Consider the following 223,234-nt stretch of genomic DNA (forward strand, 5'->3'; position numbering starts at 1 on the left):
TGATACCTAGGAGGAGAACTCCTGGGTCATGTGGTAACTCTAATTTTTTTTGGCCACATCCTGCTGCATGCAGGATCTTAGTTCCCAACCAGGGACAGAACCTGTGACTCCTGCAGTGGGAGCAGAGTCTCAACCATTGGCCCATCAGTGAAGTCCCTACATGTTTAACTCTTGAGGAGCTGCCGAAGTGCTTTCCAGAGTGTGGGCCAAGGCACTTCTTAGATGACTGTGACACACCAAGTGGGGGGCGTCCAGAAGGCAGTGAGCAGGGAGTGCAGGACAGGGGCCAGAGCAGAGCTGAGAGGGAAGGTTGGGGCCCCATGGAAACGCAGGTGGCGCCACAGCCTCCCACAGCCCTCTCAGCATCCCAGCCCCCAGCAGCCTTTGATAATGCTGTGGTCCCAAGATACACGTGTGCTCAGTGGGGAGGAAGAAAGGGTAAAAATAACAGCGGACAGACGTCTATTAAACGCGTCCCCCCACCCACCCTCACTCCCACCTCCTCCCGCTGCTTTATTTCTTCATGGCCTCCTTCATAATTTCTTAGCGTTTCTTCATGATAGTTTTCAGCGTGCAGCCCATTGATGCGTGTCTGTGTGCTGGCTTTGTCTGCATGCCAGAATGCCAGCCCCATAAAGACAGAGGCGGAACCCTGCGGTTCGCCCACCACTGCACCCCCAGCCTCAGTAAACACTGCCGCAGGAACCGCCTGCCGGCCTGCTGCTTCAGACACAGCGAGGCCAACCTGTCCGTCTGGCCCCTCTCACCCCGTGTCCCCTCCGGGGAGTGTAGTGCCTGCACTGGCCAGGCGCTGCCCGAGCCCTCTGAGTGCGCGCTCAGTTGCATCTCTCTGCGACCCCATGGACTGCAGCCCGCCAGGCTCCTCTGTCGAGGCAGTTCTCCAGGCCAGAATACTGGGGTGGGTTCGTCCTTCCAACCACCCAGTGATAGCCACCCTTACCCCCAGTTTCCAGATGGGGAAACTGAGGCACGTGAGGACTTAGGTGTGTCCAGTGCCAGGCACCTGGCACACGGTGGGGCTGGGAGATGAACCACTGCTACTCTGACTTGCCAGCCATGCAAGGAGACACTTCAGAGCTGAAATTGTACGATTGTGTGTGTGTGTGTGTGTGTGTGTGTGTGTGTGTGAGGGGTAAGGGTGGGGGGTGGGGCAGAGAGAGAAGGGAGACAGAGGCTCAAGACCCCTTGACTATCAGACCTAAATAAAGGGGAAAAAATAAGCCTTGGGAGAACTGAGGACCACAGGGATGTAAGCCAGCAGTTCTAACTGAGGGCAAATGTGCCCCCAGGGGGACACTGGGCAATGCCTGGAGGTACCTTATGTTGTCCCCATGCGGTGGGGGGTGTGAACCCTCCTGCACCCAGCAGCTGCTGCTACCCCACGTGCAGGGACAACCGCTACAAAGTGCACTCCGCCCCCGGGCAGTAGTGTAGGGCGGTCCCTCCCCGCCCGCCTCCTGGTCTAAACTCAGATTCTGAACTCGGATCTCTCTCTCCTCCCGTCTACTCTCCTCTCCCTCCTCCCCGTCTCCCCTCCTCTCTCTCTCCTCCCCGTCTCCCCACCCCACCCCACCGTGCCCCCTTCATTGCCGTCCTTGGTCCCGCTGACGCTGACCCTGCCCGCCTCCGGCCTGGCTCGCTGGCTCCCCTCGGCCTCTGCCTCCCCCCTCTCCCTCATCTGCCTCCTTGGTTTCTTCTCCCTCCATTCCATCTCTTCTCTGGGTTTTCTCCGTCCCTCTTATTTCTTCACACCCCTGTCCACTTTCCCTCTCTTGCCTCCCCACTCATCTCTCTCTGACCCTTTCTCTTGCTGTTCCCCTTCCGCGGCATCGGGACATTCTTCTGTGGCTCGCGCATCACCGACCACTGCCCCCTGGGCCTGGCCAACCCCGGGCCCATGCACGTACCCCCCTTTTCCGGGCTCCTGCTCGCCCCCTCCCCGTGCTTCTGTCTTCCCTTGGGCTGCCTTCCTCATCCTTTCCCGCCACCATCTCCACATTTCTGCACCTCTGGCGCCTTTCTTCCGTGCACCGTTCCAGCCTCGGTTCTCCCCCCAGCCTGGCTGCCCCGGCCGAGCTCCTGCGCGCCCCATGCCGGCCCTCCTGCTCCTCGGGACCCTCCTGTTTCTGGCCACGACTACCGGCCAGGCTGGGGCGCGTCCGTCCAACGCCACGAGCGCCGAGCCCCCGGGTCCGCTGCCCGCCCTGCTGGCACACCTGCGGCGCCTGACCGGGGCGCTGACGGGCGGCGGGGGTGCAGCGGGCGCGGGGGCCAACGGCACCAGAGCCAGCACCCCGAGCTCGGCGGGCGCGGCTGCACGCGCGCCCCCTCCGGCCGAGCTGTGCCACGGCTACTACGACGTCATGGGCCAGTACGACGCCACCTTCAACTGCAGCACCGGCTCCTACCGCTTCTGCTGCGGCACCTGCCACTACCGCTTCTGCTGCGAACACCGCCACATGCGCCTGGCGCAGGCCTCCTGCTCCAACTACGACACGCCGCGCTGGGCAACCACGCCGCCGCCGCTGGCCGGGGGCGCCGGGGGCGCCGGGGGTGCGGGCGGGGGGCCTGGGCCTGGCCAGGCCGGCTGGCTGGAAGGGGGCCGGGCGGGGGTCGCTGGGGGGCGTGGGGGCGAGGGCCCAGGGGGCAGCACGGCCTACGTGGTGTGCGGGGTCATCAGCTTCGCCCTGGCCGTGGGCGTCGGCGCCAAAGTGGCCTTCAGCAAGGCGTCCCGTGCGCCCAGGGCGCCCAGGGAGATCAACGTGCCCAGGTGTGTGTACTAAGGGGCCGGGGGGCGGGGGGTGCTGGGGGCTGGACTTGGGCGGCGGGGGCGGGGCCAGATGGAGTGAGGCGGGTGGGCCCGCATGGCCAGAGGCTGAGGCAGCCGAAGCCTTGAGGAGACGGGCGGGGTCTGAGAATACAGGTGACTTGAGTGACAGGCTAGGGAGGGACGAGGTTGGCTCAGGCCTTCTTCATTCAGCAAATATTTCTTGAGTGCTTTCTGTGAGCCAGGAGCTGGGGCACAGCGGTGAACAACACAAAATCCCTGCACTGACGAGTGAACCTGGCTTCTAATCCCAGGTCAGCTGCCTGCGGGCTGTGTGACCCGGGGAAAGTTGCCTAACCTCTCTGTGCGTGTTCCCTGTGTCTGTACAGTGGGGCTAATCATTGTTCCCCACCCATTCGGACAGCAATGAAGATTAACTGGGTTGATTCATGTCCAGTCCTGGCATATGGTAAGCCTTCAATAAATGCTGGCTACCGTTATCATGAAGATAGTAAGCAAGCAGTGTTAGTTGCTCAGACGTGTCCAACTTTGGGACCCCATGGACCATAGCCCACCAGGCTCCTCGGTCCATGGGATTCTCCAAGCAAGAATACCGGAGTGGCTTGCCATTTCCTTCTCCAGGGGGTCTTCCCCACCCAGGGATCGAGTCTGGTCTCCTGCACTGCAGGCAGACTCTCTGCCCTCCGAGCCACCAGGGAAGCCCTGCACTTGGGCAGTATGCTTTCAGATGCTAATGACTGCTGCCAAGAAACGCAGTGTGGCGCGCTGTGAGTGGGAGGGGAGGTGCTGTTTTACATGAAGGGGTCAGGAAAGACCTCTCTGAGCAGAGACCTGGAGGACAAGAGAGAACCAAGCAGGTATCTATGGAAAGGGCACTCCAGGCAGAGGAGGCCGTAAGCGCAAAGGCCCTGGGGTGGCGTGTTGGAAGGACTGTGAAGAGGCCCACGACACTGGAGCGCAGTGGGTGAGAAGGAGGTGGAAACAGGCAGAGGTGGGTTCATCCTAAATGTGGTGAGGGGGGGCCACTGGAGTGTCCTGAGCTCCGTGTGCGGCCACCTGAGCCCTGGGCTGTGCGTGTGAACTGAGCCGCAAGGAACAAGGGCAGAAACGGGCAGGGCAGGTGGATCCATGGCGAGAAGCAGGCCGCAGAGGTTGCGACAAATGGTTGGGATATATTTTGGAGAGCGAATCCAGGGGATTACTAAGGGCCATGGAGGAAAGACAAAGAAGAGTCAAGGGTGAATCTAAGCTTTTAGCGCCATGGGGACGGCAGCAAAAGAAACAGGGGTAAGGTCCCAGGTTCGGGGTGGCGCAGAGCCACAGAGAGGACGCTGTGGAAGGGACCACACAAGGGGTAGGGTCCCGATGAATTGGGGAAGTGAGTCGGAGGGACCCTGAGGCAGGCGGAGCTCAGACTGACGCTAGCAAGGGGCGTGGCCAAAGGCGAGAAGTCGAGCTGAACTAAGATACCCGCAAAGGTGAGAAGGGGAGGGGAAAGAGGCCTGCGCCCTCCCTCTCTCCATCCCTACCCCCAGCCCCCAGGCCACTGACCATCCCTCTGCCCCTTCCAGGGCTCTGGTGGACATTCTGAGACATCAGGCGGGGCCCGGGGCCCGCCCGGACCGGGCACGAAGCAGCTCGCTAACCCCAGGGGTCGGAGGCCCCGACAGCATGCCACCGAGGACGCCCAAGAACCTCTACAACCCGGTGAAGCCGTCCAATCTCGGTGAGCAGAGGCGGGGCTGATGAGGCCCTCGGCCCCGCCCCATCATGTGGCCCCGCCCCATCGTGTGGCCCCGCCCCATCGTGTGGCCCCGCCCCATCATGTGGCCCCGCCTCCCACCGCCCTGAATCTGCCTTCCCCGCACAGTCCGGGCTGAGCCCTGTTCCGGACACTGCTCCGGACGCTGCAGTGAGTCCGCCCCCCTCCCTGCCCTTCCGTGGGCACCCTAGGTGGGTACCGCGGGCGCGTCGACAGTTTCTCAAGCCACTGCGCTTGAGAAACTCATGTCAGACCACCCAGCAGCCGGTGACACACAAGGACGCAGGTAGCCACTGAGTTAGAATGTCTGGAGCTAGACGCCTGGTTAGAATCCTAGTTCTACCACTGTGGCCTGGGGCGACCGGCTTCAGTTCTCTGGGCCTCAGTTTCCTCATCCATAAAATGAGCATCAGAGGAGGGGTCGCCTCACATCACCGCTCTTCTTACGGGGCGTGGCCAGAGCGTCGGCAGAGAGGTCCAGGCGGCTGGAGAGGGTCAGAGGGTCTCGTCTGGGGAGGCAGAGGAGGCGCCCTCAAAAAGAGATCTCGGGGCAGTGGCCAGGGGACGGAGGGGAGTTTCTTGGGCAGGGGGAGCTCAGCTTGTGAGGCGCCCAGAGCTGAGTCTGGGGAGAGGGTGGGCAGGCACCGGGCCGAGCTGAGTAGCTCTGTGTCCTGAGGGCAATGGCAAGCCAGGGAGGAGTTTAGAGCTGGAGAGGAGCAGAGTGCCGACTGGGCAGGACTATGTCTCTGGGACCCGTATGCAGGGAATGAAATGAGAGGAGGAAGGCTCCGGAGGAGGCTGGGAGGCGGGTCCAGGCAGTAAAGTACGCGGATTGATCTGAGGTCAGGAACGCAGGAGAAAAGAGGGCTTTGCATACTAGCGACGAAGAAGAGACATTCGACCTGGATCTGGAGGGATGAGCAGGAAGGAGGTCTTCAGGCAAAGCAGGGGAGGAAGGGGTTCAACGCGCGGAAACCAGCGGAAGAGCACGTGCAGAGGCCCTGCGGCAGAGCTGAGCTGGACCCGCTGGGCGTCAGAGGGGAGCAGGGCTTGAGGGGAGGGGCGAGAGATGAGATTGAGGGCAGGTCGGAAGGCCTCAGAGGCCGCCCCCAGCTCAGACTATGTCCCATCGGTGATGGTGAGACCGGCGGAGGGTTTCGTGCAGCAGAGGGGTGTGTGTGTGTGTCTGTGTCTGTGTGTGTGTGTGTGTGTGTGTGTGTGTGTGTGTGTGTGTGTGTGTGTGTGTGTGTAGCACCGTGGCAGGGCTGGTCTTGGAGCTGGGCGGAAGGCTGGTGTGACGATCCAGGAGGGAGAAGGAAGTCAGGGCAAAGACTACAGAGCTGGGGACCAGGAAGGCGCGAGCAGGAAGCCCTGCGCACGGACCAGGACGGGGTGCCCGCTGGCCGCCGGCAACGGCAGTGACGCCCCTCTTGGTCCCCACAGATAACCTGCACCACAACTACCTGCACCTCAGCGTCAGCAGCCCCAAACACCGCGCTGCCACTCTGGGTATGCACCCGGGCGGCAGGGCTCCTTCCCTCCCCACCTGGCACTAAGTCGGAGCCAGGCGCCCCGGTAGGACGGGGGAGGCCGTGGGAGCCTGTCCTCACTGACCAGCCGGATAACCCCGAAGCGGTCCGCGGGAAGCGGCCTGCAGTGCGCCCCTCCTGCCTGGGGTGGGGCACACAGGATGTGCCGGCTGCGCCTCCTGCTCCTTCCCCAGCAAGGAGCCCCCGAGGGGGCGTGGTGGGGGTGAGCAGAGGGAGCTTGGACTGCTGCAGCTTTGAGGGGCTGGAACCCCAGGCTGCTAAAGTTCTAAGGGGGTGGGGGCGGAACCGCGGGGTCCGAGGGAGCAGGGCCCGACTGACCACGGCCGTGCCCTCTGCCCCAGACTGGCCTGGACTGACCCCGGCCGTGCCCCCTGCCCCAGACTGGCGGGCCGTCCCGCCGCCCAGCCCCTCCTTGCGCTACTCCACGCTGTCCTGCTCGCGGTCCTTCCACAACCTCTCACATCTTCCCCCGTCCTACGAGGCTGCCGTGAAATCGGAGCTCAACCGCTACTCCTCTCTCAAGAGGCTCGGTGAGTCCCGGGAGGGAGGCTGCCTGGGCGGCGGGGCAGGGGCAGGGCCTGGGTTCAGGACCCTGGACAGTGGCTCGAGCGCTTGCTCAAGCTCTACCCGTTTAGGGTTCTTTTTTTTTTCTCCAAGGGCTTCCAGAAAGACCCAAGGTCATTCTGCATCGCAATTAACCACTTAGGGTGCTTTTCATAAATGCAAATCCATGGTCCTCTCCACAAGATCTATTGCATTCATCAGGACTTGTGTTTGCAATTAATAGAAACACAATTTAAAGAAAAAAAAAGGTAACTATGCTGAAACACAACTTAGAAAAGAAAGGTAATTACGCTGGCTTGATAAGGCAAATTCTGTGTGCCACAAACTTCAGGTGTGGCTGAACCCAGGTGCTCAAGAGCTGGCGCCAAGATTCTATCTCTCTCAGCTCTGCTGAAGGGTGGGCTGGCTTCGTTTTCAGACAGAATCTCCCCCTCTGATGGCAAAGACTGCCCTGAGAATCTTCAGGGCAGTTCCTACCAGAAGAGTGTCTCCAAGTGATTGCAGCAAAATTCCCAAACCTGAACCCCACTGGCCAAGAAAGGGTCAGGAGCTTGTCCCAGATCCAGTCACCGTGACTCTTGATTGGACATTCCTGGTCGTAGAGGAGGCGTCACACATTTTAAACAGATTCATGGTCAGAAAGGGTTTTTATACTGTGTCTCATGAAACCCACGTACACTGGCAATTTTTAAATTACAGCAAAGTTTTGAAACTTGCTATTGTGGACATTTTCAAAGAGGTTCAAGAGCAGAGAAACGACAAAATGAACCCCTAGGTTCCTATCACCCAGCGTTAACATTTTCTTACTCCCTCCTTCCCCCACCCCATCTTTTGGTGGATTATTTCAAAACAAATCCCAGATACTATGTCACTTCAACCACTGATATTTCAATAACACACACAGCTGAAACAAAAATTGTATGAACGGCACTCACCCTTATTCTCTCGATGGGCTTCCCTGGGGGCTCAGGCAGTAAAGTGTCTGACTGCAGCGCAGGAGACCCGGGTTCAACCCCTGGGTTGGGAAGATCCCCTGGAGAAGGAAATGGCAACCCACTCCAGTACTCTTGCCTGGAAAATCCCATGGACTGAGGAGCCTGGTGGGCCACAGTCCATGAGGTCGCAAAGAGTCGGACATGACTGAGCGACTTCACTTTCTTTCACTTTTCTCTTATTGTGGGAAACTCTCTAATAATTTTCTATCCTATTTCATTTTGTAAAATACTGTCTCTACCCACAACATTGACTTTACAATCCATGAATGGGTCGAATCGAAAAATACTTTCTACAGTAAGAAAGAGAAGGAAGTTTCCTCAAAAAGCAAGAGCTAGGTTCTATGCCCAAAAGAAAGGATATTCCCAAGAGATTTAAAAAACAATCCCCCTCCTCATCTACCGCGCCAGGACCACAAGCTGGGCCTGGGAACATGCATTCTTCTAGCTTGACTGTTCCCACTGGTTAAAACCGTGCCCCTGCCCAGGCTAATGCCCAGGAAGTTCCAGTGATGTCTGGAGCTCCCTGGGGGCGGGAGCCCAATGCGAGGAGAGGCAGAGGGATGGCCCAGGGAGGCAGGCAGCTTCTGGGCCGGCTAGGGGCCCAGCTCTATGGTTTCCCCCGCTTCTCCCGCAGCCGAGAAGGACCTGGACGAGGCCTACCTGAAGCGCCGGCACCTGGCGGAGGTGCCCCGCGGGACGCTGCCCCTGCATACGCTGCGGCGACCCGGCACGGGGGGCGGCTACCGCATGGAAGGCTGGGGCGGCCCCGAGGAGCTGGGCCTGGCCCCCGCGCCCCACCCTCGGCGCGTCATGTCCCAGGAGCACCTGCTGGGCGACGGGGGCCGGTCGCGCTACGAGTTCACGCTGCCGCGCGCGCGCCTCGTGTCCCAGGAGCATCTGCTTCTGTCGTCTCCCGAGGCCCTGCGCCAGAGCCGCGAGCGCCTCCTGTCGCCCCCGCGCAGCCCCGCGCTGCCCCCCGAGCCCACTGCGCGCGCCAGCCTGGCCGCCTCCCACTCCAACCTGTTGCTGGGGCCCGGGGGCCCCCCCACGCCGCTGCATGGCCTGCCGCCACCGCCCGGCCTGCACGCGCACCACCACCACGCCCTGCACGGCTCCCCGCAGCCAGCCTGGATGTCAGACGCCGGTGGGGGTGGGGGCACGCTGGCCCGCAGGCCGCCCTTCCAGCGCCAGGGCACGCTGGAGCAGCTGCAGTTCATCCCCGGCCATCACCTGCCCCAACACCTCCGCACGGCCAGCAAGAACGAGGTGACTGTCTGAGTGTCCGAGGCCGGGCTGGGGGCTGGGGCGCTGTGGCCTGCGGCCCCCATCCCAGCCTGCACCCCCTGCCACACCCAGCTGGCGGGCCTGGAATCCAGACCTGCGGGGGCCAGGAGGGCTACCTCCAAGGACATGGTTTTGGACGAAACACTCACGAGAGAAAAAGTTTCCTTCTGCAATGTCATGGCAGATAAGATCCTCATCCTGACACAGTCTGAAGCAGGGCCTCCTTCCCATGACGTCATCACAGAGGAAGAGGCCTGTATGTGAGGTCATCAGTAGCAAAAAACGTCTGTGTTCATCACAGGGATTCATCACAGGGACAAACCCTGCTTCCCATGAGGTCATCGCAGAGGAACAGGCCCACTACAGTCATCGCTGGAGGCCGTGTCTGCTTCACAGTGTCATCACGAAGACCTCCCTCCAGTGACGTCGTAAGAGGAGCAATGCCTTGTCCCATGACATCGTCCCGAGAGACAAGGAGCCCTCCTGTGACGTCACTACACAGATAAGTCTCACCCTCTGATGTTGTCTCTGGCACCAAAGGCCTCTGTGGACCTCATCGTCACCAGGAAAATATTTTCTTCCAAAGAAGATGCCTCTGTCTATGAAGCCGTGCCTGCAGACAAAGCCATCTTCCCGGGACGCGCCACAGGGAAAAAAGCCTCGCATCCTCACGAGACACAAGGCCTCCTTTCTAGGACGTCGCCACGGGGGCTCTGCTTCCTTCCTGTGACACCATCGCCAGAGGAGCTGGCTTGCCCTGTGATGTCATCCCCGAAGACGGGCAGCCCGCTCGGGACTTCTCCGGGGTGAGGCCCTTCTGCACCACAGCACCAGACTCTGCCTGAGCAGAGATTATGTCCCCGTGAGCCACGTCCACTGCGATGGCCCAGCATCCACAAGGTGGGCCGCCCAGAGCCCACGACTAACCTGGGGGCTGCCAAGGAAGGGACCGGTCCTGAGATGCTAGCCCGGGTGTCATTGCTGGGGCGGCTGCCCTGTGGGGAAGCTGCGGCCAGAGGTGACAGCCCGCCCCTGGGGCCCCGGAGCTGTGACGTCGCCACCGGAGACACTGCCTGCTCTGGAAGGCCATGCCTTGTGATGGTGTCACCGGAGTTTATGCCTTGCCCCACCATGACTTAGCTTGGCTGCTCTCTCCCCTGACCCCAGGGACAAGCCCTGTGCGATTTCCAGCAGACCCTCCCCTCAAGCGAGGCTGGGCCAGGGGTCCTCCCCCCGTGCGGGGATGTCACCTCCTGGTGACTCCTGGAGGACAGCGCGCACTCCCAGGCTGGCTTCTGCTCCCAAGGAGGCCGCTCCACTGCTCCTGGAGTCCTGGGCACTCAGGCGGCCCCACATCTCTCCGCCACAACTACAGACATCATCAACTCTGCAAAGTCCTGGCCTCCTGTTGGGGTGAGGAGTGGGGTGTGCCTGCTATTGACAAGACTTCCACCACTCATGGCCTCATTGCACCTGGGGTCCCGTGGTAACCATGCCTGATGATGACGTCATTTCCCAGGGTTCCCTGTGATCTACGGCGTGTTCATCTCCCAGGATCCACCACAGCGAGGGTCTCGTTCTCATCCAAGATTTGTCATAACTATAGTGTCACCTTCTAAGGTAGCCGAGAGCCAGTGGTGTCACCATCTTCCATGATTCTCCACCAACATGGCGTCATCATCTCCCAGGATTCACCACAGCTGATGATGTCATCATCCCCCAGAATCCACCATGACCAGTGATGTCATCACCTTCCAGAACCCAGTATGGCTGATGGTGACATCTTCTACCAGGATCCACTAGGGCTGATGATGCCCCAGTTTCCCACAGACCCCTACAACTGCGCTGTCATCGCCTCCCAGGATCTGATTCAGCCACGATGCCTCCAGCCCCCAGCATCCACGAGAGTCGACGGTGTCCTGGGACCCATGACATCCAACATCATCATCTCCCGGGATCCACTTCAACCTTGGTACTGTCATCAACTGGGATACACCATAACTGTGACATCATCATCTCCCAGGATCCTGGACACCCAATTATGTCATTCATCAGGATCCATGTCAACCATGTATTATCACCTTCCAAGATCCATCCCCTGGGGAGCCAAGTACTATGACAGCTGTATTTCAATTGTCTTGTGGGGTCACCTACAGTCGTTCCCTTTAGAGGAACCAGCACAATGTGTATTCTTTCCCCCCTCCCTCAAAAAGAGCGTGGGGCAGGGCTCCCTCTGATGACATCATCCTACTCCAGCCCTTCTTGGTGATGTCACCACCTTGCTCCTGACTCAGGCTGATGCCTGCCTCAACCTGACCAGAGACTTGGCCTTGGCCAGTGCCCCCTCACCCCTGGGTGAGGGCACCAGTCCCTCCGGATTACTGCCCTTCACCCAACCATCTGACCGGTGACAGGGTCAACACAGAGACCTCTTACCATCCCCAGAGGGGGGCCTTCCAGTCCTTGGGTGATGTCACAGCCCCAGTCCCGTCCCTGGCACCGGAGCCGCACCCAGCGCCGCACGCCATTGGCTTGGGCCAAACTCTCCCTGGAGACGCCCAGGGCCGGTCCAACAGCTGCCGACCTGCCCGGGGCCTTCAGTGGTGTCTGCTGCTGCCTGGCCCCAGGAGGGCACATCTGGAGCACGGCGGCCACCGCCCCTGCCAGCCGCGGGGCAGGGTGTGCTCTGCATCTCCCCGGGATGACAGAAGCACCACTCCCTCCCCTTGCCCCCTCACCCTCTGGGGAGTCCCCAACACCCAATGCACAATTTGCCCAAATTCTCTTTGTACATAGCCATGTTGGGGGGCGGCCATTCCCCCACTCTTAAAGGGCTACACGCCCCCTCTCCCAGCCCCGAGGGCCAGGTCGGGGGGCCTCTTCTCCCTCCTCTGGGCCGCCCCCCTTCCTCTCCTCTCCCCACAAATAACGGCACCTCAGCTCATCCCTTATTGTCGGGAGCCTGGGGCAGAAACTTGGCCCTTGACTCCCACCATGGTCCCCTGGAGGAGGAAACGGCAACCCCCTCCAGTACTCTTGCCTGGGAAACCCCATGGACAGAGGAGCCTGGAGGGCAATACTCATGGGGTCTAAAGAGTTGGAAACGCCTGAGCAGCTGAGCACACACAGCACGGCTCCCACCACATTGAGAACACTGAGGGGCCAGCCCCAGGCTACGAGGGCCCCAGCGCCAGTTTTTCAGCCCCCTGCTTGCAGCTGCTCCGCTGGGCTCCTCCAATCCCTGCAAGGGCCTCAACACGCCCAGGGTCCCTAGGGCAGACTGTGACTTCCCCCAAAAGGAGCCAGCTTGAGCACCTGCCCCGCCAGAGCCCCTCCCCTCCACTCACCACCCCCAAGGAGCACTCAGCCTTCTCCAGCCCCCACATCTGCAGGGTTTGGGGCCTCTCATCTTTTCTATGCCCCCTCCCCTTCCACTCGCTCTTTCCTGGCCTGGATTCCAGGCATCTCACCCCCCGCCACCCACCACACATCACTCACTCGACACAGGCTGCCCGACCCTGGGGCCTTGACCTCTTATCTCAAATAAGCCATAGTGGGGAGAGGTCTCGAGGTGGGTGAGGAAGTGGGCATGTCCTGCCAGACTCCCTTGATGCTTCCAGAGCTGAGACCTCGCCATCTGTCTCCCCCCTGCCCTGCCGCCTTCTACATCATACAGGCTTGTGCGCGCACGTGTGCACACACACACACACAACCATTCCAGTGAGGGGGCAGTGGAGGGCAGTATGGAGAGAAGATGATCCATTCTGGACCAGAAGACTTCTGCAGCTCTGCCTGCTTCCTTACCCCTCCCCACCCTGCTCCTCCACCCAACACCGGACTCGCCCCCGCTCCTTAGTGAGGACAGCCAGCCAAGCTGCACTGGGTATTTTTTTTTTTTAATAAACACGTTTTCCTGATCCCCGGCCTCAGGTTTACTGTGGAAAGGATGGGCTTCCACCTCCGCGTCTGCAGGTCACTGGGGAGTCCTCGCTGTGGCCGAGGCAGGGTGAGCATCTGCGTGTCTCTGCAGATGGGTGGTGAGGAGTCAGGCTGCCCTGCTAGATGCTTTTAAATCCTTCATTTCTTCCTACATGTCTTGACTCTAAGCATTTAAGCATTTGTTTACAGATTCTATTTGTTTGCACCTCCTTACATCAATTTTTTTGACTGAATGTCATTAAAGTGTGTGTGTTGGGGGAGCTGTGTTAGTTTCCTTAGGCTGTGGTAACAGTAGTACCACACTCGGGGCAGCTTAAACAGAAGTGCATTCTCACCTGGAGCTGCTGGAGGCCACAGGTCTGAGGGGGAGGTGCCGGCAGGGCCCCCTCCTCCTGAGGCTGGGTGGGAGGATCTCTCCGTGCCCTCCCCACCCCCCCAGCTTCTGGGGGCTTGCGGGCAGTGCTGGCACTCAACACATCATCTTCCCTCTGTACGCCCGACTCCTTGGCAAAATGTCCCGTTTCATAAGGACACCAGTCATGACAGATTAGGGCTCACCCCAATGATTTTCCCTGCAAAGACCCTATTTCCAAACAAGGCCATATTCACAGGTCCTGGAGGTTAGGACTAAAACACTTTTTTTTTTTTTTGGTGGGAAGAGGGGACAAAATTCAACCCATAACAAGACGTGTGACAGAATACAGTCTAAGTGTCAGTTTTTGTGATAACCAGGAAGCATTTTCCACACCTCTCTCTTCCCGCCCAGTGTATTAACATATATGCATAGTGAAGACAGAACTGTCCCCTCCCTCTGTCTCAGGAGGTGCCCCAAAGGCAGGGTTTTATGAACTTTAGGCCAGCCTACCCCAGGAGCATCTAAATGCTTGTTTACCAACTGCCAGCTCTCATTACATCAAAAGCATGAGTTTGCTGGTCTCTCTGAGTCGTGTGTGCAGGGCATTCCAGTATCAGTTTTATCACTAAGAAAACCCCTTCCCCTCTAGTGCATTTAAGTGTTTGCATCTCAAATATTAGATTTTATTCTGTATCAGTCAGGATACTCCAGAGAAACAGAACCTGTGTGTGTGTGTGTGTGTCTGTGTGTGTCTGTGTGTGTCTATTTCTGTCAAGGAACTGGCCTGTGTGTGTGTGTGTGTGTGTGTATGTGTGTCTATTTCTGTCAAGGAACTGGCCTGTGTGAGTGTGCCTGCTCAGTCGCTTTAGCAGTGTTCAACTCTTTGTGACCCCAAGGACTAGAGCCCATCAGGCTCCTCTGTCCATGGGATTCTCCAGGCAAGAATACTGGAGTGAGCTGCCATGCCCTCTTCCACGGGATCTTCCCTGACCCAGTGATCGAAACTGTGTGTCCTGCATCTCCTGTGGGGGCTGGAAAATTCAGTCTGTAAGGCACTTCAGAAACTCAGGCAGGTTTTCTAGGCTGCAGTCTTGAGTCAGGATTCATTCTTTTCCCAGAAACCTCCGTTTTTCGCTCTAAGGCTTTCGACTGATTGCATGTGGCCCACCGTATGATCTAGGATAACTCCATTACTCAAAGTTAGCTGACTGTAGGTGTCTACAGAATACCTTCACAGCAATAGCAGGGCTGTGTTTGAACCAACAACCAGGCACTGTCACCTGGCCAAGCTGACACATGAAACCTAACCATCCTTGCAGGGAAGGGCTAGCTGGGAGACAGAGTGTGATGTGCAGTTGAGAAAGACTCCTCCCCTTCCGTGACATGTTCACCACCGGCTAGATTTCACCTGCTTGGGTCCATTTGTTTGACTCTAGATTAATGGGAGGGGAAGGGAGTAATGCCTTCAAACACTGATGTCGGGTCACTGGTAAAATGCCCCCATCTGGTCCATGTAAGGGTTGTTCATCCATCTATTCTTTGTGTTGGAGGCTTTGTCTGCAGGTAATTGGAGGGTGGGGTGGAAGGAGAGGCAGGGTGGTGATGCACTGCATCTAAGTATGGGATCACTGAGCACTCAGAGGGTCTCCTCCTGGGCACAGGCTAGGAAAGTACTTTCCTGCCTCCCAGACGTTATTAGACATGCCAGATATAAACAAACCCTGTTGCTTTAGCACCTGGGGCTGCTGTTACTGTGGGACACTGCAGCCTATTCTGCTGATGCACCTTGCCTGTGGAGAAGGGGACTGGATGGCTGGGGGCTATTTGCTGTACTCTCTTGCATTTGTATCTTACCTGCCTCCTGAGAAATCCGTATGCAGGTCAAGAAGCAACAGTTAGAACTTGACATGGAACAACTGACTGGTTCCAAATTGGGAAAGGAGTATGTCAAGGTTGTATATTGTCACCCTGCTTATTTAACTTATATGCAGAGAGCATCATGCGAAATGCCAGGCTGGATGAAGCACAAGCCAGAATCAAGGTTGTCAGGAGAAACATCAATATCCTCAGAAACACAGATGACACCACCCTTATGGCTGAAAGTGAAGAGGAACTGAAGAGCCTCTTGATGAAAGCAAAAGAGAAGAGTGAAAGCTGGCTTAAAACTCAACATTCAGAAAATTAAGATCATGGCATCCGGTCCCATCACTTCACAGCAAATAGATGGGGAAACAACGGAAACAGTGACAGATTTTCTCTTCTTGGGCTCCAAAATCACTGCAGATGGTGACTGCAGCCATGAAATTAAAAGACGCTTGCTCCTTGGAAGAAAAGCTATGACCAAACTAGACAGCATATTAAAAAGCAGAGACGTTACTTTGCCAACAAAGGCCCATCTAGTTAAGGCTATGGTTTTTCCAGTAGTTGTGTATGGATGTGAGAGTTGGACCGTGAAGAAAGCTGAGCACTGAAGAATTGATGCTTTTGAACTGTGGTGTTGGAGAAGACTCTTGAGTGTCCTTTGGACTGCAAGGAGATCCAACCAGTCCATTCTAAAGGAGATCAGTCCTGGGTGTTCATTGGAAGGACTGACGCTGAGCTGAAACTCCAATACTTTGGCCACCTGATATGAAGAACTGACCCACTGGAAAAGACCCTGATGCTGGGAAAGATTGAAGGCAAGAGGAGAAGGAGGTGGCAGAGGATGAGATGGTTGGATGGCATCACTGACTCCACGGACATGAGTTTGAGCAAGCTCCGGGAGTTGGTGATGGACAGGGAGTCCTGGCGTGCTGCAGTCCATGGGGTTCCAAAGAGTCAGACATGACTGAGCAACTGAACTGACTGACTGACTTGCACTTGTGACTCTTTTGTATTTGTTTAACCTACCTTTGGGCTTTCCTGGTGGCTCAGATGGTAAAGAATCCATCTGCAATGCAGGAGACCAGGGTTCAATCCTTGGGTTGGGAAGATCCCCTGGAGAAGGAAGGGAATTCTACCCATTCCAGTATTCTTGCCTGGAGAATATCATAGACAGAGGAGCCTGGCAGGCTACAGTCCACGGGGTCGCAAAGAGTTGCTCACAACTGAGCAACTAACACTTTTTTACTTTTTTTAACCTAGTTTTTAAAAATAAAGTTTAAATTTGTTTTTTAAATTATTTTTTTTTTATATTTTCAAATTTAAAAAATGTTTAAATCTGAATGTCAACAGTGCCAACTTCGGCTGCCATTGCCCTCACTAAGTAGATAGATGCCCAGGAGCGAGGGTGATATGGGAGACAGGAGTCTCATTCCCTTCCCATGCAGTTGTAATGCCAGGGCTTAAATGTTACCTATTTTTCATTCAACGTACCCTCTATGTGCCTGTCAACTATTTCATTTCTGCTCAAACAAGAAAGTAATCTGATCCGCATGTCCCGTGCTTTGGTTGGGCAAGTCAAGGACAAGATCTGGCACAAGAGTTTTGCCTTTGTAACCTAACACTTGCTCAATTTGCAACTTTACTGTGTTGATTAAAAAAAGTTCAGCCTCTGAGCAGGTATTCTTAACCTGCATTTGCTGGGGTAGGCTTGTGAACTTCTGATATCTGTACCAGATGCTGTATGCTGCTGCTGCTAAGTCACTTCAGTCGTGTCCGACTGTGTGCAACCCCATAGATGGCAGCCCACCAGGCTCCCCCATCCCTGGGATTCTCCAGGCAAGAACACTGGAGTGGGTTGCCATTTCCTTCTCTAATGCGTGAAAGTGAAGTCGCTCAGTCGTATCCGACTCTTAGTGACCCCATGGACTGCAGCCCACCAGGCTCCTCCATCCATGGGATTTTCCAGGCAAGAGTACTGGAGTGGGGTGTCATTGCCTTCTCCTGCACGTGCCTTTTTTTCTTTTCGTGTCTTTTTAACTTTATAAAGTTTCAAATGTACAAGAATTATAAGAATAAGCCCAAGAACTTCTGCACAGCTTCTGTCAACTCACCAATTGTTAGCAATTCATTACACTGCTTTCCAGTTTTATTCCCACATAAATATTTTTTTAAGACAGTTGAGAGTGAGCAGCCCCTAAGGAACATTCCTGAAAAACACAGACATTCTCTTACACAGTTACAGTACAGTTATCAAAAATCAAGGACTTAACATTGATGAAGTCCATGTTGAAGTTTCACCAACTGTCCCAATATTGTCCTTTGGAGCAATTCTCTTTTCAGCCCCTGCTACTCTGGGATTAGGTGTTGTAAGTAGTTATTGTGTCTCTCGAGACTTGAACAGCTTCTCAGTATCTTTCATGAGTTTTGGAGTCCAAGGAGCAGCATAATTTTTATTTCAGTCCCTACCAGTAGACATCTGGGGTTTTCCCATTTTCCACTATGATAAACAATACTTTAAGGAATATGTTTTTGCACACCACATGGAGCATTTACGTAGTTTTCCCTGGGATGAGCTCCTAGGAGGGTGAACTTCTGGGTTGGAGGGAGGTGTGTTTTTAAGACTTGCTACATGAGGCCAAGATGCAGTTCCTAGAGCCTTGCCAAGTCCATGTATGTGAGAATGCTCATTTGCTCCCACAGTTGCCAGCATCAGGCATTGTTCTAGTTAATCTTCCAGCGCATCAGAGAAGTCAGTTTTACAGCCGTTTAAGGAATCCTCTGGCAGCTAAAGTTGGTTTTTATCCAAGGCGAAGTCAGCCCTGCAGTCTGGGGTTTTGGAGCAAGTTGAGAGCCAGGCAGTGCAGTTCACTGTTGCTGTCACTAGAGGGAGCACCTGATCCACTGCAGGCGCTGTTGTCCCATCGCTAAGTAGGGTCTGACTCTTTGGGGCTCCATGCTCTGCAGCACTCCAGGCTTCCCTGTCCTTCACTATCTCCCTGAGTTTGCTCAGACTCATTTCCACTGAGTTGGTGATGCCATCCAACCATCTCATCCTCTGTCATCACCCCCTTCTCCTGCCTAGCATCAGGGTCTTTTCCAATGGTCAGCTCTTCACATCCGGCGGCCAAAGGAATTAGAGCTTTAGCTTCAGCAGCAGTCTTTCCAATGACTATTCAGGGTTGATTTCCTTTAGGATTGACTGGTTTGATCTCTTTGCTGTCCAAAAGACTTTCAAGAGTCTTCTCCAGCAACACAATTCCAAAGCAGCAATTATGTGGCACTCAGCCTGGAGAATCCCAGGGACGGGGGAGCCTGGTAGGCTGCCATCTATGGGGTCGCACAGAGTCAGACACGACTGAAGTGACTTAGCAGCAGCAGCAGCCTTCTTTATGGTCCAACTCTCACATATATACATGACTACTGGAAAAACCATAGCTTTGAGTACAGGGACCTTTAACAGCAAAGTGATGTCTCTGCTTTTTAATATACTAAGTTCATCATAGCTTTTCTTCCAAGGAGCAAGCGTCTTTTAATTTCATGGCTGCAACTACCATTCTGTGATTTTGGAGCCCACGAAAATAAAAGTCTGTCACTGTTTCCACTGTTTTCCAACCTATTTGCCATGAAGTGATGGGACCAGATGCCATGATCTTAGTTTTTTAAATGTTTTTTAAGCCAGCTTTTTCACTCTCCTCTTTCAACCTCATCAAGAGGCTCTTTAGTTCCTCTTTGCTTTCTGCCATTAGAGTGTTATCATCTGTATCTCTGAGGTTGTTGATACTTCTCCAGGCTGATGCTTGTGATTCCTCCAGCCTGGCATTTCACATGATGTACTCTATATATAAGTTCAGTAAGCAAGGTGACAATATACAGCCTTGATGTACTCTTTACCCAATGTTTTCCCAATTTTGAACCAGTCCGTTGTTCTGTGTTCAGTTCTAATTGTTGCTTCTTGACCTGCATACAGGTTTCTCAGGAGACAGGTAAGGTGGTCTGATACTCCCATCTCTTTAAGAATTTATATTTACCAATTAACTAGCTCTGACCACTGAAGAGAGTTCTAAGTTCTGCTCAGGGACACAGAAGAAAGTGGTTCTTGTTAATCACCTACCACAGCCCCTACAGATGACATGTTTTAAAATATTATGGCCACTAAGGGGCAAAGAACTTGTCAGCAACCACAGACCATGGACTCAGTAATAAATATGGAGGCATTTACCCACGAAAAGATGCTCAGCCTCACTGAGAAGAAAGGGAACACAGGAGAAAGACAAGGCACTTCTGTCTTTCCATGACTGACACACGTTTCAGGGACTGCTGATGCTTGGTCTCATTTCTGCATCAGGACATTGACATCGGCAGCCTCCTCTGCCTGGAACAGTCTTTCGCTTCTGGATATTCACAAAACTTGCTCCCTCACTTCCTTTAAATGTTTATGGAAATGTTTCCTTCTCAATAAAGGTCTACCCTGACTCCTCTAATCTAAAAATTCTCCCCCTCCCCCTTCCTCTCCGCCTAGTGTTACTGAACCGTCTTGCCTTAGCTGCTCTAATTTTTATAGTAATTATCTTTTTGTACCACCAACTTTTCTTACCAACTAGCCTGGGACTTTCCCTGTGTCAGCACTGAAGTTCAGCATTGTGGGCAACCTGGACAGTTGGCCACCCTGAATTTAGTGCTTACTGTTTATCATCTGTCTCCCCACAGAATGGATGCCCCAGGAAGGTGGTTCCTTGCTTCCTGTCTTGGTCACTGATGTATCCCAAGCACACAGAACAGAGCCTGGCAGACAGCTGGCTATAAATAAATACTTGAATGAAGGGACCAGATCCTAGTGGTGGGGATCCAAATAAGGAGAGCCCTGCCAAGGGCTACTTGGCAGAACTTCAGACACTTGTGCTCTTTGAGCCTGCAATTCCACTTCTAGGAACTTCCCCTTCAGGAAAGCTCACAGCTTTGCCCAAGGATGCTCACTGCAGCTCCTAACCACACACTAGACCAGCGTAAACACCCATTAGCTGGAGAATGCTAGAAACTCCTAGGTTCTTATGGAGGATCACAGTGCACGCTGCTGAGGAAGGATGTGTGGGAATGTAAATGTGCAAGTAGTGTGGGGAGGAAGACACCAGATATTTACAGCAGCTACATGAGGGGTGGTGAATGGGAACATGAGAGGGGAAGGAGGACTAGAGCTGTGCTTCCTCCTTTTACTGCAATCACTGTGAACTTCCCTCCAAACATGTATTTCTTTCATGACTTAATACATATGAACAGAAGAAATGAAGGTTCATTTCTAAAGCTAGAAATTTGGGTTTCACTGAGCAAAAGTTAAGTTTCTGGGCCTCCAGCACTTAGCAAAGGAAGGACACCCCTCTCCCAGCCCATCTCCTGCCCATCCATCTCCCAAACTAACTCAAAAGGCCCCATCACTAGGCCACCTCCCGACTCCTTCTCAGATCTGCCCACTTTTCTCCCGCCATGGCTATGGCCACCATCCCAGCCCAAGCCACAGCCAACTTCCTGTTGAAGTTCTGCTTCCACTCTGGGCCCTCCAGTCAAGTCTCTAACCAGCAGCCTTGAGCTAGAATCACAACAAATCCATTCACGTCTCCGGGTCAGAATTCCTCATTGGCTCCCTAGGGCCCTACCGACCACGCCTACCTCTCCCAGCCCAGAACATTCCCCAGTCAGACCTTTCTTTCCCCACTCCTCTGCCCTTCTCTCAGTTCCTCCCATCTGAGGGTTTTCACAAAATTCTTTTAAGAAACAACAGCTTTATTGAGATATAACTCACACACCATACACAAAACTTACCAATTTAAAGTGTTTTGGTATACTCACAGAGTCACACATCTATGCCATCACCACAGTCAAGTTTAGAGTATTTTCATTGCCCCCAAATCTACCCATTAGACATCAATTTCCCATCCCTCAGCCCTAGACAATCACTCATCTACTTTCTGTTTGCATGGATTCAACTGTTCTAGACATTACACATAAATGGAATCATACAAACGCAGTCCTTTGTAACCGGCTTCTTTCCCTTAGCACAGTGTTTTGGAGGTTTGTCCATTCTGTAGTAGGTAACAGTACTTCATTCCTTTCTATGTGTATTGATCTGACATTGTAAGTATACACATTTAGTTTACCCATTCCCCAGGTATCGAATATGCTGGTTATTTCCATCTTTGGGGTATTACAAACAACATGATATGCATATCTGCACAGCTATGAATATCTGTGTATGACTTTCTGTGTAGACATGTTTCCATTTCTCTGGGGTATGTACCTAGCTGTGGAATTGCTGGGTCATATGGTAACTCTAGGTTTAACCCTTTGATGAACTGCCATACTGTTTGCCAAAGCAGCTACACCATTTTTCATTCCCACCAGCTGCGTGAGGGTTCCAATTTTTCCACATCTTTCCCAACACCTATTATCTCACTTTTTGATTACAGCCACCCTGGTGGTGTGAGATGATATCTCATTGCGGTTTTGATTCTCCTTTCCCTGATAGCTGATGACACTGAGCATCTTATCATGTGGTTACTGGCCATTTATATATCTTTGACCAGCAGCACCATGTCTTCTCAGGGTTATTCCAACAGCCTCTTCTCTGGCCTCCCTGGCTCTGCCCACATCCCCATGAGCATCCCCCTTCATCCTCTTCTCCATCCAGCAGTCATAGTGAGACCACAGCAGTCCTCTGCTCAAAATCTGACAGTGGCTCCCTATTCCCTCAGAGACAAGACCACAGTCCTAATCACGGCCTTCAAGGTCCTGCATGATATCCCCTCCCCAACTCCATCCACACAGACATTTCTCTGACCTCATCTCCCCATACTCTCCCCTTGCCCACTCTGTTCCAACCACACTGGCCTCCTTTGCAGTTCCTCAAATGTGCTAGACCTCTGCTCCAGCTGTTTCAACTGCCCAAATACAGCTTCCTGATAAGCACATAGCTCATTTCCTCTCTTCCTTCAAACTTGTGTTCACATGACACCTGAGTGGTGAGGTTTCCCTGGCCACCTGGCTTAAAATTCATTCCAGCTGGCATCCCACAATCTGGCACCCCCACCCGAACCCCTCCTCCCTTGCTCTACTTTTCTCTTTTGCCATGGCACTCGCTCCCTTCTAACCTACCATGTATTTTATTTATTACCTTTTGCTTCTGTGTCTATTTTCCCTTACCACAGGAAACCCCAAAAAAGGCAAAGATCATGAGAAGTTCTTAGCAGAGATGGGGCCTATTGGAATTTCAGGTGTCGGTAAAGGGCAGCCTCCCTGAGGACCGGCCCCAGCTACTACCTGTTTCTGTCAACAGAGGCTGACTGGGACACAGCAGCCCCCTTCATCTGCACATCCACTTGACTGCTCTGGCTAGGGCAGCAGAACGGAGTCGGTTGGGACAGAGACGGGTGGCCTGCAGAATCAAAAACCTTGACTGAGAAGGTTTGCTGAGCCCAATTTTAAGGCTGCGGGAGATTCCTTCCTTCTCCGTCAGGACCTGTCCACGTCAGGGATCCCTAGCACGTCTCCCACCCGCCCTGCCATCAACGTGCTCACCGGCCTGTCTGCTCCCGCCCAAGGCCCATCAAAGCCTCCAACGGCTCTCCAGGACCTGAACGCTTCAACACACCGCCCAGTCAGCCTCACCGGCTTCCCGGTGGCGCCCCAAACAAACCACGCGTGATCCCCTCGCCTCGCCTTTGTACGGGTTGTTCTTTTTCTGAAGAGCTTTTTCCATATGGAACCCAGGCAATTCTTCCTCCGACAAGTCAGTGAGAAGCCCTAGCCCTCTCTCCCTGCACCCCGGGCCCTGACTGATCCGATCTGTCTTTATCACTCGCCGACGTAATAGGATATACTTACTTGTTTACTGTCTGGCTTCCCCACGAGGTTGTCAGCACCCTGAGCACAGGGATTTTGTCCCTTTTACTCTCAGCTGTATCCCCAAAGCATCTTGCCTGCCACAGGGCTGTTGCTGTTTAGTCACTAAGTCTTGCCCAACTCTCTGCAACCTGATGGACCCTAGACCGCCAGGCTCCTCTGCCCATGGGATTCTCCAGATAATACTGGAGTGAATACTGGAGTGAATAGCCATGTCCTTCTCCAGGTGATCTTCCTAACCCAGGAATCGAAGGGGAGTCTCTTGCATTGACAGGCAGGTTCTTTACGACTGAGTCACCAAGGAAGGTGCTCAAAAACCCAAAGCATACTGAATAACTGCCAGTGTCGAGAGGAACCTCATAACATCCACCTGACCGGGTTGTTTCGAGGTTTCAATGAGATCAGACATGCAAATAAATTACAACAGTGCCTTGGCCAGCAAGCATGAATCAGTAACCATCACTCTCATGAGCACCATCAGTCCTTGTCAGTCGGGTAGACTCCGGAGCTACAGATCAGTCTGACTCCCAACTCCGCCTCGTCTCGAGTGGGGGCCCCTGGGCAAGTCACTAGAACCCCTCTTCCATCAGAGTCCTTGCGTGTTAACTGGGCCGGACTTAAGGTGAGGCGTGGGGGGTGCCCGAGTGCAGTCAACCCGCCACACACTGGTTTTGGCTAGGGCGGTGGCCGTCTCTGCACGTTTCTGCCCCAGTTCTAGAAGCTAGGGTCCCACTTGGGGTCTCGTCGGGACCCTCTCTAGAGGGTCTGAGAGACCTTGGCGGGGGCGCTGGGCCACACAGTAGCTGTGGCGGTGGGTCAACTCCCGGGGGTCCTGCTGTAAGGGCGCCGACACGTGGCCGCCCGGGGCATGCCGGGCCGGGTCCCCAGACAGGGAAAAGGAGCCCTGACGAGGCCTGGTTGGCGGAAGAACGGGGTCAGTCACAGGTAAGGCCCGGCCCTCAGCAAGGCCTGAAGGCTCTTCCTTTATTAGACACCGTCCTCACAGGAGACTGAGGCCCGGCCGGGGCCAGAGGTCACACATTGGAGGGCAAGGCTTCTAAGCCTTCAGCGCCGGGCTGACTGGCCTTGGAACCTCCGCTATGCAGCACGCAGGTCACACGTCATTCCCACCACAAAATGGCGCCTCGAAGAAAAACGTACCGCGACGGCCAGCGCCCACCCCCACGACGGGCTGAGGAAGGGGCGCGAACGTCCGCGAACTTATTTGCATACACAAAACCAGCGAACCTCATTGGCTGTGAGAATCTGGGTCCGCGCTAGGCAGAGCCCCCATTGGTCATTCTCCTTTTCTCTGCCCCTCTGGTACCGCCTTCTACGTCAAGGATTGGCCCGCTCGTGTCTCGTGACGCCACTCCACGACTGCGCGTCCCTATTGGTCGGAATGCCTTCTATCATCCTTTTAAACCCCGCGAGTCCCACCTCCTTCCGCCCCGCCCAGGCTCCACGGCCGACCGTTAGTCGCGTGCGCGATTTCTGGGCGTCAGGGCGCGCGCGTACGCAGGCGTCTCATTCAAACGGCCCAATCAGCGTTTGCGTCGCCCCTTACGTCCTCTTCCTTTCTGCTTCCCCCTTCTCCACCTCTCCATTCTCCCGGATCCCCTCCCGGACCCCTACGCGCCCCGAGTGGCCAGCCCGCCGCGCGCCCCCTCTCCAACTTCTGCCCGCAGTTTGCAGGAAGGGAGCGAGCCCGTCGAACGCCGAAGACCGTGCGCGCTGACGTCACGGGTCGAGGCGCCGCGAGAGGGGCCCGTGAGGGGGCGTGGCCTGTGGGCGGATATAAAAGGGTGGCCGTGCGCGCGCGGCCGGCTTACTGCGGCCGGTCACTGGGGAGGGTGAAGCTGCTTTGCGGTTCGCGGCGGACGTCGGAGGCTGAGAGGAGCAGAGCGGGGCCGCTGGGGCCTCGTTAGGGCCGCAGCGAAAGCAGTTGGGCCCCCCGCCCCGGCAGGCGGCCGGAGAGCGCGGGAAGGGGGCCGGGGGGACCCGCCCCCGGCCGGCTGCAGTCATGGTGAGTGCGGCGCCCAGGCCCGGGAAGAGTAGGCGAGGTACCCCCCCGTAGAGGAAGAGGCGTGGTCTCAGGACCCTCTCGCGGGCGGTTTGAGGGGTTGGAGAGCCCACCTGGAGGTCCGAGGCCTGAGTTGGGCCCAGGGGCCTTCATGTAGGCGGGGCGGAGGGGAAGGCCCGGCCGAGTCCCGGGGAGGGCTCCGGCCTTTTGGGCAGGCCTGTGGGTGTTCCGGGAACAACAACACTCTGCGGCCGTTTCCAGGACCGATCTGGGATTTCCAGGGTGGTCTTAACAAGATTAGATGGGGGAAAGGGACCCAGGTAGGCATCGGGCTTACCCAGAATCATTGGGGAGCCTGTGCGGAGCTACGAACGGGCTTCGGGGGCTTCTGGGGAAGGTGGAGTCGTCCGCAGGAGCTCGGAGATGCTTCCCATTTCTAGTGGATTAGCCTGGGGCTGTCGCCTGAGTCTTCCTGGGTTGGGAGCTTCGGAAGCTCGGGGTGATTGATTGACCAGCCCGGGACTCCACCGACTCCTAGATCCTGCAAGAGGCTCCAGGCCCTGGCTCTGCCCCTGGCTCACCCGCTTATCTCCATACCTAGAACTCCAACGTGGAGAACCTGCCCCCCCACATCATCCGCCTGGTGTACAAGGAGGTGACGACGCTGACCGCTGACCCACCTGACGGCATCAAGGTCTTTCCCAACGAGGAGGACCTTACCGACCTGCAGGTCACCATTGAGGGCCCTGGTGAGTGTCGGACCGACAGGGAGGAGTGCGCTTCCTAGACCCTAGTCACCCTAGAGCCAGAATAGGAGGCTCCCACTCTTAAGTGGATTGCCAGACCCTGGGGACGCAAGGGTGGGCAGGACAAGCACACACACCTGTTACGTGTGTTCCTGGTGTGCAGGGCTGGACACTAGGAGTGACCAATAATTGTGTACTCTCTCTCCATTAAATGTTGGTGAGAAAAAACTGGGGGCAAAGAGAGCATGCAATGGGCCCTTAGCTTGGCTCTGCAGGTTTCCTCCATCCTGAAGCTGGGTAGGAGTTCCGTGGGATTGGGAGAAGAATGCCAGGTGGGGAGAAGTGTCAGCAAAGGCCTGGAGGGAGGGGTGGACCATCTCAGATTCCTTCCTGTCGGCAGTGTCGGGGGCTCTGGGAACCAAGCAGAGAATAAGCCAGATGCAGGCTTGGGGGAGATAATAACCAAGTCACTACAGGTGTTTGATCTTGTAGGTTGGTGTAACATGTCACTTCACGTGCACTATGTTTAGGTTATTGAATTTTTACGATTTAAATGAAGAGCATGTAACGAAAAGATCTAGTCTGGAATCGGGTTTGTGGGCAGTGGGTCAGGGAAGGCTTTCTGAGATGGTGAGAAGGTGATTCACCCCCATGCTGATGCGGGCTCGGTGGGAAGTGAGGATCCATTCTTGGGGTGTATTAGATATTTTATAAGAACAGAAGAAAAACACTTGGTGAAGCTTACAGGAAGCAGATCTTTTAGGGTCTGTAGGTCTCTTCAGGAGTTTAGAAAGGAAGCCCTTGGTGGGTTTAAAGCAGGACTTCACTGTGACTTCGGTGGGGGTTTGGGTGGGGTTGCAGGCTGAGCGCTGGCATCCATCAGGTGAGCGAAGTGGTTCTGCTGGACTTGGAGGGGGCCTCACATTTATGGGGGGAACTGGATGGGTTGGACATGGGGGCTGGAGCACCAAGAACAGCCCTGGAAACGGCTCCCACGGGTTTTTGACCTGATCAGGAGAGTGAACGAGAGGGCTGTGGCTGCAGCGGGGAGACCTTGGAGTGGACAGAACTGTCCTGAGTCTTGCCTGAGAGACTTCCAAACAGATGTTTTTCCGGGGGACTGAGGGGCCATATATGTCTGTGCCACTTGGGAACGGTGTGCTGTGGCTTCAGCAAGGACTGAGGAGCCTCCGTGGGTGGGGACCACCAGTCGGGTTAGCTCTGAGCTGGGGTTGCAGGGGAGTGCCTGCAGGCCCCTGGGAACCTAGCCCTGTCCTCTCCAGTCTGGGGAAGTAAACGAGGGGGAATTTGCCTCACCGACAGACCGGGGAGGCTAGGTGTTGGGGGTGCCTGGAAGACCTGAGCCTCCTGATGCATCCCCTCCTTGCATTCCAGAGGGGACCCCTTACGCCGGAGGCCTCTTCCGCATGAAACTCCTGCTGGGGAAGGACTTCCCGGCCTCCCCACCCAAGGGCTACTTCCTGACGAAGATCTTCCACCCGAATGTGGGCGCCAATGGCGAGATATGTGTCAACGTGCTCAAGAGGGACTGGACCGCTGAGCTGGGCATCCGGCACGTGCTGCTGGTGAGTTCTGCTGCACCCGGCCTGCCTCCTGGCCGGCCTAGTCACGTCCAAGCCACAGAGCCTTGTTCCTCTTTAAAACAATCAATGCTGAAGTGGTGGGGGCCTCCACATGAGAGTCCAGGTTTCCAGCTTTTCTAGAAGGGCAGGCAGCGCCCAGGGAGCTCTGCCATGGGGCAGGTGAGGGGCTTGTGTGGGGATGGTTTTCTGCAGGCGCATGCCGAGCGTCTGGTTGGAGAGCCTTTCCGACACCGAACGGAACGGCGAGTCAGCGCTGTGATTCCGCTGTTTCTCACCCAGGGGTGGCTCTGTGTCCCTGGGACGTCTTTAATTGTCCCTGCTGGGGTGCTCCACCCTCAGTGGGAGGACGCTAGGGAGCTGCTGCCCCTTAGAGAGCCATGCCCGCCTGCCCCCCAGGTGGGGCCCCTGGGTCCCTGTGGGCCCCTTAGAGCATGGAGGTCACCTGGTGCCTCTCCCCACCTGCCTCACAAGGTAAAAGTTTTTTAAAAATCTGATTTTCTAATGAGCCCCTAGGGCAAACAGTAGGGAGGATGGGGAGTTGGGGTTTCCAGCAGGGCACGGGGAGGGCTGAGCACCAGAGTAAACTGACCCCAGACCTGTTCCTCCTCTTCCTGGAGCGTTGGTAGCGGCTGCCAGAGAGGTTGCGGGTGAGCTCACCGAGCACCCGCGTGCCCACAGGGTGGGGAGTGTGGTCTGCCGGGCCGGTACCTGGGCTCCCCTGTCCCGGCGGGAGCACTGATGGCGGGGCAGTGGGGTTTGAGAGGTTTGGGGGCGGGCCCCTGACCCTGGCCCTCTCCCCACAGACCATCAAGTGCCTGCTGATCCACCCCAACCCCGAGTCGGCCCTCAATGAGGAGGCGGGCCGCCTGCTGCTGGAAAACTACGAGGAGTATGCCGCCCGCGCGCGCCTGCTCACCGAGATCCACGGCGGCGCCGGCGGGCCCAGCGGCGGGAGGCCTGAGCCCGGCCGGGCAACGGCCAGCGGGGCAGTGGCCTCCACTGCTGACCCCACAGCTCCGGGGGGCCCAGCAGGGGCTGAGGGGCCCATGGCCAAGAAGCATGCGGGCGAGCGCGACAAGAAGCTGGCAGCCAAGAAAAAGACGGACAAGAAGCGGGCACTGCGGCGCCTGTAGTGGGCTCTCTCCCCTCCCTTCCCACCTGACCCGACTCTGTCTCTAAGTTATTTAAATTATGGCTGGGGTGGGGGAGGGCACGAGGGCACTGGGACCTGGATTTGTTTTTCTAAATAAAGTTGGAAAAGCAGCTCTGCGCCTCCACCGCCTGGGCTGTGAGCAGCAGGCACCCCGGCCCGTCTGGGGTGCAGTGGTCAGTGGGGCCTGGTCCCGATCGCTCCTGACCTTGTCCTGAAACAGGCACAGCGGACTGGTGGGGTCTGGCCAGGCGGCAGGTGCGGGCCCCATGTGTCTGCCCTGCTCCGGGTTCTTGGTCCCGCTCTGGCTGCAGAGCGTGCTCTCGGGGCCCTCTGACTCTCCTGCCAGGCCTCATGACACCAGTTTCGTGGTGGGCAGGTCGCTGCTCAGGTCTCAGGTGAAGCTGACCAGGCCCCGCTCCTTTCTCAGGTTCTCTGCAGGCTTCCATTCCTGGGTTGTGGGCCTGGGGCTGTCCTCAGCTGGAAGCTGCTAGGGTCCTCACCCCATGCCCCCCATTTGTGGCTGACCTGGCCCTTTGGCAGGGCCTAGTTGATTAGATGGAGCTGTTTGATGAACCCTTGGGGAAAACTTGTCTGCAGGAGCTTGTCCCGGTGGGAAGAGGGGTGGGTCTGGGTCATGGCCCTCCTCCCTGCCCAGTTTCCCCATCTGCAGGAGTGCAGAGTGGCAGTCACTGCACCTGTGGGCGGCTGTGGAGGGCCAAGGTGAGGCTGCAAAGCCTGGAGAAGCATGAAGGGACAGCAGGGAGCTGCTGGTTTAGCAGCCTGAAGGCACAGAGGGGGATGCCATCAGGTTCAGCAGGGCCTTAGGACAACGTCAGAAGTGATCAAAAAGCACAAAGAAATGAAGGCCCGTCAGACTGGTATGCCAGCTTTCACAGTTGCTTCTTTTGTAATCAGACTGGAAGCAGCGGACGCGTTCATCAACAGATGAGTGAAGGAACTGTGCAGTCACTCGGCTACACAAAACGCTGAGTGAAGCCATGTACGAGTACAAAATACTTGGTTCCACTTCCGTGAAATTCTAGAAGGCAGCCAAAAGCAGACCCTTGGCTGGCTGGTATCAGGCAGGATCAAGGACACAGAGCCTTGGTGATGAGCACATTCCAGATATCGGTTACTGTGGGGCTCACATGGCTGCATAATTATGTGAACGTGTATATTTAAAATCGGTGTATTGCACTCTGTAAAGTACATCTCAGAATTTGATGTAATTTAAATCAAGGCATTCTGTTCAGTGGGAAAGATGACAGTTAACAAGACACATGGGAAAAGACAAATCGAAATGTGTGAAGAGCGCCTACAGGTCAGTAGAAATGTGAAAGCAAAGGCTCTTGCGCAAACACCGCCACAAAAGGGGGAATCCCAGTGACCACCCGGCAAACAGACAAGATTCCCACCATCACAAGTGATGGGAAAGATACAGCAGAAGCCCGTGACCCCGCTAGACCTGGCAAGGCCAAGTGCAGAGCCACAGATCCTCTCCCAGTCCACGGTGCACCCTTGGCAGGAGCGGGAAATCAGTCACGTGGAGACACGCTGGAAAGGCCGGAAGCAGGAGTATGTCATTACTCAGCGCTCTTGCACACACCACGAGCTGCAAAGCCACATTTGTCCCAGGTTGCAAGCGGCATAAACATGCCTGTATACAGTTGAGGAGCAACACTATGCAACACCAGAGCAGTAGGCCATCACTCCCAGCAGCATAGGAAAGCTTGCCATCAGCCAAACAAGCAAGTTTCAGGAGACCCCCAGTCCGAATGCCATCGCATGCAGTTCCAGAACCATCAAAACCAAGCTCTGCGGCTAAACACACATACCTCGGTGGTCACCCTGTGTTTGAGAGCAAGATTGTTTCCCCAAGGCTCAGGATACTGGTTACCCCTAACCAGCAAGGCGCCCCGGAGCAAAGCATGAATGTGTACATGTGTGCTTCTCTGCGCATCTGCTGGCTTTCAGAATTTTAAGAACATGAAGGGAGGGAGGTGGGAGGCGTGTTCTGGATGGGGAACACATGTGCGCCCATGGCTGATTCATGTCGATGTATGGCAAAAACCACTACAATACTGTAAAGTTATTAGCCTTCAATTAAAATTAATTGATTTTTTAAAAAGACAAAACACACACAAAAAACATGAAGAAGCACATTATGAGAGATGGACCAATGTCCAAAACATATTACGTAAGAAAGAGCAACATGCCAACACTGTATAAAATATGCTACCATTTCTCTTTTTAAACTTAACCACAAGGTGACATTAGCACCTGCAAGTGAAGTCGCTCAGTCGTGTCTGACTCTGTGCGACCCCATGGACGGTAACCTATCAGGCTCCGCGGTCCATGGGATTTTCCAGGCAAGAATACTGGAGGGGGCTGCCATTTCCTTCTCCAGGGGATCTTCCTGACCCAGGGATCGAACCCAGGTCTCCTGCATTGGTAGGCGGGTTCTTTACTACTGAGCCACCAAGAAAGCCCCCCAAATTTAAGCATATGTTCTTTTTATTATTTCTATTTTTGGGCCATACAACGTGGCTTGTGGGATCTTAGTTCCTTGGCTTGATTGAACCCGTGCCCTCGGCAGTGAAAGCGCAGAGTCCTAACCGCTGGACCAGCAGGGCAAGTCCCCTAACACCTGCGCTCTCACGTCCATTGTCTCGTTTGTGTATACCTGGCAGTGACCTGCACATGTCACACCTGGGCTTTTGGACTTGGCATGTCTGTCTGGCTGGCCTGTAGCACCCAGCCCTTCCATGCTCTCAGTTGCGCCCCAATGTATGGCAAAAAAACCAACAACACTGGAAGAAATGACCTCGGTGCATGGAGCCCAGGACACACAAGAAGTCTGCAGTCACCCTTTTCTGTGACATTCCTGTGCCAGAGGGTACATCCGTGTGTAACTGTACAGATACTGCCAAGTCGTCCCCCGAGGGTTTGTACCACTTGACACCGCCAGCAACCTGTGTCCACCCCCACCCCACCCCTGCCCACAGCCTCAACAGCACTGATTTTTATCCAACTTGGCTTTTTCTCAACCTGAGAGGCGAACACTTAGTCATCTTTAATAGACTTAACAATAGTTTGGGATTTACACAGAAATTGTGAAGACAGTACGGGGTGCCTCCTGGCTGCGTCTCCTCCGTAAACACGAAGTTGCTGAAATCACTGTGCTGGCGTGGCTGTGAGAGCCTGGCCAAGGGGCACGAGGACTTCCCTGGCTCTCCAGTGGTGAGGACCCTGTGCTTCCTCTACAGGGGGCGTGGGTTCGATACCTGGTCAGGGAACTAAGATCCCACGTGCCACGTGGCATGGTTGGGTCCCCAGCTGGGATCCTGGGCTCCTTGCATGTCTCCAAACCACATGCACACGTTATTTTCATAACAGAAGACTTTAAAGAGTAGGTTTCATTCCAGCAGATGACTACAAGAGTAACGAAAGTAACATTTTAAAATTCCTGGACAGGGTAGCGACAGCCTGGAGGAAACGCAGCAGAGGGCACAGGGGTATTCGCATAGCTCACGGAGACTGGGAGCAGCAGGCATTACCACCTGGATTTGTCCTCTGAGTGCTCAGAAAGCACCCGAGCACCGTTTTGTGTGCAAATAGCTGTAGACAAGGAAGGACGTTTGTGTTCGTTCTGAGTCCATCTGCTCAAGATAAATTGCACCCATTCATACATGCAAGGGAGATCTGAGGACTTGTCCCAGCAGGCCGTTTCACAAGCTCTTTGCACATTTAACCTCAACAACCCTAGGAAGTAAGGTCTACTGAAGTAGACGTGTCATAGGCACAGAGAGGTCAAGGGACCAGCCCAAGGCTGCACAGCCTCGGAGTGGTGGAGCCCTGAGGTAACCATGCAGACAGAAGTCCAATCAAGGCCAGCCTCTCCCTCGACAGGAGCAGGTTTCCACTACTGAGTGACCCTGTGTGGGGCAGCTGCCAAGGGCGTGCCCTACACTCAACTCTGTAAACGTTCCTAGGTTACCACTGGACACAACGCAGCACACAGAACCAAGATCTCTGCTTCTCAGAGCCCCAAGGGATCAGACAAGAAAGGAGCTCGTTTAACACGGAGGGAAGCCGAGGCCCAGAGAGACTAGTGCCACAGCACAGAACTGGCACCCGGGCAGCTTGGCCACTGGCACGGAGAGGGGTGTTGGGGGGGGGGGGGCGGGGGGCCCATCTCTGGGCACTTGTCTTCCGCTCTCCCCACCCTGGCCCCGCGGTCCCCGCTGAGAAGACAGCAGTCAGTCTGGCCCTCCCTCACGAGTTGCTTTTCTCTTGCTGCTTTCCAGATTTTCCCTTTGTCACGGCGTCCAGCATTTTTGCCAGGATGTGTATCTGCCCAGCTGGACTGCATGTGTGCTGAGCGCCCACGGCAGCAGGGATCCGGGGCAGACAAGGAGACCCCTGCATCTGACCATCAGTTGCCACGCGGCACAGTGGACACCCACGGCTGCATGCCTCTGACCTGCTGGGCTAAACACTCACTGGGGTGGGTGTCCCCAGGACCAAGGCTCAGTGTGGGCAAGCACCTCCCAAAGAACAGCGAGGCTCACTGAGAGGCAGCCGGGTGGCAGCTCGGGGGCAGGGGTGGGCATTGGCCACGGCCAGGGGCTGCCTCTCCATGGAGTGGGACAGGAACCGTGAGAGAGCTCTGAGCAAGTGTTAAGTCACTGAAGTTCCACCCGAACTACAGACTGCCCCACCAGGGTTGAGAACAGATCATGTCCGCTGAGGAAAGATGGAGCTCCTGATCCCAGCTCAGAGCTGGGGCAGGGTCCTCAGGAAGACAGGATGGCTGGCACACAGTAGGTACACCAGGAACATGCCAGCAGCCATGACGTGGGGAACCTTTATTCATCTGAGCCTCACTTTCTCCATCTATAAGCTGGGGATGGGATGTCTGCTTCATGGGGTGTCTGGAAGACAGCCACTCCACGAGTACGTGCATATACTTTTGTGTACACACACGTATACATGGCACAGGTCGATCTCGTACCGACAGCTAATTACCACACTTACCACGTGTAGGCTGTCCCCCAGGCACCCACAAACCTCAATTCTAAGAGGCACCGAAAGCGGCACGCACTTGCCCAAGACCACACGGCTAGAAACAGCTGGAAGGTGCCCGGGAGGCACCCAGCTGCGGTGCTACATCCAGGTTGTAAGACACCGGGAAGCCAGCAGCAGAACCGACTTCAGACCCAGCAAACAGACCCTAGAGGCAGAGCTGTGTGCCTGGCAAGGGGTGGAGGCAGGCTCTGCCGCAGAGCGAGCAGGGAGAGCTGAGGGGGGCTGGGCGCGGCGGGGGCAGGCATCTGAGGCAGCAGGTGAAGTCAGGGTTGTAGGGCCTGAGGGCTCACTCCCAATGCAGCAGGAGGCAGACAGCTGGCCAGGCGGGTTCCCAGCCAAGAGGCTGTGCAAGGATGTGGCTGTTGCAGCCCGCCTTCCCCTCTGCCGCTGGGGACAGGGCCCCACAGGGTCCTGGACTCAGAAGCTGCCTGGTGCCCCCAAAGGCAGGCTCCTTTCCCAGATGGGCAGTTGGCCCTGAACCTAAGGCCAAGGAACGAGTGGGCCCTGCCCACCCCTAAGTCCCAAGATCCTCAGTTCACACCTGCAGGGTCCCTTTGGAGACTGTGGGCGGCCCTGGACCCTCAGCTGAGGGCAGGGTCAGTCTGCACCCCTCCTTCCCACCACAGCTCCTCGTGGGGCTTCCAGACCACCCCGGAGAACAACAGTCCACAGCCAGGGTCCCAGACAGCACACACGTCACCTTCACAGGCCACAGAACTACCCGAACAGGAGGTGCGCTGAGCCTCCATCCAGATGCCCAGCCCTCAGGAGAGACGCTACTCGGAGACCAGCACCTTCCACACGTCTATCCTGAAGCCTCAGCATGCGCTGGCAGCGTGCGGTGCTGCCGTGATTCTAGGCTTTACTTCACGTGCACTTCCTAGCCTCCCGAGTGTCGGAATGTGCACCAACCACCAGACAGGCAGAAACGCTGGGCCATGGACTCAGGCCCCCCGCCTGGAGCTGGCCCTTCAGACCCAAGATGCTGGGGAACCTGTGGCATTGGCAGTCCCTGGGGGACAGATGGGAGCGGGGACGCACTCGCGGCTGCACAGAAGACGCAGGTGGAGGCGGCGGCTGACAGCTTTATTGCTCTGGGGAAGGGAGGCCAGAGGCTCAGGAGCTCTTGGTGGGGCGGCTCGGCTTCCTCTTTACCATCACAGGCTTCTGGCTGCGCAGGATGGCGCTGGCTCTGCGGATGGCGGCCTGTAGACGAGGTGGGCTCAGGTCACCTCCCTGGGAGTCTGTGCCCCCCACCTTGTGTTCCCAGAGCGCAGGTCCGGCTCCACAGTCAGGAGAGGACCGCCCCTTGCGGCACCGCCCAGGTGCCCCGGGCCCCTGCCCACCTCTCGGGTCCAGCCCCACTCACCATGCGCAAATCCGGGCGGTACTTATTCTTCCGGATCATGTGCCGGATGCTGCTGAGGGTGGCCCGGGCGTTCTTGTTGATGGTGGTCCGCACGTAGGAAGTGGCCGGCTTGCGCTGGCCTGGCGGGCGATGGGGAGAAGAGGGGCCCCAAGGGTCAGAGGGAGGGTCTGGAATGTCAGTGCCCACACCTGTTGTGAGGGCAGAATCCCACCCAGAGAGTCCGAGTGGCTGGGCCGTGTGAATGCGGGAGGCTGCCTCATCTCCCAGCTCCACTTAGGGAACAATCACAGCGACGACCACAGGCCAGGCCCTGCACCGATACAGGTGTCTCCTCCCTACCCCAGCCCGGAGACAACACTGCTCAGCTCACTGGACAAAAGGTGGACTCTCATGTGTAAGGTCACATGTGCACAGCAGTTGTCTGAACCCAAGCGAGGCGGGCACTTGGCACCGCATGGACCAGGTAGTGAGTGCTCCCCAGAAAGCAGCTCTGCTCCTCTCACGTCCACACCCTCCCAGGCCCAAGCTACCAGTCTGGGCAACAAGAGTCCAAAAGGCCGAGCTCTGAGGCCTGGCCCTGATCAATGAGGGGTGATCTGAAGCCACAGGAGGGACTGGAGGAGGAAGGGCAGCAGTGGGGGGGGGGGGGGGGGGGGCGGTGCGGTGTGGTGCGTGTGTCTGGGTATGTGTGCCGAGCACCCGCCCCTCACCTGCACACAGCTGAAGTCTGCCCTTTACTGCCCAGGCAGGATGGAAACGAAACCCCACCCCCCTTTGCTGTGCCTCAGAGCTGATGGGGTCCTGGTTGCATCCTGTGCCTCTGGGTGCCCCCAAGAAGCCCAGGACCCCGTATCACACTGGAGATTTGATGTTAGCCTTCGCTGACCCCAGAAGGGAGCCCACATTACTCCCTCAGGTCAACCCAGTTTCTGACAGCCCAGAAAGAGCCACCAACAATGCAACAAGGCAAAGCAAGGTTTTGGGGACCCAGCACCCCAGAACAGGGTTCTCAAGAGTGTGGGGATCTGGGCAGCCTAACAGCATAAGCAACTGGCTGCCCCTGGCTGCACTCTTGGGAAGAGAGGCTAACCCTCCTCCCTGAGACCATGAGGCAGCAGCTGTGGTTGGTGCTGTCACTGAACAGGACACAGGTCAAAACCCACAGAGAAATCAACTAGGGACCTGGAAAAACTCGTTCCTATCTCATAAAACCCAGTGCCCATTTAAAAACAAATGTTGAAGGTGTGATACACTAACTCAGCTGTTATCCAGAAACCCCTCCTCCCCTTGACCTCCCTCTAAGAGTCTTAAGAGCAAGTCTGTGGGGGAAACCAGGTTATGGGGGGCGGGGGTAGTGGAATGCTGAGACCTCCTTCTGAGCTCCTCCAGCCACAACTCGAATCTACTGCTTCAGAAGCTTCACTTCCCACATGTGGCAACTAACAGTCGGTCCCTCACCTGTTTGCTTCCGTTTCCCCACTTCTGGAGAGACTAACGCCCACCTCCACCTGGGGTGCTTCAAGGATTTATTCTTAAAAAATCATCAAACAGCAGCAATTTTGTAGTCCTGACTCAGGTCCTATTAATTTCTCCACGTTTCAGATGATGAGCTCGTGTAACTGGTAGGCTCGCTTGGAAAGGACCCAGCCTCCCAAGCAAACACCCCGAGCCCAGGAATTCTGACTCAACAGCACAAGCACCAACCCTGAAAAGCCACAGCCCCTTGCGCCGGATGGGGGTCAGTTGCCTGGGCCCAGCCAGGGTAAAGTCTCACCGGATCTCCGCTTCATCACCACCACGACTCCTTTGCCGTCCGCCGCCGGCTCCACACCCACGGTCTTGCGGTGAATGAGCCCGTTATAGCGGAAGGAGTTGCGCGCTTTCAGGTTATTCGGCTCCTGGGAACGGGAACACATCGCGGTCGGAAGGGGCGACAGTGCAGGCCCCTCCCTCCGACCGACGCGTCGGGGCCCCGCTTACGGTACTGTACGTCTGCTTGTTTCTCTTGATCAAGAAGCTGGAGCAGTTCCGCACGACCATCCACTGAAGATGCGCGGACATGGCGGCGACTGCGGGGAAAGGGGCGCGGGGAACCGTCAGGGGAGCAACAGGCAGAAACGTGCCCACAGAGAAGAGATGTTTCGGGGGGTCGCGGGGAATGAGGGGGGACACCACGTGGGCCGAGGGCGCCTAGAAGTCTGCCAGGCGGGGCTGAACTCAGGTGGCCGAGACTCACTACAGGGGACGAGGCGATGAGAACCCAGAGACCTAAGGCGGCAGCGCCGGAAAGCAGCCAAGAACGAGAGGGGCGCAGTGAGAGCGACCAGGCCGGGGCACAAACACGGGCATCGGGCACGAGAGCTAGGCACGCGGGAGGAGGAAGAGGCCTCCACTCACCTCCTCTCGGTGCGGCGGCCGGAGACGGAAAGAGGCAAGCCGGGGGCGGGGCGACGCCTTTAATACCGACACGCATTTCCGCTTCCTGTCTGGGCACGCGCGTGCGGTCGGCTCCCCCTGCCCCCGAGGCAGCTCGTCAAGGTTCGGCTATTTCCGCCAGCCAGTCGCCAACCGTTCGGGGCCCTTCGGAAGCCTTCCGCTAGGGAGGATCCTTGTGTCCTAGGAACTCCACGGTCGGATTTCCGAAGAAGTCTCGCTCCAGAGACCCCCCCCCCCAAGTCCCCTTCCTCAGCGGCTTCTTTCCAACATGGCCACCCAATGCTTGGCACAGTATGGGTGCTCAGTACACATCTGTCTGATAAATGAACCTGTGAGTGCGTGCACTATTTAACCCCAGTTCCAGGGACTTCAAGGGCCTCCAGCTTCTTCGTAGACCGTCGGCTATTCCCGACGAAGGCAGCAAGCCCGCTCGTACATTTTCGGAACTCTCCGGAAACGCCCTTCGGAAGGAGGGCCGCCTTCCGTCCTCTGGTCTCCTGCCCACTTCGGATCGCTTCGGAAACACTCGGTCTCCATTCGGCCACCTTCGGAAAGCTTCGGCTATCCCCGGGAGCCCCTTCTCTCAATTCGCCTTCCTCCCGCCCCTCTTCAACGCCTGAACCCTGTGAGTCTAGAAAGAAGCTGGACGAAGCTTTCTCGCAGTCCACCACCCTCGGGGGACGTGGATTTCCTCTAAGGGCGAGTTGTGTTGGAGGAGAGGAGGTTTGCCTGCGAAACCTCTGGTTCCCTTGGAGCTTCCATTCCCGTTCCCCCTCTTCCCTGTGCCTTGCGGCCTGGCGCCCCATTCCCACCAGCACCGTTCACGGCCGTTACACTTTATGAATCTTTTTTTTTCTGTTGTCAGGGTCCTCCTTAAGGGGAAGGAGCCTCGCCTGATACATCTCTGTTGCAGCCTGGCCAGCACAGGGCCTGGGGAGGCTCCCAAGTGAACAGAAGGAGTGACAGGGCCTTATGTCACCTCCATCAGGACAACTCGTGATTATGTCCAGGAACTCCTCGAGGGCAGAGGCTTTGTCCATCTCCTTGCCCTTGGACTTCGCCCCTAATCAGTCCCGAGGCCCCAGGAGAAATCTGAGCAAACAGGGACGTTGGGGTTTGCCTTGCTCCTTCCATTGGAGTGCTCTAAATCTGATGGTGGCAACAGAGTTCCTGTGAGTCCGATCCACCGTTCTGTCTTTGGGATCATTCTCTCCTAACCACACAGGCGACCTCGGCAGGCAGGCAATAAGTGCCCACTTCCATCCCTTAAGGCGCTCTGACTGCCGACCCCCTGCTTCCTCCTGAGGGGCCAGGGCTTTGTCTGATCCTTGTTTTTTGACCCCACCTATCCCCACCGCGGGGGCAACTGCCCAGGAGGCGCGGGAGGCAGGCAGAGAAACAATGCCAGGGCTCCCCCTGCGCCTTATGGTGCCTCCATCAGAAAGTCCTAAATTTGGATCACGTGCGGCTTCAGACTCCTTGGGGGCGCAGGGGGCTCGGGCCACACTAACCTGTGCGCCCAGCCGGCCCCAGCATCGGCTCCTGAGGGCCAGGGCGCCCCCGGGCCGGGCCCTTCCACACCCGGCCCAGGCCAGGTGACCAGGACAGCGCTGGGCATACCTGGCGCAGAACCCTGACCCCGCCCCGGACCGCACCCGGAACGCGGAACGCGCTCTCCGCGGGTCAGAGCCAGCCAGCCATGGCGGCGGCGCCGGCCGTGTGCACCTCGCCGGGGACCCCGCCGAGCGGTGCACCGTCCCCGGCGGCGGGCGCGCCGGGGCTGGCGTCCGGCCTGGGCCGCTGTCGGATGGCGCTGCTGCTGGCCGTGGCTCTGGACGTAGCGGGCATGGCGGCGCTGCTGACCGGCGTGTTCGCGCAGCTGCAGGTGCGCGGCCGCGACTTCGGCGACCTGCTTATCTACACGGGTGCGCTGCTCGTCTTCCTGAGCCTGCTCGGCTGGATCCTCTGGTACACCGGCAACATCGAGATCTCGCGCCAGGAGCTGGAGCGCGACTACGGCCTGAGGCCCTCGGCGCTCGCCCGCCTCGCGCGGAAGCTCTCCCGCCGCTGGTCGGCGCCGGCTTCCTCCGCCGCCGGCCGGCGCGCCGCGCCCGGCTCCCGGGGAGCGCGCCGCGCCGCCCGCACGCCCCCGCCGCCCGCCGCCGGTTCCCGCCGCGTGCGCCTGCAGCTCGCCTCGCTGGAGGCTGGGCCCGGGGCGGCGGGAGCGGGCACCGAGTGAGCCCGAGGTGAGGGGTGGGGAGGCGGGGCGGGGCGGGGACGAGGGAAGAGACGTCAAAGGGACAGGAAAGTGGAGAGAAGGGGACAGGGACACGCGGGGAAGAGAGACAGATAGAGGTCAAGATCGGGAGGGAGAGAAGCGAAGAGCACAGAGACCAGAGGACGAAGACCCAGAGACAGTACGCGTGGGTATAGGCCGGGAGAGACAAATGAGAGCCCGTCCCCAGACGTGGGAATTTCCAGGTCGCTCAAATGGTGGAGAAGAGTACCTGCAGGGCAGGAGACCTTGGTTCGATCCCTGGGTCAGGAAGATCCCCTGGAGAAGGGCGTGGCCGCCCACTCCAGTATTCCTGCCTGGAGAATTCATGGACAGAGGAGCCTGGTGGGCTACATACAGTCCATGGGGTTGCAAAGAGTCGCACATGACTTGAACGACTAACACACACACATCTCAGCCATGAGGGCTGGAGAGTCACTATCGTCTCCTTGGATATTTGGGGATATTGGTCCCAGTGTCTCCAGTCTTCAGGCACACCCGGTCTCATTTCCCATCCAGTCCTCCCAGTGTACCAGTCTCTGAGGTCACTAATATTACCGTAACATCCTAGGGAGGACACTGAGGTCCCCCAAAGGTACCACGTCTTGCCCCGGGGGGCTAGTTGTTGTACTCTCCAGAGTGCAGAGACCTGCTGTGGCTCCCTGCTGCCCTCTGGTTGAATCCAAGCCACTCATTCTGTGTGTATCCCCCACTCTCCTGCCTTCTCGGCAGTGATGATAACACCCCTGCCCCCCACCCCCGTCCATCTGGGTTGGGATGTCTCGCACCAGTTGGCCTCTGTCCACACCTTCACCTTCATCAGGGGCGCACTTGTAGTCTTCACTGTGCACAGAAAGTTTGCCAGATGTCTTTTACGATCCTGCTCCGATTTCAGTGCCTTTTTCTGGGTCTTCTCATGGTCTGAGTTACCCTCTTTTATTGTTTATATTGCCATGTGTTGTATTTGTGTGTGTGTGTGTGTGTGTGTGTGTGTGTGTGTGTGTGTACTGATACTGTCTCTCACACCCAAGAGGGAGACCTTTGAGGGTAAGATCTGGGTCTCTGGTATCTTTGTTCTTAGCATTCTCCAGCTAAGAGTGAACTCAGGAAGTCAGAGGCTGATGATTGGGTGGGTGGGTGGATGAATGGATGGATAGATGAGTGATGGATGGATGAACTGGTTGATGGATGGGTGGGTGGATGGATGGATATGGTGGGGGATTTGGAATTTTGTTTTTGGCTGCACTGTGTGGCTTGTCGGATTTAAACTTCCTGACCAGGGACTGAACGCAGGCCCACGGCAGTGAAAGTGCTGAGTCCTAACCTCTGGACCTCCAGGGAATTCCCAGTATGGTGGGACTGATTGATGACAGTTAGGTGGATGGGTAGTTGAATGGATTTGGGTCAGATGGGTAGGCAGACAGATGAGAGGACAGATGAAAGGGTTGGTTGGTAGGTGAATAGGTAAGTGGAACAATGGATGGATGACTGAACCAGTTTCCCAAATGAGGGGTTCCATAAAGGAATTAAATCCATGTCCTAAGACATTCTCTATTGGTGATGAATTAACTTTCCTCCTCTGCAACCAGAAGGATGCTAGTTATATACCTTATTGTGTGTGTGTGAGAGAGAGAATTTCGAGAATAGTCACCCGGATCATATGCTATGTTGTGGTTCAGATGAGGAAACAGTTGAAGATGAACAAATGTATGCATAGACAAAGCATGAGCTGACACACAATTTGACATACCATGCGGAAATAACCACCAGTGGTTAACATTACCCCCTGGAAACACTTTACCTTGCCCAGAAGTCTAACCCAGCTGTGGTGGACCTCTGCTGCCAGAACCACTTGCCAGAAACTGGCGGCCAAGCTGATTAGACTCTAGGCCCCTCTGAGAAGGAGAACGGGCCTGTCCAAAGACAGGACTCTATCACGAGCAGGGTGAGGTGGCTCCAGCACCCGAAAGACAGAGAACTGGAACTTGAACAGAGGGACTGTGGGTGGCGCTCCTCTCTGCCTCTGGGACCAAAACCCGTGGAGAGGCATAGCCCCAGCCCGTGTCATTTCTCCCCCGTGTCATCTCTCTCTGCCTCTCTGCCTCTCTGTGTCCCTGTGTCTGTCACAGTCCATCTCCCATGTCCCTCTGTATCATTGTCCCTCTGTGGGTCCCTCGACCTCTCTCTCCCTCTCTCGGCCTCTGCCTGCCTCTCATCCCCCACCCTGTACCCCTGGGGTCTGCTGAGTTAAAGGCGCAGTTGCTGCTGCGCAGCAGGCCGCGAAGAACGGAGGAGCACTGAATAAGCAAATGTGAGAGTCTGTTGTGAGGGGCCAAAGCAGGAGGAAGGGGCCCCTGGCCGTGCGTGGTGGACCCGGGATGCAGGGGTCCCGGGCAGCCACTAACCCCACCCTCCCTCCTGCAGATGAACGCGTGGCTCCAGCTGTGAGCGCCCGACGGAGATGCGCTGCCACCCCCAGCAGCGCCTGGCCACCAGGATACGCCTGCCTGTCTCGCATCTCTCCTGCCCCAGATAAACGGCTCTGCCTCCCAGCACTGCATGTCTGTCTGGGGAGGGATGCTGCTGGAGCAGGGGAAGGGGCCCTAGGAGCCCAGCTGTCCAGGCCGCCCCCTTGTGGAGGGGGAATAGGAGCCAGGGGCAGGGTGGGGTAGTGCAGGGAGGCCAGAATCTCAAGCCCAGACCCAACCCCCCATCCAGACCTCCTGCAGCCCAGTGTCCTCGGTTAGTTTGGGGTGCCCGGAGAGGCAGACGAGGGACAAAGACTGCAAGATATTTATTGGGGAAAACACAAAACACATGTGGAGGGTAGGCTGGTGTGGGCTCTGTCTCCTGAGAAAGGAAGAGGGGAGGAAGGGGGCCAGGCAGGATGAGTCTTCAACCGTAAGGAGCTTCCAGGAAGGTTTCCGTCCCAAGGCCGAGGGCTGCAGTCGTCCAGCATTGGTGGGAAGCGGGGCAAGCTGCTGCTGGCCCAAGGGCCGCAGGATCCCATGGGCTGGCGGGTGGGCAGCAGAGACTGTCAGACAGTGGCAGAAGGACAGATGAGGGGCTCGGCTGCCCGTGAATCCGCCCCCCCCAGCCCAGCTGGAGTCTCAGCTGAGGCCACCCCCACTCATCCCCACCCCCTCAGTCTAGACCCCCACTAATCACAGCCTGGGACCTACACTCAACTCAGGGTGCCCATTAGCCCAAGTACCTCTCAGCTCAGATCTTCCGCACTTACCCCAGGGCCTCTCCCATTCCAAACGCCTGTCCCCTCGCATCCCCCGTGATCACACCCCAGGCCCCCCCCCCCGTCAGCCCAAGACCCCCCCAAAACACACACACACATTCCCAGCACCACGCCCTCTGCTTCATGCTTCTCAGAAAAGAGACTGAGCATCTCTGTGCTACGTCTGTATTGAGGGGCCCCTCCAGGGGGCGCCCCTAATCATCTTCGTCCCCCCCTTCCGTTTCTTCGCCCCCTTCCGTCCCCTCCCCCTCAGTGCCCCCAGAGGCATCCAGGGTCCCCTCCGTGGGCGGGGCGGGGGGGATGCTGCCGACAGAGGGCGTCTTCTTTTCGCTCGGAGTCCGGTCCTTGGACAACAAAGAGACCGTCCTGGACAGGTTGCACTTGCCCTTCAGGAACCAGGGCAGCCGCAGCATGTCGTGTCGCCTGGCCCACCTGGCAGGGAAGGGACACCGTCCGTCGCGCCGTACCCCTGCCCCCATGCCCGGGTTAGGGGCGCCCTCCCGCCCCCGAGCCCCACTCGCCAGAACAGGCAGATGCTGGTGATGAGGAAGAGGAGGCCTCCGCACGTCCAGCCCAGCGCCCACATGTGCTTCCGCCGCATGTTCTCTGCGCAGAGCGGGGGCGGTGAGACCCAGGGCTCCCCGCCGCCAGCCCCCACCCCGGGGCCCCGGCTCCCCGCGCACCATCCGGACGCTGGTGGTAGCAGACACCGTCGCGGTAGCAGCATCGGAGACGCAGGCAGAGATTGGGGTTCTCGATTGCCGCCTGGCCCCCGCAACTCTCCCGGTCCCACACGTCTCCTTCACAACCTGGGGGCCCATGACGAGGGGCAGCGTCCTCACGGAGCCCATGGCCGGGCCCGAGGCCGCCTGCCCAGAGCCCACTCCAGCCCGGGCCCCCAGCCCCTCCTCCCTCAGGCCCGGGGGTCCAGACCCCAGCCCCCCTCCCTCAGGCCCCCAGTCCCCCTCCCTCAGGCCCCAGCCCCTCCTCCTCAGGCCCGGGGGTCCAGACCCCAGCCCCCCTCCCTCAGGCCCCCAGCCCCCCTCCCTCAGGCCCCAGCCCCCCTCCCTCAGGCCCCCAGCCCCCTCCCTCAGGCCCGGGGGTCTCTGTCCCTGGAGGGGCTCCGGGCGCCCTCCACTGCTCACTCCATGGATAGAAGAATCCCTGGATTCCATTCCCGTCTGTGAAAGAAAGAGCCCTGTGCGAGACTGGAGGCCGAGGAGGCCCCCGGCTGCGCCCTCCGACCCTCTCGCCAGCGCCCTCACCTGCTGAGCCCTGCATGAGCAGGAGGAGACCCAAAGCTGGGATCCCAGAGCCCACCATCTTGCCTCCCCAGCCTCCTGGGGCCTCTGTGGGGAGGGACCCTGAAGGCCATCACCCCAGCAACCGACTTGGCCCCACCCACCTCCCTGCCTGACCCCTGAAGTTCTAAGTTCTGTTGCTAGGGAGCCCCCCTCGGCAGTGGGGAAGCAAAAAAGGGGGGTCACACTGGCCTGGTCACTCCTGGTTGCTAGGGAGTTGCTTCCTTAGCAACCAGGTGGAAGGGGCCTTGAGGGTGGGATGGGTCCCTGGTGTTAGAAAAGTCCCCTCAGCAACCCGGCTGCAAAGCAAGGGGGAGTCTAAATCATCTCCCCTTCGCCAACCAGGGGGCCCCAAGAGTGGGCACCCCAAGACCTCTTGCCAAGGCCTCCCTCTGCTTAGTAAACTGATGCCTGAGGGGAAGGTCCACGGGGCCCAAAGGCTCCTCAGACCAGGATGCCCTCCCTAGCAACCAGGGGTGGGGGGCCTGAGGCCCAGAGGACCTCACTGAGCCCCATTGTTAGGGAGGCTCCCGAGCAACCAGACCTAGGAGGGTGATGAGGAAAATGGGGGTCAGGCCACATAGCTCCTGCTCAGGCGACCCCTGGTCCCAAGAGCAGCCAGGCCCCCAATGGGGAATGTGTAACCAACCAGAGGGCTGGGCCCCCCAGGATCCAAGAGCTCTGAGGCCTGGTTGGTGGGGCAGGGGGTCATAGGAAAGGAGCCCCGTCTAGCGTGTCTCAGTTTCTCCACCCGCAAACGGGGAAACACACCCAACTGGGGTCCCCAGGTTTCTGGTCTGGTTCCCCAGTGGTGGCGGAGGAGGCCAACCTGGGGACTGGGTTGGGAACTGATCCTGAGTTCTCCCCCGAACCTGCACTCAGCTTCCAGCCAGGGAGGATGGGGCTATTCGCCCCTGGAGTGGTCTGTCCTCGTGCCCAGATCTGGAGTCTGAATGGGGAGGGGCTGGGTTTCTGGACCTCTGTGTTCCTGAGGGAAGAGGGGCTGGGGGTCTGGATCCCTGGGTCTAAGGGAGGAGCTGGGGTCTGGACCCCGGGTCTGAGGAGGAGGCATGGGGTCCTGGACCCCCAGGTCTGAGCGGGGAGGGGATGGGGGCCTGGACCCCTGGGTCTGAGGAGGAGGGGCCAGGGGTCCTGACTCAGGTCTGACAGAGGTGGCCCCGGGGGGTCCTGACTCAGTCTGAGGGTGCAGGGGGCAGGGCCGAGGTCTGAGGGCAGCTGACCAGGAGTCCAGAGCCCCCTCCCCAGAAGCCCTGTGAGGCTGCCTCCCGGCCTCCTCACCTCCTGTAAACATCCTGGTGGGTGCTGAGTGGGCCCGGGGTTGCCTTCGTCAGAGATGACACAGGTCAGAGGGGCTCGGCAGGGGGCCGGGGGTGGGGGTCAGAGGGGTTGCGGGGCTGAGGCCCGGCAGCTGCTGACCATTTCCTGTGTCAACATCATCTGGACCCACTTCCCAATTCCCGGGATTCCTCAGGGATCAAGGAGGGGGTGGGGGGCGGGGCCGCACGCCCTGGACCGTGGCTTGGGGCTGGGGGGGGCCCACCGTCACGGCCCTCACCACTAATGACAGGTTTGGGCTGCCTCTGCGGCCCGCCTGCCCCGTCACCCCTCAGAGGCCAGACAGGACCCCCCAGGGACAGACAGACGGACACACACAGCCTCGGACCTGCTGACCTCACGCCGGCCAGCTCCACCTCAGCCGGGGGCCAGCCCATGAGCAAGGACCCCCTGGGGCCCGTCATCTCCCAGCGGCATCTCGCCCCCCCTCCCGCGTCTGTGACCACCCCTCAGCGCCCAAATCCCCTCTGTCTCTCCCGGTCTTTGCCTCTAAGCCCCTGAGCTCCTCTCTCTGTGGGCCCCAACTTTTTGCTTGTTTGCGTCTCTTTCTCTCTGGTGCCTCAGTGTGGTCCCGTCTCCGTTTCTCACTGTCATCTCCTGTCATTGTGATTCTCCACCATGTCTTTCCCTGGGGTCTGTCTCTGCCTCTCCGCAGAAGTGGCCCAAGTGTCCCCAGCTTCGGGGAAGATCCAGGAGTCCTGAGAACTCCCACCCCCCCGTCCTGAACCCACCAGCCCCCTGCAGCCCTCCCCCTCCCCTCGGCGGGGAGATGACTCCCACACCCTCAGGTGGGGGCCGAGGAGGGGGCTGGGGCTGGCGCTGGGCCCGGGCTGCTGACCCATACCCGGACTCCGGACTGCACTCCCCAGATTGTAGCATGCCCACAAGTTCTCTCCGTCTTTCTTTTGAGAAACGAGGGTTTCATGCCTGGATGACACCTGGGTCTGCAGGAGTAGGGAGCTGGGAGCTGGGCTCCTGGACGTGAAGGAGGAGGTGGAGGCTGGGGGTCTGGATCCCCGAGAGAGAGGGAGGAGGCTGGGGGGGCATTCTTGTGATCCTCAGCTGAAGCAGCGGGTGGGGGCTGGCACCTCCCCTGTCCTGCCCCCTGTCAGTGGAGGGGCTGCCCTCCGACAGGCTGGCCCCAGGCCCAGGCCCCCACACCCCCTCGGGCCAGGCCATCCCCCAGGCTGGTGGCCTGAGTCACCTTGGCTGGCCCCGCCAGTCTGGGGGGGGGGCTACGTCAGTTCTCCCCTCACTGACGCAGCCTCGGGCCCCCCACGCTGACTCAGCCGGAAACAGGCCCCCTGAGGGGCGGAGACCCAGTGGTCAGAGGCCTGGGTCCCAGCGCTTGCGGGGGCTGGGGAGGGCCCCTGGGGGGCCCTGGCAGGGGTGGCCATGCAGACTGAGAGAGGCAGGGCGAGCTCTCACCTGAGGCGATGAGGTCATGTCCCACCGTGGGGGGCTGTGACCTCACCTCCCCGGGGGCCTCAGCAGTCGCCCCCCAAGTGGTGGGGGATGGGAGGGGGCCTCCAGCTGCCATGCATCCCAAGGGTCCCCCTGGCAGCCGCTCAGCACAGTCTGGGGGCAGCGTGGGGGGGTGCTCTGCAGGAACCTTTGACAGTCCTGGTCACCTTTTGACTTCTCACGTTCCTCCGTCCTCCTTTGCTACCTTTATCCTGGGGGGTGCTCCTGGGGGCTTGGGCTCCTGTCTGGGTCCCTCACTCCGTCCTGCCATGAACCCCGGGGGCCACCTCTGCTCCGTACCCCTGGTGCTCCCCGTCTACATGCGTCTGTGTTGGCACCACTGCCCCCTGGAATCCGTGTCCCCCTCGGCTCCAGCCCCTGTCTGCTTCTCTGCCTCTCTGCACGTGTTCTTCCTGTCCCTGCCCACCTCCAGCTCTCTCCCTGTCTCCCCATCTCCATCTCCCTAGGGGCCACATCTTTGTATCTGTCTCCCTGGATATGTTAATAAAACACCAGTGGTGAGAATGGCAATGGTTCACATCGGCTGAGAGTTGACTGTGACTTTACAGGAGTGAACTCACTGTCTCCCTGCGCAGGCTTTTGGGGAGGGTGCCTGGGGGGTCCCCATTTCACAGACAGAGCAACTGAGGCACAGTGCGGTGAAGCCATGTGTCCGAGGTCCCACACCTGCTGGGTGTCTCTCACCCCTGGTCCCTGTCTGTGCCTCTGGTCCTCTCTCTCCACGTTCCGGCATGTCTCTGGGAGAACGCCCCCCTCCCCATCGGTCCCCATGGCTGACCGCTTGCCAGCAGATGCCTCTCTCGGGACCTCGACCCCTGGGGGTGGCTGCATCTCTGTCACCCTGCCTGTGTCTCTGTTTGCTGCTGCCGTGCCTCGCCTTTCTCGGACACACCTGTCCCTGTCTCTTTTCCTTTTTGCGGGGAGGGTCTCTCCAAATCTCTCCTGCTGTCTTTGTGTCGCTTCCTGGACCTCACCTCTCTCCGCTGGTTTTCTCTGGCTGTCTCTGTCTCTCTGGGGAGATCTCTGTGTCTCTCTCTGCATCTCAGATGCTCCATCGCTGTCTTGCGGCCCATCTTTCTGTGTGTCTGGACCTCCTTGATTGGGTCTGGGTCTCTGCAGCCCCCTCTCTCTCTGTTCCTAAAAACGTCTGTGCGCTCGCACCTCCAGCCCCCATCTTCAGCTCCCCGTCTCCCCATCTCTCTGCCAGCCCGGGCCCACCCGCCCCCCGCCCCCCACGCCCTGCAGCCAGGCCCCGTTCTCAGCAGCGTGTGTCTGCCCCGGCGGCCGGCCGAGGAGGTGGAGGGAGGGGACGCCAATGACCTCACCAGCCCCTCTCCGACCACCCCCCCCCTTTCCCTTTTCAACTTTTCCAACTTTTCCTTCCGTGCCCTCCTCCGAGAGCGGCGGCGGCGTGAGCCCTGCGAGGCAGCCGGCTCCGTCTGAATGGAAAAGGCAGGCAGGGAGGGTGAGTCAGGATGTGTCAGGCTGCCCTCCCCTGCCGCCTGCCCCCCGCCCGCCCGCCCGCCTCGGCCCCCTATATAACCCCCCAGGCGTGCACACTCCCTCACTGCCGCGGCCCTCTCTGCTCACACGCACATGCCTCCCCTCCCCAGGCCGAGGCCCAGCTGACCCCCAGGGCTCCCACGGCAGCGGACAGGGAAGGGTTAAAGGCCCCCAGCCCCCTGCCCCCTGCCCTGGGGAATCCCTGCCCTGTGGGGACATGAACAGTAAGTTGGTTCAAGTTCCTGGAGCGGGGAGTTGGGGGGGGTGGACGGGGAGGGAGGGACCGTCGCTGGAAGGGTGGGGAGCAGACAGAGCGTCGGAGGAGCGCGAGGCAGCGATGGGGAGGCGGAGACGCAGCGAGTAGGACCTTCGGGGCGCGCAGGGGGCCTAGGCAAGGGACGGGCAGCGGGAGGGGTGCAAGGCCGGGTCAGGGACGCGGAGACCCAGACGGGGCAGCGCCAGGCGAAGAGACAGAGATGGGAGGCCCACGGACAGGCAGACAAACGCCAGGGGCTAAGCCCGAAGGGCCCGGGACCCCCGGGGCGTCAGGGGGCCCCAGACACCCGGGGACCCCAACCGACAGGCTCCAGGAGAGAAACTGAGGCAGAGGGCCCCAGGAGGTCAGAGCGGACCCCCCACCTCCCACCGCGCCCAGCCAAGGGGAGGAGAGAGGAAGACGCAGGGGCGCAGACAGACACAGCAGAGCCAGACGAACGCGGACAGACCGACGGACCGCGGGCAGGGAGGGCCCGGGGGGCGGGCCGGGGGCGTGCCGCTGGAGCGGGGCGGGCCGGGGGGCGCTGATTGGCCGGCAGGCGGGGTGGGCGGAGCGGGGGGGATGGGCGGCGGCGGCCCGGGGCCCCAGCGCACCTAGCCGCCGGCGCCCTCTCCGCCCGCCGCGTGCGCTCTCGGCGCGCCCGCCTCCCCGCCGCCCGCCGCCCAGGTGCGCGGCGGGGCATCGCCGACTCTGCGGCTCGCGGGGGCCGGCCCCCGCGGGGGCTCCTCCGGCGGCTCCGTCTCCCCCGGGTCTCTTTCCCCTGCTCGCGGTCCGGCTCGGGCTCCCGAGCCCCGGGAGGGGGGCAGGTCCTGGCCTGTGCGTCTCCCCCGACCGTGCCCCGCCCCGGGGCCCGGATTCCGGCGTCCGGGGGCGGACGGGAGACGCCCGGCCCGTCTACCCGCCCCGGGGCCGCGTCTGCTCCGACGGGCGGGGCAGCCCGAGCCGGGGAGGGAGAGGGAAACCCGCCCAGGTCCTTCGCCGAGCCCTGGGCGCTCCGCCCGGGGACCCAGGACCCGCACCCCAGCCCCTCCTCCCTCAGACCCCCGGTCGGGGCTGAGCCGCTGCCCTCTCCCCCCACCTTTCCACCTACCCAGGTGTTTGCTGCCTGGTCCTGGCCGCCCTAAGCCTGTGGCCCGATAGAGCTGCTGCCCCGGGGCCGCCGCCCGCCCCGCCGCGGGCCTCCCCGGACCCTCGCGCTGAGCTGGACAGCGCTGTCCTCCTGACCCGCTCCCTCCTGGCGGACACTCGGCAGCTGGCCGCACAGCTGGTAGGACAGCCTGCAGGGGACGGGCAGGGGCCAGGACCGAGACCAGAGGGCTTCTGGGCTACCAGGGTGGCCGAGTCGGGGGAAAGGGGGTCAGGAGCGTGTGGTGGGGGAGGAAGGACCCCCTGGAGCTGGTCTGGGTCCCTCTCACGGTCTCTTTTCCCCCCAAGAGAGACAAATTCCCAGCTGACGGAGACCACAGCCTGGATTCGCTCCCCACCTTGGCCATGAGTGCGGGGGCGCTGGGAGCGCTGCAGGTAAGGGCGGGGGTGGGCCAGTGGAGCGGGTGCAGGGGGTTGAGGGCCGGTGTGGGCGCTTGCCAGGCGCTCCTTGACGCCCCCACCTCCCCCGCCGGGCCCCCAGCTCCCAGGAGTATTGACACGGCTGCGGGCAGACCTGTTCTCCTACCTGAGGCATGTGCAGTGGCTGCGACGCTCAGGAGGCCCTTCCCTGCGGACCCTGGAGCCTGAGCTGGGCACCCTGCAGGCCCGGCTGGACCGGCTGCTGCGCCGGCTGCAGCTCCTGGTACGATGACCTGGCCCTGAGCCCCTGGACTCCAGGCCCACTCTGAGACCCTCTTCCCATGTCCCTGAGCCCCCGGACTCCGAAGTCCTGCCTGGAAACTCAACTGTCACCTGGAGACTCGGACCCCATGATCTTGTTACTCTGAGTCTCCCACCCTGAAGTCCTAAGATTTGAGAGTCCAAACCCTCATCCCAAGACCTGGAGACGTTGGCCCCAAGACAGGAAGATTCCAGACCCCAAGCCCAGGAAATTCTGAACCTCCAGACCCTGAGACCCCCGCCTCCCCACACACACACCCTGGCCCTAAGATCCTGACACCTTAAGACCTCAGACCCTATAAGGATGAGCTCAGACTCAAAACCAGCCTGGAGACCCTTGCTCTGCAAGGATCTAGATCCTGACCCCAAGAACCCCAAGGACCTAGATCCTGAAGTCTCCAATGGGAAGACCCCAGACCTTGAGCCCTGAGTCCCCAAGAGCTCAGACCTAGGTTGTGACCCCTTTAAGACCCCAAGACCCTGACTTTCTAAACCCCAGACCCAAGACCCTGAGGTGGTAAGACTTCAGTCCTCAGTTCCTGGACATCAGCCCAAAGGCCCTGGAACTCAGACTCTGATTCTCAGCTCTGAGACCTCAGCCTGGAGGCCTCAGCCGTCACCCATGAGTATCTGAGCCTGATCCCAGAGATCCGACATCTAAGACCTTAGCCCCAGGATCCCAGCCCTGACCTTACAGACCCACCCCAGCCCCCTGAACTTGACTCTGGAACCCCATCCTCAAATTTCTGAACTCAGCATCCTGCAGGACTCTCCCCCGACACCCCAGCTTCCAGCCCCGAGACGCTGTGGAAATAGGCCCCTGGTCCTCCTCCAACCCTGGTTCAGCACAGGCCCCAAACAACCCTCCCCCCCCCCCCCCCGCCCTTACTCAGACACCCTACTGCACCCCTGGCCTGACGCTAACCCTCTGTCCTCTCCTGACAGATGTCCCGCCTGGCCCTGCCCCAGGCGCCCCCAGACCCTCCGGCACCCCCCCTTGCGCCCCCGGCCTCAGCCTGGGGGGGCATCCGGGCAGCCCACGCCATCCTGGGGGGGCTGCAGCTGACGCTCGACTGGGCCGTGCGGGGCCTGCTGCTGCTGAAAACTCGGCTGTGACCCTCCGCCCAGAGCCACCGGCGCCGTTCAAAGCCAGATCTTATTTATTTATTTATTTCGGGATGGAGTTTGGCGGTCAGAGGATCCCCCCCTCCCCCGACTCCATTCTCTCCTAGTTAGAGACGATCCCTCCAGGATCCTTCCCGGAGACCTGGGCAGAGGGGCATCTGTGCCTTATTTATACTTATTTATTTAACAGGGGTGGTGGGAGGCAGGTGCACTCCAGGGTCCCTGAGGAGGAAGGAACTTGGCTCCCAGATTCGTGGGTCTCTAAGAAGTCTGGCCACAGGGTCTCCCTGACCCCCACCCCTCTGGGCCTGGGCAGGAGCATATTATTATTTATTAAACTATTAACTTTTTATGTTGGAGTGGGCAGGGAGGGGGAAAGGAGGCCTGGGTTTTTGTACAAAAATGTGAGAAACCTTTGTGAGATGGAGAAGGGGGAATTAAATTCGTCATACACATCCACTTAGAGGTGATTTCTCTGGGGGCTGGGGGCTCGATGCTGGGGTCCCTGCGGGGGGGACCATCTACTCTCTGGGTCACCCCCAGAGACCATGAGTTCTTAGTGCTGCTGAGCCTCACCTGGTGGCCAGCACTTCATAGGCACTCAATAAATATTTAATGGAAGATTCCAAAAGTTTACTAGTACAGGGCAAAGTTGCAAGTTCAAGGCTGTCCTTTATGGCAGTGTTTACAACAGCAAATTGAAAACAGCCTAGATGCCCAATAGTAGGGGATGGTTATATAAATTATAGTGCCTATCTATGTGACAGAACATGCCAGCCGCGAAGAGAGAAGTTAACAGAGCCTGCCTTTGGCATAGGAGGAGCGGGCTACAAGCCACTGTGTGATTCCCATTGTGTGTGGGTTTACGCACACACAGAGCTAGATAGAGATAGATATATGGATTATTTTAAAACCCTAGGAGGAAATACGCCAAAATGTTGGCAATGGCCAGCTCAGGTAGAAGGTGGGGGTGGAGTTGCTGGTGACTTTCATTATTTGTGCTTCTCTGTATTTTCCAGAACTTTTACAATGACCACGTATTTTGCATGACACATTAAAAAAAGAAAATAAACACTATATTTACAATAACAGAGGAGCAGCACCCACCCTCCCCAAAAGACCTCAGAAAGGGACAAGAATGACCATTCACAGCAGGCCTGCTGTGGGCCAGGCCCTAAGTGTGGGCTTTCCCTTACCAGATTGCCTGCACTCCCTGGGACCCACCCCCCTCATTTTACAGAGGAGGGAACAGGCTCCTGGGGGATCCTGTCGTTTAAGGCCGCACAGCTAGGGAGAGTCAGGTTGACTCTGCCCAGTCTGGCTCAATCAACACCTGATGTCCGAACGTACAGCACTGGGCCAGTACAAGTTCGTTGTAACCACATACGGCAACCACTACCACAGACACAAGTTAGATACAGGGAAACTGAGGCCCCTGGCAGCATGGAGAAGGGTCATTGGCAAGTGGGGACTGTAACTGAAGCCTCCCCCTCTTTAAGAGTCAGAAACCCTTGGATTTAATTATCCATTTATAGCCTCCCAGAGGGACCCTCCCAGGGCCCTGGGTTGTCTAGTTTGGGTCTGCAGGGGGTATTCTGATTCACCCACCCCAGCCTTTGGGACTCCGGGGCAGGGTCCCAGGAGGAGGAAAAGGGAGCCCACTGTCCCTAAGGAGTTCCTGGGAAGCACCGCACCTGTGGTCCATGAGGTCACAAAGCCCCTCCGAGGAAGGCTCCTCCCCCAGGCGGGCGCGGACCAGCCCTGCAGGGCCATGCCCGAGCCCTGGGGAAGCTCCACCCGCTGGAGCCGCTGAAGTCCGAGGGGCTGGGTCCAGTGGGCTGGGGCGGGGGCCGGGGCAGCCAGGCGCCGGGGTGCCGGGTCCCTGCCTCCGCGCCCCCGGGTGACCCGTCCTTTCTGCAGCCGCCATGAACCGGCTCCGGAACAGGAGGCGTCCGGAGCCACTCCGGGGCCCCCCGCAGTGGGTCCCCACTCTGGGCGAGCTGCAGAAGACCCTCCAGCAGGGGGAGCACTTGCCCCTCCGCCCGCTGCCCATGTTCGAGAGTAACTTCATCCAGGTCCCCGGCTCTCTGCGCCCCGCGGGCAGGCTGAAGAGGGGCAAGAGGGGCGGGAGATCCCCGGTTCGCGCTGGCGGATTCGGCGGGCAAGAGGCAGCTGGGAGGCGTGATGGGGGTGGGAGGCTCGCTGTGGGGGAGCCAGAGGAGCGTAGAGACCCGAGTGGTCCCAGCCCCTCTGCCTGGACCCGCCAGGTGACCAATCGAGGGGCCCCGGTGTACGTGCACCACAGGACCAACCGAGTGACGATGGGCGTGGCCGCCTCCCTGCCAGGCTTGGTGCTGCCGGACATGCTGCTGATGGCCCAGCCCCCAGAGGACAGGGAGTGCTCCAACCTCGTCCTCACCAGGTGCCTCCACCCGCGCCCGCGTGCCCCGCGCCGGGGGGCGCGCTCTATCGCCGCCGGCCCCCGAGCGCCCGGCGCGCGCGCTACCGCCGCCGTGTCCCCCTCCCAGGATGATCCCGCTGGACCTGGCCCACCTCTACGTCCACGACCTGTCCGCCTGGCGCCTGAAGCTGCGCCTGGTCACAGGCCGCTACTACTACCTGGAGCTGGACGCCCCCGACAGCGAGGTCGGCTTCCTGTTCGACCGCTGGATACGCTTGATCAGCCAGCTCCAGCAGCCCGCCACTTCCTGGGCCCCTAGGACCCTGCACACGCCCCCCACGGGCCTCTCCCACCTAGGGCCTCCTGCCTCCACCTGGCGCCTCCAGGTGCGGCCCTGACCCCCACAGACCCCTGGGGGCAGCTTTGGTTCTGGATTCCAGAGGGAGTCAGGACCAAACGCCATGAAAGTATAGGAGCCCTGGGAAAGGGGGCCGGGGGTCTGGACCCCCAGGTCTGAGGGAGGAGGGGCTGGGGGTCTGGATTGGGGAGGCAGGAGAGATATGGACACCAGGAGGAGACCCCCTTCCTGACTGCCCCCCCTCCCCTTCCACAGGTCCCGTCCCACCACAGACATTCAGGTGAGCTGGCTGGGGTGTCCACTAGGCCCATCCCCCAGTCTCCGCTCCTCTGCCACGCGTGGACGGAGCCCCAGCAGTCCCTCTCTTCCCCTGTCCCCTGGCTGAGCCCCCCCGTGAGTCTCCTCGGGGCCTCCGCCCACCATCCCTGGGTCCTTGACCTGACGGGTCCCTGTCTCTTTCCAGTCACGACTGCCGAGCCCACCTTTCCTTACAAGATTCTGACAGCTCAGAGACAGAAGGCCAAGGTGAGTGGGCCGCTGGGCCTGGGGAGGCGGGGGGTCAGGGAGAGCAGGGTGGGGCATGAGGAGTTGAGGGGCTGTACCTCCTGACCACCACCCGCCCCCCCACTACATACACACCACCAGACCCTCAAGCGCAAATTCAAGTCTCAGGCCGTGGGCGACTCTCTGCCTCTCCTGTGGTCCCAGCTGGAGCACGTGGACGCCAGGAAGAAATCCACGGAAAAGAAGTAGGCGTGGGGCCTCGCCGCCCAGCAGGGCAAGGGGGCTGGGGGTGGGTCTCAGTGCAGAAGCTGCCAGACTCACATCGAATTTCCCCTGCAGGCCCCAACCCGATCTCCCCTCTGGCAGACCGAAGACTGAAACCCAAGTTTCTGGTGAGCACACACCCTCCTCCATGAATGGACCCCCGAAATTCTGACCTTTCTGCAGAGGGCTTAGACTGTTTTCTCCCTGCATCCCCTCCCCCCACCCCCCAGAGAAGCCCAGCATCACCATTCGGACCATCTTCAGCATCATTTCCAACACAACAGACCACATGGAGTCTTCTCCCAAGGCAGTTGTATATCCACGGCTGGGGCGACGCTTGAGACAGCGCAGGAGGGGCAGGGGGCCTGGACCTCGGGGTCTGAGGGAGGAGGGGCCGGGGGGCCTGGACCCCCGGGTCTGAGGGCGGAGGGGCCGCGGCCGGCGTCTGGGTGTCTCCAGCAGCCTGACCACCGCTCCCCTTGCGTCCCCCACCCACAGGGTTGCTCTGACTCTGTAGGCGGCACGTGCCTGGCAGGCTTACTGGAGACCCCTTTACACTGTATCTCGGAGCACAGCCCTGAAACGCCCCTTCTGGGCACATGTGACCACCTGGATATGTGTGCGTGGCAGCAGCACATGGACAACCTGATGGACCCTGAGACCAGCACCATGTCCAGCTGCTCCATCTGCCCGGCCGCCTACACTCCCAACTTCCCCAGTTTCAACGAGAAGGCCAGGCCTCTGCCACCCACCTGGAAGCCCCTAGCTGTGCCCACTGCCCGTCATAAGGCTCCATTCATCCTTGACCAGTCCAAGAGGGTCTCAGCCATGCCTGCTCCACTGCAGATGTCCACTGCACCCGGCCCCTCCCAGAAGGCCACAGCTTATTCTCCTGCTCCCAAAAAGGCCCCATTTCAGAAGCCCCCTCATGTACCAACCATTCCCCAAAAGGCCTCAGCTGTGCCTGGCCCATCTCAGAAACCCCGTCATGCACCAGCCATCCCCCAGAAGGCCCCAGTCATGGTTGCGCCATCTCAGAGGGCCCCAGGAACACTTGGTGTTTCCCCAAAGGCTGTTTCCCACCCTGCTCCCAACAGGAAATCTGTGTTCCTACCTGCCCCTTCCCAGAAGGGTCTGACCTCACCCACCCAACACCGCATGACACTGGGCCCTGACAGCGTCAGCGTGGTGCCCTCCAGAAGCCACGGAGGGGATATGCTTGCGAAGAGGAAGCCTGAAGAGAAGCCAGAGCCGGTGAAGTTAATGGGCACCAAGGAGAAGAACGTGGTAGACACGAGAACTCAGAAAACAACCGTGGAGGTGCCTTTCACCACCACCGAGAAGAAGTCAGAGGAAGTCCTGATCCGCAGGGCCCAGGAGATCGCCATGAACGGCTTGAAGGGCAAGGGCAAGCTGGAGGACAGGGTCCATACGATGAAGGAGGAGATTGCTTTGGACATGCCAGGCTTCAAATCCAAGGAGGTGGGGCAGCAGAAGAAGTGGGTCAAGACCAAGAAACTGGCCATCCAAGAAGCCCCCCAGGAGCAGACCAGGCCCTTCTCCGTGGAAGGGCTCACCCTTGCCAAGCTGATGATCATCGCCGGCTCCAAGGACCCCACCTTGAGGTCAGGTCTAGTCGACCTGCCCTCCTGGCTCTCAACTTCGCAGGGGTGTGACTTGTCCACGATGGGCAGAGTACTCCTCAGCCCCACCCATTTGTCCATGCTGGAGGAGACGCTGGTGGGGGTCAGGGAGCAGCCGCAGTTGGGGGTCAGGGTGGAGGAGATTCCCCAGGACTCAAAGGGACCTTCCAACGTGTCCTCTCACCCCAGGCGTGCGGCCAGCAGCCCCAAGATGAATGTTGCCTCTCAGACTCCCATCCCTCTGCCCTCCACGAGATGGGAGGACATACCCGAGTCGCCCACCTCGCTGACCCCCATCTCAAAGATGGAGGCCAGGGTCTCCCAGCAGCCCAGGAGAGTGTCTCAAGAGCCTGAGAGGGGGCCAGACCAGGGCCCTGTGGCCACAGTGGGGTCGAACCTGGAGATCCTCCTGCCCACCCTCTTGGAAATCGAGAGTATGGAGGATGAGGCCTCCAAGGTGGAGAAGATAAAGGACGAGCTGGGCGCCTTTGCTCCTTCGCCCAGGTATTTGGCGGTGGTCATGATCCTCTCTGCCTGGTGTCCACAAGGAGGCAGGGGGCTCACTCCCTCTTTCCTAACTTCCCTCTGGGCTCTCAGCATAGAGTGAGCGTCGACCAGGCACCAGGCATCATTCTATGCACTAGGGACGTGGCACTGAGCAATTCGGGGAGGGGGTTGCTCCTGGCATCTTTGGGGTGGAGCCCAGGGATGCCCCTCAACATCCCACAGTGTAAGGGATGGTGCCCCACAAGATCGCAGTAGTGCTGAGGTTGGCAACTCTGACAACAGAATCCATATCAACCGTATTGTACGGTAGAAGGCGGGAGGGCTCTGGGCACATCGCAGGGTAGGGAGAGTTAGGTGTAGGGGTAGGCAGGTTCCGGGGCTGGGTTGAGCTGGTCCAGGAGGGCCTCAGTGATCTGGTGTCATCTGTGTGAAGATCTCAAGGAGGGAGGTGAGGAAGCTGTGCGGACATCTGGGGAAATCCGTTCCCTTCAGAAAGAACAGCCGCGGTAAAGTCCCTGAGGCAGGAGAGCACGTGATGTGCTGGGCTGACACGGAGCTCCGGGTCGGCCCGGAGTGGGAATCGCGGTTACGCAGGGCCTTGCAGGCCACCTGAAGTGGTGTGGGTTCGCTGCTGAGTGGCCCTGGAGGGTTTTGAGCAGGATGGCTGGAACTTACGTATATTAGAAAGGATGCTCTCTGGCTGAAGGGTGGAGAGGTGGAGGGGACGGGGGGACACCGGGAGAGGAGTGGGCCAGGCAGTTCCCATGGTGACCGAGGCACAAGGTGATGGTGGCTTGGACCAGAGAGGCGGGGACAGGAGTATGGAGGAGTGGGGCTCTGCAGATGCTCTGATGGTTGAGCCCATGGGCCAGCTCATGGGCTGTGCATGTTTGATACGGCACCGAGAGTGACCTTGAGGTTTGGGACCCAGAAGGTGTGGCAGCAGAGGCTGTGGGTGTGGCAGGTGTCAGGGAGAAGACTGGGAATTCCGTCCTGGACATCTCACCTCTGAGATGTCAGGTAAGGATGTGGGGTAAGCTGCTGGACACAAGTCTAGAATGATGTGGAGACTCACCCGCACGTGGACAGCTTCTGCAAGCTATAAGCCTGGGAGGTCACCAGGGAGCGAGGGCAGGCGGAGACAGGGTCCACGGTGTTTAGGGAAAGGGGAAACACGGTCAGAGAGGGTGAGCATGGAAAAGTGTCCTGAACCCACCAAGTGAAGAAAATGACCAGGAACATCATGGGAGTAGCCGTGTCGAATGCTGCAAGCAGGTGAAGGAAGACGGGGGGTCGGGGGGCAGACAGAACCTCTGGATTTAACAGCAAGGAGGGGAAGAGGGAGGACCTGAATGGGGCAGGCTCAGGCGAGCACGGGGCAGGATCAGTGAGCTGCAACTCCTGAAAACGTGGCTGAGTGAAAGGAGCCAGACACACAAGGCCACGTTGTGTACAATGTGGTTTGCATGAAACGTCCAGATGAGGCAAATCCCAAGAGACAGGAAACAGATTGGTGGCTGCCTGCCGGGAGCTGCAAGGGATGGGAGGGGTGGGGAGCAACTGCCTCAAGGATGCGAGGTTTCCTTCTGGGGTGATGAAAACGTCCTGGAAACTATGTGGTTGCACAACATTATGAGTGCAATTTAATGCCACTAAGTTGCACACTTTCAAATCATTACAATGGTAATTTTTGCAGGTTGTGTATTTCCCCAGTCGTTACACACACACACACATACACACACACGTAAAGGGGAATGGGAGACGAGGGGTTCACCAGCTCTTTCCAAGAAATTCGCTGGAAGGGGAGGAACCTGAAGAGGAAGCTGGTTTGGGACGTGGGACATGAGAGGACTTCTTGAGAAAAAGATGTTTGTTAGTGTATTTGGATGCTGGGGTGAAGGATCCAGAGTCAAGCTTGATATAGAGGAGGCAGGAGGGAGGGAAACCTAGGAGGGACCTTGGAGGAAACATGGGTTCCAGGTCAGGCTTACCAGGCCCTGGAGCAGGAATGCCCCCCATCGGCACTCACTACTCTCTCCCCGCGGGTCCCCCAAGCCCTCTCTAGCTTGCTTTCTCTCTCTCTCTCCAGCAGGCCGCACTCGCAGCAGTCTCAATAGTGGGATGCGAGGGACTCAACTTCAGTCGCCAGTGTCCAGAGGAGCCTACCGGGGCCAGGTAGCTCCTGAGCCCTGTAGGTCCGCCTGACGCCTGACACCTGGCCCTAGCGTCCAGGAGCCCGGCCCTTACCCTGGCTCTTTCCTCTTCCTCACAGGCCCCCAGGTGCTGTGCACCTCTACTGTAAGAAGCAGGGTGCTGAAAAGGCCGGGCGGGGGCGGGGTGCTTCTTGTCGGGTAGAGACCAGAGCTATCTATACGTTTATATAGGGGACGGGACGGGGCGGGAGCCGAGGCCCGGGAGAGCCCGCGTGGTGCCCCAGCTTCGCAGAGATTAAAAGCCCGAGTCTGAGACTCGGCCTGAGTGAGTAGCGCCTGCTGCCTGTGTGCTCGCGTCGGCCCCGAGAGGGGGCGGCGGGCGGCGGAGGCGGGGGTCGTCCGCACCGACCCCAGTCCGGCGTCCTGCAACGTTTCCTGCAGCGCAGCGGCTCCCATTGGCTGGGGCTCCGGGGGGCCCAGCCAATCGGGCCCGAGGGGTAGTGCTTTCTGGGCTGGGACCCCCGAGACTCCGCAGCAAGGGCCACCCCCGGCGGAACCACAGGCACAGCTGACCCAGCGACCAGCCGACGTCTGCTGAGCGCCGGACAGGTGGGGACGGGGGCTGGGCTTCGGGGCGAGCGTCAGGAGCCGGGCGGAGCGAGGGGCGCTGGTCGGCCCCACGGAACCCACTCCTCCCCACAGCGCCGCCTTCGCCGATGCTGGGTGCTGAGTGCCCAAAGCCCTGCAAGGGGAAATGGCCAACGCCGCCTTTCGACCCGCGCTTCCCCAACCAGAACCAGACCCGCAACTGCTACCAGAACTTCCTGGGTAAGACCTCGCGGGCCAGGTCAGGGGCGGCGAGTGAGAGAAGGTGGGAGGCGGGGAGGGGCGCGCCCCGCACGAGGACGCGGAGACCGTTGGGGTGGAGACCGAGCCGGCGACGGTCGGAGGGGCGGGGCCTCTTCGAAGGGGGCGTGGCATTGTTTGGAGGGGGCGGAATCGTTCCTGGAGGGGCGGGGCCTCCAGGTTGGGCTGGGACTGAATCTCGGAGGGGGAGGGGCCTACCAGGTAGGGGCGGGGCCTTATTTAACGGGGGCGGGATCGTTCCGTGGAAGGCGGGGGTCGAGGGAGGAGCGGAGCCTTGCCTGGAAGAGGAAGGTCCGAGTCCTGAAGGGGTCGGGGTTATGGGAGGTGGGCGGGGCCTTGGAGGGCGGAGCGGGGCCCTCCAGGTTGGGCTGGGATTGAATCTCGGAAGGGGCGGGGCCTATCTTGGAGGCGTGTGACAGAGTCCTGGAAGCGAGGGAAGAGAGGATAGGCGGGGCCTTGCGGGAATGAGGCGGGGCTGGCCCTCTCGGGGGGCGTGGCTACGAGGGGCGGGCGGGGAGAGTGCCGGCCCGGCGGGGGCGGGGCCTCCCGTGGGGGCGGGACTACCCACCTGCTCGCCCCGCCCCGCCCCCTTCGGCAGACTACCATCGCTGCATCAAGACCATGAACCGCCGCGGGAAGAGCACACAGCCCTGCGAGTACTACTTCCGCGTGTACCACTCGCTGTGCCCCATCAGCTGGGTGAGCGGACAGAGGGCCGCACGGACGGGCCGGGCGAGGGTGGATGGGTCGGCTGAGTTAGGACGGCGCCCACTCCCCTCTTCCCCACCCCCAGGTGCAGCGCTGGAAAGAGCAGATCAAGGACGGAACTTTCGCTGGGAAAATCTAACGGTCTGAACTCGGCTTCTCCTCCGAAGAATCAGCCCCAGTGACATTCCCCGCCCCATCCTCTCATCTCCCGGAAAATGGGCCCCACCGCCCCAAACCTCACCCCGCTCCGCCCCGTCTTTAAGCCTCAAATAAAGTGGTGTTACTGTTATTTCTCTTTAATCTCTTGTCGGTAAGGTGAGGTAAGGGGAGGGAGCATCGAGAGGCCCTTCCGGTACCCTGCCGCCGACACTACTGGTTCCAGGCGTGGGAGGGGTGAGGGAGCTCCTCCTGTCCCCTCCCCAGCTTCCCCCCACCCCACCCCCGCTCCAGCAGGGTCTGCCTTGGCTCTCTGAGTCCCAGCACTCCTCCGCTAGGATTGCTCCGGGGTCGTCCTGCCTCTCAGTCCCCCACTTGTCACTCAAGTCCCTCAGGGTCCTCTTCCCTTCCTGGGCCACCAGTCCCACCCCCTCCATCCCATCTCAGGTACAGAGGAGCAATGTTTATACCGTCCAGCACTGACCCCGTCTCTCCCTCCCTGCTCCAGACCATTCCTGGCTCTCCACCACCCCCATCCTCTTTGACTCCCCTCCCCTCCCAGTACATCCCGGAACCCACCACTTGAGCCTCTCCCAACAGGGTGCCCCGCCTGGTCCCCTCGGTCTTTTCAGCACCTGTCCATGGCCAGGAGCAGCCCTCTCTGCTCAAACACGTCACTTCAGTTTCTCCTGCCAACCCCTCCCTGTGAGCGCCTCCAAGACACCCGGAGCTCCAGGCTGAATTATTCTTTGCCCCTGCCCCACTCCATCTCTGAGCCTGCCTTCAGCCAAGCTCAGGCACAACAATGCTGAGGTTCATCCTGATTCCAGATGCCTCTCAATATGTCACCTCTCCGGCCACCTCCACCTCCACCACCACCACCATTGCCCTGAGCCAGGCTGAGTGACCCTTGACAGAAGCTGGAGCCTGAGGCTTCTAGCCTGGTCCTGCCCTAGATGGACATGGGAGTGGGGGTGGGGTGGATTTGACTGTTTATTCTTGAAGCTGTCAGCCTCTTGGGGCAGCCCGGACCTCCAGACTCTGCCTGCAGTGATCTCATAGGCCCCCCATTCAACCCCAGGGTTCAAAGGTGGCTATTACTAATAATGTGATGACTTCCTGGCCCCCCCCCCCCCACTCAGGGCAAGCCTCCTGACCTGCATTACCTCAGTTTCTCCAGCTGTGCAGAGAGATGGTGCAAACCCCATTATCAGGAGAGGTGGGACGACGGGAGGGGCTGAGTGAGCTGGGGGAGAACACTTCCCCCGCCCACCCCTCTACACTGCCCTCATCTCCCTCCTCCCCAGGGCACACCCCAACGTGCCATTTCCCACGATGGCTCCACTGAAACCTTGGCCTCAGGCTCCCGCTCTCAGACCACAACCTGCAAGGCACCCGGGCAAATGAGGGCACAGGGTGTGGACTCAGACAGACAGACAGGCTGGAAGCTATGGCGGGGGGGCGGGGGGGGGGTGGCGGTGTGAGGCGTTCTCGTGACCTCCGCTGACCTGCAGACCTCTGGCCCACACAGAGGTGGCGCTGCCGCGGGGAAGAAAGCAAGCTGCGGTGCCACGCGGGCAAGCTCTGAGTCACAGCACGGACCGGAGGCCGTCTGAACACTCGCTGAGGTCACCCAGGTAGTGCCGATCACTACCTGACACCTGTGCGGCCGCGACCGCGGCCAGCCTCCCAACCTCCCCAGGCACCAGTTCCGCCGCAGCCCCTTCCCGTTCCCCCTTCTTCCCCTCTGGGGCCAGGATCCCGGCCCCATCCCTCCACCGCCTCTGGGACTTCTGACTCGCCCAGCCTCCTTACTGGCCACCTCTGTCCCTTGGATGCCTGAGCCCAGGGCAGGGCCAGACCCACCTCACCTCCAGCCAGCGGACCAACGCTCTCAGGCCCCAAACTCTGGCTGTGAACACCTCCTCCACCACGCCCGGGCCAGCTTTGCCTGGCTACATCCTGAAACCCCCAGGTCAGCCTCCCAGGACAAAGGAAATGGAGGCCTCCGGCATCTCCCGTCCCCCACCCCTCCCCCCACCTGCATCCCTGCTCCCCTCCCAGCTCCCCTCCTCTCCATCCTCAACCTCTTCCAGCCTCCTCTCATCAACACCACCCTCTTCCCGTCCCTCTGCAGGTCCTGCCTCCCCTGACAGGTTCAGGATCATAGAATCAGAAAACCGTTCGCTCCGTGAGCCATCCGGGTGCTGTGCTCTGTTCACCATCCCATGAAAGCCACTGCTGAACCAAGCCCTGGGCCTCCCGTGAGCTCAGAGCTGGCCTCTCCTCTGGTACCTGCCTCTTTCCCAAAGACCTCAGAGCCTGGATGAGCTCTGAACATGGGTTCAAGTCCAGCCCTGAAGCCTGCCAGCCCCATGGCCTAAGGCCTCTGGGCTGGGGCCTTCTCACCCAGATCACAGTGATAACACCTACACTTTGCAGGGCTGTGGGTAGGATAATGTCATGTGACGAGTGAGAACAGTGTCCAGCCCAGCTGCTCTCAGGGGGGTGTGAGATCTCCATCTGTCGGACAACCTGTGGCATGTCGGTCCAGTTCTGGTGCCCAATATCACACCGGGTGGTGGGGTGACTGACTGTCAGTTGCCCTCCCGATCGGCAAGCCCAGGATGACCAAACCCATCAACAGGGCCCTGGAGCTCCTGGTGTGTTCAGTCGCCTCAGTCATGTCCAGCTCTTTGCGACCCCATGGACTGTGGCCTGCCAGACTCCTCTGCCCACGGGATTCTCCAGTTAAGAATACTGGAGTGGGTTGCCATGCCCTCCTCCAGGGGGATCTTCCCAACCCAGCCAGGGATTGAACTCATTTCTCCTGAATTGGCAGGTGGGTGGGTCTTTACCACTAGCGCCACCTGGGAGCTCCTGGAGGCCGAGGGTGAGAGGATCAGACAGTGCCCTCAAGGGGAGAAACGGGAGCCAGGCCTGAGTGTCCTGCCTGGCTCCCCTGCTGTCTCAGGCACAGCGTGCGGCACTTCCTGAGACTCTGGGCTTACTTCCCGTTTCTTTCAGCTCTCTCCTCCTCCTCCTCCGGCCAACCTCCCCGTTTCCTTGCTCTGGCCCCCTGGTCTATGATGGGGTTCTCAGCCTGAGCCTTGACCCTCCGGCCCTCCCCCTGGGCTCGCCCAGCCCCAGATCCACCCGGACATTCCAGGGGCTGCCGGCTCACAGGGACGCCTCTCAGCTCCCTGTCGAGGCTGGGGCTCCGTCTGCCTGGCGGCACAAGGTGGGCTCGGCTCAGTACCAGCGCTGCAGCCTCAGGCAGACGCGCCAGCCCTCCGGGACCACCTGCAGAGGTGCGGGGCCATCCTGGCAGCGCTGCTGTGGCGGCAGACGCTGGGGCGCCTGGGCCGTGATGGCATCGGTGGTACTACCTACCTATCTCCTTCCCCATCATCTTGTCACTCTAGCCCAGACGTCTCGCAGGGGACTGGCTTTGGCCCCGAGGGGTACATTTGGCAAGGACCACAGATATTTTTGTCACCACGGAGGGGGTGCTACTGGCATCTCTGGGTGGAGGCTGGAGAGGCCAACCCTGGTCCTGAGACACAGGACTGGCAGCTTAAGGCGGCAGCAGTGCTGAGGATGAGAGACCCGATCACTGCTTTCTCATCTCCATTGTTTTAGGGTCCAGACGCTTTTGAGGGTTGGACGAAGGCTCTCAGCCCTCTGGGCTCAGAACACACACGTGAATGTGCAGTTTCTACATGGGAAACGGGGCCCTTGGAACCTCCAGCGTCCATCCAGGCTGACTCCTGCTCAGCTGTCACATCTGTCTAGAAGGCATGGACTTCTGCTTGTTTAGAGGGATGGGTTCCTTAGTGACTTGCGTCAGCCATCTCTCTTCATCCTCCTCACTGCCACGTGCTGACTGGGAGGCCCTCTCCCTCCTTACTTTCAACCTCAGGGAGAAAGCTAACAAGGTTCAGCAGGACTCTCATGGAAAAAAAGACACTTTCTCGTTCTAAAAGGAATCAAACAGGCTACACATAAATGGTCTTTCCTGCTGGCTCAAATGGTAAAGAGTCTGCCTGCAAGGCAGAAGACCTGGATTCTATCCCTCGGTCAGGAAGATCCCCTGGAAAAGGGAATGGCAGCCTACTCCAGTATTCTTGCCTGGAGAATTCCAGGGACAGAGGAGCCTGATGGGCCACAGCCCATGGGGTCACAAAGAGTCAGACACAATTGAGTAACTTTCACTTCAAACTTCAAACATATATGAAACAAATTTTAAAGTTAAAAAGAATAGTCACCTGCTTTGAACTGGCCACCCCGTTGGCCCACCCGGGTCTTTCGACAGTCCCATCAGGCCCTCCACGTTCCTCACCGACACAGCCTGGCCTTGTCAGCCTCCAGCGTAAACTTTTCCATGGTTGTCATGGAGGAGATAAACCAGGGCCTGCAGCCCACACCTGACCCCCAACACTTGCGATATGGTCATGAGGCCTCAATGAACAAGAAGGAAAATACCCACAAGACACTTTGCAGGGGGTTGGGGGGGGGGGGGCGCCTGGTGTTAGGAAGCACTAATTGTCAGCTGTTAGTATTTCTGTAAAAGGGGGTTGAGGTGAGAATTAAGAGGTGGTGGGAGGAGTTCTCTGGTGGTCCAGGGGTTAGGATTCTGGGCTTTCACTGCCATGGCCCCAGGTTCAATCCCTGGTCAGAGAACTGAGAACAGAACTGGATCTCAAGAAAGCAGACGATTCACTGTCCTGGCCTCATGCAGCTAGGCCAACCCAGATGACACACATGAGGGACTCTGATTTCAGACAAGGGTGATCTGGCCCCACGTGACCCAGGGTGAGTCACTCTAATTGCTGGACCTCAGTTATCTCATCTGGAAAATGGGCAGACTCCCCTCCTGCATGAGATGATGGGTCTGGAAGCATTCTTCACAAGCACAGTTTGTGTGGTAGTGTGATTCTTGCCTCTGTCCTGGGCCATTCTCAGAGTCCACTGTCCTTTCACCCTCCCAAGCTTCTCAGGGGCCAAAGTCTGGGCTGCCTCCTCCCAGTCTGGTCTCCCCATAAAGGCGCAGGGTCTCACCCTCCCAAAGGACATCTCTTTAGAACATAAATCAAAATGAAATGCTTCCAAGAGCGCTGCTTATAACAACGTTTTAATAAAATAAAATAAAAAGTTCAAGTGCTTCCAACCCCCCAACATATCCCATTCTGGTGTGGGGGAGCGGAGAGACCCCCCACACCCCAGTAGCACCAGGGATAGCACCATGAGAAAGATGAGGTCGCACCCGGCCTCCCTGAGACCCACAGGGGTGGTGGGGACAAGCCCCTGGCCAACCCCCCTCGCCCCCCACTCAGACAGTCACAGGCTGAGAGCAAACTGACCCCTCCCCCACAGGGCAATGTCTAGGGAGGCCACCCAAGCCAGCCCCACCTCCCCCAGGCCTGCGGGGCAGCCCCACCCCTATGGCTTTGCTCCCTGGGCAGGTGGTGGGCAGGGAAGGCTCCTTCAGCCCTGCAGGCCGGGCTGGGGGCGAGGGCGGGGGCAGAGAGGGGGCAGTGGCCAGGGCTCCCTGCCAGGGTGGGGGTGGCTCAGGGGTCAGCAGTCACAAAGGGTCAGGGGTCAGATCCCTGGGGGTATCCAAGCCAACCTGCCCCCAGGTCAAAGCTGTGCTGGAGTCGAAGGTCAATTCCTTCCCAGAGGTCCAAGAGCTCCTTCTGGAGGTGGCTCCCCGAGAAGCTGGGCAGGAGGGGACCAGGAAGGACACCCTGCTCTCCGGGCCCAGGTCTCCCTGTCTAGCCCATCACGGCCCATCACTGTTGACATCCAAGTCAATGGAGCCATGGCTGACCACCAGTCGCAGGCGCTTGGGTGGGGAGAAGGGGGTGAAGGCAAGGGCCTGCTTGGGGATGGTGATGGGGCCTGGGGTCCCGGCGGGGGCAGGGTTGGCAGTGGCAGGCAGGGCTGGCGCCACGCGGCTCAGATCCACACGGACCACAGAAGGCAGCCCGTAGCGCCGGGCCCAGTGCCAGTCCTGCTGGGGGGCCCAGCAGGCGCGGGGGGCCTGACCCAGGGCCACCCGGGCCTCCGCCCGCAGGCAGCAGTGGGGGCCGCAGCCTCCCCACCGGTGCAGGGAGATGCGGGCAGCTCGGAGAACGGGAGGCGGCGGGGCTCGCCGGGGCTGCAGGCGTCGGCGCCTCCGGGGACGCACCCGGAGCTGGGGCTGAGGCAGCCACTGGAGCCAGAGGGGTGAGGCATCGAGTCGGGCGCTGCAGGGCGGGGGGCGCAGAGGCTGGCAGGCGGCTGTGGAGGCCCGGGGGAGGGGAGAGGAGAGGGCAGCTGTGTGAGCAGGGCTCCTGCAAGGGCGCACAGCTCCCGCTCAGGCTGGCCGCCTCCAAGGCTCTTCCTGGAGGGACGAGAGAGGAGGAGGGCAAAGACGGGGCAGGGGACGGGCCCGCGGACAGCGCCCACCCCGTGCTCACCGCAGAAAGGGTCCCGGCGCAGCGGGGGTGGGTGGGCACAGGACCGGGGCCCGTCCAGACCTTGCTGCAACCGCCGCTTGGTCTCCCGGAGCTCATACTTCTCCAGCGGCCGGGGTGGCAGGGGCTCCCTGGGCCGCAGTCGGAAAGCGCCCTCCCCTCGCCTGGGGGTGGGAGGGCGGTGAGGAGGGAGGGCTGGGCCCCCCGAGGATGCACTTCCGGCTCCCGGCCCCAGGCCCTTGGCCCACCTCTCGCAGGTGTAGCATTCACAGTGCTCATTCTTCTCGCCGAAGAAGCCCTCGCCGTAGAAACAGGTCACCTCGTCCCCCGGCTCGATGTCCCGGAGCACCTTCACGCAGGCTGCGTTTCCATCTGCAGGCACAAACTGGGGGCCAGAGGCTCAGTGCCCCGCCCTGGGGGTGGCCTGGCTCCCCGCCCCCACCTCCTGGCCTGGCCTGGGCCCCTGGCCTCACCGCCTGCCCCTGGGATGAGCAGGGGCCGAGCCCTGGGACGCGCCCTGCCCAGGGCCTGCCCTCAGTGCCGGCTCCTTGATCCCCCCCTGCTTTGCCTGCTCCCGCCCTCGCTGCAGGACGATGACCTAACCAGGCCTGGCAACGCAAAGGAACCGCTCCCTCAGGCCCATCCCCTGGCTCCTCGGTGGCCGGCCCGCACCGCCTGCTTTTGCTGCCTCCCCTTCTCCAGGCCCGGGCCCACCCCCAGCCCTAGTCCAGGATCACCAGCCCCCTCATCTGGCTGCTCCTGCCTCTAGGTTCCTCCTCTGGGAGAGGCGGGACTCCCACCCACCAGCCTGTCCATCTGTCCGCTGGTCTGTTCGTCCCAGGCTGACACACACCTGGGAGTGGCCCTGGCCTCTGGCCTGCCTGACGCCAGGACAGCTGCCCGGCATCTCCCGAGCAGGCAGTGCCAGGTGTCCGCATTCCCTCCGTGCCTAAGACCCCTCTGGAGCCGGCCCCTCAGGGTCTCCCTGCCCTGGGCTATCCACCAGCCTCAGCCTGTACCCCACGGGAGCCGCCATGGGGTGACCGAGCTCACACACGAGGGGAGCCCCCGTGCCGCGGCCTCCTAGCCCTCCAGCCTGTCGCCCCATCTGAGATGCCCTAGCGCGCGCCCCTTCGCCCTCAACACCTGGGAAAACTCTCCTCCTCCTCCAGCGCCTGGCTCTGACTGGTACAGCCTCGGCTCTGCATCACGAGGGGGCTGGCACCCCTCTCATCAAGCCCTGCCTCCTCTCCCTCCTACCCACTGTCTGTGCCCCAAACCCCACAAGACACTGACACTCAGCAGCCTTCACAGCTGTGCCAGCAGGCAAGTTCTCATCCTTTCCCATCTGAGAAGAGAAACCAGGGCCTGGGCGGTGGAGCCAGGACTCCAACCTCCTCACGTGGGGGGCTCTGGAGGATGGCCAAGGCCAGGGAGGCCCACACTTGCAGGGCAGACGCCCAAGGCCTTGCTGGGCGTCACCCCTCAACTCCCTCCCACGCACTCGGTCCTCCACACACACAGAACAGGGGGGCCTCTCTCTGCCTCCCAGGGCCTCCTATCAGGAGGAGCCCTGGATCTCCAGGAGGGCAGGGCTCTCTCTGACCTCACTCCCGGGGCCTCCCCCGCCTCCTGCTATCATCACAGCTGCAGGGGCTTCTGCCTGGGAGGCCGGGCAACAGGCACAGGCAGGGGCACCTCGGGTCTGCCCACCACCACCCTCCCCCTCAACCGGCCCCGCCCCCGGCCAAGGTTCGGAGAGGGGGCGCTGCAGCCAGCAGGTGGCAGTGTGACTGGGTCCCAGTGTGGTTCTACCAGAGGCCCCTCCTCCCTCCCGGCACGGGCAAGGACGGGTGGGAAGCTCCACGGTCAGGTAGGGAGACCCCCGACAGTTTCTAGCTCTTCACTGACCCGAAAGCTCCTCCCCACGTGCCCCTTCCTCCCCGGATGTGGGATCCCCAGGTCTCACCTTGCAGTTGGGTTTGCAGTCTGGAGCCAGTTGTGGGGGTGCAGGGGAGAGAAGAGACTCGGGTCAGAGGAGCCAGAAAACTGGGGCACGCCCCTCCGCCCCTACCCCTGGGCCGGCCCCTAGCCCCGCCCCCACCGTGGTTGATGAAGGCGGCAGGGCCGAGCCACAGCTGAGCGCTGCGCTTTCGGGTCGAGTACATGATGCTGAAGTCGTTCTCCCCAGCCCTCAGCAGCTCCTCGTCGGCCTCCCGCAGCTCCGCGATGCAGCCCACCAGCAGCTCCAGCTTCTCGTTCTTTTTCCTGCCAAGAAGCCGGCTCGCTGTGGGTCAATGAGTACCTCCCCAGCCACCAGCACTGGGAACAGGGGCCTCTCATCCCAAGCCTCCTGTGGGAAGAACTGATGCGGGCCAGCACGCTCCACCACCCAAATGTCTCTGAAAGTCACACTGCTGCCCTACACCCACAGATGCCTGGTGCGCATCCTCTCCTGCTTTCGGCTCCTCCGGCGCCCACTGCCTCAGCTTCCCGCGGTCCAGTCCTGCCTAGAAGACCCCCCAACCCAGGCACCCCAGGCTCTTCACTAGACCCTTCAGTCATTCTGTGGGTCTCAGCCTCGGCCTGGCTCCCAAGTACACTCTCGAAATCCCCAGGCAGGCTCAGGATGCACAGCTGTGGTCAGCCCTGTGAGCTTGCACCACTACCACCTCCCTCCTCACTAGGCTGCATGCAGAGGGCAGGGTTCCTCTTGCTTACTGTCTGGCCCTCATACCCAGCAGTGATTGCTGCTTGGCGGGGGGGAGTCTGGTAAGGATGAGAGAAAGGACAGCAGTGTACTCTTGGGCACAAGGTCAGTCCTTTCCCAGCAGCCCTGGGAAGCCTGGGTCGCTGGAGGGGGTCTCATCTCCTGGAGGGCTGTGGTAGGCCAGGGGGGTCCTGAGGGCCAGGCCCCGCCTCCTTTCTCTCAACACCGACATCTACATGGCCCTGTTGCCACAGTTCTGGGTCTCCTCCACAAGAGAGGGGGGTGTCTTCTCCCAGCTGTCCCTGGGGAGAGATGCCTCCTGCAAGGCCTGGGCTGCGAATCCTGCCCTCTTACCATGCACGAGTTGACACAATCTTGGCTCCATTTGTCTCCATGGAATAACGGGTACAGGGCAAGATGGTGAAGCCACTTTCAGGCAGGAAGGCGCGGAGGTAGCGATAGATCTGGGGGAGGTGAGGGGGTGGGTGGGGTGAGGAGCTGGGGCAGGGTCGTCCTTGGCCCTCTCTCTCCTGGGTTCTAGTCCTGCTCTGCCACTGACTCACTGTGTGGTCTCAGGGGGCTCACTTCCCCTGTTGGGGCCTCAGTTTCCTCATCTGTCAAATGAAGAGGTTAGACTCCATCTCAGAGGGCCCCCCAGTGCACCTGTCCTAGCAGTCTCTGAGCCTTGCTTTAGATGGTCCCAATGGATAGGAAGTCAGGGAGTCCTGGGGGGCTGCGCTGAGGGTCTGCCCGATAGGGCGGAGGGCCCGGGACAGGTGGGGGAGACAGAACATGAGGGCCAAGGGGAGGAAAGGGAAGGGCTCCCTCACGTGGGTCTTGAGGGCAGCCTCCTGCCGTGGGCCCCGGCTCTGGAAGTAGTGGGCCATCCAGCCTCCCAGCGTCAGGGCCCGGTACGCAGCCTCCAGGTCCCGCTGCCTCAGGAAGGCCTCCAGAGCTGAGCGCAGGTGGTGCTGTCGTCGCAGGGGGGGCACGGGGCTGGGGGAGAGGGCATGCCTGGGTCCCAGGGCCTTGGCCTATTCCCTGTGGGCCTTCCCAGGCCCCACCCCCACCCCCGCTGGGAGCTGAGAGGAGGATGGGGCAGAGGGGTGGTGGTGGCGGGGCAGGGGTCCCGGGTCCCGATATCCCTGGGTCCACCGTCCCCGGGGTCGCCTCACCTGACGTTCATCTTGTGGGTGCGGAAGCCGAGGTAGGGGTCCAGGACGAGGCTGGTGGCCAGGTCGTCATTCTCACACAGTTCTCTGGCGGTTACTCTGTCGGGCCCCATGGTGCCCCACGCACCATGCTGCCTCTGGTGGTGGCGGCAGGGGGTGGGGAACGCGAGGCAGGGGCGCGGCGTTGGGATCCCGTGTGTATGCTTGCTCTCTGCCACTTGTGAGCCCTGTGAGCCTGGGGCAGGCCCTTTGGCCTCCTCATCTATAAAGCGGGGAGAGAAGCAGTACTGACTTTGCAGGGCTCTCAGTGAGGGCGAAATGCAACAAGTGCTTCTGACACTGGGGAGACCCCCCCCCAAGGATGCCAGCCACCATCCTCAGTAGCTGCACCTCTGCAGCCTCCTGAGCACAGACATAAACCACTTATGACAACTCCCCCGCCCCTGCCCACGCACACACATTCACAGACCCCATGTGTGCACGCAGATTCCCTAGGACTCCCATATACACGGTACACACACACACACACACACACACGCACGCACACGCGCGCGCGCTTGAAGGCACGCAAAGGTCCCTACAGACCAGGGAAGGCTGATTAATTGGCAGTCTGGGATAACCCTGAAGGCTTAGTCCTGCAGGAGGTGGGAGTCAGGGGGCCCCCAGCAGCAGCTCCAGCCCGGCCAGAACCGCTCGTTCTTCAGCCCACCCCCACTCTCCCGGCCTCGGCCGCCACCCCCCTCCCCAGCAGCCCTCGGGAGCCCTCCTCAGAAGGCTCGGGGTGAAACCTCAGGCAGTCTGGAGGAGGAGGGGTGGTGAGGGGAGGGAAAGGCGAGGAAGGCTCCAGCACCTGCTCTCTCTCCAAGGATTCCGGGGGAGGGGCGCGGAGGACAAAGCGGGTGGGGGGGGGGGGGGAGAGAAAAGGAACGTGTGGAGAGGCAGAGGAGGCCCAGAAAAAACACGGGAGAAGGACGGCGATTAGCAAAACGAAAACAAGCCTCCTAACCCCGACGGCGGAGGCCTGCCAGGCACCCACACCAGGGTGCTTCGGGGAGTCGACGGGGGACTGCGAGGAAGGGGCGCTACAGCGGCTGGGAAAGGGGGCAGAGACCCCAAGGCAGAGGAAAATTAAAGAGGGGGCGCTGCGGGACGGCGCTGGGACGGAACTGAAGCTGCAGAGGGGCGAGGGGGTAAAGGCAAAATGCGGACACCACAGGGAGGGAGCCAGGGCAGGGAGAAGGCCCGGGCTGCCCGCGGGGAGGCTTGGGGACCCAGCGAGGACCCCAGGAAAAGCCAGCAGGGAGACCAGGGGTCCAGAGAAAGCACAGAAGGACCTGGAGGTCCAGGGAGGGTCCTGGGAAGGTAGAGGGGGGCGGTCCAGGGGTTCCACAACGGGGTTGGAGAAGCAAACGGGGCCAGAGGGAGTCCTGGGGCTCCAGGAAGGAACCCTGAAGAGCCGCGAGGAGCACGCCCGGGCTCTAGGGTAGGGCCTGGGTAGGCAGTGAGAACCCAGCCTAAAGGGCTGAGGTGCTGAGGAAAACTGGGGGGAGCAGACACGGGCCTGGGGAAGACCTTGGGGGAGGGGTGGTTTCCAGGGGCCTGGGCAGGCGGCGAGAGTGCAGGGGACGCGCCTGAGGGCCAAGGACGGGAGTGCAGAGTCAGAGGGCGAGCTGAGGGTCCAAGGAAGGGCCTGAAGCGCGAGAGCGGGGACTAGGGGAGGAAGCACAGGGAAGGGGCTGGGCACCGAGAGCAGCCTGAGGCTCGCCAAAGGGCCAGGAGACGTGGGCGCCTGGGCACGAGGAGGGGCGGGCGGGCCAGGGGACAGACGGGGCTGGGGACGACCGGGAGCCAAGGCGGCGCGGGGCGGGGGCCGAGAAGGGGCTCAGAGGTCGGGCCCCGCGCCGCCCCTCACCCGCTTCTCCTCCTCCTCCTCCTCCTCAGGCGCCCGCGCCGCGGCTGCCACCACCTCCCACAGCCTCCTCCAGCTCTCGTCAGACCGGGTCGCCGCGCCTCCAGTTAGCCCCGCCGGGCCCACCCCGTCACGGCCACTACGGCCTCCCATTGGCCAACGTCTCCGCCACTCTTCAATTGCCTAGAAGCTTGCGCCGCCCCCATTGGTCAGGCTCCGTCCTGCCCCGCCCCTATAGCCCCCCTTCGGTGCCCCTACAGAACCCCGCCACGCCCGCGCTGCCGTCAAAGCGCCGCCAACTGCACCTAGTGGCTGCCGCCCCTGTCCCTCCGCTGCTGCCATGGAGACGTATCCCCGCCCACAGCCAGAAGTTGACGCTCTCATTGGCCGAAAGCGCTGTCGTTCCGGGAGAAACTCGGGTTTGGGTCGGGTTATTTGGGTACAAGAGGGAAGAGGGAGGGTTCCGTCGGCTACAGAGCCCGAGTGTGATTGGTTGGCCTTGGAGCGACTCATGCTTCCATTGGCTAAGGTCTGCGCCTATCACCGTTAGGGTAACGCCCTCCCTGTTCTCCTTCTCTGGCGAAACCTTCGGCCACCAGAGGGAGAAAGCAGGAAAGCGGCGGCGGACCAGGCAGCGGGGGTGAATGCGCGCGCACTTCTGTTCTTTCTTTCCATCCCTCCTACCCCCAACTCGGCTGGACCTGCGGTTGCCAAGGCGACAAAACTTTATTGACAACCCTGCCGAGTACAAAGGGCTTTTCCTTTCCTTCCCCGTTCTAGATCACCTTCTCGTCCCCCAAAAAACCCTGTTCAATTTTGAATAACCACAATAACACTCTGTGGTTGAATCGATCAGAAAGACGGAAGTGGGGGCTTTGGAGAAAGCCGTGACTCATGGGGCGCTCTCATGGGGCACCCCCTCGACGCCCCCAATAGGGATCACCCTCTTGCTACAATCCTAGAAGCGAACATAATTAGCAATTCATCATAATTACGCTCAGAATAATAAACCCCACACTTGGAGCAGGCGGTCTTTGTTTTGTTGACTGCTAAATATTCTGTGCTCTTGGAACAATGTGTAGTATGGAATAGGTACTTCGTTAATTTGTGCTGAAGGAATGAATGTATGAAGCTGGTTTCTGCAAACAGCCCTTCTGTGACTGTGGAGAAACGGCTTGCTCTCTACGGGCCTGAGGCTCACATCTATAAAATGAGAACCCCTCTTTGAGAGATCTTCCTGAACACCCTCCCCAGGGTCTTTCATCTGTGCTTCCAGGCTCTCATCTTCTGTTCTTACTGTCCCTTCCCCAACTAGGACTTAACCTCAGATCTGAGACACCCCCAACTTAGGCACATCCCCCCCGCTTCCGCCAAGGGTGGCTCAGACAGTAAAAGAATTCGCCTGAATTGCGGGAGACCTGGGTTCGATCCCTGGGTTGGGAAGATCCTCTGGAGGAGGGCATGGCAACCCACTCCAGTGTTTTTGCCTATAGAATCCTCAGGGACAGAGGAGCCTGGCGGGCTACAGTCCATGGGGTCGCAAAGAGTCGGACACAGCTGAGCGGCTAAGCACTGCCTACAGCATCTTCACGTAGGGGAATGCCATACAGCAGTGAAAGTGAGTGACCCAGCACTCGGTGTATCAGCCTGGACAATCCCAAAGCACCCTGCTAGTTGCAGAAGGTTACAGAGTCGAATGCATACGGTTAAAGGAAAAAAAAAAAAAAAAAGAAACAGGAGCTGTGTGTGGACATGTAATAAAACGCGAACGAGCCTGGGTATGACATGGGGTGGGGGTGGGGGTGCCCTAGTGGCGACCCCTGGGGGAGAGCGGAAGGAATGCAGTCAGGAAAGGTACTCAGGACATTCTTACCGGCAATTAATTTTTCTAAGCTGGCAGGTGGAAGCTGTGAATTCACTATATTCCCTGTTTTTTTCTACATGTCAGAAATATTTCATAATGTAAATAAAATTTTGACCCGCCAATGCCACTTCCAGGGTTCTATGCTAAAGAAATAATGGGAAAGTGTTAGAGTATTTAAAGATGTTTGTCTCAGCATCTGTTGAAAAAAGCAAAAAAATAGGAAAAACTGTTAATGTCCAACTGTAGGAGATTGGTCTGACTGATTACAGCATACCCCTAAGATGGAAGAACAGCAGTACCTAATAGTTAACTGAGCTCTTAACACATGCCAGTCACTTTGCAAATAGTCCTGTGCTTGTGAGCTAAGTCTCTTCAGTCGTGTCTGACTCTGTGAGGGATAGGCTATTAGCCCATTTTACAGATGAGTAGACTGAGGCTTTCCGAGGGGATGTAACTGACCATCAAATCATAGAGCTTGTACTCTCAGCCCCTACTGCTACATTGCCCAGATAGGATCCAGCTTGTTCTCCACCCACAGATGACATAAGAGACACCCTGGGAAAAGAATAAATCACTGACACACGCTACAACTTGGATGAGCCTTAAAAGCATCATACTGGGTAAAAGGAGCCAGACACAAAAAGTCATATATGGAGTGATTCGATTTCTATGAAATATCCAGAACAGACAGAAAGAGAAACAGAAAGCAGGTTTGGGGAATTCCCTGGAGGGCCAGTGGTTAGGACTCTGTGCTTCCGCTGCAGAGGGCACAGGTTCAATCCCCGGTCGGGGAACTAATATCCCGAATGCCACATTGTAACCAAGCAAAACCCCCAAACAGGTCCATGATTGCCCGCGGCTGGGGAAGAGGAGAATAGGGAGGGACTGATATCGGATGCGGGGTTTCCTTTTCTGAATGAAGAACTTCTGGAACTGGAGAGGAGGGATGGTTGCCAAGTGCCGTGCGTGTGCATAATGCCACTGAATTGCGTACTTTCAAATAGTTAAAATGGGGCTTCTTGGGGGCCCAGGGGTTAAGACTCTGCCTTATAATGCAGGGGACACCGGTTTGATCCCTGATCCGGGAAGATCCCACATGCTGCGGGGCAACTAAGCCCAAGCGCCACAACTACTAAGACTGCTCTGGAGTCTGAGAGCTGCAGCTTCTGAGCCCACGTGACGCAGCTACCGAAGCGCGCTCGACTGGAGCCGGTGGCTCCGCAACAGAAAAGTCACCGCAGCGAGAAAATCGAGCACTGCACAGAAGAGCGGCCCCCGCTCTTAGGCGACTGGAGAAGAGCCTGCGCGGCTAAAAACAAATAAATACTTTCTAAAAAATAAAGTGGTTAAAACGGCAAATTTAACATTACATATATTCTACCACCAAAAAATCAAGCAAATAAAAACAACAACAAAAATAGAAACGCCACCAAAAAACAAGAGAGAAAATTATAATCACCTTGAGAATGTAGTGAAAATATGGATTCCAAGGTTTACTCTCTAGAGAGCCTGGTCAAGTATTTAATAACTAATTATTTCAGGACGTTGCTGCACAAAGTGTAACCATGGACCAGAGAATCAAGCAGGATCCCTCAGGCGCTTGGTAGGAATGCAGAGTCTCAGGCCCCCACCCCTGACCTCCTAAATCAAAATCTCCCAGACTGGAGACTCAGATTCCCAGGATGTTTGAGAAGCGTCCCTTAGAAGACGCCTTGTTGCAGGTGGCTTCCTCAGACCGGACATTCACTGCTGGCGAGATATTTTGGGCTTGATAACTCTCAAGGTTGCAGGTGAACTATTAAGGGGCGGGGGTGGTGATTCAGTCACTAAGTCGTGCCTGACTCTTGCAACCCCATGGACTGTAGCCCACCAGGCTCCTCTGTCCATGGGGATTCTCCAGGCAAGAATACTGGAGTGGGTCGCCATTTCCTCCTCCAGAGGATCTTTCTGACCCATTGGCAGGCAGATTCTTTACCTCTGAGCCACCTGAGACGCCCCGTTTACTGAGCATTTGTTTTCTAATCTGTCAAAAAGGCCACCGTAGCTTAGTGAGAATCTGGAATTACTGCCTGGCCTCAAATTCTAATTCCGTCATTGACCAGTTTTGCGATGTGTTTTTGTACGTTAGTCACCCTCTTAGCACCTCAGTATCCTTCCCTGTTTGGATTTTTTAATTTATTTTGGGCCACACTGTGTGGCACGAGGGATCTTAGTCCCCTGTCTGGAGACTGAATCCCTGCCCCCTGCATTGGGAGCACCGAGTCTTAACCATCAGACCTTCAGGGAAGTCCCCTGTCTATACAATGAATTAAACAGTTGCTTCTGCATAAGATATGTTGTTGCTGCTTAGTTGCCCAGTCATGTCCAACCCTTTTTGTGGCCCCATGGACTGTAGCCCACCAGGCTCTTCTGTTCATGGGATTTCCCAGGCAAAAATGCTGGAGTGGGTTGCCATTTCCTTCTTCCCAACCCAGGGATCAAACCCAGGTCTCCTGTATTGCAGGCAGGTTCTTTACTAACTGAGCCACCAGGGACGCCTACTAAGGGGGAAAGCTAGCTATAAAACAGCAACTTCAAGATGATTTTTTATTTTGGGATGAGGTGTACCATACAGCTTGTGGGATCTTAGTTCCCTAATCAGGGACTGAACACGTAACCTGGGCAGTGAAAGCTCAGTGTCCTAACCACTGGGCCTCCAAGGAATTTCCTGGATGATCGTATTTTGAGGGGAAAGATATATCTGTTTATGTGTACATATAAATTAAATGATTAGTGGAAGGACTTGGAGAAAAGGAAACTTGGTACACCGTGGGCATGTAAACCGGTGCGCCCACTATGGCAAACAGTGCGGAGTTTCCTCAACGGATTAGAAATAGGATTATCGTGTGGTTCGGCAATCCCATTTCTGGATGCATACCCCAAGGAAATAAAATCACTGTCACAAAGAGATACCTGCACCCCCAACTTCATTGCGGCATGAGTCGTGATAAGCAAGACTTGGAAACAGCCTAAGTGTCCAAGGACAGGTGACTAGATAAGAAAATGTGTATAAACACAACGCAGTGTTCCTCAGCTTTGAGGAAGGAGGACCTCCTATCAGTTGCAACCACATGCATGAACCTGGAGGACATTGTGCTCAGTCAGAAAAGACAGACACAGAAAGACAAATAAGGCATGGACTCATTTCTATGTAGAATGCTGGTTGGAACGTGGAATGCTGGTTGGGACCTGGTAAGGGGAGGTTGGTCACAGGGTACAAACTTCCAATTATAATATGAATAAATTCCAGGGCTCTAACATACAGCGTGGTGACTATAGTTAGTAATAAAACATTGTACGTTTGAAATGTGTTAATAGTAGTCCTAAGTGTTCTCACCTCTCCCACCGAAAGGGTAGCTCTGTGAGGTGTTAATCAGCTTTATCATGGTGATGATTCCATAATCTATGTATATCAGAAAAACCATGTTTCGCACCTTAAATATCCATAATTTTTGTTTGTCAGTCTTACCTGAAAAAAAGCTGGAAAAAAAATAAATGGTTGCTGGGGAGGTGTCTCTCTGTTTTCACGTATTACTTGTGTAATAGCAAAATGCAGCTGCCAGCTAAGATGGCGGAGGAATAGGGCGGGGAGACCACTTTCTCCCCCACAAATTCATCAAAAGAATATTTCAACGCTGAGTAAATTCTACAAAACAACTTCTGAATGCTGGCAGAGGACATCAGGCACCCAGAAGAGCAGATCATTGTCTTCAAAAATAGGTAGGAAAAAATATAAAAGACGAAAGACGACACAAAGGAGGTGGGGAGGGAGCTCTGACCCAGGAAGGGAGTCCTGTCCCAGAAGGGAGTCTTAAAAAGAGAGAGGTTTCCAAACACCAGGAAACATTCTCGCTGCTGAGTCTGTGACGAGCCTTGGAAGCACAGAGGGCAATGTAACAGGGAGGAAAAATGAATAATTAAAACCAACAGATTAATAGCAAAATGCATTTGTTGTTGTTCCGTCACTGAATCATGACCAGCTCTTTGTGACCCCATGGACTGCAGTAGTCCAGTATCCTCTGCTCTCCAGTGTCTCCCAGAACTTGCTCAAACTCATGTCCATCGAATCGGTGATGCCATCCAACCATCTCATCCTCTGTTGTCCCCTTCTCCTCTTGCCTTCAATCTTTCCCATCATCAGGGTCTTTTCCAATGAGTCAGTTCTTTGCATCAGGTGCCCAGAGGATTGGAGCTTCAGCTTCAACTTTAGTCCTTCCAATGAATCAGTTCAGTTCAGTTCAGTTCAGTAATTCAGTCGTGTCCGAATCTTTACGACCCCATAGACTGCAGGATGCCATGCTTCCCTGTCTATCACCAACTCGCAGAGCTTGCTCAAACTCATGTCCATCGAGTTGGTGATACCATCCAGCCATCTCATCCTCTGATGTCCCCTTCTCCTCCCACCTTCAGTCTTTCCAAGTGTCAAGGTCTTTTCCAATCAGTCCATTCTTTGCATCAGGTGGCCAAAGTATTGGAGTTTCAGCCACACCATCAGTCGTTCCAATGACTATTCAGGACTGATTTCCTTTAGGATGGACTGGTTGGATCTCCTTGCAGTCCAAGGGACTCTCATGAGTCTTCTCCAGCACCACAGGTCAGAAGGATCAATTCTTTGGTGCTCAGCTTTCTTTATAGTCCAACTCTCACATCCATACATGACTACTGGAAAAATCATAGCTTTGATTACACAGACCTACGTTGGAAAAGTCATGTCTCTCCTTTTTAACATGCTGGCTAGGTTGGTCAAAGCTTTTCTTCCAAGGAGCAAGTGTCTTTTAATTTCGTGGCTGCAGTGATTTCATCATCTGCAATGATTTTAGAGCTCCCCAAAATAAAGTCTCTCACTGTTTCATTGTTTCCCCATCTATATGCCATGAAATGATGGGACCAGATGCCATGACGTTAGTTTTCTGAATGTTGAGTTTTAAGCCAACTTTTTCCCTCTCCTCTTTCACTTTCATCAAGAGGTTATTTAGTTCTTCTTCACTTTCTGCCATAAGGGTGGTGTCATCTGCATATCTGAGGTTTTTGATATTTCTCGCAGCGATCTTGATTCCAGCTGTGCTTCTTCCAGCCCAACGTTTCTCATGATGTACTCTGCATATGAGTTAAATAAGCAGGGTGACAATATACAGCCTTGACGTACTCCTTTCCCAATTTGGAATCAGTCCATTGTTCCATGTCCAGTTCTATCTGTTGCTTCTTGACCTGCATAGAGATTTCGCAGGAGGCAGGTAAGGTGGTCTGGTATTCCCATCTCTTGAAGAATTTTCCAGTTTGTTGCGTCACGTGAGTCTATGTTCCTCGATTCTTTGTCTCATCACAACAAAGATTTGGAGTGATGGACATTAAGGCCCCCTCGGTGTTTCACAGCTCTCAGGTCTTGGATAGACCGTGTTATAGCTCTTAGACAAATCAGTGTTACAGCTCAGTGTTACAGCTCTATTTTATTTAGAAAGTGAAAGTGAAGTCACTCAGTCGTGTCCGACTCTTTGTGACCCCGTGAACTGTAGCCCACCAGGCTCCTCCGTCCATGGGATTCTCCAGGCAAGAATACTGGAGTGGGGTGCCATTTCTTTCTCCAGGGGATCTTCCCAACTCAGGGATCGAACCCGGGTCTCCCACATTGCAGGCAGATGCTTTAACCTCTGAGCTACCAGGGAAGCCCATTTTATTTAGAAGATAGCAGGAAAATCCATCTTCAAGGCGTGAGGGCAGGTCGATCTAAAGACACGAGGAGAAGAGCGCCCCAGCATGTGGTGGTGGGGGGGGGGGTGGGGAGAGAGAGAGAGAACTGGCTTTGGCTCCTCTATTTATATGTTTATCTCTCCCTGGGCCTGTCCTATATAAATTGGGCCAGCCAGGAGTGTTGTTTGTTTTACCTGAGGTCCTCACTGCAGTCCTCGGACCTTCTTTTGTTTCATTTTCGCGGGCTTTTCCCTTTCTTGTCTTGTAGCCACCGCCATTTTGGACTCCTTTTCCCTGTTCTACCTACCTAACAGTTGTGATCCATTCAAAGGCTTTGGTGTAGTTAATAAAGCAGAAGTAGATGTTTTTCTGGAACTCTCTTGCTTTTTCCATGATCCAGCGGATGTTGGCAATTTGATCTCTGGTTCCTGTGCCTTTTCTAAATCTAGCTTAAACATCTGGAAGTTCATGGTTCATGTACTTGGAGGATTTTGAGTATTACTTTGGAGGATTGGAGAATTTTGAGCATTACTTTGCTAGTGTGTGAGATTAGTGCAATTGTGCGGTAGTTTGAGCATTCTTTGGCATTGCCTTTCTTTGGGATTGGAATGAAAAAATGACCTTTTACAGTCCTGTGGCCACTGCTGAATTTTCCAAATTTACTGGCATATTGAGTGCAGCACTTTCACAGCATCATCTTTCAGGATTTGAAATAGCTCAACTGGAATTCCATCACCTCCACTAGCTTTGTTCGTAGTGATGCTTTCTAAGGCCCACTTGACTTCACATTCCAGGATGTCTGGCTCTAGGTGAGTGATCACACATCATGATTATCTGGGTCATGAAGATCTTTTTTTCTACAGTTCTTCTGTGTATTCTTGCCACCACTTCTTAATATCTTCTGCTTCTGTTAGGTCCATACCATTTGTGTCCTTTATTGAGCTCATCTTTGCATGAAATGTTCCCTTGGTATCTCTAATTTTCTTAAAGAGATCTTTAGTCTTTCCCATTCTGTTATTTTCCTCTATTTCTTTGCACTGATCACTGAGGAAGGCTTTCTTATCTCTCCTTGCTATTCTTTGGAACTCTGCATTTGAATGGAAGTATCTTTCCTTTTCTCCTTTGCCTTTTGCGTCTTTTCTTTTCTCAGCTGTTTGTAAGGCCTCCTCAGACTACCATTTTGCCTTTTGGCATTTCTTTTTCTTGAGGATGATCTTGATCAGTGCCTCCTGTACAATGTCAGGAACCTCTATCCATAGTTCTGCAGGCACTTCGTCTATCAGATCTAATCCCTTGAATCTATTTGTCACTTCCACTGCATAATCGTAACGGATTTGATTTAGGTCATACCTGAATGGTCTAATGGCTTTCCCTACTTTCTTCAGTTTAAGTCTGAATTTGGATATTCGTGGTTAATTTCCTTTAGGATGGACTAGTATGATCTCCTTGCTGTCCAACGGACCCTCAAGAGTCTTCTTCAGCCCCACAGTTAGAAAGCATCAATTGTTGGTTTTTTTTTTTTGCTCAGCCTTCTTTAGAGTCCAACTGTCACATCTTTACATGACTGCTGGAAAAACCATAGCTTTGACTATATGGACCTTTGTCAGCGAAGTGATGTCTCTACTTTTCAATATGCTGTCTAGGTTTGTCATAGCTTTCCTTCCAAGGAGCAAAATGCATACAATAATTGAATGAAATATAATCAGTACATATGATATGTTAATGTAATACATATTCCTGTATCTGTGTATAGATATGCATACCTGTGCATATGCACACTCGCAAACACATATCTATCTGTAAAATCATCCCCGTCAGGCTCACAATTCTGCAATGGACTCATACCCTGCTAGCCAGCCCCCAAGATGACCTTCGCTCTGCAACCCGCGCCCCCCATGCCCTTCCACAATGAATAGGTCTGAGCTGTGTAACCAACAGCATTTTGCAGAAATGATGGCAAGTCCATGGCTAGGATATCAGAGACACCATCCTCTGGGGGATCACTCGGTCCTCTGGAGGAACTCAGCACCGCGTCAAAAGGTCATTGCAGCCACCTCATGGTGAAATCTACGAGGCAGGGAGGCCTCACGCCGGCAGCCAGAGAGGAACTGAATCTTCCTTTGATAGTCTGACAGTCATGTGAATAAACCACCCCATAAGGAGCCCTCCCGTCTGAGTCGAGTTTTCAGAGGATGATGTCCCATCCACAGCTTGACAGTCACCTCAAGGGAAATCCCAAGACAGAGCCACCCAGCTAAACCATTCCTGACACAGAGAAACCCCATGAGATAAGTGTTTACCGTCCTTCCAAGCTACAGGCAATGGAGACACACCGAGATCAAAATCCAAGGTCATTACAGTGGCCTCTTTCCTTCCTCTGATCTTATCGCTGACTATTCTTCTTTCTGATGCTGAAGCTGAAACGTCAATACTTTGGCCACCTGATGCAAAGAACTGACTCATTGGAAAAGACCCTGATGCTGTGAAAGATTGAAGGTGGGAGGAGAAGGGGAAGACAGAGGATGAGATGGCTGGACGGCATCACTGACTGGATGGACATGAGTCTGAGTAAACTCCGGGAGTTGGTGATGAACAGGGAAGAATGGCATGCTGCAGTCCATGGGGTCGCAAAGAGTTGGACAGGACTGAGCGACTGAACTGAACTGAACTGATTCTTCCCATTGCTCACTCTGTTATAGTCTCATTGGCTTCCTTACCAGATGCCGAAAACCCCAAACCTCTACAGGTCTATCCCTGCTGTTCTCTCTGCCCATTGATATCCGCAGGGTTCACTCCCTTCCCTGCTCCATGTCTTTGCTGCAATGTCCCTTCTTCAGGGACGCCTTCCCTGACAGCCCAGGCTGGAAATGCCCACCCACTCCACCCATCCCCTTACTTGGCTCTGTTTTTTTATGCTGTCAGGTTTGTGGGATTTGTTACAGCAGTCACAGGAAGCTAATGCAGTGGGTGATTGGAGTGATGGGTGGATTGTAGGATAAATGGGAAGAGGGAATTGATAGAATGGATTAAAGAATGAAGGGCTTTATGGGTGGATGAATGGATAGTTGAATGGATAGAGCTTTGGTGAGCTGGAAGAGTATCTAAAGAAACGATGGTTGTGTAGATAGGCAAGTGGATGGTTGAGTGGATAAATGGCTAGTTGGATGAATGCATAAAGGCAAGAATATAGACACAGACGAAAAGGTGGATTGGGCGGAAGTTTGGATGGATGGACGTGTGGATGTGTATTCAAACAGGAAACATGACACATTGGGAAAGAATCAGATGTATTCTTTCATTTTTAAAGATTTATTTATTTATTGGCTGTGGTTTTTCTTGCTGCTCAGTTGCGGCAGTCAGGGGCTACTCTTCTTTGCCTCACATCGCAGTGGCTTCTCTCGTTGAGAAGCGCAGGCTCCAGGGGTTTAGTAGTTGCTGCACATGGGCTTAGCTGTCCGTCCCCTCCTGCCCCCGCCCTTGCCCAGTATGTGGGTTCTTCCCAGACCAGGGATGAAACTGGTATCCCCTTCATTGCAAGGCAGATTCTTAACAACTGGACCACCAGGAAAGCCTTATTATTTTATTTTTTAAATTGGAGTCTAGTTGAATCACAGTGTTGTATTAGTTTCAGGTGTACAACAAAGTGATTCGGTTATTTATAGATATACATTTCAATATAACTATAAACAGAAATATAGACTATAATTATATATATATTCTTTTTTGGCATTGGTTCCTTCTTTTTCATAGCAGAGTAATATTCCATTGCATAAACATCCTGCTCTTTATCCTTTTGTCTATCAGTGGACATGCTGATTGCCTCCATGTCTTAGATATTGTAAATAGTGCTACAAAGAACACTGGGATGCATGTATCTTTTCACATTGTAATTTTCTCTGAATATATACCGAGGAGTGGGATTGCAGGATTATATGGTAGCTCTGTTTCTAGCTTTTTAAGGAACCTCCCTGCTGTTCTCCGTAGCGGCTGTACCAGTTTACATTCTCTACTAACAGCGTAGGAGGAAAAATCAGATTTTAGAACCAGACAGACCCGGGTTCTGACCCCAGTTCCCCACGGAGATATTGGACCAGCCTGGTAGCCAAGGTGGGTCTCCGTTCAAGAAAGAACTTACTTAACTGTGAGAAGAGTATTTGGCCAACTGCCCCCAGCTGCAGTACCTGAAGCTAGTTTGTTTTGTTTTGTTTTTTTGAATCCAGTTTCTTTCCGGGCCGAGCCCAACCGATGACTAATCCTTAGGGTGGGGGCCGTGCTAGGGCCTGGCCACTTCCATCCAATGTGGGGCTCATCAAATGGCAATCTCTTTTTTTCGTTTTTTTTTTCCTTCTCCTTCCCTTCCCTCACCCCTTCTCCCCCTTCCTCTGAAAGTTCAGTGTTAGTTGCTTTTTCCTGTCTGACTCTGCTGCCAGGCTCCTCTGTCCATGGGATTCTCCAGGCAAGAATACTGGAGTGGGTTGCCATTTCCTTCTCCAGGGGATCTTCCCAACCCAGGGATCGAACCTGCATCGTTTACGTCTCCTACATTAGCAGGGAGGTTCTTTACAACTAGCGCCACCTGGGATGAGGCCCCCTCCCTCTGCTCCTCCCTGTTTCTTTCTCGGTTTCTCTCTTTCTCCCTTCCCTTTTTTTTTTTTTTTAACTTTGAATTGAGATAAAATTCAGGTAACACAAGACTTCCCTGGTGGTTCAGTGGTTGGGACTCAGCTTCCACTGCAGGGGTCACTGGTTCTGCCCCTGGTGGGGAAACAGATCCCACACGTATGCCGTGTGGCCAAAAAGAAAACGAAAAGAGAAACAATTCAGAGAACACAAAGTCATTTCCTTTAAGTATTTTAAGTAGCGTTTAGTGCAGTCAGGGCCTTGTGCCGCCATCGCCATCGTGTCTCTCAAGCTCCAAACATTCTCGCCACCCTGAGAGGAAGTGATTCAGCAACCAGTCCCCATCCATCCGACAACCGCTAACCTGCTTTCTGTTCCTATGGGTTTGTCCACAGTGAATCTCTGCTCTGTCTCTCTGCTTGGGCCGAGGGTTCCTGCAGCTGCACGGTCTCAGGCTCTGCCTGACTATACCTTCCTCCTGCCTTCCCTGTCACAGGTGGCAGAATGACTTCCTGCCGCCTCCTGTCCTTCCTCGCCTTTATCTTTCACTTCAGTTCAGTCGCTCAGTCGTGTCCGACTCTTTGCGACCCCATGGTCTGCAGCACGCCAGGCTTCCGGGTCCCTCACCAACTCCCGGAGCTTGCTCAAACTCATGTCCATCGAGTCGGTGATGCCATCCAGCCATCTCATCCTCTGTCACCCGCTTCTCCTCCTGCCTTCAATCTTTCCCAGCATCAGGGTGTTTTCCAATGAGCCAGCTCTTTACATCAGATGGCCAAAGAATGGGAGCTTCAGCTTCAGCATCAGTCCTTCCCGTGAATATTCAGGGTTGATTTCCTTTAGGACGGACTGGTTGGATCTCCTTGCAGTCCAAGGGGCTCCCAAGAGTCTTCGCTGGCACCACAGTTCAGAAGCACTGGAGTCATGCCAATAAATCCCTTGCATCACTAACACCACAGCAGCCTCTGCTACCCGGAAGAGGCAGCCACACCACAAGCGTCTTGCTCTGAGCTCCAGCTCCTCACCCTACAGGGCAGCACAGCCTCTCAGGGGTGCAGGAGGCTGTGGAGGGGTTCTGAACACCCCCTGGAGGAGTCGTCAACCTGAAGACCGACCGGGCGCTGTTTTCACTAGGTACCAGGACCGCTCAAGTCCCTCCCTGATCTCACTCTTCCTATATAAACGTGTCGTGTGTGTGTGTGTGTGTGTGTGTGTGTGTGTGTGCGCGCGTGCTCAGTCGCTTAAGTCGTTGTGTCCCACCCTTTGCGACCCTACGGACTGTAGCCCTCCAGGCTCTCTGTCCGTGGGATTCTCCAGGCAAGAGTACTGGAGTGGATTGCCATTTCCTGCTCCAGGGGATCTTCCCGACCCACGGATCAAACCCGCGTCTCGCGCATTGCAGGCAGATTCTTTACTGCTGAGCCACCAGAGAAGCGCATATGTGTGTGTGTGGGGGGGTGCGTGTGTGTATATATATTTATTTATTTTAGAATTTATTTATTTCTTTATTTTTGGCTGCGCTGGGTCTTCACTGCTGGCGAGCTTCCTGTCTAGCTGCGGCGTGTGTGTGGGTTTTCCTTCTTGTGCAGCACGGGCTCTGGACGTAAGCCCTTTAGCAGTTGTGACCCCCGGGCTCTAGAGGACCGGCTCAGGAGTCGTGGCGCAGCGGCTTTGTTGCTCCGAGGCCTGTGGGATCTTCCCGGACCGGGGATTGAACCCGCGTCTCCTGCTCTGGTAGGCGGATTCTTTACCACCGAGCGGAAGGGAAAGATTCCTGAGAGTGAAAGTGCAATATTGTCTCACCAAGAGGAAGACCACCGCCTCTTCCCCTCAGCTGAACCAGGGTAGCAGAAGGATCCAGAAGTTTCCAGGTCCCCAGCCTGCACGTGGACAGCGGGAGGAGCCTGGTGCCCACATTGAAAGCAGCCCACAGAGCTGTCTTCCCCACTGCCCCCCGGGTCCTCACAGGGATATCCTGAGGCTGTCACAGTCACTGCAGGGGACACAAGTAAGCCTAGCCTCTGTGCCAGTGTGGGGACGTGGGTACCAAGGCCCAGAGCATGGGAAGTGGGGGGGGGGGTGTTCTTGCCTAGGGTCACCTGGAGGTTGGCATCTTTATTTCCTTTTGAAAGAGACACAGGAGGGACTCCCCTTGTGGTCCAGTGGCTGAGACCACACTCCCAATGCTGGGGTGGGGGTGGGGGGCCCTGGATTCCATCCCTGGTCAGAGAACTAGATCCCTCATGCTGCCACTAAGACTTCTCACGCCCCGGGTAAAGACGCAACTAAGACCGGTGCAGCCACGTAAGTGAATAAATATTTAAAAATGAAATAAAGCCATAAGCCGGGATACAGAGAAGTTAGTAACCTAAGATGCATTTAAAAAAAGAAAAGAAAGAAAGAAAGAGAAGCAGGGATGAGACAGGCACCAGCACAGATGGGGCAAGGTGTGTGTGAGGGGGTCGCTGCTCCGGGGCGGGGGGGTGGAGCAGCGGGCAGTATCCAGAACCCCCCACTGCCCCCCTCCCTGGGCTCTGTGTCCATCCTGGTACCCACGATGGGTGTCGACGGTACCTTCCACGCCGAAAGGGGCTTTGCAGATGAGGTTAAATTAAGGGTCTTGAGATGGGGAGGTTCTGGGTTTTTAGGGTGAGCCCAACATAATCAAGGAGTCCTCACAAGTGCAAGAAGGGTCAGAGTCAGAAAAGGGGATGTGGTGAGGAAGTACCTTCCACCGTGCAGAGGGAGGTAGGCACCCCGAGCCAAGGGGTGCAGGCACCACTGGAAGCTGGAAAAGATGAGGAAATGGGTCCTCCAGAAGGAACGAAGCCCTGCCCGCCCCTTGCTTTCAACCCACGGGGACAAAGAGCTCCGGAACCAGAAGCAAATAAATCTGTGTTACCTTAAGCCACTGTGCTCATGGTTTGCTGTCACAACCATTGCAGGGCTCTCTACGGGCCCCCAGCTCTTAACTGGCAGAGGTGGGATTCGAAACCAATCTCTCCGAGCTGCTTGTGGGGTTGAAAGCTCTGGATCTTCTGGGGTATGGCTTAGAGGTGTGAAGTGTGGGATTATTGCAGAAGCTTCTTCCTCAAGGTCTCTGGGCTGTGTGTGTGTGTGTGTGTGTGTGTGTGTGTGTGTGAGATGTAGAAGTGAGTCAAGAAACCAGGAATTCTACTTTCATGAGGATTAGGGGATCTGGTGTATAACTCTAGCAGTGACAACTCAGGCTGTCGTGAGAATTAGTGAGTTAACCCCCCGTGGAGCGCACAGCGGGGTGCCTGACATAAGATCAGTTAACACGTATTAGATCTCTTTCATGTCTACACACCACCAGTGTCAGCTCCTCTCTGTCTTCCCTGCTCGAGAACCTTCCATGGCTCCCCTGTACTCTCAGGATAACATCCAAGCCCTTTATGATGACTGAGAACTTAGGGTCCAGGCTCATTTCTCCTAGTGCGTCCCACATTCTGTAACCCAGCAGACTGCCCACTAAGGAATGTCGCTCTCCACCTGACTCTCAAAGCATGGGGGTGTTAGCCACTGGAGTTACTAACCTTTAACCCACCTTTAACTGGAGTCACTAACCTTTAACACCCTTTAATGAGGCACTCTGCACTCTGGGAAAACTGGAAGAACAGGCCTTCAGATATTTTCAGGAAAAAATGTTACCAGCCCAAATTCTTGCACCTTCTTCTGCTTTGAAAAGCACTGAAGTCATTAACTAAGGTAGCCGGGCCTTGTGACTAACAGCAACCTTCTAAGGAGATGTCTGCTGGGTAGCCCAAATCCCTTTTGCAAAGTCACTGATACGCTGGAATCAGATTCTGAGAACTCCCTGAGAGGGTGTCTCGTGGGCCACAGGACTCAGCATGACTCCAGATAAAACGGAAACTCGCAGGTTGGCCATTTCTATTTTGGTCGAAAGACAAAAGCACTCAACCCTCAGGGGCCAGGTTTCAGGAACCACCTGGGCCCTGCTGAGAAAGCCTTCCTGTAGCTCGCCTGCCTTCTGTAACCATGGCTTGTGAGATTGTCCTAAACTTCCCCCACAGCCAGACAGGCACTGGCCACCATTGCTGGTTAGCCACTTCCCCTTCTGGGCCCACCCTGCCCTGCTCTGCACTACTATAACATCTCATGTTCGGCTTTTTTTTAAATTTGATTGCACACTGCAGCCTGTGGGACCTTAGTTCCCTGACCAGGGATCCAACCCGTGCCCCCAGCAGTGGACGTGCAGAGTCCTAACCACTGGACCACCAGGAAAGTCCCGAGAGATCTCATTCTTCATTGGTCACTGGGCCTCCGCCTTCAAGAAATACTTGTGATCCCTGTCTGTCTCTCTGCTCTCTCGTCTTTGCTCTCAAGGAATCCGAGAGCTGAAAACCCTAGCTGTTGGGGCACTTGGAAATCCTGAAGTACAAAGGATGAGAGAAGCGGGCTTCAGAAGTCCCCGTGACGGGGGGGGCGTTGATGAAATATTATTTAGCCACGGAAAGGCATGAAGCACTGACCTGTGCTACAACATGATATCATGCTAAATCACTTCGGTCGCGTCCGACTCTGTGTGACCCCAAGGACTGTAGCCTGCCAGGCTCCTCTGTCTACGGGATTCTCCAGGCAAGAACACTGGAGTGGGTAGCCACGCCCTCCTCCAGGGGGTCTTCCCCACGCAGGGACCGAACCCATGTTCCTGACGTCTCCTGCACTGGCAGGCAGGGTTCTTTACACACCTGGGAACATGGGTGAGCCTCAAAAACATCACGCGTAGTGACAGAAGCCAGACACGAGAAGGCACGTACTATTTATATGAAATGTCCAGAAGTGCCAAATCTATAGAGACGGGAAGCAGTTTGAATGTGGCCAGAGGGTTGAGGGGTGTGGAGGCGGGAATTGGGAGTGTCAGCTTAACTGGTAAGGGACTTCCTCCTGGGGTAGTGAAAAAGTTCCGGAACGAGGTAGCGGTGCTGGTTTCGAAACACTGTGAATGAGCTAAATGTCCCTGAACTGTAAAATTTAAAACGGTTAGGGAATTCTCTGGCCCTCCAGTGGTTAGGACTGGGTGCTCTCACTGCCGGGGGCCCCAGGTTCCAACCCTGGTTGGGGAACCAAGATCCCACAAGCCACAACGTGCCGCAAACCATAATTCAATAAAAGTCAAATAAAATGCAAGTTAAATAAAGCACAATAAAATAAAATGAAATGATTAATCTCATGTGAAGTTTATTTCAATTATTAAAAAATCAAAAGAGGTGGGGAGCTGAGGGAGCGGGTGGCTGACTTCTGGTCTCAGGGAGGAGACCCTCCCTGGGTCTGAGGGCAGATGGGCCGGGGGCCTGGACTCCCGGGTTCTGGGGACGCAGGAGGGGGCCAGGGCCCAGGCACCTGAGTAGTGAGAGGGGAGGAAGCCAGGAAGCCGAGAGCTGTTTTGTGGGAGAGAAAAGAAAACGGCCAGAGGAAGCAGTGGGTTTCTGGGAGGGAGGTTCTCCTGACGGGGATGTTCTCAGCAGGATCACCCTCCCCACCCACGCCCTGGCTGTGGGGAACTGGGAGGCCAGTGCGGGCAGGATCCGGGCACCAGGGTCCCGGCCCGCTCCCGCCGCGTCCAGACAGAAACGGCACCCGGCAGAGTGGGCACCCGTAGGTCTGGGTTCTCGCTCCCCAGGGAGGTACCAACAGGGAGGCTAGACCGCAGGGGGCTAGAAACAATGGCACGTGCTCTTGAAGAGGCCGGAGGCCTGGGCTTCTGGGTCCCCTAGGGAGGAAGGGTGCACAGAGCTGGAGGCTCGGATTTCTGGGTCTTGGGGAGGACTCCCCATCTGGGAGTCTGAACGCTGAAGCTAGAAAGCTGAAGGAGGGGAGCTGGAGGGCCCGCTCCGACCGTCCCGAGACCGAAACTGCAGTTAGTTTGCGGGTGAAGTCCCAGGACGGCGGAGGTCACCCTCTTGACCTGCCAGTGTCCTGCTGGCGTTCGATCGTGGACTTTGGCTCTGCCGGGGCGCGGACACTCCCGCCTCCACCGCTCAGCCTTCTTCCCCAAACTCTCACGCGGCCCCAGGACCGAGAGAGCCTGAGAGAGTCTGGACGGGTGAGCGCCTGGCACAGGGGTGTGGGGGCGGGGGGGCAGAGGTTGGCAGTTGAGGAGGGGCTGGAGAGACTCGAGAGCTGGGTGGGGGCAGGACAGCTAAGAGATACTGGGACATCAGGATAAAGGACCGTGCAAAAAAAAAAAAAAAAAAAAAGCGAAAGTGCCCCAAGCACAGAGCTGGTGTTATCATTCTGAACACTTACACACTATTCATGCCTGGGAGCCAAAGAGGGCCTCAAAGACAGTCCCAGAATATGACACACCTAAACCCTTAGGGCTGGCTCCTCACCTGAGACAGACGCAGAGGCAGTGTTGACCTCAGTCCCTTCCCTCTCCTCCCCTGCAGACCCCGGCATGTGGGGATACTTGTCTCTGCTGCCCATGTGCCTGGCCTTCTGGGCTATTGCTGGCATCTGGACCGTGTGAGTGTGTGTCTGTGTTCTTCCATTTATTTACTTATGTTAGGCTGTGCTGGGTCCTGGCTGCTGTCCGCGGGCTTTCTCTAGCTGCGGTGAGTGGGGGACTCTTCCTCGTGGTGGCAGCTCTGGCTGCAGAGCGCCGGCTCCAGGTGCTTGGGCTCCAGTAGTTGCAGCAGGCTCAGGAGGTGTGGCGCACCCGCGGGTTTTGTCCCCGGCAGCATGTGGGATCTGCTGGGACCAAAGAGGGAACCCCCCGCGTCCCCAGCATGGGCAGGCAGATGCCCATCCACTGTGCCACCAGGGTACGGACTGTGTGAGTGTCAGAGGCAGGAGACATGCCTGCGTCTGAGCCAGGAAGGGCTGAGGGACTGGACCTCCGGGTCTGACCGGGGAGGGGCTGCGGGTCTGGACCCCCGCGTCTAAGGAGGAGGGGTTGGGGGCCTGGACCCCCAGGTCTGGGGAGGAGGGGCTGGGGGTCTGGACCCCCGGGTCTGGAGGAGGGGCTGGTCTCTTGGGCCTGAGAGAGAAGGAGCATAGAGCCTGGGTTTGTGCTGGAAACAGAAAGAAAAGCGTCGTGGCAAGCCCTTGGCTCACCTTGCGCCCCCCATCAGGTTCTCGCTGGCTGTGGTTAACAAGGCCGTGAACCTCACCGACGGCTTCCCCTACATCAGGTAATCACGGCGCCGGCGGGGAGGCCGGGGTCGGGAGGGAGCAAGGAGGTGAGCCTTTATCTCCCCGCAGTGTGTGTGGAAACGTGCCCCCCCAGAGCTGCATCTTCAGCCAGGTGCTCAACGTCGGAGCCGCTTCGGGTAAACGCTCTGCGCACCTTTCCTGCGGTGCTAGCCCCGCCCAGCCAGGACCGTCGGGGTCCCTGCCTCCTTCGCCCACCCCCAAATCCTGGAGTTGGGCTCCCACCCCTGGACCCACGCCCTACCCCCAAGTCTGGGGCTCCCGTCTCCCACCCACTTCCTCTCCTCCCAGCCGCCTGGATCTGCATTCTCCGTTACTACCAGCTTCGGGACTGGGGCGTCCGAAAGTGGCATAACCAGGTGATCCTGTGGACGGGGCTCCTCTGTGCCTTGGGCACCTCCATAGTGGGCAATTTCCAGGTGAGACGGAGTAGGCCAGTCCGCCGGAGTGTGGGACTACAACTCCCAGCATCCCCCGGGGCGCAGAGTCCTCATCGAGGAGGGCTGCTCCCCGCACGGCCTCCTGGGACTTGTATTTCTCTGTGGCTCTCAGGCCGTGGAGGCAGTGATGAGGTCCGCTCTCTAGCGTAGGAGGCTCTTTGTAGTCATTCCGTGGACCCCTAGGAGTCTGGGGTCATTCGCTGCCGTACCTCTCCGTTTAATGATGAAATTTCTCAGTTCTCTCTCTTTTTTTTTTTTGGCCGCACCGCTCGGCTTAGTGAAGGATTCTAGTTCCCAGACCAATGGAACCCAGACCCTTGGGGGTGACAGCTCAGAGTCCTGACCGCTGGACCGCCCTGTGGATGGGTGCTCACTCTGTAGGAGGCCCTAGCTTTGCCTTGTGCTGGGTCGTTTTAATCCATCCCCACAAGAACTCCCGGGAGGTTCTTTTTGGTCAAATGCCAGAGATATTTCTTTATTACCAGGTTCTTGGTGGTCAGAGATGAACCCAGATTCCCTGACTCTTAGAGCCCACATACTTAACCACGAAGCTCAGCAGGTATTGGTAGAATAAGTAGATGGACCAGTGATAGGAGAAATCTTTTTTATTTACCCCATCATTTTATTTTTCTATTGTGGTTACCTCTGACACCAAACTTCTCTTACCAAAGGGCCAGGGAAGCTACGGTGTTTAGACAAGAGCTGCCTACAACTTAGTAAAAATTCCACATCATATTTGCATAGCAAGTCATTCACTCGCTGATGTATTCCCGTGTTCCTTAGCCTTTCTTTTTCTGCAATCATTGTTGCCCTCCACTCAGAAGCCTTCCTGTTTTTCTTTTCTGGCCACTCCACTTGGCACGCAGGATCTTAGTTCCCCGCCGGGGACTGAACCTGTGCCCCCACTGAAAGAAGTGAAAGTGTTAGTCACTCAGTCCTGTCAGACTCTGTGCGACCCCTTGGACTGTAGCCCGCCAGGCTCCTCTGTCCATGGGGTTCTCCAGGCAAGAATACTGGAATGGGTAGCCGTTCCCTTCTCCAGGGATCAAACCCTGGTTTCCTTCATTGCAGGCAGATTCTTTACCTTCTAAGGCACCAGGACAGGCCAGGAAGTGCTAAGTCCTAACCAATGAAGCACCAGGGAATTCTCCAGAAGCCTCTTTTAGACATTTTCTCCTAATCATCCCTTCACCCATGAAATATTTCATATTAAAATTTTTAATATAATACAAATGATATCAGTAAAGCACAAACCATTGCAATATTTAAGATTTTTTTTTTCAGACTCCAGGAACCAATTTTTACCCCCTTAGTGGCAATAATCTGCTCTCTCCCCCCAAGGCTGAGAATGAAGTATTTATTCTCCTAATATTTGTGAGTCTCTACTATGCCTCTCAGGTGGTGCTAGTGGTAAAGAACTCACTTGCCAATGCAGGAGACACAAGAGATGGGGCTTAGATCCCTGGGTTGGGAAGATCCCCTGGAGGAGGGCATGGCAATCCACTCCTGGATTCTTGCCTGAAAAATCCCATGGTCAGAGGAGCTTGGTGAGTTACAGTCCATGGGGTCGCAAAGAGTTAGACAGGACTGAAGCCACTTAGGACGCACCATGTGCCAGGCGCTGTTTTAGGGATAGAGGCGCCAGCAGGAAACAGCAGCTTTGAATGGGGGGCCCTCGTCGGTGCAGCGGACAATGAACAGCCAGTGCGCCGAATCAACACGCCTGTCACCGAGTATGGCAGGCAGTCTTCCGGCAGAGCTGGTGGGCCCAGCCCCTGGCTCTCCGCACGTCCGCCCCTCGACTCTGCACCTTCCTCCTCCCAGGAGAAAAATCAGCGGCCCACACACCTGACAGGCGCCTTCCTGGCCTTCTTCGTGGGAATCTTATACTTCTGGCTGCAGCTCTTCCTCTCCTGGCGGATGAAGAACCTGCCCCAGCCTGGGGCTCCCTGGATCGGGCCACTCCGCCTGGTGCTCTGCAGCACCTGCTTCGTCCTCGAGGTGGCCAGTATCCTTCCCTGGAGTGGGGGTGGCTCTCTGATGGGGTGGGTCTGCCCTGTGCTATCCTGGGCGCCCCTTCCTTCCGCAGCCTCGGTCTCCGTGCGGCGTTACAGAGGATTGTCAGCGAGTCCCGGGTCTGGGGGCGTGCTGCCTGGGTTGGAATCCACCGCCTCAATGTACTAGCCGGGGGTGGGTGGCGGACTCCTCTTCTTTCCTAACTTCCTGGTGCTTCGGGTTCCTCATCTATCAAATGAAGGTGATGGTAAGGAATGTGAGGAGTGAAGGAGCATGTGAGGTGCTTAGATGGGTGCCTGGCACAGAACAGGTAAACAGTCAGTATTGTGACTGTGCCCTAGTGCTCCGTCGTGTCTGACTCTTTGTGATCCCCGTGGACTGTAGCCCCAGGCTCCTCTGTGCATGGGATTCTCCAGACAATACTGGAGTGGGTTGGCATGCCCTCCTCTGGGGGACCTTCCTGTCCCAGGGGTCGAACCTGCGTCTCTTAGGTATTTGCAGGCCAGGTCTTTACCACTAGCGCCTCCTGGGAAGCCACGCTAGCAGCTTGAAATGGTGGAGGTGGCTGTGGTTTCTCCCCCAGAAACAGATGTGTGTTACAAATTAGAGCTGGTTGTCACACGTTTACCAGCACGCCTCTGGGTAGAACCTCGACTCCAACCCGCTTCTGACTCACCCCAGAACCCACCAGATCGCCACACCTTTGGGCGAGCCAAACCAGTCTCAGTTTCCATATCTGTGGAATGGCCTTGCCTTTATCAGAACAGTGATTGCTACTGATTAGCAGAGTGCCCTGAGGGAGAGCGGGGTCAACCCTGGGGATGGCTGCCCCCTGTGGGGGCGGGTGGGAAGGGGCGCCCGAGAGGTCATTGGCATCCGGAAGAGGCCAGGGGGAACCAGCGAGGCCCTGGGTGGGCTGCCCTCAGTGGATCCCTTCGGAGACTTGTGGTGATCCAGTTTCCCAGAGCAGTGGATTGGATCCCGTGAAACGGGCAGGAAGGGCTGGCTCCTGAACTCAGCCGTCTGCGACTGCTGCTGCAGAACCAGCGCAGGTCCTCTGCAGGGGCGGGCGAAACTGACCACGAGGTCCAGGCGGCCCCTCTCAAACCCCGCCTGTGCTCATGATCTGTTTGGCTACAGGGTCCTCGTCCTAGGGCCCCAAACGTCCCTTGACTGTGGGGGAGGGGGAGATAGGACCGTAAGATGGTCAGCTGCGCGTGGTAGGGGCTGGATGGCCATGGAGGGGTCTGAGACCCGCTGTGCTCTGAGCTGGTCTTGCAGAACTAGCCTGCGTTGGGAGGTTGGTGCAGGGTCGGGGGACTGCCTCTTCATGTACGTGGTTTCGGGGGAGCGGGGGGATGGGAGAGGGAAGCTGCCCAGGGGAGGCGATAAAGCTGCTGGCAGGCCGAGGTCAGGCTCTCCAGTGGGGTTACAGGCTTGGGCTTCTGCCTGAGGGCAACAGGGAGCCCCAGAAAGCTTGTGAGCAGGAGAGGTACATGGTCAGGGCTGGGGTCAGCACTTGTGTTTGGGGGCACACACTTTGTCTGAGGATCAGTGGGGCTAGAGGATGGTACTGGCCTTCCTCACTGTCTAAAAACCCTTGAATGAATGAAATGATGTCTAGTCTGATCTAGGAGGGGTGAGTCGGAGCTGGGTTGGCTGAGGGGAAGAGCACTTCAGTGAGGCGGGCAGTGGTCCCAGAAAATGAGGGGCGACTCTGCCAGGCCGGCGCTGGGGGGGGTGTGTCAGCCAGTGGTCACAGAACCATTTTCAAAACAGCTGGGACTGCGGAGCTGGAGAAGGGACAACGCTGGGTAGTAAAGACACCAGACCAGAAAGAGATGAGCAAGACAGACAAGACTTGCGGTGACCAGCTGGCCAGGGGTGGAGATGGGAGGGGGTAAAGGCGATTCCCAAGGGCCTGCTGGGGCACGGGAATGGATGGGGTTGTCATGGAGGTGGGGGCACCTGGAAAGAGGAAGAGTTTAGGAAGAAGGCTCTGGAGTGAGTAGGAGGGGCCTGTGAGCCACCGGTGGGGGGAGAAAGTTGCAAGCACAGGCGGCCAGGCGAGGCTAACTGTAGTGTCAGTCGCTCAGTCGTGTCCGACTGTGACCCTGCGGACCCGCCAGGCTCCTCCGTCCGTGGGGATTCTCCAGGCAAGAATACTGGAGTGCTTGTCACTCCCTCCTCCAGATCTTCCCAACCCAGGGATTGAACCCGGGTTTCCCACATTGCAGGCGGATTCTTTACCGTCTGAGCCATGAGGCCGGAGGGCATCTTTAGGACACCGTGTCGTGTTGCAGGCAGGAGCATTTTTGAGACAGTGGGAATGCTGCCGCAAAGGGGAGGAAAGTGCAACGGGAAATACTTGGGAAGCGGCTGGAGACAGAGGGGAGACAAGGAGGGCCCCCTTGAGAGTGTCTGGGAGGAGTTGCCGAGGAGGGGGGAGGCTGTCGGGTGAGAGGGGCTGCTCCTGCCGGATCAGGTAGGGTGTGTCGGGGCGGGCGCCCTGCCGGCTCCGGCTCCTCCCTGTGGCCGTGCGCCCTTGACCCTGGCCCCAGTGGTCGTCCTGCACTCCTGGTCTATGCGCTCCATCTCGGCCATCTGTGAGTGGGTCGTCGCCATGCTGCTGTTCATCCTCTTCGGCCTCCTTGCTGTGGACTTCTCCCGCCTGGACAGCTGCACCCTGTGTCTCCAGCCGGACTCTGGCAGCCTCCGCCCCCCGCCGGACTCCCCCACCTCCCTGCACGTCCAGCTGTGAACAGCTGTCCAGCCAGCAGCGTCCTCACACCTCCTGTCCCTGCCATCTGGTTCCGCCCCTGCAGTTGGGGCCACCCAGGAAGCGAGAGGCCAAGGCCAGCCAGCCATCCCTGATCAAGGATATTTATTATTATTATTATTGTTAATTTTTTGTTGTTGCTACCGCCGGCGGAATCAGAGACACGGACGCAGGCAGGATCACGCGAAATCAGAATTCCTTCCGGAGAGCAAATCGGTACAGAAGGTTGTGGGGGCAGAGGGAGAGGACTGGGGGGCGGGGGGCCCAGGAAGGGGGAGTTGGGCACACGAGGACAGACGGCCCTGTCTGTCCGGATCTGCTAAGCCACCCCAACCAGCCCCCGTCCCTCCCCCACCCCACCCTGCAGAGAGATTGATCAATAAATAAAATAATAAATTAATCAATAAATAAAATAGAAACGGCTCCCCCACCCGCAGTCCCCCCAGAAACCCCCCCTCGTTGGGCATGGCCCCCGGAGACCCATCCCCGAAGGGCAGGGCTGGGTGTGTCCTATCTCCCCCCTCCCCACATATGCCTTGGGGCCTATTTACAGATTCACAGTTGGGGGGCAGGGAAGGGGGGTGGAGGGGGCGCCCCTCCTTCCCCGGCCCCCTGGGGTCAGGGCAGGGGGCTCCCGTTGGTGGCCAGGAGCTTCTTGTCCTTAGGGGGGCCTCGGCGGGGAGAGCTGGTCAGCTCCGGGTCTGGGCGGCCAGGCGCGGGCTGCAGGCTTCGGGGCGGGGTCCCAGCAGGCCGGGTCTGGGTGCCATTCTTCTCGTCTGTGTGGGAGGAAGCGGTCTGGCCTCAGGAAGGGGTGCCAAACCTCTGGTGGTGAGGGGGCGGGGGGCAGCTGCCAGGGCTCACGCCAGCCACCACGAGGCCTGCCTGCTTGCCCTGCACCAACAGGATGCAGCCCTCCAGCCCGGGGTCTTGGAGACCAGACCAAGCCCCAGGGAGTCCTGGCGGGCCCAGCTCAGGAGACAGCCCCAGTGACTCCGGTTAATGCACTTTCCAAGGCCCCGGATTGTGGCCAAAGCGCCCCCTTCCCTTCGGGACCCTTGGGGAGCCCCCAGCAGGTTGTTCTGGCTCTCCCAGCAGCGCCTGCATGACTGGGGCACCTTTCTGTGGGGCCAGACTGGGCCACTGGCCAGACTTGGCCAGGGCTGGTTCCCAGTGGTCAGGCAGCAGTTTCCATAGGGCCCAAAACAAGAGCTGAGGTCCCGTACCAGAGAACACCCCTTAAGAGACACTAACTGCTGGAGGTCTTCCTGCCATAGCAACCCACAGGGCTGCCCCTCCCTGGGGCTCAGTCGGAGGTCCCCACACTGCCCCACTCCCCTTATAAGGCACGTGTCTTGGACCCTGGGTCCCTGTGGGTCCCACATCTCTGAAGGTGTGCCCTTTAAGGAACTTTGGTTGTCAAGGCCACCTTTCCTCGGCAGCCAGGTCTAGAGAGGTTCAGTGGGCCTTCCTGGCTTCTGGTTGCCCTGGAGAAGCAGACTGACAGGGCAGAATTCCTCTACCTGCCTATTGGGGCGGCCCTCCACTTGGGGTTAGCCCCATGTGTCTGTGTGGGACCTCTGACCTCCAGGGCTGCGTGATAATAAATTGATGTTGGAACCACAGAGTTTGTTTGTGACCTTGACCTCCTTGATCCCTGGTGGCTACGGGACTCCGCTCCCGACGACCAGGGCTGGTGGGCACAGAGAAGCCCCTTCCCCCCGGAGCACAGACCTCGCCCCCTCCCGGGGAGAGGCCCGAGTCCGTGAAAGCCAGGCCCAGCAGGGTCTGCGAGACAGCGACCACCTTGTCCTGGTTTTAGCACTGAAAGTCCTCGGTGTTGGGAACCTCTCTGTCCCCAGCAGAGCAAGACGGCTGGTCACCCTCCTCCAGAACACAGTTCAGGAGCCTCCAGTGGGAGGGAGCTCCACCACCTCCAACATAGAGACCGGTGGTCCCCTTAGGGGCCCCTGGAGGGCCCCTCCCTCCGTGGTGAGGCCTTCTCAGGCTTGGGAAGGCCTGGTGCCTCGCGGGTGACACAAAGCCCCTGCAGCACTTGGCCACCGGAAGTGCCCCCTCCGCCCCGCCGCCCTGCCCCCGCGGGTGCCCCCACCTGCCAAGGCCTGTACAGACGGCTGGTCGTGTGTGCTCAGCAGTTGGGCCTGGATGGTCTCCACCACCCGCTTGAACCGGCGGCTGGGACCTGCAAGGGCCAGGGCAACAGACCAATGAAGCAAGATCCATATTTTCCGGCAGGAGTGGAAAAAATTCAAACACGACAAATTTTCTCCGCCCGTTTGGGCCTCCTCCGCCCTCCTTGGTGTGTATCTATCATGCGCCTGCACTGAGCACACCTGCTTAGGAGGCGACCTTCTTAACCCTGACGGTGACCCACGACCCACGACCCGCTCTGCACCTGGATCGTGCAAACCATCAGTAACACGCCATTTCCCGTAGGGCCCTCTGTCTCACAAACGCATATAGTGGCGCATGGACTGCTCCCGAGCGGAACAGCTCTCAGACTTCCTGAGCGGCTATTCCCGGCTTATAGTGCTGTTTGACTCCAGTAAAATTTTCCATTTTTTTTCTTCTTTTAAAAGACTTATTTATTTTTGGCCTCACTGGGCCTTCTCTGCTGTCGTGCCTTTCCTCTAGTTTCGGGGGGCGGGGGCCCCTCTCTAGTTGTGCTCAATGCAGAGGTTTCTTTGGTTGCAGAGCCGGGGCTCAGTAGTTGTGGCAGACTGGCCTACCTGCTCCGCGGCAAGTGGGATCCTCCCGGAACAGAGATTGAACCTGTGTCCTGTGCACGGGCAGGCAAATTCTCAACCACTCGACTGCCAGGGAAGTCCCTCCATTTTTTTCTTAAATCAACAGATTCATCTTTTCATCTGCCGTGCTGGCCTAACTGGCCGGATATGACAGGCACCCACCAGAGGGCACCGGGAGTCCGCCGGAACCAGAGCTAAGAAGCCCCGACGGGCTTCTCGGTACTTCTCAGGTGTTCTGATGAGTTCTCCTGCTACCCAGCTCTCACTGTTTGAGTGATGATCCTGAAAATCTTATTTGCACTGTGTTCACTTAAGGCTTGAAATCTGAAGGGGCTCCAGTGCATTTCCTAGGCAGGACCTGGGTGTCTGGGCAAGAGGCCCAGGGAAACATAACTGGCTGGGTTTTTGTTAAATTTGACTTAAATTCAAAACTGAACAAGTTGGTATATGGTCTGAAAAGAAACTTTTGCTAGTGAAGTGAGAGACTGAGTTATTCAGCTCTTAATGATACCAAGCAGGGCCATGTGGGGCTCCTGGGCACAAAGACTTTCTGGGCCCCCCATTTCTCTGATTACAGAAAACAGCCTTCATTCAGCCTCCATGACCTTCCCTGAGTTCCAAGGGGCCGATTCAAGCAGTGGTTAATTAGGGAAGGGAGGCGGTGTGAGACCTGGGAGAAACAAGCAGTCAAGAGCAGCCTTGGGGGCTTCCCCGGTGGTCCACTGCTTTAGAATCCACCTTATCGGGCAGGGGCCCGTTTGATCCCTGGTCTGGGAGATCCCACATGCTATGGAGCAACTAAGCCTGTGTGCCACAACTATGGAGGCCCGCGAGCCCTCGAGCCTGTGCTCCGAAACAAAAGACGCCATCACAGTGAGGAGCCAGAGGACCACAGGCAGCGAGCAGCCCCCACCCACTGCAACTAGAGAAAGCCCACGGGCAGCAACAAAGACCCAGCGCAGCCAAAAAATAGTTTTTAATTAAAGAACTTAAAAAGTCGAAAAAAGTAACCCAGGTAATTCCTTGCTGGATTCAGAAGCAGCACGCAGGCGATTTGCCACAGTGCCCTCAGAAAGTTGCTTAAATCATATTTCATATCTGAATTAGGCTACGAAATTAATAATGGGAAATTGCGCCTCAAAGGCCAAACAGCTCCCATACAGACAGCCACTGATGGGAATACCAGCTGGGCTTATGTATGCTTGCAACTACTTAATTGGGAATTAAAGGAAATCCTGCCCCGAAATGGCCAACATAGGTCTTTTCAGCACTCTAAAACGGATTTTTCACACACAGTTAAAAGCCTGCAGTCTCCTGGACCTCTGCGTGCAGGGTGTACTGGAAACAACAGTGGTAAGAGTTTTTCCCTCTTAAAAATTAGGTTAGCAGGGAAAATATTTGTAGGGCTAGCTTCTTGGATCTTTCAGATTGGAAAAACTTCTAAACTGTAAAATTTTAGAGAGCTCTCATCACATTTTCCTATTTTCATTCGTATGCAGAAGCCCCCAAAGTTTTCCAAATTCCAAGAATGTCTCATTGAGGGATTTCCCCGGTGCTATCAGTGGTTAAGAATCCGCCTGCCAACGCAGAGGACACGGGTTCAATCCCTAGTCGGGGAACTAAGATTCCACGTGCATCGGAGCAAGGCCTGAGCCAGGACAGCACAACCAGAGTCCACGTGCAGCAACAAGGATCCCGTGTGTTGCAACTAAAACCTGACAAAGCCACATAGACAAGCACATGAATACTGAAAAGTAATTTTTAAAAATGTAAAAAGTAAACTGAACATTGAAGGCAAGGTAACTCTGAAAGAGAGAACAAGAGGGAGATAGGTGATCTGAATCCAACCTCTTTCGTAACTGTTGGGTTTTACTTTATCGTAACTGACTCCTGGCTGAAATTTTGAAATGGAAACTATTGGGAGTCTATTGGTGCATCCGTATGCATTGATATGCGTGTGTTGTAGGTGTGTGTTACGGCCAAAATTAATCTGTAAATGAATTCTATTTATTGGCTTACAGGGAAATAGGCACTTACGTAAATGCTCAGAAAGGGAAAAGAAAAAAACCCTAAGGACTTTCAGGTCTGCGTGAACTGGGAAACATTCAGTATGGCATTAATACCTGGTACTAAATTTAGCTTAAGTTTGTTGCATTAATTAATACAGACGTGTTTTTAGAGTCATCAACATTAAGCATAATATTTTTATTGTATCTAGGCTTCAAATAAATAAGATCTTATTCCTGTCACAAAGTTTGTCAGCAAGAAAAATAACCAGATGCGACGAAACTTTTCAGTAAATAAAATAGACATAAATAAGTGCCGTTAAGTAAACTCTTTTGGAATAACTGTGTCTGGGGAAGGGCTCTCTGAACTAGTCTCTTCAGATTTGATAAGCTGAAACTTTGGAGGACTGCTGCCCTCCGCTGTCTTGCGCATCCCGCACACCAGGCTGGGGGCAGCCGCGGCCCGGGGACACTTACCAGAGAGGAGCGTGAAGGTGACAGAGTAGATGCCGCCCCCGCTGCTGTCCCGCCTGGGGGAGGGTTCTGGACCCTCCGAGGAGCTGATGTCCACCTGGAAGCGGACGGGCTTCTGGAAGACGGAGGGGCCACCGCTGGCCTTGTACTCAGCCCTGAAGCTGGTCTGAGACAGCACGCTGTGACTGAGGCTGGGGATCTGAGAGGGGCGGGGACGAGAGAAGGGGGTGACTTCAGAGACCAGACTCCAAGGTACAGGTAAGCAGCCCTTGATCAGCTCTGGCCCAGGAAATACCAATCCCCTGAGCCACCAGGGGGAAAGGATAACAGAAGAGGCACTGGGGGGCCCCACTGCCTGCTGGGATTTGTAGTTTTCTCTATCTTATAAACAGAGCATCAGAGAAATCACTGAGCTACTGAATCCCATGTTAATATGGACTTTCACATCTGGTGCCAGCCCCAGGCCTGAGGACCACATTAAATAAATTCCTTCCTTCCTCCACAAACCCTGCCCAAAGTCACATCTGTCTCAGAAACGTTAAGCCCCTGAGCCCCTAGGGCAAAGAACCACAGGACCCAGTGGACAACCCCAGAGTCCACTAAAAAAAGTATTGGATAGTTCCTTTGCCAATCTCTGATCTGGTGGTAGGGGAATGGCAACTCACTAGTCCTCAGTGGAGGCTAACATGCAGGGAATAGTGATTCTGTCTCCTATTTCTCACTTCCAGGCCACTATATACCTGCCTCCATGTCCCCACAGTGACCGCCCCCAACTCTGGCTAGAAAACTACAAATCCCATGAGCCCCAAGGGGAACTCAGGCCAGCACTAAGGAGGTGAACGCCACAGGCTGCTGGGATTTGTAGTTCTGTGGAAGCCAGGGTGCATGGGGACCCAGGCTCCTTACCGACAGGAAGGCGTGGACAATGTCCGCTTTGATGCTGCTGAGAGGTTTATCCTTTAGCACGAGGAATATTTGTTCTTCTTTGTCCAAGGAGATGAAGTTCCCGAACCAAGAGCGTTTTGCCAGCCTGAGTGGGAGCAGATAGGTTGGAGGTAGGTTGGGAGGAGGCTAAGGGAATCGCCCCTCCGTCCCCTCTCTTCCCTTCCCTGTCAGACTCACTCTGGAGAGGACTCTGGCGTCAAACTGGACATCTCCTCGGCAGTGGGGACTGGGGAAGAGAGAGCAAGGTCAACACGTGTCCATCACCTGGTGTCCAGCACACAGACCAGCAGGGACCTCCACCCAGGGATTCCAGACCCCAGAGTCTGTTCACGTCCCAGCAGTTAAACCCCAAAAGGAACGCAAGCTGCGTGACGTTCTCTCCAGGGCTGTGGCCCCTGGTTGAGCCACACCTTCTGGGGTTGGGGCTTGCAAGCCATGAGCCAATGGGAAGGTGAGTAGGAGCACTGAATGGGCGTGTCCTCCCAACGAGCTCCTCCTCCAGAGTTGGAGGCCCGACCTCGCCTCTACCCAACACCTTAATCTCTGCTCCCAACAGCACCTTCTCATAGGTCGTGGGAGTCCAGGCCCCCAGCCTGGTTCTTCCTGGGGACCGAGATGTTAGACCCCAGCCCCCACCCACATTAGAACTCAGGAGTCCACGTCCCCAGCCCCTTCAACCTCAAAGGACACCCCGTACCCTGCATCTTGCGCCGGTGAAAGCGGGGGGAGCCCAGGAAACTGTTGCGGATGGAGTTGAGACGACTCCTCCAGGCAGCTCCTCCGACTCCGCCGCCGGGGCTGGGGGGCGGCGTTGTCCCTGGGGTCCCAGTGGGGCTGGCCCGGGGCGTGTGCAGGGGCGAGTGCAAAGGGGTCCCCCCGGAGGAGCGCGGGGAGCCTGGGGGGCCAGGCAGGGGTGTGGAGCGGGCACTAGGGGGCGGGGGCTGCTCCCCGGCGCCCCCACCCCTGGGGCCCCGAGAAGGCAGCGTCTGCGTTTTAGAAGTCGGTGAGCCCCCACCCCGGGCCTCATCTCCAGTAGGCTCCGGCGAGAAGGAAAAGACCGGACTCTGTAGAGCAGTGGCGTACAGTGAGAGAGTGGACTACAACTCCCAGGACACCCTAGGAGCCCCACAGGCACACACATACAGGGGTGTACCCCAAAGCATGATGGAACTTGTAGTCCAAGTATTTCCCCAACACCCCCCACCCCCACTCCCATTGTTGAGCTGGGCAGGGACTTTTTTTTATCATGCTCAGGGACTGTAACCCCAGCAGTGACAAGAACAGAACAGGTGCTCAACTAACTGGTTAAATGAATAAATAGGACCCTTCAGGCACACTGAAAACCCAACCCTGTTAACGTGGGAAACGGTCAGTCAGTGGACTGAAATACTAATGAGGCCTTGGGTCTTTGGCTCTTTTGGGACAAGGAGGCAATGTCCCAGGACTTCATGGGAATTATAATTTCTGCTGCTTCAGCTTTGCTCCACAGGGTCTTCACTCCCTTACCCCCCTTAATCCATCTGGGACCTGGCCTTACCCTTGGGCTGCTCAGGGGACTGGACGACAGACCAGTGGAGGCTCCACTGACACTACGGGATCTGAAAAAAATCAGGTGGGAGGGTTTCGGAAGGCTCCGTGCCTTTTCCCTTCCACACTCCTGCAAGATGAGGAGGTGAGGCCCAGAGAGGGGAGCAGGCTTGTCCCAGTCACACGGCACCTCTGAGGTGGGTGCAGCATTGGAGTCCTGAACTCTCTCCACCCAGGGCTGTGCGTTTCAGTGGAGGGGCAGGGGCTCCCACCTCTGGCTGTGCTGGGCCATCTCCAGGGCCCGTCGAGTGGGCACTGGGGAGCCACCACCCCCAGCATCTGTGATGCTCAGGACTTCCATGGACTTCCGCTCTGGCCGCCGCTTCCCGTGACGGCTCAGCATGGGGGAATCCACACGCTTCCGAGGTGGGTCTGCGGGCCGAGAGTATCATCCTGATCAGAGGGTGCACTGGAATAGCTGGGCATGACACTCGTACAGACGCGGAAACAGGCTCAGAGTGGAGAGGGGCTTTGACCAAGGTCTCGGGGCAAGTCAGGGAGTCCAAAGTTAGAAGCTCAAGGCCTGCAGCCCCTCCGTCCCTCCCTGGGGAATCTGGGGTCTGGACCCCCCGGCCTGCCCTTCTCACCAGCATCATTCCGGGGAGGCAGGTCCTGATCCTCACAGCTGGGGTACCGTTCCTTCCGATCCAAAAGCAGGTAGTATATCATCTTCTCTTGGTTCTCCCTGGGGAGGGGGGTGGGGGCAGGAGAGCACTGGGGTCAGAGGTCAGGTCCCAGCGTTGGTCTCATCCCCTCCTTGTGTCTGTGGCTCTGTGGGGCTCCGTGCATCAGGCTCTCTGTCTATGGCTCCATTTTCCATCAACAGGGTTGGTTCCTTGCTCCCAGCATATATCTCAGCCTCACTTTACTCAATGATATAATAATGATGCTAACTCGGCTCCTTTCCTCCCTTGAAATCTCTGATGTTAGTACTTGGATCTGAAGTTCTGTGTCTCTATAGGAGGTTTGCTGAGAGACTGTATTCTTGTATTTAAGGGCTTCCCCGGTGGTGCAGAGGTTAAAGCGTCTGCCTGCAATGTGGGAGACCTGGGTTCGATCCCTGGGTCGGGCAGATACCCTGGAGAAGGAAATGGCAACCCACTCCAGTATTCTTGCCTGGAGAATCCCATGGACGGAGGAGCTTGGTGGGCCAGAGTCCACGGGGTTGCAAAGAGTTGGACACGACTGAGCGACTTCACTTTCACTTTCAATGTGGCTCAGTTAGTAACATCTGCCAGCAGTGCAGGACACCCAGGTTCAATATCTAGATGGGGAAGATCCCCTGGAGAACGGCAACCCACGCCAGTATTCTGGCCTGGAGAATGCCATGGACGGAGGAGCTTGGCGGGCTCCAGTCCACGGGGTCGCAAAGGGTCGGACACCACTGAACAACTAACTTTGACTTGAACACCTGAGCACTTGCTACGTGTAAGCACTGTGTGAGGCACTGAGTCGTCCTCAGCACCTGTTCGGTTTTTGGCATCGTTCCTTCTCCCCACTGGTCCTACCGCCTGGCTCCCCCTGGAACAGCTCCACGGCCCTTCCAGTGGCCAGGCCTCCCCAGGAGGGTCTCTGTCTGTGGGTGCCCGGCAGACTGCGGGGGGACCCCCTCACCCCACGTGGCCAGGGTGTCTACCAGGATCGGGGGGTCTTACTCTTCACTGCGCAGCTCCCGGTGCAGCCGCTCACGGTCCCTGAAGCAGCCCAGTGACGCCATGCTCTCCAGGACATCCGGGTCCAGCTCTCCGTTTGACGGCAGGCTCCGCATGGCCACACGGCGGCCCGGGGCTGGCTCCAGGCACGGATCCGGCTCGTGTTTCCCGCCCCTGGGGAGGAGAAGAATCGTAGGGAACCGGGCGTCTCCTACGTCTCCTAAAGCGGAGGCTCTGGGGTCCCCCGTCCCAGCCTGCTCCTTTACTGGGAACCCCGGAGTCAGGGCCCCAGCACACCTCCACCTCAGATCCAGGAGTCCAGACCCCCAGCCCCTCCTCATTCAGGACCCTTGGCACCCCGCTCCCTAGCGGGCTCTCCTACTTTGGGGGCCCTTGATATTTGGGGTCCTCTCCTTCCCCCTAGGACCCAGTTGTCCAGTTCCCTCATACTCACAGGTACCAGGGGTGTTTCTGAATTTGCTCCAGCTGTGAGGGGCGTGGTTGGTAGAGAAGCAGAAGTGAGGTCGTTTGAACACAGCACGTGCGCAATTAAAGTTGCCTAGGTGGCGTTGGGGGGGTCCCTAACGCGCCCCGCAAAGGGCGGGCAGCACGCCGGCTCATGTCTCCCCCTAGTGGCGGCTCGCGGCGCAGCCTGACTATTGCGGAGGGCGGGGGCGGGGGGGGGGCGGTTACATCTCTCGCATGCGCATGCGCAGTGGCATCCTGCCCACGCTCCACACCGCCTTGCAAGGACCAGTATGCGCATGCGCCCTCCCAAGTTGGGGGGTGGTGTGTATTTTTTTTTTTTTGGTGTGGGGTGTGTCAGTGTGTCAGTGTGTTTGTCCAGTATGCACATGCGGCCTCTAGGGTGTGTGTCTGTGTGTGTGGTGGGTGTGTGTGTCCACTATGCACATGCATCCTCTTGCATGTGTGTGTGTGTGTGTGTGTGTGTGTAGTGTGGTGTGGTTGTGTGTCTACTATGCACGTGTCCTCTCATGTTTGTGTGTCTGCGTATGTGTCTGTCTCTGTGTATGTGTGTGTGTGTGTGTGTGTGTGTGGTGTGGTATGTGTGTCTGTGTGCATATGTGTGTGGTATGGTGTGTGTCCACTATGCACATGCGTTTGTGTGTGTGTGTGGTGTGGTGTGCATGTGGTGTGGTGTGTGTCTGTGTGCATATGTGTGTGGTATGGTGTGTGTCCACTATGCACATGCGTTTGTGTGTGTGTGATGTGGTGTGGTGTGTCTATTATGTACATGCGTCCTCTCATGTTTGTGTGTGTGTGGTGTGGTGTGGTGTGTGTGTCTGTGTATGTGTGTCTGGTGTGGTGTGGTGTGTGTCCACTATGCACATGCATCCTCTTGCGTTTGTGTGTGTGTGGTGTTTGTATGCATGTGTGTGTGGTGTGGTGTGTCTTATGCACGTGTCCTCTCATGTTTGTGTGTGTGGTGTGGTGTGGTGTGTGTGTGTGTCTGGTGTGGTGTGGTGTGTGTCCACTATGCACATGCGTCTTCTCGCGTTTGTGTGTGTGTGTATGGTGTGGTGTGGTGTGGTGTGTGTGTGTGTGTGGTATGTGTGTGTGGTGTGTCCAGTATGCACATGCATCCTCTCGCATTTGTGTGTGTGTGTGTGGTGTGGTGTGTCCACTATGCACATGCGTCCTCTCATGTTTGTGTGTGTCTGTGTGCATGTGTGTGTTGTGTGTCCACTATGCACATGAGTCCTCTCATGATTGTGTGTGTGTCTGTGTGTCTGGTGTGGTGTGGTGTGTGTCCAGTATGCACATGCATCCTCTCGCATTTGTGTGTGTGTGTGTGGTGTGGTGTGTGTGGTGTGGTGTGTGTGTGTGTCTGTGTGTCTGGTGTGGTGTGGTGTGTCCACTATGCACATGCGTCCTCTCCCGTTTGTGTGTGTGTATGTGTGTGGTGTGGTGTGTCTACTATGCACATGTGTCCTCTCATGTTTGTGTGTGTGTGTGTGTGTGTGTGTCTGGTGTGGTGTGGTGTGTCCACTATGCACATGCGTCCTCTCATGTTTGTGTGTGTGTGTGTGTGGTGTGGTGTGGTGTGTGTCCACTATGCACATGCGTCCTCTTGCGTTTGTGTGTATGTCTGGTGTGGTGTGTCTGCTATGCACATGCGTCCTCTCATGTGTATGTCTGGTGTGGTGTGGTGTGTCCACTATGCACAAGCGTCCTCTCGCATTTGTGTGTGTGTGTGTGTGGTGTGGTGTGTGCATGTTGTGTGTGGTGTTTCCTCCTCCCCAGTCTGGAGTGGCAGGTGGGCAGGACCCAGGATGGGGCTCTGCCCGCAGCCCCGCTCCCAGCTGCTGCCTCGGGGGTGGAGGGCCGGGTCCTGGAAACCTGTCCCCATGGCTGCCCCGGGGACTCTGTCCCCCCCTCCCGCCGGCCCTCCATGCCCGTCCCCCGACTCACGCTGAGCCTCTTCTCGGGCTCCACTTCAATCATCCCCCGCAGCAGGCTCTGGCAGTCTGGAGGGATGAAGTGGGGCATGTGGAAGACGCCCCGTTTCACCTTCTCCAGCAGCTGGCGGAGGTTGTCGTCGTCGAAGGGCAGAGCCCCCTGCATGAGAAATGACAGGTCCCCTGACACACAGAGCTCAGCGTATGCCAGACGAGTGCCTAAGCACTTCACACGCAGTGACACGGTCAGGCCTCACCACAAGCCCTGGGAGGTGGGGAGCTGTCTCCACTTTACAGATGGGGAAACTGAGGCACGGAGGCATCCAGCCATTTGCACAAGACCGCCTGGCTCTGAAGTGGCAGAGCAGTGATTTGGCAATGGGCGGTGTGTCCAGCACCTAAAAGGCTGTGGCTGCAGCTTGGAGCCTGTCCTTTAAAAACACGCTTCTCCCCAGGTTAGAGAGGGTAGGTAATCTTCATTCATTCAACAAGGACCGAGCCTCCGTTACACGTCGGGGGTCCAGTGGTGAACAAAGCAAGCCCCTGACCGCCTGCTGCTCACACCCAGAGTGGGAGAGGCTGGTGACAGAGCAAACAGCCCTACAGTGACCGGGTGCCTGAGGCGACACTGGACTGGGCTAGGCAGACCAGACCGAGCGAGGGCTGTGGGGATCTGGGGGTGCAGCAAGTTGAGTGGTGGCCCCCCAGAATTCCTGTCTACCTGGAACCTCAGAATGTGACCCTGTTTACAATTACATCTCTGCAGATGTAGTTCATGGAGGATCTGGAGGTGACCTCCTCCAGGCTTTTGGGAAGGGGGCCCTAAATCCAGTGCCTGGAAGAGGTGGGGCGAGCACAGAGAGACACCCTTCAAGGACTTACACACACAATGACAGCTCTGTTAACCTCCAGGGAGTAGACAGCCTCCCGCTGGGAAATCTGACCTCATGGCGGGAGGGAGGGGGCCCCGGGGAGGCCTCCTGGAAGGGCGATGATTGAGCTGAGAGGTACAAGAACTCTAGTGTTAACCAGGTGAGCAACAGGGCCGGTAGGGACAAGACAGTAGGGGCAAAGGCCCTGTGGTCGGAGCTCACGTTCCCCCGTTTGGTTCTATTAACCCACTTGTTGTTCAGTCACTGTCACGTCTGACAGTGACTCCGTGGAGTGTAGTCCACCAGGCTCCTCTGTCCATGGGGTTTCCCAGGCAAGAATACTGGAGTGGGTAGCCATTTCCTTCTCCAGGGGAATCTTCCCGGACCAGGGATCGAACCTGTGTCTCTTGCAGTGGCAGGTGGATTCTTGACCACTGATCCACCAGGGAAGCCCCTATTAATCCCTACGATATTGTAACACCCTAGGATCAGTTAGTAAGCAGCTGCTCGCCGGAGTGCTCCAAGTCCTCCTGGCCTCGCCATCCCTTCCCAGGGGACCCTCCAGACTTTCTCATGGTTCTGTGACCGGATGGTTACCTCCAGGCACAGAGAGAGGCGCCCCCAGGATTTTGCTCTGTTGGTAAATACCCCCCCCAACATGTTCCTGGTACCAGTTAAATATCTGGGAGACAACCCCTGAGTTGAGGGTGGAAGTAGATATTCTGTGTTTCCAGCAGGCAGAGGACTGTTCTAGAAATGGGGCAGGAGAGGCAAGGACAGCCTTACCACGAGCAGGGCAAAGAGGATGACTCCGCAGCTCCACATGTCAGCCCGGCGGCCGTCATACTTCTCGCCCTGGGAGGAGAAGGGCCGGCTCTGACGCTCACCTCTCCCGGGCCCCCAACCCCTGCCCGCTCCTCTTCCCCTCTGCCCGCCCCTCGCTCACCTTAATCACCTCCGGGCACGCATAGTGGGGGGACCTGAGGGACAGAGGGCGTGTAAGCCTCTGGCGGGCTTCTACCCGCTCCCTGGGGCGCAGGTGGCGGGCCCCCACTCACCCACAGCTGGTCTCCAGAAGGCTGTCCCCCACTTGCAGGGACGCCATGCCAAAGTCTGCAATGCGGATGTTGTTTTTCTCGTCCAGAAGCAGGTTCTCGGGCTTCAGGTCTCTGTGGCTGAGACAGGATGGTGGGGCTCAGGCCTCCGCCCTCTTCCAGAGTCTAAGGACCAACCCCCCACCCCACCCCCACTCACTGTCTCTCAGAGGGGGATCGTGTCTGGCAACTTCTAGTTAGGGACCTTTGCAAACATGCCCCAAAGCAGAGACAAGAATATACAAAGCCCCATGCACCCACCCACTAGCTTCACCCGTTATCAGCTCGAGGCGCATCTCCTCTAATCTCCACCCCTACATACGCTCTCCTTCCCCCACTGGACGATTTTACAGGAGACCTCCAGACGGTGTATCATTTTATCCACAGATATTTGAATATGTGCGAAGTGATCTTTCTTTGAGGTAAGCAGGCCTGGTACTGAGCTGGCTCTTAAAATATTCAAATATTTCAGGGCTTCCCTGGTGGCTCAGTGGTAAAGAATCTGCTGCCAATGCAGGAGACTGGAGTCCGATCTCTGAGCCGGGAAGATCCCATGTGCCGCGGAGCAACTAAGCCCCTGGGCCACAGCTGTGCAGCCTGAGCTCTGGAGCCAGGAGGGGCAGCTCCTGAAGCCCGCACGCCCCGGAGCCCATGCTCCACAGCACAAGGAGCCACCGAAGTGGGAAGCTCTCCCAGCACAACTAGAGAGGCGCCACCGCGCCACAGCCAGGGAAAAGCCCGTGCAGCCACGAAGACCCCGCACAGCCAAAAGCAAACAACATTTTTTGAAAAATTCAAATATTTCAGGAAATTCCCTGGTGGTCCAGTGGTTGGACTCTGGGCTTCCACTGTAGGGAACAGAGGTTGAATTCCCCAATCAGCGAACTAAGATGCCACGTGGCCCAGCCAGAAACAAAACAAAAATCAAATATTTCAATACTGAATAAGTAAAAAAAAAAATACTGTCAACTAAAGCCCATCATTGCTTCCTCCTTCGCCCCCACCCCCACCCCCTATCCTGGGACAAACTCCTCAGGATATAAGGGTTAATGATGTCCCCAGGGAGGTGGGGCAGAAGGTTTTATAGTTTCTGTTGGAAGAGGTCCTTAACTGGGTCAGACTTGATAAATTTGTTGACTCTCGCCCCCTGGAGGCCAGTGTCTTTAATGTCAGAGTCCTGACACTTCTCAATAGCGAGGTGTTGACAATTTAAATGGGCTGCCTTTTCATCACCAAGCTTTGGTCCTAGGTCTCAGCCCCCTCAGCCTGATCCTTACCCCATCTCCAATCCCCTATCCCAGAGAGGGAGGTGTGCAAACAAACGAGGCTGAAAGATGATCTGGAGGCATCTATTTTGCACCTTAATTAATCATTAAAATGCTGCATATTGAATATCTTGTTTTGAGAGCTGAAAAGCAATTCAATGAGGAAAGGAAGATCTTTTCATACGGACGTCCTTATGCCAAAAAAAAAAAAAAAATGACCCTCAGCCTTTACCCTCCACCATATACAAAAATTAATTTGAAATGGACCTCAAGCCTAAATGTAAGAGCTAAAACTACACAACTTCTAGAAGAATACATCCGAGGAAACCTTATGACTTTGAGCTAGGCAAATATTTCTTTCTTTTTTTTTTTCTGGCCACATCCCATGCCATGTGGAATCTCAGTTTCCCAAGCAGGGATCTATCCAGTGTGCCCTGCACTGGAAACACGGAGTTTTAACCACTGGACTGCCAGGGAGGTCCTTGGGCAAATATTTCTTAAATAGGACAGAAAAAGCATGAATTGTAAAAGGAAAAAAACCCCAACAAACTGGCTTCATCAAAATGTGAAACCTTTGCTTTTCAGAAGGTATTGTTATAAAAATGCAAAAGCATGTCACAAACTGGGAGAAATTACTTGAAAAAAATAATGCATTTGATAAAAAGATTTGTTCTTAGAATAAGTAACTCTTGGGAGTTATTCCTAGAGTCATCCGTCATTCCTGGAATAAAGAACTCTTACAGCTCAATAATAGAAAGATAAATAACTCAATTAAAAATGGGCAAAGGATCTGAACAGACATTTCTCCAAGGAAGATATACAAACGGCCAATAAGCACATGAAAGGATGCTCAACATCATTAGCCATCAGGGAAATGCGCATCAAAACCACAGTGAGATACCACTTCACACCCACTAGGATATGTAGAATCAAAAAGTCAGATAATAACAAGTGTTGGCAAGAGATTAGAACCCTCAGAGACTGCTGGTGGGGATGCTGAATGACACAGCTGCTTTGGAAAATGGGCTGGCACTTCTTTATTTATTTTTTGGCATGTCTTTAAAAGGCTAAATATAGAGTTCCCATATGACCCAACAATTCTGTTGTTGTTGTTTAGTTGCTAAGTTGTATCCAACTCTTTTATGACCCCATGGATTGTATCCTGACAGGCTCTTCTGTCCATGGGATTTTCCAGGCAAGAATACTGGAGTGGGTTGCCATTTCCTTTTCAAGGGATCTTCCCAACCCAGGGATTGAACCTCATCTCCTGCTTAGCAGGCTGATTCCATACTATTGAGCCACCTTGGAAGCCCTCCCCAACAATTCTGATCCTAGGTATATACTCAAGAGAATTGAAAACATAGGTCACAGACCAAAACTTGTATGTAAATATTCATATGTCCACATTATTCATTATATCCAGAAATAAGAAACGACCAACATGTTCACCAACTGGTAAATGGGTAAGCAAAATATGGCAGAGCCATAAAATGGAATATTACTCAGTAGTGAAAAGGAATGGGTGAACCTTGAAAGGATTTTGCTAAGTCAAAGAAGCCATCCCCGAAAGACCACACTGATAGGAAATGTCCAGAATAGGTAAATCCACAGAGACAGGAAGTAGATTAGTGGTTACCCAAGGCTGGGGATGGGGGGAGGTGACTGCTTAATGGGTACAGGGTAATGATTTTTGGGGTGATGAAATATTCTAAAATTACATAGTAGTGATGCACGTCATTGCAAATATACTCAAAACTACTGAATTGTACGCTCTGAAGGGTGGAGTTCATGCTGTAAGAAGCCTTTTTGTTTCTTTTGGTTTTTTGCCACACAGCGCAGCTGGCATGATCTTAGTTCCCTGACCAGGGATCGAACCTGTGCCCCCTGCAGTGGAAGCATGGAGTCCCACTGGACCGCCAGGGAATTCCCTATGATGTGTGAGTTACGTCTCAATTTTGGAAATGCAGGCTGCAGCACTCTGGCTTCCAGTCATTCTGCTATACGCTCCCAAGGGCCTGCCTGCTGGGTAGTGCTTGTCCCAGCCTCCCCTCAAGCTGCCCCCTCACCAGATGGAGTAGCTGTGGCAGAAGTCCAGTGCCGACACGATCTGGCGGAAGAACTTCCGGGCCTCCTTGGGGGTCAGTCTCCCCTTCTTCACCAGGTAGTCGAACAGCTCACCTCCAGACACGTGCTCCAGAACCAGGTACCTGGGGGACATGGAGGGGGCAGAGGGCTGGAAGGGGCATGTGGAGGACCAAAGAGCCTGACCCCCTTCTTCCGAAAGTACAAGCCCTCAATGCCATTGGCCCTGGAGGCAGAGGACCCCAATTCCCATGAGTCCCCGGGAGGAGGCGGCTCCAATTTCCACTGGCCTCTGGGAAGCAGAAACTCAATTCCCATTAGCCCTGGCCAGCATGTCAATTTCAGAGGGCAACACTCTGACTAGTTTTCCTCAGGAGATGAAGCAATTCCATTAGCACCTGGAGGTCAGAGATCCCAGTTCTCACAGGCCCCTAGGAAATAAAGCCCCATATTTCCATCAGCCTCTGGGAAGCCAAAGTTCTCATTTTCATTAGTGTCTGGGATGCAGATAATGGAATTCTAATCTATTCTTGGGAAATGACACTTGCAATGTGTACCAATTCAACGGTCAACATCCGTGAGGTAAAGACTACAACTCCCATCAGCCCCTGAGAAGTAAAGACTCCAATTCCCATCAGTCCTTGAGAGAAAGAGACAGTCTCATCGGCCTCTGGGAAGTCAAAATTCAATTCCCATCAGCCCCCTTGGCAGCACAGATTTCCATGTCAACTTCAAGAGTAATAATACTTTGACTCCCAGTTGTTTCCGGAGATAAGGCAACTTCATTAGTACTTGGAAGAAAGAGATCCCCTCGATTCTCACAGGACTTTAGACAATAAAGACCACACCACCCCCACCTACTCCCATTAGCCCCTGGGCAGGGAAGCCTCTTATTCCCATAAGTCTCTGAGATGAAGAAACTAGAATTCTCATTAACTATTGGCAAAAAGAGATTGGCGTGTGCACCAATCTAAGTCAACTTCCCTGAAGTGAAAGACTACAACTCCCTTCAGGCCCGAGAGGTTAAAAACTCCCAACTCCCATAAGGCTCTGGGACATGGAGACTCCTAATTCCCATCAGCCACCTGGATTTTAAAGACTCCAAATCCCATCAGGCTCTGGGAGGCTAAACCTCTAATTCCCATTAGCCCCAGGAAAACAAAAGCTCAATTTCTATGAGCTCAGTGGAAGGCTGAGGTTCCTCTGTGAGACACCAAGTCCCACGGGCCCTCCTCCCTACAAGGATGGTGGAGTGACAGTGATAGCTCCACCAACGGGCAACAATGGCCCCTCCCTGCCGCCACACCTGGGGAAGCCTGCAGACTACAAATCCTATGAGCGCCTGGGGCCGGGTCAACGTCCTTCCTGGGGAAATCCAGCCTCTGATGGGTGCTGGAGTCAGTTCAAACTGGGGACTGCGAGGTCAAGCAGTGGGGGTGTCCCCTCTCCTGGTGCCCAGTCCAGCTGTCCCTTGGGTCACCAGTCCGGACAAAGGCCTGTTGTCTGGGGCTGGGACAGCTGGACCCCACCCCCAACCTAAGGGGGGTAATCGACTTCCAGATACAGACTCAAAACTCCTGAGCAGACCCATTGTTGGGGTGTCCAGTCATAGCACCCAGAGTTATGCTGCGGGAGGAAGGGAGTCTCCAATGCTGCAGAGGAAGGGTTTGGGAAGAGGCAGGATTCACTGAGCCTGGGCCTTTGCCAGGCCCCACTGCCCTAGCACATGGGAAGGGCAGGGGATCTGCCCTTAGCAAGTCAGATCTGGCTGAGGGCACCCAGATTATGCGATACAGAGTGTTCCCCACAGCACAGCAGGACAAGGGATGGGGGCTGGGTAGGAAGGGGGAGGATCAGCCTTGTCCCCCATCAGGCATGGGGACGGCTCAGGCTTAGCTGCCCTGCTGCCAGGGTACAATCGGCCCAGAGCGTCAGGCCAGGTCAGCATGGGAACACGGAGGATTATGAGTGTGTGTGTGTGGGGGGGGTTGTCCTTGCGCAGCAGGGACGGTACTAGACTTTCAGTGGCCCGGCCAAGAGAGCTTAAGTTTCCCCTGGCCCCTGCAGGCCTTGATTCTAGAAACGTCCCGCCCTGGGAACTCGGGGAGGATGCATGGAGGGCTGGGTGTCTATAAATACCTACAAATATTTCTTGTTCTCGTAGACGTCGTGGAGTTTGAGGACGTGCGGGTGCTCAATGAGCTTCAGGATGGCTATCTCCCGCTCCACCTGGGGGAAAAGGAACGGCGGGCGGTCAGCCTTGCCTCCCTCCCTGTCCCCAGCCCCAAAGGGTCCCCTCTCCCCCAGCGCACAGACACACCTTCATCAGCACCGACTCAGACAGCTTCTCCCGGTTCACGATCTTGATGGCCACCTTCTGGCCCGTGATGCAGTGGACCCCGAGTTTAACCAGACCTGGGGGATGGGACGGAAAATGTGGGGGGCACTCCCAGTGCAGTCTCCTCACCTCTGGCTCCTGAGCGCCCCCTTGTCAACCTGCTTCCTCCTTCTTCCCCTCCTGGCTTGGTTCACGGTGACCCGAATCACCCTGACCTGAACTCCTGGGGACTGACAGCAGCCATTCCCACCAGACACAACTCTCTTTCCACTCCTTGTTGTCCAATTCTGTCCCTTCTGGTTGCCATCCACCTACCTGCCTCCCCCCTCCTCCACAGCCATCCTGGACTCTCCGTCCTTCCCGTGTGCCCCTTCAAGTTCACCTCTCCACACCGTCTTGCCTCGCTGGGTCTCCATAGTTTTGTGTCCTCCAATATACCTCCTTCAGACAAACCTCTCTCTCTCTCTCTCAGCCCATCACTTCCTTGAGTTCTCTGCCCTTTAATCTTCTGGAGACACCATGTCTCTTAAGGAATATAATCTTGTGATTGCCCCCTTCCCAGACCATCCTCCTCCACCTCCTCTCAAACCCAGACCTCTCAAGCCCTTTCTTTGATCTTTTAAAAACAGCAGCTGCAGCTGGAAGCATGCACACCCCAAGGGTATGCCCACTCCCCAATGTTAAGCCCCAAACCCAGGAATGCAGGCCCCCAGCCCCCTCCACCTTCAGACCCAGGAGTCTGAGCCCCCAGCCCCTCCTCCCTCAGACCCTCAAGTCCAGGCTCATGGCCCCTTCCTCCCCCACAACTCAGGAACTGAAGTCAGCAACACCTTCACACTTTTTGCCCCGGGATGCAGAGTCTGACCCTCCCCCAGGCCTGGCCCCTGGTCCCCGAAGCTCTGGCCCAGAACTCAGGTGTTCAGCTCCTGTCTTACACCCACCCACCGCCCACCTGGCAAGAAAGAGGTTAAGGAGGTTAAGCAACAACAGAAGATGATTGCCCCCCGCCCCCAGTCCACAGCCGCCCCTGAGGGATTTGCCTCCTGCGTCCACCTTTCCACCTCTCCACCCCCCGTCCCCACTCTGAGCCAGCATGCCGGAGAAAGGGCAGGATGCTGGAGACCCCATCGCCCCAGCCTCAGTGCCCCTGTCACCCCGACAGAGGCCCTCTGCGGCCAGAGGACAGTGCGGAGAGATGCCGCTTCGGGAGGCGCGCCCCCATGCCAGCGCCTCGCCCCAGCCTGCGGCTGTACTGCACCAAGGACCTGGGCTCCCGGCGGCCAGGACCCTTGCTGCAGGCCGAGGCCCCTTGCCCACGCTGGGGCCGGACTCTCCAACCTCTGCCCCCAAAGCGGGGGAGCCTTTGGGCCCCTCACCTCCCCCAGGAGTCGGGACCCCAGAGTCCGAGCCTTCACCCCCTCAGCCTGGAGACCCGGCAGTCTGGACCCCGAGTCCCTTCTCTGAGAGGGACTCGGGGGCCCGGGAGCCCCGCTCTCTGCCCCCATCCCCCCGTCACCCCCACCCCGGGTGCCCCCTCCCTTGGCTCACCTGTCTGTCCTTTGCCCAGCGTCTTCTCCAGCCGATAGGGGCCCACATACTGGGCGTGCTGGGGTGGGTGTGGGTGTGGGTGTGGGAGGTGGTAGGCGGGGGAGCCCCCGCCCCCATCCTTGCCCCCGGACGACATGATGCCCTTGGTCCCGGCCCGACCGGCCCCCCGGCCGCCCCCCCTGCGGCCAGTCGCCCCGTCCCTCCGGTGGGGGCCGGCGGCCGCTCCGTCCCGGCCCCCCCGGCTGCCCCCCACCTCTCCGGGGGTCCCCAGGGGGCTGGGCTGGGCCCCCCCCCCCGGTCGGCGGGCCGCGGAGTTGGGGGAGGGGGGGCTGGCCCGGGGGGGTCAGGCCCCGGGAGTCAGCATGGCCCGGGGGGGCTGCGCGGCCCCCCCTCCCCAGCCCGTTTCTGGCCGGCCCCCCCCTTCCTGCGCCTCCCCCCGCCGGGGGGGGGGTCTGAGGTGCGGGCCGGCGGGTGCTGCAGGCCGAGGTCCCCCCCGCCCCCCCACGCGCCCTCTCTCCTCCGCCTCCTCCTCCTCTCCGCCTCCCCCCGCCACCTCGTCCTTTCTCTCCGGCACGCTGACATCACCATCCGGGGACTCCGGGCCCTTCCCCAAAGTTAACCCTTTCGGCGGGGGGGGGGGGGAGCGGGGCGGGGGCGGGCCTGGGCGCCGGAGCCGCGGAGACGCGTTGGGAGGATGCTGGGAGCGACGGAAGGATGCAGGAGGGACCGCGGAGGCAGACGAGCGGGGCACAGCGGCGGGGCCGAGCCGGGGCCACACAGAGGCAGACGGAGCCTGACACGAGTGGGGGAAGGAGACAGACGGCACGGGAGACGGGGCCCGCCAGAACCGGGGCCGGGGCCGGACAGGCGCGCAGGCGGGCAGAGACAGGAGAGACCGGGGCGAGCAGAGAGACAGGGAGACGGAGGAGAGGGGAGAAGGTGCCTGGGAGAGACAGAGGGATGGAGAAGATCAGAGAGAGAAATGGAGAGAGATCGGGGAAGGGAAAGAGAGGTGGAGAGAGAAATGCACAGAAATAGAGGGACGGGGGCAGAGGGGACGAATACAGAGGTGGGGCACTGGGGGAAGGTGATGGGAAGGATGGAGGGTCAGAGAGAGGAGAAAAGTGGGAGAGAGGGAGACAGACAAGGGAGGGGGAACAGCAGAGAGATAGGTGGACAGAGAGCAAAGAGAGACAGATGGAGAGAGCAAGAGACCAATAAGCATAGAGCTGGGAACCCCAAAATATGGGGGGTAAACACAGGTGGAGGTCTAGACGCTGGGGGAGATAGGACAGATTGGAGGGACAGAGGGAAAAAGACAGAAGCAGGGAGAGAGAAAGAATTTGGGGAGTTGCTGATCCAATGCTCATCTTTGTTCCCCTTCACCCCCAATCTGCCCATCCCGGCCTCCTTTCCCCACTAGCACTGGGGCCCCATATCCACCCACAGATCAGGGTGATGTTTTTAAGTATCTTGGATCCATACCTCCATTGAGAATACTCCACAATCCTCCGACAGAGAAATTTCCAGAACCCCTTGAGGTCCCTGTGAATTTTTTGGTCGCTATCTATTCTCTGTGTCCAGCATCAGATTCTCTAGCTCTTCATGTGGGCTCCACGATAACCGTATGTCCCCACTCTAGGTCGTCCATGCTCTACAATCCTGTATCCCCACTCTTGGTCATCCGTGAACCTGTGCACAGCTGGATTTCCGTGTGACCTGGGATTCCGCTATGTCAGATCCCCAAGGATGTTAGGCCCCCGTGTCATGCCCAAGTCTCCTAGAGCGTGTACCCATGAGCCTCAAGTCTCCTGGTCAACCACTCTCATTCCATGTTGCTATACTCCGTGCCAAATCTGAGCCAGACACTGATCCAAGTGGTGAGGTTACAGCAGTGAAGCAAGTCAACCAAGATCCTAGTCCCATGGACCTCTCACTGCACTGGGTGAGGCCGGTAACAAGCAAGGTGAACAATCAATATACATGCTGGGAATTCCCTGGCGGTCCAGTGGTTACGACTCCGTGCTTCCACTGCAGAGGGTATGGCTTCCATCCCTGGTTGGGGAACTAATACCCCACAAGCTGTGAGGCCAAAAATCAAACTAAAGCAAGCCAACAAATGGAAAATACATGGTATGTTACAGAGTCACGATCAGTGACAAGGAGGAAACGAGGAGGGAAGGGGGACGTGAAGTGTTTCTTAAGATTGCATTTATGTATTCCTTGGCTGCACTGGCCCTTCATGGTTGCGCACAGGCTTTCTCTAGCTGTAGCGAGAGGGGGCTACTCTCTAGCTGCTGCGCACTGGCTGCTTTGCAGTGGTGTCTCTTGTTTTGGAGTACCAGCTCTAGGCACGTGGGCCTCAACAGCTGTGGCTCTTGGGCTCTCGAACACGGGCTCAGCAGCTGTGGTACATGGGCTTAGTTGCCCCACAGCAAGTGGAATCTCCTGGACCAAGGATCAAACCCATGTCCTGTGCTTTAGCGTGTGGATTCTCAACCACTGGACCACCAGGGAAGTCCAGGAGGTGCTTCTTGAGTGATTTTTCTGTGTGATTTTCAATTACGGTGCCAAGAGAGGCCTCCTCGGTGAAGGGACATTGAAGGAAAATGAGGCCACGTGGATAAAGTACCAGGAGCCTTCCGGACAGAGGAAGCAGCTGTGCAAAGGCCCTGGGGCAGAAGTGTGCCTGGTGTGTAACGGCAAGGCTGAAGTGTGGCTGGAGGGGAACAGTGGAGAGTGCAGTGGGAGGAAATAAGGTGAGGAAGCAGACCCAATAGGGCCTTCGAAGCAGGGTGACCAGGGGATTTCCTGGCAGTCCAGTGGCTAGATTTAGCACTTTCAGTGTTGGGTCATGGGTTGGATCCCTGGTCAGCGAACTAAGACCCTGTAAGCCGTATGATGTAACGTAAAAAGCAAAACAGAACCAAAAAAACCAGGGTGACCATATGTCCTGGCTTATGTCTTTTATTCTGTAATTATCAGTAGGGTCTGTTTCACTGTCAAGTGTCTTGTGGATGAAATATTATATGATCACCGTTCTTATTGGTCATTGTAAAGGCTATGGCTTTTATAGGGTACCCAGAGAGTTTTCATCTAGGCTACCATTATATTACACATATGTTCATATGTGTAATGACATGTACAATTACATGTCACAGGTACATATATTATTCAGCATTGTGTATCATAATGTATGTAAATAGTATTATAGTTAGATGGACTTTTACACACGTGTACATAGACACAGAAGTTGCACTGTGAAGAAAGCTGAGCACTGAAGAATTGATGCTTTTGAACTGTGCTGTTGGAAAAGACTCTTGAGAGTCCCTTGGACTGCAAGGAGATCCAACCAGTCCATTCTGAAGATCAGTCCTGGGTGTTCTTTGGAAGGAATGATGCTAAAGCTGAAACTCCAGTACTTTGGCCACCTCATGCGAAGAGTTGACTCATTGGAAAAGACCCTGATGCTGGGAGGGATTGGGGGCAGGACGAGAAGGGGATGACAGAGATGAGATGGCTGAATGGCATCACTGACTCAATGGACGGGAGTCTGAGTGAACTCCGGGAGTTGGTGATGGACAGGGAGGCCTGGCGTGCTGCGATTCATGGGGTCGCAAAGAGTCGGACACGACTGAGCGACTGAACCGACTGACACAGGTACAGTAGGCTGCCTGTGTGTGCTCAGTCACTTAGTCATGTCATTCTTTGCGACCCCACAGACTGCAGCCCACCAGGCTCCTCTGTCTACGGGATTTTCCAGGCAAGAATACCGGAATGGGTGGTCACTCCCTCCTCCAAGGTGGGGATCTTCCCAACCTAGGGATCGAACCTGCATCTCCTGCATTGCAGGCAGATTCTTTACTGCTGAGTCACCAGGGAATGCCCAAAGATGTCCGTGTCGTAATTCTGTGAACCTGTGAATATGTCAACTTACTCAGCAAAAGGGTCTTTGTAGATGTGATGGAGCTGAAAATCTTACATGCGGAAAATTTCCTGGTTACTACATTGTGCCCTAAATGTAATCACAAGCATTATTATGAGGTGGAAGCTGGAAGATCAGTCAGAGGAGGAGACAGGAGAAGGAAGGAAACCGAAGCCAAAATGGGGACGTCTCTGGTGGTCCAGGGGTCTGGATTCAATTTGAGGTTAAGGAAATAGATCCCACATGGGGCAACCACAGCTAAGACCAGAGCAGGAAAAAAAAAAGCCAAAATGATGTAGCCACGAACCAAGGAATGTGGGCAGCCTCTAGAAGCTGGAAAAGGCTGGGAAACAGATTCTTCCCTGGAGCCCCCGGAAGGAACACAACCTTGATTTTAACTACTTGAACTCAGTGAGACCCACTTTGGGCTTCTGAACTGTAAGTAAGCCACCAAGTTTTTCAGTAACCTGTCAACAGATAGGAAATGGAGTACCCAGGGGCCCAGATCCATGTCTGACAATCGTCCTCCTCAGTGCTACACACACACACACACAGACACACACACAGACACAGACACACAGACACACACACAGACACAGACACACACACACACACAGGGCCCACAGACACACACACAGACACAGACACACAGACACACAGACACACACAGACACACACACACAAGGCCCACAGACACACACACACACAGACACACACAGACACACACGCGCACACACACACACACACACACACACACACACACACACGGCCCACAGTCCCAGACCTGAACCCTAAATCTGGTGCAGGGAGGCCTCGAGCTGCCTAAACCACCTTGCCCAGGCATTTTACTTCCAGGCTTCAAGAATCACCTCTGGTGCACCTGGCAGGACCCAGAGAAGACTCCACGAGGGAGACGCTGGGGGAACGAGAAGAGTGGTCTGCACAGGAGGTGCAGTGGGGAGAACGGGGAGTCCCCTACGAGGAAAGGGGAAATAGAGGCCAAGAACGGGCTGCGATAGGCCAGACGACGCCCGGCTCAGATACCAGTGCTGAGAGCACGGGGAGACCCGGGCAGAGCTCAAAGGGCCCCAAGGTTGCGGGACTCCAGCTGTTAGCTAAAACGAGGTGGGGGTGGTTGGGCCGCGGCGGGTGGGGGGCCAGAGTGGGGCGGGGCTTAACGGGGAGCGGCGGGCGCTCCGGCCCGCGGGGCGGGTCTTAGCTGGGAGTGGCCGAAAGCCCTGGAAAAGGGGCGGAGCCTGAAGCGGCGGGGCGGGACGGACCACAGAACCTGGGCAGGGGGCGTGGGCGGGGCCTAGAGGGCGGAGCCAGGCCGGAGGGCGGGGCCTACAAGGGGCAGGGGTGGAGCCTGCAGTGAGGGTGAGGAAGCTGGGCTTATCGGGGGCGGGGCCCGAGGCGGGGCGGGCTTCGGCCAGGGTGTGCGCGCGCCGGGCGTGGCCGGGGCGAGGGGCCGGGCCGAGCCAGGTGTCCCGCCAGGTGGGAAGAACTTAAGAGCCCGGGGAAGCCGCCTCTCGGCCCCAATTGGTGTGGCTGCGCCGGGAATTTCCGGGCCAGACCGTGCGTGTTTCCGGTCAATATGGCGGCGCCCAGCAGAGTCAGGTGCGGGCGAGTCTATCTTCGGTAGCGGCGGCGACACGAGGCTCGGGTAGGTGAGGTCCGCCCCGCTCTGGTTCCCCTCGTCGGACAGGAGGGAGGGGACCTGTCGCTAAGATGACCAAAGGGAGGGCTTCTTGCTCTGAAGGCTGGGCGGTGGGGTTGCTAAGAGATGGGAACGACCGCGGTGGAGATGGAGGAGGGGGTTGCTAGGGAGAGTGGGTGGGGCCTGTTGCTAAGGAGGAGGGAGGGACTGCTGACTTTGAGGAAGGGGCCTGTTGGTATGAAAGAAAAAAATGGGGCCGTGGTTAGAGGAGATGTGGGCAGCGTGGTTTGGAGTCATGCGGGGCCGCCGAGCTCGCCTAAAACGCCACCTTTTCAGCAGACCCCCAGGAGTCGACCCTTCAGGACGCCAGAGCTCCTTCAGCGGTGACCACCCACTACCCCAACAAGTTCTTTCTTTCTTCGCAAACTGCCCATGGCGAACCAGGGCTCCGGGGGCAGTCGCCTTCCCCTGGCGCTGCCCTCAGCCTCCCAGGATTGCTCGTCAGGGGGCAGCGGCTCCTCCGAGGGCGGCTCGGGCCATCCCCCGCCCCCGCGAAACCTCCAAGGCCTGCTGCAGATGGCCATCACGGCGGGCTCTGAAGAGCCAGACCCACCTCCAGAACCCATGAGTGAGGAGGTAAAGGGCGGGGGCCCGAGAAGGTGGGCTGAGGGGTGTGGGAACAGAGATGTCTGGGGAAGGGCGGTAGTGCCTGTGTGAAGGCATAGGAGGCTGTATTTGTGCTCCATAGAGTTACTGTAGACTGAAAGTCAGATCCCGGGACCCTGCACTGTGCGGGAAGGCAGAATAACCTCATGGTAAAAAAAGAAAACGCAAGGGCATGCCAGAGCGAGACAGACATGGCTTCAGTATGTTACAGCTGTGTGACCTTGGGGTTATCACTGCCTCTTTCTGAGCATCGATTCTCAATTGCGAGTTGATGTTGATGATAAGGAGTGGCCCTTCACAGGGTAGTTCTGAGAGTCCTCTTAAAGTGGGTCTCAACATCACACCTGGTACACAGGCTGTGCTCCTGAAGGCAGCAGGATATTCTCATTAAGAGCAGACTCATAAGAGTTCTGTGGACAGACCACTTAGGTTTGACTTAGGTGTTGTGGATGGTTGACTGTGTGACCTTGGGCAAGTCACCCTTTTCTGTGCCTCCATTTTCTCATCTGTGAAGTGGGAATAGCAGTAATATTAATACTTAACCACGGAAGGTTTTTCTGGAAGTCACGAACAATATTTGCTATATGTGATGTTTACTTGGCGGTGACAGTTGCAGTGTATGAAACATGGTGTTGATACAGTGACATCCAGGAGGTCATTGTGTTGCAGGAAGGGGACCCCTTCCAGGGCCTGAAACTGGGTTCTTGTCTAACACTCAGAAATGAATTGTCCGAGGAGACACATGTGCTGACAAAGCAAGAGATTTTATTGGGAAGGGAACCTGGGTGGAGAGCAGTAGGGTAAGGGAACCCAGGAGAAGTGCTCTGCCGTGTGGCTCGCAATGTTAGGTTTATGGTGATGGGATTAGTTTCCGGGTGGTCTTTGGCCAATCATTCTAATTCAGAGTCTTTCCTGGTGGCGCACGCATCGCTCAGCCAAGGTGGATGCTAACGAGAGGGATTCTGGGAAGTGGACGGACACGAGGTGTCTCCTATAGACCTTTTCTGAACTCTTCTGGTTGGTGGAGGCTTATTAATTCCATATTCCTTATCAGGATCTCCTGTCATAAAACAACTCATGCAAATGGTTACTGTGGTGCCTGGCCAGGGTGGGCGGTTTCAATCAGTGCGCTGCCCCTGACAACCGAACCTCTAGGACCATGAGGTGGCCCAACAGGCACAGAAGAGATTAACATCTTGCCCCAGTTTACCCGGGACTGTGACTTCAGATCCTTCATATGAGCACTTAGCGCAGAGTCGGGCCAAAAAGAAAAACACCCAGTGGCCGGTTCTCAGTGCTTATCGTATTTGACCTCCGAGCAGCACTCGATGACGACCCTGTCGCCTTGAGCTCTTTCTTCATTTGGCTTCTGAAGCATGGACCAGCGTGGTTTTCCGGTTTTCATCCCACTCACTGGCTCCTCTTCCCCATCGCCTCTGTTGGTTCATCCTCATTTTCCAGTCCCTCGACTGTGGAGCACACCAGCACTCTCTCTCCTACACTCACTTCCTGTGTGATCTCACATTGGATTGAGGTTTTACTCTAGCGACTCTCAAGTTTAGATCTCTAGGCCAGTGGTTCTCTCCTGGAGGGACGGTTTTAACCACATTTGGCAACAGGCGGAGACATTCTTGGTTGTTGCAAACTGGCGGGTTGTGGGGGTGGGGGCAGTGCTGTTGGCATCTCGTGGGAGGAGGTCAGGGATGCGGCTCAGCATCCTCCAGTGCACAGACGAACCCCACCGCAGAACGGTCCCGCTCAGGGTGTCAGTAGGGTCAAGGCTGAGAAATCCAGGTCCAGGCTGGCCCTCCTTCCTGAGCTTCAGGTGTCTTTCTCAGTGTGTTGCCTTGTGTATGTCATGGATCCCCCAAACTTAACAAGTTCAGAAATCAGCACCAATTTCTACTCGTCTCACTCCACACCTGCTTCTCTTGCCATCTGCCCCGTCTCTTTCTAGTTGTTCAGGACAAGAACCTAGGTGTCGCTGACCTTTCTTTTCCCGTCACACCCCACAGCCAGTCTCTCCATAGATGCAGTGTCCAGAAAAGAGCGTTAGTGGAAAAGGTGCCCGGGAGGTGTCTGTTGGTTGAAGGACACTCAGCCCTCAGTGTTGGCTGTTACTATTGTTTTTCCCTTTGCCTGTGCCTCTTCGCATGGGGAACTTCCCTGACCAGGGATCAAACCTTTGCCCCTTGCACTAGAAGCACCAACTCTTAACCAGTGGACCTCCAGGGATGCCCCGGCTGTTATTGGTAATGACTGTTACTCCTGAGTTGATGATTGATAAGGTTTGCTTCTTTCTCCCACCCCGCCTCACCTTGCAGAGGCGCCAGTGGCTGCAGGAGGCCATGTCGGCCGCCTTCCGTGGCCAACGGGAGGAGGTGGAGCAGATGAAGAACTGCCTCCAGGTGCTGTCCCAGCCCACGCCCTCCTCGGCTGGCGAGGCTGAACTGGCTGCTGACCAGCAGGAGCGCGAGGGAGCCCTGGAGCTGCTGGCGGACCTGTGTGAGAACATGGACAACGCAGCAGGTACACCCAGCCTGCCGCGGCCTGGCCCCCGCCGCCAGGGTCCTGCCCCCCGCTGCCAGGGTCCTGCCCCTTCTGCCTTCCCGTCTGCTTCTGTCTCTTGCCGCCTCTTCCTCCTCCCTCCCAGGTCCTGCTGCAGCCCAGCCCTTTGTCCTTTGCCTCAGGCACCATGCAACCCACCTCCTCCCGAGCCTCCCGGCCTCCCCCCTCCACTCTGGCTCTGATTCAGGCCTCAGTTGAGACTGCCCTGTTCCACCCTGCTTGGTCTGCTTGCCGACGGGCAACAATGGCACCAGGTCCCATCCACTGCCTCCCTGATGGGACTGACCATCTCACCCTGGTCCGCCGGGAGCCCCGTGCCATTCCCCAGAGTAAGAGACACGAGGTGGTCCTAGATGGGTGGTCAGAGAAGGCCTCCCCGAGGGGTGACGCGTGATCAGAGACCTGAAGGGAGGCCGTGAGTCATGGGATCAGCTCCGGAAAAAAGCATCCCAGGCAAAGGGAACGACCCGTGCAAAGGCCCTGAGGTGGGAACCTGCCTGGTTGGGGTGGGAACAGCAGTGAGGTGGGCAGAACAGAGCAGAGAGAGTGAGGGGCGAGGGCTGGGCAGTGACCTGCGCTGGGCATACAGCGGCTCCCAGGCCAAGGCGGGCGCTGTGGGTTTCATCTGAAAGGCCGAGAAGCCGCTAGAAGGACGAGTCGTCACTTCCACTTGGAGTGGCGTGGCATGACATAGTTGTGAGGATGTGGATTTGTCTGTTCTGGACGTTTTATGCACGAGGGATAGTAAAATATGTGACCTTTTTGCTACGGGCTTGCTTCTCCCAGTGTGATATTTTCAAGGGCCTTCCAGGTAGTAGCTGTATCAGAAATTTATTCCTTTTTGTGGCTAATACTCTAGTGTGTAGCTAGGCTGTGTGCCGTTCATCCTATCATCAGTTGACAGGCATTTGGTCATTTCCCCTTTCGGTTATTGTAAATAATCCTGCTGTGGACACTGGGGTACAAGCAAGCATCTATTCCAGTTTCTGCTCTTGAGGCTTGTGGATACATATGTTGGAGTAGTCACATGGTAACTCTCTCTCAGTTTTTGAAGAACAGCCAAGCTGACCAATTTAGAAAACAGGTGTTGGGCTGTAGATTGCAGACCTCTGGTCTGGTGTAGTCTGTTTCCCCAGGGGATGTTCAGATTGTCACAGACCAGGCGTCAGAACTGGCATTTAGTGGGCTGGACCCTGGGCCCCTGACCTTGTTGAGACATGCCGGCCTTGGACAGACCCCCAGTTGGGTGCCTACGGAGGGCCAGCCCTTGGAGGCAGGCTCCCTCAGCTTCAGCTGGTTTTCCGTCCATTCCGGCTGCCCTAACAAAGCAGCATGGACTGCGGGGCTTCAGCTCCAGAAGTCTGCTCTCTCACGGCTCTGAAGCCTGGCAGTCTAAGGGTCAGTTTCTTCTGAGGCCCCTCTCCTTAGCTTGTACGTGGGGAGCTTCTCGCTGTGCGCTACATGGTCATTCCCCTGTGCGTGTCTGTGTCCTGGTCTCTTTTTATAAGGGCGCCATCCTTGTGACATTATTTCACTTTGCATGTATGTGTCCTAAGTTGCTTCAGTGATGTCAGACTCTTTGCGACCCCATGGACTGTAGCCCACCAGTCTCCTCTGTCCATGGGGAATCTCCAGGCAAGAATGCTGGAGTGGGTTGCCATGCCCTACTCCAGGGGATCTTCCCCACCCAGGGATTGAACCTGTGTCTCTGCATTGACAAGTGGGTTCTTTGCCACTAGCACCCCCTGGGAATCCCCTGGGGGTTGGGGCTTCCGTGTACATCTGGGGGTAGGACCCAGCTCAGCCCGTCTCACCTGGCCTGCCTGCTGCCCTCTCCTCCCAGACTTCTGCCAGCTGTCGGGCATGCACCTGCTGGTGGGCCGCTACCTGGAGGCGGGGCCGGCGGGGCTGCGGTGGCGAGCAGCACAGCTCATCGGCACGTGCAGCCAGAATGTGGCTGCCATCCAGGAGCAGGTGCTGGGCCTCGGCGCCCTGCGCAAGCTGCTGCGCCTGCTGGACCGGGACCCCTGTGACACGGTGCGCGTCAAGGCCCTCTTCGCCATCTCCTGTGAGTGTCCCGGCCGCGGGGGTCGGGGGTGGGGCCACTCTGCTCAGCTAGCGGACCCTCGAGACACGGGGCGAGGCCCAGCCCGAGTGCTCTGAGGCCCCTCAGGGCTGTCGGCTATGGGGCTGTGGACGTCTGGGCTGATCATCCCCGTCATGGGGGTCCTCGGGTGGCGGGATCCTCGGGCGGGGGGATCCTCCGGCAAGGGGTGCTGCAGGAGTGTCCTGACAATGGGCAGTCCACTTCTGCAGAGAAGTACGCAGTCCCAGACCGCCCCTCCTTACCCCCCACCCCAGGAGTTTATTTATTTATTTATTTATTTTCCACCCCAGGAGCTTGGAAAGTAATGCCTCTTATTCACTTTTTTGATACCTCTTAAAACCCACCCCCCAACTCCAGTACTCTTGCCTGGAAAATCCCATGGACGGAGGAGCCTGGTGGGCTGCAGTCCATGGGGTCGCGAAGAGTCGGACACGACTGAGTGACTTCCCTTTCACTTTTCACTTTCATGCACTGGAGAAGGAAATGGCAACCCACTCCAGTGTTCTTGCCTGGAGAACCCCAGGGACAGGGGAGCCTGGTGGGCTGCCGTCTATGGGGTCGCATGCGGATACGACTGAAGCGACTTGGCAGCAAAACCCACCCCTGCCCTGTCCCTCCCCCTACCTCACTGGCAGCCACTGCATTTGTGAGTCTGCTGCTTTTTTGTTACATGCAATAGTTGCTTTGCTTCCTAGATTCCACACATAAGTGATAGCACACAAATGTCTTTCTCTGTCTGACCTCCCCAAACGTAAAACCTCCAAGCCCATCCATGCTGTTGCAAGTGACGAGGTTTCATTTTTCTCTCTTATGGCTGAGGCCTTTTATCTTTTAGAAAATTGATGTAGAATTCGCATAACTATTTTTAAGTGTACAATTCAGTAGCATCTGTGGTCTTTTTTTTGGGGGGGTGGGCATGGTTGCGGGGTACGCCGTCGCTTGGCAGCTAACATCTGGAAAGTGCCGGGGACCGGCCAGCCCTGGTGCTACCAGCCGCTTTGGTGGTCGGTCTCTTGACTGCTCCTGCTGCCCTGTGCGGAGGCTCATAGTGGTTCACCCTCTGGCCACAGACCAAGAGGGGGTCGGATGGCGGAGAAGTGGGCGTGGTGAGGGAGAGGGGTGTCCCCTGGTAGATGCATCTCCAGGTTCCTGGCACCGGCTGGGCTTAGGCCCAGGGTGCCGCTCAACCCTCTCCAGTGCACAGTGCAGCCCCGGGACACAGGGATCGGGCCCAGCGGAGAGGCCCTGGAGTGGAGGGGAGCCGTTGCCCCTGGATACAGCCTGCCGGCAGAGCCGATAGGCCGTGCCCACTGAGCAGACGCGGAAGGTCATCACGTCTACCTCCCCATCTGCCAGTCTTTTTATTTTAAACTGAGTAACAGTGTATTTAACCCCACAGAGCCAAACTATTATCGTTTCAGCCCATCGTTATGTGGCATGTTAATAAGCTACTTTAGATCTTTTTATTTTTCGCCACGTTATGTCTTTGAAACCTGGTGTGTATCCTGCACATAAGCATCTCAACTCAGGCTGCATTTTCAGTGATCAGCATGGAGCGAATTCTAGTGAAGGGACAAAGTTGTGCTCCACAAATACCATACCACCACTTCACCGCTTCACTTAAATTGAAATGAGTGAAACTCAACTGAGATTAACAACTCAGGTCCTCAGGGGCACTTGTCAGGTATTTAGTGGCGACAGGTTTCTGGAGACGCCCATCTGTCCTGGCCTAGACCCTGCCCAAGGGCAGGCACCTAACTGGAAGCGCACCCTGCAGGCTGGTTCTCATCGTGCGTGGAGGCCGTGCAGCATTCCTGGCACCCTCACGATGTAGTCTGGCTCTCTGGTCTTAGTTTCCTCATCAGTAAAATGGGAGTCACCTTCTAGGGTGGTGTGGAGAGTTAAAAAGAGACAATGTGCTCCTCAGAGGATGCAGGAAAAAAATGTATATTCGTACAGTGGGTACTGGTCAGTCTTTAGAAGGAAGGAAGTTACTGACTCACGCTGTAACCTGGATGAGCCTGGAAGACACTACGCTGAGTGAAAGAGGCCAGGCACAGAAGGCCACAGAGTGTATGATTCCATTCATGTGAAATGTGCAGAATGGGCACATCCATGGAAAGCGGGTCAGTGGTTGCCAGTTGCCGGAGAGACCACTAACCAGTACAGGTTGTGAATGTACTGAAAACCACTGAACTGTATACTTTAAAAAGGTAAATTGTACAGGCTGTGGAATTGTGTCTCAGCTAAAAATATTTAAAGGTAATGCTTGCGAAGCATGGGCCCATAGAAATCCGCGGTGGTGATGGTGGTGATGATGGTGATGGTGGTGATGATGGTGATGGTGAGAATGGTGGTCCAGAAGGTGGTGATTGTGGTGTTTGTGGTGGTGGTGGTGGTGACGGTATTTGTGGTGATGATGGTGATGATGGTGATGACGGTGGTGGTCTCGCAGGTGATGGTTGTGGTGTTTGTGGTGGTGGTGGTGGTGGCAGCGATGGTATTTGTGATGATGGTGATGACGGTGGTGGTCTTGCAGGTGATGGTTGTGGTGTTTGTGGTGGTTGTGATGGTGGTGGCAGTGGCGGTGGTATTTGTGGTGATAATGGTGATGACGGTGGTGGTCTCGCAGGTGATGGTTGTGGTGTTTGTGGTGGTGGTGGTGGTGGTTGTGATGATGGTGGTGGCGGCGATGGTATTTGTGATGGTGATGACGGTGGTGATCTTGCAGGTGATGGTTGTGGTGTTCATAATGATGGTTGTGGTTGTGATGGTGGTGGTGGTGACTGGTGTTTCTAGTGCTGATGGTAGTGGTAATGATGATGATATTGGTGATGGTGATGGTGACTGGGCAAGGCCCTGCCTCCCCCCCTCCCCAGGCCTGGTCCGGGAGCAGGAGGCCGGGCTGCTGCAGTTCCTCCGCCTGGACGGCTTCTCCGTGTTGATGCGGGCCATGCAGCAGCAGGTGCAGAAGCTCAAGGTCAAGTCGGCGTTCCTGCTGCAGAACCTGCTGGTGGGCCACCCTGAACACAAAGGTGGGGCGGCCCGGGCGGGGAGCTAGGGTGGTTCCCCGGGCGAGTGCACGGGAGGATGGCTGCTCCTCTGACCCTGTGGCCCTTCCCCAGGGACCCTGTGCGCCATGGGCATGGTCCAGCAGCTCGTGGCCCTCGTGCGGACAGAACACAGCCCCTTCCACGAGCACGTGCTTGGAGCCCTGTGCAGGTGTGCTGGGCGCCAGGGGACCGCCTGGGAGGGGGTGAGGGTTAGGGTCAGATGGGGCACCAGGGGACAGGCCCGGTGGGGGGTGAGGGTTAGGGTCAGATGGGGCACCAGGGGACAGGCCCGGTGGGGGGTGAGGGTTAGGGTCAGATGGGGCGCCAGGGGACAGGCCCGGTGGGGGGTGAGGGTTAGGGTCAGATGGGGCACCAGGGCACTGGCCGTGAAGGCGTGAGGGTTAGGGTCAGATGGGGTGCCAGGGGACCGGCCCAGGAGGGGGTGAGGGTTAGGGTCAGATGGGGCGCCAGGGGACCGGCCCAGGAGCGGGTGAGGGTTAGGGTCAGATGGGGCGCCAGGGCACCGGCCGTGAAGGCGTGAGGGTTAGGGTCAGATGGGGCGCCAGGGGACCAGCCTGGTGAGGGGTAGAAGGTTAGGATCAGATGGGGCGCCAGGGGACCGGCCGTGAAGGCGTGAGGGTTAGGGTCAGATGGGGTGCCAGGGGACCGGCCCAGGAGGGGGTGAGGGTTAGGGTCAGATGGGGCGCCAGGGGACCGGCCCAGGAGGGGGTGAGGGTTAGGGTCAGATGGGGCGCCAGGGGACCGGCCCAGGAGGGGGTGAGGGTTAGGGTCAGATGGGGCGCCAGGGGACCAGCCTGGTGAGGGGTAGAAGGTTAGGATCAGATGGGGCGCCAGGGGACCGGCCCAGGAGGGGGTGAGGGTTAGGGTCAGATGGGGCACCAGGGCACCGGCCGTGAGGGCGTGAGGGTTAGGGTCAGATGGGGCGCCAGGGGACCGGCCCAGGAGGGGGTGAGGGTTAGGGTCAGATGGGGCACCAGGGCACCGGCCGTGAGGGCGTGAGGGTTAGGGTCAGATGGGGCGCCAGGGGGCCGGCCTGGTGGGGGGTGAGGGTTTAGGGTCAGATGGGGTGCCAGGGGACTGGCCTGGTGAGGGGTAGAAGGTTAGGATCAGATGGGGCGCCAGGGGACCGGCCCAGGAGGGGGTGAGGGTTAGGGTCAGATGGGGCGCCAGGGGACCGGCCCAGGAGGGGGTGAGGGTTAGGGTCAGATGGGGCGCCAGGGCACCGGCCGTGAAGGCGTGAGGGTTAGGGTCAGTTGGGGCGCCAGGGGACCGGCCTGGTGGGGGGTGAGGGTTAGGGTCAGATGGGGCGCCAGGGGACCGGCCTGGTGGGGGGTGAGGCTTAGGGTCAGAGAGGAGAAGAAATCAGGGTGCTGGCCCTCCCGGAGCCTCAGTCTCCTCACTGTAGGGGCTGACACAGCAGCCTGGGGAGGAGGGAGGCAGGCTCCCGCCCGCTCGCTCCCCCCATCCCGCACGTGGAGCGCAGGCGGGACAGGGCCGTCAGACAGCAGGACGGAGCGGCTGAGCGAGCAGGCAGCGATGCCCCCGTGTGGCGTGGGCTCCGGCCAGGCACTCTGCCAAGCGCCCTGTTCTGTACGAGTCTCATCCAGGTCCCTTGGGTGGGGTGGGAGCAGGAGTCCACATTGCAGATGGGGAAACTGAGGCCCCGTGGGGGGCGGCAGCTTGCCCAGGCTCAGTGGGGGAGTGGGGGGTGTGGAGAGCAGCTGGGCAGAGGGAGGTCCCAAGGATGGCTGTCCTGTCCCTGCAGCTTGGTGACAGACTTCCCCCAGGGCGTGCGGGAGTGCCGAGAGCCCGAGCTGGGCCTGGAGGAGCTTCTGCGGCACCGGTGCCAGCTGCTGCAGCAGCATGAAGAGTACCAGGTACTGCTGAATGAGGGGGGGAGGTGGGAGGGCCAGCCTGGTACCTGCCTTCTAGGCCTCTGTGGTCTATTCGCCATGCTTCTTTAAAAAAAAAAAAATTATTTCTTTATTTTTGGCTGTGCCGGGTCATTGCTGGGCAGGCTCTTCTCAAGTTGTGGCGAGCGGGGCTGCTCTCCACTTGTGGGGCGCCAGCTTCTCACCACAGTGGTTTCTTTTGTTAACAGACCACAGGCTCTAGAGTGCCGGCTCAGTAGCTGTGGCTCACAGGATTAGCTGCGCTGCGGCACGTGGGGTTAGCCCGGATCAGGGATCGAACCCATGTCTTCTGCACTGGCAGGCTGATTCTTAACCCCTGAGCCACCAGGGAAGCCCGATTTGCCCACGCCTTTGTTTATACCTTATTGCCAATTCATGTGTTTCTCCAGGCATCATTCAGCACACATTTATTGCCCCCTCCCACACGCTTCATGCTCTGTCAGCATCAGGGGGACGGCAAGGAGAAACAGAAGCTCACGGTTTCTTAAAGAGTTAACAGATTCATCTAATTACTATCCAAATCAATCTCATTATTTATATTATATCATTCAAATACTTAAGTATTTATTAGATTGATAAATAATAAGTAAATGATAAATAGCAACCAATTAATATTGAATTAAATAGGTAAGTAAGAAATACATGATAAATTACAACTCATTATTTTTATTAGATACAAGATAATAAATAATAACTCACCAGATAGTTAAATAGATAAGTAACAAATAAGTGATAATGTAACTCAGATATTTATACAGATAGTAATGTGATAAATAACTCATATTTAAATAGGTAAGTAATAAGTGATAAGAGCAACAAATAGCATATTCAGTAGTTATTTAATTAAATGACTAAGTTATTTAGTTAACTGTACTTAAGTAATTTATTCAGCCCTTATGATACCACCCAGATGCTGTTGCTTCAGCAAAGCTGGACACAGAAAACATGCCACCCTCTTGGGACGTACCTTCTGCCGAGATCATTCTTCTATGAACACTGTCAGGCATTTCCAGAGGGGTCCTGGGTCCTGGGTGTGAGGAGCAGGGGTGACTGGGAGAGGCGCAGTGCCCACCCCCCAGCGGCTTGTCCTTTGACCTTGTCACATGAACCTGTGGAGATATGTGCCTGGGGTTGGGCAGGGGGATCCCCTGCCCTGGTCTGTCCTGAAGTTTCAGCCATCGTTGCTTGATGCATCCATGTATCTATTCTCTGACTCTTTGGTGTGAACAGCTTTATTGATGTTTAACTTACCTATATTGAAAGTGTACAATGTGAGAAGTTTTGACATATGTATACACCTGTGGAAACCTTCATTTTTCCATCAGGGGCGGGCAGGAAGAGGAGCCGTTTCTGGGTGCAGAGCTGGTGGAGGCAGGGTCTGGCCTCTACACTCAGGGTTTCCAATTTCCCACCCCAATGCAGGAGGAGCTGGAGTTCTGTGAAAAGTTGCTACAGACCTGTTTCTCCACCCCAACTGATGACAGCATGGATCGGTGAAACCCAGTGGCTTCTCTCCCCTTCTTCATGGGAACCCCAGGCCTCCTGCCTTCCCCTCACCCATGAAGCCCTCTCCCAAAGGAGAGAAGGGCCTTGTTGGTGCCGTGCCGGGGCGTGTCAGCCTGTCTCTGCTCAGTCCCCAGGATGGGTACTGAAAAAGGCGCTGCCTCCCTGGATCCCACCTCTCACGCACTCTCACTCCACTCCCCCTTCTTGTGTCCACACTGCTCTTCCAGTAAAGGTGTTCCTCCTCCTCCACCTCCTTCACTGCCGCCTTTGACACCTCGCCTGGAGAGTGCCTTGGTTGGGGAGGAGGGGCACAATCGGGGGATCTAGGGAGCCAAGAAGGGAACAGCAGTGGGCGGAACCTTGGAATAATAAAAAAGTGTTGCTCTCTAAAGTCCGGAGCCATTGTCTTTCATCCTCCCAGCGTCTCTGGAGAGGGAGTGTGTGGGATGCTTGTCCTTCTCTTTGCCCCCGCCCCACCCCCACCCTCCCCCCCACCCCCCCCCCACCCCCCCCCCCCCCCCGTCTCTGATAACGTCTGTGAAGAAATATACTTTTGACATTCACGCTTCCGCGTCTAAGGTGGGAGCCCTGTTCTTTCCCAGCATGCAGTGTGGCGTGGCTTCTGCTCCACCAATCAGAGCTCGCTGCCCGGAGGCTTGGCTCCGCTGCCGGAGAAGGCGGGAACAGGTACTGGAGGCAGTGAGGCACCTCCCACGCCAGCAATGGAGGCCGCTCGGGGTGCCTGGGGCAGGCTTGAGGTTGGGTGTGTGCTTCGTCCTGACAGAAAAGCACTAGGCCTTTTCTCCACCCTTCTCCGAGATTGGGGAGCAAGCAGGGGACAGGGAAACTGTCACCTCCTTTTATAAATTCCTTTCAGTTTAACCAAAGGAGCTTTCCATTACAACGGAGTCTTGACTGATGGTTTATTTCAGACGAGGAAGTGGAGCCCAGGGTGGTTGATCTTGTGGCCAAGTTCATAGCCGAAATTTATACCTGGGCCACATCCGAAGCTGTGTCACTCCTGTATTCTGGTTTCCTAGCGCCATTTAATACCAGACTAGTTCCTCTCCTGTGGAATTTAGTTGTGTGAGAGAGGTTGATTATATTTTTCACTACCCAAATTCAGAATAAATCAAAAGGTAGCTACAGGATCCAAGAATTGGAAATCAGATGTCACCTGTATAATTTTTAGAGCAGAGTTGAGAAATCAGCATTGGTCTTGCTGCCCCTTCATCCCAACATTAGTCATGGTTGTCCGACTGGTCACAGGCAGTACTGGGCAAGCGCACTCCTCTCCCTTAGGTGCAGGCAGCAGGCCAGAACACTGGACAGGATGGCTCCAAGAGGAGAGAGAGCTGGAGGGTTGAGTGTAGATGCCCATCCCATCTGGTAAATCATTCCTCAGCCCCTGGGAAGGGTGGAGACGAAAGGGAAGAGACTGTAAGAAGCAGAAGTTTCTCCTTGTGGAAACTTGTAAGAAGCTCCTTCCAATTCTAATACAGATCACAGCATCATCTGCCTGTGAATTCGGACAAGGTGAAGACCCAGACTTCTGTCCTAAACCTCTGCAGTTTCCCAGGTTCTTGGAGGAGACTGACTGTCAGCTTCTCAGGTTCCATTTGGTGATTGAATATGGCCAACCTCCTGCCCCTCAGTTCCCAAGTTTATATGTTAAAACAGCGTGGCAACTTCAATCACATTTCGGGGTGGGGGTTGGGGGGGAAGCCATGACAAAAGAACCTGATGTAGAAAATCACTCAAGGAACAGAAGGAAATGTCTCACAATTGCTTTAAGCTGTATAACAGTAGGAACCTGGGTCCATTTTATAACAAGACCTCAAAGATGAGAAGATAAGATGAACAAACATAAGGAAACAACTTGAGGACTGTGGCAATGAGAGGGTTTAACAGGAATCTGCTGCTGACGTGCTGCTGTCTATGGGGTCGCACAGAGTCGGACACAACTGAAGTGACTTAGCAGCAGCAGCAGCTCCCTCTCATGCCACCTCCAAGAAAGAAGTACACTTCCCACACAGTGGTGCCTGAGGTGTAGGTGCTAGCCCCATGACTTTGGGTTTGACCGTGTGACTTGCTTTGGCCAATGGATGGTGGCAGATGTGAGGGAACCTGAGGTTTGAAATTGTGCTAACACAGTTGGGCTTGGTCGAGTCGTCAGACAACTTGTGACCGAACAACAATTGAGGCGCCTCTGCTTTTTCCTCTGGGATAGTACCCTGGGATGTCCACTGGTGCCTACAGTATGAGAGACAAAGGGGAATAGAAGCAGCCTCACCAACCTTCACACCTGCAGCTCTAAGCTGTGAACATGACCGGCTGTGGTTGCCTTTCAATCAGCAGTAGCTAAGGACATCGCATGCAACACAGACATTGGAAATAGCAAGGACCGGAAGAGACTTGGCTGGAAAATGACATGTGGTAATCAGCAAATGTAGGTAGAAATGACAAGGATTAAAGCAAATAGAAGCTAACATGTGAAGCACAAACGCATGATTGACATCCTTGAAATACAGGACAAACTAGAATGGGATTTAACAAAAATGTCCCTGAAACAGGAAAGGTAAATCTGCGTGCTTTTTTTTTTAAAAGCCGAGTCCTTACAAGCACTTACAGCGCCGATTCTGGCCTGTATCACGGCAAGCAAGGACTATGAAAACTGAGGAAACTGAGGCTCCGAGCTAGATGGGACCTTAAAGACTATGGATCTGCAATCTAGGAGAACCTAGACTTAGAACCTAGACTTAATGTTAGAGGATAATTCTGCAGCAGCTGCAACAGAAAAGACACGGGCTGCGCGAAGGCCTAGAAGTGGGACTGAAGCTCAAAGAAGGCAGGCGTCGAGAAAGATCGAGGCGGGACAAAACCTCCTGGCCGGGGTTGGAGACAAAACCCTAGCTGGATTCCTCAGGAAATGACCCTGGAGCCAAAGCAATAATGTGATTGGAGGAGACAGACTAGCAAATGGATGTCCAAAGGCGGCAAGGGGATAGAGAAATCCTGGAGCAGGGAAGACTTCGGAACGGAGTCGCAGAGAAACACTGCCGGAATGTGCAGCGGGGCCTGCGCGTCGGGTGGCCCGGGTTTACTCTGGAAGAGACCGTTGGCACAAACCGGCGCGAGCGCTTTTGGGGCGGCGTTGCTGTGGCTGGGCGTGGCCCGCCGCAGCTGGCCCGGCGCGCACGCGCACTGCGGGGCCCGGGCGCGCGGCCCCCACACACCTGCGCACCGAGTCGCCGGCGGGAGGGCGGGGCCTCCTGCGTGCCCCCGTACCAGGGGGATTGTGGGATAGTGGCGGACGGAGCCGGGCGGCGGAGGCCCTGAAGCCGACTGCAAGGGCCCGGGACCTCGCCGCTTTGGGGAAGGGGGCGGTGGAGGAAGTGGGGCTCGGCTTCCGTCAGCCGTTGCTCAGCACTGCGGCCTGTTGGGACCGCGGAGTAGGACGCCTTTCCTGACCGGCCCTTGCTTTTCCGCGGGGCGCCGGGCCGGGTAAACCGGGGCGACTTCCCAGCGGAGGGCCTACGCGGGCCTCGCGACCCCACCAACCTCCCTCAGCCACCTCGCCCGCGGGCCCCGGACCCCCGCCCGTCCGGCGCTGAGCCCCGAAGCTGGAACTCGTCGCACGAGGCCCCCCCCTAGGCCCGAGACGCGTGCGCGAGCCCCGGCGCCAGCGCGAGCCCCGCCGCTGCCCCCCGCCCCCACATACCCGGTCCCTGATCGGGGCCGGAGCCGCCGGTGGCGGGGCGGGGGGGGCGCCCCGATGAGCCCGGAGTGCGAGGAGCCGCCGCCCCCCCCGCGCAGGTAAGCGGGCGGCCCGGGACCCTCCCCGCAGTCTGGGCACCCGAGTCACCTCCCCGCCCCCGAGAACACCGCCCAGGTACCCTCGAGTCTCCTCACCCCTTCTCCTTCGGACACTTCCCCTCGTCCATGAGGGCTCCCCAGCCCTGGGGTCTCCCCCTCAGCCCCCCGATTCTCTTAGTTTCTCCTCCTCAGCCTCTCGTCTCCTAGTCTCTCCTCTCAGGGCCACCAAGACTCCTAGTCTCTCCCCCCCCCCCGACCCCAAGTCTCTTAGTCTTTCCCCCTCAGCCCCCCGAGCCTGTTAAGTCTCTTCCCCTCAGCCCCCCAAGTCTCTCCCTCTCAGACCCCAAGTCTCCGAGTCTTTCCCCCTCAGCCCCCCGAGCCTGTTGGTCTCTCCCCCTGAGCCCTCCAAGTCTCCCCTTCAGCCCCCCGAGTCTCCTCGTCTCTCCCTCTCAGTCCCCAAGTCTCTCAGTCTTTCCCCTCAGCCCCCCAAGTCTCCTCGTCTCTCCCCACTCCGACCCCGAGTCTCTTAGGCTTTACCCTTCAGCCCCCCGAGCCTGTTGGTCTCTCCGCCTGAGCCCTCCAAGTCGCCCCTTCAGCCCCCCGAGTCTCCTCGTCTCTCCCTCTCAGTCCCCAAGTCTCTCAGTCTTTCCCCTTAGCCCCCCGAGTCTCTCAGTCTCTCCTCAGACCCCAAGTCTCCCCCCTCAGGCCCCTCAAGTCTCCTAACCTCTCCCTCTCAGCCCCCCAAGTTTCCTAGTCTCCCCCCTCAGCCCCTCAAGTCTCTTGGTCTCTTCCTCAGCCCCCAGATGCCCTAGGCTCCCCCCCTCCAGCCCCACTTCCTTCCCCTTTCAGTCCATACCCCTGCCTCAGTGTCTTTCCCACCCACCCCCGCCTCTCTTGACTCCCACCCTCGCCTCCTTCGATTCTGCGGGCTTCCCCTCTGGTTTCTTAGTCTCCCCCTCCGACCCCCCGGGGCTCCCCCTTCTCTCTGCTCCTCCCACCCTGGCCCTCTCGGCGCCCCTTCCCCGGCCACCCTTGGCCTTCCTCTCCCTGCCTCAGCCCCTCCTCCCGAGGCCTGCCTGGGAGATCCCTGGCCTCGGACTGGCGCCCTGGGGCTCAGGAGACTCAGGAGCGGGGCTTCCCCGTCACCCTGCCCGGGGCGCGGCCCCTCTGTGAGGTGAGGCCTGCTGAGGCCCGGCGGGGGCCTGGTGCCGGCGCAGAGGGAACAAAGGCCGGGGGGGACAGTCACACTTGCTGGTGTGGCGAAGGGGTACCTCAGGGCGGTGTGGGGGCCACTGCGCAGCGAGCGGGGAGACTGGCTCCGGGGTGGCTTTTTCTGTCGAGGAAGGATGAGTAGGAGTTGACAGATGGAAAGTGGGAAGAAGGGCCTTCCGGGTGGAAGGAACAGCACATGCAGAAACGTGAAGGTGGGAACCCAGCCCCACAGGCTGCGGGGGAGAGGGGCGGAATGCCTTGGTGGGGCTGCGTGCCGGGCCCTTGAACGTGGCGGCTAGGGTCTGTCCTGTTCGGTGATGTACACACTCGGACATCCGTGCTCAGGACACAGACGCTACTTACCGGTCACACCAGCCTGAAAGGCAGGATGTTTCTGGAAGGAAGATGTGTTGTCAGATGCAGGGCGGGCTTCAGAGTTGCAGAGAAACTTCCGTGGGGTGGGGTGTAGAGAGGGTTTTCTCTGGCGGTTCTGGGGATTCCGTCTGCCATTTGTAGAAGCCTGCAGCACAGGAAGTGCTCCAGGGTCAGCAGCTTTTAGGTTATAACTCAGTTTGGGATTGTCTGTTGCCTGGGTTCTCAGCCGGGGTTGGGGAGGGTGGCGGGTGATGGTATCCCCCAGGGGACCTTCACTAAGGGCAGTGGAGATGGCTTAGTTGTTACAGCTCAGGATGCTACTGGCAGGCGGCGGGTGAGAGCCGGGATGCTGTGGGGCCTCCTCCAGGGCAGAGAACAGCCAGGTTCAGTGTGCCCGAGCGCCGTGGACAAGCCGGGCTTTCCTGCTCGGGTGTTAGGTACAGTGTGGCTTACCTGCTCTTTTGCTACCGTGAGCGGCGTATGCTGAGTTGTGTACTTCGGTTTCCTTTTGTGTTTTTGGTAGTTAGTGTTGCGGGGCTACCTACTGTTTCTCTCCAGGAGGGGAGAATCTGCTGGTCTCCACTCACCTGCTGCTGCTAAGTCATTTCAGTGGTGTCCGACTCTGTGCGACCCCATAGACGGCAGCCCACCAGGCTCCCCCGTCCCTGGGATTCTCCAGGCAAGAACACTGGAGTGGGTTGCCATTTCCTTCTGCAATGCATGAAAGTGAAAAGTGAAAGTGAAGTCGCTCAGTCGTGTCCGACTCCTAGCGACCCCATGGACTGCAGCCCACCAGGCTCCTCCGTCCATGGGATTTGCCAGGCAAGAGTACTGGAGTGGGGTGCCATCGCCTTCCTCCACCCACCTACCCAGTGTTTTCTTCCAGGATCCACGGCCCCTTAGGGACTTTAATTGCAGAAGTAGCTCTAGCCAAGGGGCCTTGCCTTAGGCTCGGTCCTGGGAAATTGGTGTCCTGCTGCCCGATACAGGTGCCTGAACAGGCAGGTCCTGTCACCGAGCGCTCCGAGGCTGTCACAGTGTGACCACGGAAGCCATGGAAGTGTGGAGCAGGCCTCTCACGCAGTCAGGGGAGGCTTCCTGGAGGAAGTGGTGTCTGTGCTGAAGCCTGAAGGACCCAGGAGGACCTAGCTAGTCAGGCTCGAAGAGCTGGAGGGAAGGCAGAGGGAGCAGCCGAGCCAGGGCAGAGCCAGGGCGCAGACGAGCAGTCAGGTGTGGCGGGAGTGTTGAGCGCCATGCGGGTTGCCGCAAGAGATGAGGTGAGAGAGGCCTGGATGTCTTGGTGGAGGTGCCCGCCTTCCCCGCCTCCCCAGCTCCTGCAGGGTCCCTGGGCAGGTACGGGCCCGGGGTGGGGACACACTTCTCTTCCAGGCTGAATCAAGGCGTCCCGAGAACACCGGTTTTGTGGATTTTCCCGGGGGCAGAGTGAGGTGTCTCTGGAGAGACCGGGGCTCAGTGGAGTCGGATGCCTGCTCTGAGGCCACAGAACCTGGCGAGGCAGGATGGGAGTGCAGGCCTTCCTGACTTTGAATCTTCCTGTAACACTCAGTCCAGCCCCCTGTTCCCCACAGGCCGTTTCAGAATCTCTTCGCTGCTCTTTTTCCCTTTGAACCCCTGACTGATCCAGGAGGTGCCCCTGATGGCGAGCTTTGGGGCCCCTCCGCGTCCTCAGCCGCTATCCCATTCTCTTATGTTTCTGATTGTTCCACGCCCTGGGTAGGAGCAGAGCTGCCACCTTACCCGGGTGAGCGTGGTCTGGGTCCCATAACAGCTGCCACCACCCCCCAGCTTTCCCGAGTCCCCGGGAAAGTCCCAGCCCATGGTCGCATGAGGCCTTGGCCAGGTCCCTCTCCTTCTCTTGGCCTCTGTGGCCCCTACTTCCATGTGGGTGTCCCGTGGCTTACCTTGCCGAGTGTCTGGTGGATCCTGATGTTACCATGATCCCGTTCCTGGAATTGGAAGCCCCCCACCCCCATTTCACATTTGGCTGAGAGCTGATGGGTTGCGGGGAGTTAGAGGGCAATGGTCTCACTGTCCTCTGACCGGTGGGCCCTGTGAAGGCTGGGGGCTGGCTAGCCAGCAGCGGGGTCTCCACGCCTGGCCAGGACCTTGTTAGGGGCCTGTGGCCTGTGGTGGCTGAGGGCAGCGGCGGGCCCAGGATAGCCTCTCCCAGGGCTGGAATTCCTCCTGAGCCACAGGGCATCTCAGGGGGCCACCCCAGGGCCCTCCCAGCGGCCTCTTCAGGCTGGATCTCCACTTCCGGGTGCGTGGGGCTAGGGCGGATGAGAAAGGGGCGGCAGGTAAAGGACCAGCCCCGGGCTCCCAGGCAGGCAGGGCCTTGTGTGGATGGACCGCGGTGGCCGTTGGGGCGCTCGGTGGGGGCTGCAGCTGGGCCCTCACTGAGCCCACGCCGGGTGGGGGCTGCCGGCTCCTGAGAGGGGCCGCTGGTGTCCGAGGCCTGAGAAGCACACGGCGAAGCCGGAAACCTGGGGCGATGGTGCGGAGCTGGCGCAGAGAGAGGTAGTTTTCGTTCTTAATGGCTTCCTTTCTCATTTACAGTTTCCCCCTCTTCCGTTTGCAGCCAGAGTCACGGTTTTCAAACGGTCGCTAAAAGCCAGTGGTATTCACTTCCGTTTTCTTGAAGTTTGCTAAAAGTTGCAAAGCACGGGGGTGGCGGGGTATGGGGAACCCACCAGAGTATTTGAGTGAGCTCAGCCACCCAGGCGAACGGGCCATCTTCCTCAGGGCTCCTGTTTTTAGCGGTGTCTCCCTGGGTAGTGGCTGCTCCTTCCCTCCTGCTCAGAAGTGTCCAGCCTTCAGCCTGGCCCCGGGGACACCTGCTGAAGGAGACCTGCCCTGTTAGGACCACAGGCCTGACCCCGCTGTTCTCAGAACGTGCCCCTTCCTGACGGCTGGGCCCTGTTTCATAGACGAGGAGACAAGCGTGGCACGCCGTGTCACCATTAGGGAGTGAGGAGGAAACCCCTCTGCTGCCCACGTCCAGGGCTTCCAGGAAGTTGACCGTCAGGACCTGAGGCTAGGTGCACTGAGAGAGTGCAGCGGGGGAGAGTGTGTTTCTCTTTGGGGTGTTTTCTTTATTCCGCGCCTCCTGCGTCTGCATCTTGTCCCACGTAGAGCTTGAGAACTGACTTTGGGAGGGAAGGGTACTGCCCACCCCTCAGCTGCATCTGATCCTTGCAGCCTCCTCTGCCTTTCGGAGGAGGACCTGAGGTTCTGAGAGTTTAAGGGACCGCCTGGTTTCTGAAGTCCCTGGAGTCCATACCCCACTCGCCCCCCAGCCCGAGTCAGCTTTGGGAGGGAAGTCCTACCTGTGGTCCAGGGCAGGTGGCAGGGTTGGCGGGGAGGACGTAGCCTGTGGCATCTGTGCAGGTGCTTTGGGCATAGTCGGCGGGCCTCAGCCCCGAGGCTGTCCTGCAGCCTGGAGAGGGCGCAGAGGCCTACTTCTGCTGTGGCTGACGCCTGCAGGCCCCCTGCGCCTCGGCTGTCAGACGGGAGCAAGAGCGGTGCTATCCCTGGTCGTCTTGACGAGGGACACGGTGCTGTGCGGCTGCACAGGTTCTCTGCAGGCCCGTCCCCTGGCTGAGGGGGCCTGCTTAGCTCGGGGACCCCGCGGGTAGTGAGGCTGGGGGCGCCTGGGCGTGGGCCCACGGCTGCGCCTTCTCGCCCCCACCCGGCCCGGCCCGGCCCGGCCCTGGCGGTGTGTCAGCTCCGGGCTTCTTGGGCGCAGAGCAGGCCAAGGCCTGGCCCTCTCTCGGCAGCCTCAGGCAGCTTCGGTTCTGTTTGTTTTGTAACAAGTTGTGTATTTATTGGTTGCGCTGTCTTTGTTGCTGCGTGGGCCTTCAGCTGCAGCAAGCCGGGCTCCTCTCATAGTGGTGACGGGCTGGCTGCTGGCAGTGGCCCCTTGTTGAGGAGCACAGGCTCCAGGTGAGCAGGCGCCGGTAGTTTAGGACTCATGGTGCCGGAGGGCAGGCGCAGCAGCTCTGCAGTGTGGGATCTAGTTCCCTGACCGAGGATCGAACCCGTTCCCCTGCATTGGCAGGTGGATTCCTATCCACTGTACCACCAGGGAAGTCCTGGTTTTGTTTGTTTTTAACCATAGGTTTTTTGTGTGTGGGGGGGTAGGTGTAATTTATGTAATGCCATATATGACATCCATTTAAACTACACAATTCAATATCTAGTCTATTCAGAGTTGTGCAACCAACAGTCACCACCGTAGATTTTTTAAAGTGAGTTATAGTATCAAATAAAATTGTGTGCAATTGATTTTAGAACTTTTTTAAAAAAAGAACACCCCTTTCCCAAAAGGAAACCCCATACTTGCTAGCAGTTGTCTCCCTCCATCCTTGTCTTGTCCCTCAGCTCCTGAAAAACACTAGTCCCAATTCTGTGTCTACAGATTTGCCTTTTCTGGATGTTTCGTTTAAATGGAAGTATGCGATGTGTGAGCCCTTCCCTGATGTCTCAGACAGTGAAGAATCTGCCTGCCAGTGCAGGAGACATGGGTTCAGTCCCTGGATTGGGAGGATCCCCTGGAGAAGGGAATGGCAGCCCACTCCAGTGTTCCTGCCTGGAGAATCCCATGGACAGAGGAGCCTGGCGGGCCACAGTCCACGGGGTCGCAGTAGAGTCAGACATGACTGAGTGAGTGCATGTGCGCACACGCGGCGCGCGCGCGCACACGTTCCACATGTGGTCTTTGGTGGCTGGCTTTGTTTGTGCCACCAGGATGACCTCTTGACCTCTCTCGTCTTTTGTCCTCACAAAAATCTGCGATTAGAAAGAGGTGGTGTTCTCACCGGTGGGTGTGCCTTGTCCCTTGGGCCCGAAGAGCGGCTGCCCCGGGCAGTGGTTCTGGCCCCCACGAGCACCCAGCTCAGGAGACCGTCCAGGCCCGCTGTCTCTCCAAGTGAGGATGGCGGGCCTGGGGCCCATGCAGAAGTGGGAATGGCCCTCGTCCACTTGCAGGTTCAGGGCGTGGCCCGCCTGCCTTTGGGAGCAGTGTCCCCACTCCGACACAGGGCCCCGTGTTCAGCACGTGGAGCAGCCCACTCCTGCTCTGCTTCCCAGCCTGCCAGCCCTGGCGGTCCCCCACCCCACGCTACCTGGGCTGGTTTATGGAGGCCCGTGGGTGTGGCTGGGGGCATCCAGGCAGGAGCAGTCCCCTCTACTGCTGCCCTGACAGGTCCCTTAGCCTCTTGCCTCAGGAGCAGGGTCCCACCCTTCAGTCCTGGTTTCCGAGCCGGTGTCCCCCACGCGGTGTTGTCCAAGGTGGTCACAGCCGCCAGGCAGGACGGGTCTGTGGTTGGTACACAGCCCGCAGGGGGCATGCGGGGTGCCTGCTCTACAGGTCTGCAAGGCTGCAGCTCTGCACCCAGCCCCTCCCCGGCCTCAGAGACACCGCCGCTGAACCGGTGCCTGAGCTGAACTGGTGCCTGACTGGAGCCCTGTGGGCCAGGGGAGGGCACTCACTGGCTCTGTTAGCTTTTGTTGGGGTGGCTGGGCTCCCCTGCACTCTGAGAAGGGACCTCCTGGGGCTCGGGCACCGCTCCACGGTTCTGCAGCCCTCAGACCCTGGTGCACCTCGGGTGCCTCCCTGTACATTGGCGCAGGTTGTGGGACTCAGTTGAGGTGACAATTGTGCAGCTCACGTGGTTTGCGGGCCGCGTGTGTCCGCGTGTTGTGCACGTGGCGCCGCCATTCTCGTACCCGAGGCCTAGGGCTGGGGCGGTGACGGCCCATAGGGCGCTGCTCAGGGGCTTCTGGCTGGGACGGAGACACCCCCCGACGTGGCAGTCTTGGGGCGATGTGTGAGGAGCCAGGCCAGACCTCACTGGGGGTCAGGGCGGTCCAGGGGCCATGGCCTGGGCTCGGCCCACACAAGTTGCTGGTCAGGGGGAGGCGGGTGTGAGAGCCTGGGGTGCAGACTTAGGCAGAACTGGGTGGGGCGCGGCAGGGGTCCATCCTGGGGCCTTCCGGGGTACCACGTGCTAGGTGCGTAAGTCTGTGTTTCAGAAAATTGTCCTGAGGGGTGGGGTGCATGCCTGGGGGCTCTCAGGTGCCCCCACCTCCTCCCCCTCCCCTCTCTGGGGCCCGTGTCTGCACTGTCTTGTGAGGTCATCGCCCCTCCACTCTACCTGCAGGCGGCCAGGGCTTAGGAACCAGCCGAGTCCCACAGGATCATTGCACATCTGGGGTCACATTTTCCCTGTCGCTGAGAGTACGTCCTGGGGGCCGGGGAGAGATGCGTGAGGCTCCTGAGGAGGCTGGACAGGAGAGCCCGGTGTTGGCAGCCTCCTGGCGGAGCTGATGGTCAGAAGGCAGGCGCCTGCCCTCGGCCGCTCGACTCTGCCCTGGGCTGCTGCCCGTCTGGTGGGCGAGTCTAGCATCCTTCTCCCCGCTGCTGCCCGTCCAGTGGCGAGCTCTCCACTGCTGTGATGATACCGGCAGGGCCTTGGCTGGCCTCCGGGTCTGTCTGCAGCAGCCTTGGCCTCAGGTGGTCTTCAGGAGGCAGGTGACACGTGAGCGCTGGGCAGTGCCAGCGTGGTGCTCGGGGGCCCAGCTGACCTGGGTGTGGTTGTCTGCTGTTCCATGGGGTGACCAGAGCCCTCATCAGGGCCGCAGGCACAGCCCTGGTGCCTGGGGGGACGGCTGGACAGAGTGGCCTGCGAGCTGGCGGCCAGCTCAGGGCAGGTGTGCGCCCAGGGGTCGAGGCTAGGGGCGGTAGGAATCCCCAGAGGGGCAGCCAGGTCTGCTCATCTGGGGGCTTGGATCCTCCAGGCACTTAGCGTGTGCTCCACCTGAGATGCTCCTGAGGCCAGTGCCGGGTGGGCGGGCCACAGCCACCGTCGTCCTGAGGAGGTGCTTATCTGTCTGGTGCCGTTGGGACCCGTCAGGGGGTCTTCTGGGGGCCACTGCGCCCTCCCCTCCAACTTTTCCTTGTCCTGTCCTGGCACTGGGTACAGGGGTTGGGGCGTGTGTGTGTGCATGCGCACACAGCCTAGAGACACTGCAGACCTCCTTCTCCCTGGCCCTGCACACAGCCTGGAGATTTCAGGCATCATGGGACACCTAATTTCTTGAGCAGATACAGGTTGAAGCGAGCCTGGGGCCAGAGGTTCCAGGATCAGCCGGGTGCAGCCCAGATGAGGGGACTGTGGACAGGCCCGGGGCGGCTCTGGGGAGTGGGCAGGAAGCCGCCCGTGGAGTGGCCTGGCAGGCTGGGAGGTGGAGGGGCGAGCGGGGGCCCCCGTGTGACGGAGCTGCCTGCAGGGCGCCATGTTTTGGAAGTTTGACCTGCACACGAGCTCGCACCTTGACACGCTGCTGGAGCGGGAGGATCTGAGTCTGCCCGAGCTGCTGGACGAGGAGGACGTGCTGCAGGAGTGCAAGGTCGTCAACCGCAAGCTGCTGGACTTCCTGCTGCGGCCGCTGCACCTGCAGGCCATGGTGGCCTGGGTCACCCAGGAGCCGCCGGCCAGCGGCGAGGAGCGGCTGCGCTACAAGTGAGCCCCCGACTTGCCGTGGACCTTGTTGGCTTGGCCCTGTTTCTGCGGGACTTGCCAGACCTTCCCCGAGGACCCTCCACCAGCAGTGAGGGGCACGGGCGGGGGAGCGGGTACATGTGTCTCACTGCCCTGCCCCACCCCTACTTTATTTCCTGCTGGTTATTCAGTTGGATTTCTGTTCCTGTCTTGGAGCGCAGGAGCGTGAGTGAGGACTGTCCCTCAGCCCCATGTCCTGTCCCCAGTGCCAGGATGGTGCCCGGCCCAGAGGGTGTGGCTGTGTCCCTCCCACCAGAGGGGGTGCCAGGGAGGGTGGGGGAGGCGGGCAGGTGCTGTGCAGAGTACCTGTCTGCCCTGGTCTCTGCTGCCCCTCTCCAGCCCTGCCCTGCCCACCCCACACAGGCCTCCTGGTTCCCCGGGCCACCCGCTGCCCAGCCCCTCACATTGAAGCTCACGCCGGGCCTCACAGGTCCTGCCTCTGTCCCTGGAGGCCTCGAGCCAGACAGGCAGTGGGTGACTCCTGCTCAGTTCGCCCCGTGTGGAGCGGGGCTCAGTGCAGAGGTGCCAGCCTCACGGGGCCCCAGTGTCCACCCATCCGTCACTGCCCCCTCATGTGTCTGCCCCCTCCTCTGCTTTGCTCACCTGGCTCCGCCCCCTGTCCACCAGCTTGAGCGTGTTGCACGCCTCAGTTCTGACTCCTGTGCCCGCCTGGCCTTGCACGTCTCATCCCGCCCCGAGGAACTCACGTGCCAGGGCCTGACAGCTCACCAGGCAGAGCTGAGCAGACTGGGGTCCTCGGGGCCGGGGTGGCACCCAGGCAGGCAGCCCTTCCATCTGGTGAAATGTCCTCGGGGCTGGGGGGGTCAGCCTGGAGGGTTGGGGTCGGGGGACAGTGTTAGTAGGGGTTGGGTCCAGGCTTAGGGGGCCCGACGCTGTCTTGGCAGCAGGGGAGCTTGCATGGAACGGGACTGGGGGATGGGGCAGCCGGGTCCCCCGCCGCCCCCTCCACAACTCGGCTGGCTTGACAGGTACCCCAGCGTGGCCTGCGAGATCCTGACGTCGGACGTGCCCCAGATCAACGACGCGCTGGGCGCGGACGAGTCCCTGCTGCATCGCCTCTACGGCTTTTTGCAGAGCAGCGGCAGCCTCAACCCGCTGCTGGCCAGTTTCTTCAGCAAGGTCATGGGCGTCCTCATCAACCGCAAGACTGACCAGGTGCCGGGGCCGCGGGCAGGGCGGGCGAGCGTGGGCTGGCCAGGTGCCGGGGCCGCGGGCAGGGCGGGCGGGCGGGCGTGGGCTGGGCCCAGGGGTCCTGCGCTCACCCGCGGCCCGCGCCCTCAGCTCGTGTCCTTCCTGCGGAAGAAGGACGACTTCGTGGACCTGCTGCTGCAGCACATCGGCACCTCGGCCATCATGGACCTGCTGCTGCGCCTCCTCACCTGCGTGGAGCGGCCGCAGCTGAGGCAGGACGTGGTCAACGTGCGTGCGTGGCGGGGCCAGGCAGGGCGGGGGCGGGGCCAGGCAGGGCGGGGGCGGGCGCCGAGCCCTATCCTCTCGTCCCTCCGCAGTGGCTCAACGAGGAGAAGATCATTCAGAGGCTCATTGAGCAGATCCACCCGTCGAAGGACGACAATGTGAGTGCCGCTGCCCTCGAGCTTCGGCCCTGTGCTCCCATAAATGAGCAATGAGAGAAGGGAGCCTTCAGAGTTGTGGGGGGTTGGGGGGCTCCTGCTGAGAACAGGCGAGGGTTATGCCGCTGGAGGGCTCCCCAGGAACCAGCTTCTCCTCCCAGGAGTGCCTAGGGCTCCAAAGACGGCCCTCTGACCCGGTCCTCACTGCCGCCGTTCCCAGGGCCCTCCTCGTCCCCTCTGAGGCCTGGCGGCTCTTCCCATCTCCTGTGCCTGGGTCAGCCCTGGTGGTCCTTCAGAGATAATGCCAGGGGCCCCACGTCTGTCCTCCTGGCTCACTGGCTGGCAGAGCAGAAGTCCACACGCATGGGTCATCACCCCAGGCACTCAGCCAGGGCCAGGCCTGGGGCAGTGAGGACCACCCTGCCTTCGTGGCAGAGGGACAAGGGGTGTCTGCTGGCAGCTAGGTGGCAGGGCTCGGTGCGGGGCTCTGAGGTGCAGCAGTGGCCGGGGGGCCTCTGGGGATGTGCGTGCTGGGCTCTGGCAGCCGCCTGCTGGGTTGGACTCAGGGCTCTGCTGGTGCTTCTCTCAGTTCATCTCGCAGCACCTTATCCCACACTGTGAGGCTCACCCAGTGAACACACAGAAGTGTGTTCAGTGCACACACAGGGTGGTACCGCCTTTGTGGTGCTGGTTTTAGAGCACTCTTCCTCGCTCCGCAGAGGAGACCCAGGCCCATCAGCTGCTGCTCCCTGTTCCCCACGTGGGGGCTGGGCCCCCGCAGACACGTGTCTGCTTGCCGTCCTGCTTTGCTGCTCCTGGTGGTTTCCTGTAGGCGCAACGCGTGACGTGGGTTTGCCTGTGACTGGCCCCTGGCCTTAGCAGCAGGTTGCTGTGTTCATCCCAGCTGTAGCGTGTTCAGTGCTTCATCCTTTTCTAAGGCTGAGCAGTGTTTCACTGTATGGACGGACCTCGGTGGCCTGTCCGGTCATGAGTTCGTGCATGCTTGGGTCGCTGCACCCCTTGGCCACTAGCTGTAGATGGCGTGTGTGGGGTTTGTGTCAGAGTCTCCTTTTCCAGGAAGTCGTCTTTGGTTTCCCTTTCTCTCGGCAGTCTCTCCTTCCCAGTGCCTATGTTCTCTCCCTCCCACGTGTTTCCCCGGGTCTGTGCGGCCCTCTGTCCTCGAGGGCAGGTGCCCCCCTCCAGTGCGTGGTGCTTCCTGACGCCAGGGTGGACCGGGGTCCTCAGCTGTCTCTCCCTCCCCAGCAACATTCCAACGCGTCCCAGTCCCTGTGTGACATCATCCGCCTGAGCCGGGAGCAGATGATCCAAGTGCAGGACAGCCCGGAGCCTGACCAGCTGCTGGCCACCCTGGAGAAGTGGGTTGCGGGGCCGCCTAGGCAGGGTGGGGAGCTGTCCCGGGCCCTCCTCCTTGACACCCCCGCGCCTGCCCCAGGCAGGAGACCATCGATCAGCTCCTGAGCAACATGCTGGAGGGGGAGCGGAGCCCGTCTGTCCTCGTGAGTGGGATCCAGGTGCTGCTGACACTGCTGGAGCCCAGGAGGCCCAGGTGAGTGCCTGGGCTCCCCCCCGGTGTGTGTGCATGTGCACGCGTCACGTGTGCACAGGCCGCCCGCGTGGCTCACACTGCCCCCCGCCATGCCTGCTGCAGATCCGAGTCCATGACTGTGAACAACTTCTTCAGCAGCGTGGATGGACAGCTGGAGCTCCTGGCTCAGGCAACCCTGGACAGTGCCGTGTCCAGTGCGGGGGCCCTGCATGCCCTGCGCCCACGTCTTAGCTGCTTCCACCAGCTCCTGCTGGAGCCGCCTGAGGTGGGCAGGGTGCTCGGGGGAAGGGGCGGAGTGCAGCCTTGGGGTCAGGGCAGAGCTGGGGCAGGAACCAAGCCCAGCCCTCCACCTGCAGCTGGAGCCGCTGCGCACAACGTGGGGCAGCCTGGCCCCACCCCTGGGCAACACGCGGTTGCACGTGGTCAAGCTGCTGGCCAGCGCCCTGAGCGCCAACGATGCCGCCCTGACCCAGGAGCTCCTGGCCCTGGATGTGCCCAACACCATGCTGGTACTGGGGGCAAAGGGCTAGGGTGTAGGGGGCGGGGGTGGGGCGACGCTGGGGGAGCTGCTCAGAGCCAGCCTGTGCCCTCACCCCCAGGACCTCTTCTTCCACTACGTGTTCAACAACTTCTTGCATGCCCAAGTGGAGGTGTGTGTGAGCACGATGCTGAGCTCCGGGCCCCCTGCCGACAGCAGCTCAGACACGCCCCCCGAGAACCCTGTCGTGAAACATGTGAGCTGGGCTCCGGGATCCCGATCCCCTTTGGTCTCTGGGGAGCTCTGCTCAGGGGGAGAGTCTTGGTCTCTTCCGGAGGTCCAGAGTCTTGGGAAACAGACAGTTTTGTGCGAGGGTGGGGACTGGTGGAGTGGTGACCTCGAGGGCAGTGGGTATCCCCGGGGGACCAGGAAGGGTTCTCCCGGGGTGATGGCCCCTGCGCTCCTGGAGGTGCCTTCCTGGGTGGGGCCCTGGCCTCAGGGCGAAGCTGGAGCGCAGGCAGGCAGGGTGGCTCTGGGGCTTGCTGTGCAGGCTGAGTGGGCCCAGAACAGGTGAGCAGGGCAGCAGTGCTATGCTCACACCCAGTGCACGCCGCCCCACCCCCGCAGCTGCTGCAGCGGTGCCGCCTGGTGGAGCGCATCCTGACCTCCTGGGAGGAGAACGACCGAGTGCAGTGAGCAGGGGGCTGCTGGGCGCGGGCGGGGGCGGGGCCTGCTCCAGGGGGCGGGGCGGCCCGAGTCCAGCCCTGGCTTCCCTCTCTCCAGGTCAGCAGGGGGCCCTCGGAAAGGCTACATGGGCCACTTGACGAGCGTGGCCAATGCCCTGGTGCAGAACTCGGAGAAGGGGCCCAATGCGGAGCAGCTGCAACAGCTCCTGAAGGGTGAGGGCGGGGCGCGCATGGGGGCGGGCGGCGCGGGCGGGGCTTCCGTCCTTACGTCACACCGCCCCTTCCGGCAGAGCTGCCGCAGGAGCAGCGGGAGTGCTGGGAGGCTTTCGTGTCGGGCCCCCTGGCGGAGACCAACAAGAAGAACACGGTAGACCTGGTGAGTTTTCTGCGCCTGTTCTCCTCCAGGCCCGGCCCCGCCCCCGCCTGCCCCAGGCCTCCCCCGGGCCCCGCAGGCCCTGACCCCTTCCCGCCCCTGCCTAGGTGAACACGCACCACCTGCACTCCTCCAGCGACGATGAGGACGACAGGCTCAAGGAGTTCAACTTTCCTGAGGAGGCGGTGCTGCAGCAGGTGCGGGCAGGGAGGGCAGGGGAGGGAGGCTGTGTGCAGGCCTGCCCTGACTGCCGCCCCCCGCAGGCTTTCATGGACTTCCAGATGCAGCGCATGACCTCGGCCTTCATCGACCACTTCGGCTTCAACGACGAGGAGTTCGGGGAGCAGGAGGAGAGTGTGAAGTGAGTGTGCCAGGCGGAGGCGCGGAGGGTCGCGAGGCGGCGAGTCAGCACGCACTCACATGGTGCGTGTCTGGCGTCCCCATGCCCACCTGGCCCAGGTCGGGCTCAGCCTGCCGGCTGCCGGCCTCTCACCCTCCACCCCCGGGCAGGAGCGGTGTGGGCGTCCTGGGACACGAGGCTGGCTGCGCACCCTCGCAGACTCAGAACTCGTCTGCCTCCCCTCCCCTTCAGAGGCCTCGGCCGACCGGGGAGGGTGCTTTTCAGTGACCGGTTCTGATTCTCTGCATATGTTGTACCGCACGTCAATATCGATTGCTCTGATATTGCCCTGGAACCTTTTTCTTGATTGTCCGAATTTTCTGCCATGGACGTTGGTTCTTTTAACCGAGAGACAGTTAAAAGTTGTGGTGTTCTGTTGGTTTTACGAGCACCCTTGTGACGGCCGTGGGTGGACAGTGAAGGGAAGGGCAGGCACCTGGGATCCAGAGGGGAGACTGGTGGGGAGCGGGGCGGCTGCCTGCAGCCTCGCACTGGGCCCTGGGGCCGTGTGCAGTGACCAGCGAGGCCAGTGGCCCGGAGCAGATATGCCTGGGATCCCCGGGGGGAAAGCGGCCGACTCCGCAGGGCGTGCCAGGCAGGGTTTCCCAGTTGTGGCCCCACGTGTGTTGTTGTGGGCAGCGTGTTGGGCCCCTGTCGGGTGTTGCCCAGTTACCTGTCAAGACCACTCTCGGCTCAGGAGCCCGTCTGCAGCCAGGGAGACAGGGCACCAGCTGCTGTCTGTTGTGCCTCGAGGCAGACAGAGACCCCCTGGGAGCAGAAGTGCAACCTGTGCCAGCTGCCGCTCTACCTGGCCCGTGTGTGCTGGGAGGCCCCGGAGAAGACCCTGGCCAGGGGGCTCAGTGAGTGGCCTGGGCACAGCCGGCTGCGCTTTTAGGACAAAACTGTCACCTCTTTGATCAAGGTAAACGCCAATGAAGTGAAAGCTTTAAATGTTAAAAAAAAAAAAAAAGGCTAAAGCCATGAAGTCTTCTGGAACAGAAAATATGTTTGCAAACTCAGGGCTGAAGGCGCTGCTCACCGGGCCTCCAGCCGTGCCCGCAGCTGCTCCCTCCCCTGAGGGCGCTGGGGTACCTGCCTCAGTAGGGGTTGTGAGCCAAGTCAGCCTGCGGGGGTTGTAAACGTGCTTCCTGGGTCGGAGACAGCAGGTGACAGGCTGGAAGCAGCCCTGGCACAGGAGGGGCCAGACCTCAGTGCAGACATGGTGCTCTCCCGCCCTGGGAGAGAGGCAAGCAGGGCCAGCAGCGGCTGTTGGAAAATTGCAGTGTGCGGGTTGGAGTGTACGTGGGCAGAGCTCTTCCCACGGTGTGGGTCAGGACTTAAAGTGTGTGGATTTGATTCCTTCATCCAGGAGTGGCGCTTCTGTGCGGCTTTCTGGAGGAGAGAGAGCCGAGCAGAGACTGGTGGGCATGTGTGGACGCAGAAAGGCTGGGGGTGCGAGGTGGTGGTGGACACAGAACTGCCTGTGGTCCCTGGGCTCCTGGCCCCCACCTGGGCCCTGCCTCGGGGGCCTGTGTGCCTCGAAATGGATGTCTCACTCAGGTTATGATGTCAAAGCCTGAAAGCCTAGCCTGCCCGGCGAGGTTCTGTGTCCTTTGTTTCATGAAGAGGAAGCAAGGTGCAGGAGCCTTAGGTCTCTGCGTGGGGCCTCGCCCTGCAGACACCCTGCAGACACCCTGCTGACGGGATGCCGCAGGAATGGCTGCGGTCCACAGACAGCCCTAGAAGGAGGTGTGTCTGCTGGAACCGGGCCCAGGAGAGAGGGTCCCTCACTGCCTCTGTGCCTCCCCAACAGCGCGCCTTTCGACAAGACGGCCAGCATCACCTTCTCCCTGAGTGCAGACGACGACAACGTGAGCTGCCCCGACCGCTGCTGGGGGTGGGGGTTCGCTGCGGGCAGGTGGCCCACCTCACCCTCCTGCCCTGCCCCCACAGCCCAATGCCAACCTGCTGGAGATCTGCTACAAGGACCGCATCCAGCAGTTTGACGATGACGAGGAGGACGAGGAGGAGGGCCAGGGCTCCGGGGAGTCTGACGGGGAGGACGGTGCCTGGCAGGGCGGCCAGCTGGCCAGGGCGGGCCGCCTGGGCCAGGCCCCGGGCGTGCGGTGAGTCCCCCGCTCCCTTCCCCTCCCCTCCTGCAGGTTCCCCAGCACAGCCAGGCTGCAGGACCTGTGGGCAAAACGAGAATGGAGTGCGTGTGTGGTATGGGCAGTTTTCAGTGTTGAGTGATAGAAACCCAATTCAGAAGAGTTCAGGTTCAAAAGGAGTAACCGCTTGGTCCAGGTGTCAGTGGGGCCATCAGGAGGCAGGTCCTTCAGGCACAGCTTGGCCCAGTGGGGGCATCAGAGGCAGTCCTTCGGGCACGGCTTGGTCCAGTGGGGTTGTGGTCTGCCCACCCCGCCCTCTACTCCGCTCTCCCCTGCGGCAGCTCTCTCGCACGTGTTCTTGCCAAAAGGGCAGTGGGGTGTCACGCCAGTGAAGCAGGACGTGGCGATTGTCCTTGCTCACAGTCCAGCTGCGGGCCTGTGAGCCGTGTCCAGCCCTTTGTGCGGGCAGTGGCTGGCACAGGAGCACTGACTGACTGCTCTTGGGCAGCACGGACCTGCCGGCGTGAACACCAGCTCAGGGCCGAGCCCTGTGACGTGTGACCGGTACTGAGATGACGAGACAGGTCATGAGTGTCGGCCGCATGGGCCTCCCTCTGTGGCACCCAGAGGGGAGAGTGCAGCACTCCCCAGCCCCTGCTGGCTGCCCGCTGCCCTCCGAGGGTGACGCTCTTCTGACCCTTGCCCTTTGAGTTTTTGCCTCTTATCCCATGAGTGAGGCCTGTCCCTTGGGTAGGTGTGGTTGTGCCCTGTGTGACTGCCAAGTTGCTTTGCACTTAACACGTGTCATTGCTGAATCCAAGGTCGTGATTCATCCCTGTGGTTTTCTTGGTAATGTCAGTTCTTAACGTTTAGGTTTTTGACCTGTTGTGAGCTAGTTTTTTAGGTGTGTAAGCTGGGGGGGTCCAGCTTCATTCTTAGGCGTGGAAATGCGCGTGTCCCAGCTCACCGGTTGAAGAGACTCCTGCAGGATGGTCTGTGCACCTTTGTCAGAAGTTTTTTGGCTGTTTGTGCAAGCATTTATTTTTGGCCTGTCTTTCCTGGCCCATTGGTCTGTACATGTCTATGCCAGTGCCCCCCCCACCCCAGGCCCTTGATTGCATTGTACTGAATTCTGAAATTCAGTACTGAAATTGAAAATGTGAGCATCCAATTTGTTCTGTTTAAAATTGTGTTGATCATTCCGGGTTCAGTTCCTAGAAATTCCGGGTGTTAATTTCAGTAGAGAAAGCCACCTGAGTTTTTGAGAGGGATCGCCTTGAATCTATAGGTCAGTTAGAGAGTGTTGCCATTTTAACAATATTTTGTCTTTCAGTCCATGAAGTTGGGCTGTCTTTACGTTTGTTTAGGTCTTAGTTACTTCTGACAGTGTTTTGTAGTTTTCAGAGTATTAACTTTTATGGTGCTTTTGTTAAATTTATTCTTAAGCAATACATTTAAATTTATTCTTAAACATTTTTGATGCAATTCTGAGAGAAATGTTTTCCCCAGAGATATTTTGAAGTGGTTATAAGCGTATAAAAATACGAATACACTGGTACACTGATCCTCGCAGAACTTGCTTGTTGTGACAGTTTGAGAGGGTTCGTTGGTTTCCTACACACAAGCTATGCTTGCTGCAGTCAGAGACAGTTTTGCTCCCTCCTCTCCAAGTGGGAAGAGAGAGCCCCTGCATCACGCCCTGATCTTGGGGGCCTCGGGGCTCGCTGTTGAGTGTGGCTTATGGGCTCTGGAGACCATCCCAGGTATCCAGGGTCAGGAAGCTCCCTGCACCCTTTCTGCGAGCGTCTGGCTCGTGAGCACTGTGCAGACCGTGGGGCAGCGTCTTAACGAGCCTCTGGGTTTCCTTCGCGGTTCCCCGGTGGACACGGTGTCGAGTCTCGTGTCTGTCGGCACTCAGCCGTTAGGTTTGGGGCCCAGGAGGCTGCAGTGACGGAAGTCCAGCGAGGCTGCAGATGGAGAAAGCGTTTGGGGTCAGCCTTCCCTGGGGGTAGGTGGTGAGGGGCCTGTTCGCGCCAGGGCCCCGCAGGGGGCGCCCTCTCCCTGGGCGTCCTCCCACTACCCAGCGCCCCTCCCCCTGCCCCGCCCCTTGGATGCCCCGCTGTGCTGGGGGCTGCGCTTGAGGCGGTGCTGGGGCGGGCCCGGCCCCCCCGCGCAGCGCTGATGGCAGGTGCTCCGTGGAACAGGAGCCGGGGCAGCACGGACAGCGAGGAGGAGGACGACGACGACGACGAGGACGAGGACAGCCGGGCCCGCGGCAGGCCCGGGCCCCCCTGCTACCCCAGTGCTGGCCGCCAGCCTCCGGGTGCGTTAGCACGCCGCCTGGGCGCGGGCGGGGCCCTGCTGTCTGCCTCTGTGCTTACACCTTCCTGCCCCCAGGCCCCAGCTGGACAGCTGCCTTTGACCCAGTGCCTACGGACGGCCCGGCCAGCCCCCAGGACTGCAGGGACAAGGAGCCCCACGGGGAGCGTCCGGACCTCCCGGCCGCGAGCCCGGCTGGCCCTGCAGCCCCCAGCACCCTGCAGCTCAGGTGAGGCCCAGAGCAGGGCCAGGGGCCTGGGCCCCCAGCGCCCAGCCCAGCCACCCCTTGGGCTCCTCTCTTGCCTCCTAGGTTTCAGGATCCCGCCCCCACCTCTGCACCTCAGGAAGCCACAGACGGCAGCAAAGCAGTGGAGCCCGCGGGTGAGCCGCCCTGCCTCAGCCCCGGTGCCCGGCCTGCTCACCCTTCCCTGCCCACCCCGCCCTCAGCCCCGGTGCCCGGCCTGTCCACCCGCCCTGAGGAAGGCGCTGGTGCTCGGCTTCCTGAGTCTCACTGAGGGCCGGTCTCCGCACAGCCCCCTGCCAGGCCCTGCTCAGCGTCGGGGACCTCCAGGCTGGCCTCAGAGGGACACGCTCCGCCCCCAGCTCCTTGGACAGGTGCCTAGAAAGCGAGCCTCTGGGGGAGTCGGGGGGCTGATCACCGGCGGTCCCCACCAGGGCCCTGGAGCGCAGAGCTCCTGCTCAGCCCTGGGGTGGGAGGGCTCTGTCGGATCAGAGAGGGCAGAGGGTGTGTGCTGACCTGCAGCCCTTCTGGCCCCTGGGCGGTTCTCAGGGGACCTGGGATGTGAGGGCGTCTGTGACAGTAACCCCGTGGTCCCCCTGCAGTGCAACCAGAGACCCTGCTACCTCTGTCCCAGCCCCTGGGGCCCACCAGCCCCCCAAGACCCCAGAGGGGGAGAAGAGCCTAGAGTCCTCGGGGCTTCCCCAAAGCCAGAGGTAAGCACGGTGCGGCGGCAGGAGCAGGCAGTGTTCCGTGGGGGCGCTGACCGCTCGTTCATCCTCTCCCCACAGTGCCCTGGCCCTCCAGCCACTCCCGATGCCCAACGGCTCTGCCCCAGGAGGCCCAGCCGCCCCGGGCTCCCAGTGAGTGGGCGCTGGGGACGGAAGCGGGCGGGGCCGGAGGCAGGCGCTGGATGGGGGGAGAGGGCTGGATGCAGGTGGGCAGGGCCGGCACTGGTTTCAGCGCTTCACACTGTCTCCCTCTCACTTCCCAAGGTGACTGCTTGGTCCGGTGGTGGCCACACGCTCCGTGCTCCGCGTGGACCCTGTCCGGGTGAGGGCTGGGCAGGTGCCGCAGAGGCCCTGTCGCCCATAACCCACCCTGCCCCACCCACGTCCTGGCTGGAGTCCAGGAGGCCGGCGCCCGGGAGACAGCCCCCACCCCCCATTGCACTGAGGAAAGAGATTACAGAGTTCTGTCTCTTAGAGTAAAGATAGAGTGGGCTAGAGAGAGGAGAGAGCGCGCGCGCGAGAGACCTATATTATATATTATATATATATATATATATGTACCTGAAGGGAGCAGAGTGGGCACGCGGAGAGCCAGGAAGAACGCAGGGCTGGGCGGCAGCGGTGAGGCCTTCACCCAGGCCCACTGGGGCTGCTGTGGGGGGTCCCGAGGTGACCACCACTCTCCCGTCCAGCTGTGCCCCCATCCTGCGGTGCAAATGCCCACACCCACACTCGGCCTTTCAGCTCAGGTCCACCCTGGGGGGGGGGCCCGAGTGGGGGTCGTGCCTTTGCCTAGCCCCCTTGCCCCGGACCCTGCACTTTGACCCAGGCTGGGAGCTCGATGACTCTCCACCCGGCTCAGCCAGCTCTGTGGGAGGGAGCTGGGTTTCTGGTCCCAGGGGCCTTCCCTGGACATCGCCCCAGGACCCTGCCGCACTCACCGAGACCTCCATCTCCCACTGAGCCCGGGCGGAGAGCTGGCTGGGGTCCCACTCCTCCTCCCGAGGGTCTGGGTGCAGCCCAGCTGCCAAGTGCCCTTGTCCCAGCCCCTCTCCCCACGCGGGCGTGAGTGTGCGCGTGTGTTCGTGCTGAGCTTCTGTTTCATATCGCAAACGTAAACAAATAAAGGAGGACAGTTTAAGACTCGTGCTGCTGGGGGACATGGGGTCGGGGAGCCTGAGCTGGTCCCACACCGGGGCCTCCTGGGTGGGACCCTCAGAGCGTGGAGTTAGAGTCCTTGGCCTCCTTGCTCGCCTGGTGGTGGGAACTTCTGCTCAGCTGGGAAGGGTTTCCTGGAGGAGGCGCTGAGCGCTCATTAGTCCCTGGCCCCACCCCCCACCCCACCCCCGTCCACAAACACACGGGCTCCGGGTGTTGTGGTGGGCTTCCTGCCGGCCCCTTCTTAGCCCCGTCACCCGCATGCCCAGAGCCCTTTCCCTTTGGTGAGGCAGTGGGGGTTGGAGGATTGAGGGCAGCCAACCAAGCCAGACCAGGCACGCGGGGCCGTGGCTTCTGGCGGAGACCAGCTGTGCTGTGCGCTGTGGCTGGGTGGACGCGGCGAGCCGTCCCTGGAGCCGCCTGTGGGCTAGCACACTGCCCAGTGCCGCTGTCTGCTGAGCAGGCCTTCCCGGAGGGGCGGCGGGGCGGGGCGGGGCGGGGCGGGCTCCTGAGGGACGGCCAGGCCGCCTGGCCGCGGGCGCGAGGGGTGGGAGCGCTGCCGGCCTGTCCCTGGACTCGTGTCCCCCGCCCTTCCCCCCTCGCTGAGCGGCCCTTGGAGTTCTGCGCCCCCTTCCCTCTGAGCCGCCAGGCGCAGCTGGTGGGAGGGGCGTGGCGGCCAGGCTCCCTAGGCAAGGAGGAAGCCGGAGGCAGGGGCCGAGGAGGGTGAGATACCCTGGGGTCGCGCGGGCTCTATCAGCGCCAAGCAGGACTGTCCCAGGGCGGGGCAGCATCTCCCTGAGCCTCTTATCAGCCCCAGAGTCCACAGGACGCTCCTGAGTTAACGTGTAACCACACGCCATCCCCACCACCCTCAAAGCCAGCAGTGCCCACATGCAGGCCACTGTGGGGGCTGCAGGCCGACATGGACGCCCGGAAGGAGGGGCTGCCCCGGAAACCTCGCTTCTCAGCTCAAGTGAGCGCTGCCGAGTTGGGGACCGGGCCTGGGCTCCTGGGAACGCAAGTGACCTGCAAGAATCGGGGGCGGAGGTGGGCCAGGTTCTGTGAGCCTGGACGTCCTGGTGCCTGTGCGTCTGCCCGCTGCCCTGGGCAGCATGGCTGGGGTCCCTGGGCAGGGCTGGGCCTAGCGCCCAGGGGCCAGGAGGGCTCTAGAGGGAGACTGGTCCCGGGAGCTGGGGGTTGGGCTGTGTTGCAGCCACTCAGAGGCCTCCTTACCTCCAAAGCACCCACAGCCGCGCATGGGCCTGGGGCTGCTCCCGTTCTTCCTCGCCTGTGCCGTCTACCTCCTCGTCCAGAACTCCACGGACCAGCCGTCCTGGGTCAGCGCCCTGCTCAAGATCCTGCCCATCCTCTACCTGGTGGGGTTCCTGGGGACCGCGTTCCCCTGCGGGGGCTACCGCTCGCTCCTGCAAGGGGCCCTGCTTTGCTCGGCCGTGGGGGACGCCTGCCTCGTCTGGCCTGAAGCCTTACTGTACGGTGAGAGCGGGTGACGGGATGTGTTGCCTTGTCCCTCTTGGATGGCCCCCGAGCGGGTGGAGGGTGGGATGCCGTGGTGGGGGGATGACTCCCCAACAGAACTCCCTGGGGAGCCCACAGCCGTGAGGAGACGCACCCAGACCCCGGCCCCCACTGAGCGCCTCCCACATGGGTGCGGGCAGTGTTCCCCGAGGCCGCGTGAGCGCACAGGGTTTTGAGCACGCTGCCAGAGGCCAGCCTCACCGGGAAGGTAACGCCTGAAATGGGACGTGAGTACCAGCCAGGTGCCCCTGCAGGCAGAGGGCTGGCAGGTGCAGGAGCCGGGGTGCGTGCAGCCACCGGGGCCACTGCAAGCTGGGGTGTCCCTCCGCGGGCGGTTCGGAGCAGAGCTGCATGGAACGCGGTGCGCGCCTGAGGCGGTTTGGGGGCCAATGGCCAGAAGGGATGGCCAAGTAGGCCACCCTGGGAGACGGGGCGGTACGGCCAGGGTGGGAGCTGGCGCTGGGGGTCCGCCCTCTCCCTCGGGGCGAGGGCGACAGGGTGAAGCCAGAGAGCAGCACGCTTTACCAGGCGCCCCCCGTATCTCTTGCAGGCATGGCTGCCTTCGGCCTGGCCCACGTGCTCTACCTCCGGGCCTTCGGCCTCATGCCCCTGAAGCCTGGCCTCCTGCTGCCCCTCCTCCTGGTTTCCAGCCTCTACTTTGGGTTCCTGCATCCTCACGTCCCGCCCCACATGGTCTGGCCCCTGCTGGCTTACTCCACAGTCCTGGTCGCCATGCTGTGGCGGGGCCTGGCCCGGGGCGGGAGTGCCCACTGGGGCGCCCTGCTGTTCGTGCTTTCGGACTCCGTGCTGGCCTGGAACACCTTCACCCACCGTGTGCCCCACGGCCACCTGCTGGTCATGACCACCTACTACTCCGCCCAGATGCTCATCACCCTGTCGGCCTTCCAGAACCCCAGGCTCAAGTCCCACTGACTTGGGGCTGAGGTGGGCAGGCGTCCGCCCTCTCTCCTCCTGCAAGGACCCGGCCCTGCGCCACCCCCCCTCCCCCCAGACCAGTGAAGCCAGAGAAACAGCCTTGGGGGCGAGAGCGAGGCCCCCAGACTCCAGTGTGCCGGTTCATCTGGAGACTAAACCGTTCCTGGAGTTCCGAGTCCACCGCCTTCTGATTTCCAGGCCCTCAGCCAGACCCACGCTGGGTACCCCCAGCCCCTGGCCTACTTCTGTGACTCCAAATGGTCTCCGCCTGTCGTGGCTCTGATTTATTTTTCTGTTGCTTAAAGTAAAGTGGGCGTTGAACCAACGACATCACCATTCATTTGGGGAGGGGTGATCACAATAACAGCAAATAAATCATTTTCCTCCCTCCCCACCCCCACACAGAATTTACCATTTTAACCACTTTTAAGCCCATGATTCGGTGACAGTCCATTCGCGGGGTTGTGCTTTGAACAGCTGCTGCGGGCCTTCCCTTGGGAGCACGTGTTTGTGTGTACAACGCAGTGATGTTACCTCTGCCCACGGTGGGCTGCTGGTGGCCGAGCCCTGGTGCCCAGGACTTGGGGGCGGGGGCGTGGAGTAACCCTCCTCCCCGGGGCCCTTTGATGGCGGTGGGGATTCATCATATTCATCGTGTCTGTTGTCCAGATGAGGACGTTACTGAGCTGAGGTCAGGAGGAGGCTGGCCGATGTTAGTTTCCTGTGGCTGCTGTCAGAAATTACCATAAGCTGGGTGACTTAACAGAAGTTAAACCTCACAGTTCTGGGGGCCACAAGCCCAAATCCCTGGTGTCAGTGGGGGTGCCCTCCATTCAGGACACGCTCGGGGGAAGGTCCTTCCTGCCCCTCCAGCTCAGGACAGCCCAGCCAGGCTTCCTGTGGTGGCCTCCCTCCTTGAGGCTGCCCTCCCCTGGGGACACCAGTAGTTGGATTGAGGGCCCACCCTAAGTCCAGGGCGATGTCATCCCGAGATCCTTAACTTGATGACATCTCCAAAGACCCTGTTCCTAAACAACATGACATCCATAAAGGCCTGGGCTCAGGACTTGCGCACATCTCTGGGGACCGCAGTTCACCTGACTGCAATCACACCCAGTATCAGGAGAGGAGAAGGCTGAGATGAGACTCGGGGGGGCTTGGAGGAGGGGGTAGGTAAACACACGATGGGAATGGAGTACTGAAGAAGAAAGAACCCAGGTGCGGTCCTCGTCTTGGCTGTGACCCTGGCAGCCCTCTGCCCTTTGAGCCTCAGGTCCTGCATGTGAGGACAGAAAACAGAACTGCTCTCCAAACCCTGCTGTTTCTGCAGCCATGGTGTGCCTTTAGGGACTCTGATGGCAGAGAGGGGACTTCTACAAACATGATGTGCTTTTAGGGACTCTTGTAGCAGAGAGGAGACTTCCACAGCTATGATATGCTTTTAGGGACTCATAGCAGAGAGGGGACGGGGACTTCTACACCCGTGTTGTGCTTTTTTTTAGGGACTCTCATGGCAGGTCGCTGCTACATCCAAGATCCCCCCACCCCAGAACCCAGGCTTGGTTTTTAGTCCCTGCCCCACCTGCAGGCCAGGACCCCTCACTCACCACAGAGAACCACCTCAGGCCAGATGAGGCAGGTGCTCTGACAGCGACGGGTGCCTGCTCTTCACAGTCTCATGCAACGTTGGCCGGGGTGCCTTCCTTCAGCCGCACACCCGCTTGGTGGTCGTGGGCCACCTCCTACGCTGCCCAGGTCCTCACCACTCTGTCAGCCATTGAGAGTGGGAAGCTCACGACAGAGTAACTGCAGCGCAAATAAAGTGAGCACCCTCTCCCCTCCTAGAGGGCTCCCAGAACAACCTCCCACCCAGGTAGAAGTGCTAAGGAGCAGTATTTCCAGCCTCCATCTGCCTGAACCCCATGTTCTGTCTTTTGAAACTGAGATAGGGGTGACATAACTGTATCTTTAAGGCACGCTAGTGTTGATCTGATACGTGGATACGTCACAGCATGTGTACCCGGGGAATGTTAGCTAACACCTCTTGAGTCATCACGTAACGACTGTTGCTTTATTGTGGTGGGACCGATTAAGATCTAGTCTGTTAGCAGCCTTGTAACTTATGATACAGCATTGTTGTCCGAGGTCACTCTGCTGTGACCACGATCTGTTTGAAGGCATTTGTATCCAATTCCTGAAAAAAAAAAAAATGATGGCAGCTTTACTGGGATACTCTCAGGCTTCCCTGGGTGGCTCAGACTATAAAGAATCTGCCTCCAGTGCTGGAGACCCACGTTTGATCCCTGGGTCAGGAAGATCCCCTGGAGAAGGAAATGGCAATCCACTCCAGTACTCTTGCCTGGAGAATCCCATGGACAGAGGAGCCTGGAGGGTGGGCTACAGTCCATGGGGTCACAAAGAGTCAGACATGACTGAGTGACCAACACTTTCACTTTCTTCACCTACCACCCAAAGGCTCACTCAAAACTGTAGACGTGGTTTTTAGTATATTCACAAGAGTTTTCAGCTAGCAATCAAAGAGCATTTTCTTCACCCCAAAAAGAGACCCCATGCCTTAAACCCATCGCCTCCAGCCCAAGGCAATCACCAGCTTGTTGTTTAGCCCCTCAGTTGTGTCTGACTCATTGTGACCCCATGAACTGTAGCCTGTCAGGCTCCTCCGCCCATGGGATTCTCCAGGTAGGACCTTGCTCATCCTTTAGTGTTTCATGATGATAAGCAGTTCCGCCTCTGCACGCAATCACAGTGTAGGGCTTGCTCCCCACACCCACCAAGCAAAATCTCCCAACACCAGCTGGGCGTCCTGCAAATCAGCTCAGTGCTGACACTATCCCACAGGTTGAGGACTCAGCCCCACAAAACTGACCCCCTCCCGCCTGCCACCCGCACTTCAGACGCCAGTCACAAGCCCCCGGTTGTTACCTGTGCTTCTGACCAACCAGCTATAAGTCAGATGTTCCCAAGACCCCATCCTCGAGTTGGATTAACTTGCTAGATCAGGTCACAGAATGCAGAGAAACGTGCCTGCTGCTGGTTTCTTCTAGGATGTCACTCAGGAACAGGAGAAGGGAGAGGAGCACAAGGCAGGAAGTGGGGAAGGAGCCCAGCGCTTCCGTGCCCTGCCCAGAGAGCCTTCCTCACCCGCTCTCTTCACTTTCAGACTGTAAGTGAGATCAGGGCAGCTTGTGTGTGCAGACCATCAGGCAAGCAAAGCCCTTCTGAAAAGCCCTTCAGGACGCCGGCGGTCTAGGGATGAACCCACAGCAAGTGTGGCTGCAGTTTTATCTAATGGCTTCAAAGGGCCGGACTTGTTCCAAGACTTGATGCGAACTCCCTTATTCCTACCACGTATTTGCAAAGGATTGTGCCCAGTTCCGTCGATGTGGAATCTGAGTCACTTCGAATTGAAGCCACGTGCTCTCGGGCCCAGGTAGAACGGTGGCGCGTGGGTCTACAAATAGGGTCGTCCTGAGGGCAGCCGGAGCTCGCAGGGGCAGGGGAGACAGAGCCCAAAGGCCGGACAGGTGATGAGATGCCGGTCTGGTGCTGAACCATCCACTTGAGGGGTGGGCATCTTTCCCTCCCCGCCCTGGAGCGGCCCCTCGCCGCCATCCCGCCCGGCACACAGGGGACCTGTGTCGCGCCTTCACCGGGCAGCGAGAAGCGGCGCCTTAACCTGGGGGCACAAAGGGGATACCTCGAAGCCAGGCGGAGCCCAGCGTCCAGAGGTGAGGACCGAGGCTGCGGGGCGGGGCGGGCCTCAGGCTACAAGCCTACACTTCCTCCTCCTCCCTTTCTGCCCTGACCTGTGGCCTCACGTCGGACTGGGAGAGGGGAATTCTTGCGTGTAAAGTCCAGCAGGTGGAGGGACACCTGGGTCCCTCGGCAGCGTCCACAGACATGACCGGGGCTGGCGGGGGCCTCCGGGCCTGGGGGAGCCTGCTGCTGCTGGTGAGTCCCCCAGACCCCGGGTCCGAGGGGAAGGGATGCTGGGGTCCGAGAACGCTGGCCCCGTGGGAGGCGGGGCTTACCCTTCTCTGGGCTTCTGGATTGGGAGAGGTTCCTAGGGAGGCTTACATACACCTGGTCTCTCAAGATCCTGCTGTGTCTGCTGCGGAAGTAAACGCTGGTTATTGGCAAGACTCAGGTATTTTATAAAGAGAAGGGAGTCAGGCCCAGGTTCTCCCCCCTCAGACCCGGGAGTCCAGGCCCCCATCCCCTCCTCCCTCAGACCCAAGACTTCCAGATGCTCAGCCCTTTCTCTCTGAAACCCAGGGGTGCAGACCCCCAGCCCCTCGTCCCTCAGATTGCGGGGTCCAGGCCCCAGCCTCCTCCCTCAGATTGGGTGACAGTTTCCTGGTTCCCAGCCTCAATCTCTTCCTTCATTCTCAGTCTGTTGATCCCTGCCCTTAATCTTCCAAGGCCATATTTTTCAGGAAGTGAAACCATTCAGTTTATCTCAGCACCTTATGCTTGAAGCCAACCCCAGCCCCTGGGTCCCTGGAGTCCTGTCCCTGCCTCACCACCCCCCCAACCCCACCCCCAACACACACACCCAGAGCAGACAAGGGAAGGTCGTGGGGCTGACCTTTGTCGGGGCCCAGCCTTGGGGAGGAGGTGCGGTGCCCTGTTCCTGCCCTCTGGGAGCACTGACTCACAGGGGCCAGGGGCACTCGGGGAGGGTCACTGGCTGGCCGTCTCACCTGAGGTGAAGCGAGGTGAGCCTCAGAGTCTGATTCTCCCCTCTGGGCTGTCTCCAGGGCCTGTGCAGCTGGACAGGGGCCAGGGCGGCAGGTGAGTGACCCCTGCCTGAGTTCACAGCCCACACAAAGCCACCGCACCTCGACGCCCATGAGCTTTGTGGTGGTGGGGGGGGGGGGTGTCTCCATGGAGAACAAAGTGGCCAAGGCAGGTGCCCATGGGAACGGTCCTTTCTGGACATGGGGCAGGAGTGGGGGTGGTAGAAGGGACAGGACTCCCCGGCTCGCACCAGACCCTCCTTCCCAGCCCTCAGCCCCCAGCCTCTGCCAGGAAGCTGGCTGTGTAGGCCTGGGCCAGCATTGTTGCAGAAATCCTACCGGAAAGCGAAGCTCTAGGCCCTCGTCACTCGAGTGTGGTCTGTGCATGGGCAGCGGCCCCTGAGAGCTGACTGTGCGTGCAGAGCCTCCGTCCCACCCCGGGCCCTTGAGTCAGAACCCGACTGGAAGGAGAGACCCGGGGATGCATGTGCACGCTGAGGCTCAGGAGGCACTGATCAGGACCAAGCGCCCACATCTGTCTTCCGGCCTGTCACTGAGGCAGGCCTGGGAGCTCACCCTGAGGGTCAGACACACCCAGTGACTCTCTCCCCCCTGCTCCCCTGTTCACTCCAAATCCTTCTTCCTGACGTCTCAGCCCCCAACCCCATCAGGAACCTGACTGTGCAGGCTCAGAACAGCAGCTCCATCACCCTGAGCTGGAAGGCGCCTCAAGGCCCTGAGCCTGAGTACTACTGGGTCCAGTGGACTGATGACGGTAATACAACTGGGTCTCAAAGCACAGCAAATACCAGCTTCACGGCGGAAGGACTTGAAGCCGGGACGTTCTACGAGTTCTCTGTGAACGCAGTAAAAAATGGACTCAATAGCTCCTGGGTGGCTCTCAATGCCAGCACAGGTGAGAGGCAGCTGCTGTCCGTATTGTTTTTGTTTGTTTTAATGGGAGGTGACAGATGGTGGTGGAGAGCTGACAGGAGGACGTGGCACCCTCCCTCGCCCAGGGTCCCTTTGGGCCACAACGAGCAGGCAGTGAAGAAAGAATACGTGCCCTACAAGAAGAGAAGCCAGCACAGAGAGGAGCCTGCACACTGCAGCGGAGAGTAGACCCCACTCGCTGCAAAGAGGGAAAACCTGCTCGCAGCCACGGAGACCCAGGGCCACCACCACGATTAGCTAGTTTATTAATTACAGTGGTGCCAGTGGCAAAGAACCCACCTGCCAGTGCGGGATACACGAGAGATGCGGGTTCCACCCCTGGGTCGGGAAGATCCCCTGGAGAAGGAAATGGCAACCCACTCCAGTATTCTTGCCTGGGAAATTCCATGGACAGAGGAGCCTGGTGGGCTACAGTCCACAGGGTCACAGAGTCGGACGCGACTTGAGCACACACGTGAGACACACACGCACAGACCAGAAAGACCAGAGTCAACAGCTCCATCTGGAAAGTTGATATGTCTGGAAGTGAGAAGGTTCTGTCCCTGGGGCGGCTTGTGACAGACAGTGTAGGGTATGGTGATGGGTGGGGCTCAGGGCTGTAGACCCTGGACAGAGGGCCTGAGCGATCCCGGACCCCCACCTCTGGCCACATTTCTGTGGTCCACACTCCTTAGCAAGTAGACTCCTTCCCACGCCTAGGCACTCCCACTTTGCTTTCAGGAGGAAGAGACTGGGGCACCATGGGTGTGCGGTGGAGGGGAGGGGTCCTTGGGGATCCAGCCCCTTCAGTCTCTATCCTCACTTCTCAGCTCCCAGCGAGGTTATAGCCCTACAGAAGCAAAATCAGACCAACAGCTTCATCACCCTGAAGTGGGAGGCTCCTGCAGACCCACAGCCCCAGTTCTATGTATACTGGGTCCACTGGGCCAGCAGAGGACATCTCCAGAGGAAGCAAGGTCCCCAAGGACACCAGGACAACCAGACGGGCAGGACCAATGGGACTCGCTATACGGTGGAGGCGCTCGTGCCCGGGACTTGGTACAGCTTCAACGTGTGGGCTGAGAGCAACCGTGTACACGGTTACAAACAGAGCCTCAATGCGTCCACGGGTGAGATGAGGCTCACTTTAACCTGGTGTGGGGCTTAGGTCGGGCCTGGGGACAGTGAGAGGTGAGTGGACTCCAAATCCCATCAGCCCATGGGGTCATGATGTCATGTGTTGCAGTGACACAGAGAGTCAAAGGGCTCATGGGAGTTGTAGTCTGTGGAGACCTGTGGCCTGTCCCTGTGTGGACAACAGAGAATGAGGGGTGAAGAGGTATTCTGGTTCCGGGGACGGAAAGGAGGCGCTGGTTCTCAGAGAATTGGCCTGACTGGTGGGGAGCAGGGCAGTGGGAAGTCCCCCCGGATGGAGCCTCCTGACACCTCTCATCCTGCACACAGCCCCAGATCCTGCCAACATCACCTCCTGTGTCATCACCTCCGGGGGCCACGAGGTCATCCTGGCCTGGTCCTGCCCTCAGGGAGGCTACGAGGCCTTTGAACTGGAGGTTGGGGGGCAGCTGGGCCCCCAGAACAACTCCTCCTGCGGGGAAGCCGTGAAGGTGTCGTTACTCAGGCCGGCTCAGTCCTACTCAGCCACCGTCACGACCGTCTGGGATGAAATGAGGGCCCCGTCTGCCTCGGTGGTCTGCCACGTGGAGAGCGGGCGCACGGGTGAGTGGGGTCCCAGGGAAGGGGAACTCGTGGCCTTCCCCACCCCTTCAGGCCCTGCTCTGAGGCAGGCCCACCCGCCCAGGGGGTCCTCTCCGCTTGTGTTTTCTTTGCTGCTTTCTTTAAAACAGCTCTGTTGAGACGTGATTCCTATAACATATGACAGTTCATCCACTGAAAGGGTACACCCCGCTGGCTGCTGCATATTCGCAGTATTTGCAGCAATCGTCGCCATTGGTTTTATTTATTTATTTATTTATTTAAGTTTTTTATTTTTTTAATTTTAAAATCTTTAATTCTTACATGTGTTCCCAAACATGAACCCCCCTCCCACCTCCCTCCCCATAACATCTCTGTGGGTCATCCCCATGCACCAGCCCCAAGCATGCTGTATCCTGCGTCAGACATAGACTAGCGATTCAATTCTTACATGATAGTATACATGATAGAATGCCATTCTCCCAAATCATCCCACCCTCTCCCTCTCCCTCTGAGTCCAAAAGCCTGTTATACACAGCTGTGTCTTTTTTCCTGTCTTGCATACAGGGTTGTCATTGCCATCTTTCTAAATTCCATATATATGTGTTAGTATACTGTATTGGTGTTTTTCTTTCTGGCTTACTTCACTCTGTATAATCGGCTCCAGTTTCGTCCATCTCATCAGAACTGATTCAAATGAATTCTTTTTAACGGCTGAGTAATACTCCATTGTGTATATGTACCACAGCTTTCTTTTCCATTCATCTGCTGATGGACCTCTAGGTTGTTTCCATGTCCTGGCTATTATAAACAGTGCTGCGATGAACATTGGGGTACATGTGTCTCTTTCAATTCTGGTTTCCTCGGTGTGTATGCCCAGCAGTGGGATTGCTGGGTCATAAGGCAGTTCTATTTGCAATTTTTTAAGGAATCTCCACACTGTTCTCCATAGTGGCTGTACTAGTTTGCATTCCCACCAACAGTGTAGGACGGTTCCCTTTTCTCCACACCCTCTCCAGCATTTATTGCTTGCAGATTTTTGGATCGCAGCCATTCTGACTGGTGTGAAGTGGTACCTCATTGTGGTTTTGATTTGCATTTCTCTGATAATGAGTGATGTTGAGCATCTTTTCATGTGTTTGTTAGCCATCCGTATGTCTTCTTTGGAGAAATGTCTATTTAGTTCTTTGGCCCATTTTTTGATTGGGTTGTTTATTTTTCTGGAATTGAGCTGCATAAGTTGCTTGTATATTTTTGAGATTAGTTGTTTGTCAGTTGCTTCATTTGCTATTATTTTCTCCCATTCAGAAGGCTGTCTTTTCACCTTGCTGATATTTTCCTTTGTTGTGCAGAAAAATATGGAACGCTTCACGAATTTGCGTGTCATCCTTGCACAGGGGCCATGCTAATCTTCTCTGTATCATTCCAATTTTAGTATATGTGCTGCCGAAGCGAGCACTGCCATTGGTTTTAGAATGTTTTCATCATCCCATAAAGAAAAGAAAAGTTGTCCCCTTAAGCCTTGTTGTTGTTCGGTCGCTCAGTCATGTCTGACTCTTTGTGACCCCATGAACCTCAGCACGCCAGGCCTCCCTGTCCGTCACCAACTCCCAGAGTTTATCCAGATTCATGTCCATCGACTGTGGTGATGCCATCCAACCATCTCATCCTCTGTCGTCCCCCTCTCCTCTTGCCCTCAATCTTTCCCAGCATCAGGGGCTTTTCCAGTGAGTTGGCTCTTCGCATCAGGTGGCCAAACTATTGCAGCTTCAGCTTCAACATCAATCCTTCCAATGAATACTCAGGGTTGATTTCCTTTAGGATGGACTGGTTTGCTCTCCTTGCTGTTCACAGGACTCTCAAGAGTCTCCTTTAAGGCTGTTACCCCCCGACTTCCCCAGCCCCCCGCCGTCACCCCCGACTTCCCCAGCCTCCCACCGTCACCCCCGACTTCCCAGTCCTCCACCAACCAGCCGTTGACGATCTCTAATCGACACCTGTCTCTCTAGATTTGCCTCTTATGGATCTTTCCTAGAAATACAGTCACACAGTATGTGGTCCTTTGTGACTGGTTTCTCTCACTTAGTGTAATGATTTTGAGGCTCATCCAGTGTTCTAATGTGTATCAGTGCTTCGTTGCTTTTTAAAAAATTAATTATTTGCTTTTGGCTGTGCTGGGTCTTGTTCGCTGCAAGGGTTTTTCTCCAGTTGTGGAGGGGTGGGGCTCCTCTCCAGCTGGGGTGCGCCAGTTTCTCGCAGCGGTGGTATCTCTTGTTGCTGAGCACAGGCCCCAGGGCGTGCGGGCTTCAGGAGCTGTGGTGCACGGGCTCAGGAGTTGCAGCTCCCGGGCTCTGGAGCACAGGCTCAGTAGTCGTGGCGCATGGGCTTAGTTGCTTCGAGGACTGTGGAATCTTCCCGGACCAGGGATTGAACCTGTGTCCCCCAGAGTCTTACCACGGAGCCCCCAGGGAAGGCCCCGAGCAAGTGATGACTTTCGATCAGCAACTCGGGAACTAAGAGGCTGTGGGGCAAGGTTAGGTCAGTGGGCAGTGTGGGGGGGCGTTCTCCTCTTCCTCCTCTGGCCTCGAGTCTACCCCGTGGGCCTCTGATCTGAGTCTGGGGGGCTCAGGACAGCAGGAACGCAGTGCCAGGCTCTAACAGCCCCCACCCCGCCTTCCCCAGGGGTCATCGCCGGCGCCGTGCTCAGCGTCCTCCTGTTACTCGTCCTGGTGGGCCTGCTGCTCTTCTTCCTGAAGAGGAGGCGAGACTCCAACACACAGGGCTCACGGGGCACCTGGAGGGCGGCCCGGGGGACAGACGGGGACCCCTGCTCCAGCCTCATTCCTGATCCTTTTCCTCCCCTTGTCCTTTTCCCAGGCATAGACAGAGGGAGAAGAAGCCCGCACCCAAGGATCTGGAGATCAGGTGAGCGGGTCTGGGGAGCGCCAGAGACTCGCTGTCGGGTCAAATCCATCTGGCCACCGGACAGGTCAGAGGGCAGGATCAGGGGACCCACCTGCAGGGGCCATCATGCCTCCACCGCTGCCCGCTCCCTAAGCGCTCTGGGCCGGTGGCTACGGAACTGCTTTCAGCCTCCGCTCTGGGACCCCCGCTCATTCATCCAACAGTGCGACCACCGAACCCCCATAAAGCATCAGGCACTGTTGTAGGAAACAGCGACGGAAACAAAGATTCCTGCCCTTGTGGCGCTTATGTTCCAACACAGGGACTTCCCTGCTGGTCCAGGGGTTGGAACTCCAGGCTTCCACTGCAGGGCACATGGGTTAGACCCCTCATTGGGGATCTAAGATCCTTCAAGCCTCGAGGCACAACGAAAAGCAAACACACGAGCACACAGGAAGCAGAACAAGTTGATGAAGGCCATGATGGTTACGTGGAGACAAATAAAGCGAGAGATAGGGCTAACAAGAGTAGGGGAATATTTTAAATAGGGTGTCCAGGAGAAGCCTCACTAACCAGATGACTAAGAGAAAGCCATTTGAGGACAGACTTGAAGCAAATGAGGGGAAGAGCCCTGTGCCCACCTGGGAAAAGACATTCCAGGCGGAGGCCCCGAAGCAGTCACCCTCTTGGGGTGTTGGGAGAACGAGGCATGTCTCTGAGGCTGAGCAGAGTGTGGGTGAAGGGAGGCGGGTAGGAAGTGAGGTTGGAGAGGTACCAGATGGGATCAGATAAGAATGAAGACTGCATTTTATCCGGAGATCAGAGTGTTTGGAAGCTTTTGAATAGACCCCTGATACAGTTAAGAAGCAAAGGTAAAAAGCAGGGAAGCAGCAAAATGTGTTTAATAATACAGACATCGTTAAGTCTCAGAGCAGGAAATGGTTAGAGGGAATCAGATTGAAGATGTCATCTGAGTGTTTAAACAGCAGATCTGGTTAAAGATTGGATGTGTTGGTGTGGAACTCAGAGAGGGCTCAAGAGTGACCCCAAGGCATTTAGCCTGAGCCCCAGGAAGGCTGGAATCGCCATGACTTGAGGCAGAATGTCTATGGTGGGGGCAGGTTTGAGGGAAAAGTGTCAGGAGCTCAGTGGTGGACACATTGAGTTTGAAATGCTTGTTGGATGTGCGAGTGAACAAGCCATTGGATAAAGTTCTGCAGTTCAGGAGAACATTTGTGCAAATATCTTCACTCTGGGCCAGTCGTCATTAAATCTCTATGTTAGAACAGTCCCCAGGGATTAACAGAGGAGCGTCAGGGCAAGGAGTTAAGGAAAGCTGGGAGGCCAGCTGTGAGGTTGTTCAGTTGCTCAGTGGACTCTGTCACCCAGTGGACTGCAGCACGCCAGGCTCCCCTGTCCTTCACTATATCCAAGAGCTTGCTCAAACTCATGTCCATCGAGTCGGTGATGCCATCCAACCATCTCATCCTCTGTCGTCCCCTTCTCCTCCTGCCTTCAGTCTTTCCCAGCATCAGGGTCTTTTCCAACGAGTCAGCTCTTCACATCAGGTGGCCAAAGTATTGGAGCTTCAGCTTCAGCATCAGTCCTTCTAGTGAATATTCAGGGTTGATTTCCTTTAGGATGGACTGGTTTGATCCCCTTGCTGTCCAAGGGGCTCGTGGGCACAAAAAGAAAGAGGGGATGGCCACCAGAGGTGGGTGCCTGAGGGGGAGTAAGTACAGGTATCGAGGCGATGATGCCCAGTTTCTCCTTCGCCGTAGAATCTGTCCTGGCCAGCATCCCGCCCCAGTCACCCTCTGACCTCTCCCCTCCCTACCCTGTGTCCCTTACACTGCCCCTGCGACAAATCTCTGCACCCACTGGATTCCAAGTCTGGTCCCGCCTACATGTCGAGCATTTTGCCATCCTCAACCTCCGTGCCTCGCAGGTGGAGATTCCTGGAGCTGGTGGGAAACAGGTCTGAAGCTCAGGACGGGGAGAAGTGGGGACTGGAGATTTAGAAACTGTAGACGAAGGTGAAGCTACAGAAGTGGTCAAACCCTATGAGAAGCGTGTGTCCAGTGAGAAAGGGGGAGTCGAGGATGAACTCCCGGGAACGCCCCCCTTTTAGGATGGATGGAGGGTGAGGGGCCCACCGACGAGGAGGAGCAGCAGCAGCCAGAGAGGCCGGTGGTGGTGCCAAGCAGGAGAGGGTGCTCAGAAGAGGGTGGATCCAGAAAAAACCAAAGTGCTGTCAGAGGCTGCGGAGCACTGACTCAGAGGATGGCCTGAGGGGCAGCCTTTGGAAGTGCAGATAAGGAGGCAAATCAGACTTTGAAACAGTTCTTGTTCCCCTGGAGTCGCGGTGCAAACACCAGGCCGGTGACGGGTGGGAAGGAAGCAGAGAACTGGCCTGCCGAGAAGACTGAAGGCAAAGGCATGTTTTCATCCATCGCATTGTTGTGTATGTAGGTATGATGGGGCCACTGGATCCGAAGACAGACACTGTTCAGAGGCAGTTTACTGCACTCACAGATCCCAGCGAGCAGTTACACGTTGCACCAGGCAGGGCCACGCAGACACACACCCAGGGTCGGCTGGGAGGTGGGGGGACCCCTGAGGAAGAGGCTGTATCCTGGTTTTCATGGGGACAAGTGGGCAATGCACGCCAAACAGGTTGAACTGGAATCACCTCAGTGAATCCCGAGGGCTGTTCCCTGTTGCTGGTGGCGATCTGAGCAGACAGCCCAGAGTGTGTGATCCTGAAAGGGGCGGTGGTGAGGGTGTGCAATTTCGTCAGCTCGTCAGGAAGGAGAACTGGGGAACTCTCCCTGGCGTCCGGTTCACCGCCAGGGCCAGGTTCAGTCCAGGCTCGGGGATCTCCCGCAGGCCACGCAGCTCGGCCAAATGAATAAATAAAAATGAAAAAGTGTAAAAATCAACCAAAAACCAATTACATTAGAAAAAAAAAAAAACAAGAAAAAACAAAACGAGAACTGAACTGGTGAGCCTCCAGCCAGGGACTCACAACTGAGTCTGGACTGACTGTACTTACAGCATTGCAAGGGGAGGGGCAGAAACACCAGCTCGAAGGACGCTTGTTTGTTTGTTTGTTTTTGTCTATGCCGGGTCTTAGTTGCCCTGCAGGCTTCTCTCCAGTTGCAGAGCGCAGGCTTCTCACGCGCTGACTTCTCTTGTTGCCGGGCACCAGGGATCGAACCTGTGTCCTCTGCCTTGGCAGGTGGATTCTTTACCACTGAGCCACTAGGGAAGCCCCAGAGGATTACCTTTTTCAGTACGAAAGTGAGAGTAGCGTGCTCACACTCAAACGGGAAAAGGGAAGAACAGGGAGTTGGGGCCTAGAGATGGGCAGTGGCCCTAAAGGGCTGAAGGAGCACCTCTCCCTCTTTCTGAGTCAAAACGACTCCCAAGGGACTTCCCTGGGGGGCCAGCGGTTAAGACTGTGCTCCCGATGCAGGGGGCCTGGCTTCGATCCCTCCTCAGGGAACTTGATACCACGTGTCACAGGTTAAGACCCAACACAGCCAAAAAACAAATTCTGATCGTGGTAAAAAATACATGAGCTATAGCTCACCACTGCAGACCATTTTTAAGTGCCTGGTTCAGTGGCACGAAGTCCACGCCCATTGTCGTGCAACTGGCACTGCCATCTACCCGTAAAACTCTTAAAACAGAACAAAACACGGCTTTGTTTATTTAGGCCACGCTGCAGGCCTTGCAGGATCTTAGTTCCCCAGTCGGGGATCAAACTGGCACCCTTGGCAGTGAAAGCCTGGAGTCCTAACCGTTGCACTGCCGGGGGAATTCCCTGTAGAGCTCTCTTCACCCGGCAGAAACGAAACTCTGTACCCAGTAAGCACTAACTCCCAATTTCCCCTGTCTCCCCAGCCCCTGGAAACCCCCTTCTGCTTTCTGGTTGTATGAGTTTGATGACTAGCTGCCTCATATAGGTGGGAATCGTATTTGTGCTCTTGTGACCGGCCCATTTCACCCAGCATCAGGCCCTCATGCTCCTCCATGGTGCCTTATGGGTCAGAATTTCCCTCCTTCTTAAGGATGAATAATATTCCGCTGTATACACAGAGCACATCTTCTTGGTCCATTCACCTGTCACCAGGCACGCGGTTTCTGTCACTTTTTAGCTACTGTGAATAATGCAGCTATGAACACGGGTGTACAAATACCTGAGACATTGCTTTCAATTCTTTTGGGTGCATACCCGCCAACAGATTTGATGAATGAGAAACAAAATCGGTAATTTGAAAAGACGTCTGCACCTCCCATGTTCATAGCAGCAGTATCCACCATAGCTAGGATATGGTAACAACCTAGATGTCCATCAGTGGATGAATGAACAAAGAAGATAACATACAGACAATGGAATATTACTGAGCCATAAAAAAGGAATGAAATGATGCCATTTGTGACACCGTGGACGGACCTTTAGGGCATTATGCTAAGTGAGATTAGTCAGAGGAGGACAAATACTGTGTGATATCACTGACGTGGAATCATAAAAACGGTTGAGGGAATTCCCTGCTGGTCCAGGGGTTAGAACTCAGTGCTTTTATTGCCAGAGGCTTGGGTTCAGCCCATGGTCAGGGAACTAAGATCCTGCAAGCTTTGTGGCACAGTCAAAAAATATATATATATATTTTTAAAAATAGAACCGCAGACTCATAGATACAGATAATACACTGGTGGGTGCCAGAGGCAGAGAGTGACTTGGGTGAAGGAGGATAAAAGGTCCAAACTTCCAATTATAAGATAAGTAAGTCCTGGGGGAGGTGCAAAAAAGAAAAGCAAAACCCCCTCCTTTTATCCCAAGAACGGGCGGTTAAAGGCGGTTCAAAGACTCACCCCTCTCCGCCCCGCAGGTTCCCAGGGGACATCCTGGCGGAAGACTTTGCGGAGCACGTCTGGAGAAACGAGAGGGACAGCAACTATGGCTTTGCCGAGGAGTACCAGGTGGGGTGAGCCGGCCCCGCGCGGCCACCAGCCCCTCCCGCCCCTGCGGGGCTGAGCGGAAGCAGGCATGCCCAGCTGGGTGGCTCACAGAAATCCCCAGCCACCATCGGCCACCTTTTTGACTCACACTGGTGTCGGGTAGCCGGGTCCCTTCTCTCCCGCCTGCCCCCAGCCCGGGCCTTTTCCTCCCAGTAGCCGTCTCAGACGCCCCCAGGGGACGGTAGGCACAGGAGTCCTATCTCTGTGGGTGCTGCAGAACTCCCGGGGGCACGGGGTGAGTGGGGTGGCGCCACGCGGCTGGCCCCGGGTGGGGCTGGGCCGAGGAAACCCAGCGCCCGTGCACCCGCCCCTTCCTCCGCCCCCAGCAACTGGCCCTGGAGGACCACGGCCAGTCCCAGATGGTGGCCTCAGCCCCAGAGAACAGCGCCAAGAACCGCTACAGGAACGTGCTGCCCTGTGAGTCTCGAGTCTCCGGCGTTCTCGCCTGCGACGTCGTCCTAACACCCTCGTCCCTGGCTCCCCTCGAGAGACAAAGCTCCTGCCCCCGTGAGCGGGGAGCCCCTCGGCCGGCTCCTCCCGACGGGGTCCCTCGCCCCATCCCAGCTCCCTGTGTCCGCCCGTCCCCGCCTTCCCCTCTTTCCCCGCTCCCTCCGCTTCGCTAATGCCGGCGTCTCCCCTTAGACGACTGGTCCCGAGTGCCCCTGGGGGCCCTCCTCGGACAGCCGGGCTCTGAGTACATCAACGCCAGCTTCATCCCCGTAAGGCTGGGGTCAGCCTGGGCTCGGGAGCCTCGGAAGGTAAGGGCCGGGGGCAGGGGGGCCCTGACCCTCCTGCCTCCCTCCAGGGTCTCTGGAGTTCCCGGGAGTTCATTGCGGCCCAGGGCCCCCTGCCGCAGACCGTGGGCGACTTCTGGCGCCTGGTCTGGGAGCAGCAGAGCCACACCCTGGTCATGCTGACCAACTGCGTGGAGTCCGGCCGGGTGAGGGGAGCCCCGGGCCCCCCCCCCGGGGGGGGCGCCCTCCAGACTGCAGCCTGTGATCCTGCCCCAGACACCGGTCCCGGGGTGGACCCTGGCCCAACCTCGGGGGTTCCCAGCACGACCCCACCCCTTCCGCCTGCCCCAGCCCACCCACTGGGCCTGCTATGGGGTGAAGCTGCTCTGGAAGACCTGAGGAAGGGGCAGTCTGGCTGGGGTGGCTCTCCACTTGGTTCCCGGGCCGGGGCCGCGTCCCCGATGCTGAAACCCAGAGCCACCCGCGGGGGTGCTCTGGGCGAGGTTCTCCGCAGCCTCCTGTAGTCTGACCCACCCATCTCCCCCCAGGTGAAGTGTGAGCATTACTGGCCTCTGGACGCCCAGCCCTGCACCCACGGGCACCTGCAGGTGACGCTGGTGGGGGAGGAGGTGGCGGAGAACTGGGCGGTCCGGAACCTGAAGCTCCGCCATGTAAGCCCCGCCCCCCTCGACTGGCAGTTCCTCCCCCGCGGCGGCCCCTCCCCAGAGCTCCCCCGGAAGTCGCGGTTTCCGTCGCTCCCACCCGGGACCTCCGTGTGCCCCAGCGGTGCCCCCCCCCCCCATCAGAGACAGGCCCCGGACTGGGTCCCCTCGACCCCTGCCCCTAGGTACAACAGCAGAAGACTTTGCCCGTGCGTCAGTTCCACTACGTGACCTGGCCAGACCACGGCGTGCCCCACTCCCCAGACCCCTTGCTGGCCTTCTGGAGGATGCTCCGGCAGTGGCTGGACGAGACGGTGGGGGGCGGGCCTCCGATCGTGCACTGCAGGTGAGGAGGGGCCGGACCCCCGCCCTGCGCCTCGGAATCCGGCCCCTCGGGTCCTTAGGGGACTTGCGGAGGAGGCGGAGGAGACCAGGAAGGCATGCAGGAGATGGAGACAGGAGGTGAAGGCGTGGTGGTGCAGGTTGCGAATGAGGATGAAGATGAAGGGATGGGAAAGGAGGGAGAAGAAAGAAAGAAAAAGAAAGAAAGGAGGCGTCATGGGTAGGGAGGAACAGGTGAAGGACAAGAGGAGGAAACGACCAGAGGTCTTAAGAAACGTTTAAAACACCTCCTTGGGGAAACTCCGGGTGGTCCAGTTGTTAGGACACAGTGTTTTCACCGCCAAGAGCCGGGTTCATTCCCTGGTTGGGGAGCTAAGGCCCCACAAGTCTCACCACTTGGCAACAACAATAATAATACTAAAATAAAAATGGTTCATTTTATATTTAAAGAAAATTGACTTACTTGGGAGCTCAGCTGCTCTGTATGAACCCCCCAGCTGGTCACTTACTAGCCGAGTGTCCTGGGACAGTGGACTTCACCTCACTCAGCCACATTGCCCTCTCTGTAGCTGACAGTCCCTGCTTCTGAGGGCTGGGAGAAGTGCACAGAGGACATGAGGCTCCCAGAACGGGACCTCACAGATGGAACTATGTGCAGTCATTAGTTATTACTTCCTACTTACGCAACCCCCACTTACACCGTAGCCTCCAGAATAGCCCCGCTAAACACCTGACCTCTGGGTACTCCAAAGACGGAGCTCTCCAGTCAGCGGGGGCTCCCGGCGCCCCCGTGGCCTGACGCCTCCTTGTCCCTGCCTAGCGCTGGCGTGGGCCGCACGGGCACCCTCATTGCCCTGGATGTGCTGCTGCGGCAGCTGGAGTGCCAGGGTCTCGTGGGGCCCTTTGGCTACGTGAAGAAGATGCGGGAGAGCCGCCCGCTGATGGTGCAGACTGAGGTGAGGGGGGTCCCCGGGCCGGGCGGGCGGGCAGGCAGAGCTGGCCGAGGCTCAGGAGGGTGCCCCCCGCCCTGCTCTGTCCCCAGGCCCAGTACGTCTTCCTGCACCAGTGCATCCTCCGGTTTCTGCAACAGTCAGCCACAGTGCGGGCTCAGGAGGGGGCCACCTACGAGAACCTGCTGATGGAGAATGTAGCTGCTACAGAGGCCTAAGCTGTGGGAGGGCTGAGACCCCTGACCTTCTAGACACAGACTCTGCACCCCTGCTTCAGCCCAGATGCCTGGGCCCCGGGACAGCTGAGGGCTGGGGTCCCAGACCCCCGGGCCCTGAAGGAAGAGAGGGGACCGGCAGCCTAGATTCCTACTTCCTGGAGAGGGGGCGAGCCCAGATCCTGGATTTCCAGTTCCTTGAAGAAGGAGAGGGATGGGGGTCCAGGAGTCTCTTGGTATTTGTTTGAGGCAGGAGAAGGCAGGGTCTCAAGGAAACAAGCTGAATTTTGAGGAAGAAAGGAAGTAACGAGGCTCCAGAATTCTGGTCACCTGAGGAACAAGGGTGAGCAGAGACCTGCCCACCTTTTACTCCAGAAACCAAATCAGTCTTCAAGAATCTGAGGTTTCCCCTTACCCTGCCGCCTGTACATATTTTTTTCTTTTATCCCATAACTTATTAAATCACTATTTTCCCCAGAGACACCTGTCCCCACGGTGGATTTCTGGGTCTGGAAATAATATTGGGGTGGGTTCCTGATGTATAGGTACTGAGGCAAACCTCCCAGGAGGGTAGCTACAGGGATTCACAGTTGGCACCTGAAAATGTAGGTTTGGGCAGTTGAGTCTCTCCGAGAAGGCCCAGGGTGTGGGCAGTGTGGGCTCCGTGCCCTGAGCTAGGAGCATGGAGGCTTGCCTTCTGGGCCTGGCCCTAGGGGAACTTAGAGGGTGGAGTGAAGCCGATTTGCTGGTGAATTTCAGGCTTAGTCTCCTGTCTGGATATCTGAATACCCTGGCCTCCAGAGAGGGCCTTCTGGGTCCTAGAACCCGGTATCTGGCGCCCGGTTCTCTGGGCAGCTGCGGAGTCTGAGGTGGAGAGAAGCGGACTGGATGCCAGGATGGCTAGACTAGAAGGCAGAAAATCCTCGGGACCAGGATAAATATCCGTGGGCGTTCTGGTGGTTCCAGGCTCGGGGTCTAGACGAGGGGTGGGGCGGCCTCTCCACTTACGGAACACGCACGCGCGCGCGCGTACACACACACACACACACACACACACACAGGCTCTCTCACACTCATACACGGAGGCGCACACGCGCACACACCGGGGTGGCTCCATTCGGCCGCGCCCCCGCCCCGCAGCGCTCTGCGATCAGCACCGGGGACAGCGCCAGTCACCCGCGTGCGGGGGCGGGGTCCGGGCGGGGCCGGCGCCTCTGTGTCTCTCCGGAGGGTCCCGTCTAGCTGCCGCACAGGTAGGAGCCGCTGGGACCCCTCCCCAAGCTCCATCTTCATTCCCATCCGTAGAGAGATGCAGCGTGTGTGTGTGTGTGTGTGTGTGTGTGTGTGTGTGTGGTGGAGGGGCTACCTGGGGAGACCAACAGATGGAGGGGGAGGGCTGGAGCCTGAGTTGGAGAGAATGGGACTTAGAGACAGGCGTGGAGACAAAGAGCCACAAGGAAGGGAGGCGCAGGCCGGGGAGAGGGTGCAAGACCTTGGTAGACAGGGACCAGACAACAGGCAGAAGCCAGCTAATCCAGACGGGGGAGCGGCGAGAAGCCGGTGGGGAGATGGACAGAAATAGGGAAGGCGTCGGTTTGGAGAATGGAGGCCCAGGCGGTCACGAGGACAGGTGTGAAGACAGAGCTCGGGGCGCGCGGGCGAGACAAACAGGCTGAAAATGATGTGGGGGCCCAGCCAAGGCAGCAGGGCAGACGCTCGCCGCCCACATTCCCCGCAGGAGTGGGAGACGGAGGGCAGCCTGAGTCTTCACGTCCCGTTCCGGGGCAGGTGTGGAGGGAGGAGCCAGCTGCGGGCGCGAGCGCGGACCGGCAAAGCCGCGTCCTCCCCAGCTCCGCTTGTCTCGGGTGTCAGGGTCTGGGGTCCCAGGCGGAACAGGGCTCTGAAGCCGCTAGCCCCGCCGGGACTCCGCTTGTGTGCGTAAGCCCCGCCCGTTGTCTTAGCAACAGGCCGTTGCCGAGGCAACCAGCACTCCCTTCACCCCGCCCGAGCCGAGCCAGCCGTTGCTCTGGGCAACCTGGTGCGCCGGTTCCCACGCCCGTCTTCGCCCACGACTGATTCAGGCCCCGGGGAAGGGCAAGAAAGGAGCAGAAGTCATCGGGACTGGATTCCTAGGGGGCCTAAAGGGAGGGGGCGTCCCTTTGGACGGGAACGTGCTCCCGGAACCCACGCCTAGCCTCCGCTCTCCGTAGCAGGAAGGCTGAAACCACAACTCCCAGCATGCCTCGCGGTAGTCGATCGGTTCCTACACGGCCCCCGCCCAGAGGGCCGATGGGAGTTGTAGTTCTTTCTTGCTCAGCGGGCTCAGTGGACTCACAGGGTGGGTGTGGGGGGCTAGGGCGTCTGGGTGCCTCCGCAGGAAAAACCATAAGACCTCGTCGTCATGTTCCCGGAGCCTCCAACACCCGGGCCTCCAGCGCCCGACACGCCTCCTGACTCGAGTCGCATCAGCCACGGCCCCGGTGAGCGAGACCTGGGCGGAGTGGAGGGAAAGCCTCGTCGGGATTCTCGGGGGCGGGATCCGGATCGGGTGTTTTCAGGCTGGTGGGCTGGAAAATGCGGGTGAGGTCATAGTAGGAATCCTGGATTGGAATCTAAATGAAATGAATAAGGAACGGGTTTGCAAGAAAATGAAAACCCACATCAAGGGTGTGGAATGGAATGGAACCTTGGATTGGTGAACTGGAAGGTCCACCTCTCCCTTCTTTTAAACATAGGGAGACTCGGGGAGAGGTTAAACCTCCTTAAAGCACAGGGGTTGAGCGGAAAAATTAGAATGAGGGTAGAAGAGGAGGTAGAACTAATAAGCAAGAAAATCCAGACGGTGTCAGCCTGCCGTAAGGCTTCAGTTTCATATACGAGATGAGCTGGAAGGAAAACATGGGAATAAAATGGAATGGACATGGCTGGAGGGAAAACAAGGCCAGGATTTCAGCTAGCACATGGTCCATGCAGGTCTGAATGACCAGGTTGCTTCTCGGGGCCTCAGTGTTTGCTGTTTTCATGCCCTCTGCAGTGCCCCCCTGGGCTCTGGCCACCATCGTGCTGGTCTCAGGCCTCCTCATCTTCAGCTGCTGTTTCTGTCTCTACCGGAAGCGTTGTCGGAGGCGGATGGGCAAGAAGAGCCAGGCCCAAGCCCAGGTTCACCTTCAGGAAGTGAAGGAGCTGGGCCGGAGCTACATAGACAAGGTGTGGCCTGACCCAGTCCCTCAGCCCTGGCCATTTCTGCACCCATGCTCCTCTCAATGGCCCAGCAGCTCCCCTGTGTGTCGAGCCCTAAAGTGGATCTGGGGACCTGGAGGTGAACCAGACATTCACAAGAACCTCCAATCAGATGGGGAAGTCAGACATTCACACAGACATTCACGACACAGGGCAGTACGTGCCACATTAGAGGCAGTATGGGGCATATGGGAGCACAGAGAAACCGACCAGCTGACAGCCCGGAGGGTCTGAGAAGGCTTCCCGGAGGTGACTTCTGTGTTGAGACCCAGAAGGACTCAGTTAACTGAGAGCAGAGAGAATGACATTCTACCTCAAAGGAAGAGCACGTGCTGAGGCCTGGAATCCAGATTATGAGGGATGTTTGGAGAACAAACTCAGTTTTCACAATAGCTGGGATATAGCATAAACGTATACTGTGCTCTAGGCTTCCCAGGTGGCGCCAGTGGTAAAGAACCTGTCTGTCAATGCAGGAGACATAAGAGACATGGGTTTGATCCCTGGGTTGAGAAGATCCCCTGGAGGAGGGCACAGCAACCCACTCCAGTATTCTTGCCTGGAGAATCCCGTGGATGGAGGAGCCTGATGGGCTACAGTCCATGGGGTCACAAAGAGTCAGATACAACTGAATCGACTTAGCACACACGCATATATTCTGTGCTTGAGGGTGAGGCTTCCAGAGAGCTCAGTGGTATCCACGTAATGAAGGGAACTGGGAGCCACAGAAGTTTTGAGCGAGAAAGGGACAAGGTCACATGGGCTTTAAGATGAATCCCCTGGAGCCCACGTGGAGGACAGATCTGGAGGACAAGGAGACACAGGAGGAGGTTGGAGGGCAGTCCGGAGAGGTTGACGCAAACATGAGTAGGAAGAGGCCATTGGCATGGAAAGCCACAGGTTCAGGTATCTGAGCATTATACCTCCGAATGCAGAGCAGAATGAGGCTCTCCTGGGAGCCAGAGAGTCCGAGGTTTCCAACCCAGAGTAACCGGCTCTGTGACCTTGAGAAATTGACTGTCTGTCTCTGAGCCTCGAGGCCGTAGTCCGTGACTAGTGTTTCCTCTCCTCCCTTTTCAACAGATAGCTGTTATAATGATCACCCGTAAGGGATGCCCTTTAGGGTCCTGGTGCCCAGTCTCCAGCCCTCTCTCCTAAAGCCGGTAGCTCCAAACCCCGTCAGCATCAGAATCACTTTGGGTCCTTGTTGAAATGCAAGTCCTGGATCTTGCGCCACTTACTGAGTCAGAATCTCGGAAGAGAAGGGATTCTACCACACTACTATGCACATTACATCTAGAAAATCAGTGACTAGAAGTCTTCTGACTTCGTTGTGCTAGTTTAGAATGGCAAGTATGCACTATATATGCCATTTTCCCTCCAAGTTTTTCCATCCAGGATCACTAATCAACGTGGCAATTTGGACCATCACCCCAATACATCCATTAACGTGTGAACTATAATCTGCATCCATCCCGTAGGCAGAGAGACACTGTCAGCGCTTGTCCTTTTAGTCTAGGCATGACAAACACACTGCATGTGCGTCACCGCATCTATGTGCTACCGGTAGCAGATATCTCTAATCAAACACTGACCAGCATACCACCATGTGTGTTGCCATGGCGCGTCTCCGCCTGTGGCAGACATCACTAGTCAAACACCGACTCGGCTTAGCTTGCAAATGTTCAGGTTTAGCCAGAGGGTTCTGTGAGTCTCCCTTGGCTTCTGGGCCTGGAGGACACCACAGTCAGGGGAGGAGTTCACCTGCCCTTGCCCCTGGCTCCCTAAGGTGCAGCCAGAAGTGGAGGAGCTGGAGCCGACGCCTTCGGGACCAGGGCAGCAGGTGGCTGAGAAGAATGAACTAGGACGACTGCAGTACTCACTGGACTATGACTTCCAGACTGGCCAGGTGGGTGTGGAGGTAGAGGGAAGCTTTGAACGGGAGGGCACCAGGAGTTCTAGTGCCTTTTTGGAGGAGGCTTCAGAAGGGAAGCTGAGACTAGGGTCCTCTCATCACTGTCCAGCTGCTGGTGGGCATCGTGCAAGCTGAGGGACTGGCAGCCTTGGACATAGGCGGCTCCTCTGACCCCTACGTGCGGGTCTACCTGCTGCCAGACAAACGGAGGCGGCACGAGACCAGGGTGCATCGGCAGACGCTGAACCCTCACTTTGGGGAGACTTTTGCCTTCAAGGTGAGCTCGTGGCCTCAGGGCTCCGCGCCCAGCAGCCCGTCCCCAGTCTGGAACACTGGCGCCACAGTCCCTTCAGCTTTTACTGGTGGCAGCTGCCACCAGCCCTGTGGACTATTCCACTGGACCCTGTGCTGTCCCTTCGAGAGCAGTGCTGGCCCCTGGGCTGTCCCATTTGGGCTCCATGGACACCCCCGACTCTTCCTTTGGCCCCCCACTGCCCCTACTCACCGCTTTCCACGTGGATGTGCGGCGCCTCACTTTGTGCTTTCTCTGCGCCCGCCCCTCACCCAGGTCCCCTACGTGGAGCTGGGGGGCCGGGTCCTGGTCATGGCGGTGTACGACTTCGACCGCTTCTCCCGCAACGACGCCATCGGGGAGGTGCGAGTTCCCATGAGCTCCGTGGACTTGGGGCGGCCCGTGCTGGCCTGGCGCGAGCTGCAGGCGGCACCTCGCGAGGAGGTGAGCGCTCGTGGCCACGCCCCCACGGCTGGGCCCTCCCACCCCAGACCCGGGCCAATCAGCACAGGCGTCCGGGTGGGGGCGGGCCTCGCCCCGGACCGTACCATTCCGAGCAGAGGGGGCGGGAAGGAAGGTCGCAGAGGGGCTGCGGGAGGAGCCCGGGCTCCGGGGACCGGTCCTTCTTCCTCTCTCAGCAGGAGAAACTAGGAGACATCTGCTTCTCTCTCCGCTATGTCCCCACGGCCGGGAAGCTCACCGTCATCGTCCTGGAGGCCAAAAACCTGAAGAAGATGGACGTGGGGGGGCTGTCAGGTGCGCGGAAGCCGCAAACGACTTCGGTGCTGGGCGGAGCCGGGTCTCAGACTCAGGCTCCCGCAGTTTCTGGGTCCCCGAAGGTCTCACCGGGGAGAGGAAGGTCCAGGCTGCCGTGAACGATTTAGATTCGATTTGGGCACAGAGAGAGGGGGGCCTGAGGGGGGCCTGAGGGGTCTGTGGGCTGTCTCTATGTTGCTCCGAAGAGCCTCGGGCATTCTCCCTGGATTCAGCAGAGTGAGGGGAGCTATAAGATTCCTCCTCCCTCCCCCCAGATCCGTATGTCAAGGTCCACCTGCTGCAGGGCGGCAAAAAGGTGCGGAAGAAGAAAACCACCATCAAGAAGAACACTCTGAACCCCTATTACAACGAGGCCTTCAGCTTTGAGGTGCCCTGTGACCAGGTCCAGGTGAGGGCACAACTATCCACCGCCCCTGCCAGAGCAGCCTTTCCCCTGAGCCCCAGGCCCTTAGAAATGCCCGTTGCTAAGGGAGGAGAGCCTCCTTAGCAGCCCCCAGGAGCCAGGTCTTCGGGGTCTAATTATGTTCTCAGTCTCAGTTTCCCCCATGAGGACCAGGAAGCCCCGCCCACCCAAGCAAGACTGGATGCCCAGCACCCGTAGGTGCTCTGGTTCCTGAGAAAAAGAGACCCGCAACCCTAAGGCCAGGCCCACCCACCCATTTAACAGTCTTGAAGATGTGCCCCCATTAGGACCCTGCACCCTAAGGAACCTTTGAGCAACAGAGGTCCTTAGGGTTTATCTGCTTTAAAACCTGGTCGCAGGAAGACTCCAGTACACTCCTGTAACCATCCAGCAGGGCCCTCACCCCCTCCCTCTCCAAGCTCCAGATGAAGCCTTAGCCCAGGCACCTATGGAACTCAGGAAGGGGGTCTCCTTAGCAATGATAACTGAGTCCCTCCGTGTGCGTCCTTACCCCACTTTCTGTCTCCTCTTCCTCCCCTGCCCACCCCAGAAGGTGCAGGTGGAGCTGACTGTGCTGGACTACGACAAGCTGGGCAAGAACGAGGCCATCGGGAGGGTAGCCGTAGGGGCAGCGGCCGGGGGGGCTGGCCTGCGGCACTGGGCAGACATGCTGGCCAACCCCCGGCGGCCCATTGCCCAGTGGCACTCACTGCGACCCCCTGACCGAGTGAGACCTCCGCCGGCACCCTGATGCCCACCCTCAAGCCCCTGCCCCCAGGCCCCTGCCCAAAGCCACGCCCATGCCCACCTTTAAGGCCAACACCCCCCACTCTACCCGTTCCTGCCTTCTCCCCCATTATGCCAATCATGGTAACTTACCAACTACCCCGATACAGCACATACCCAGAAGCCCCAGGGGCCCCTGGGGAAAGGGAGGCAGTCTGGCCTCCCCCCACCCCAGGGTCCCGCCCTCTGCTTTGACAATCAGTGATCCCTTGGCTCCCAATGCCCTTTCCTGCACAGGATCACCCACTCCTGTCCCCAGTCTGATTCCTACACCACTCCTGGGACCAAATAAACACTCAGCAACTTTAATGGCCTGCACCGATGCTCCTTGATGGGGGTGTGCAGGGGTGGGGGCTGGGAACCCAAGAGGGGCCCTCCAGGGGTGGGATCACACAAGGACGAGGACAGGGCTGCCCATCCTGGAAATACACACGGAAACTCACCCACCCACTCACCCACCCCTTCATCCATCCACCCTGTCACCAACCCACTCTCCCATTCACTTCTTCATCGGTTCATTCACTCAGCCCTCAAAGCTTCAGTTTCCTCATCTGAAAAAATCATGATAATGGTAATACCTACTGCATGTTTGCTCTGAGGAGTCAGTGAGAATTCACTTAGTTATTCATGAATTTTTCTGCTCCCTTGCCCATGATTTATGTAGATTTTCATACCCATATTTCCCTCCCTTCCTTTTTCCCCTTCCTTTCATCATCTGGGGTGCAGTTTCAGCCTCTGGTCAGGGAACTAAGATCTCAGAAGGCATGTGGCATCAGTGAGTCAGTTCAGTGGCTCAGTCGTGTCTGACTCTTTGGGACCCCATGGACCGCAGCCTGCCAGGCGTCCCTGTCCATCACCAACTCCCGAAGCCTACTCAAACTCATCTCCATCGAGTCAGTGATGCCATCCAACCATCTCATCCCCTGTCTTCCCCTTCTTCTTCCACCTTCAATCTTTCCCAGCATCAGGGTCTTTTCCAATGAGTCAGTTCTTCACATCAGGTGGCCAAAATGCCCGCCCCCCCAAAAAAAGACACAGCCAAGAGCCAGATCATATAGGTGCTAGGAGATAAACCTAAGGCGCTGGGATTGTGTGTACCTGCAGTGAGGACCCTCAGGAGGTTTTAGAGGGAAGTGGCATGGCTTAGTCTACTTTTAAGATTCCTCTGGCGCCTCTGTGGAGGAAGTGTTTTGGGGAGTGGTAGTGATGAGGATGAAAGGCAGTAAGTCTCCCTGGAGAAAGTCAGCATCTGGGGCTCCAGTGGGCTGAGAGACTAGAACCCCAGACGGACCCAGCCATCGCTTCCTTCCCAACGCCCAGGACTGTCCTCACCAGGCAGACAGACCCCCATTCAGTCCACCACTCGCCTGCTGACTTCATGTTACCCTTCCCACTTTACAGAGCGGGAAATAAGGGTAACTGACTTGTCTAAATTCATGCAGCTGGGGGAGGAGAGGAGGCAGAGAGCCAGCACTCCGTGGGTGCTGATCCCTGAGCTGAGTGGTGGGGATGATCTAGAGACGTGTCTCACTTAAGTCCCTGACCTTGTGGGACTCCCAGACAGGTCAACTCATTGCATCGAATTGCAAGGGGGATTCTTAACCACTGGGCCACCAGGGAAGCCATTACTGCAATTTTTAAATAGAAATCCAAACTCATACAAAAAATAAATCCAAGATGGAAAAATATTAAAAAATTAATGGCAGGATCTGATCCTTCACTTGGGCCTCTCTGCTCTAGTCTAATCCTGGCCCTGTTCTAATAAAACTTTATTTACAAAAGTAGACAGCCTGTGCTCATAGTTTGCCAATTTCATTTCTTAAACGACTGCATTTAAATAGCATTTTCTTCCTACAGGTACAATAGTTGTAACTAACCTTGAGACCATTGATAATAGTAAAATAAAATAGGAAGTGGTGAATTTTGAGTATGGTCGCTTTTATTTAATGTATTTTACTGAATTTAATTTTTAGTAATTAATTTAGTAAAACTAATTTTTAGTAATGATTGTGTATAACAACCAGGTCACAAAGTTCCCTAAAATTTAGCAACCAGGGGCCAGTGCTGGCTGGTCCCAGCACTTGGCTGTGTTTCCCACCTGGTAAGAGAAATCCTGGGTGGTAGGGCCAGGGTGAGAGGGAAAATGGGGACACAGAAGTGTACAGTTTGAGGTCTAGTTCACCTCAGTTTAACTTGGGTTTATCAAGATTCGGTTCCTCTGTCTAAATGTTGGATTGGTCCAGGCCTCCGGCTTCCAGAAATTTGGACCGCTCCAGACTCCGTCCCAGCCTCTCCTGGCCCCGCCCACTCGCCAGCTCTGTTGTCATGACGACCGCGTCCTCAAGCCCTCACGCCCGCAAGCCCGCAAGCCCGGTGGCCGTCGGTCAGCGCTTCCACTGGCCAGAAGTTCGCAGCCGGCAGGTCTCGCTCACTCTCATTGGCCAGTTGATCGCGGCGGTGCCAACCTGCACACTCCCATTGGCCGAATGATTGAAAAGGGCGGGGACTATGGGCAGCAGTTGAAGAGGACCCTTTGGACCTTAGCGCAGCCCCGAGCAGGGAGGGAGGGAGTGTCTCGGGTTATTTGGAAGGATAAAGGTGAGGCGGGTGTGGAAGGGGTGAGAAGTCGGGGCAGGTGCGAGGGGAAAGGGTGGGCAACGGAGACTCGATGTTTGGGGATTCCCAGGTTGTCCGGAGCGCACGGCGATGACTACGCCGGCAGGCTCGGGCACGGGCTTTGGCTCTGTGTCCTGGTGGGGCCTGTCCCCGGCAGTGGACCTGCAGGCTGAGGGTGAGTTCCCCGCTCAGGATCACAAATCTTGCGACGCAGCCGCTGCCTTCACAGCCAGGCAGACAGAGCGCTAACGTTCTCGGGGGCTCCAAGGGCGCCCCCCGCCCAGTGGGCAGCCTAGATGCCTCTGTGGACTCCGAGTTCCGGAACGCTTAGAGGCACAGCTCCGGTTGAAACCGAGGCCAGGGGTGCGAGTCCTGCTGAGGGTGGCTGCAGGGGACGCTCTCCAGGCCGCAAACTCCAGCCTGCTATCATCTTCTCAGGTCCTCCTGTGGATCCAGATTCGCAGGCCGAGAACCCCGAGCTAAATGTCCTGCTGTTGGGTTCAGTGGATGGGCGGCACTTGCTACGGACCTTGGCCCGGGCAGCTCTCTGGCCTCGAAGGAGGTTCCACGTGAGCTGGGATTATGGGGTCTTGGAAGGAGGAGGATGAAGATGAGAGTCCAATTTCCTGAGTCCTTGAGGGAGGAGGGAGCTGGGGACCCAGACTCCCTCCTGCGGAAGGATGGGTCTGGAGTTGGGGGCTCCTGGGTTGAAGTGGGGGAAAGTGTCTAAAGATGGGGCCTCCTGAGTAATGACGGAAAGGAGGGTTCTCAGTGCCCACGTTTCTGTGATCGAAAGAGCGGGACTGGTGCACAAGTCTCCGGGGTCCTGTGGAAGGAGGGGGCTGAGATTTTCGACTCCTGGGTCTGCTGGGAGCCAGGGACACAGATCTCAGAATTGTTCTTCCCTGCCCGTCCTTTTAGTTTTATGTGCTGGAGAATAATCTGGAAGCTGTAGCCCGACACATACTGATCTTCAGCCTAGCCCTGGAGGATCCTGAGAAGATGGGGCTGCAAGGTCAGCAGAGACCCAGGCCATCTGGCCCCCAGCCCCTTACCCCTCCCCGCAGGAGTTCTGGCATTCCAATGGTGAAATTAAGCACGTTGCACATTGTTCCCTGTTCTATCACTTGCCCACTCACTTGGTAGCCCTTACAGCCTCAGCTCTTCCTACCTTTGAAATGGGGCTAAAAAGAAGGCTTCTGAGAATCATTCAGAGAATTCCAGGAGATAATCCACATAAAACTGTCAGAACTGTGCTTAACACAGTGTAAGCATTCAAAACCTCCTGATGAGGGAGAAGCCCTAAAGAGATCCAGGGAGTTCCTGAGAGGTCATGAGTCCCCCGGATGTGGGGACCATTTGGCTGAGCTGAGCTCTGTCTTACCCAAAGCCTCCCTCAGGCTTGAGTCTCCCCTAGTGAGAGGTATGAACCCCAGGGAATCTGCCTGGAGGAGGCATCCTTGGAAGTGAGACTATAACGAGGAAAGGGGAGGAGGAGGATTTGAGTGGGAAATTGACTGTTTTCCAGTAATAAAAACTTCAGCTTGGTGCCTAGAGCCAATCGTTCCCCCCTAGACTCAGGCAGGCTGTGTTCAAATTCGACTCTGCTTGCTGTGTGACCTTGGGCTAGTGTCTATCCCTTTCAGGGCTTCTGTTTCTACATTTATAAAATGAAGATCCTAAAAGTTCTTCCACCATAGAATTCTTATAAGAGTTTAATGAAAAAAAAAAAAAAAGCATGGCGCCTGGCTTATGATATAGACTCCACACGTATTAGCGATTATTGTTACCATGATTAAGGATGTTAGGTGTCATTAACAGCCCAGGGCTTTCAGAAGACATTGCAGAGATTTCTTAATGCATCTTGTAAAGGCTCTTAAACTAGAACTTATCTAACCTAACTAAAAGTATATCGTTCTCTCTTATAAGGTTCTTAAACAACTAAGTTCAGTTCAGTTCAGTTCAGTTGCTCAGTCATGTCTGACTCTCTGCAACCCCATGAATCGCAGCACGCCAGGCCTCCCTGTACATCACCATCTCCCAGAGTTCACTCAGACTAACGTTCATCGAGTCCGTGATGCCATCCAGCCATCTCATCCTCAGTCATCCCCTTCTCCTCCTGCCCTCAATCCCTCCCAGCATCAGAGTCTTTTCCAATGAGTCAGCTCTTCGCATGAGGTGGCCAAAGTACTGGAGCTTCAGCTTTAGCATCATTCCTTCCAAAGAAATCCCAGGGTTGATCTCCCTCAGAATGGACTGGTTGGATCTCCTTGCAGTCCAAGGGACTCTCAAGAGTCTTCTCCAGCACCACAGTTCAAAAGCATCAATTCTTCGGCACTCAGCCTTCTTCACAGTCCAATTCTCACATCCATACATGACCACAGAAAAAACCATAGCCTTGACTAGACGGACCTTAGTTGGCAAACTAATGTCTCTACTTTTGAATATACTATCTAGGTTGGTCATAACTTTTCTTCCAAGGAGTAAGTGTCTTTTAATTTCATGGCTGCAGTAACCATCTGCAGTGATTTTGGAGCCCCAAAAAATAAAGTCTGACACTGTTTCTACTGTTTCCCCATCTATTTCCCATGAAGTGATGGGACCAGATGCCATGATCTTCATTTTCTGAATGTTGAGCTTTAAGCCAACTTTTTCGCTCTCCTCTTTCACTTTCATCAAGAGGCTTTTTAGCTCCTCTTCACTTTCTGCCATAAGGGTAGTGTCATCTGCATATCTGAGGTTATTGATATTTCTGCCGGCAATCTTGACTCCAGCTTGTGTTTCTTCCAGTCCAGCGTTTCTCATGATGTACTCTGCATAGAAGTTAAATAACCAGGGTGACAGTATACAGCCTTGACGTACTCCTTTTCCTATTTGGAACCAGTCTGTTGTTCCATGTCCAGTTCTAACTGTTGCTTCCTGACCTGCTGCTACTAAGTCGCTTCAGTCGTGTCCGACTCTGTGCGACCCCATAGACGGCAGCCCACCAAGCTCCCCCATCCCTGGGATTCTCCAGGCAAGAACACTGGAGTGGGTTGCCATTTCCTTCTTCAATGCATGAAAGTGAAAAGTGAAAGTGAAGTCGCTCAGTTGTGTCTGACTCTTAGTGACCCCATGGACTGCAGCCCACCAGGCTATTCTGTCCATGGGATTTTCCAGGCAAGAGGACTGGAGTGGGGTGCCATTGCCTTCTCCGGTCTTAGTCGTGTCCAACTGTTTGCAACGCTATGGACTGTAGCCTGCCAGTCTCCTGTGTCTGTGAGATTTCCCAAGCAAGAATATTGGAGGCGTTTGCCATTCCCTTCTCCAGGGGATCTTCCTGATCCAGGGATCGAACCCTGGTCTCCTGCATTAGCAGGCAGATTCTTTCCTGCTGAGCCACCGGGAAGCCCTAGTTCTGTCTTACAAGATTCTGCTAAGACACACAAATCTTCATCTCCATCTCTATATAACCTTTCCTTTTTTTTTTTTTTTTTAACCTTTCCTTTCGTAAGGCAAGAGAAACTTAAGCAGGAAATTCAGGATTGGGGTTACCTGCGGGGCGGGGGCGTAGGAATAGGCGAGGAGACCCAGGTGAGGTGCGAGTTACTCTTCATGTTTTAGCTTTTGGGATGGGTGGGGAACTTGCCTGGGTTCGGCATGTTCATTACACTACTGTGGGAGAACACCATCTCTATAAACTGGTGTCGCCGTCACGGGTCTCACGTGTGGACTCACCCCTCTTCTCCCTCCATTATTTTCTCCCTACTCCCCGCAGAGAGGAGCGAGACCTTCCTGGAGGTGTGGGGGAACGCGTTGCTGCGCCCCCCGGTGGCCGCCTTCGTGCGCGCCCAGGCCGGCCGCCTGGCTCACCTGGTGCCGGAGCCCGACCGCCTGGCGGAGCAGCTGCCCTGGCTCAGCCTGGGCTCCCTCAAGGTGCCTCCGCGTGGCCTCCGACCGTCCCCGCCGGGGACCCGGGTGGCGGCCGGGTTGTCCAACAGGGTCTGCGTGGATGGAGCGGCCTGAGGGCTCCCCGGCTCCCACCGGGCCAAATGGCCCAGGGGCTGGCCTCTGCTCTCGGAGCCTCGGTCCCTTCAGCGGAGAGCTGCGAGAATCGTTCCCCACGCCCCGCTGGGGAAGGGAGGGTCGGGGGGAGACGCCACGGTCCCTGCAGCCCCCTCTCCCTCGTTCTCCCCCACACCGGCCTGGCCGCGCAGTTCCGCGAACGCGACGCCCTGGAGGCCGTGTTCCGTTTCTGGGCCGGAGGGGAGAAGGGGCCGGAGGCTTTCCCCATGAGCCGCCTGTGGGACTCGAGGCTGCGCCAGTACCTGGGCTCCCGGTACGACGCGCGGCACGGCGTCAGCGACTGGGACCTGCATATGAAGCTTCACGACCGTGGGGTGAGGGCTGGGGGCCCCGGGGTGGAGGAGGCGGGGCTGGGGTCCCGGCCCCGGGGGTGGAGGAGGCGGGGCTGGGGTCCCCTGTCCTGGGGGAGGAGGAGGAAGGGCTGGGGTCCCGGTCCTGGGGGTGGAGGAAGCGAGGCTGGCGTCTCGGGTCCCGGGGGTGGAGGAGGCGGGGCTGGGGCCGGTAAGTTTCACAGAGGCCTCTTTCCTCGCTCCCCACTCTTTTCAGGCCCGAGTCATCCATACCCGCGAGTTCAGGCGCTGGAGGGACACGGGCGTTGCCTTTGAACTCAGAGACTCCAGCGCCTATCATGTGCCCAACCGGACCTTGGCGTCAGGTCGCCTCCTGAGCCACGTGCGTGCGCCCTGGCTGCTGCTGATTCTCGCGGCTGGGGTGCCCCAGAATCCGAGTTCCCCAACATTATCCTCTCTCCCTGCTTTCCCAGCGCGGGGAGCGCGTGGCAGCGCGCGGGTATTGGGGGGACATCGCCACGGGGCCCTTCGTGGCCTTCGGCATCGAAGCGGACGACGAGACCCTCCTGAGGACCAGCAACGGGCAACCAGTCAAGGTTTGAGGCTGGAGGTGCTGGGGGCCCGAGAAGGTACGCGAGGCCCCGCCCTGTCGCCCGGGCCCCGCCCCCGCCCCCGCCTCCAGCCGCCCCACCCGCCGCCCGGGCCCCGCCCCTTGCTACATCCACGTGACAGCCCCACCCCCTCTACTTCCCAGGCCCGGTCTGGAAATCTAAGTGCGTCCGCCAGATACCTGCTCTGGGGGTGGGGGCGTGGGAAGGGGAGCGTTCTCTAGGCCCCTCCGTGCCACCGCGGCCCTGCGGTCCTAGCTCAGCGTCTGGCCACGCCCCTTCCACCCCCAAAGACCGCATGCGAGATCACCGAGCACAACGTGGCGGAGCTCTTCCGAGAGATGGCCGCCTGGGGGCACCCGAGAGCCGCCGAGGGGGACCCGGAGCAGGTGCAGGGCGGCGCGGAGGGAAGCCCGGAGCCCGGTAAGCCGCGGGCCCGGGCTGTTCCCTTGAGGTGGCAAGCGGGGCTCGGGCGCTCACATCTGGGGGAGAGCGGGACCCGGACCCTCGTCCCAGGCTTCAGACTCCGGGTATTTGAAGTACAAGTATGGACCGGTACGGTGTCTAAAGCCTGGACAAGTGACCTCCCCTTCCCAACATCCTGTCTGTTTTTCACTCTTCTCTTTGAATTTCTCTCCCTTTTCCAACTCTGGACACCGTCCTTACCATTCTGAATTCCATTAGCAGAATTAGCAGAATTGTGATCCCACGTGCAGATATTCAGGAGGCTGAGAACATTTTAACGAGGTTCTACGTTTCAGACTATACAGCTGGAGAACCCCCCGACCCCAAATCTGGTCGTGCCTCCGTCTACCCATTACCTAGGTTGGCCCTCCCGGGTGAATTAATGACTTGCGTGGCCATGGGTCACCCACTCTCTTTTCTTCTCGTGAATCTCAGTTGCCTAGTCTGTAAAATGGGTTTCTGCCTGCCAGACCAGTCTTCCCAGAATTTTCCAGGGATCTACCCAAGAGAAAGGAAGACAAAAGGCCTGAAGACGGACGAGGAGAGTCATCTCCAAGCTTCGAGTGTCTGCCTAACCCTGCTAGTCTTCCCTTCCTCGGCAGCCCCTGCCCTGGAGCCCTTCACTGTCCACTTCCTGCCCCTTGATTCTGCCCACACCCTCCACCACAAGAGCTGCTACAAGGGACAGTTCCAGCTCCTCTACGTGGCCTGTGGGTAAGAGGACCTGGGAGGCGCCCAGATCTTCCTCACCCAACCCCTCCTCCCTCAGACCCAGGAATCTAGGCCCCCAGATCCTCCTCAATCAGTGTCCAGGTCCCCAGCCTCCCTTCTTCTCTCAGAACCTCAAAGTCCGAGCCTCAGCCTTCCCCTTTTCTCTCCACAGGATGGTCCATCTTCTCAGCCCAGAGCTGGGGGCCTGTGTGGCCCCCAGAGGACGCCTGATTGTCGAATTAGCCCAGTGAGCCAGCAGAGGGCAGGGCGGGCAACTTCCAGGCCGGGGGCGGAAAGCGGGGCCCCCTAACCCGCTGCTTCCTGGTTCCAGGTTCCTAGTGGACCTGCGGCAGGAGCAGCTGCAGGCATTCTCCAGCCGGGTCAGGGAGCTAGCACAAGCGGCTGGATTCGCCCCACAGTTGGGGGGCAAGCCCTCGGACACCTTCGCGCGCTTCTACAAGGCCGGGGACTCAGCTCCCGGCCACCACGAGGACCAGGCTGTGGAATCTGGGACTCCGCCCCCTGAAGTCCTGGCCCCGCCCCTTGAGGCAACCGACTGGCCCTCTGAGCACCGGACCCAGCCCCTTGAACCGGAGACCCCACCCTCTGAACCCCTCAAACTGACCTCAGAGTCTCAGGCTTCACTCTTGGAGGCTTCAGTTCCGCCCACAGGGAGTCAGGACCCCAAATCAGAGAATCAGAATGTTCCTCCAGAGACCAAGTCCCCCATCCCCGACCTATAAACTCCGGTCATAGAAGGAGAACGCGCCTCTGGAATACTCTCAGCAGTCTCACTCGGCGCCAGCGGTGTCGCTAGCATTTCGGATTCCATTCCTGGGATTCTATATTTATTCCTAGAATTCTAGACTGTTCTCTTGAGTTCTGCCTTTCACTCCCAGACTCTGAAAACAGCCTGGAGATCTAGCCCTGGGGCTCTGCTCAGGCCCTCTGCGTGGTCCCCTCGTCTCCAGGCGTCCCATTCCTAACTGGGGGCTGGGGTGTCGCCTCTCACAGGCTGGTCTACCCTCAGGTGGGCCAAGTAAAGACAGCCAAGAACTCTTCTCCAGGTGTCTGTGTCTTTCCTGCCCTCAGTCTGTCTCCAAGAATGGGAGAGGGAGGGGGTGTGGGGGGGCGGTGAGCAAGAGGTGAATTTTTATGTGCTACCTGCTGAAGCATATTAGAAAGCAGAGACATTACTTGGCCAACAAAGGTCTGTCTAGTTAAGGCTATGGTTTTTCCAGTAGTCATGTATGGATGTGAGAGTTGGACTATAAAGAAAGCTGAGTGCTGAAGAATTGATGCTTTTGAACTGTGATATTGGAGAAGACTCTTGGGAGTCCCTTGGGTTGCAACCAGTCCATCCTAAAGGAAATCAGTCCTGAATATTCACTGAAAGGATTGATGTTGAAGCTGAAACTCCAATACTTTGGCCACCTGATGTGAAGAGCTGACTCATTTGAAAAGATCCTGATGCTGTGAAAAATTGCAGGTGGGAGGAGAAGGGGACGACAGAGGATGAGATGGTTGGATGGCATCACCAACTCAAGGGGCATGAGTTGAGTAAACTCCGGGAGTTGGTGATGGACTGGTGTGCTGCAGTCCATGGGGTCGCAAAGAGTTGGACACGACTGAGTGAATGAACTGCTGAAAGCCTGGGCACCCCACACCTGTATCCTCAAGTGAATCAGCAAACTGTACTGATTGGGTAACAGGTTTGGGGCACTGAGACTGAGCATAACACGGTGAGGAAGTTCCAGCCCTCAAGGAGACTGCAGTTTAGCGAAGGGGCAGGGCCTAGACTCCTGGGTCTGAGGGAGGAGGGGTGCAGGGCCTGGACCCCCAGGTCTGAGGGAGGAGGGGTGGGGGGCCTGGACCCCCGGGTCTGAGGGAGGAGGGGTGGGGGCCTGGACCCCCGGGTCTGAAGGAGGAGGGGTGGGGGGCCTGGACCCCCGGGTCTGAGGGAGGAGGGGTGGGGGGCCTGGACCCCCGGGTCTGAGGGAGGAAGGGTGGGGGGCCTGGACCCCCAGGTCTGAGGGAGGAAGGGTGGGGGGCCTGGACCCCCAGGTTTGAGGGAGGAGGGGTGGGGAGCCTGGACCCCCGGGTCTGAAGGAGGAGGGGTGGGGGGCCTGGACCCCCAGGTCTGAGGCAGGAGGGGTGGGGGGCCTGGACCCCCGGGTCTGAGGGAGGAGGGGTGGGGGCCTGGACCCCCAGGTCTGAGGCAGGAGGGGTGGGGGCCTGGATCCCTGGGTCTGAAGGAGGAGGGGTGGGGGCCTGGACCCCCAGGTCTGAGGGAGGAGGGGTGGGGGGCCTGGACCCCCGGGTCTGAAGGAGGAGGGGTGGGGGGCCTGGACCCCTGGATTTGAGGGAGAAGGGGCTGGATTCCCAGGCCACCAAGGTGAAGGGGTGATCCAGCTGGAGCATGGCCCGCCCCACCCCTCACGCGCCCCGTTATCTCGAATCCTGGGCAGGGGGAGGAGGGGGCAGCAGTATATTTAGTCTCCGTCCTCGCCCTTTATCTCAGTGTCCTCAGTGAGGTTTGAGCAGACCCGACGAGACAAGTCCCAGGGACTTTCAAGGTCACTCCGGACGCTCCCTCCCTGACCCTCCAAGAGCTCCTTGCCCCCAGGGTTCTGCCTCCCTCAGCTCCTGGCCTGAGACCCAGCATGGCGGACCGGTGAGTGAGGACTGGTAACCTGGGCTCTTGAGGCTGGAGGCGGGTGGGGGATTATCTCCCGGGTCCCTGTGAGGAGTGAGAGTTGCGAGCCTGGACTCCACTCTGAGAAGGGAGGTAAGGACAGGAAACCCGGGTGTCCGAATGAGGTGAGTTTGGGACTCCAACCCCTAGGAGCCGAGAATGGGGAGCTGGTAGGCCGGAACTGGGGTCAGAAGGGCCTATGGGGTCCCTTGGGACACGGACTAGACAGGACCCAGGCCCACCAGTAACCCACTTTCTTGGTTTCTCTCCCTCCAGGAGCGGCAGCAGTACGGTGAGAGCGGGCTTGGGCTGGCCCCGCGTGCCCGGGGAGGGGGCTGCGGGAAGGGCTCTGGGGAGAGAGACTGCAGCCCTGGAAGACGGCACGGAGACGGGTTGGGGAGGGGGGGGGTCCCCGTGGTGACTCAGCTCCGTTCCCCCAACCCCAGGCGGGGGACACGGTCCCCGCGCCCCCTCCTGTCCGACGCCGCTCGTCAGCCAACTACCGCGCCTACGCCACGGAGCCGCACGCCAAGGTGAGGTCGGGGGGCCAGCGAGGGCGCGGGGCCGGTCGGGGGGTGCCTCGCAGGGTTTAGATTCAGGTTCTTAGGGCACTGGCGTCCTGGGGGGGCGGGGCGGAGCCAGGGCCCTAATTGGACTTTGGTTGTGGGAGGAGCCCAAGAGGAGTAAGGCCTTTATGGGACGGGCTTAGCAGAGAGCCGACGTCTGATTGGTGCGAGCTTGCCTATGGGCGGAGTCCCGCCGACTCTGCACCTGAGAACGCTTAGAGACGGTGGGCGGAGCCTAGCTATAGGCCCCAGATTGGTGGATGGGGATGAGGGGCGTGGCTTCCCGCGGGCTGGAGTTGGAGGAGGGACTTGACTTGAGGGGGCGGGATGCTGATACTCCTCCCGCCGTCCTCCTTCGGATCTTCCTCCCTCATCCTTCCTTGCTGTCTTACCCCGGCAGAAAAAGTCTAAGATCTCTGCCTCGAGAAAACTGCAGCTGAAGGTACGGATGAGCCCGCGGAAAAGCTAGGTGTCTTCAGGTGGCGGGTCTTGGACGTTGGGGTGGGGCTTCGGGTGAGCGACTGGGCGGGGCCTGGAAAGTTTGGAGGCGGGATGGCCCTGCCAGGGAGGGCTGGGGCCCGGGAATGATGGACATCAACCTGGAGGAGGCAGGTCTCTGGAAGCCGGCCTGGGATTAGAGGGCGGGGCCGGGTGAGGGTGACTACCCCGCAGCGTCCTCATCCCAGTACTGGGCCGCGCTTCCCGGCACCCCCTCCCTAGACCCTGATGCTGCAGATTGCGAAGCAGGAACTGGAGCGGGAGGCCGAGGAGCGTCGAGGAGAGAAGGGGCGCGCTCTGAGCACACGGTGCCAGCCCCTGGAGTTGGCCGGGCTGGGCTTCGCGGAGCTCCAGGTACTGGTTCTAACCAGGGACTCCAGCCCGGCCTAGGCTCCCAGGTTCCTAGTGTCCGATCTTGCGTCCCTTGGGACTCAGGGGTATACTTACGATGCCCCCACTCTTCTGCTCAGGACCTTCGGGCCCAATTTGCCAATTCTCACCCTTAGGAGTTCAGAAATGTGGCCCCCAGCTGCCTACAACCTCAAAACGCAGAGACTGGTTCCTCCAGCCCAACTCCAGTCCAGATTCTCAGAACCTCTGACTTTAGAACCTCTAAAGTTCCCCAGGGTCTGACTTCAGCCTACTCCTCCAGGTCCCCAACCCCTCCTCCTTCAGACCCAGGAGTCCAAACCCTGGGGTTTCTCCTCACTACACACACCGCATTCCTCCACCAGGACTTGTGCCGAGAGCTCCACGCCCGAGTGGACAAGGTGGATGAGGAGAGATACGATGTGGAGGCGAAAGTCACTAAGAACATCACTGAGGTGGGAGGCACTGGGCAGCCTGGGTCCCTTCGGGGTAGTGTGGGATGCCTCAGGCTCTGGTCTCAGCCTGGCCCCTTGCAGCTGCTTACAGCTGCAGACACCAGGAGACGCAGGACAACTCTGTGAACCTGGCAGGGAGGGGCCAGAAGGATGAGCACAATAGAGTCAGGGATGATCACAAAAGCCAGGAGGGGACAAAGCAGGAAATATGTTTGTGAACATTTGTGGCTGGAGCCTCAAGTGTTGGTAAGTCAGCTCAAGTGTGGGCCAGGGACCTGTGAGATGCCTGTAACTGGACTGGGATGTGTCGGTGGCTTTCAGAGATGAGGCCAAGGCAAATTGGGTATCCAATTACATGATGGGGAGCTTGGATTTCATCCTGAAGGTGGTAGAAGCCTGAACTAGGGAGAGCCTGGCTAGGGATAGGAGAGAAGTGTAGGGTGGAGAAGTGAGGTAAGCAGGAAGAGGAGGGGGGTCTCCACCTCCCTTTATGGCTTCACCCAGATCGCAGATCTGAACCAGAAGATCTTTGACCTTCGGGGCAAGTTTAAGCGGCCCACTCTGCGTAGAGTGCGGATCTCTGCAGATGCTATGATGCAGGCACTGCTGGGCGCCAGGGCTAAGGAGACCTTGGACCTGCGGGCCCACCTCAAGCAGGTGAAGAAGGAGGACACGGAGAAGGTGAGTGTGGCTCAGTCCAGGAAAGGGGGTGCTTAGGGGAGCAGGTAGTGGGCAGCAATCCTAGGACCCAGCCTGAGGGCAGGTGATATTTGGAGTTGTGGGGAGAAGTATCTGGTAAGGGTCCTCCACAGGAAGTCTAAGAGGGGCACAGGAAATGCAAGAGTAAGATAGGATGTAGAAGAGAAAGGGAGTGCATTAGGGAGAATGGAAGTGGCGAAGAAGCAGGAGGTACATGAGGGAGACAGTAAGTCCAAGAGGGAGACAGGAAGTACATGAGTGAGAGAGGAAGTGCATGAGGGAGACAGGAAGTGCAGGAGGGAGACAGGAAGTGCATGAGGGAGACAGGAAGTACATGAGTGAGAGGAAGTGCAGGTCGGTCACAGGAAGTGCAGGAGGGAGACAGGAAGTCCAAGAGGTAGACAGGAAGTACATGAGTGAGAGAGGAAGTGCAGGAGGGAGACAGGAAGTGCATGAGGGAGACAGGAAGTACATGAGTGAGAGAGGAAGTACAGGAGGGAGACAGGAAGTGCAGGAGGGAGAGGAAGTGCAGGTGGGTGACAGGAAGTGAAGGAGGGAGACAGGAAGTGGGGCATATTGGAAAGGATTGTCTGAGAGGACAAGAAGTATTCCAGAACCAGACCCTGGAATGGGCATCTGGAACAAGTGACCCAGCAGGCGGGAGGGCAAGTGGAGGCTACCAGGAAGACACGCTAACCTCTGACCCACCCCCTCAGGAAAACCGAGAGGTAGGAGACTGGCGCAAGAACATCGACGCGTTGAGTGGAATGGAAGGCCGCAAGAAGAAGTTTGAGGGCTGAGCTGACTGCCCACTGCCCTGACCCTGGCCTCGAGGATGACCCTGAGGAATAAAGCTTCTCTCTGAGCTGGGGGTGGCTGTATGTCTACTCCTGGGGGCAGAGCGGGCGGTTAGGTGTGAGAGAGGCTGGAGAAATCGGGGCAGGAGTGGTACCAGAGCACAGCAGGAGCAGAGTTGGGTCTCCACGTGGGACGACACAGAGGTGCCGAGACCAAGGAGACCAAGGCCCGGAGACAGATACCCGGAGGCACAGACAGATGGAGTCAGCAGCACAGCCAGAGAGAGGCAGGCAGAGCCCCAAAGGCACAGGGGAAACAGATGCACAGGAAGAAGCGCACAGAAAGAGGGGATAGAGAGACAGATATACACAGTGAGACAGAGATGGGCTTACCTCGAAAGAGAGAAATAAGGACCCACAGAGAGATGCAAAGAGGCCACACACATACACGCACGCACAAGAGCTGGGAAGCTAAAGACAGACACACAGCTGAAGACACAAGGGGCTTCCCTGCTGGTCCAGTGGCTAACACGCTGTGCCCTCAATGAAGAGGGTGCAGTTCAATCCCTGGTCAGGGGACTAGATCAGGGGACTCAGGGCAGTCATACACATAAATTAAAAGAAGAGGAAGAAAGGAGCTGAGTCACGGACAAGCACAGAGAGACCTGTGGGACACAGACACCCCCAGATGGACACAGACACCCCCAGACACAGGCTGGAGTGCAGAGACACCCCCAGACGGACACACACCCACAGACACAGGCTGGAGTGCAGAGACACCCAGAGACGGACACAGACACCCCCAGACACAGGCTGGAGTGCAGAGACACCCCCAGACGGACACAGACACCCACAGACGGACACAGACACCCCCAGACACAGGCTGGAGTGCAGAGACACCCACAGACGGACACAGACACCCCCAGACACAGGCTGGAGTGCAGAGACACCCACAGACGGACACAGAGAGGCTGGAGTGCAGAGACACCCAGAGAAACGCAGAGAGAAGAACCGGCAGACCGAGTGAAGAATTCAGAGACACAGAGGTGCGAAGAGAGGCGGAAGAGAGCCCCAGAGTCAACCCCCGAGAAACAGGGAGACAGAGGCACTTCGAAGCCCAGAGGAACCCCTAGAGTTCAAGGTCGCGGCTCGCCTGGGAAAGGGGAGGGGGATACCAAAAAAGATCAGTGTCAGATGGAGGTGGGGGGGTGAGGTCCCGCCGAGTCGGGCACCGCCCTCCCCCACCCCCTCACACACCTGCTGCCCCGCTTTAGCGCCTGTTGTCACCAGTGTGGAATCCCGGTGGCAGACAAAGGGATGGGGGTGGGGAGGGGGGACAGAGGTGGGGAAAAGCTGAGACGGACCCACACAGACCAACATAGATGGAGAGTCACGGAGACAGAGAGACAGACAAGAAACTGTGTATGTGAGGTGACTGCCCAGAGAGAGACAGAAAGGGCCCCTTTCATGGAGGAGTAAAATCTCCCTTGGACCCCTTTCGTCAATGAACCTCCTCCAAGGACCGACTGTAGGGCTGAGGCCAGCGGCTTCAGAGCACGGGGTGCCGGGGCCTGGGGAGGTGGGGAGTCCGAGGATGACCTGACCCAGCCCGGAGTTCCTGGACAATGCTTTTGGGATGAGGGAGAGGCCTTGGAACGGCCAGGAGGTGCCTGGAACCCTAAAGTGGAGCCAAAGCGGGGGGGTGGGGGTGGGGGCGGGCAGGGCCACCTCAGAGCTGGGCTGAGACTTTGAGGAAAGGAATCCTCTCCCCCTTCCCCCTCCCTGGGGCGGGGCTCAACCTCTGGCTATAAACCGGGGTGCTTCAGCCTGCACAGCAAGATTTCTCCCCACCACTCTCTCACACCTCTGCTGACCCAGACTCAGGTAACAGGGCCCCGCGATCTCCAGGGGTGTCCTCGGGGGAGGGGGCAGAGGGATGGGAGACATGAGAGGTGAGGAGGAGAGGTATGGAGGCAGATCTGGGAATGTGAGGGGGCCAGGCTCCCGGGACTGGGGATGGATGGGGGAATGTATGAGGATTTGGGGGTTACAGAATCTAGGGGTGCCCGTGTTTGGGTATCCCAGAATAGAACACCTTAGGGCCTTGGAACTCTGAGTCTGAGGGAATCTCAGAAATTGAGAGTCCCTGAGCTTGGACGGCAGACAGTCTGAGTGTCAGGACTGGGGGTCGGTGTCTGTGGATTTAGGACTTAAAGTCACAGAATCTGAGGCCTCATGGCTGGAGGTAATATAATCTGTAGTGTCATATTGGGGGTAGCAGCAATCAGGCCTCTGAATTTGGGTGTACAGATTTTTGGGGTCTCATAATCTTGAGGTTTCAGAATTTAGGTCAAGACCTAAGGGATCAAGATTTTAGAGTGTCTGGGCTCACAACCTGCAGGATCCACAGTTGGGGGGAGGGGTCTCAGAATCTGGAGATAAAAGGACTTGCTGGTTTTCAGAATTCGTCAGGATCTGTGTGTATTGGGGTTTGGGGAGGTCTCACCTGGGCACTTTGGGGATTTCAGAGATGGGGGTGTTAGTATTTAGGGGTCAGGATGAGGCCTGGGGACAGAAGCTGCTCTTGTGTGTCATTGTCCCCTCCGTGGCAGTGGATGAAGGTGAAAGGAGGTGACAGGTGGGCAGATAAGCCGCCAAAGGGGAGGGGGCCCTGGGAGTGGGAGAGGACAGCGGGGGGTGATTAATTCTCCCAGAACCCCCGCTCCCGCCCCGCCCTCGGATGCTTCTCAGGAGATGTCCTCTGTGTCACCCGATGTGACATCCCCCCAAAATAGACCCTGGGGGCGGGGCAGCTATTGTCTTCAGGCCACTGTCCCTTCCCAAATACCTTCTCCTAATCCAGACCCAGATCAGGTTCCCACGGACTTGTCATAAGACAAAAGGGGACAGCTGTGGAGAGGGGCGGGGCTGCAGCCCGGGCTCGGCCCCACCTTACCCTCAGTGCCCGGATCACCGGATCAGTAGTTTGAGGAGGTGGGGGGGCCAACCCCTCCTCCCTCAGACCCGGGGGTCCAGGCCCCCGGCCCCTCCTCCTCAGACCCAGGAGTCCAGGTCCCCGGCCCCTCCTCCCCAAAGCCAGGGTCCAGGTCCCCGGCCCCTCCTCCCCAGAGCCAAGGTCCAGGCCCCCGGCCCCTCCTCCTCCGACCCAGGAGTCCAGGCCCCCAGCCCCTTCCCCCTCAGACCCGGGGGTCCAGGTCCCCGGTCCCTCCGCCTTCAGACCCGGGGGTCCAGGCCCCCGGCCCCTCCTCCTCAGACCCAGGAGTCCAGGTCCCCGGTCCCTCCCCCTTCAGACCCGGGGGTCCAGGTCCCCGGCCCCTCCTCCCCAGAGCCAAGGTCCAGGCCCCCGGCCCCTCCTCCTCAGACCCAGGAGTCCAGGCCCCCAGCCCCTTCCCCCTCAGACCCGGGGGTCCAGGTCCCCGGTCCCTCCCCCTTCAGACCCGGGGGTCCAGGCCCCCGGCCCCTCCTCCTCAGACCCAGGAGTCCAGGCCCCCACCCCCTCCCCCCTCAGACCCGGGGGTCCAGGCCCCGACCCCTCCTCCTCAGACCCGGGGGTCCAGGCCCCCGGCCCCTCCCCCCTCAGGCCCTGGGGTCCAGCCCCCCAGCCCCCAGCCCTTCTGGACCGCACCCCATTCGGCCTGTTCTCTGCTGTCCGTAGGTCACACCAGGACCCCAGGATGTCGGACGCCGAAGAGCAGGAATATGAAGAGTGAGTGATGCCGGCGGGAGGGCTGGGGGCCTGGAGCGGCGGAGGCCCCTCCCGCCTCCAAGGCTCCTAATTCCCTCCCTCCCTCTTTCCTTCCCCCGGGTCCTCAGGGAGCAGCCTGAAGGTGAGTGGGGCGCGGGCTAGCCTTGGCGGGGGTGGGGTTGGGGGTGCCTTGCAGCATCTTAGCCCACTCCGCCCGAGGCCCGCGCTCCTGGTTCGCACAGCCTGTGCGTGGGAAGCGCTCTCGGGTCCATTTGCCGCGGAGGCCCCGAGGGGCCCCCCTGTCGGTCTCGGATCGGACTCGACCCGATCCCGGTTCTCCCTGTGCCCCCATCTGGCGGCCCCCACGCGTCCCCGGGACCCCTAACGCCGCGCCCTCTGTGCCCTACCCCTTGCAGAAGAGGAGGCCGCCGAGGAGGAGGAGGAAGGTGAGGCGCCGCACTCCGCAGGTCGGAGCCGGACGCAGGGCCGGGGCCGGGGCCGGGGCGGGGGCGGGGACGCTCGGCCCGGGCGCGGGCGGCCGGGCGGGCTCAGCCTCAGCTCCTCTAACAGCCTCTCCCCTCTCTCCCCTCCCCGCCCCCCGCGCCCGCGCGCGGTCGCTCCTCTCCCCGGGCCCTCAACCCCTCGCTTCTCCTGCGCCCCCTCCCAGCCCCCGAGGAGCCGGAGCCGGCGGCAGAGCGAGGTAACCGCGGCTGCTTCGCTTCCGGAGAGCGATCCCGGGGCCTCGGGGCCCCTAACTCTGCGAGGACCCGCTCCGCGCCCCGCAACCCGCGCCCGGCCCGGCCCTTTAAGCCCGGAGCGCGCTCGCGCCCTCTGCTGGCCGCGAAGGGAACCAGCCTCGCGGAGGCTTTAACCCGTTCCCTTCCGTCTTAAAGGGACCGACACCCAAGCCTTCTTCCCCAGACTGGAGGGACACGCACAGAAGGGTTGGGTGTTTGCGGAGAGGCACCCCTCCCTCCCTCTCGTCTTCGCCTGTCCCTTACTTTTCTCCTTCATATACATTCAAAGCTTGGGGCCTGGGTTGCTGTAGGGGCTAGCGGTGGTGGTGGGGTCTGGATTCCTGCAGGGAGGGGGCCGAGGACACAACTCCCGGGTCACCGAGCGAAGAGAGGGCGTGGGGCCTCCCTGCACTGCTAGGTCTTGATGGAGGAGGGTAGGAGCTGTGGGTGTGTAGGACGAGGGGCTGGGGCGGCGGTTGTCTGTTCTTTTTTTTTTTTGGTTTCCTTATGGTCTGGAGGTTTGGACACCTGGGTTCCCAGCGATGGGGGAGGGAGATTCCCCCACACCAGTTCTGAATGTATATATGATGCGTGTGACCCTCTCCCTCCTAAAGGCCACCCCATTTCCCTTATCCTTTTTTACCCCCCCCAACCCCTCCCCCGGAGCTGCAGGAGAAGGGAACTGGGCTTGTGGGAACCACGGCTTGGGAAGGGGCGGGTCCCTCCTGTGGATATGTCATGCCCACCCACTCACGAACTCTTGCTAATTATCTCTTTGTATCCCCCTCACCAGAAGAGGAGCGCCCCAAACCAAGGTGAGATCCTAGGAAGGGTGCGGGTTCCCATCACACCCCCTTAAATATATTCCCCACCTCCAGAGACAGGGTGCAAGAGAGGCAGAGAAGGAGAGTGGGGAAACAGAAGCACAGGAAAGGACAGTGATTTCTGCAAACATTTCTGTGGAACTTTCCACTTTGGTGTTTGGCCAGAGGCAGACTCTGCCTGCCCCGTTGGTGAAATAGACCCAGATCCAGCGACTGTAGCATAGTTGTTTGATTGTTCTTTGCGACCCTGTGGACTGTAGCCCACCAGGCTCCATTGTCCATGGGATTCTCCAGGCAAGAACACTGGAGTGGGTTGCCATGCCCTCCTCCAGGGGATCTTCCAGATCCAGGGATCGAACTCTCATCTCCTATATCTCCTGCATTGGCAGGTGGATCCTTTATCCCTGAGCCACCCGGGGAAGCCCATGGTAGCACAGAGGAGGGGACTGTCTGTGTTCTAGGCAATCAAAGAAGGCTTCCTAGGAGAGGTGATGCCTGAGAGACAAGGAGTTTGCTAGCTGAAGGAGGTATAAGGGAAGTGAGGAAGCGAGTGGTGTGTGCAAGGTCCTGTGTTTCAGGGGAGAGATACAGACACAGGAGGATCCAAACTAGGAGACCAGTGGGGCCATGAGAGCTCGAGGAGGGGAGAGAGGCGCCCTGGGGGGTGTCGTTCTGGGACCAAAGCTTGGCAATCCAGGACTTCCCTGGCAGTCCTGTGGTTTTAAGACTACGCTCCCAGCGCAGGGCGTATGGGTTTGATCTGCTTGGGGAATTAAGATCCCACGTACTGTGTAGTGCAGCTAAAAACTGAAAAACAAAACAAAACAAAACAAACCCAAAGCATAGAGAGGCAAGGAGGCAGCAATCTGAGCATAAGAAGCAGAAATGCTTGGGGCCTCTGCGGACAGTGCATGAATTTCACTGTGGCTACAGAGGGATGGGGCCGTGGAGGCCAGGGCACCGGGGAGCCAACGGAGGGTTTTGGGCAGAGGAGGCAGAGGGTCAGATCTGAGTGAGAGCCAGGCGCACAGCAAAGCGCAGGTGTGCTCCAGCATCAGGAAGCCTTGTTTGAGCAGGGAAGTTCCCAGGGGTGGGTGCGGGGTGGTGTCTCAAGGGAAGGGTATTGCAGGCAGGGCAAACAGCATGTGCAAATGTCCGGGGGCATTGGGGTCCATGGCATGGCCAGGGAACTGTGGCACGAGGTGAGGCCTAAGCTGGGGCAGAGGGCTTAGGGTAGAAAGGGACCACCCCCCGAGAGAGCCCCAGGGCTCGGTGTTGTTTCGCCATGGCGCGTGGCATGTGGGCTCTTAACTCTGAGACCAGAGATGGAGCCCCCAGCTCCTGCAGGGGGAGCAGAGGGGCTTAAGCACTGGACGTCCAGGGAAGCTCCGAGAACCCCAGGTTGGTGAGCTCAGTTAGGGCAGAGTTTGTGCAAAGACGGGAAATGTTCAGGAGACATCTGTTCACTGGTGTCTGAGGTTTGAGAAAGAGTCTGTACTGGAGACAGAGGCGAATCCTCAGTAAATGACGGCAACTGAAGTCACGGGAATGAATGACTGACCTATGAATGAATCGAATGAATCGAAGAGCAAAACTCCCACCAGGGGACAAGGAGACAGAGATGGGACAGGCAGAGAAAAGAAGCAAGTCAGGAGGAGGTACTGTCTTAGAAACCAAAGAAGAGGGCATTTCCCTGGTGGTCTGAGGGTTAAGATTCTGCCCTCCCAGTGCAGGGGGCATGGGTTCAAATCTTGGTCAGGGAACTGACCCACATGCTGCACCATGCAGCTTAAAAATAAATAAATTAATAAAGAAAATTCTAAGAACCAGGAGGACCTCAGGGCTGGAAATCAAGGGCAGCCCCCTCATAGCAGCACCACCCAATACGAATACAACGCAAGCCACGTATGCAACTGAATTATTATTTTTTGGCTAGCTGCATTTGAAAAAGTAAAATGGGTAAAACGAATCCCAATAGCATATTTTACTCAACGCGTTGTATCCGAAATCGCATCGTTGGGACACTAAGCCATATAAACGTCCTTAGTGAAACATTTTACATTCTTTGGTTCCACCGAGTCTGTGGAACCAGGGCGTGCATCCCACTGCAGCCTGTCCGATTGGGACGGGGAGCACGGCAGGCGCTCAGGACCCACGTGAGGCTGATGCTGCCCCGCGGGAAGGTCAGGGCACTCAGCGTTTCTCTTCTGTCCACGCAGCCGGCCCGTGGTACCTCCTCTGATCCCGCCAAAGATCCCAGAAGGGGAGCGTGTGGACTTCGATGTAAGTAACAGACGCCCCATCCCGGGCGGGGCTGCTAGCCTGTAGGGCGCGAATTAGGAAGCGGCGCCCCTCCCTTCTTCTTCTTCTTCTTTTTTTTTTTTTTTTGGTCTTTTTCCTTTTTTTTGCTTGCTTTTCTACTCTCCTGGAATTGCGTCCTCACGGCCCCCTAGCGTCAGAGCAGGCTGTTCGCTGCCATCTGCTGGACATCGAGCGCACGGCAGCCGCCTGTCCCCCGGTCAATCCCGCCAACTCTTGCGGTCCAGGGGTCCCCCTCCTGACGCTTCTCAGAGGTGCTGCGGGGCTGGCGCCTTCTCGGGGTATCACCTGGGGATGACCAGGCTCCCGCCCCTCGTCCCCCAGGACATCCACCGGAAGCGCATGGAAAAGGACCTGCTGGAGCTGCAGACGCTCATCGACGTCCACTTTGAGCAGCGGAAGAAAGAGGAAGAGGAGCTGGTGGCGCTCAAAGAGCGCATCGTGAGTGGAGGGCGGTGGGCTTCCCCCAGGTCGCCGCTTGCCTCCCCGCCTCTTGGTCCTGGGAGATACGGAGCACGGTCGCCGTCCAGTGCAGACCCAAGGCTGAAACTTTCCGGATCGCGCCCAAGCTGATGCTCGTCTCCACTCCTGACCTGACCTGGGAAGGGATAAGGGGGTGCGTGGTGGTCCCTGCACCCCCTCAGCCCCTCTGCCTCCTTCAGGAGCGGCGCCGGGCGGAGAGAGCCGAACAACAGCGCTTCAGAACAGAGAAAGAGCGAGAGCGCCAGGCCAAGCTGGCGGTGGGTGCCTGCTCTCCTCCTGGGAGCCGTTTTCCATTCGTGATTTTCTCTGTGACCCCAAGAAAGTCCGCATGCGTATTATCCATGGATCTTGCTGTTGAAAGGGAGGGAAACCCCAACCACAACTGAATTTAGCGGAAAGAGAATTTCATTGGCTCATATAACTAAATTGCCTAAGGCAGGGGCTGCTTCAGGCATGGCTGAATCAAGGGACTTAAATACTATCACAAAGACCCAGGTTTTCTCTTTCCATCCTTTGGCCTATATTTGTGTGCACAGTGTGTCCAGGAGGGTGCCTGGTATGTTCCTGGTCTGAGCCTTGAAAATCCTGACTCCCGTCAGCCTTAGGCAGGAGTGACCAAGGTCCAGTAGCAAGTTTGGCTTAAACTCCTCTTTCTCTCTGGCACAAATCCTAGGATGTTTTCAGGTTGTTTACCTGCCATTGTGGAATGAATCACTGGCGGGTTGGGACAGAGTGAGTACAACGCTCCCATTGCTTTAAGCCTTGGAAACATGACCTGACTTGAAGTCAGGAAAGACTCACTCAATTCTTTTTTTTTTTTCTGGCTGCACCTCGAGGCATGTGGGATCTTAGTTCCAGGGTTCAAACCCGTGCCTCCTGCAGAGGAAACGCAGATTCTTAGCCACTGGACCACCAGGGAAGTCCCTCAAACCACTTTTAAAGACCAGGAATTGGATGCTGTGGTAGACAAAGCACTGGTCTTCCGGAGGAAGGGGACCCAAGCCAAGGGATGCAGGCAGCCCCGAGAAGCTGGAAAAGGCAAGGGAGTGACCCTCCCCTCATGGCCCTAGAAGGAGGCTGTGTGCCCCGTGGCTTATCCCCCGAGACCCACTGCAGACTGACCTGCAGAAATACAAGGTGATAAACTGACATTGCTTTAAGCCACTACGTTTGCAGATTATAGCAGTGAGAGGAAGCTCATTCAGGTGGGGAATTATGGGCAAGCCCCACACCTTGCCTGTCCCTCCAGTGGGGAAGGGGTTTGGTCGGGGTGAGCCTCCAATTCTGGAACGTACAACGCAGACTTTCCGGATGTGGTCACGCCTCAGTGAAGGCATTCTGGAGCCCCTTCCTCAGGCTCAAGGTCAAGAGCCTCTTGACTCTGCCCCCTCCCCGACTCCCATGACCAGTTACCCTCTTTGCCTCCCTGAGGACAGTTGTTCTCTCATGAGACTAAAGGAGAGTGAGTCTCAGAGAGGGCAGGTACCTACACGTAGGTCACACAACAAGATCACCGCTGGCCATTGCAGGCTGGAGCATGCAGAGAAAAGCAAGCATATCCCCACCCCCACCCCCACCGCCGACCCCGCCAGGTTAAGTTTTCCTGGAGGCGGGGGCAGCATATTAAGGCTCGGAGAAGATGAAGGACTGGCCGGTGGTCACACACCCAGGCCTGGAAGGGGCAGGAGGAAGTGTTTGCATCCTTGTCTGTTCTGATATTGACCTTGTCTCTCGTGAGCTTCCCTGGTGGCTCAGATGGTAAAGAATCTACCTACAATGCAGGAGGCCGTGGTTTGATCCCTGGGTTGGGAACATCCCCTGGAGAAGAGAATGGCAACCCATCTAGTGTTCTTGCCTGGAGAATCCTATGGACAGAGGAGCCTGGAGGGCTACAGTTCACGGGGCTGCAGAGAGTCGGACATGACTGAAGTGACTAACACTCACTTTCTCATGCTTGAGTCTGATCGACCCCTGATTCACTCAGTGCAGAATCGGCCTCCCTGATGCCCCCTCAGGCGCCCTCCCCTCTCAGTCCAGCAGGGTGGGGGAGGCCCAGGGATGAACCCCATTCTTTCCACAGGAGGAGAAGATGCGGAAGGAAGAGGAAGAGGCCAAGAAGCGGGCCGAGGACGACGCCAAGAAGAAGAAGGTTCTGTCCAACATGGGTGCCCATTTTGGGGGTTACCTGGTCAAGGTGAGTTCAGCCTGCTGGGGCCTGAGGTCTGGGGTCCCGGGGGAGGCAGCTGGGGTCTGAGGAGGAGAGGCTGGGGGCCTGGACCCCTGGGTCTGAGGGAGGAGGGGCTGGGGAGCCACCCCCCACCTCATGGTGCCCCCTTCCCACCCTCAGGCAGAACAGAAGCGAGGGAAGCGCCAGACGGGGCGGGAGATGAAAGTGCGTATCCTGTCTGAGCGTAAAAAGCCTCTGAACATCGACCACATGGGAGAAGAGCAGCTCCGGTAGGCGGGAGGGGCCCGGGTGGCAGACAGGCAGATGGGCGGCCCCTGGCCCAGGTCTGAGTGGGCAGAGGCCCCGGCGCTGTGTCGCTGTGCAGGTGTCTCCCCCTCTCTGGGCCGTTCCCCTGTGGAGTGTCACTGATGTAGGACCTATGTTTTTGGTGCCAAGACCTGTAGAATCTGGGAGATGATAGGAAACCAGACCACAGGGCTGACCAAAACTGAGGCGATAATGTTGTTTTGATGGTGTCCCTTGGGAATTCCAAATGGGCTCCATCTTCTGCCTGAATTAAAGCCAGACACACTGGCAACAACTTCCCAGGCAAACCTTTCCAGATGGGAGCTCCGTCTCTCCCTTCACAGCTCACTCGGGGCACAGCCTGCCTCTCAGGATAAGCCCTCAGAGGGAAGGCCAGGGAGGGTTTTCCCTGGGGGGCCTCCTCTGTGTCTGAAGCGCCCAGGCACGCCCCTTAAAGTCAGAAACACCTGCCACCCCAGAGGCGGCGAAACGAGGGGACTTGGAGCTCAATACCGGAGACTGCTTGCCCGGGGTCAGCGCCGGCTCCGCCACTTAAGCTATGTGATCTCAGGCAGTTGCTGACCTCCGCTGAGCCTTGCTTTCCTCACTGGTAAAAGGAGGCTGTGATAACAGTCTACATCACAGAGCAGAGCAATGTCAGCGAGCAGTAGCCCTGTGTGGAGGGCTTGCAGCTCCGCGAGGTAGATACCATTATACTATTATCCCCTCAGGCTGGAGATAACAAACCAGAACATTAAAGCAACCAACAAACAGAAAAGGGCACAGAGGGGTTAAAGAACCTCTCCAGGGTTGCACAGCTTGCAGGCACAAGAGTGGGGATTGGACCCCAGGAAGTCTGGGATGGTAGTCTGTTCTTCATCCCGTATTTACGAAGAGGCATGGTGGCTCAGACAGTAAAGCGTCTGTCTACAGTGCAGGAGACCTGGGTTTGATCCCTGGGTTGGGAAGATCCCCTGGAGAAGGAAATGGCAATCCACTCCAGTACTATTGCCTGGAAAATCCCATGGACAGAGGAGCCTGGTAGGCTACAGTCCATGGGGTCGCGAAGGGTCGGATATGACTGAGCGACTTCACTTTCACTATGATGGTAAATGCTTCCCAAGTGGGTCTCCAGAGGCTAAAAGTCCACATCTCAGCGTCTGCTCATTTCCATGGTGTAAATGCTCCCAGGACGCTGATTTCAAACCCCTGCGCTCAGAGTTGGAGATAGATATTCAGAGTTGACTCCAGCCCCCTCCCTCCCAGGAAACATCGCGGGGCCTGGACTAAATAGTGTGTCGAGAATGTTCCTTTTCTTCTCCGCTCTCCACCCTACACCGCACGTCTGCTCGTTGTTTGGGTCCGCTGATATTTTTGGAGGATGTCAAGTTACTTAAGTTTTGTTTATTCAATAGAGAGCATATGATGGTCTAGAAAAATTTAAAATAAAATACACCACAGAAGAGAGAGCATTTGAAAACCATTAGCTGGCAAAAGAAAACCATTAACTGGAAAAAGAAGACACAGAATACTAGTAAGAATAAAAAGAGTCGTAACAACTAGCTTATCAAGTGTTTACTATGTGCCAGGCACTTTATACCTGTTCTCTCATCCTCTAATGGCTCAAGGCAGTAGATTTTTTGTCAGTTCAGAATAAGCTTAGCCTTTGATAACTGAGATCCGACTATAGCAGCCTAAAACATAGAGGTTTGTTTCCTTATGTAGAGGAAATCTGTAGTCCACAGCGGGTGTGGCAATTCTACAAAACAATTAAAGACTCAGCCCCCTATTTTTCTGCTCCATTACTTTTACTCCAACATCCATCTTCCAAATCACCTCGTGGTCCAATGTGGCTGCTGGCGCTCCAGCCGGCACATCCAAGCAGCAGAAAGAAATTGCAAGGCAAGACCCACAAAGGCTCACCTGGAAGCTCCACTCAGTGACCTCCTTTCATCCCACTGGCTGCCCTACCTGCAAGGGAGATTGGGGAGAGTAGTAAGAGAGCCTACTGCAAAAAGTTCCAAGGAAGAAAGGGAGAAGGGACACAGAGGGGACAACCCAGAACTTCTTCACCATTTTCTTTCTGCATTTTTCTGGAGAGGGAAACAGGATCCTCAGGGGAGTCACTTGGCCATAGTCACAAGCCAGAGAATTCCGGATCTGGTGTTTGAACCTATGCTTTCTGACTCCAGGACCGGGGCCCTTAGCCATGCTATCATTGTCCCTTAGAGAGACAGGGACGTGGAGCAGCAGGCAGAGATTTAAAGACCCCCTGCTGCGATCTGCTTTGCATATTAACAAAAGGGCCCCGAATTATTAACACAATGGCACCAGTAAAGCCAAACTCAAAGGGTTCCGTCAGCCCCTCTGGGCCTGGGGCCCGGCCTGGCTCCCTTCCCCAGCAGCCCTTCTGCCCGGCCAGGGAGAAGGCCCAGGAACTGTCGGACTGGATCCACCAGCTGGAGTCAGAGAAGTTTGACCTGATGGCGAAGCTGAAGCAGCAGAAATATGAGGTGAGACCCGTGTTTGCTGGAGGCCAGGCAGGGCTGGGGCTGGGGCTGGGGGCTCGGCTGGGGTTGGGTCGGGGCAGGGGGCGCCTCCCCCTCCAGCTCTGCCAACACGTTCCTCTGGTCTCCTCAGATCAACGTCCTGTACAACCGCATCAGCCACGCCCAGAAGTTGTAAGTGTGAACGAGCCTGTGCCCCCCACCCCTCCCTCTGACTCTCTCTCTCCTGCTGCCCTTGACTCTGAGTTTCAGCCACGACCACCCTCTCCTGGGGGCTCTGTCTTCATCCCTCTTTCTCTGGAGCGTTCTCATAACCTGTCCTTTTCTCTCCATCTCCAGTTCTCCTCTGGGGTCTCAATCCCCCTTTCTATGTCCCTCTTAATCACTGGTCCTCCGGGCGGGGTGGGGGCGTGATCTCCCCCTACACACACCTAGGGGACATCAGGGGATGTCTGGAACACGCTTGGGGAGGGTGTCCTACTGGCCCCTGCTGGGTGGAGCTCAGGCGCTGGGTGGAGCTCAGGGCTGCTGTTCGGAGCCCTGCGACGCTCAGGACGGTCCCCACATGTCACTGGTCTGGCGTCGAGAAGCGTGGTTTTTGCTGTTTGTTGCTCTGTCTCCCCGCCCCGCTTCCCTCCCTCTCTCCATCTTTCTGCCTCAGTTTCCATCTTTCTCTCCGCCCCCCAGCCTCCCTGGCCCTCTCTCTGTCACTGTCCCCTTCCTCCTCCCAGCTCTGTATCCATAACCATTTATCAGTGCCCGCGTGAACATCCCGAGCTGGCCCAGTGATATCACCTCCCGCCGGTCCATGGGCCGGTGACGGCTAATTGTGCCACCCCAGGCAGCGAACCCCCACAAGAGCAGGCAGTGGCGGGCCTCTTCCCCTGGCAGGGAGGGCGGGGCCCATCTCAGAGGTGGGTGGGGAGGCACTCCTTCCTGACACCCCTCCTTCTCCTGCAGCCGGAAGGGGGCCGGGAAGGGCCGCGTTGGAGGCCGCTGGAAGTGAGGAGCTGGGCACAGCGCCCCCGGAACCCCTCGAGGCACCTGGGAGCCCTTGGCCTGTGTGTCCATCCGGGCTGTGCGTCCACCTGGGGCTTGAAATAAATGCTCCCCCTGCAGCACGTGCTGAGTCCTGTGTTATTATGAACGCCCGGCTGGCCGTGGCGAGGCCACCAGCTCACAGCGGCTGGAGAGTCCTCTCACCAATCCTGAGGACCATGTGTAAGGCTGACCCCTCACCCACAGCTGGTAGTCATGCAACACGGTGCAACTGCTCTGGAAAGGAGTTAACCATGTGTTACCATTTGTCATTGTTTAGTTGCTCAGTTGTGTCTGAGTCTTTGCGACCCCGTGGACTGTAGCCCGTGGACTGTAGCCCGCCAGGCTCCTCTGTCCATGGGATTCTCCAGGCGAGAACACTGGAGTGGGCTGCCATTTCCTTCTCCAGGGGCTCTTCCTGACCCAGGGATCAAACCCACATCTCCTGCATTGGTAGGTGCAATTCCGCCCCAAGAGAACAGAAAATCTATATTCTCACGAACACATGTACAGGAATCTCAGCAGCAGCATAGCTCAGGATACCCAGGAGGCAAAAACAACCCAAACCTCCATCCAGCGGTGAACGGATGCTAGGGAACTCTATTCAGCTGTAAAAAGGAATAAGGCTCTCACACAGGCTTCAGTGCAGATGAGTCTGCAAATCAGAATGAAGGAAGCCGGACGCAAATGGCCACACGTTGCGCGATTCCATTGATGTGAAATTTCTAGAAGGCAAATCCACAGAGGCAGGGAGCAGAGGTGGTCTCCAGAGACGCAGGAGAAGGAAGGAGTCGGGGAGGGTAATGGCTAGAAGGAATGGTGCTTCTTCTGGGGGTGATGAGAGCGTTCTGGCATTACAACCTTGTAAATAGACTAAAAATAAAACAAACCCTCTGATCACATTACTATTAATATATATATAAAATATAACCAACAAGGACCTGCTGTCGAGCACAGGGGACTCTGCTCTGTGTATTGTAGTAGGGCAGTCCAGTAGTTAGGACTCCCGGCTGGCACTGCCAGGGTCTTGGGTTCAATCCCTGGTTGGGGAACTATGATCCCGAAAGCCACACGATGCAGCCAAACAAACCAACCCCAAACTAATAACCTACAAGGGAAAAGAATCTGCTCGGCTTCTACCTGTGAGGTCGCAGACTGGTCCCGAGATGATTTCTGGAGCTCTGCGCCATCCCATCCGCTTCCCAGAAGGAAGGCAGGAGAAGATGAGAAGGAAGACACGGGCACCTCTTGGCCGAATCAAACCACTTTCCAAAGCCTTCCTGGACAGCCCCCACCCCGCCCTAGTCGTGCTCACTTACATCTTATCTCGACCCCTGATCGCAAAGATGACTAGGTCTCCTCTGGCTCTGGAGCCAGCTGGGTGCTTTGCTGCTCCAAACAAAAGCAGGCTTCTTGTGTTTGAGGAAGGACGCAGTAGTGACGGGCAGGCAGTTGGCGGTCTCCGACCCAGTCTCCGGCCACCCACATATAGGGTCCCCATGCCTGGAACACGCTCCCAGGCTCCCCTCGGATGAAAGCCCAGAGTCTTAGGGAGGCAGATCAGCTTTGTCTGTTGGGCTTGGGTGTGTCTCTGGGTGGTTTGACATTATATAAATACAAACATAAGCTCTCCCTCTCTATCTAACCATCGTGGTGGAGACGGAGCAGGGCCACTGTAATACTGGTAATTTAGAAACAAACCTCCCATGTGGGAAAGAGGAGAGAGAGAAGCACACTGAAGTCATTGGGGAGGAGCAGAGATCTTAGGTACAGGTCTGGAAAATCTGGAAACCTGGTTCTAGATTTTGGATAAAATCCATTTTTTATAAGCACTGTGGTCCCTGACACTGCAAGGGGGAGGGCTTCTTTCCGAGCCTGTGTCCCCGGATAACCTTTGGGAAGATGCCATTCTTGAGATGGTTGTCAATTTCAAAGCCCGTTGGCATGAGTTTAAGGACACGGCGTATATGTTCGTGTGTTGAAAGTCACAGCTGGTCAGCCACGGGGTGCCTTTCTCAATATAATTCTCTCCCTTTTTAACAATTAATTAATCAGTATTTATTTTGGCTGTTCTGGCTCTTCACTGAGGCATGGGTTTCTCTAGCTGCGGTTCGTGTTCTCAGTACTTGCTGTATGCGGGATCTCAGTTCCCCGACCAGGGGTCGAACCCATGTCCCTTTCACTGGGAGCATGGAGTCTTATCCACTGGACCACCAGGGAAGTCCTAACAATATAATTCTCTGTTAAATGTAAAAGGTTCCTTTGTGCAAAAAACTCTTTCAAGGTCGGTTAAAATAGAAATTAGAACTGACTTCTACTATGCTTACCCCTGTTTTCTCACAGAATAGAGGAGTCGACTTGATACTTTGTGAATGTCCTGTTGCATCCCTTTATCCAAACCATCTTTATGAGGTCAGTTTTCCTGCCTCTTGCAGGGAAAAAGGGAACATGTTATCTTTCCAAGGCTATTTTCACCAGCTGTGAGGTTAAGCATCAACATTCCAGTGCTAGCATTGAGAGAAAACAGCAGGCTTGAGAAGCGAAAAAGAAACCCTCACCGTGGAAAAAAGAAGGGCAGAAGAGAATTGTAATGAGTAAAATATAAAAATGCCTGTACAGAGCCAACGTCTGCCTACGAGACAGGCCAGGTACACCGTTGCAACAGCTCCTGGAGGCAGAGATGAAGAGATTAAGCCTAGGTCCTCGATCAGACCCCACAGTTAGGAAGTGTCAAGAGACAAGATCAAATCCAGGAATGCCTGTACCAGAGCTGGGATTCTTATCCATTGCAGTAGAATAGAATGTGTTAAACAGAGGTTCAAGTCTAAACGCAGCAGTCAACCTAAAGATCGCTAACGAAACTTACAGTGGGAGCATGTCCCATAGTAGGCTGTGTGGGTTGAGCAGATACTCTAAACTGTGTCTCCTGTAAAGAAAAATCATAAAACTATAGACATATTTACATCACAGCTTACAGACACAATGAACACAAGCTTCCGAAAACAGTATACACCGGGCTACAGACACGACCACAAAGACACACATCACAGTTATGCACAGGTCGGGAAGACCCTCTGGAGAAGGCAGTGGCAACCCACTCCAGTACTCTTGCCTGGAGAATCCCACGGACAGAGGAGCCTGGTGGGCTACAGTCCATGGGGTTGCAAAGAGTCGGACACGACTGAGCGACTTCACTTTTTACTTTAGAGAGACACAGATAACCGAAGACACCCTAACAACATACACACCATTCAAGCTGCCTGGAGAAGAAGGTGGCTGTATACGTTGAATGGGAAGTGTGGGACTGAAAGGGCTACATATCCCCAAAGCCACCCGAACTGCTATCCCTTTTGTATCCATCCCAGTGGTCTCCAGACTTCACGGGATCTGTCCTTTATCTCTTAGCACAGGCCCAAGAACTTTAGAGTGGGTAGAGCTGATCTGACATCCCTTGGAAAACAGAACTCTTGCCTCTGTACTTCAGAGCCATTCTTTGTGATTTTCGGAGAAGGCAATGGCACCCCACTCCAGTACTCTTGCCTGGAAAATTCCATGGACCGAGGAGCCTGGTAGGCTGCAGTCCATGGGGTCGCTAGGAGTCGCACACGACTGAGCGACTTCACTTTCACTTTTCACTTTCATGCATTGGAGAAGGAAATGACAACCCACTCCAGTGTTCTTGCCTGGAGAATCCCAGGGACGGGGGAGCCTGGTGGGCTGCCATCTACGGGGTCGCACAGAGTCGGACACGACTGAAGCAACTTAGAAGCCGCAGCAGCTTTGTGATTTTTATAGGTCTTTTCTCTAGTCTCAGAGTGTTTGCTTCCTTCCCAACGAAGATTAAGGTGCAGAGTACTTAAGACGAGGCTCACATCGTGCTTTATGATGTTATGTATGAGTCAACTCCCCCTCCACGTCCATTAAAAAGTCCTCGCCTTGGACTACAAATCCCAGCATGGCTTGCGAGGACGAGCAGCCCGGACTACATTTCCCAGACTGCTCCACGTCCCAAGATGGTAGCGAGTAGAGGGGAGGGCCGGTGAAGGCTCTGAGGAACTGTTATTGCGGATCCTGCCTCTTGGGTTCCCTTCTTGATGTAATCCAGGGGTTCCATCAGGGACTTGGGGTGCTTTGGACCAACCGTACCTTTAGGGTCGTGGCCCCGAGTACTACGTTTCCCAGCGTGCCCAGCGGCCGACTGCCGTGAGCTTTGTACCGTAATTTTTACTTCCCAAGGTGCCCTGGGCGGTCACCCAGGGATTTTCTTGGTGTAAGGCTTGAGGACTCAATTTCCCATAGTATCTGGAGGTTCTCAGGACCTAGGAAATCCATTGATTTATTCATTCATTCAAAATCCTCTTCCCGATCGCGTTTTATTAGGTCTTGGCAATGGGAACAGGGATGCACAAGACGACAAAAATCCCTGTTCTCCAGGGGCTTATTTCTAGTTGAAGGGATAAGACAAACCCCAAATAAGTAAGTCACATGGTATGAGGAAAGCGGTAAGGTGTATGGAAAAATTAGTTCTGTATTTTTTAGGACTCCCGGGTTATCAAGTCCGTTTCCCGCTTGAGTTCCTTGATACTGTGAACTACATTTCCCACATGCCCCGGGGCTCATATCCGGCCTTTAGACTACATTTCCCAGCACCCCCAGGGGCGCATCCTCTTAATCAGATTTCCTTTTGAAACCGCTGAGCCGCGAATTTCCCAGTGTGCCTCGGGGCAGATCGAGGCCGGAATGTGGCCGAGACCGAGTTCCGCTTGTGGACTCCGCTTCCCAGAGCGCCCCGCGGCCTTCTCTGAGGC

General features: G+C 57.6%; 19 protein-coding genes and 1 non-coding gene across 24 annotated transcripts; 15 read left to right on the forward strand and 5 right to left on the reverse strand.

Moving 5' to 3' along the window:
• Positions 1–2,000: 2,000 nt before the first annotated feature.
• Positions 2,001–8,958, forward strand: SHISA7 (shisa family member 7). The gene is made up of 5 exons (XM_052656348.1): positions 2,001–2,791; positions 4,381–4,535; positions 6,015–6,080; positions 6,463–6,651; positions 8,315–8,958. The coding sequence occupies exons 1-5, from the start codon at positions 2,112–2,114 to the stop codon at positions 8,956–8,958; spliced, it is 1,734 nt and encodes a 577-aa protein (XP_052512308.1). The 5' UTR covers positions 2,001–2,111.
• A 15,754-nt stretch (positions 8,959–24,712) lies between these two features.
• On the forward strand, positions 24,713–28,649 carry UBE2S (ubiquitin conjugating enzyme E2 S). The gene is made up of 4 exons (XM_052656352.1): positions 24,713–25,037; positions 25,636–25,783; positions 27,176–27,366; positions 28,188–28,649. The coding sequence occupies exons 1-4, from the start codon at positions 25,035–25,037 to the stop codon at positions 28,515–28,517; spliced, it is 672 nt and encodes a 223-aa protein (XP_052512312.1). The 5' UTR covers positions 24,713–25,034; the 3' UTR covers positions 28,518–28,649.
• A 6,045-nt stretch (positions 28,650–34,694) lies between these two features.
• Positions 34,695–37,467, reverse strand: RPL28 (ribosomal protein L28). The gene is made up of 5 exons (XM_052656358.1): positions 37,392–37,467; positions 36,975–37,063; positions 36,769–36,892; positions 34,995–35,113; positions 34,695–34,831 (listed from the first exon to the last, which is right to left on the reverse strand). The coding sequence occupies exons 1-5, from the start codon at positions 37,465–37,467 to the stop codon at positions 34,742–34,744; spliced, it is 498 nt and encodes a 165-aa protein (XP_052512318.1). The 3' UTR covers positions 34,695–34,741.
• Positions 37,468–39,129: 1,662 nt separating this feature from the next.
• Positions 39,130–39,669, forward strand: TMEM238 (transmembrane protein 238). Its single transcript, XM_052656357.1, has one exon. It carries the CDS (start codon positions 39,130–39,132, stop codon positions 39,667–39,669), a length of 540 nt encoding a protein of 179 aa, XP_052512317.1.
• A 3,480-nt stretch (positions 39,670–43,149) lies between these two features.
• TMEM190 (transmembrane protein 190) lies at positions 43,150–44,278 on the reverse strand. The gene is made up of 5 exons (XM_052656359.1): positions 44,221–44,278; positions 44,101–44,136; positions 43,639–43,764; positions 43,477–43,561; positions 43,150–43,387 (listed from the first exon to the last, which is right to left on the reverse strand). The coding sequence occupies exons 1-5, from the start codon at positions 44,276–44,278 to the stop codon at positions 43,150–43,152; spliced, it is 543 nt and encodes a 180-aa protein (XP_052512319.1).
• Positions 44,279–48,817: 4,539 nt separating this feature from the next.
• Positions 48,818–51,820, forward strand: IL11 (interleukin 11). The gene is made up of 5 exons (XM_052656356.1): positions 48,818–48,824; positions 49,972–50,144; positions 50,312–50,398; positions 50,505–50,666; positions 51,650–51,820. Exons 1-5 carry the CDS (start codon positions 48,818–48,820, stop codon positions 51,818–51,820), a joined length of 600 nt encoding a protein of 199 aa, XP_052512316.1.
• Positions 51,821–53,754: 1,934 nt separating this feature from the next.
• On the forward strand, positions 53,755–60,160 carry GARIN5B (golgi associated RAB2 interactor family member 5B). The gene is made up of 11 exons (XM_052656881.1): positions 53,755–53,904; positions 54,097–54,251; positions 54,358–54,616; positions 54,844–54,868; positions 55,052–55,113; positions 55,234–55,337; positions 55,432–55,484; positions 55,587–55,771; positions 55,855–57,503; positions 59,732–59,804; positions 60,029–60,160. Exons 1-11 carry the CDS (start codon positions 53,755–53,757, stop codon positions 60,158–60,160), a joined length of 2,847 nt encoding a protein of 948 aa, XP_052512841.1.
• Positions 60,161–60,375: 215 nt separating this feature from the next.
• On the forward strand, positions 60,376–61,373 carry LOC128063570 (cytochrome c oxidase subunit 6B2). Its single transcript, XM_052656360.1, has 3 exons — positions 60,376–60,487; positions 61,125–61,225; positions 61,320–61,373. Exons 1-3 carry the CDS (start codon positions 60,376–60,378, stop codon positions 61,371–61,373), a joined length of 267 nt encoding a protein of 88 aa, XP_052512320.1.
• Positions 61,374–66,843: 5,470 nt separating this feature from the next.
• KMT5C (lysine methyltransferase 5C) lies at positions 66,844–86,558 on the reverse strand. Of its 3 annotated transcripts, none has more exons than XM_052656346.1 (9): positions 86,551–86,558; positions 71,734–71,992; positions 71,389–71,554; positions 70,913–71,022; positions 69,953–70,116; positions 69,818–69,837; positions 68,097–68,233; positions 67,852–68,012; positions 66,844–67,672 (listed from the first exon to the last, which is right to left on the reverse strand). In XM_052656346.1, exons 2-9 carry the CDS (start codon positions 71,841–71,843, stop codon positions 67,173–67,175), a joined length of 1,368 nt encoding a protein of 455 aa, XP_052512306.1. In that variant the 5' UTR covers positions 71,844–71,992; positions 86,551–86,558; the 3' UTR covers positions 66,844–67,172. The 3 variants fall into 3 exon arrangements, with proteins under 3 accessions (XP_052512306.1, XP_052512305.1, XP_052512307.1); XM_052656345.1 differs by lacking the exon at positions 86,551–86,558 and adding an exon at positions 73,643–73,723; XM_052656347.1 differs by lacking the exons at positions 67,852–68,012; positions 86,551–86,558 and adding an exon at positions 73,643–73,723.
• Positions 86,559–92,292: 5,734 nt separating this feature from the next.
• Positions 92,293–98,264, forward strand: TMEM150B (transmembrane protein 150B). Its single transcript, XM_052656355.1, has 6 exons — positions 92,293–92,360; positions 92,969–93,028; positions 93,099–93,166; positions 93,339–93,466; positions 95,312–95,495; positions 98,065–98,264. Exons 1-6 carry the CDS (start codon positions 92,293–92,295, stop codon positions 98,262–98,264), a joined length of 708 nt encoding a protein of 235 aa, XP_052512315.1.
• Positions 98,265–98,900: 636 nt separating this feature from the next.
• BRSK1 (BR serine/threonine kinase 1) lies at positions 98,901–119,466 on the reverse strand. The gene is made up of 19 exons (XM_052656344.1): positions 119,331–119,466; positions 117,765–117,859; positions 117,588–117,673; positions 115,429–115,569; positions 112,062–112,178; positions 111,950–111,983; positions 111,790–111,858; positions 110,145–110,291; positions 108,166–108,197; positions 107,715–107,885; positions 106,647–106,744; positions 106,272–106,431; positions 106,010–106,070; positions 105,170–105,536; positions 104,650–104,698; positions 104,434–104,557; positions 103,531–103,726; positions 100,393–100,482; positions 98,901–99,058 (listed from the first exon to the last, which is right to left on the reverse strand). The coding sequence occupies exons 1-19, from the start codon at positions 119,464–119,466 to the stop codon at positions 98,901–98,903; spliced, it is 2,331 nt and encodes a 776-aa protein (XP_052512304.1).
• A 5,293-nt stretch (positions 119,467–124,759) lies between these two features.
• On the forward strand, positions 124,760–137,128 carry HSPBP1 (HSPA (Hsp70) binding protein 1). Of its 3 annotated transcripts, none has more exons than XM_052656349.1 (8): positions 124,760–124,918; positions 125,252–125,548; positions 127,903–128,107; positions 129,990–130,214; positions 133,133–133,288; positions 133,379–133,475; positions 135,093–135,204; positions 136,663–137,128. In XM_052656349.1, exons 2-8 carry the CDS (start codon positions 125,345–125,347, stop codon positions 136,735–136,737), a joined length of 1,074 nt encoding a protein of 357 aa, XP_052512309.1. In that variant the 5' UTR covers positions 124,760–124,918; positions 125,252–125,344; the 3' UTR covers positions 136,738–137,128. The 3 variants fall into 3 exon arrangements, with proteins under 3 accessions (XP_052512309.1, XP_052512310.1, XP_052512311.1); XM_052656350.1 differs by having other exon boundaries at positions 124,762–124,918; positions 125,249–125,548; XM_052656351.1 differs by having other exon boundaries at positions 124,784–124,922.
• A 2,924-nt stretch (positions 137,129–140,052) lies between these two features.
• PPP6R1 (protein phosphatase 6 regulatory subunit 1) lies at positions 140,053–161,842 on the forward strand. The gene is made up of 24 exons (XM_052655529.1): positions 140,053–140,562; positions 149,461–149,693; positions 150,722–150,908; positions 151,035–151,172; positions 151,262–151,327; positions 152,588–152,700; positions 152,778–152,891; positions 152,994–153,156; positions 153,248–153,400; positions 153,491–153,625; positions 153,997–154,061; positions 154,153–154,268; positions 154,346–154,431; positions 154,536–154,625; positions 154,692–154,789; positions 156,642–156,699; positions 156,782–156,954; positions 159,141–159,259; positions 159,334–159,484; positions 159,566–159,636; positions 159,789–159,870; positions 160,099–160,209; positions 160,285–160,356; positions 160,489–161,842. Exons 2-24 carry the CDS (start codon positions 149,467–149,469, stop codon positions 160,490–160,492), a joined length of 2,592 nt encoding a protein of 863 aa, XP_052511489.1. The 5' UTR covers positions 140,053–140,562; positions 149,461–149,466; the 3' UTR covers positions 160,493–161,842.
• A 154-nt stretch (positions 161,843–161,996) lies between these two features.
• On the forward strand, positions 161,997–164,124 carry TMEM86B (transmembrane protein 86B). Its single transcript, XM_052656512.1, has 3 exons — positions 161,997–162,355; positions 162,624–162,876; positions 163,469–164,124. Exons 1-3 carry the CDS (start codon positions 162,305–162,307, stop codon positions 163,849–163,851), a joined length of 687 nt encoding a protein of 228 aa, XP_052512472.1. The 5' UTR covers positions 161,997–162,304; the 3' UTR covers positions 163,852–164,124.
• Positions 164,125–167,775: 3,651 nt separating this feature from the next.
• PTPRH (protein tyrosine phosphatase receptor type H) lies at positions 167,776–182,098 on the forward strand. The gene is made up of 17 exons (XM_052656882.1): positions 167,776–167,826; positions 168,636–168,669; positions 169,270–169,530; positions 170,378–170,677; positions 171,012–171,284; positions 173,943–174,021; positions 174,138–174,185; positions 175,962–176,131; positions 176,296–176,350; positions 179,063–179,153; positions 179,519–179,609; positions 179,835–179,911; positions 179,998–180,132; positions 180,475–180,597; positions 180,774–180,934; positions 181,751–181,886; positions 181,973–182,098. Exons 1-17 carry the CDS (start codon positions 167,776–167,778, stop codon positions 182,096–182,098), a joined length of 2,211 nt encoding a protein of 736 aa, XP_052512842.1.
• On the reverse strand, positions 172,613–172,719 carry LOC128064244 (U6 spliceosomal RNA). The gene has a single exon (XR_008200961.1). It is a non-coding gene; the product is annotated as a U6 spliceosomal RNA (small nuclear RNA).
• A 2,360-nt stretch (positions 182,099–184,458) lies between the features above and the next one.
• SYT5 (synaptotagmin 5) lies at positions 184,459–189,731 on the forward strand. The gene is made up of 8 exons (XM_052656169.1): positions 184,459–184,575; positions 185,130–185,302; positions 187,122–187,241; positions 187,357–187,524; positions 187,816–187,983; positions 188,181–188,295; positions 188,571–188,704; positions 189,270–189,731. Exons 1-8 carry the CDS (start codon positions 184,497–184,499, stop codon positions 189,468–189,470), a joined length of 1,158 nt encoding a protein of 385 aa, XP_052512129.1. The 5' UTR covers positions 184,459–184,496; the 3' UTR covers positions 189,471–189,731.
• Positions 189,732–191,991: 2,260 nt separating this feature from the next.
• On the forward strand, positions 191,992–199,003 carry DNAAF3 (dynein axonemal assembly factor 3). The gene is made up of 11 exons (XM_052656613.1): positions 191,992–192,103; positions 192,560–192,690; positions 193,043–193,136; positions 195,879–196,036; positions 196,318–196,500; positions 196,733–196,858; positions 196,950–197,072; positions 197,378–197,507; positions 198,152–198,263; positions 198,433–198,507; positions 198,592–199,003. The coding sequence occupies exons 1-11, from the start codon at positions 191,992–191,994 to the stop codon at positions 199,001–199,003; spliced, it is 1,656 nt and encodes a 551-aa protein (XP_052512573.1).
• Positions 199,004–200,800: 1,797 nt separating this feature from the next.
• Positions 200,801–204,342, forward strand: TNNI3 (troponin I3, cardiac type). Its single transcript, XM_052656014.1, has 8 exons — positions 200,801–200,934; positions 201,232–201,247; positions 201,402–201,488; positions 201,922–201,963; positions 202,242–202,373; positions 202,754–202,843; positions 203,348–203,524; positions 204,259–204,342. Exons 1-8 carry the CDS (start codon positions 200,924–200,926, stop codon positions 204,340–204,342), a joined length of 639 nt encoding a protein of 212 aa, XP_052511974.1. The 5' UTR covers positions 200,801–200,923.
• A 2,597-nt stretch (positions 204,343–206,939) lies between these two features.
• On the forward strand, positions 206,940–218,509 carry TNNT1 (troponin T1, slow skeletal type). The gene is made up of 14 exons (XM_052656013.1): positions 206,940–206,977; positions 208,016–208,066; positions 208,174–208,187; positions 208,462–208,491; positions 208,713–208,745; positions 209,576–209,597; positions 211,826–211,889; positions 212,250–212,366; positions 212,588–212,665; positions 214,489–214,602; positions 214,756–214,865; positions 217,304–217,394; positions 217,522–217,562; positions 218,349–218,509. The coding sequence occupies exons 1-14, from the start codon at positions 206,955–206,957 to the stop codon at positions 218,392–218,394; spliced, it is 834 nt and encodes a 277-aa protein (XP_052511973.1). The 5' UTR covers positions 206,940–206,954; the 3' UTR covers positions 218,395–218,509.
• The last annotated feature ends 4,725 nt before the right edge of the window (positions 218,510–223,234 follow it).

Source organism: Budorcas taxicolor, chromosome 18 (genome assembly GCF_023091745.1).
Source record: "Budorcas taxicolor isolate Tak-1 chromosome 18, Takin1.1, whole genome shotgun sequence".
In the NCBI taxonomy this organism is placed as follows: Eukaryota; Metazoa; Chordata; class Mammalia; order Artiodactyla; family Bovidae; genus Budorcas; species Budorcas taxicolor.

What these genes read in the sequence shown, in the direction of transcription:
- LOC128063570 (XM_052656360.1), top strand. Translation starts at nt 60,376, where the DNA reads ATGCTGGGTGCTGAGTGCCCAAAGCCCTGCAAGGGGAAATGGCCAACG. An exon ending in CTGCTACCAGAACTTCCTGG is followed by an intron (nt 60,488 to 61,124) that starts GTAAGACCTCGC and finishes CCCCTTCGGCAG; the next exon opens with ACTACCATCGCTGCATCAAG. An exon ending in CGCTGTGCCCCATCAGCTGG is followed by an intron (nt 61,226 to 61,319) that starts GTGAGCGGACAG and finishes CCCCACCCCCAG; the next exon opens with GTGCAGCGCTGGAAAGAGCA.
- PTPRH (XM_052656882.1), top strand. Translation starts at nt 167,776, where the DNA reads ATGACCGGGGCTGGCGGGGGCCTCCGGGCCTGGGGGAGCCTGCTGCTG. An exon ending in GGAACCTGAAGCTCCGCCAT is followed by an intron (nt 180,598 to 180,773) that starts GTAAGCCCCGCC and finishes CCCTGCCCCTAG; the next exon opens with GTACAACAGCAGAAGACTTT. An exon ending in CCTCCGATCGTGCACTGCAG is followed by an intron (nt 180,935 to 181,750) that starts GTGAGGAGGGGC and finishes GTCCCTGCCTAG; the next exon opens with CGCTGGCGTGGGCCGCACGG.
- UBE2S (XM_052656352.1), top strand. An exon ending in GGTCACCATTGAGGGCCCTG is followed by an intron (nt 25,784 to 27,175) that starts GTGAGTGTCGGA and finishes CTTGCATTCCAG; the next exon opens with AGGGGACCCCTTACGCCGGA. An exon ending in GCATCCGGCACGTGCTGCTG is followed by an intron (nt 27,367 to 28,187) that starts GTGAGTTCTGCT and finishes CTCTCCCCACAG; the next exon opens with ACCATCAAGTGCCTGCTGAT.
- GARIN5B (XM_052656881.1), top strand. Translation starts at nt 53,755, where the DNA reads ATGAACCGGCTCCGGAACAGGAGGCGTCCGGAGCCACTCCGGGGCCCC. An exon ending in TCCAACCTCGTCCTCACCAG is followed by an intron (nt 54,252 to 54,357) that starts GTGCCTCCACCC and finishes TCCCCCTCCCAG; the next exon opens with GATGATCCCGCTGGACCTGG. An exon ending in CTCAGAGACAGAAGGCCAAG is followed by an intron (nt 55,114 to 55,233) that starts GTGAGTGGGCCG and finishes ACACACCACCAG; the next exon opens with ACCCTCAAGCGCAAATTCAA.
- TMEM86B (XM_052656512.1), top strand. Translation starts at nt 162,305, where the DNA reads ATGGACGCCCGGAAGGAGGGGCTGCCCCGGAAACCTCGCTTCTCAGCT. An exon ending in AACCTCGCTTCTCAGCTCAA is followed by an intron (nt 162,356 to 162,623) that starts GTGAGCGCTGCC and finishes TTACCTCCAAAG; the next exon opens with CACCCACAGCCGCGCATGGG. An exon ending in GCCTGAAGCCTTACTGTACG is followed by an intron (nt 162,877 to 163,468) that starts GTGAGAGCGGGT and finishes TATCTCTTGCAG; the next exon opens with GCATGGCTGCCTTCGGCCTG.
- KMT5C (XM_052656346.1), bottom strand. Translation starts at nt 71,843, where the DNA reads ATGGGGCCCGACAGAGTAACCGCCAGAGAACTGTGTGAGAATGACGAC. An exon ending in ATTGTGTCAACTCGTGCATG is followed by an intron (nt 70,117 to 70,912) that starts GTAAGAGGGCAG and finishes GCTTCTTGGCAG; the next exon opens with GAAAAAGAACGAGAAGCTGG. An exon ending in ACTGCAAACCCAACTGCAAG is followed by an intron (nt 68,234 to 69,817) that starts GTGAGACCTGGG and finishes TCTGGCCCCCAG; the next exon opens with TTTGTGCCTGCAGATGGAAA.
- RPL28 (XM_052656358.1), bottom strand. Translation starts at nt 37,467, where the DNA reads ATGCGTGTCGGTATTAAAGGCGTCGCCCCGCCCCCGGCTTGCCTCTTT. An exon ending in ACAAGCAGACGTACAGTACC is followed by an intron (nt 36,893 to 36,974) that starts GTAAGCGGGGCC and finishes TCCCGTTCCCAG; the next exon opens with GAGCCGAATAACCTGAAAGC. An exon ending in ACCGCCCGGATTTGCGCATG is followed by an intron (nt 34,832 to 34,994) that starts GTGAGTGGGGCT and finishes CCTCGTCTACAG; the next exon opens with GCCGCCATCCGCAGAGCCAG.
- TMEM238 (XM_052656357.1), top strand. Translation starts at nt 39,130, where the DNA reads ATGGCGGCGGCGCCGGCCGTGTGCACCTCGCCGGGGACCCCGCCGAGC.
- TMEM190 (XM_052656359.1), bottom strand. Translation starts at nt 44,278, where the DNA reads ATGGTGGGCTCTGGGATCCCAGCTTTGGGTCTCCTCCTGCTCATGCAG. An exon ending in GGGATTCTTCTATCCATGGA is followed by an intron (nt 43,765 to 44,100) that starts GTGAGCAGTGGA and finishes ATGGGCCCCCAG; the next exon opens with GTTGTGAAGGAGACGTGTGG. An exon ending in CTACCACCAGCGTCCGGATG is followed by an intron (nt 43,562 to 43,638) that starts GTGCGCGGGGAG and finishes CGCTCTGCGCAG; the next exon opens with AGAACATGCGGCGGAAGCAC.
- TNNT1 (XM_052656013.1), top strand. Translation starts at nt 206,955, where the DNA reads ATGAAGGTGAAAGGAGGTGACAG. An exon ending in CGCCGAGGAGGAGGAGGAAG is followed by an intron (nt 208,492 to 208,712) that starts GTGAGGCGCCGC and finishes GCCCCCTCCCAG; the next exon opens with CCCCCGAGGAGCCGGAGCCG. An exon ending in GGAGCCGGCGGCAGAGCGAG is followed by an intron (nt 208,746 to 209,575) that starts GTAACCGCGGCT and finishes CCCCCTCACCAG; the next exon opens with AAGAGGAGCGCCCCAAACCA.
- TMEM150B (XM_052656355.1), top strand. Translation starts at nt 92,293, where the DNA reads ATGTGGGGATACTTGTCTCTGCTGCCCATGTGCCTGGCCTTCTGGGCT. An exon ending in ATTGCTGGCATCTGGACCGT is followed by an intron (nt 92,361 to 92,968) that starts GTGAGTGTGTGT and finishes GCCCCCCATCAG; the next exon opens with GTTCTCGCTGGCTGTGGTTA. An exon ending in CAACGTCGGAGCCGCTTCGG is followed by an intron (nt 93,167 to 93,338) that starts GTAAACGCTCTG and finishes CTCTCCTCCCAG; the next exon opens with CCGCCTGGATCTGCATTCTC.
- BRSK1 (XM_052656344.1), bottom strand. Translation starts at nt 119,466, where the DNA reads ATGTCGTCCGGGGGCAAGGATGGGGGCGGGGGCTCCCCCGCCTACCAC. An exon ending in TCACCGGCGCAAGATGCAGG is followed by an intron (nt 104,699 to 105,169) that starts GTACGGGGTGTC and finishes TCTCTTCCCCAG; the next exon opens with TCCCCACTGCCGAGGAGATG. An exon ending in TTGTCCACGCCTTCCTGTCG is followed by an intron (nt 103,727 to 104,433) that starts GTAAGGAGCCTG and finishes CGCCCCTCTCAG; the next exon opens with ATCCCCAGCCTCAGTCACAG.
- DNAAF3 (XM_052656613.1), top strand. Translation starts at nt 191,992, where the DNA reads ATGATTGAAAAGGGCGGGGACTATGGGCAGCAGTTGAAGAGGACCCTT. An exon ending in GGCCTCGAAGGAGGTTCCAC is followed by an intron (nt 192,691 to 193,042) that starts GTGAGCTGGGAT and finishes CCGTCCTTTTAG; the next exon opens with TTTTATGTGCTGGAGAATAA. An exon ending in CTCCTCTACGTGGCCTGTGG is followed by an intron (nt 198,264 to 198,432) that starts GTAAGAGGACCT and finishes TTCTCTCCACAG; the next exon opens with GATGGTCCATCTTCTCAGCC.
- HSPBP1 (XM_052656349.1), top strand. Translation starts at nt 125,345, where the DNA reads ATGGCGAACCAGGGCTCCGGGGGCAGTCGCCTTCCCCTGGCGCTGCCC. An exon ending in CAGAACCCATGAGTGAGGAG is followed by an intron (nt 125,549 to 127,902) that starts GTAAAGGGCGGG and finishes CTCACCTTGCAG; the next exon opens with AGGCGCCAGTGGCTGCAGGA. An exon ending in GGCCCTCTTCGCCATCTCCT is followed by an intron (nt 130,215 to 133,132) that starts GTGAGTGTCCCG and finishes CCCCCTCCCCAG; the next exon opens with GCCTGGTCCGGGAGCAGGAG.
- SHISA7 (XM_052656348.1), top strand. Translation starts at nt 2,112, where the DNA reads ATGCCGGCCCTCCTGCTCCTCGGGACCCTCCTGTTTCTGGCCACGACT. An exon ending in GGTGAAGCCGTCCAATCTCG is followed by an intron (nt 4,536 to 6,014) that starts GTGAGCAGAGGC and finishes TGGTCCCCACAG; the next exon opens with ATAACCTGCACCACAACTAC. An exon ending in CTCCTCTCTCAAGAGGCTCG is followed by an intron (nt 6,652 to 8,314) that starts GTGAGTCCCGGG and finishes CTTCTCCCGCAG; the next exon opens with CCGAGAAGGACCTGGACGAG.
- PPP6R1 (XM_052655529.1), top strand. Translation starts at nt 149,467, where the DNA reads ATGTTTTGGAAGTTTGACCTGCACACGAGCTCGCACCTTGACACGCTG. An exon ending in GAGGAGCGGCTGCGCTACAA is followed by an intron (nt 149,694 to 150,721) that starts GTGAGCCCCCGA and finishes CTGGCTTGACAG; the next exon opens with GTACCCCAGCGTGGCCTGCG. An exon ending in TGAGGCAGGACGTGGTCAAC is followed by an intron (nt 151,173 to 151,261) that starts GTGCGTGCGTGG and finishes GTCCCTCCGCAG; the next exon opens with TGGCTCAACGAGGAGAAGAT.
- IL11 (XM_052656356.1), top strand. An exon ending in GGCAGCTGGCCGCACAGCTG is followed by an intron (nt 50,145 to 50,311) that starts GTAGGACAGCCT and finishes TTTCCCCCCAAG; the next exon opens with AGAGACAAATTCCCAGCTGA. An exon ending in TGCGCCGGCTGCAGCTCCTG is followed by an intron (nt 50,667 to 51,649) that starts GTACGATGACCT and finishes CTCTCCTGACAG; the next exon opens with ATGTCCCGCCTGGCCCTGCC.
- SYT5 (XM_052656169.1), top strand. Translation starts at nt 184,497, where the DNA reads ATGTTCCCGGAGCCTCCAACACCCGGGCCTCCAGCGCCCGACACGCCT. An exon ending in TCGCATCAGCCACGGCCCCG is followed by an intron (nt 184,576 to 185,129) that starts GTGAGCGAGACC and finishes TGCCCTCTGCAG; the next exon opens with TGCCCCCCTGGGCTCTGGCC. An exon ending in GCCGGAGCTACATAGACAAG is followed by an intron (nt 185,303 to 187,121) that starts GTGTGGCCTGAC and finishes TGGCTCCCTAAG; the next exon opens with GTGCAGCCAGAAGTGGAGGA.
- TNNI3 (XM_052656014.1), top strand. An exon ending in TGGGCTTCGCGGAGCTCCAG is followed by an intron (nt 202,374 to 202,753) that starts GTACTGGTTCTA and finishes TTCCTCCACCAG; the next exon opens with GACTTGTGCCGAGAGCTCCA. An exon ending in TCACTAAGAACATCACTGAG is followed by an intron (nt 202,844 to 203,347) that starts GTGGGAGGCACT and finishes GGCTTCACCCAG; the next exon opens with ATCGCAGATCTGAACCAGAA.